The sequence below is a fragment of the Aulonocara stuartgranti genome, assembly GCF_965226115.1.
Source record: "Aulonocara stuartgranti genome assembly, chromosome: 15".
Lineage (NCBI taxonomy): Eukaryota > Metazoa > Chordata > Actinopteri > Cichliformes > Cichlidae > Aulonocara > Aulonocara stuartgranti.
In genome coordinates, this window is record NC_138951.1 from 12069026 (window position 1) to 12347500 (window position 278475).

The 278475-nt window shown below is 41.5% G+C and overlaps 12 protein-coding genes and 1 pseudogene across 23 annotated transcripts in view; 9 read left to right on the plus strand and 4 right to left on the minus strand.

Annotated features, from left to right (window-relative positions):
- Window positions 1-727: 727 nt before the first annotated feature.
- Window positions 728-13102, minus strand: zbtb2b (zinc finger and BTB domain containing 2b). 3 transcript variants are annotated; one of them, XM_082506603.1, is made up of 3 exons: window positions 8688-13102; window positions 5405-5585; window positions 728-5102 (listed from the first exon to the last, which is right to left on the minus strand). In XM_082506603.1, exons 2-3 carry the CDS (start codon window positions 5575-5577, stop codon window positions 3692-3694), a joined length of 1584 nt encoding a protein of 527 aa, XP_082362729.1. In that variant the 5' UTR covers window positions 5578-5585; window positions 8688-13102; the 3' UTR covers window positions 728-3691. The 3 variants fall into 3 exon arrangements, with proteins under 3 accessions (XP_082362729.1, XP_082362731.1, XP_082362730.1); XM_082506605.1 differs by lacking the exon at window positions 8688-13102 and adding an exon at window positions 8410-8681; XM_082506604.1 differs by lacking the exon at window positions 8688-13102 and adding an exon at window positions 8385-8681.
- Window positions 8297-30265, plus strand: esr1 (estrogen receptor 1). 3 transcript variants are annotated; one of them, XM_082506602.1, is made up of 11 exons: window positions 19753-20225; window positions 21089-21297; window positions 22110-22226; window positions 22690-22877; window positions 22969-23122; window positions 24525-24663; window positions 25652-25785; window positions 27017-27200; window positions 27378-27716; window positions 28492-28515; window positions 28586-30265. In XM_082506602.1, the coding sequence occupies exons 1-9, from the start codon at window positions 19789-19791 to the stop codon at window positions 27712-27714; spliced, it is 1899 nt and encodes a 632-aa protein (XP_082362728.1). In that variant the 5' UTR covers window positions 19753-19788; the 3' UTR covers window positions 27715-27716; window positions 28492-28515; window positions 28586-30265. The 3 variants fall into 3 exon arrangements, with proteins under 3 accessions (XP_082362726.1, XP_082362728.1, XP_082362727.1); XM_082506600.1 differs by adding an exon at window positions 8297-8322 and having other exon boundaries at window positions 19800-20225; window positions 27378-30265; XM_082506601.1 differs by having other exon boundaries at window positions 28492-30265.
- armt1 (acidic residue methyltransferase 1) lies at window positions 13810-17555 on the plus strand. The gene is made up of 5 exons (XM_082506606.1): window positions 13810-14176; window positions 14551-14656; window positions 14750-14991; window positions 15508-15673; window positions 16023-17555. Exons 1-5 carry the CDS (start codon window positions 14118-14120, stop codon window positions 16800-16802), a joined length of 1353 nt encoding a protein of 450 aa, XP_082362732.1. The 5' UTR covers window positions 13810-14117; the 3' UTR covers window positions 16803-17555.
- Window positions 30266-31872: 1607 nt separating the features above from the next.
- On the minus strand, window positions 31873-153578 carry syne1a (spectrin repeat containing, nuclear envelope 1a; the record flags this gene model as incomplete). 4 transcript variants are annotated; one of them, XM_082506592.1, is made up of 148 exons in its annotated part: window positions 31873-32416; window positions 33984-34042; window positions 34562-34636; window positions 34801-35055; window positions 35375-35503; window positions 35904-36110; window positions 36367-36578; window positions 36656-36782; window positions 37278-37411; window positions 37767-37835; window positions 38358-38676; window positions 39191-39382; window positions 39526-39663; window positions 39806-39988; window positions 40527-40677; window positions 40872-41059; window positions 41660-41822; window positions 44526-44692; window positions 44906-45064; window positions 45297-45452; window positions 46629-46754; window positions 47938-48132; window positions 48389-48623; window positions 48725-48819; window positions 48941-49088; window positions 50017-50171; window positions 50274-50420; window positions 50524-50706; window positions 51445-51649; window positions 51749-51882; window positions 51961-52131; window positions 52220-52375; window positions 52467-52622; window positions 52703-52879; window positions 52967-53116; window positions 53205-53387; window positions 53797-53929; window positions 54046-54242; window positions 54336-54467; window positions 54594-54767; window positions 54869-55069; window positions 55155-55274; window positions 55397-55498; window positions 55607-55822; window positions 55990-56163; window positions 56300-56428; window positions 56624-56774; window positions 56921-57021; window positions 57187-57318; window positions 57992-58183; window positions 59946-60119; window positions 60250-60438; window positions 62796-62957; window positions 63168-63281; window positions 64782-64922; window positions 67074-67304; window positions 69620-69763; window positions 70783-70965; window positions 71101-71223; window positions 71945-72130; window positions 72424-72561; window positions 72691-72873; window positions 73417-73569; window positions 73904-74059; window positions 74931-75096; window positions 75366-75652; window positions 77204-77422; window positions 77585-77729; window positions 77851-78188; window positions 78614-80218; window positions 80417-80815; window positions 80925-81081; window positions 81278-81543; window positions 81693-81869; window positions 81978-82103; window positions 83093-83239; window positions 84365-84541; window positions 85443-85610; window positions 85882-86034; window positions 86384-86710; window positions 89676-89846; window positions 92557-92712; window positions 93795-94112; window positions 94312-94476; window positions 94748-94891; window positions 95060-95213; window positions 95383-95555; window positions 96365-96529; window positions 97453-97608; window positions 98835-98978; window positions 99169-99351; window positions 101488-101665; window positions 107062-107198; window positions 108640-108999; window positions 110367-110531; window positions 110648-110957; window positions 112172-112344; window positions 112507-112786; window positions 112883-113044; window positions 113158-113363; window positions 113660-113772; window positions 114430-114637; window positions 115099-115302; window positions 116479-116580; window positions 116672-116854; window positions 117457-117615; window positions 119117-119270; window positions 119379-119558; window positions 119864-120519; window positions 120659-120812; window positions 120959-121125; window positions 121212-121335; window positions 122862-123049; window positions 123193-123291; window positions 123376-123603; window positions 124156-124312; window positions 124598-124758; window positions 124851-124991; window positions 125379-125543; window positions 125716-125883; window positions 125966-126130; window positions 126222-126330; window positions 126407-126615; window positions 126752-126913; window positions 127188-127322; window positions 127498-127662; window positions 127873-128031; window positions 128934-129110; window positions 129196-129339; window positions 131131-131283; window positions 131411-131575; window positions 131991-132196; window positions 133400-133496; window positions 133731-133899; window positions 134115-134227; window positions 134354-134518; window positions 134929-135066; window positions 135447-135554; window positions 136698-136736; window positions 137143-137255; window positions 139418-139614; window positions 139712-139893; window positions 140847-140939; window positions 142251-142271; window positions 144724-144807; window positions 145397-145492; window positions 151256-151317; window positions 153494-153578. In XM_082506592.1, the coding sequence occupies 148 exons, from the start codon at window positions 153576-153578 to the stop codon at window positions 32140-32142; spliced, it is 26586 nt and encodes an 8861-aa protein (XP_082362718.1). In that variant the 3' UTR covers window positions 31873-32139. The 4 variants fall into 4 exon arrangements, with proteins under 4 accessions (XP_082362718.1, XP_082362719.1, XP_082362721.1 ...); XM_082506593.1 differs by lacking the exon at window positions 136698-136736; XM_082506595.1 differs by lacking the exon at window positions 64782-64922.
- Window positions 153579-169600: 16022 nt separating this feature from the next.
- On the plus strand, window positions 169601-173707 carry myct1a (myc target 1a). The gene is made up of 2 exons (XM_082506788.1): window positions 169601-169951; window positions 172489-173707. The coding sequence occupies exons 1-2, from the start codon at window positions 169897-169899 to the stop codon at window positions 173031-173033; spliced, it is 600 nt and encodes a 199-aa protein (XP_082362914.1). The 5' UTR covers window positions 169601-169896; the 3' UTR covers window positions 173034-173707.
- Window positions 173708-176595: 2888 nt separating this feature from the next.
- serac1 (serine active site containing 1) lies at window positions 176596-183173 on the plus strand. Of its 2 annotated transcripts, none has more exons than XM_082506598.1 (18): window positions 176596-176698; window positions 177146-177332; window positions 177421-177457; window positions 177550-177692; window positions 178780-178869; window positions 179237-179272; window positions 179462-179593; window positions 179686-179807; window positions 179880-180008; window positions 180154-180267; window positions 180429-180591; window positions 180843-180993; window positions 181092-181233; window positions 181367-181467; window positions 181624-181721; window positions 181840-182022; window positions 182099-182242; window positions 182352-183173. In XM_082506598.1, exons 2-18 carry the CDS (start codon window positions 177239-177241, stop codon window positions 182486-182488), a joined length of 2016 nt encoding a protein of 671 aa, XP_082362724.1. In that variant the 5' UTR covers window positions 176596-176698; window positions 177146-177238; the 3' UTR covers window positions 182489-183173. The 2 variants fall into 2 exon arrangements, with proteins under 2 accessions (XP_082362724.1, XP_082362725.1); XM_082506599.1 differs by having other exon boundaries at window positions 177180-177332.
- A 98-nt stretch (window positions 183174-183271) lies between these two features.
- LOC309689795 (uncharacterized protein) lies at window positions 183272-199736 on the minus strand (the record flags this gene model as incomplete). Its single annotated transcript, XM_082506457.1, has 2 exons — window positions 183272-183674; window positions 199256-199736. 2 exons carry the CDS (start codon window positions 199734-199736, stop codon window positions 183661-183663), a joined length of 495 nt encoding a protein of 164 aa, XP_082362583.1. The 3' UTR covers window positions 183272-183660.
- On the plus strand, window positions 184418-185583 carry gtf2h5 (general transcription factor IIH, polypeptide 5). Of its 2 annotated transcripts, none has more exons than XM_082506608.1 (3): window positions 184418-184505; window positions 184873-184959; window positions 185052-185583. In XM_082506608.1, exons 2-3 carry the CDS (start codon window positions 184925-184927, stop codon window positions 185230-185232), a joined length of 216 nt encoding a protein of 71 aa, XP_082362734.1. In that variant the 5' UTR covers window positions 184418-184505; window positions 184873-184924; the 3' UTR covers window positions 185233-185583. The 2 variants fall into 2 exon arrangements, with proteins under 2 accessions (XP_082362734.1, XP_082362733.1); XM_082506607.1 differs by having other exon boundaries at window positions 184423-184560.
- LOC309689681 (uncharacterized protein) lies at window positions 187096-193130 on the plus strand. Of its 2 annotated transcripts, none has more exons than XM_082506257.1 (2): window positions 187096-188319; window positions 188763-193130. In XM_082506257.1, the coding sequence occupies exon 2, from the start codon at window positions 189072-189074 to the stop codon at window positions 193113-193115; it is 4044 nt and encodes a 1347-aa protein (XP_082362383.1). In that variant the 5' UTR covers window positions 187096-188319; window positions 188763-189071; the 3' UTR covers window positions 193116-193130. The 2 variants fall into 2 exon arrangements, with proteins under 2 accessions (XP_082362383.1, XP_082362382.1); XM_082506256.1 differs by having other exon boundaries at window positions 187096-188295.
- A 6207-nt stretch (window positions 199737-205943) lies between the features above and the next one.
- On the plus strand, window positions 205944-208765 carry LOC309689711 (uncharacterized protein; the record flags this gene model as incomplete). Its single annotated transcript, XM_082506328.1, has 2 exons — window positions 205944-207195; window positions 207624-208765. 2 exons carry the CDS (start codon window positions 205944-205946, stop codon window positions 208763-208765), a joined length of 2394 nt encoding a protein of 797 aa, XP_082362454.1.
- Window positions 208766-259379: 50614 nt separating this feature from the next.
- Window positions 259380-277855, minus strand: LOC309689228 (uncharacterized protein). Its single transcript, XM_082505508.1, has 6 exons — window positions 276835-277855; window positions 269338-269445; window positions 268937-269103; window positions 268616-268814; window positions 268426-268516; window positions 259380-259722 (listed from the first exon to the last, which is right to left on the minus strand). Exons 1-6 carry the CDS (start codon window positions 277837-277839, stop codon window positions 259442-259444), a joined length of 1851 nt encoding a protein of 616 aa, XP_082361634.1. The 5' UTR covers window positions 277840-277855; the 3' UTR covers window positions 259380-259441.
- LOC309689235 (serine/threonine-protein kinase pim-1-like) lies at window positions 262937-266048 on the plus strand (annotated as a pseudogene). Its single transcript has 9 exons — window positions 262937-263382; window positions 263775-264011; window positions 264137-264261; window positions 264385-264479; window positions 264618-264665; window positions 264750-264968; window positions 265058-265238; window positions 265325-265495; window positions 265585-266048. The product of its transcript is annotated as a serine/threonine-protein kinase pim-1-like (transcript).
- The window catches only part of LOC309689234 (serine/threonine-protein kinase pim-1-like), a 37801-nt gene continuing 29334 nt past the window's right edge, over window positions 270009-278475 (plus strand). Inside the window, exon 1 of the mRNA XM_082505515.1 lies at window positions 270009-270184. Coding sequence (XP_082361641.1) covers window positions 270045-270184 — 140 coding nt within the window. The 5' untranslated portion in view covers window positions 270009-270044. The remainder of the gene's footprint in view (window positions 270185-278475) is intronic.

Genomic DNA, 278475 nt, shown 5'->3' on the forward strand with positions numbered 1-278475 from the left:
AACTGTGGTATATCTCAGCATGGTGTGCAGAATGTCCTTAAAAAAATGAGGATGTTTGACAAGCAGAGGACTAAAGAAGACTACATATAAAAACTAGACGACTGAGACATGCATCTGGCTCTTCAGTTGATCCCTCTAATGTTCATTGAAGCCTTATCAGAAGTGATCTTAGTAAAAAGGTGGCTGGCATGAAGCCCTTTTTGAAGGAAAACTGGGAGAAAAGACTGAAGTATTCAAATCAAATGGCCTGCATTTGTATAGCGCTTTTCTAGTCCCTAAGGACCCCAAAGCGCTTTACACTACATTCAGTCATTCACCCATTCACACACACATTCACACACTGGTGATGGCAGCTACATTGTAGCCACAGCTGCCCTGGGGCGCACTGACAGAGGCGCCACAGTAATTTCTGGGTTTCTTGTGTAATTTCTTGTGAAATTACACAAGAACTGGACTTAAAATCAGTGGTAACAAGTCTACAGTTAAAAATTCTTATTCAAATCTTCTACAATGGAACCACAGAAAGTTCATTCTGTTCATCTGGATGTGGCGTTTTCAGCGAGCGACATGTTTTATCACTTGGATGTTTCACAAAGCGTTTCTCACTGAAAATGACACATCCTTTCTTGGGACTTGGATGATTATGCATTTCTGGTAAATCAGTAGTAGTGACATAAAATGTGTCATCCAGAAGTTCTGCTGGTGGGGAAAACAAGACAAAATCATCAAAAAGAAATGTTTTTATTGTTCTTTCTTCACAGAAAAAAAAAAAGTTTATACAGAAAAGTTACTCACATTCCTGAGAATACAGATTGATCACAGTAGATGTCTGATGGGCACTGGGGGGGACTAACATTGTTTGCAGTCAGGTTTCATGGGTTAGGTTGGGGGGAGTCCTCAGTGAAATTATCATCTCAAAACCAGCAAACGGAAAAGACAAAAAATTTCATCTTCCTGAGACACACAAACACATCCATTCAGTTACAAGACCGATGTGTCTAAAGCACAATTTCAACCTTGGGGAGGGTTAATCTTTTTTTCTCCTTTTTTTTAAGCTGTGCATTTTTCTGTACATCAATGTAGCTCAGAGAAATAAAAGTCAGTAGTACAGCATTTCAACTGCCTCCCTTGAGACAGTCATGCAAGAACCGCTCCCTGTTAGAAGACTGAACATTTGCACTAGTACATATTCACAGACATTTGTGCTTTTATGATAACTAAACTTGACATGAAGACAACTCCTGGCAAAATAGGTCGTTTATGTCATTGGCAACCACACAGTCAGATCGGTATAAATTAACTGTTTAAGTTTGAAAGCGTTCCCCTTCATTCAGGCTGAGCAAGGAGAAACAGCTCCATCTAGCTCATGGGTGGGCTAACTGCATCAAAGCAACAACTGCTTTCTGCTACTCAGGAAGGAAAAACAGATGGAAGCAAATTTTAAGCTGGGGGTAAAAGAAAACTGCTCTATCAACAGATTAAGCATGTTAAACACACTAGAGATGAGCATTTTTAGCATTTTCATTAATTACTAAAATAATGCATTTACAACACGGGCAGTGTAACTTTTGTGTGCCTTAGTTGGCAGTTGTAGTTTCTCCCCATATTTCTAAATTGTTAAATTCATCTCTACTACCACCACAACTATACTGTGTCATGGAGCAAGATAACAGTACGTGCAGTATGCTTCTGTTTTTGTACCCTCTTGAGAAATGGTATGGAAATACTTTAAAAGAGAATACGGGAAAAACTGGAGTAAACTGGAGAAATTTGGAAGCACAGATTCTATTAAAAGTAAAGTAAAAAACGCAATTTTGTAACAAGTAATTTCCTCTTGGAGAGATGTTTACACGTCGCCCTGCACTGACTTCATTGCAATACTTAAAAAAAAAAAAAAAAAGAAGAACAAATTAAAGATATTTCTACGAGTAGATTTTTAATCACAGTTAAAATAAAGTTCAGTTCTGAAATAGAGAAATGAAAATATACGCTTGTTAACAACTTTATCATTTAATTTACAGCAGTGGAGCTTATTATATTCGAGGATGAGAAATTATGTAAGGAGTAAAAACTTTTCCTAGCTTCACATTTATTCCACACTTATTCAAAAGATGTCTCACAAGTTCCAGTCATCAGTAGTACATACAAAGTGTTTGGATATCCCAAAGAATTGGTGAAAAGCACATTTTATAATTCCATATAATTACATAACCCTGTTACTTCGTATATCTTGCAAACTTCATGTTAATCAAAACTCTTCCTATATCCCACTGTCAGCTTGAACAAGCCCAAAGTTTTTCTATGAATCACAATTGCTGGTGCCACTACTTTTTTCTAATGTGGACAGAACTAAAGAATAGAAAACAAACAACTAAAAAACAAAACAACCCTTCAACTTCCCAAATAAATTCCCTTTTCACAAAATGATTTTTAAAATATATCAACAGTGAGCACTAAGTTGGCAAGTTAAGGAGGCTTAAAACCTAATTTTTAAATCACAGCCTAATTTTTGGAGAAAGATATTTATCACGGTCATCCTTATGTGTGTGTTTTTGAAAAGCGATTTTTCAACTAGTATACATAAATCTTTTCAATACAATGTAGTCTTTGTAAGTATAGCAGAGTATATAAAATAATAATAAAAGCGTTACAAACAAATATTATAAGGATTTTTAGAAGATGACCCAGGCTAACTGTAAAGACAAGATGTAAAATATTGTACAGGACAGCCTTCCATCTAGGTATGCGTGTCTGAATGGATCATATTGCTTCTTCAAATCAGAACCTAGTTATTAAAAAGTTATACAATGTCTCACACACTCACACACAGCAAGAAAGATGAGTCGAATCAAAGCAGCACAACTGTAGACAGATGAAATGTGTTCCCTGTGACTTTTTCCTCAGTGGCCAAACACGTATTACGAAAAGAAATTGTGCTTTAATGTGGCGTGACAGGACTGACGCAGGAACCTCAACCACACTCTGCAGAACAGAAAGGAAACTAAATCGTTGCTGAGAATTAATGATTACATGTCGAGGTGTTCAATCTGCCGAGCCCTCACAAGTAGACTAATGGAAGACAAATGTAGTTTGATGCATATTAAGAATCTACTCAAATAAGAGCGCAGATTGTCTCAGGTTTGTGTGCTTTTAGCCGGAAATTCTTATGCCTGATCTGTGAAATCAGCCTCTCATTTATGGACATGTAGAAGCGACTCTACTGTGCACGTCCAGAGGAATTGTTAGAACTTTGCACCTCTCACAAATTTAGCACAGGCAACTCATCTTGCAACATGCTGTCTCCTCCGGAACTGCCTCGGCTTCCTCTTCCTTTTATAGAGAAGAAACTGCCTCACCACAATAGTAGCTCATGAGAGTGTGGTACACCCTAACATGTCAGATATAATACCAATGTGCGCTAACAATTAAATGATAACACAAAACAGTGGTAGTCGAGCCTCAAGCCAAATGTCACGTATTTGATTTTCTTCCAAACAGAGCAAGCGTATTTACTTTAAACATTGTTTTATCGAGCCTAAACACTGCACCTTTAAAAAAATAAAGTTTAAGAGAGCCTCAAACATACGTCACCTGACTATCTTCACCTTTAGCTTACCTATTGAACATAATTTAGATAACACACTTGTTTGTTTGTTTTTTCAAAAACAGGACAGAAGCACAAGCCTTGGCACTATTCTACGAGGATTTCCTCAGTCTTTATGGGTTCTAGTGGGGTAACAGAGTTGGACAAATCTGAGCCTTCATCTTTGGAAAATTCTTCACGTGGGAGCAGCGCACCTGCACCTGAGTTTCCCTGCAGCCCCACTAATCCCCCTTGGGTGAAACACAGATGTCTGATCACCTCATTCGGGCTAGAGAACGTAGTTGCACAAATGTTACACTTGTAAGGCTTCGATGAGCCCATAAACATCGCCTCCATCTGGTTGCTGTCGTCACCTGCAGCGCACAGCTCCATACTCTGCCGGTCCACCATGGTGTATGTGTCGGCCCCCTGGTTTAAGCACACGTGCCGGGCTGCCTGGTTGGCACGGCAAAAGCTCTTGCCACAAGTGCTGCATTTGAAAGGCTTTCCTGTGTGGATGTACATGTGTTCGCGCCAGTGGCTCTTCTGAATAAACTTGCGGCCACAAGTGGAGCACTCGTACTTCCGTCGCTTCACTTCCCGGTCCACGTCTGTGTTCTCCAGGTTGTCGATGTCTGCGATATCTGAAGGAGGAGGCGTATCGGCCTGAGAATTTAACCCTCCCACTCCCCAGCTGGAAGTGGACACCTCTGCTCGAGGAGAGTCTGAATTGGTACCTGAAACAGGGGTTTGCTCACTGTCGCTAATGATCTCGACCGCTGTCGGTGCAACCGAGCCACTTGACCCAGCCTTGTTTCCCTTTAGAACTCCCTCAGCTGGTAAGCCGTGCTCTTTAGTTATGACAAGTGAGAGTGAATTGCTGGGCTCAGTCGAGGTCTGCTGAAGAGCCTGTGTGTGCTGCAGGAGGTGCTCTCGCAGGAGACTTCTCTGGGTAAATCGACTCCTGCAGAGATGGCAGGAGTAATGCTTCCTAAAGGAGGAACTCCGCTTCATTATGCTGGGCTTTACATGGAGGATGGCACCTGCTGACGAACCGTCCGGACTTAGGATATCCATTACCCCGTCCTCAACCGTAGGCTTTGCACCACTAGTTGAAGCCTCCATATCTGGGGGTGAGGAAGCTTGCTTTGGTGGTAAGGAATTTGTGTATGAACTAGTAGGCGGCGTGGCTGGATACTTTCCTTCTGAGCTCCCCTGCTCGGTATCAAAGGGTGAAGAGAGATTCTGCCGACTGGGCAGTCTGGCCGACAGCGCAACCTGTTGGTCAGAGATCTGGATGCCATAGAGAGAGGTTGAGAGGTTGATGCTTTGCTCGGGGTGGGAATACACAGACTGGCTTGCCTCCTGCAGGAGTGGATAGGCGTGCAGGAATCTGACCCCCTGCTCCAGTCGTGCAGGGTCTATGAGCTGTGGGGCAAGTTTGCCTGTGTACATCAGGTTGAGGAGGTAGCTGAAGATATCTGGCTGTATGTCCGTAGCCTTAAGACGCACACAGTCACTAAAATACATACAGAATATGGTCAGTTAACATCAAATGATACCTGAGATTTAAAAAAAAAAAAAAAAGCAACAGCAAAATGCTGCAACAAGTTTCAGTTTTCAGCAGGAAAGACAACAGATTCAAGCGAGGACTCCTGATGTCTGAATAATTAAAAACCTGTAACAAGTTGTTTATCACTTTTTTGTTGTTGTTGTTTTTTCATTTTACATCTGCATTATTCTGTTTGAATGCAAATTGTCATCACTGAGGGACTTCTGAGCTATTTCTCTGATACAACTATTAGTACTCTCCCGCTATACCTGTCTTGGTGAATGAAGAGCATTCTAAAGTAGTTGGAGAAGGCAGCGAGGACAGCTTTGTGGGCTTTGAAGAAGACATCTCCTATAGCCACGGTGCAATCGCACAGGAAGCCAAACTCTCTCTGAGCGTTAAGCTGCTGCAGCAGGATAAGACCATGGTTGGCCAACTCCATTCTTCAACCTGCACAAAGACGCACAAAAACACACACAGACACAAGCGACAGTAAGTTTCCTGTCTGGAAGCAGACCAGAGTGTATTGTGACCACAAAGAGTTAGGCTGACGGTGGAGATCTAACGACCCTGTAAAGGCTAACTTGACGCAACCATAAAGAATCATTTAGTGACACTGGAGATCATTTCTCAAGCAATAATTCACAGAAACGCATGCTTATCAAAGGTATGATTTAGCAAATCCAAACATCTTAATCTGATTGGCTAACTGTATTGAACTCCTGTGGATATTGAGTGTTGTACATTGGTAGACGTGGGAAAAACAAGTCGGCTTCTTATTTAAATTTCATCCAGAACATCAGACGCATGGAAAAAATATTCTTGTTCTGAATGAACTTCAGAGACCAGACACTTTTAATCAATTTTATGCAGACTGACTGGCTGCCTTTGAAGTTTTCAAACTAGCTTTGTACTCAAGAGTCCCTAACTGACTTCTAATGGCAGTCTCAAAAACGCTACCCTGAGCTGATGAGAAAACAACAAAACCTAATCATGAAAATTGCAAAATGTCTAACAAAGGCTGTGTTTCTATGGTGATGGATATATATATCCAGGTATATTTTAACAAAAATACACCTTTAAATTGCATTTAAATTCCTATAACAGGAAACTCATCTACTAGATGTGTGAGAGAGGAACATATACAAAAACCTTTTTTTAATTAATACATAATTCTGAAAAAGGTTTCCACTCAGAATATTTAATGGAGAAATTAAAAATTATATCACCATACTACAAACAAACATTGACACAAAAAAATTTAGTCAAAGGGCCTCAAATGACATCCTGGTAGGTAGAAATTGCATGCTTTTTAAATTAATGTTATGTTTTCCACGATGTTTGAGCCTTTAAAAGTTGGAGGAGACAACCACATATAATATTCAGGTCTGAATAACACATTTGAGCTCTTTTAAAAACTGTGTCCTACGGTGAAAGTGCACTAACTGTTATATACTATATCTGCAGCTCTTGTCTGTGTACAATTAACTTTTTGAAGCACTCAGTTCTGGGTAAGTCCTGGGAATTCAAACTCAAGGAGCATTTCTGAGCTCTGCGGCTTCACCTAACCAATGAGATGAGCTTTTGCTGACCCTAGGTCACCGGAGGACTGAGAGGGCTTTGGGCGATCACATGACCAGGGTTATGGGTGTCGACACACATTCCTAAGACAAACTGGTTCTAGCCCTGTTCAGTAGATAACCATGTGGATCTCCTTGCTACAACAGTTCTCCACATCACGCAAGCAGACAATAAGGGACACCTCACCACTTAACTTCTCATACAGATCAGAATGTGTAGCACCACAAAAAAGCATTCAAAAGCCCTCCGCACATCTGCTTCAGAGGTCAGAGTGCAAAGAAGCTGGCATTGCAGCACACCAGGAACATGCTAGAGTTTCTGCAATAAAAACTGGCACAGAAGGCTCAGAAGACTAAATCATAATATAGACCACCTTTGATTCTGTCACACGTAATATTAATATACACTAGGTAGATACACCTTGCTAGAATTACAATTCAGCACTAAATCCAACCTCCACCAATGCTAAATTGCTCACTTTTCTTCATTCACAACAGACAGCTTACAGTCAATTACAGGTGAAATGAATGATCACTCAATCAATCAATAATAACTTTTCTTAAAAAGTATTTTGCCCTAATTTGGTCATCATACATTAGACATTAACAAGCTAAAAATAACAGTACAGAACAATCTGTGGTTCCAGTTTATATTTCTTCTGCTCTTCTCTGTAAAGATGGGCCCCACTACCTTAAATATCTAACCTCACAATATTACACCATCTATGTCAGTGACGATCTGTGCTTTTTATTCAGAATACCTCACAATTCCAAACCGCCATCATCTCCAAACCATGTCTCTAAAATAAATGGAGAAAAAAATGAACATCCTAATTTTTATGATTTTACTGCTAGGTTATTTTTATCTAGGTGTGCTATAGCTGCGTGTCCTCTTTACAGCACTGCTATATACCTAACAATCAATGAATGGTCTTATTAATAGTTGCCCTGATCCTGGGTACCTACTCTATCACAACATCATAGTTGCTTTTTGAGTACAGTGACATGCATCATGTATGTTATATATCTAATTTTATGTTCACTAGTTTTCGGTTTACAAAGCAGCACAGGAAAACTAAAAGCAACACGACAGAAGCAAATGTTGTCCTTAATAGCTGCTAAACCCACAAGAGAACCAGAAATCATTAATGTATCAGAATCTTCAGTCATTAATTGACTGCTCTTTCTTAATAAATAACCTTTTCACTTAGATAGATAGATAGATAGATAGATAGATAGATAGATAGATAGATAGATAGATAGATAGATAGATAGATAGATAGATAGATACTGCAAAAGTATTTATTTCTATATGCTGCGGGTTTCTGCAACACCAGAAATCGCGGTGAGCCTCCGAATCCGCCTATTTTCTTAAAGCAGTCTAATTTGGGGCTTCACTTACGCGATTTTGTAAGATAACAGTACTATTTAACCGCAATCGAGCAACTCGAAAGCCAATAGAGTACGTCTTAATCAATACTAAGTTGTTCGTAACAATGTTGCACCGCCCCGCTGTGATGTAGACACGTGGAACAGTTACTTCCGTAGTGAGATTCTCCAAAAAAAATACACCGTACAAGTGCCCATGAGGGAAGCATGCGAGGAAGGTAAACACGCTACAGAAATAAAGCATTTCATTACAGAGAACAGAAAATTATACGTCGAGTACATAAAGAAGCCCAGACGGAGCGTACAACACAAGCGCGCTTGGACTGAGTCCTGCCCCTGCCTCAGGTCTCTCTCGGTTGCTATTGCTAGCGCGAGAAAACGGACGTGCGCGCTCGCGCGCGGCCAACACACACATACGAGGAAGGAGAGCGAGCGACGCAAGGGGGATGGGGCTGGTCACGAACGCGTTTCTTTTAACTTCCCCGTGACAATTACAGTATTAGCCGAAGCACACACGAGTAGCGCACTAATTTTACAATACAAGTAAACGAACTGGCTGGTATGTCGCTAAAAATAACCGTACCTGCGCGCTCCTTAAATTGGCGGAGTTTGCCGTGTCGCCGTTGTTTGTTTGTTACCGGAGACTCGTCCGTCCTCTGGGCTCGCAGCAGCTTCAACTGTTCCTTGTAAACGCTGCATTCGTTGGCAGCGGAGAGGGTCGTCCGTCGGTGTTTTCCGGTTAGGGGTTTTACGTTACAATCACATGACTGTGGGTAAAAGCCAGCCAAAAACAGCCGTTGTAAAATCCGTTGAGCAGGGGGCGTTTGAGTTAACGTTAATTTCCCGCACTGTGTAACCGCCGCGAGATCAACCCCCGCTTGCCAGCTTTCTTTTTTTTTTGACAGTCGGCCGAAGAGGTTGAACACAAACAGCCAGCAGCTCCACGCAGTCTGCGAGTTAATAATTGTGCCGCTGCCGTTAACGACACGTAAACATAAAACCAAACTGTGGCAGTGAGTGTCTCTGTGTGTTGGCCATGACTTTTTGGCCACATTACAAACTGCGTTACTCACAGTCGTCTCATGTTTGCATATAAGGTTAAAGTAGATTTTCAACAAGTTAAAGGGCAGTATAGAGATACTTAAGCTAGGCTAACGCAACCGTGCATGTCGGGGGCTGTTGCAGACATCAAATAACGGTTCAAAAGACGAATTAAGATATCTAGGTTTAAATGGTCATTATGATTTTACTTTTGTTTTTAACAGTAATAATAATTAGGGGAGAAATACTAATTTGTTTATTTTTATTTACAACTTTAACACTTAAATAATTTTTATAGTATTTCTTAAATCAGATAAGAATATTAAATGTATTCACACTGATTATTAAAAGATTGCATTGTTCTTTGGAATAAGAAAAGTGGTCGCTTTTATGAAGAAGACACCATACTTAATATACCTGTTTAGATTATAATCGAGTAATAATTATATTGCAGTTGAAAACCTAACTGTATGATGATGAATTATATATAACTCAAACATCCACAATCCTGCTGCTGAACTAAAGCATGGTGTATATATTGTTTTGCTGTGCATGTCTATATTATACATAATACTGTCAATATTCCATGCATATACTGTATATATAACTAGTGATCCATCTGTTATTTGTTCCACAATTTATTGCACTCTGCACCATTGCATTGCAAATATAAATCTAAACACACTGTACACGTTGTTATTGTTTGTGTTACGTTGCTGTTGTCTTTTTGTCTATTCTGTTAAGTACATTGAGAACAAAGAGAAAAAAGAACAGCACAAATCCTTGTTTGATTTCATATAAGATAAGAGATAAGAGAGATAAGATAGAACTTTATTAATCCCTCGGGTGGGTTCCTCTGGGAAATTCGATTTCCAAAAAAGCACAGCACCGACAGAAGTTACAGAGTTATACACACACACATATATATATATATATACACACACACACACACACATATATATAAATACAGAGACAATATAAATAAAATATACGAAGGGGATAAATAGAATAAATAGGAATAAAAATAAAAATACAAGTGAATTGCACATTTCAAGTATTGAGTCTATTGCACCGTTGACTATTTACAAAAGTATTGCACAGTGAGGTGAAGAGGCACTACAGCTTAGTTGTTCCCTCCTTTGTCCTCCTGTTTCCCCTCCCTCTCCCCTCCAGAGAGGAGTTAAACAGTCTGATGGCGTGTGGGACAAAGGAGTTTTTAAGTCTGTTAGTTCTTGTATGTTCTTGTCTGTTAGATCATATACTTGATCGATAAAGCTGATTCTGATTGTGATCACTGTTGGTCTGTTTTGGTTCCAGTTTCTTAAACAAATCCCTTTATCTTTCAGCAAAACAGAATTTCAGAATTCAAGAATCACGTTAAGTAGATCTGTAACACAACTTAAAAGTCTACACTCTCTTTTTATGGTAACTACTTGGTTCCTATATGACTATATCATGTCACATGTTTGGGTAATGTTATATTTAGATATTTTATCAGTATTCTGGCTATTTATTGTCACTTCTTTTTTATTTGTGGAACTAAAGTAATTTCCTGCCACATCTGTAAAAGAGTACAAATAGTAGCAAAGAAACCAACGCTGTACTCTGTATTCTGTAGTGGTAACTTGCCTTGGCAGTGTTATATGTGTAAATTCCTAGTTGCAAACACAGTTAAGGTCTAATATTTCATTAACTTTGTATCACCCAATCACTTGGACACCAACTATAACATTTCTGTTTCTTTTATTTTCAAAAGTTTAATTCCTCAATAAAAAGATGTCCCCTACATCAGTGAAAGTTGCCCAGCAAAGCAAGCTAAAAAATATGTTGCAGAGTTACTTCTTGGAACAGGTTTGGTTGTGATGTCACCAGACATGCTCACCGGTGTGCACCTTAAACTCGTGTTATAGGCGAGACACTTTCCACCTACAACTATGTGATGTGAAAACTCTGAAAATGCATCAATTTGTATAGAGTTCAGGAGGGGGCTTTAAGTTACAGCTGTTACTTTGTGAGCTCAAAAAAAAGAAAAGAAAAAAAAAACAAATGCATTGGGAAACTCAAAATGTTGGAAGTCTTATTCTGAAAAGTTTTGTGAAGGGGAAGTAGTTTCAGTTGAATTTTAACCAAAACCAGAGACACAGAAAGTATAGGCGGAGCTTTTCACGAGTGTACTTTGGAGTCATGTCAATATTTTGTCATCAGATGTTGTCATCAGCAAGTTGCTGGATGTTGTCCCAGTGTAAACACCTTTTTTTTTTTCCAAGGCCTGCCATTACTGAGCTACATTTAAGGACACAGGGTTCACAAGGGAGGATGAACCTAAGCAAGTTGTGGCTCTTTGAAAATGCTTGCTTTGCAGGAGGCTGGGTGGAGTCTATTCAAAGGAGGGGATAAAATGGCTATTAGGTGGGACGTAAGGGCTTTTAAGTCTTTGTCCTGTTAAAAAAAAAAGGAGAAACAATCTTGGCCATAACATTACTTAAGCTACTCGGTTAATAAAAATGTAGATTTATGGATGGTTCAAAATATTTAACAAGCAAAACATGGATGAAGACCACGAGGACGTCAAGAACAAAAGCATATTTGATTACTGAAAGATGCACGGCAGGGATGTACTGAATGTAGTAGATAAACTGTAAACCACTGGATCACTGTTACTGTTTACAATGAGGATCAATACATTCAAGCTTTATTCTGTGTCATTAGGATAAATGTACTCCTTCCCACGTTTGTTTATATGGACTTAATCTGTCTTAAATTTTCTCAGAACAACTTATTCTTTGCAGTTATTACCGGTTAATTCATCTGCGCTGCAATAACGTATCTTTTAACACGAGAATGGTGAGATTTGTGCCTGTCCCTGCAGTTTATAGGGGCTTGTCGCACAAACGAAATCCTGCTGTTAAGTAATGCATGGCGTGACTGCGTGTGGGGAGCTGAAACACCCAGCTGAACAAGGCCTTTAACGTTAACTGCCGCCCTGCCCCCGTCCTTGGCCTGTTTTGAAACCGGAGTGGTGAGTCACTGCTCTCTCGGTTTAGAAAAACAGATCCGGCCAGGCTGGGGCCCGGCGGGGGGATGGGAAGCCGGCGATAGATGAACAGCGGAGGTGGACGCAGCTGGACTCCCACTCCCAAGGACCCCGACATCCTGACAACCGCCCGGTCGTGTTCCCATAGTGACCGCGGGGATGATCTGAGAGAAGGGAAAGCACCGCCTGAATTAATTGATATGCGCATCTCTCCAGGCCAGTAATCGTGATAGCAGAGTCAGTTGGCCATGTTTCTCATAAAAGGGGAAGCCCGGATCCCCCCCACCCCCCACCCCACAAAAAAAAAGAAAGAAAAACGGACCGACCGCGAATTTACGTCATTAGGCCTACTCTGTTGCCATGTTTTGTTTGTTTTATTTTGTTGTATTTTTTCCTGGAGCTGATCAAACACGACATATACAGTGCATGTTACCCTGTTATTTTTGGTATACCAGAGTCATGTGTATCACAAGCTAAAAAATAACGTATTAGATTTTGTATTCTTTAGCTGTTAGTTTGACTGCTCTTCTGTTACTTGCCAATTACATTTTCCATTTTCGTTAATCATTGATTGGTTGATTTTCGTAACCTTCTTGGCTATACATGAAGGAGTCGTTAAAAAGGGTGTCAGTAGGTCAACTTTTCTCTAAACTTTTCGGTCAATGCTTGTCTGCCGAAAAGTGATTTCCGATTTTTTCCATGTGATCATGTGTTAGTATCTTTATTTACATTAGTAAATACACCGTAGTGAATGTGATTTAGATAGATATTACATAGATAAAATAAAGTCTCTGCATTTGACACCGACTCTGTGTTACTGTGCACATTATAATAAATCAAGTTATTTTTGGTCATTAAAGTATGCTCATAGAACTGTACAATTTCCTCTGCCTTCTTGGCCAGATCTGTCTTGAAAAATAAATTTTTACATTTACGCCATCTCATATAAAAATATTAAGTTGAATTGTTTCATGTTCAGACTTAAACTTAAAAAAAAAAAAACAAGTTTTATCTTGTAAGAGCAAGGATTACGTTTTGTTTTTTACCTGGTTAAATAAAGGAAATGTAGCAGTTGCCAAAAAAGATTCGATGTTTTACATGTGCGTGTTTTTGTTTCACATGTTGGCCGGCAAACTAATGAAAAACACAGCTAGTTGTTATTGATGTAGAATTTAGTAAAGGTTTTAAGAAGGAAGAAGAAACAACATATATTAATATATAACATAACCCATTCATAACTCCTTTTGCCCACATTCTATATTTACTAATATAAGCAAACATATTACACATAAAAAACGACACTTGTTTTTCTTCCTTTTCCTTTTTCTTGCATTGTTATTCTTCCACATTTGACAAGGGTCAGAAACAGGAAGTCAATGGAAACCGCAGTACCCAACCCCGCCCACTTCTCCTCCCCTTTTGCCGCCAAAAACCCTTTGGCCTTTTCTAATAGGATGAATGAATGTCTCCATGACAATAGTTTCCCTGGACAACAAGTGATGCTCAGCGTGCTACCTCAGCAGCTCAATGCAACGCGGCAGGCGTACCAACCTTAGAGCCACCTGAGATAACACCAGCTTTGAGACCTTTGATATTTAAGGTAATATGTATTGCTGAAACAGTTGATACGACTTGAAAATGCAGTTTCGGTAACAGTTTGACAGGTTGTCAGCACTGTAGTTTACGTGTTAACCGTTAGATGGTAGTATCGTGTCCCTCACTAAAAGCACAAAGCGCAAGTGGGAAGAAATGTATTTTTTTACAAATGTAAAAATATTCTTAGCAAAAATAAGAAGTGAACCCTGGGGCAACCTATCTCAACACGTGACTTCTGCAGAAAAGCAGACGTCACCTTTAACCTCCTAGCTATTCAAGAAACTTTATTGCTGTTCCAGTGCTTTTATTGATAAAGTTTGAATTTGAACCCCTGCTAACATCATGGCGACGGATCAAACTATGCACGGAGTTCCCCCTTCATTGTCTGCCAGAGTGGTTGGGTAGGTTGACAGCTGATTACTTGACTTTATCGCAGAATTTTTAATAACCTGGGGATTTATGTTTCCTTATGAAAATGGTCTCGTAACGTTGGGACGGTAGAGTCCAGACTAGCAATAGCATTAGCTTCCTGCTAGCTGTAAGTTGGCAGTGATGGTGTGTAGATATTCAAGCACAGGACGTTGTTTAGGTCAAACCAGAAATTTTATGGGTAAACAAAGATAAGCATGCGAAGGTAATATCACTCCAGGGAGTATACTTTTTGTATTCCACAAAGAAAAAGCTAAGCTTACAGATGGCTTATTAGCTAGTTAACTTGCAAATCAGTGCTGCAGTATAAAAGGGAGATATTCTTGGTTATATGTTTTCTCTGCAGGTCATTTGCTTATTTGACCGTTAGAGACAGACTACCCACCATCCTGACCAAAGTTGTTGACACAATTCATCGCAATAAAAACAAGTTTTTTGAGGAATACGGAGAGGTAAGACCACGTTCATTCAATTGAGGCAGTTATGAGGTTCACGTTAAGACTTGCGTTGGATTTTGCCGGTGCTTCCCCTTTATTTTCAACCAGGTGGGTATCCAGGCAGAGAAGCAAGCTATATCTCTGCTATCTAAGCTGAGGAATGAGCTGCAAACTGACAAGCCAGTGCTAGCACTGACAGACGGCCTACCGGACACAGATTCCTGGAACCAATACCTAGAGAGGCAGCAGAGACTGCAAGGTGACCAGGAGCCTGTCAGCTGGTTCAAGTCTCCCTGGCTTTACGTGGAGTGCTACATGTACCGTAGGATACACGAGGCGCTCTTGCTCAAGTGAGAAGCATTTATATGTTACAATGGAAGCTACTGTAGATGTAAACCCTGGAATTTTGTAATAACTTTTAGTATATTACTGAGGGATACTTTTATATACTGACAAAACCTTGGTACTGACTGATATAGTGGTGCATAGAAAAACAAAAACACAGTGGCATTGGTTAGTGGATAAATGATTTTGACCATCAACATCAACCTTGAGTTTCACAACCGGTGGACCTTCAGTAAATATGTTCCTCTGCCAAGGCTTGTATTTATCTCTTTGTTTGTTAGCCAGGTTAGACAAAAATTAACACAACTGAATTTCATGAAACTTTATGCAAAGGTACAATAGAAGACAAGGAAGCATCCACTTAGTTGTTGTGTAAATCCAGATCAGTTGCTTTGAAAATCTGAGCTCTATCTTTGGCAGAGGATATGCTCTCCAATTCCCCTTCTCATTTCTTTTTAGATTGTGTTTGTTTAGTTTTTGTTATGATTTCTGTTATGATTTTATTTCTTCTTTTATTTCAGTCCTCCCATCAGTGACTTTGATGTCTTTAATGAGGGAAAGACTCAGAGCTTTACTGAGTCTTCACAGGCTGTGATGTCCTTGTGTACGTACTTGGAGGGCATCAAGAACAACATAGACGAGCTGTCTAAGAATCCGCTGTTTGAGCATTTCAGCAAACTAATGCAGGTCAGTTCAATTTATGTCCTTAAAGCTATACATTTACAAGATTCTCAGTATGTAAGTTACTATTCTTTTTTTTTCAATTTTCCATTTGTATTTATTTAAATTATTTATTTATTTATTTAAAACTTTGCTTTTTAGTATTTAAAAGTGAGTGATTCTGGCTACACCTGAGATGAATGGTCCTCTTGTGAATCCTTGTTGTGATTGGTAGCCTAATTTAAAATGAACCCACTAATACCAGTGGGATTAGACCTTCATAACTGCAATAAATGTGGTGCATTAGTTCTTGGAGATTTTATGTTTTACAGTATTCAGTTACTATTTATTGAATACATTTTGTGACTCTTTTAAGGTATCTCTGTGGGGAAACAAGTGTGATCTGTCAATATCTGCTGGCCAAGAGAACTCCCAGAAGACCAGTCCACTAGATTCCCTCTACAGCCTCCTGCCCTTCATCCTGGTGGATGACACCAAAAGGGTATGGTCAGCTCTTATTTCTGCGCAGAGGCCAAGGGAGTCAGGGAAAAACAATGCAGACAGAGTGGACATTGTTCTAGACAATGCTGGCTTCGAGTTGGTCACTGACTTGGTCTTAGCCGACTTCCTGGTTTCCTCTGGCCTTGCACGTCAGATTCATTTTCATGGCAAATCCATCCCGTGGTTTGTCTCTGACGTCACAGCTAAAGATTTTCAGTGGACCATTCGGCAGGCCATGGCAACCAATCACAAGTGGGTTTCCAAATGTGGTGTTCAGTGGCAGAGGTACTTGAAAGAGGGAATGTGGTGCTATCATGATCATCCTTTCTGGACACAGCCCCATGAGTTCTGCGACATGGCAGCCGATGCTCCTGACCTGTATACAACCCTGCAGGGAGCAGACCTGGTGCTGTTTAAAGGCGATCTCAACTACAGGAAGCTGACTGGAGACAGGGACTGGGAGCACACAGTAAGCTTTGAAACTGCACTGCGAGGCTTTGGGCCTGCAACGCTGTGCAGCCTGAGGACTCTCAAGGCCAACATTCAGGTTGGTCTGCAACCGGGACAAGGGGAGAAGCTTACCTCCCAAGATCCAAGCTGGATGACTAGCGGCAAGTACGCTGTGATTCAGTTCCACAATCCAAAGTCAGAATAGTAAGGTTCAAATCAGGAACTCACTTTGATGACATGGGTTTAAAAAGAAGCTTCATAAGCAGGCGATACCTTTAAACCACTAGACACTTAAGTTAGGGGAATTGTTAAATGTTGTTTACTAGCACTTCATCAAGTTTGATTCAGGAACGCGCACAATAATTAATACTCAGTAATAATTTCATAAAAAGCCATCTCATATCAAAATTTCACCTCCTACATTTTATCCTACATGTGTAGTAAACCATGAATTTAGTCATACTGTTTACAGGTTAATGCTGTGAGCAATTACTGAGAAAAAATTGAGTATGAATTCTATAGCAGAAACAGTTTTGCATGCAGTTGTGAGAATGATGTAAATCTAACTTATAGTTTGTTTGGGTTTTTGTTGTTGTTGTTGTTGTTGTTGTTGTTGTTTTTCTTTCTTTTTTTATCTTTTTTTTTTATTCAGCTCAGGTTGTTTTACTCCGTGTGATTACAGCGAGTTAAGTTCACCAAAAGCAGATCATAACATTTTTTGAAAATTACATTGTTGTTGGAGCAGTGTAACAATAAGTGGCATGTGCTTGTTTTGCTTAAAATGGGAACCTGGACCTCTATCTCCATAGATAAAAGTGGATGTCTCTTTGCACATTGTCATGTCGTTTGTCACTTTTAGTAATCAACAGGTGATGTTAACTGGATCCCATAGTGCTGCTGGGTGAAAATGTTATTTTGATCATTTGTTTTGATTTAATAAATCACTACTATGACTCTGCTCTTTTTCCTTTTGTCGTACTTTACAAGCAAGAAAAATGTTTTTTGTTTTTTTTTGTATACTAATAGCTATTTTGTAAATTTGTCCATATTGAAATGAATGCATTTCTGAAAGTGCTATAACTAAATTTAAGGATATAATTCCTCCACTGTAACCTTCTTGAATACCACGTGCCAACACAGTGCAGAGTAGCTGCCTAAACTCTACATTATTGTAAGGACTTTACCATTATTATAGGGTCCTTTACCTTACAGTGTGAAGCACCTTGAGGTGACTGCTGTTGTGATTTGATCTTAAATTTGACCTGTATTTTTGGTCTTGCATGTAACAGTGTAACAGGAGAGTTTAATTTACATGTATACACAGCAAAATATAAAGACCCAGTTAACCTTAATGTTAAAACAATGAACAAATACATTTGTAAACACACAATCTCTTATAAGGTAGTCGGTTCACCAGGGTTGTGACTTTAGTCTGTATTTATAAGAGTGTTTTCCTGATGACCTTTCATTTACTCAGGTCGGGTTGGGCCAAGAAAAATGGCCAACAAAACAGCTGGAAATGCTGCAGTATGTGCATTACAATTCAGAATGAGCTGTAACAACACTGGCATAATTTAGGCTGCTCTGATGCTTTGTGAATGTGGTACCTTATGAAAATGAGGCCTTATTACTGCAGGAAGCATCTTATCTTGAATCATTTAGGTGATTTAGCTGTTTCATTTCTCACCCTTCATTTTCTTTTCCCCTGGTGTAACAATGTCTTCATTTTACTCTAGGGAAAATAGAAAAAATCATCAGGGCCACTTGTTTTCCACTTGACCTGACATGTCCTGAAAATTGGGCTGTTTACACAAGAAAGATGTACCACAGAGAAAGGAAAATTAGGGCTCCGTGTCAAGTTTTCTCCCCCACTTGGTGGTAGCCATTAATTATTGCATGAGAACATGTTTGACTTTATAAATTTCTCACATAAATTACAACATGTCTCACTTGAGTAGCAAGAAGACGTGAATTCAAATGGCCCAAATAATTTTTGTGCGTCTTTCTGTCATTGACTCCGAAATCTGTAAACAGTTATTTTTTACATTTGATTTTTATCAACAGTGGTTGGTCGGTCCCTTGGCTTTGTTTTTGTACACATAGTGTTCTGCTTCGCCTGTGATTTGAACGGATAAAGTGATGATTAACTGGTCCATGCTGTGGATCTGTAACTTATATCAACCTTCCCTTAATGGAATGTGACTCAGAAGGTATCTTTTAAAATTTCTCTCAGATTTATTGCAATTTTTAACGAGAAGAAATAAATGTGAAGCATAAAAATGATTATCAATCTCTTCATTGGGGATTGATTGTGTAATTACTCGCTGTCAGAAAGAGATTTGACCTCCTGCTTTGTTTGCTGTGTTATGGTGACCTGGCACTTAAACGCACCACGGTTATCGATTTGGCTGTATCTTTAATTTGTTTATCCTTTTTTTCAAACCTTTCCACTGTTCCCATTGTGTCCAATGAGCTCAACTAAATGCCTGTGAGGCAAGCAGAGCCAGTACATTGTACAGCACATAGGAGGATGCTTCGTTTGTAAGTGGTGAGTAGTAGTATAGTAGTAGTAATGGTAGATTGTGGTTTTCTTTCAGCCTCTGCTGTTGTTGTTGTAAACTGTCCACAGTGATTTCTTTAAATCTCACTGCAAATAGACTGGCAGTACATCACATCTGTCCTGTGCTGCTATCGGCTGAGCAAATAATGAATAAGCAGTCAACTTTTCTCAGCAAAACAGGTGCAACCAGTGACAATTCTTCCATATTACACAAATGACGAGTGGGAACTGTGGCACGCATGAGAAGACACGAGTTGTTTGTGAATGACTATTTTTTCTCCCTCTGACCCACCAGCCTTTCTCCCTCTCACACTTTGGTGAAGATGTATTAGAAAAGAAGGAGGTGCTTTGCTGACAAAAAATAAATAAAATACAGGAAGAGTTGTTTAAAACTCTTTTTATTTTGTTCTTTTGGAGCTTAGTGACCAGAAGCTGAAGGCAGACACAAAAAAGCTGAATAACAGTGGAGCTTTCAAGTTGTCTGACAAGCTTTGTTGGAGAGAAGAGACCCAGAGAGCAAGTGAGGGGGAAAAAATAAAGAGAGGGAGAGCAACACTCCTCTCCACTCCCCCTCCCAACAAATGGGAGAGCCAGTCTAAATCATGTTGCTTATCACTGCTGTTGTGCTGTGATGTTGCTCAGGCAGAGCCCAGCGCAGAGCAGACAGCCGTGCGGACCAGTACTCAGACCCAGGGACAGCCCAGCCTCCTCAGAGCTGGAGCCCCACTCTCCAACTCGCGTCTCGCCATCGCTGCGTGCCCCCCTCTACGACATGTACCCCGAAGAGAGCCGGGGGTCTGGAGGGGTAGCCACTGTGGACTTCCTGGAAGGGTCTTATGACTATGCCGCCCCCACCCCTGCCCCGACTCCTCTTTACAGCCACTCCACCACTGGCTGCTACTCGGCTCCTCTGGACGCTCACGGACCACCGTCCGATGGCAGTCTTCAGTCCCTGGGCAGTGGGACAACCAGTCCACTTGTGTTTGTGCCCTCCAGCCCACGGCTGAGCCCCTTTATGCACCCGCCCAGCCACCACTATCTGGAAACCACTTCAACACCCGTCTACAGGTGAGGAAATGCAGTTTTTTTTTCTGGTGGAGAAAAGTGACAGGAAAAAAGTGAATGGAATTATTACCCCCTTCTGACACATTTAATTATTTGTCTGGCAATGGCACATCCAGGGCTTGGTTTTGATTGTTTGGCAGTTGTGTTTGTGCAAAAGTTTGGTGATTATGCAAGCGTAACATGATAAGTACAGTCAAAACCAGTTCATCAGGTATGCTGCTTCATTGCGACAGCTGTAGCTGCCTCTATCATGTCTTCATTATAAATTTTAGGTGACTATACCATAAAGAAAAGAATTAAGCCCGGTGTTTTCTGGCATTTATTTATTTAATTGGTATGTTCTACCAGGGGACAGTAGAACAAAATATTACTGGAAAACTAAATTCAGAATTTGTAATTAGTGAATTATGGCAGTGACATTCAGTTGGGTCCTGTAAATGCCGTTATAACAGAACAATTATATAACCACATTGTTTTTATTCTCTTGCTTTATACAAAACATAACTATTATCTCTGAGGAAAGGATCAAGCTTTGTCCTGGTCTCTAATTCCAGAGATTAAGGACTTTGTTAAGGACCTTGAAAAGGGAACAATACGTAAGAACAACAGACGCACACACACAGTTTGTTTCCTGCCTCAGGTGAAAAATAAAACTCCGCTCCTCCTGTCAGCTGCTGTCGTATTAAAGTCGTTCTGATAAGATTTGATTAATCACTAAATGACTTGCCTAACATTTTCAGGGAAAAGAAAATGTTCCATTTTTTGGCAAAAATATCCAGATGTATTATTTGATTAACTCTGCAACTGAGCTTTATCTTTATGAAAACAAAAGAAATTACCAAATTAAAATTCATGGCGTGTTGCAGGTCCAGCCATCAGCCGGTTCCCAGAGACGACCAGTGTGGTACCCGTGATGAGGCATACGGCGTGGGCGAGTTGGGAGCTGGAGCTGGGGGGTTTGAAATGACCAAAGAGACGCGTTTCTGCGCTGTGTGCAGTGACTACGCGTCTGGATACCACTATGGGGTGTGGTCTTGTGAGGGCTGCAAGGCCTTCTTCAAGAGGAGCATCCAGGGTAGGTAGTCTGTCTGCTTTATCTGTTTGTCATCAGTAGATATAAAAGGATTGCGCTATATTTTGTGAAACACTACAGATCAACTACAGTTGATTAAATTAGGAAACTGTCTAAATCATGGGCTTTATTGTGTCTGTCATAGAAAATAACAGTATTGAAGAACACAGTGCACTAAAGTAATTGGCTTCTTAACTTTGAGTGCTATCAAGCAGAAAAGACATAGTGTCCTGTCCTTCAGCCAAAGACATTAAATATGGGTTAATTTATGACATGGGGAAATCTAAAGAACATTCCTGACAGGAAGTTTGGATGTTGTTGGCTCATTTTACAGAAGTGAACGACCTGTAATGTTTACAGAAAAATAAGCAGCCTAATTGGAGTTGAATACTGTTGGGTTAAAGGAGGAGACGGAGGGAGGACGCATGTCAGAAAGTGGACATTGTGAAACTGAGAGACAATTTAGGTTTCAGTCCATTTATTTATTTTCATTTGTGAGACATCAACTGTTTTCCAAACTCTTTGTGCTGTTGCCCCTATGTGTGCAAACCAAAACTCAGTGTGCTTGGTGTCTGCGTCATGTTTATGATTTGATGCGGTTTGTGCATTGATGCAAAGTCGTGCAATGAAAGAGCACTCAAGAAGAAACCAATTGTCTCCATGGCAATGACAAAGCCAAGATGCCACGTTTTAATTTTCTCCATCTCAGATTCATTTAGAATGGGGAATAGAGTGCACCTGGCTACTAAATAACCTAAATCTGAACTGCACACTGAAGTGGGTAGCTGAAAGTAATAGATTTTCTTTCATCTCAGGTCACAATGACTATATGTGCCCAGCGACAAATCAGTGCACCATTGACAAGAATCGGAGGAAGAGCTGCCAGGCTTGCCGTCTTAGGAAGTGCTACGAAGTGGGCATGATGAAAGGAGGTGAGGGTGAACACCAGCAGAAGAAAGATTCTCCACCTTTTGCACGTTTTAATTTTTTGTAAAATCGTGTAAAGAAATTCTATTAATAATTTTTTTTAACAAAAATTACACTCTTCTTTATAAATTTAAAAACTGATTGTCTTGCTGTGGAAAAACTTGGCACAAACATGAGGCTGCTGTTGGATCCAGATAAGCTTGAGACTAACTTTAACATGACCTTGAAGAGATTTCCTCTTAAGGAGTACAACTGCTCAGTCACATTTTTGTTTTCATACTTCCTGAATCACTCAGTAGTCCAAAAGAATCTGCGCATCCGTGGTAAGACGTGGCAAAACATGAAGTTATTTTTGAACAATGTGGGGGAAAGAGTGAAGTGATTTATCTACACACCCGTGACTACTTGTTTGTTTTTTCCCTCTTTTTTTGTATCATGATGTTATTTCATCCTTGGTCTGTCCTCAAGGTATGCGTAAGGACCGCGGACGTGTTTTGCGGCGTGAAAAACGACGGGCCTGCGACAGAGACAAACCAGCCAAAGACCTGCCACACACAAAGGCGCCCCCTCATGATGGAAGGAAGCATGCAACGAGCAGCAGCAGTACAAGTGGTGGAGGAGGAAGATCCTCTTTAAATAGCATACCTCCTGATCAGGTGAGGAAATAGTGAGCATCTACAGCAGGTTTTTATGAAAGTCCACTATCAGGTTTTATTGATTTAGGGGGAAATTTTGATTGTCATCCAGGTGCTCCTCCTGCTCCAGGGTGCTGAGCCTCCAACCCTGTGCTCTCGTCAGAAGATGAACCAACCCTACACGGAGGTCACCATGATGACCCTACTCACCAGCATGGCCGACAAGGAGCTGGTTCACATGATCGCATGGGCCAAGAAGCTTCCAGGTAGGAATTAATCTAAAGTATAGCAAAGAAGAATTTAAAGAAGCAACAATTAAACATTAAGACAAGAGCAGCAATAGACAGTATCCAGAGGGTGTTCATAGAATGGCTGTGTTAGTTTACCAGATACATCTTAGCCTGAAGTCTTCTTTGACTCTTTAGGATATTCCAAGGATCTGGTGATGTTCATCAACAAAAATCCTCTCTGTAAGACGAAGAAAAAATATTACAGCACTGTAATAATTTATAGATTAAATGTCTAACAGGCCCTGAAACTGTGGCTTACATCACAAAATGACAAATGACCACACATAAAATGATCAGGTTTAGTTGTATGTGTATGGCAAAGTGATGCCTTTACGATCTATTTTAATAAAATGTTTCAAGTAATCATGCAAGTGCTACAGTATCCTATTGTTTATTGTTAAATAGTTATAGCGCATCAGTCTACAACATGTGCATAAATGTGAGGTCACATGCAAATTATGTGCGCCATTTCTTTGGAGCATCGTGACATCTAATAAAAAATCTTGGAAAAAAATCCCTTAATCGTGCACAGACGTAATGTGTGAAGTTGCAGTCGTGTGTGTGTTGTTGTCAATTTGACTTCTTAGGAAACAGCGAAGAGATGGGAGACCTCTGTAGTAAAAGTACACATAAGCCCCCCACACGAATACAGAGCCATTACAGAAATAGTAGTTACAGTCATCACCTTTGAGAGGATTGTTTGGTCAATCTGCAGGCACCCCATAGAGCCTAAATGCAGTATAAGACACATCACCCTTTTTACATGTGCTCTCACACACACACAAACCTGGCAGGGAGGTTTAAAACCCAGATTTTGAGGCATTACAACCTTGTGTGTCACTAAAAGCCCAAAGATACCCAACTTTAATTGCAAGAGGTTCCAAACATTGTACAGGGGGCACAATGGGGGAGATTGGCTGTAATTATATATGAATTTAACCCAGCTGATTGCCAGCAATAAAGCTTCTTTTGTGAGCAGAGATTGCAGATGATATATTCAAGTAGATTTTCTCTGGCTTATTAAAACAAGAGTGTGGATGTTTTAGTCATTTTTGAGTGAGTTGAAGGTGAGCAGGAGACATTAATATTCTATTACTTGTCCTGGTTAAAAAGCACAGATATTCTGAGTAGACTTATCTACTTTTTTTGTTTTTAATTTCTGAGTACAGAATAATGGCTGAAACTACTAATGGCTAATATTTGTAGTGAAGATTTTTATTTTGCTTTTATCTGTGAGTCTTCTGGCTAAAGGCCTTATTTTGTTTCAGGACGGATGCTTCAAATGCTCAGAATTGTTAAATCTGCTGGGTGTGGTTGAGATTGCCTGCATGGCATCAAAAATTATCATCACAACGTGCTTTGTATTTTGTGTTTCTAGGTTTTCTGCAGCTGTCTCTTCACGATCAGGTGCTGCTGCTGGAGAGCTCGTGGCTGGAGGTGCTGATGATCGGGCTCATTTGGAGGTCCATCCACTGTCCTGGCAAACTCATCTTCGCACAGGACCTCATCCTGGACAGGTAGCGAGGGATACTTCCCTAATTTTCACCTTGGTATCCTTTCTCATCTCGCTGTCCCTGCTATTCCAACCTATTTCTCTTTCTTTCTCTATCTCAGACACATCTTAAGGGTGATACATCAGCATTGTAAATTTTCCATTTCACACTTTGCCAGGCATTGTGCCATCCCAACATGTCTGTCACACGGTGAAAGACTAATTACATGTTCCCCATGGAGAGGAGAGCAGCCTCTTTCCTACCTGAAATACCCCGTCATCATTACAGTGCTGAGCTTGCAGCCAGGAAAGAGATTTAATCAAACCCTCAATACAAGGAATGATGGAAAATGAAGAAAGATGGAGTGAGAGATGACAGTGAGAGAGAGATAGAGCTAAATGATGAACAGAGAGGACGAGAAAATAGAGATACGGGGGAGACACGGCTGTTTTCTGCTTTGCAGGCACAGCCTGTTCCCTCCATTTCCCGCCATGTTAAGAGTAAACAAGCTGGCCAAAGCACAGTATCTACCTCAGAGAAAAAGAGAGAGGCAGAGACAGATCGAGGGATGAGGGAGACTTGCGGGCAGACAGAGCTTTTACCCTCTGATGTGCCTGATGGTCCCATTTGATTCAAAAGTGTATTAGAGAGTATTATCTCTAAAACCTGGTCCCTGTATGAGTGTCCTCTCCAATTGGACTTGATGACTAAAATGCTGTTGGACCAGGGTTGGCAAATTCCCTCAGCTCTGTGCCATCCAACTTTAACTTGCACTCCAGCCACATTATCCATCTTTCCATCACCTTTCAACTGTGTGGACAAATGGAGCCTTGCAGCCATTCAGTCCATTAGTTGTTTATCTGGTTGCTTGTTTGATAGTTTGATGGTGCTCTTCTCCTTCTGCACTAAAGCGGTGATCTGCTTTTGTTAAAATGTGACTTTTTGGGTAACTTGTGTGATCTTGATATTGTTTTTCTTCCTGCATGACACATTAATTCATTCTGCTGTCCAGGACTGAAGGCACATGCGTCGAGGGCATGGCCGAGATCTTCGACATGCTGCTGGCCACAGCGTCCCGCTTCCGGATGCTCAAGCTCAAACCTGAGGAGTTTGTCTGTCTCAAAGCTATCATTTTGCTAAACTCTGGTAAGACACCGTGTTAACGTGACCTCCTTGTGAAAGCATTTCAAAGAGAGAGAGAGACCAAACTGATACCTGAAAACATCGAAGGACACTTCACAAATAAAAGGATCCGCTCCCTAGTTCATTTATTTATTTATTTTCTAATATCCACTCCGTTTGTTCACAAGAACGCCACACCAAAGGTTTGTGTATCTGCTCCTGAGAGTAAATATTGAACAGTGTCAAACTACACCCACAGAGGTAAAGCTCTCAGTGCTGCGCAGACAGATTAGGCGAACAGAGCGTTCTGGAGAGATCTGTACCGTCAATAACCAATAGCTGTTCCCATGACAACATGAGACAGCACAGAGGGCTGTGTTTGCCCCGGAGATTGAGGTATTCTATAAGAGAAGTCTGAAATACCAGTGAAATGACACTACTGGCTCAGCTGCTGGAGCGGGATGAACTTTAGATTACTGAGATTGCCGTGCGTCATCTTAAGCATGTGGATCAGATCCTTTTTCAAATAAAAATTTAGACGTTTCTTCATTGTAAGAAAGCTGAGTATTGTTAAGGAAGCTCCATAATTTTCTTCTCGGACTCAACTAGAGGAGCCACGCCTTGATCTGAAACGAGCTGTTTTAGCGCACCTTCCTTTAATGCTGCAGGCACACTGGGGAAAACAGCGGATGAAGACTGCAGCACAGTAACCAAAATTATTGTGGCGGCGTGCAATGATGTCATGATTTTGTCGGCTTTGAAATGGTTGGGGTCCAGATCCTGGACCACTCGTAGATGTTGACGTGTCGCTTTTAAGGCGGCAATAAAACCTCAACAACACGCAGTCAGTCTGCTATCAGTTTGCTACCGAATGGGGTTGAGTCGGCGATGATATGCAATCTGTTTGTGGTAACACAGCAATTATCTTTCAATTCAGTTTTATTTATATCAAGCCAAATCACAACAACAGTTGCCTTTTAAGGTGCTTTATATTGTAAGATAAAGACAAACAAAGCTGTGTGCCTGAGATGACCAGAAATATCTTGTCTCACTGATGACATCATACGGAATGAACAGTAGAAAAAACGAAACCTCTAAAACGGGGCATTTAAGCTTACAGTGACATCCTTATTTAAACTTTTGTGTTTTTTTGTGAATATTGCAAGAAAAACATGTTTGAAAAGATTAGTTCAAGAGAAAAAACGAGCTTTAGACAGAAAGTTGGCAGTGAGCTGATGATGTCTTGGTCTCTTAGGTGCCTTTTCTTTCTGCACTGGCACAATGGAGCCCCTTCACGACAGCGCGGCAGTGCAACACATGCTGGACACCATTACCGATGCGCTCATATTTCATATCAGCCAATTGGGGTGCTCGGCTCAGCACCAGTCAAGAAGACAGGCCCAGCTGCTCCTGCTGCTCTCCCACATCAGGCACATGAGGTAGAACTCAAAACACTGTGAGAAAATTTCTAGTTTCAGTCGCCCTAATGTGATGACGGTAACAGTGTGAGGAAGGTTTTAAACACATTGTAAAATCTAACAGAGACTCTAGGTTGCAGAATGCAGTGTTAGAAAGCAGGTGAGGTCACCATCTCTCTTTGGTTACACTCCCTGCAGCAACAAAGGCATGGAGCACCTCTACAGCATGAAGTGTAAGAACAAAGTGCCTCTGTACGACCTGCTGCTGGAGATGCTGGATGCTCAACGCATCCATCGCCCAGTCAAACCATCTCAGTCCTGGTCCCAGGGTGACAGAGACTCTCCCAACACCAGCAGCACCAGCAGCAGCGGCGGGGGTGGTGGCGATGATGAAGGCACCTCCTCGGCTGGTTCCAGTTCAGGACCTCAAGGCAACCACGAGAGCCCGAGGCGTGAGAACCTGAGCAGAGCGCCCACAGGTCCAGGTGTCCTGCAGTACAGGGGGTCCCATTCCGACTGCACCCGCATCCTATGAAGGTTTAAAGTCATTTTTATGGATGGTTTGTGCAGAGAATTTAAAAAAAAAAGGGGGGGGAATTAAAGATGGTGGTTATAGTCGAGTTTGCATGAGAGAATATTTATAAATGAGGTGATTTTTATAGCTGTTTAGTGAGAACCTTCTCATTGGAATTGCACAGCAGTCTGAATTTCAGTGCTGTCAGCCTTGTACACTGCCTTTAATGATACCTGTGATTTTCAATCAGCTTTCCAGTACCGCTTATCATTTCCAAAACAGCAGATGTTTAATGTGGTGCTCTGTTAGCTACGGTGATTTCAAACAATGAGCAGCTAATCTTTCTGTTTATTCGCCTCGACCAAAGTGCACTTCCTCTGTGATTTAAGAGGCTGATGGGCATTATTTTTTCATTTAAAGGAAATAAAAGAGAAAGAATTACGCAGGAAATGATGGTAAAACTAGTTCAAATGAACGTGGAATTCGTTGTGCTTAGATGCCGGTATTGTTAAAAAATAGATATCAGGTAATGTGGGTGAGCGCACCCAATTTTCTCTCAGATATATCTGAGAAAAAATATTTTAGTGATGGCAATTTTGAAGTGAGGAGTGGGAGAGGATGTATCTGTTGAATTTTAAGTTGGCAGAAATTGTGCGATCGAGTCCTAAATATCAGTTGGCTGTTTGTTGGGTAACGTCTGTGTACAGGAGGATTGTTCTCTGTGCTAACCTACGTCAAATCCTTTTTCCTTACTCTCTTATGTGGCCGTCCGTGTTCACTGTGCACGTGTGTGGTTAGCAGAGAGACTACACGCTGAAACAGGTAATAACGGTGTTAAAAAGGAAGTCTCCAAAATGAATATATGTCAACCTAATTTCTGTTTAAATTGCAGAATTTGATGCAGCTGAAGAAATGAAACACCTAAAAGGAAGTTTATCAGATTTTTTTTCTCTTTTAGTTGGCTTACAAATTCCTGAGGTCACGTATTCAAACTGTTTTTGGGTCTGACTAACAGCCTGAAATGGTTTCAACACACAGTGAGGACAAATTTAACAGCCAGCTTGCCAACTTTAGATTAGCTGCAACAGTGCAGTCAGCCTGGGGGTTGTTTAGCCTCTGAATAATTTGCTACAACATGCCACTCAATGTTTTAGGCTTAAAATCTTGCATCAGATTAAATGCACATTTTGGACTGCATAGAGTATACCAATATACGTTACATATTGGTTGCACTGTGCAAAAGTCTTGATTCGACCCTCGTTTGTTTTTATTTTTCTAGGAAAATGAGAAATAGATGCAGGGATTTGTTGGAACCTGTGAAAACAAGCATAAAAATACAGTATATAAGGTAAAAACAGAGTTTGTACAGATGTAATGAGCTTGAAAGTCAAGATTTGCTCTAACCACGTTTATTTTTTAAAGCAGCCTTAACTGGCTTAGGCAAACTTTCTTGTGATTTCTTTAAGTAGTCTTCAGGAATAGTTCTCTAGGCTCATTAAAGGACATTCAAAACTCTTCTTTGAATGTTGGCTGCTTTTTGTTCTCTTGTCTATGAAGACGACCCCACACTGTTTTGATAATTAAGGTCCGGGCTCAGGGAGAGACGCTTTCCAGATAGTATCAATCCCTTATGCTACTTTTGTGCATTCACAATTCCTTCAATTTTGAGAAGATCTCCAACCCCACTGGCTGAAATGCAGCCCCAAAACCCTGACAGAACGTCCACTCACACTCTCTGTTGTTCCTCTCTCCTGACCTTCTCTGCACATATTTAAAATGAATTGAACCAAAAGTTTAAAGTTTGGGTTTATCAGCTCTTTTATCAGAAGGACTTCACTTTCCTTTACTGTTCATCTGCTAATCAGAAATATTACTTCTTCTTTTGTCCTCCAGCTTTTAAGTTTCCGGAATTTTGCAAACCCTGTTGGGATACGCTGGGATACGTTTTTGGGAAATAGCTCTTTCGGAATCACCTTGTTGTTGCCAAAATACTATTGTCTGCCTGCCAAACTGTGGTATTCTTGGTATTTTTGATATATTTGGCAAAAGAAATGGGAACAAATGATGATTAAATCTTTGCAACAGGATGCTAGCAACAAAGCTCAGGGGAGTTTAAAAGTGCTGCTTTGCTAAATTGTCTGTACTGTTTAGACACAGCACTGGTCCATCTCTTGAGTTAGGTGCCTTTTTTTTATGCTTAATTGATTTATGGGTTAGTGTTAAAGAAAAAAATATGGTGTGAAAGAACCAATGTCCAAAGAAAAACCGAAAGACCTTCAGAAAGGTCAGAAAACTGAAATTACAAGGAGGTTTGGCTCCTTGGAAGCAAAATATATATAATACTTGTGTACACTGTAGATTAGTGTAAAAATGTCTTGGATGCCCTGGAACTCAGGTCAACACATTTTTTTTTAAACACAATGAGATACGATTTTTCAAATGAGGTTTTAGTGACTTCTTGTTTGCACCATCATTGGCTGTTTCAGTGTATGAGGCCCCGGCTCTGCCTGCTTCCTTCCTTCCTCTTTTTCTCTCTACGTTAATAAAGCCGATGCACACAGCACTCTGCTCACTAGGTGTACCTTTCTCTTAATTTTGTTTGCAGTCACACGGCATCTGATTAACTGCACACAGTCACACTTGGGAAGCAGGGATGAGTCCGTATTTGACACCTTTTGCTCAACTGATGGTTTGCTAGTTGCGTTTTTAACTAATTGTTTTATTAATCCAGTTGCATTTGGGGGACATTAAATGTTTTTACCCAGCCTTTAGTTTGTTGATGCAAAAAATAAGTACTTTAACACAGGAGCCAAGCTGACTCCAGAAAAAAAATAAAATAAAAAAATAAAGCAACTGAATCTGGGATCAAAACACAGCTTCTGTAGCGATAGATACGAGTCTGGCTGCTATTCTGCGTGCTTTCAATGCAAAATGCTGCCAGCCCAAACATGAAATTACCTGCAACCTGTGATGAGTGGAAACTGCAGGCAATTATAATTTATGTTGCCACGGGAGAAGCATTAAAAAAAGAGGCAGCTGCAGATTTGTGTCATTTGAGAGACGTGTGGAAAGCCTCCACACAGGATCAAAACATCAGATTTGGAAGTGTAAATCCAGCCAAACCTGCCTTGACTGTCGTTTGTTTACTGTGCATACAAATAAAAACAACAAGCATTGTTCATCACCGCCTTTCTCCTGACTCGATTTTCTCCAAATCAAAATCCACAGAAGTAAATATTTCATGTTTTATTACTTGCAAAGAGGGTATTCTCCATGAAGTTGGCATTAGCAAACTGTACATACATAAATAACCATTTTCATATTTAATTTTTTTTTAAACAGATTCAGATGTCTCATCACCGCAGAATAATAATCGCAGTTATTACAAAGCACACTATTTCATGTCACAGCCGTCTACTAAAACTACCAGTGATTGTTTGGCCTTCGTAAAAGCGAGAGACTTTCAAGTGCATGCTCAAACTGAAAGATAAAAAAATAACTGCCTGTACTCAAAGGCATTTCAAACAATGATATACAAATGAGAGCTCATCCTCTTTTTTTTTTTCATTTTTGTCCCAGTTGATAAAATACTAAAATTTAAAAAAAAAAAAGAAAAAAGTACAAGCCTTGGCTTTTGGAGAAAGAAGTCTGCCATCTTGGCTGGAGGGCATCAGTGCAGTACCTTCAGACAGTGCTCGTGTCAGTGCTTTACGTGCAGGTTTTAGACTTCATTTCCAAATTGACAGGCAGGTCCTTCTGAAACGAGTCATCCTGGGGAAAAATACTTCTGCTGACCTGATTCTGTGCGGTTTTGGTCTTTTTTTTCCTCAGTCGATGTTCAAACGTGAGTCTGAAACTAATCTCTTCAGACCCAAGGCTGTAAATAATCTGCTACTCTGACGGCAGGCCTGCTCTTAAAATTTACAATATCCCCCCCACTCACAGTGGGGCTTCAGCTTAATCAATGCTAACAATCTAGTAACAGATTGAACACTAAATAAATAGTAGCAGCACTTGATATAATGGACAAAAATGCACAGTCGACTTTGGCTCCCAACATACAGTATATAAATAGTGCTTTGTTTTTCAACGATTTCGCAGGTTTCTCCAGAAACCTTAAAAATAAAATACTTATTTAAGTTAAAACGACATGAATTTTTTCTCTTTTTTTTTTCTGGGGGGGGGGGGGGTATCCAGAGTGTTTTTGTTGTTTGTTTGTTTTTTTAAAGGGTTGAGGTGACTCAGGTGAGTGGGTGGGTGTGCAATGTTTTGTGACAGCAGTCTTCATGTCACCTCTGAAATACTTCATAATACATCCCCAGCAAGGGGGAAGAGTTTGTTCCTTTAGGGCACAGGGTGAATAGGAAACATTCACATGAGTCAGTGGAGTCCTTGGCAAAGCAGTAGGTAGATTTAAAAAAAATAAATACAAAAATCAGCTGCTCCTCATATGGGTGGAGGTCCGTTGGTGTAGCGCAGCATGGGATGGAAGGAGCGAGCGAAGTTGTTGGCGTGGTGGCAGCTGTAGTCCTCCTCCGTCATGGGAACCAGACAGGCCAGGCCGATGAGGAGCAGGAGGAGCAAGTGGACGGGGAGCGCTGCCCTGAGGACCCGCAGCAGGAAGGACTTATCCTTTGAGGAGGAGGAGGAAGCTGATGAAGTGACGTCTGAGAGGTCAGAACGGGAGGAAACGCAGCCAGCGGCGCCTGGTGATCTGCTCCGGCTGCAGGAAGACCCAGACAAAAATTAAACACTGCAGAGAGTGGGGCTCAGATCACTAGTTGTTGTTTTTTTTTTTTTTTTAAATTTGTGCTAAAACTGCTTTATAGTGAAAAATGCTCCGACTTCATGAGACTATGAATTAATGAATAATATTGCAGATTCATTTAAAATGCCTGGAAAGGATCTGAATGGTAGGAAATTGTCTCGTTAAGCTGTTCATCTGTCAAACACTCTACTCGTGTCGATTTTTAGCTTTTAGTTGCTAGCTGAAAGGCTTTTAGAGAAAACAAGACATCGGGGGAACTGTGGCGGGCATTTTTCACTGGTTTTTTACATTTTATAGTTTGTAAATCTGACATTTAGAGCATGAAAACAAAATGATGTTGAACGGAAAAATAAGAAAGGATACAAAAAGAGTCACACTCATGTAGAAATTTGCAAACACACAAAACAGGCACTCACTTGCACGTGTAAGACAGCATTCACAGATAATGGACTGCGTCTCACCGTATCACTGTGTGTATGTGTGTGTGTGTTTTGCTTTTTTGGGGGGGGGGATTCTGGCTTCAGAGCTCACTATGTGAAAGTTCAATGCCACATATCTTTTCAAACAGAAGCAGGAGAAATGCCAAAAGCCTCTCTGGAGATTTCCACTGACAGAGCAAAAACTCTAAGGGAAGAACAGCATGTTCTTACTGCGACCCGTCATCATGGAGACAGAGGGTCAGACAAGCTGACATCCCAGTTTCATTGACCTCCATCGTACAGTGATGCAGCTGTGAGTAGGCATGTGCACGCTGCGCATGTGTGCTTCAAATTATTTGGCCAGGCAATGCCTTCTCCTCTGCTGAATTTCTACTTGGAAAATCTCAAATGTACAACATAAAGAAACTGTGAGGGGAAAAAGCACATTTAGTTTCTCTACAACCCTCATGGGAAGATTAGTTCAGGAGTTTAGGAGACTATGTGGTGTAAAGGGGGTGGGTTTAAAGAGGTCTGGAAAGGAAACGGAGGAGAAAATGGGAGTTAACGTGGAAGGAAGACCAGGAGTTAATGCATCATATCCTGTTGGAAAACTATGAAGGGAATGAAAGAGGAAGGAAAACAAAAAAGAAAAACAGAGCTAAAGGCATGACCGCTGGGGTGTGGGTGGGTAGGTGGGGACAGTGGGGCTCAGAGAGTGCCATCTAGTGGGCGAGGAGCGTACTACAAAGTCAGAAGAAGCAAAATGTGTGAAGGCAATACTTCATGATGCCATTCAAAAAGCAGCAGGGCAAAGAGAAGCAGTGAAAAAAAACATTTAAAGGAGAAGGGGAGCGGCCTGATGGAGGCGATTCCCCTCTCGTTTAAGAGCCGACAACATGGTCTCGAGAATAAGGGAAGATCATGGAACGCCGGGTTTAAACCTCAAAGCAGCGGATCACAAACGCTGCAATCGAAATAATATGATAAATCTGCCACATCTTTGACGAGGTGATTGTGCCTAACTGAGTTAATAAAAATCATGCTTGTTGGAAAGGTTTGGTTCCACCATCATCCCAAGTTTCTAGAGTCCAGGAGAGAGGTACCTGTGGCGCGGGCTGCTCTCAGGGTGTCCTGGGTGGGCCTGACTACTTTTGCCTCGGGGCTGAACCAGATAATGAGCAGGGAGGGGTAAAAGAAAGAAAACAATGTTTCAGTCAAAGGCAAATAAAGACAAAGCCTCAGATGAGAATAAAAACAACATAAAGAGAGCCATAACATTGCTAGAGAAATCATCATCAATAACCAAAGAGCAGCAGCATAATCAATGACGGTGATTGACTTTTAGAACCAAGAAATCTGGCTTCTCAAAACTAAATCCAGAAAGGTCAAGCCCAAAAAAAACCTCACACGATTAAATGTTTTAGCTGTCATTTACAATAAAAGTTAATATTCAGGTATTTACACATAAATTAAAAATTACAGAAACGAAAAGCCAGGTTTTCTTGTGAGTTTTTTTGCAGATCATTATGATGTGGGGCAGCAAAAACATCTCAAAAAAAGGGAGGTGGGAGGGGTCAACTACATTTTCTTCCACAAACATGTTAGCAGAGCAAAAGAAACAAGTGGAAGGTAATGTGAGCTCAGCCCTCTCCCTTCTGGACATTATGAAGAGAGACATTACCAATCGTTTGCGGGTCTGGCTGGTCACATCTGAACCAGGTGCTGTAGATCTGCTAACAGGCAATGGCGAGCAATCCTGAAAACACCAAAACAACAACATTCGCTCTGATGTTCAGATCTACAACAAACTAATGCCACTAAAGAACTAATGAGCACTCAGTATCATAGAATAGAATTCAACTTTATTGTCATTCCAAATGTCACAAGTACAAGGCATATTTGCAATAATATATATCTGACCTGCTCTGCATCCATGGCCCCCAGTCTCCTCTCCAGCCCCTCCAGATCTGAGTTGACCTCCCTCTGGAGCAGCCTTAGCCTGTTCCAGATCACGTGAACCTTCTCCTGGGCCTCCAGACACTCGTTGCCCTGAGCCTGGGTCCGCTCTGAGGTCTGGGCCAGACTCTGAGGTTTAATGTTGACCAGCAGCTGAGCTGACAGCTCCTGAAGGGACGACACCTTCTGCTGCGAGTCCAGCAGCTCGCACTTGATTTGCTGCAGAACAATAAAGCGGACAGAGGAGTCACCCACACATTAGGAAGAAATTAAGACCTATTGTGCATCCTCAACTTGTTATTTAAAAAAAAAATCAGACAACTTCTAGTTTTCTGTCTCCTCTGACTGTGTTATATAAAAAAATTTGGGGGCATCTGCACGAAAGGTGCTACAAGTCTGAACAAATCGACCAAGACACGGAGTCACGTGTGCCCACTTTGTGAAGTAACACTGATCAGTGTAAAAAGGTAAAACAGTCGTATGAAACTCACACCAGGTTAGTCTACTACACACAGAGGCGGTTTTAAGAGAGACATACCATAAGTGTTTTATGATGAGCTCGTAACGTTTCGCGATTTGCTTTTTGGGGGATGGGAACCACCTCGTTCCTCCTGCGGTCAATGTTCTCCAACCATAGCAGCAGACCGTGACTCATCTCATGGAACTCCTGACAAATATAAACAGTTGTTTTTGTTAAGGCTGTCTCTCATGCCCAGTTTCGCAAAAGGAGGAAATAAAAGACTTTTCAATAACAAGATAATTGGTATTTATATATTTTTTAATATATTTAATATATGTGTGTGTTATATATTCACTGTACACACAGTGAATATATGTGGGGGGGGGGAGTCTTGAATTTGTTGGATAGGTCATTGAAGAAGCGATAGGCTTCCAGGTGAAAAGAGATTGGCAGAACAGGCAGCGGGTCAGAATTGAACCCAGGCTCCTGCAGTTGGCTCTAAGACACGTGGCTCCCTGCTCAACCGCTGTAGCACCGGATATTTTTACTGCTGTAAATTTGTAGAGCTTAAAAGTGGGCTGCCAAAGTTAGTGTGTGCTTTTAATACCTGGCACTGCATCAGTGCCCTCTGCAGCTCCTCCCTCCAGTCCTCCAGTGAGGCGCCGAGCCGGTCCCAGCGCGAATTCATCTCCTTCAGCCTGTCCCTCAGCTCCCACGCCTCCTCAGAGTCGGGCTCTGATTGGAGGAAGTCAGCACTGCTCAGGTTGATGGACAGGACCTCTGCCTTGTGAGCATCCATCCCCTTCTGCAGCTCCTGTATGGAAGAGAGGTGATTAATTATAGAGTGCTGGAGCAATGAGCCAGGCATCAGAGAGAGGAAGCTGAGAAAGATGTATTTATAGCACAGTGACATGCTGCTTTCTAGTAATCGAAAACTAGTGGAAATACCTAAATGTGAGTGTTTGGGGAAGGAGGAAAATGTCAGCATACTGCACTGGAAGTTTGACAGGTGACTAAATAACCGCAGATTTGTTGGACTTTCTGCAACGCTGCACTCTGCATGCACCCACCTTGAGCTTCTTGATTCTCTGCTGGATGGTGTGTATGTCAGTGCTGAGATCGAGGCCTCGCAGTTGGCTGAGTTCAGCCTCCGAGTGACCGAGCCAAGCCCTCAAGGTCTGCAGATCTGAGATCAGCTGCTGCCACTGCTGCAGGTTCTGTTTGTGTTTGTGCTTCTCACTTAGAGACTGAGCCTCGATCAGCTCCCAGCGCTCAATCACACCTGGAGGGAAAACAAATGATGGAACCACAGCCCACACAGTATCTGCAGTGTGTATGTGTGTGTTTGTGTTTACTGACCGGCGCTCTGTGTGTCTGTGTTGGTAGGGTTGGTGAGTCCCGGCATCTCATCCTCATCTTCGGTCAGCGCTCCTTCTGCTCTCTTCACTGCGTCTATGCTGCTGCGACACTCTCCCATCAGACGCATCTGTGAGGAGAACATGAGCCACATGGCATTTACTGCATTTACATCACGCTTTAAAAACCTTTGTTTAAGAATAAGAAGAGAATTAGGGATAAAAATCCTGCATGTAGCAAGATGCAATCCATTTTAAAGTAACACTGATCATGATTAACTATTACATCACTACTGGACTTTAGTTGGGTTTTTTAGGGCATTTAATCTATCATTAAGATCCAAATGTATGATCTAAACCTTCATATGACAATGTTATAGTTTTTACCATTCATTGTTTGTGTCAGTCTAGTGGTTAAACTATTTCCCTAATGTGCAGAAGATCCCTGCTTTGAGAGCAGAAGGGAACACAAATCCCTGGGAGGCTTTGTGTCAGTGCAAAAGTCTGCACACCCATCTGCTGCTGTGACCCCCTTTAAACAAGGGAGCAGCTGAAAGAAGCTACTACTGCTGCTATTCATCATTTATGTTGCTTTAAGACATCAAACAAACACGAGGAAGACTCACGTAGCCCATGTAAGTGGAGTCCACATCGGGGCTGACCCGGTTGGCAGTGGCTTCTCTCTGCTGGAGGTGATACCGCCCTGCGTCCAAAGCCTGGTCCAGCTGCCTGAGACTGGCCTCCAGCTGGCCTGGCTCACCTGCACAAAAAGCACAAGCAGATCTACATAAACAGAGAAGTAAAAGTTTCAATAACACAAATCTTTATTAGCATGCTTGTGGTGTTGAATGGGGCTGAAATGGCATGCATTAGTCTGAAACGCAACATACCGGCAAGCCATCGCAAACAAGAGCTCAGTTTTATGATATTAGATGTGACACAAATGTGGACGCACACTACTAAAAATGCGGTGGTTATTCAGTGAGTGAAAACTCATGCCTGCATGCAACTATACAAAGATTTATCTAGATGGTTGGACATCCAGCCTGTTTAAAAAACAAAAACAAACGTGATTTAGTTGACGGCATGCGCTTCTAACTCGTGCTGTTTCCTACCAGAGGATGATTTCAGTGTTTTCTCTGTCAGTTTTATATAGGCCTCTGGGCTCTCTGGGATAACTACATCTGGGAAGAGACATACAACAGACACTACTTACAATGCACACATGACTCTGAGGGATCTCTGAGGGATCTCTGTCTTCGATTGAATTAAGTCTTTAACTATTTAACAATGAATTTGTAGTGATTCCAATGACAAGTGTTTACGTGTGAGCTCATTTTGTGCTTTTCTTATTTATAAAAAATATTATAGGTTGTGTTCTTGCCTGCAGACAAATGTCACATGTTAAGCTGCTCTGCTGTAAAAAAAAAAAACATGGTACTTTCTAGATATTTATTTATTTTTATTACACTGAATTTAATTGACATAATTGAATCTTTATTAATTTTTCACATCCACCCCTCTGCTGACAGGGCAAATGTGTGATGTCATCCATGCTGTTACTGCAAAACTTTAAACTATTTATTCTATTAAAGTCCTATCCTATCCTATTATATGTATATGTGTATATATGTACTTAAGCAAGTCCATCAAAACTGTTTATTTCTGGGAAATGTTAAATCAAGCTAATCATCCATCAGACCAACCTGATAGTGCTGTGGCAGCCGTCCTCATATACTCATCCTCGTCCTCTTGCCCTTGGCTTCTTTCCCCATTGCCTCGTCCCGAGGGGCTCTCCAGGCCTCTGCTCAGATCGTAGTCGTGGTCCCACTCTAACGGGATGGAGTCCACGCTGGCCGGGGTGTCTCTGCCTGAGCGGTCGGCCCGGACGAGAGCCACAGTGCCCGAGGCTGGACGCGCTGATGTCCGGGGCAAAGAGGAGTCGCTCCACTGCATTTCAGAGAGGTCTCCTCCATCCTCCATGTCCAGCTCTCTGTCTGAACCGTCGAGCTCATCGTCTGCAAGCTGAGTGAGACAGGCGAGACGAGAGATATAGTTAATGTTGCAATTTCAAACTAAAACATGACAGAGTGCAGTTTCTAAGGACTAGGTAGGTGAGCATGTGTATTGAAATGTTGACATCCTAATAATCATGCTCAGTGTCTTTGTCCGGCATGTTTACACCATGTCAGGAGTGTGAAGATGTGTTTATTTTAACATCTTCAGGTCCTGGAAATAAGCAGAAGTGCAACTTGTAAATACAAGAAAACTAAAAACAAAGGAAGTTGCCACTGCAATGAGAGTTCATGCTTCATTTCTGACATTTCAATAGGACATGTTTTTCACATTAATCAGAATTTGCTTCACAAAAACACATCTGCTTGCACTTTCATTCAGACTGTTTGCCGCGTACCCTTTGACTCAAATCTGCCCTGAAAGCTTTCTGCATGTGGGGTAGAAAATTCTTAACCTGCTCCTAAATATTGTCGTTAGATGATATTCAGAAATTCGGCAGGCTAGCTTTCTTATTTTTACTTACAGGGAGTCGTGTGAGTTTCTTGTAGTATCTGTCCACTCGTCCGAAGACCTCCTGACAGTATCTTTGCAGCTCCTCCAGCTCCTCCTCGATGACAGCTGCATCCAGAGGTTCACTCTTCTCAATCAGAGCATCACCCTGCCTGAACACCAGCTCGATCTTCCCCGTGTTCAGGTAGATCTCCTGCTGAAACGCCTGTTGAGAAACACGTTTTGTTTTTTTTTAATTTACCCAAAATTAACTAGACCTGTCAAAAGCAGTTCTCAAGTATTGTGATTTCATCAAACAAGAGAGAAAAGACAATAGTATGCTGCCATGCACTCAAAAAATCGTCTTACCCTGAGCTGTTTGATTTTGGCCTGTACGTCACACTCGGAGAAGTGCTCTATGTTGGTGAGCTGTAGGTCCATCTCAGTCAGCCACACCAGGATGCTGTCACGTGCAGTCTCAAACTCCTCCCTCTGGCTGATGAAGTGCTGTGACAGACCAACAGCCATGCTTTATGATTTCAGATTTTGGATATTTGTTTTCAATAAAGCCAGTGCCCAGAGAAAGAAAAGAAATAAGCTCAATGGCAAGGGTGATTTCAAAAATCTCACTGTCCTCAAAGAAAGCTACCTTTAGCCTGCGTATGACTGCAGCCACCCTCTTCTGCAGGTTGTCCCATCGCCTGTTCCCATCGTGGACCATTTCCCTGAGACGGCAGGAGGAGTCTGTGCGGTTTTCCCGGGCCAGACGACGATACTGCTTGTTGATGAGCTCTAGCTGGGTCAGGAACTCCTGCACCTGACGCTGGAAAGCCTGCAACACACATAAGTCCAGAGGAAAACGGATATATATTACACTACACAAATACACAAAGATTACAGATGGTTATAATGGTTATATATGGTTTAAGTTCAGATGATATATCGAAAATAACAACTCTGAAAAGTGAAAGTCGCTGCAGTCGGCTAAAGACTTGATTCAAAAATAAACTTTGAATCAAAATCCTTAAAAAATGTGAAATTATGTCTAATTAGGCTCTTACATGTCAAATCTAATTAAAATCCTAAAATTTTACAATTCTACTACAATGAATTCTCTGTTCAGCCACAAGTAGGACAGTTGGCGAAGGCTCAGGCGAGTCAGCTAGCAGGAATGTGCACGTGCACAGTGACAGACAGCAGCAGCTGAGCAGACCAGAGCAAACGAGTTTCTGCAATGTGACACTCTTCTTACTTCTGTCTCGATCTTCTCACATCTATCACTGTATTTTAACTGTATAAACACATGCAACTTGTGCAGCCGAGGCTGACCTTTACTCTTTGTTGTGTGAATAAATGTTAAATATGCAAACCTCAAACTTCTTGAGCTCCTCTTTAGCGACGGTATAGAGAACTCCAGAGGAATTAGGCAGGGCTGCTGTTTTTTCTGAGGTCTTGAGCCAATCCTCAAACCTGCTGTAATCATCCAGGAACTTCTGCCACAACCTCCAAGTTTCTTCAATCCTGCAGAGAAACAAGTTACAGTATGAGGGAGGTTGAACGAGCTCACTAAATGTTCTGAAATCAATATTTGTCACTGTATTACTTGTATCAGAGGTGATAGCAAATTGTCATGATTCTGAAGCTGATTGAGGATTTGTTTGAATTTCAACACCAGTGCAGAATCTTGTTGCAAATTAGGCAGAAGATGCACTGACTTGAGCCTCCTCTCCATGGACATGGCGCAGATGTTCCTCCAGCGTCGGTCCAGCCCTCTGGTGGCCTGCTGGATGGAGTCGCACTCAGTCTCAGTCGAGCAAGCATCGCAGTCGTGCAGCAGGACTTCGCACAGGTTCAGCACCGACGCCACGCCTGTGCTGTGTTTCTCTATGTCCCTTTGCAGCTCCTGGAGAACATTCAGAATAATTACTTGATTTTCAGGACCCATCCCATAAAGTTTTCTGAGAGAAAGCAAGCTCCTCTGGCACCATAAATTCATTCAGATAAGAATCAGCCCTCCAGGCAAACTACAGTAAATCCATGTGTAAGATAAGTACGTCTCTGGAAGAGGAACAAGGTTAGTGGGGTCCCAGAATCCAGACCAGATTTAGAGAAGCGTCTTGGCAGGAGGAAGTCTATTGACACCTACAGAGCACTGAACGTAAACAAACAGCTAGAGTCATGCTTTGATTTCCTCATGTGCTTCTGTGTCATTTTCCACCAACTTGCTTTGAGTCATACGGTCCTGCTATAATTAAGTCTTTGCAGAAAAAGACACACATTATACATATCTGCTTCTATGTGTTTGCAAAGGTGCTTATACATCTGAGCATTGCACTGTAGGTTTGGATGACCAATGCCTACCACATGCTGGCCAAGTTCTGTAAATTCAAACAAAGGATGAGCACTTGTTTTCTTTATTCTGTTTTTTTTATTACCTAAAAGGCCCGTGAACACATCAGTAAATTAGCCTAGTAAAATTTACGCGTGTGTGTCTGGTTCCCACCTGCTGTTGGTTGAGCTTCCTCTGAATCTCCTGGTCATCACAGGTGGTGTAGACGATGGGCTTGGACAGCTCGGTCTCAATGTGAGCGAGCCATGACCGAAGGCTGCTCATGTTTTTATCCAACTGCTGTACCGCCACCAGGGTTTCCCTCAGCTTCTTCACCCTGGAACAAAGTCAGAGAAGAAGTCAGTGTCAGTACTGGTACGACTGTAAACTGTAAATAAGGGAAATCTAACGGTTTGCTCAGGTGGGTGACAGCATATAATATAAATAATTTAAAAAAACTGAATATAAAGGAATATGGTGGTAAATTACACAAGCAGGCTTTAAAGAAGGAACTAACCAACCTTAGCATAATAGACTAAATCGAGTGTTATTTCACATGTGAGCAGATTCGAAGCCCATATGACAGCTGGGGACCATTTTGGATCTGTAAGTTCCAGACATTTTCAAACACTGACCCCTGCAATCTAGTGCTGTTTATTAGGTGGCATCCAACTACAAGTTTTGTTCAGCAAGTGCAACATTCAGCACCTCGCCCTGCAAAGCAATGCAACCCTGTCTGTATGTCACCACACGGACGCAGTAAGAACGAGCGGCCGCTCTTTGTTGCATAAACATACCGAGGCCCATAATGTTCTAAAAATAGATGCATTTAGCAAGTCTCCTCCACCTCATATAAAGTCCATCATTACACGACTGGCTGCACTGGGGTATGCAACCTGCAGCTGGATTTTGCTTTGCATGGGGTGCTGCATGATATCAGTTGCACACCACATCTCCACTTCCTAAACCTACCGTCACACTTGAAATACTATAGGATAAAACAGCTTGACTTTTTACATCACAGGGAAATAAAGTGAAGAGCTTTACAAGTAACCCTCATCAATGACAGACTGCAAATAATTCAAATAGGTAAACATTTGTTTAACTTGCTTTTTGTATGTGTTTGCACAGCTTCACTGCTTCCATTCGGCCCAGATAAGATGTGAGCCAACAAATGATGCTGCTCTCACATGAACACCAACACACAACTGTCTTTTTGTTTTTAGCCTCCTCCTGAAAAATACCAAGTAGCTAAGACTTAAAAAATATTATTAGCACAAATTAAACCAGATGTGCACTCATGAAGCTAAAATACTTGGGGCAACAAAAACCTCTATATTAGGCACTAATGACCTAATTAAAATATTATTTATATGCACTTCTACAAATGGTAGCAGGAGTATGTTAAAAATGCAACATAATGCATATGATTTACAAGAGAAAACAACATTTTTGAAAAAAAATATAAATATAAAATATAAATTGCAATATAAATTCTTAAGGTCATCCTGCCTGCTGACATCGCAGTCGCAATCCAGCAAATCCTCCTCGCTCGTGCATCCTTCCATATTATCCGTACCCAAATCCAAAACCATGGGGGTGCGGGATTCCTAAAGACAATCTTAACCTTAGGAAGTGTCAGTCCAAACGCTCTGTTTCGTCTCTGAGCAGCACATGGGACTTTCTCTCAACTCTGTGTGTACAGAGTGGGAGGGCCAGCAGGTAGTGGCAGGGTGGCACAACTGTGACTTATCAACTGTTGCTCTCCAAGGTTAAAAAAAGAGAAGCTCCAACAGATATGTGTGTGTGTGCTCAAGTGCGAGTGGAGTGACAAGTGCTGCTGTTTCTAAAAAGAGACTTATAGTCAGAGGCATGTGCTGCAGAGCTGGACTGTGCTGGAATATCAGACACACAGAGGGAGCGTGAACAGCAGTAAGGACTGTAAACTTTGCGCTTGTACACGCAACTCGATGGACAATAGGACAATAGTAATAAAACATGGCTTCCACTGAAAAGACAAAATCCAAAGACTATGAAAATGTTAACTTACAACACATTCTGCTCAGTCTGTGAGAGGAACAAGGTCACTCTTCGTGTTTTGTTTTAGCAAAGGAAGGATATAAGAAACAAAGAGTCTGCAGCTGTCTGTGTGAGGTTAGAAAGAGTTCTCCTTTTCCTCCCTCCCCCAGTACAGTCCCAGAGGGGAACTGCCGGAAGACAGCAGACCGGGGCAGCTAGAGGCAAAGTTTGGGCCAGGTCACTTTCAATTCACTAATCCTACGTTGCTTACAGTTCTAGTTTCAGCGTGCATTTTTTAGTACCTTTCATATCAGCACTGAAACATAGTGGAGGAGTGATGAGGAATGTGACCTCTCTCTCAGCTTCACTAAATGAATGCCCCACTGATGCTGGTAAGGAAATTCCTCAGCAGCACTGTGGGAAAATTAATTCCCCACAGGCTCCAGTTCAACTAGTACCTCCTTGTTCCCACTAGGGGCCAGATTTACCACAGCATTAAACTGGGTTTTGGCATAAAAACTGTACTTTTGGTATTTACACAAAAAACACATGACAAGCTTGAGTGAAAGCAATGGGAACTGATCCTGTTGCATGTATTTTTAGGACTTCCTTTCTTTAGGGGCAAAATATAGGAAGGAGAACATATAAATCATGCAAACTGATTTACTAACATTTGTAACACTTTTGCAATTTACTAATTGCACTGATATTTAAAAAAAAAAAAGCATGTATTTTTTTGCAATTGATATTGAAATGACAACAGCACAACTTCTATAAATCACCAATAAAACTAACCACACCTATGGGTGCTATTTAGGGACTGTACTCACATGCTAGTTTGCCCCATTTAGTAAATCCGGCCTGCTTCTTATCAGCATTAAAAAACATTTAATTCAACATAATGTCCTGGTATTGTCCTGACACTGAAAACTGTTCAAACTTTAAGACAGCTTGGGAAACCTTTACTATTTAACTTTGTGATTTGGACATGGACCCTTCCTTTCAAGTCTCGTACACCCACCTGGCTGCAATGAGATCCAGCAGGTGTTGCCAGCGCTCGCTGACTTTGTTGAGTTTGTGCTGGATTTCCGTCGCCTTGCTGTCTTGGCTGGCCCTGGCCAGACGCTCACCCATAACCTGCAGCTGCTGCTTGTTCTCCTGAGCGACACTGATCTCCTCCTGGTAGTCCTGGTGTGCAAACATACATGAGGTTAACACAGTGAGGACTACAGCGGTTCAGTGCTGTAGTTTAGCTGTATTTTAGTAAGTCAAGACTGGCCATTTTCAGACTTCAAAACAAGCCAGACTCAACTCTTTCATTTGTCTGTACTCGATACTTCTGTATCAAAGCATACTCTTTAGTAGTTTCTTTACAAGTGCATTAGACTGTTTTGAAATTACCTTGCGCAGCTTTTCAATCATCTCATCGATACTGATGTCCCCATTCTGAGAGACTTTGCTCTCCATCTGTGTGAGCCACTCACACAGTTCCTTATTCTTCTCATTGAACACAGCCCACTCATTCAACTTCTCGCTCACCTGCTGCCTGCGCAGGGAAAGCTGAGGGGACACGGGTGGAGACAGGGACAAGAGAAGGGGTGAGAGTGAGAATATGTGACAAAAGCAGTATCAAAAGTGAGCATATCAAGAGAAAGAATATAACTGGTGGAAGATGAATTAAATAGAAATTAATAGGATTTTAAAAACAGAAACCAGACTGGAGCAAAGTCCTTAAAAAAAAAGACACAAAAAAATGGCAGACACAACAATGTGTGTGTTTGCGTGGATGTACCTGGTGGCAGACCTCCTCCCACTGGCGCTGTAGCAGCTGGAGGCGTTCTTGTAGAACTGTGATGTCATCAGCACTCACCACGCCCTCCAAAGAGTCTCTCAGCAGGAATAAGGAAGTAAGGTCATCGGTCCAGCCCTCCACGCTGCTCTCCAGCTCCTGCATCCATGACAACGAGAAATTAAGTAGGAAAAAAGAAGCAAGGCAAGCAGTCCCCACGTTCAAATGCAAAGACAGGAGAGAGCATGTCGAGAGGGTTGATTAAAGCAGGAAACACCACAGAGCATGCCTGCTGAAGCTGAGCTGCAGTACCTGCATCCCCCGAAACACTAAGAAAATGCAAAACAGCAAAGTGACAATGAATGTTAGAGGAAGGCGCGGTGCCAAATGCTATGATTCGACATTGGTTTACTGTAAATCCCTAAAATAACAGCAGCGCATTATATTCAATGCAAAAAACAGCTACATTCAAGGCTAATAGCAGATAAGGTAACAGAGGCATCCAACCTTGCATCTCCTCCTCCGTCATTGTGACGGTTTTGCTGTGCTGTAATCATTTGCAGACCCAGAGCATGTCTCCATTACGCAACTCACACACACACAAAAAGGAAGCACGCACACACACACACACACACACAGGGATGCTCTCTCTCTGTCTCATGCGCACGCACCCTCTCTCTCTCTCTCTCTCCCGTTCTCTTTCCCCACCCCCTTTCTCCTCAGCTGATTCTATGTGCAGCTACTCACACGGTCCTCCACCTCCTCCCCCGAGGAGCAGCCGAGGACGTGTGATGCATGAAACATGACTGCATACACTATTGGGTGGAGATGAAGTAAAAGAAAAAAGAAAAAAAAAGAAAGATAGGGCCTGGGTCAAATTAAAAAAGTATTTAAATTGATAAAGGGTCACTTAAAAAAAACAACAAAACAAAACAAAAAAAAGTTTCGTAAATGACATGTCAAAGGAAAATAAAGCTACCCTGACTACCGCACACAAGGTCACGCAATCAGACAGCAGACTGATAGAAAAGGGCGTTTTTTCTGTTTCTTTTTTCTTTTTTTTGTTCCTGCTCCATCTGTTTGTCCGTTTATCCCCGCAGATAGATTAAAGAGGTAACGAGAGGACATGCCCGAGTTTGTTGATGTGTGAATGTTTAGACAGAGAGAGAGAGGGGGGATGTGACTGATGAGAAACAGCCAGTAGGATGGAGAGTGGAGAGGATCTACATATCAACACTTTCAGTAAAGCATTAAGCTAAAACAGAAAAATGAAGAATATTTAAAAGAGTGTGTATGTGTGTGCGAGAAAGAGAGAAAGTATCATATTCTCCTCACCTTGCATCTGATTTGCTCTGAGTGCAGCTCCTCATGGTGGTCAGGCAGAGGCACAGACAGCTTTCTCTTGAAGGCCCTCAGCTTCTCCAAAGACACATCTATGCCCTTCTCACATCGCTCCCAGTTCTATGCAAGCACACGCACAGTAAGAATTAGAGCAGAAAACACCCCCCCCCCCCCGACACACACATAACACACACACACACCAACTGCAGACCTTCCCATTTGCAGGGAAGTTGCTGTGTGTTCTTCTTGCAGCCATAGCAATGGCATCGCAAGCAGTAAAATGCAGAATACACAATTACAGACTAACAAGGACACACATCACAAGGCTGAAGTCAGACCCCATCACTTACAAATGGCCAACTTAGCTCTGAAGCTCTCAAGTAGCAGCTCGAGAAAGAGTGATACAGCATAAACAGCTCTCTAACAAAAAACAGGGAGGTTCTGCTCCAGAGGACGTGGATTACAGCTATTTTTAGAGACTAAACGGCAGTCCAGTTTAGGATAAAACATTACAGTATTTGGTAAGCAGTGGAGAAAGGCAGCATACCTGAAGCAAGAGTCACAGTAAGAGAAGAGCCAAAACAAGACTAGAAATGCTACAGCAGCTGATTAAGAGCAAACCAGGGAAGACAACACAGATCACAGGGGAAAGAGTGTATGACGAAGACCTTCAATGAAAGAGCCAAAACCCCGGATGTGTCTTTAAACTGCGTCACTTAGTCCCGTTTTAAACAGGGCACTATCACAGCTTCTAAAATCCACCTCGCTGGGTTCAAATCATTACAGCTCACTGCAGTGTCTGCAGTCTGTGTGCGTGCCTGTATGTGTGTGTCTGTGTTTGCCCTGGGCTGGCACTTTTTTTTTTTTTTAAATCTTGGTGCCATTTTGTGGTGCTTGAGCCTGAGTGTGTGAGCAGAGAGGCTCAGCTATTTATATAAGGACAGAAGAGTGCTCCATCTCTGCACTTCGCTTCTTTTCAGGCCTTAAGGTGCAACGCTGCATAATTAATGTGACAACCTGGCTCCACTGTCCTATATGTACAACTGGGCATGCTCAATAAAGGCTCAGACGGGCCAATGCCCTTCAGCACCCTTCACAGCACCTTTCTACACTGCAGTATGTGGGAAACATGGCTTAGCCTACGTACAAGAAAGACTTGACGTTGTAAAAAACTAACTGCTGTAAAATCACTGTAACAATAACACTCAGGAAAACATGAACCAGATGGTGCTAGCAATCACGAGAGCAGGAAAAGAAAAGTATACTTTATGAAGATTAGTTATTCTCGAAGCTGGCGTCTGACCTTCAGTAAGCCCTGCAGCTGCCTCCTCTGCTGGTCCAGGCGATGGTGGGCATGCCTCCACCTCTCCTGAATCTCCATCAGCTCAGTCTGCAGTGTGGACTCCGCCTTGGCGTCCGCTGACAGCAGCAGACTCCTGCCGGCCTCTACGGTAAGGATGTAGCCTCCTTGCTGCCGCTGAAGCACTCGCTCCCTCAGCTGAAGAAGCAGACATGAGGCAGAGAGTTTTGTTATCAGATCAGGATTTTGATGTTTTTAGGTTAATTTAGTGCTCAATTAAGCTTTGCAGTTTGAAGAGTGAAAGGCTCAGGCTATAAAGTTTGTTTTTACAGTCTTTTTTTTTTTTTTTTTACAGATTTCAAAAGAAAATTTTAAAATATCAGTACAAAGTTAGTATAAAAAGCAAAAGAGAAGATTTAAGTAATGAGGCTGTAAATGTCTTGCTGAAGCTTACCTGTATCTGATCTAGCAGGTTTCTGGCCTGCTGCAGAGCCACTGGTTCTCCTGGCTGATGCACATCTGGATCACGGGTCACTTCCTGTAGCCATCGGAGCAGCTTCTCTGCCATCTCCCGGTAGTTCTGCCACTGCCGAACCAGACTATCGATGATGCCTCGCCGCTGTTGTGCCCGCCTCACCACACCTTGCCACTGATTGCTCAGCAAAGCCAATTTTACACTGAAGTCGTAACTGTTACCATGGCAAGAGAAAGAAAAGCGTGTTAGCGTCCCTCTGGCCTTAATTTCCCTGAAACTCCTAAAGAGATTTAGCAATTGTCTGCGTGCTTTTACCTCTTATCAACTTGTCCTTGGTCCAACAAACGATGCCCGTCACTTATGATGGAGTAAAGAATCTGCTGTCTGCTGAACATTTCTGCCTGGAACAACTGCACATGCACACATATGAATCAATAAAACACTGCACGCAATCAAAGAAAACACTAAACAGCATAGCAGCAATCCTTTAATGTAACACAAATAAGCTGATATATACAGACAACCACTGACCTCATGGTCTCTCTGTTGCTCCAGCAGACTCTGGTAGTTGCCTGAGATCTCAGCACCTAGCTTCTTCTCAGTCTGAGTCAGGAAATCCATCCAGGCCTCACACTTCTCAAGGAAACTCTGCTGCTGGAGCAACACCGACTGCAGTTTACTGGAGACGAATAGAGCCCTCATTAGAGACATTTACATCACCACAAAGAAGATCACTATAGCACTGTGTAGTCACAACTCTGCATGTTTCTACTATTAAATTCATCAAACATTTACAGTTTTCTATTGATTTTTTATGATATGGCAGGTTGTAATCTAGCATAAGTGAAGGACACATCTCTATCAGTGTCAGTGTAGCATCGTTTCCTTTTTATCAGCTTCTTTATTAAAAGTGTATGACTTTTGGGACCTTTTGTTCCATGAATCAACATTATTATGGATTTCAGATGTTTTCCAGGTCAGCCACTTATTTAATAATGACTAAGTGACTAGTTAAAGACTTAAATAAACACTTAATAAATGACTAACTGTGAAGTCAGACAGTATAAACATCTCAAGTTCAACAGTCTGAATAAAAAGACTTCGCCCATGTTTGTTACGTCCCCTTCAAACATGCACTCCTTTCGATAATATGACTTTGTTTGAACTGGTTGGCGTCATGTCTAAATGCTCGCTCTGGTCACTTTTGAGAGCAAACTCATCAGGTTGGTTCTACATTTACAGATCACTTTAAACAGCATGCACGTGTCACATGTCTCAGAATGCCCAGAATGCAATAACATGAGAAAAAACACTCTAGCACACTTGTATCCGTCTGCCATGCTGTAAGAATGAAGTTCTGACCCCTTGTATTTTATGCCCAGTGGCAAATATTTTGTATGTATCAGAGTTCATATCAAAGAAGCATGAACCTAAAAAGACAAATGCCAAAATGCTTTCAGTAAGACACTGATGAGCTCAGCCATGTTAGGGGTTTCCCACTGAAGTTGTACTGTATAAAAAAGGATCCCCCACAGCAGGTAGTTTGATTTGGCAGAGGTTTAAATTGGAGTCCCTTCCTGAGGCAACCAAAGGGGGATTTTTGGTACCTGAACCTCTCGGTGAGGTGAGCAGAGTGAGTGGCCCAGGCTCTGTTGAGACTTTGAAGCCGTTTAATGTCTCTGTCACTGACTGGTATTCTGTACACCATCTCATTAACACGTTCCAAGTCTGGAGATAGACTGCTCAGCTTCAACAGGTGACCCTGGAAAAGTATTATGTAAGTTAGAGGACACGTGACACATAAAAATATAATGTTAAATAACACATTCAAAACAAATCTTCTAATGTGGACCATTCTTAATACCTTGAGTTTTTCTATACGCGTCTGGACCACATTAAGGTCGGGTGAACCCACTGGGTCCGAATCCTTCAACACTTCCTCAGCCTCCTCAGCCATGCAGATCAGCTTGTCTAGCTGCTCTCTGAAAACCCCACACGTCACAGATCCACACTAGAGACAGACAGGTGATACCGTGTAAATACAAACTCAATGGATTACCAATCGCATACCTTTCTTTAAGGTGTCTTTTTTCTTCTAGTTCCCACAACCCTACCTGCAATACATCCTGTTGCCTGTGCAGGGCGTGCTCTAGTGCTGCTAGGCGATGAGTGAGCGACAAATGGTCGGACTGAAGGGATGCCGCAGAGGAGGAGTCGACTTGGCTCCTCAGTTGTTCTCCCAGTGCTTGCAGCTGCTGGAGGGACTGCTGCACCGCGTCTTGGTCACAAAGGCAATCCTGCAATAATTCAGGAATAATTTTCAGGAAGAGAGAGAAAGAAGCTAGGAATCACTGAATGCCTGCGCACACACATCAGGCATACAAGAATTTATAACCAAAACTGGTAATGTGTTGGGTTTTTATTTGTGGTATTTGTAAGGATTGGAATTTTTGGAAACTAAAGTATCATTTGCCACTGACTACAACAAGTTTGAGTGAGCAATAAAAGTGAAGAAACTCTTAAACAGAGTGTAAGCAGCTCTGAATTCTTAACTTTGTCTGGCAGTGGTTTGCATCAGTGATCCGCAGTAAAAAATAAAAACAGTCGGCTTACAGTATTAAGACTGTGTGTCTCTAGACATGCCCCAGTACGGTCCTACAAACCCAGCATGACACCGGGGGAGACCCCTGTAGTGTAAATCAGGGGCCTGTCTTTCCCTTTGCAGTCTCCTTTGAAAAGGCTTTTGTTAGTTGTGTCATGAATCTACATTCAAGCGGACAAAAGGACAGGGTGGTATTCTGCAGTGCTGATAGAAGCTTTGTGAGCCGTCACAGTGAGCTGACAAGCAGTTTAGGAGCTTATTCCCAAATTCCTCAGAAAGGAGATTGAGGGATAGCAGGAGGAATCCTCTGATATATTCTAAGCCACAGAATATGTGGATGCAGTATTAACCTAATGCTAAGCTCAGGCATTGGACGATAACTACAGAAGAGAATGTTTAACATGTCGTGCTCCAGTGTCTCATCTCTGCTTACATTGCAGTCCTTAATCCAGGCACTGCTTTCGTCTTCAGTTATCTCCCTGTCAGTGGCGCTCCTCAGAAGTCGATCAGCACGTTCTTCCTGTTTGTGGACTGCAGTCACGCACTGGCTGTACAGTGACCTGTAGCGCTGCCACAGTCCGAGCAAGGACTTACTGGTCCTTAGCTGCTCTGAGATCTGCTCTAGCAGAAGATTCCACCTGAGGGAGAAAATTTTAAAAAGTGTTATATTCTGAAATCAACTGAGGGTATAGTTGATATTTAAGACTGAAGTCACTCAGAGATGAGTTGTTTGTTACCTGATGTTGACGTCCCGGAGAGCTTTGTTGAGCGTTTCCGCCACCGACGGGTGGCACTCCGTTAGCAGCTGGTGAGTTATGGAGCCAAACTTCCTCAAACTACTTTCCTGTTTATCCATCTCCTCCTGAAGGCTCTAAATGGCACAGGTACCCACAATGAATAAAAACTAGCCACAAATAACAGCGTGCGGTTTATTTTCTGCACTTCTCACCTCTAGACTCTCCACCTGCTGCTGCACAGCCTCCAGAGACCCATTAAGGAGACGTAGCCTGGACACAGAATAACGCCCCTCCATCAGGTAGCCATTTATCTCCTCTGAAGCTCGCCGGTACAACGTCCACTGCTCCAGCACCGACCGCAGGCTCACTTTCATCTGACTTATCTGATAGGAAAAGTGGGAGACGAAATACGTAAGTGTGGGAAAATTCAGAAACCATCTAAAAGTGACATCAGAGATGTGAGAAGCTCACCATGTGGTCCAAATGAGCCCAGGACTGGTTTAGTCCTTTAAGAGTTTCCTTTACAACACAGCAAGCTGCTCCTTTCTTATCCTGGATGAGAGCATTTCCTCGTTCCTCCGCTTTCTCTAGATCCTTCTCTTTTTCCTTCACTAATTCTTCCAACTCCTGTGAAAACAACTTTATTTATTTTAAGCTCATTATTTAAAGAACAAAAACAAAACCAAACAAACAGATTTTTGCGTGAGTGTGGTCCTACCTGACAGTCTTTGAGTGCACTCTGCACCGATGCTACATCCTCTATCCTCTGTCTCTTCTTCAATTTCTCCTCCTGTACTGTGAGCCAGGTTTTCAGTGCTTGAACTCCATTTTCATGCTCCAACCAACCTTCCACAAGTCCTTCTAAAAGCTGAATCTAAAATACAGAACATTGTGGAATGGTTAAGTGACTCGAAAATGGTGAAGAGCAGCTTTTAAGTACACGTTGAGGGCTACCTTTTCCGCAATGAGCCCCTGCAGTATTTGCCATCTTCTGTTCATAGCTCCTAGCTTCTCAGCAAAGTCCGTTTTGTCACTGCGCTTTCCCTCCACATCCTGACTGCTGATCTGCAGCACTGACTGGTTTACAAAGTCCACAGTCAGCTGCTTACACGTCAGATCTATACGAAAGCCCTGTGAAATTAAGAAGACGCATCATGAGACAGATGATGGGGAGCAAAAATATCAATCCAAGGACCGGTGGCATGAAAACCTCTGTACCTTATACTTCTGTAAGTAGTCCTGTACCACCGCTGAGCCCACAGCTGCCATGATCTTGTCCTGATCTTCCTCTATGATGTTCTCCATGAGCGAGATCCAGCTCATCAGCTCTGTGATGGCATGCCGTGATGCTAACTTCTCCATCTGCAGCTGAGGAAAAGAGAAAGAAGAAAAGAAGTTAGAGATGTCCAAAAAGTTATGATAAATATTGACTTTGTAACAGCTGCTTTTCTCAAACCTGGTGGAGCTTCTCTTGTACTACAGGGATACGAGTCAGCAGCTCAGCCCACTGAGTGTCGACTTGGCCCAGCGCTGTCCTCAGGCCAGCCGTGTCCACCCTTTTTAGTCTCAGAAGCTGGTTACCTGTGCTCAGCACTGACGAGCGCAAAGACGACTTAGCGTCCACCTCTTTGGAAAACTCCTACAAGAAAGAGAAAAACAGGAGTTGGATTTCACACATTTGTTAACTTTACGTCATTAATAGGTGTGTGACACATTTTTGCTGCTGATGTAGACATAAGCATTATTAATTATTCTTTTTACAGCAGCACAAGGGATGGGAAGAAAAAGTAAAATAGAGATACATCAGAAAAATAAAAATAAGACAAATAGTGTACAAAACCCCCCCCCCCCAAACACTATAGTATGTAAAAATGGTCACTATTTACAGTAAAATGCACAGATTTTTTTTATATGTACATAAATTACAGTGGGAATAATAATGTATATGCATGTATTTTTAAACAGGGTGTTGGTATTAAACAGTTTGACTGCTGTCAGGATGGAGGACCTGAGTTAATGTTGACAGCCCTAATAAAACCACAACTAACCAGGAAGGCACAGAGGTGGTCTCTGACAGTCTCCAGCTCCTGAGGAACGGTCACCGACTGGGTCGTCCAGAACTCCAGTCTGTCCAGGGCCGACTGCAGCCAGTGGCTCAGCTCTGCTGACTCACTCTGGTACCTGAGATTTACAAACACACAGACTTAGAGGATACTTTCAACATCATTCAGGCTCTAAGTGTCACAAACAGGGTTGCTGAGAGACCAAGAGCGAGGACTGTAACCACAGACCCTTACCTGGTCCAGTGTTTGAGTGTCGAATCAAGGCGGTGCAGCTCCTTGTTGACCTTAGTGGTGGAGGAGAGCCAGTGCTCTCCCAGCTGTGTCAGCTGGTTCTCCAAGTCTGAGCAACCAACAGACAGAAAAAGCTTCTTGCCCTCCTCTAGTACCTGATAGAGTTGGGGCTGGTGCTCAGTCAGGCTGGCTTTAAGTCGCTTTAAGAAAGAGGATGGAACAGATAAATAATCAGTTTATTTAAAAAAGCATATCTGACTACAGCTTTCTGTAAAGTGTGCAAAGACATTCACCTGGTAGAGGCTGATCCTTTCGGTTAGCCTCTCTTCCGTTTCCTCTACCAGACCCACAGTGGGGATGCTACACTCCACCGCCTCCAGCTGTCTGCACAGAGCCTGATAGTCCTCCACGAGTCTGCTCCATGACTGTGAGAGCGAAAGGAAAGTGTATGCTATTTATTTTCATTTTCTAAACCACAAACCACTGCTCTTTGGGATTAAACTGAATAAGACTGCAGTTACTTTTAACCAATAGCTCATTATTATTCCTACCTCCAGAATCCCCTCCAGCTCCACTCCTCTTCTATGGGCCTGTTTGAGCACACTGTGGGCTAAAGCCATGGTCTCTTCCAGGGTTTGACTTTCCCTCTGAGACACCAAACCAGACACTTTACTGAAAAATGTCTGGGTGAGTATCATATGGCATTCCAGACCCTGGAAAAACTCCTGTATTAAAAAGAAAAAAACAACATTTTAAATCCGATTGTACAGTAGAAAAGATAACTAAAACCAATTAAAAAGTTACAAAATCAAAGCCCCCTCCTTACTTTGTGTTTGTCTAGTAACATCTGAACCTCTATGACTGAAGCCACTGTCATCTTTTGGTCAGCAGCCATCTTGTCCTGAGCGGTGTCCACCAGGTCATTAAGGTCGTGCAGTGCAGCTTCATACTGAGCCTTCAGAGACAAACCATGGTTCAAACTACTCCGTCTGGAGCCCACCATGAGCACCAACTCCTCGTATGCATCCTAAAAAGACAAATTAATATGTGACACAGTCCCTGTTACAGTGCTGGAGCATTATGATCACAGTGTAACAGAATGAAAGTATTACTTGTAGTTTGAGTAGCTCCTGATTGGATGATGAGTCTGATTGGAGTCCCTCTGCTTTCGTCTTCAGCTCAGTAACTTTCTGCTCAAATTCCTTCAGGCTGTCTTCCACTTCTGATAATGTCTGTAGAAAATGCAACATATTTACTATAAAATCTGTTTGTAAAAACTCCCTTTAGCATATTAAATCTGCATCTTAAATATGCATCTAATTCTTGTGTATTTGCTGCTGGTGCGCATACATACCTCTATCTGTTTGGATGCAGGTCTGTCTGCAGTTCCGGCCATCTTATGTAGCAACTGGTGTTTGCTTTCAGTCAGGGCTGTGAACAGCAACCGCAGTTCATTCTGGCAAAAATAACACAAACAAAGTCGGGGAATAAGAACAATGATGTTGTAACATCAACAAGATGCTTCACAACCCAAGTTTCCAGTAAAACTATTCAGCTTTAACACCTGGAAAGCTGAATGTTCCTGCAGCCTGTCCCTCATGGCGTCACAGTGCTGTTCCAATGCAGAGTCCAGCAGGCCCATCCTCTCCTGCAGGCCCTCTAGCGTGTCTTCCATCAGAGCTCGCTCTTCACCTCCACACAGCCTGTCCAATCCACCACCCAGCAGATCTCTGCAATTTTTCACTTCTCTGGTCATCTCCTTCAGCTGTTTATTCAAACCCTATACAGGGGAGCCAAACTCAGTTAGTATTATTTTATATTAAAACCTTGAACTCAAGTAAGACAAAAGCTTTTTGTTAATGCTCGAGAACAGCTAGTACTTTTCCTCCTGCTGCGATTTATATGTCAGACTATTTAACATCTTTATTGCTGTTTGTCTTCTCCTACCTCCAAATGTGTTAGCTGTGTCTCTGTGTCCTCAGAGAGCAGCACAGGACCAGCGAGCAGCTGATTCTCAGCAGCATCTAACCAGGACGAGGCAGCTGATACTGCAGCATACAGGTCCTGCTGGATTGTTGCCCCCCCTAAAGATGCTGCAAGCTTACTCTCACTGCCCGCTGCCTGTGAGGGGCAAAAAGATTATGCACTTGATATTTTGAAAGGCATGACTAAAAATAGTTTTGTATTACTGGTTAAAAACATTTTTTATTTTGAGAAACACAAAAGAGAGATTAACATGAGAAAATGTTTGCTTCACCTCCTCTGTGATTCTTTCTAAAGTCTGGCTGCAGGCCTCAAACGAAGCTCTAGGAGAGCAAGAGTCCTGGCTGGTAGCCTCACCTCTGAACACCACGCTGGGACTGGACAGACGGGACCGGTGGAGGACCTGCACACAAAGAACGAAATATGAGAAAGCTCAAGGTCACACTGGCAGCATGCATAACAATACAAGTGTGAAATTTCATCAGTGGAAGAAACAGTATGAACACAAACTTCTAGCTTCTAGTAAGCACATTTATTTAAAGATTTTTAAAACCATTTAATGCATAAAATAAAAATGCACAGTTTCTGGCATGTATACCGGGCTAAGCTGGTCTTGCTCCAGGGAGTTCAAGGAGAGCTGCAGCTTTGTGTTCTGATCATTATTTAGGTTTTCCCATCTCTGTCTCAACTGCTCCAGAGGAGACAAGGTCTCATTCTCCAGCAGCACTCCACCAGGCACAGACACCTCACTGCAGGAAGGAGAGGACGTCATTAGAGAGCAAGGCAACGCAAAAGCTGTGTCGTGGTCAAAATCCCGACTGGAAAAAACAAAATACTCACAATTTTTAAATGTTTTAAGGACGTAAATTATTTTTCAAGATCTTTGATAAAATACCTGTCCCCATTGGGTGTGGTTTGTTGGCCGAGTAACTCCTCTCCAACGCTGGCTACAGACTTGAGCAGCTTCCTCTGTTCAGCGACGTGCTCCTGAAGCTCCTACAAAATATATTACACTTGTGTTCGATTTTATCTATATGAAATATGCACTTTCTTTTTGCAGTGGATTCTAATAAAAGGGGAGTAATAATTACAAATTGCATATGAGACAGTCAGCTTAGGTCTTTCAAATATATATTAGAGTATAAAAGAGCTTCCTCTTACCTTCTGTCGACGCAGGTTGTCGTGTTGCTGCTGCGTGCGTGTTGACCGGGCCTGAGAGAGCCAGTCCTGAACGTTAGGACTCTGGGACAGAGACGAATCTGGCTCACTGTCCTCCTGCTCTTGCAGTGAACCCTGGGACAAAGATGGACATTAGGTATAAGATGTAATTTTGGAATAAGAGTATTTAACAGCTGCCAATTTTTAAGCCAATTTTTAGTAAGCAGAAATAAATATGCCCAACAGCCTAACACATATCTATGATATTTATCATTAAATTATTTTGAGAATGGTAAAGATGAACTAATATTTATTCATCAGAGATTGCTGCAAGCATGTACCTAGAAAGCTTCACTAGCCTTCTAATTTATTATACAGTGATTAAATATCTGAGGATTAATGTGAACAACCAAAAGGGCATGTTAAAGGAGACCAGGAGCGAAAATGCAAAGTGAAACTTTCATGTTGTGTCCTCAGAAACGCACCTGATCGAATACATTTAGTGTTTACATCTGATGAGTCAGCATCCTTTTGTCTAAGCGCCATTGTGAGACACACAGCTGTTGCTGTTTCACAGTGGAAAACAGTGGACTTTTATGAAAGCGCATGAATTAGCCTTTAGTACTTTTTGCACAATGCTAGCATTGACGTCGCAGGCCAATTCAACATAATGCAGCAGAGCAAAAGAAAAGACAAAGAAGCATGGAGGAAGGAAAGCTGGGAAGTGAAAATACACTGGGGTGTGGAGGGTTGATGCAGCCATGAATGTTGAGACAGTAAAGAAATAACATATGACTGCTGATCTCACCTGTATGTCAACTTGTTTGTCCTGCAGCATCTGCTGCAGCTCTAGCAGGCTGTCTTTGAGGGAGCGCAGTTTCAGGGTGAGCTGCTCCGCCTCGCCTTTGGTTTCAGCCCGGCCCTCCAACAACAAGCTCTCGCTATGGACGGATAGCTCTGATAGGTACGACACCTTCTGTTCGATCTCATACAGCATATTCTATTAAAAAAACAGGATTACAGTTGATCAAGCATTAGCATTTCTCATAGGTTTAAGCTGCTCTCCTCAGCTCCCAGATTAGTTTCTTAATAGAAACAGTTTTAAAGAGTCTTCCCTTTTAGACTAAAAGTCCAGAGAGAGCTTGAAAAGGCCAACAATTGTAATGAAGTGAAGAGAGGCGGTAGTTTGTATTCTCTAAGCTTGTATTCTCTTCTTTCACACAGGGAAAGAAGGGCCCTCAGTAGAGATGGGAGGTGATCATGTGCAGAGAATTTTCCACAACAATACAGTGCGCCTCTTATCCCTTAGTTTGTAGCGTCACTCTGTCATTCAGGAGGCAGGCAAAGAAACTGGTTTATCTCCACTTCTGCAAAAACCTCCATAGTGCATTTTAATTAAAATTCTCAAACACCAGTTACAAAGTTTTGCAGGTTTTTTTCTTTTGATGAACAGACCGAGTAAACAACATAATAGAAACTGCTATGATGACGCAATTAAAGCTCAAAGTTTAAAGTTAGGAAAGCATTCGATTGAGAACAGACTGAAGACATATTATATGTGAGTAGTTTTTAAGCTGCTTACATTGTGGTGTGCAGGCATTTAAATAAACAGAGTGGGTTAAGTAAGTTCAACAAAATACTTTCCTAAGGTCTCTGCATATCATACCACATTTAAAAGACGATTAACCAGAAAACTGAAATTTTAAGACACAATTTTTTATCATTATTTAATCTGGACATGAAGCTCAGCATGGTCCAGACCTTTATATGTGCAGACCACACAAAGCATATGTGAACTACAGTTTAATCAGCTTACTGTCTCCCAGCTGCTACAGACACACTCTTTAAAACACTGACTCTCTGCCTGGGGGACAGAGCGAGTATTATAACTTCTAAGAAGCCTATTATGGAGCATCACAAGGCAAATATGTAAACATCTCACAGCTCACATGTAATATGAATGTAGAATATGTGCAACATGAATATTTTAGCATCTAGGCTCTGCCGTAAATCCCCACAAGAAAATATTGAGTTTGACACAGCAGGGAGTTAGATGTGACAGTATTTTTAACATAATAACTCCCCTCCCCACAAAAATTAAATCATGAGCCTGACATGCAGAAAATTCCCAGGGGGCAAATCAAGTAGGACAGAGTATCTAATGGTGACAAATAAGAAAGAACCATGAATTATAAATTTAAACTAAAAGATTGAAAAGCTAGAAGATCTCCAGGGCAACAGGATGGAGGAAATATTGGATGAAATGTTTGAGATATTTGATATAGTACGACAACATGTAGACAGAAGTTAAAAACAATTATTTTTAAACTCTAAGTACGAATATATCACTTATATATATACACCTTTAATAATAATGGACACTAAGATTTTAGTTTTAAATTATTTAATCACAGTGGTACCGTAAAATTCAAATGCTCATATGATGTTAATTATAAACATATGATAATATTGCAAAAATATACATATATATAATTAATTAAGCTCAAGTGCAGTTATGGTTTGTTAGCACCTTCCCCAATTGAATCAATTTTCCATAAAAAGACTCCAAAAACACAAAAACAATGCATTTTTTTTTCTATAGAAATGAAAGTGAATGCAAGCATGAAGATCAGAGAGTCCAAGAAAAAGTACCATTTCTAGGACAGTGAAGCAGCCAGATACTTCAGCCTTTGATAAAAACACAGCAGCATACAAGCTGTCATCCCCAATTTTGTTTCTTTAGAGCAGATTTGGCTTCTCACCTGACAGTCGATGAGCTGCTCCTCCATGTCCATGTCTTCATTTTGGGGCTGAAGGGCAGAGCTGAGAGTGGCGCGAGTGCTGAGCAGCCAATTGTCGAGCTCCTCGGCCTCGCTGTGGTATCGCTGCAGCGCCTGCTCCTGTCGCTGCTCCTCCAGTTGTTCACTTAGTTTCTCCTGTAGAGATCAATGCGACGCATATCTTAAATTCTCAGGTGAGCTCACCAGAATTATAAAGATAAGGAGCAGACATAACATATACAAGCACATGATAAACTAGAAAAAGTATGAGGTCTTGGTAAATCACCTCCAGCAGCTGCCGTTTCCCCGAAGCCTTCATTCGAATGGTGGCCATCCTTTCTCCCAGTACAGTGAGAGTAGACTGCAGGGCCAGCTGTTCCCCAGCATCCCCATCACTCTCTGCCAGCTCCTCAGAGAAGCACATCTGTAGCTCACCAATCTCATCCTGCAGCATCAGGATCTCATCCATCAAAGCCTGAATAAACGGCAATAAGACGTGTGTGAGGATTAAAATGAGAATATACAAGAAAAAAAGAGCCAATGGGAATTAATTAACATATATCTGTAATTTATCATTTCAGTCCAGTTGTTTTCCAAAAAAAATGAAAATTGCGAAAGTAATACCACTATATAAAAGTAATGACAAACACAGTTTTACCAATTATAGGCCTATTTCTCTACTGCCTCAATTCTCAAAAGTTCTAGAAAAACTTTTTAATTCAAGATTAGAAAAATTCCTTGAAAAACATCAAATAATAAATGTTGGTCAGTATGGTTTCAGAACGCAAAGAACCACTTCAATGGCGATAATTGAGGCAGTAGAAGAAATTACTGATACACTGGATAAAAATAAATATGCAGTTGGTATTTTTGTTGATCTCAAAAAGGCCTTCGACACAATCAATCACTCAATTTTACTGGATAAATTGGAAAGATATGGTATTCGAGGGAAAGCTGGTAACTGGTTAAAAAGTTACCTAACGGGTCGGGAACAATATGTTAGCATAGGGCATTACCATTCAGAGAAACTTGGTATTACATGTGGTGTTCCCCAAGGGTCAGTGTTGGGACCAAAACTTTTCAATGTATACATAAATGATATTTTTGATGTTTCTCAAGTACTTAAACTCATACTGTTCGCAGATGACACCAACATATTTTTCAGTAGCGATGATTATACTGATCTTGTAATGACCGTAAACAGGGAGCTAAAATTAATAAAAAAAATGGATGGACATAAATAAATTATCATTAAATATAAATAAAACTAAAGCAATGTTTTTTGGTAATTTAAAATATAATATAGAATTACCAATTATCATTGAAGGTGTACCAATTGATAATGTGAGTGAAAACAAATTTTTGGGAGTTATAATTGATAACAAAATTTCATGGAAACCCCACGTCAGACACATAAAAACCAAAATTTCTAGAAGCCTCGCAGTTTTGAACAAAGTGAAACAATTCCTTGATAAAGATGCACTTCGTACTCTGTACTGTACCCTGGTTCTTCCATATCTTACATATTGTGTGGAAGTGTGGGGAAACACATATAAAAATACAACTAATCCATTAGTCACAGTACAGGAACGAGCACTGCGTATTATTCACAAGGCTGGTTATCTAGATCATACTCACAAATTCTTTCTTCAGGCAAAGTTACTTAAATTCCAGGATCTGGTTAATTACAATACATCCATAATTTTGTATAAAGCTTTTACTAAACTTTTACCGGCAAATTTACAAACTAGATTTGAAATTCGAGAAAAGGTTTATAATGTGAGAGGCTTTGGAGAATTCAAATTACCCAGAACTCGAACAACCCGTAAAGGCTTTTGCGTGTCTGTATGTGGTGTGAAAATCTGGAACAGTCTGAGTTTACAATTGAAACAATGCAAAAATATTCATAGATTTAAATTTCTCTACAAACAGTTGGTCTGGTCACAGTATACTCAATGATGCTTTTAGTGTGCTCTGTAATGTCTGTTCTCTTACCATTGCTGGTATGGATTCAAAAAAAAAAAGAAAAAAAAAGTGTGCGTATGTATGTACATATATGTACTTGTGTGTGTAGATATATATGTATGTATATGTATGTGTGTTTGTTACTTGTAGTTATTACTGCCTGTTACCTGTGGTAATGCAATTTATAATTTATATATTCTGTATTCAGTTATGAAGGCTCTAATTGTTGGTTGCGAGCTGCCGCTTAGATGCTTGTATGTGCCCGGAGCTGTTGATGGGTCTGTATGCAATGATGGGCGTAGCTGCGGGAAGTTTATTGTTTTTTTTGTTGATGAGTGAGTATAGGGGTGGGATTTAATAAGTTTTCTTCGTCCCACTCCTTTTTCAGGCAATTTTTGTTTTTTGTTTTGTGTATTTTATGTTCAATATAGGTATTTGTTGTGCCTGAAAATGAATAAATAAATGAAATGAATGAAATGAAATGAGAAGAAGAGGCTGAATAGAAGATGGTGTGCCAGCAGTGAAAGAGGGTGTGCAGAAACCTCTTGACAGTAGTGTTGCAAAAGCAAACTGTTTCTCTTAAAGCCGTGATGTTGGCATAGCAACGAAGAACAGTGCCATGCAGTCTGTCCAACCATTGCCTTGCCCCGTGCAATATTAAACCCCCGAGTCGTACTCTGTTTCCCAAGAGCTCGCTGGTCTATACCATCTTTGTGAGGATGTCTCCCATGAGCCTTACAGATTACACTTCATGTATTACACTACTACTTTTACACTCTTTATCTGCACTACATTATGGTTCCTTTATCCCTTTAGAACACACATGAGCACATTTCCCCTAATACCACCCCCCCACTCAGCTCTCACCTGGTGTGCAGCCATCTGGCTCTCTGGAGTCTTGTTGGGCTCTAAGCCCTCATTCAGCGCCCCCTCGATGGACTCCATCTTAATGGAAATAGATTGGAGGGACTCCTGATAGTGTTGCTGCCGCTCCAGAGCCTCATATAAGCTCTTCTGTTTCTCACTGATCTGAAAATATGATGACAAAGTCAAGCTGTCAGACATGGCAGTGTCGGTCTGAGGTCACTAAAGCTTCAGGCCGGAATTTGGGACAACTCGTGCCTCGCTCAGTATGCTAGGAGACAAACTAATCCTGAGTTTGTTATTGTGTTTGTCTAACAGTAACACAAACAATAAAAATAAATAAATGTGTTGAATTAAAGTGAAGATGTGACATACCACATTCTTTAGCGTTTCCCAGGATCTCTGCAGGTCATCCAAGTTAGCAGCACTGCTTTCCATAGATGGGTCGTACAGTTCCTGAAGAGGTACTCGGCTTAGTGTACCTCGACCCTGTGAAACGAGGAAAAAGTAAGTGTGGGCTTCATTAGTGTGTCAGAGTGATGTACGCTATTGATGGGAATAGTTCTTTGGGAAACCTTTGGGCTTACATTTACAGCATAAAGTCTATAAAAAGCCTAGTGGCACACTTGGCCTAAGAATCTGAAAGTTTTACAAAAACTTACTTTTAAAATGTTTTTTTCCCAGACGTGCTTAAAAAGAGGCAGCTAAATGTTATAACTTGATACTACTTTACCTACTAAAATGCAATTCAACATTGCAAATAAAACTGGTTGACCTTGAGTCGGGTGTCTCTTGCTGATACAGCTGACGTTACTTTCTGTTCTTGCTGGGAGAACAGAATAAAATCCCTCCTTTCTCATGTTACTCTCTCACAACAAGAGAGAAGCATTTAGTTTATGTCATATATAAGTTCAACATTAACGCCTTTCTAGCACAGGAGAATTTATGTGCGTTATACATAGCAAAAGATGAATTTCAAATAATTACATTTGTTGTATGAAATATGTCTCTTATGTGTTCTATGTATTCTCATAAATTGACTTTACATGTTAAACAGTCACCTACATTGTCCATTTTCAGAACTCATCTTAAAACACATTTATACCCTTTGGCTTTCGACCCAGTATGAAACACACTGATCATGGTTGTTTTTATTCTATTATATAACTGAAGTCAATATGTCATGAGTTAACAGTAATAGTAGTTCTCTTTAATTTTAAAATTAGGCTGCCCCCATAATCATATCCTGCCACACAGTGGGCATGGGTCAATCCTAAGGCAGATTAACTTAGATCTGCTGCTGCATTTCCCCCACAGCAACAGTTAGTTTAAATTCCCACATATTTCCCAGCTGTCTTTGAACTTGTTTTTTCTTTCAATATTTAAGTGTAGAGGCACATAACAGGCCACTAAAACAGCATTTTAGATTTTACAGCTAAAATAAAAAATTTGACCTTTGCTGTTTCTCCCAGCACAACGAGTGTTTCTGTTTCACTTCTACATCATTCGCGGTCACAGACAGCACAAAAAGCTACTTGATGACACCTCAGTTGTGTGTACAAAAATGGGAATGGCAAACAAAACTTCCATCAGCAAAGTAAATATGCAAACAGGAGGCCAATTTTTTAAAAAAAAAAGGAAAAGCGGGTAAAATAAGCGCAGCAAATCTCCAGCTCTCTCAAACATACTGTGTTAACAGTGATGATGGTGGGGTGGTCACTGTAGGGTGGTAAGTTGGTTTGTTATGGTGGTGATGGTGAAGAGAAGGGGATGTATTTACCTTACGTCAAAATTTTGCCACATATTCAATATTTTTTAGCTTTTGCATTTTGCAACATTTGAAGCTTTAAAGATTAAAGTGTTATCTTCTAACAATGATGGTGATGACTGAACGTTTAAAGGTGCAAAACACAAAGTGGCAATAGGGAAGTTGAGACCATCAGGTAATACTGGTCGGTTTGGAGTTTTCCAGGGTGGGATTTGCAATACCTGGTTAAGAGCAGCTTCAGCGTTAGCCCCCGGAGAGGGGGAGCGGCAGGCAGGGGGAGAGGAGACCTCGCTGTTGGTACCCTCCTCCCCTGACTCCTCTGTCACAGGGGAGAGGAGTGTGTGGCAGCGGCCGGCTGTCATCTGACCACACATACACGCCGCAAAGAAATGAAACGCACACATCAAAAGAAGCAGGTGAAAGAAAAAAAGGAGGGGGAGCCAAAAAAGAAAACAACCAGATCAAAGGGGAGAGGAGACAGAGAGGGAAAAATGAGGAGGGAGAAGAAGAAGAAAAAGCATAAAAATTAATGGGGAAGTGCAGGTTAGCCAGATTGAAGTGGCAACACATACTGCTTGATTAATTACATAGTGAGTAATCAAATAACACAGAAAGGAGACCCATTAGCTCACATTAATGACACTGATATGCCTCACTGAAATTCTTCTGCCGTAACACAACATTAAAGAGCATTGCAGATGTAAAAGTCTTTGCTGTGTGAGCAAATGGACAAACATTAGATTCCACTGGCAGTGAAGTAGTTGCTTGGATTCTTTACAGGATACATCAGGATAAAGGAATGGCCCTCACCAGGAAGCTGAGAAATCACACACACACAATGTACACAGACAGTGATTGCTCACATCACACATGAACCCATACATGCTGTAGAGTTAGTACACACATATACAACAGGAAAAGGTTAAAGTAGTCCTACAGACAGTAAGAATAAGGTCTCTGACAGAAAAATCCAGCAGTATCAAAGCTCAGACTCGAACAAAGCATGGCTAGCATCTCTGTCAGCATGAGATAGCTAACAGAGACAGGGACTGGTGAATACAGCAGCAGCTGTCCTAGAAGTAGCACTGTTGTCAGTGTGCTTGCATGCTTCAGCAGAGGCAGAGCTGAAATGCGAGCCAAACCCTACTGGGCTGCTTTTTGGCAATGCGATGCAGACCTTAGTCTACTGACTCAGGACCTTCGGAGGACTGTTTCGCGGGCTTTATGATGCAATGCAAGGCAACTAAGAGCATTAGCACACCAGTATGTGTGGGAAACTGTTTGGTTTTACATTGTGAGGTTCGCTTGGTAAAACCACTGCTGTAACAATGACAACGTGCAATTTTAAAAATATCAGTAATCCATGCGTGACAGTTACCATACACGGAAAATGACAACGTTTAAACATACACACAAAAACACACACACACACACACACACACGCAGTAATATCCTGTTTCCTGGCCTGCTGAGACGAAACACACCACAAACAACAGTAGTACACCGGGAAGGCTCAGAAACCTGATTCAGAAACAGACTGAAAGGAAGTGGGGTGGTTACTAGTGCTAACTGTATGAAAAATAAATGATTAAGATGAGGGCGACAGACAGGCTCAGGCTAACATTAAGTGACAAACAAGGTACCAGTGACACACCAGAGGAACCTAAATAACATACAGAATTAATAAAAAATAAAAAAAACCTATTCAAAACCTTTTACAGTACTACTTCTTTGCTGTAGTGGGACAAAAACTTCCCACACACGGCCGGATTTATAAAGAACTATTTTCACCTACAAGAAGAAGGAGTCAGCAACAGATGGCAATGCCCTCACAGGGCCCTGAGCTCAACATCAGTGACTCCAGGATTACACGAAGAAAGAGCCTAAATCCACAGAGCAGGTGTGGAAACATCTTCATAAGGGAAGAACCCACCTGGGTGCAAGTGTACCAGCAAGAAGTGGTGCTGTTTTAAAAGGCAAGGTTTTACACCCGCCCCAACGACCTTTGAACTTGAACTTTGAATTAAAACATAATTGGTGACTAAAAATATTCATGCCACTAGTTTAAAACATGTTGCGTAGCACTGTATCCTTATCCAGCTGTTACGTAGGCCTGAACAGCTGCACGTGAGGGAGGGCCTGCTGTTCAGCTACTTCTGTGTGGCTCATTATTATCTTGTAAATGAACTGCACAGTCATAACTGTTACCGTGACCTTAATAGTGGAGAAGAAAAGGTTTGCAGATCTAAAAAATCTAATCTTAAGTGATATTATCAGACATGCATTAATGTGGTATAAGTCAAGGGTAACTAACCTAACTGGAGTTTTGTTAAATGAAGCACATAGAAACCTTAAAGGCCCCACTGGGATCCTTGGAGTCACTTTGGCAGTCAGTGGTATGTGCAGAAAGGGAGAGATGCTACAACTTATGCACACATGCACACACATCCTTGTAATGTCTACAGGTCTATGACTGTATATCCCCCCCAAAAACCAGAGGTTTTCCCACTCACCATGACTACAGAGGGGTGTGCTGGAAGCTGCTTGGCGTCAGCTGTGGTGGTGTCTGTCACAGCGCTGGGAAGCTCCTCGTCACTCAGTTCATCCATGCCGTCTGAAAAGCCCTCCACCTCGCTGACCGTCAGCAGCATAGTGGCGTGTTTGGCCTTCACCGTCAGCATCTTGCACTTGGAGTGGAGCGAGGCGATCTGCTCCTGGTAGCCACGGATCTTCTGGGCTAACTCCTGTCAAAACATTCCAAGCAAACAGAAAACACCACCCCCAGGATCAGGAGAGTGTGGCTGAGTCCACACCACAAGATCAATAGTTCCTGTTTAAATAGGATCCTGTGAAAGTGGGTGGCTGAGTTGGATCAGCCTTGAATGTGGTGCCGGTCTGAGAGGAGTAAGCGGAGCAGACGCATTCTCTTTGGCTGTCTTTGGTGTAAGTGTAGAAAGAGAATAGCACCGCCTCACTCTCCTTTTTTCCTCTCTGTCTTTCTCACTCTCTCTCTCCTCTGTATCTCTGAGCCAATCGGAGCAGCACAGAGGCGGGTGACTCAGATCAGCGCTGAAGCTAAGACAGGATGTTTGGTTGAAGCAGAGACCATAGCAGAAATACTTCAAAATCCCTCAGACACTCCCTCTGCTACACATACACAAATGGCAAGGAAAAACAGGAAGTGATCTCACCGAGCTGTACCCTCCCCCTCCCTTGCCTGCTACTGTCGTTCTCAGCCAATCCCTTGGGCAGATTACTTCTAACAAAAGGGAGCTGAAGGAGAGAGGGAGGGCGTCTGGAGGAAGAGTGACAGAAACGGTGTCAAATTACAAGTACGCTAATGTGCCAGCGGGCCAGCCCATCTCTGCCTTCCTCCTCCACCCCTCTTTTCACCCTCTGTCCCACAGATGGTCATTGCACTGATAATCAGGTCATGTGACTAAAGGGGACAGTGGAGTTGCAACTCTCTGCTGAGCTTAGAGATCTAACTTAGACATAAAAGTGCTGGCATGCCAGGCTGCTCTGCTGCGACAAAAGTGATTACAGGGTTGAGAAAATATCTGCAAATATCTGCAACACCTGGGTTAATATTTTCCAGGCAGTCAAACATTGGAGTAAGATATAAATCTGCCTGAACCGTGCAGCAGAAATTAAAACGTAATAAAAGAAAAAAATGTTGCCTGTGGGGAGACACGATGTTTCTCTGCAGGTCTTTGCATCTGCACTCCCCCTTCACAATCTCCTTCTCGGCATGGGAGATCTAACATACTCAGCAAAGTGAAACTGCAGCAGAGGCTCAAATTGCTCAGGTGAAAACCATCTAACTCTGGCATCTGTCTATGCAGATTATATTTACATGCACCATCAGATAAAACTAGGAATGTGCGTGAGTTGGGCTTGTAAAAGCACCACACAACATTTTCTCTGGATTGCTGTTTGGGAAAATGCATGCTTTGATCATGTTAAAAGGGAGATTAAATCAGATGTTTTTAAACTGGGATTTAGGGGGAATGATGGAAAGGGGTATTAATTGACCATTTATTTTTAACCAGGGTCCCTTGATGGCTGACAGCAAGGAGGTTTTGGGTTTGAATGTGCAGACTGACTTGCATCTAACTCCCACAGTCCAAAAACATGCATGTTAGGATTGGTCTAAATTGACTGTAGGTGTTTATGTGAGCATTGTCGACTGCCTGGCCTGTCTGTTTGGTTTAGCTGAGGGAATTGCCTGGGTGGAGCGTACAGAAGGAAGCACATGTGCATGCTGTGAATTCCCTGGACTACACACCTCTGTGCCATTCTCAAACAGGTGTAATAAGACAGACAAGCATTTGTACTGAAGAGCTGGAAGATTAAAGAACAATTCATGTCCAACCTAACCACTTTGACATTTGTGTTCTCACACTAGATTTACTCAACAATTTCAGGGCTCTATAGAAGCAGCTTTTGCTTATACTGAATGATGCAATGAAATGATAGAATTATAGTTTGAGTCATTTTAGTCAGGCTTTCCTAAGGCTAATTTAAGATATATGATACATTCACTGGTGCCACAACTTCTGCTTTTTGCCTCTGTGCATTGAAACATAGGACAGGAAACATAATGACTCAAGTTCTCTGTTTCTTTCACTTAACTCTTTGATGTTAAAAATACTGACCTCAATAGAAATGTCTGAATGTCTGAGGCATCAACTAATTTTTTAAGAGTCACACTCAATTTGGTTTACGGCAGAAGACTAAAATGTTGTTCTAGGAGCAAATCTTGTAGGGAGGGCCAGTGAAACCACTGTACAGAAGTTTAACCACACAATCCCTGAGAAATATATAAATATTAAAAAGCCAAAATTTCTATTCTACTTTACATTTTCCAAAGCCATTCGGATGGGAATCTTTGCAGGGCCAATTCTGGCCTTATTTTTGACAACCTTGGATAAGACAATCATAAAGCTGCATTTTATTGATAATGTTGATGATTTGGGGGTTACATGTTTATCACCTACACACTGCTGTTCTAATAAACCGAACAGATAAATGACAGAAAGTAAGGAGACCCTCATACCTCGTGGTGGTGTATCTGAGCCTGAAGTTCCTGTATATTATTAGTGGAAACGGGCCGGTCCTGAATGATCCGATGAGCTTCTTCAATTAATCTCTGGAGGTTCTTCACTTCCTGTTCATACTGCTCATACTGCACCACGGCCTCCTGTCAGGGCGTTAAGGTAAAATGAGATGAATGAAACTGTATTTACTATATAGATCCCTGAAGGAAATTATATTTTCCCTTCCCAATCGTCGCAGGAAGTCAAGTTCTAAACTTTTACGTTGACTCTCATATCCATACGCAGTAACTGGTACTGAGCATGCTCATTATATTGTTGGTAAGCTCTTATTAGACAGAATAAGCTGTATTTTTCATTTGCTGATATTGAAATAATGCAGGTGTGTGAGAGCTAAATTACCACGATTAGAATATTGTGATTACAAAGATAGATGTGAATGTAAATGGTAAATGGACTGGTTCTCATATAGCATTTTTCTACTCTATCTGTGCACTCAAATCACTTTATACAACTTGCCTCATTCACACATGCACTTTTTTCTATGTTTTTTCTAGTTATGTGCTTTCTATCTATCTAGCAACTTGGGGTTAGTATCTTTCTCATGGATATTTGGACTGGATCAGCCAGGGACTGAAGAACCAACCTTCCGATTAGTAGATGACCGAATCAGAAGGTCTGTGTGTCAAAATGTTTTAGACAGCCTGTCACAAATTTGACCTTGAGCCAGAACAATGTGCCCACATGGGAGATGAACTGTTTCAGTTCTTGTTAAACATGATGTATTTGGTTCAAATGGATTGACTGATTTATTGGCTGACAGTCACTTGCTTCGTCCTCAGGGCTAATCTTCACTACAGTTGGCCTCTGATGGGGGCTTAAAGAAAACACAGACATTCCTGAGAAGGCTTGTTGAAACACTACAGAGCCCAGGTTTCAGAGCATCCACTCTTCAAAGCAATAACTCTTCTCATCAGCTGAAATTTCAGTGCTACTTTTAAGCGATAAAATACTAACAAAAACAATGCAACTGAAAAAATATATAATTTTGATAGTAGGGTTCTTATCACAAAGGCTGATAATGTAGTGTTTCTTGTCTCTGTCACTATGACTTTATATCTAACAGCTCATCAACAGCCTTCATAATACTCGGGCTGCCTTTTACCTGCAGGATGTTGCACTGCTGGATTGTGGTGTGTTGCACTTGGCTGGCTTCTTGCTGCAGAGTCTGAGCTGTGCGGCAGATAGGCAGACTGGCCACTACCTCCTCTGGCAGCCGGAGGGCGCTCTGACACTGCTGAACAGCAGCTACTTGCTGCTTAAAGCCCTCCATTTCCACCAGCAGACGCTTATTGAAAAGCAAAGAGGTTGATAATAAGACGGGAGATAGAAATGCTAGATGTATATCAATGGACGCTAATTTAAATGACATCTGCAGACTGACTGGACACAAGCTGTTTGCCAGTATTATGTTTGTGTTTACCTGTCTCTGTGTCAACTGCTCTCTGAGACTGAGCTTGTTAAGTTCAGGGGAAGCAAGTGTGGCCTGTATCTGATCTACAGCAGCATGGAGGCTCTTGACCTCCGCTTCCAGACGCAACATGTCCTGAGGAGAGATACAGACATAACAAATCAAGGGAAAGTATATGTGGGCAAAGATACAAGATAGAATGTAGCTTCTGTACACAGCAGTAATCAAACCCACATGAAAACAGATTTTTAAAAGTATCAAAGCTCCTTTGTGGATATCTAATGCTGCAAATGTTTTTTTTCCCTCAGTGCAGTTTGAATGATGAAGATAGTGGTGCCTCTCGCTTTAAAATGTATTCATTTGCAAATTCTAACTGACCTTAATGTGCATCATTGGAAAGAAACTAAATTACAAGTCGCTACAAATTAAACTCGTGCTCTGCAATCTAGACCCAGAAAAAAAATCTAACTCACAAGAGGAGTTGTAAACAGATTTCCAATGCACAGTGTTATTAGCAACAATCAGCAACAGACTGTCGTCTGGGAAGCAGCTGCATGGCAATCAGATTAGCGTAACAGATTACTGCTGCACACGCTAAATGAAACAGTGCCTTCCATTATGATGGAGTAATCTGTCGTGAATGACCATAAGGGGGCACTGTTGAGTTGTGGCTAAATTATAATTGACTCAATTTGAAAGGATGTGCACATGCTCTTATGCAACAGAGTGTGTGGAATTATAAAATGGGAATAGCCACAGTTTTTTTGGCAGCAATGGAGATGATGTGATCACGGGAAGACTGAGGCAGGGGGGTACTGCATAACTCCTGTAATGCTTTCTTAAAAGTGTCATGTACCTTAGCTGCATCCTGCAGACTCTGGAGGCGAGTCTTGGCAGTTTGCTGCAGCTCTTCTGTGCGTCTGCTGAGGTGTTTCACCCGCTGGCTCCACCCCTCTGTCTGCAACACATCCGCCAGCTGCACCTCCCTCTCCCCCATGGCCTCCAAGTCACCATGGAGACCTCGACACTCACGCAGTAAGGCCTGCCACCAAATGAACGCAAATTATAAGTCAAGGAGAGGAGTCTTCTCGGGTGTGCAGTTATACTAATTAAGGCCAGTCGACATAGTGTAGAGCATGACGTTTCACTGGAATTTTAAAAACTCGGTGCATCTAATTAGCTTCAACTTTGTGGGGTATCCACAGCTCCAGGATTAATATTTTGGAGGAAGAATAAACATGGATTTTAATAGAACCCATTCATCTTACACAACAGCAGCTTTAGGAAAACTTATAGCTATTCACAATCCCTGCTGGCAGCGCCATTAAAGCTCACCTGGTGTGCTCGAATTTGCTCCTGCAGCTGGGACGCAGAGCTCCAAATGATATTACCGGTGACCAGAGCCTCAGCTTTCTTTGTCCAGCTCAAAATGAATGCCTTCATGCCCTGATATTCCTCCACCTGTCTTTCTGCCTGCTCAACAGAAGACCACAAAGTCAGAGCAAATAATACAAAAACTACATTTAATATAATAATATTTAAGAGAATTATATGAAACAAATCATTTGGATGGCACACTGAACTGACTGCCCCCCCCCACACCTTCTTCAGTCTGTTGGCTCTATCCTGGACCTGCTGCGAGGTGTGGTGCTGCACCTCTGTCAGTTTGGCTACAGCATCACCCAGCTGCTTACACAGGAGAGGGTTCTGCTCCCCAAACTCCTGCACAGCCACTCCCAACTCTGCCAGAGAGCAACCGCAGGATTCACACTCCTCAGAAAGAGCCTGGAGAAGGGAGGAGAGGAGGGGGTGAAAAAAAACGGAGGAGAAAGGAGGTGTAAGGAGGGCAGAGATTAAAGAAAGGGAGTTCATGAGCGAGGTAAAACTAGATTTAGAGTTTATTTTGAACACAGTCAGGATACATTTCAAGTAACACTCTCATCCTAAAAGCAGTAACTACTTAATTGTGACCCACAGCTTTAAAAGCGTATGAATGACAAGTTGGGGTTTTATAGCTTTCCTGGCGAGGAACAGTGATTAATTACTAAACCAGAGGCATGTGGGATGTGCTCAAACTGCTCCTTTAAATGAATTTTAACTCCAAAGTTTTTTTTCTACAAATGAGTGAGGGAAGAAACATGCTGGGGAGACAAGAAGAAGAACAGGAGGCAAGGGGCTCAAACTCCCATCTGGAATACTCCTCTCAAAAGTGGGTCACTGTTGAAGCCAGAACTCAATTCACTCATTAACCTCAACATCTGCAAAATGAATAGCCGATTTAACAGGGGTTAATTGCTTGCTAATTAGTCAATCTGTCTGTTTGATTACTTTGGTGTCTTCTTTGGCCTCCTCCAGGTCGGCACCCTTGTCTTCCAATTTTAGAGCAATGGTCTTCAGCTTTGCCTCGATGTCCTGCAGTCGGGAGCTGAAGTCCTCTTTCACATCTCTGGTCTGCTGCACCTCCCTTTCCCTTGCCTGCACCTGAAGTGGATATCAGAAACACACACAATGTTTGTTTAACATCCCTTTTTGGCTTTTTGTTAGTGGCAGAGAAGTTACAGATAGAATATGTGTGAAGAAAGAGTTGCAGACAACATCCAACACAGAACTTTTGTGATTGTGTAATAGAGCCTTAACAATTAGACCACATAATACCTTAGAAATACACAGTTAAAAAAACATAGGTCAAATACTAACATAAACCTCTTGACAAGACTAAATGAATGTTAAACAAATCAGTGTCATATTTCATTGATAATATTCATACATGCATCATTATTAGAGTCAAATAATACAATAAGTAAAATGAGCTTACCTGATCCTCAGCAGATCCGAGAGCCAGCGCCACCTCAGCTAGCTGCATGCTGAGTTCAGAGGGCAGGCCAGCTTGGAGGTCCTGGTACTTTGATTGCTGCAGCTCTGTCATCCGCTCCACACTCTGACGTCTGCTGATCACCTCACCGTGTGCCGTCTACAAGGCAAAGTGTATGACATGAATGTAACATACGAGAAGCTGCACTTGATGAAATATACATGGTTATAATCAAGCTGAATGATCAACAATTAATCAAAAATTAAACTCCCGTTATAGCTTGGTCTTGTTTAACTTAACTAACTCATTTAAGTGTATAAATCTTTGTCAGGGAGTTAAACTAACTTCATGGAGACAAAGCAGTGATCCACCAATAGCAACATTTCATTATTGGTGATTTCACTTTAGAAATTGTTTGGGTGTTTTTTTAAATTTGTAATTATTACATGAATGACTACAAATCCCTTTTTATCATTTTTCCATTAATCTATCTATTTTTCACCACTTATCTGGCTCTTGGTCACAAGGTAGCAGACTAAGCTCTTCCAGCTCTCCCGCAGGACACCAAGGCATCCTCAAGCCAGCCGAGAGGAATAACCTTTCTAACTTGTCATGGGTCTGCCTTGAGGCCTCCTTCTAGTAGGATATGCCCAGGAGGAATCCTATTCAGATGTCTGAACCACCTCAACAGGCTCCTTTCAATTGGGAGAGTAGTGACTCTACTGTGAGCCCCTTCCAAATGACCACTGTTCTTACTTTAAGGAAGAGCCCAGAGACCCTTCAGAGGACATTCATTTTTACCACTTCCATGTACTATCTCATTGTTTTGATGACTACTAACAGCTTGCTGCCACAGGTGAGGGTAGGAACATAGATAAACAAGTAAATCCATAGCTTTACTCTCACACATTCAAACATAATCACATCTGTTAATTATGTTAATACATTGTATTTGTGTCTAAACAAGAAAAAAAACACCACTGAAGTCAGACTATGTTTGCTTTATGTGTGAGACTAGTAAGTCCTTTACCTCTAGCTCTTGCAGCAGTGAATCCAGGTCTGCAGTGGGACTCAGCAATAAACCTCGGGTGTCCTGGATCCAGCCTTTGACTAAGCCTAGCTCTTTCTCAACCTCCTCTCTCTCCCTCAATTCCTGATGCACCTGAGTCCTGCTAGCCCGCACCTGCAACACAAGGCTGACAAGACAAGGAAGAAAAAGATCAAAATAAACAAACACATTTCGGTCTGAATGGGATATTTATTACATTTACTATAAACAAATTTAAGTGGTAAAAAGCAGAAACTCTTTTTAAAAATGAAGATAAACTGAAAAGTAGCCCCATTATCCTTGTACTAGGAGGCTGTAAAACAACTTAAATATCCACCTACCTAAGTTGAACAATTATAGCAATAATCATTATGAGTATAAAGTGGCTGTCAGCAGCCCCAGCAGCAGTCATCTCACCTGTCATACTGCGCCTGCATGCTCTGGATCTCCTGTGAGCACGGCGTCTCCTTGTGTCCGTTCTCAGTGCTTTTCTCCATCACTTCCACCTTGTCATCCTCTCCCCTAAGACTGCAACTTTGTTGCCCCAGCAGAGCCAGTATGGACTGCTCCCTCTCCACTTCCAGACTGAAGGAGTCATGGTACTCCAGGAGACTCTGAAGCGCCGCCCTGGTGGCTGCTTTCTCAACCGTGCTGTCTGGGACACGACCGTGGAGGTCTATGGACACCGATCGTACCTTCTCCATCTGAGGGACAGATGTTTATTTACAGAATTATTCTCCACATTCAGCTTCATGTAGAGCTTGTGGGTTTAATAAAGGGGCTGGGAGACATAATTACTAACATTTTTGTCTGTTTTCACTTGTGATTGCTGCCAGTCTACTTTATGTGGGACAAGACTTTGTGATAGTCAAAGGAATCAGTGGACAAAGAGGATGACATCATGCCCAGTTGAACAAAGGGGCCACAGAAAAACAGTGGACAGCAGGAATGTGCCACATATGAGGAAGTGACAGTTACTTACAATATGACTTCATTTCCTTTTTTAGGAAGAGTGTCTTGTGGGTATTTATGGGAAACAGAGAGCGTTCAAACACAAATTAGGTCAAAAGGCGGGAAAACACTCCATGACACAGTGTTTTGGCAGAAGGAAACAACTGGCCTAAAGCCTGGAGTTACATCACTGCACACCAACTGGTGTTCAGCGGTTACTGTGTTTGACCCAAATTTGCAGACGCATTTTTGCAGAAGGTTAGTAAGTAAAGTCATATTTTATTTACAAAGCACCTTTATAAATAAAACAAAACACTAAAACATCAAAACAAAAAGTGAAAAAGTGGGTGGACCACAGCATTCTTAAAATAAACAGGGACTTAACTGGACGCCAGTGAAGGGTTGATTATAGAGACCACACAGGGACAGACTGAAGACTTGTGACGTACTCGGGTCTGACTTTTGCTTCAGCCATAGCTAATGCTTGTCTTACCTGAACCTTTATCCAAACCTAAAATGTCCCATATTCTCTGCAAGTTTCCGGACCGTCAGAGTGGGACTCTGGTGATTCAACATAAAAGCCACACAATAACAGAAATAACCTAACTGATCAAGCTGAGGCAGATCAGCCTCTTCTGTGTTGGGCAAAGTATGAGTGTTTTTATCAGTGGAGTCTGGTGCCTTTGACAGCAGAATAAAACAAGTCTTCTCTTAGCAAAGGCCATCACATATCACGTAAAGCAAAGAAGTAATAAAATAAACACAGCCCACTCTGAAAATAATATTTTTTATATGATCCAGTTAGTTTCCTTGCTACTCCTGTCTGCTTCACCAACCTGGCAAAGTACAAACTATCATCCACTAAAGCTAATAAATCGACCGTGCACAAGGTTCTGATACAGCCACACTTAAAAAGAGTCTGAGTTGCGTGCTTAACTAGGACTTTCACATTCACCTAAAAGAAACCGAGCAGTCAGAGAGTAGGATGTGTTGCATTTATTAGCTATATGTCTATAATCATTGATCATCCAGTTTTCAGTGGTTTATAAAACTAGAAGGTGGTCTAGTTGTGGAGAGTGCTAGAAAAATTACGGTGACAAGGAAATTTATACTTTTTACATCTTCAAGCTAATAAAAACACATTTTCATGATTTGGGACCTTAAAGTAAACCTTTTCCCTAAAGGTTTACTTCAGCGATTTACAGTGTGGGGACCTGCTCTTTATTCCCCAGAAAGCAGGCCAATACGTGAGGACCACCACACCAATAACATGCACAAAAACCCACGGGTAAACTGTCTCTTACTTTCTCATTGAAGTTCCTCCACTCTCTAGCAGTGTCCTCCAGTGCCCTCTCCTGGGCTCGGGCCACACTGCGGAGATGGGTCCACCGTTGCCATAGCGACGACACAACGTGACTGGTGATAGCTTTGCTGGATTCAGAGATTAATTGCTCCAGCTCTGCTGCTCTTTCTTTCAAAGCATTCAGAGGCATTTCCAGCAGGTCAACATGCGCCACCAGTGACTAGAACCAAAAGGTTATAAGAGATACGACACAAAGCTGTTTAATAAATATGTTCTCCTCAAACATATCATGCAAAACTAAAAGATACAACCCCTGGGAAAGGCTAGATCATTTCTGTAATTTCTAATACAGAATCTCTTTTTCTCTGACACAGTGACCCACCTTGTATCTTTGACACTTGTCTTCTGCTTGGTGGGCGCTTACAGCTTTAGCTGTAGTGAACATGGCCATCCTGCCCTCTGAATCATTCATTTGCTCAACCACGGTCTCTTTCTCACGTTGGAAGGAGCTCCACAGAGCTGCACATCTAAGAAACATTCAGATTGAACATCAATGATGGGTGACATAATAAAGAAACTATGCACAACATCATTTTAGGTATATGGAATAAATATAAACTGTATATGTATACTTGATATAGCACACACCTCTCCAACACTTCTCTGTAAGTATCCACTTGCTGTTTGACTTCGGTGCTTCTTAGCTGCATTGTGTTTACTTTTTCTCTGAGCCCACTCATCACTCCTGCCTCCAGAAAATCCACCAGCAAGGGATCTAAAGTCCCGAACTCCTGTAAACCAGTTTTGAAGTTTTTTTCCTTAGCTAAAATTTCTTCCAGATCCTGTGCACAGTCTGCTTGGTTTTCGAGCTCCACCCCTGTGGTGGCCCTCTGAAGCAAAGCCGCAGCGGAGTCTAGCCATTTCTGCATGGACTGCAGAGATAAGTGGTGCCTCTGGACCAAGGAAAGCGCTTGATCCACAGCCAGCTAGAATATGCAAAAGGTGATTTAATTAACTTCTTTTTCTGGCCTCCCACAAGATTTTATCTATGTAAATGAGTTGATAGAGAAGGGCACAGTTTAAACATTAAACCACATTTTTGCTGTTAATGTGTAAAAATGTCCTGTTTTTAAACTTACCAGTAGTCTTGTTTTTATAGAAGAAGATGCTAAGGATATATTTGAAATGTTTTAACCTCCCCAAGTTGATTAATATTAACAGTGAGGGAGGACATGACACTGAAAGTAACATTTAGAACTTTAAACCATGAATGATGGCTCAGGAATACTGTGGACAATAACTGAGGCAGTCATTTCCAAATGTATATCAATTACATTTAGTGCAACGTCACAATACTATCAGAAAATAGCTATAAGGTGAATTAAAGCAATCAACAAACATAATTACATACTTGTTTTGCACAAATTCCTTGTTGGACTTCATCTCCCAGCCTTCCCAGCTCCTGCAGTTTCTCTTCTACATGGGAAGGAACGGTTGCTTTCCTGCTTTTGTACTTTTGCTTTTCTCGTGCACCCAAGACATCAACGACCCTCAGTCTACTTTTCACTTCTTCCTCCTTGATTTTCAGTTTCCGCACTTCCTCGTGTATCCTCTCAATTTTGACCTCTGAAAAGGTCAAAGGATCCTTCGTTTTGTCTTTAACCGTCCTCAACCACTCGAACACTTTCTCAACAGCTCTTGTGAAGTCTTCATTTTTTGCGACTGTCGTTTCGCTTTCTTCAACGAAACGCTTAGCGTCACATCGTAAAGACTGCAGCGACTGGAGCTGCAGACTAGTTTCCTGAAAGGCAGCAGCATCAGTCGTAAGACAAAGGTTTTGCATCTGTTGGTTGCATTCTTCAGCCTGAGAGTTCACTCCATCCAGATTTTCCAGCAGTAAATAAAGACTTGAGATTTTATCTATGGCACTTACTTCTTTGTCTGATTTCAATTTCACCAGCTCCTCTTTAGCAGACTGTAACTCTGAGTCTAACTTGGAAAAAACTACTTTGTGTTTAGATAGTATTTCCAAGCAATCATGTAAGTGTTTGATCTTCTGATCAATTCTCCTTTTCAGTGTGTTGTGGAGACTCACAAGCTGCTGTGTCTCCTCAGCTCTGTAGTGCTGACCTTTACTGAGGAAACCCTCATTTTTCCCATGCAGTTCTCTAACAGCAGGGCTAATATGGACTAAACTTTCATTTATATTTCTGTATTCATTAACTAAACTAACAACTTCCTCCTCTTCAATACTGATAGTCTGCTTCTCCAGATTGTCAAACTGCTCCTGAAGCTCCTCCAGTGCATTACGAGTAATATCAAAGAAAGTGCAGAACTCTTTCCGTTCTAGGATAATCTGTTGGACCCTGTCTTTCTTCTCTTTGGCTAGAGCTAGGATGGCATTGTACTGCTGTGGCAGGGCATTGAGCCGCTCATCCAGGTAGCAATGGTCGATCTCATTCAGAGTAGGGAGGATCTCCTGACCTATTCTTTGGACAATAAGAAGGAGGTTCTCATACTCGGAAGCTTGTTCTAGGACATTTTGATAATTGGAAAGCTGTGACTGCAAATCCGAGCTATCATCAGCAGTGCTTAAATTGATTTCCGGAAATGTTATGTCATCTGCTTGTCTCAGCCACTGACAAGTCTTGTCTAGGTCAACCTGGAAGTACTTCCTGGAGGTCAAGGCTTTCTCTAAGGCTGCAAGACGCTGGGTAGTCCTCTGGAGAGCAGTTTCAAAAGCAGACTGTAGCTCCTCAAGTCTTGCCAGCGTTTCTGCTCTCTCTTTGTCAGTGGCATCTCTCTCCAGATCGCGGCCTTGTACCCAGAGAGATGCCAGCTCCCTCTGATAAGCTCGTAAGCTGCTCTGAACACCTCGACATCCAGCAACCTGCTTTGCCAGGTCCTCAGGAAGAAGTGCTATGTGGTCATCTATCAAGGCCTTCCTCTCCTGTTGCTGTATCCAAGATAATGCTCTCCCCAGGCCTTGAAGGAACTGTGTCCTCTCTGTGAAGGCCTGAGAGGAAGACAGAAACATCACAATTTATTTACAAATGGACTTTGGCAGGATAAGCAGAATTTATTTCTTGGACTACCTGGTTTTTCTTTGGGTCTTTTTTTTCTTTCACCAGACTAATAGCTCAGGATATAATTAGCCCCGTTAAGGCATAATTAAAATGTTATTTTCAATCTAAATCATAAGTCCAGCTGTTACCTTACTAAGGTACTTCCTCCTTTGGGCAACCCGAGCCCCGAGAGCCTCCACTTCAGTCTGGGCTTGTTCAACGAGCTCCTGCAGGCGTCTCTTTTCACTCAGTCCCAGCCTGGAAGCCACAGCTTGAGCTTCCTTCACTGCCTGACCGAGCAGCTGCTGACGGGCCTCCAGCTCTACACATACGCTCAGGTGGTCAAACAGGAAACTCTGGGCCAGATCGGGGGGTGGGCTGGTTTTCAGGGCAGAGGTGAGGGCAGGCCGCTGCTCCTCCACCCACTCTCTGGCATCTCTCAGCTGATTTTCCACTCGGGCAAGATCCTCTAGCATCTGCGCAGAGTCCTGGATCTTCTGCTGAATCAGCGATTCCAGCTGTGCCCAGCGCTGCTCCAGATGACCCACCTGATGAAATACAATATTTCCAGAAAATGTGTCAATATTACTTCGACCGTGTGATCATATTAGCATATTGCTGGACACATACAGTTATAGAAAAAAATAATGTCCTCACCTGTTGTTTGACCAGCTCCTTGTCTAGCAGGCTAAGTCGAGGCAGGATAGCTTGTCTCTGGTCCCTCAAGTCTTCCAGAGTTTCTCTTTGCTCCTCTAGGTCACTGGCGAGCTTCCTGAGTGCTTCTAGATGCTCACTTGTACTCTCTGTGTCAGCCCTAGTAACATATATACATGAGTTAAGGGACATCAGGGATATAGTAATAAAAATGTAAACTTTTGTCTCTATTGCGGTAGAAAGACTAATGAAACTATGTTGTGTATTCATATATATAGCTATTTCTGTATATACATAAGTGGATGCCATGCAGAGAATGACATTACAGCCTTGATAAAAACAAAAAAGTCTGATACCTAGCAAGGTAGTCCCATTCCCTGGATACTTGATGGAAAAGTTCCTCTACAGCAACAACACTCTCCTGGTACTCTCCACTTCGCTGCATGTCCTCCCCCCGCAGGGCTTCCAGCTCTTCAGCCCGCTGGCCCAGGTCCATCCAGCTTTTCTTCAGTCTCCTTATCTCCTCCAGGGCAGGAGAGACCTGTCCGTCCATCAACCTGCCGATGGCTTCATGCAGACGTGTTACCTCAGATTGTTTCTCCTTAATCTGCTGCAGGAACTCCTGGAAGAAAGATAAGAGTTGGTTTCTGGGATTATTCTGAGCAGCAACTCAAATTGTATGATTTTAGCTAAAAGAAAACTCTTTGAAAAATGTAAATGTAAAAAAATGTAAAAAAAAAATGTTAAAAAAGTAAAATAGTAAAATCTAACCTGGGCCTTGTCCAGCTGGTTCTGTGCAATCTTAGGCTCCAGCTCTGCAGGTCTCCTGGTGAGGTTCTGAAGCTGCTGCTCTGTCTCTATTAGCTGGGTCTCCAGATCTGCCTTCTGCTCCTCGATGTCTCTCCAGCTGTCGGCTACCTCTTCACAAAGCAGCATACGCTCCTCAATCTAGACACAACAATAAAGTGCAGTCATTTCACGATGGGTATATGAGCTATAAACATGCATGCTGAAACTTGTACTCTTTTGCTTAAAAGCTTCTTAAAGTGAACTGACCTGCAGTTTGACCTGTTGGATAGCTGCTGCGGTCTCCCTCACCCTCGGCTCACACAGGTCACACGTGGCGCACACAAGCTGGAGGTAAGTGCCAGCCTGCTCCTGCAGAGCCCGCTCCTGCTTCACCTGTTTGTATATAGCTGTCTATTAATTTTATTGATTTTACTGGTTGGGCATATTATATCCTCACTACATCCTCTCTCACCACGTTGCGGAGCGTCATTTACCTGGCAGGAAACACGGCGCCGAAGCGGCTCAAACGCTCAAAAGTTTGATTATACTTTACGGGAACGGATGACAACCGGGCAACTTGCAATACTTGCAAACAACTTGCAATACTTGCAAAGTAGAAAATGAATGTCATGTTTTTAATTCCGCTCCGGACTCGTGAATCTCAACCCAGCAGCAGCAGTAACGTTTGCACGTCCTCTCCCGTTAATGCGGCAGGTAAATAATCAACTAACAGTGCATATTATGTTAGCGCGATCTGCCTTATTACAAAACCTGCCATTACTGTGCATTTAGGTGACCATGATGAGAGAGACAGACAGAGTCTGGCTCAGATGCTGGCAGTTCTCGCTGCAGTCTACCGGTAGCGTCTCCTTTCAGGTCAGGATAGACGAATGTCACGAGCAGTGACTAAGTTTGTGGTAAAAGGCTTGCACAGCAGATGCTCCGATTTTCGGTAAGTGAATGTGTTTAATTGTAGGCAGAGACATTACTGGATATTCTTGTGTAATTGTTACAGAATAATTTATATTATACTTTGTTATTGCTACAGAAGAATATTTATTTTATTATTTTACATTTACATTTTTTTTTCCTGGGGACCCTGTGACACCCCATTGAAGAGCCGTAGGCTGGATCTCTTAAGATCTCACGGTTGGGTTTGTAAGGCCATGTTACTCCTAAATTTCTATCTTGTTCAAAGAGAAGATATAAAACAAAGTTCTAAGCTAATCGACCTTAGTGTTCTCCTTTTTTAAAAATAAGAATCGATAAGAGAATCGATAAAGAATCGAATCGTTAAACAGAATCGAAGATGGAATCAAAATCGTGAAAATCTTATCAATACCCATCCCTAATACTTACTTTATGTATGTATGGTTACTAACCTGCTGTAAAGCCTCCTCGAGGCTGAAAGAAGGATGTGTAGGAGGCTCTGGCTCTTCTGACACAGAGTTCAACCACGTCTGGCACTGCTGCAGTGTGTCCTGCAGACTCACATGTCTCTGTAACTCATGATCCAGACTCTGATACACCTGTAATACAGAAGAAGCTAAATATAAGTGCTCCTATTGACGCACCTCTGCATGGCAAACCATTTAAATGTTTTCTGTTTTACCAACAGTAGCAGAATAAACACATGCAAGAACACGGAGTGAAAACAACGAACTGTTGGTAGACGACACAGTGCTACAATGCTTTGAAGTCAAAACCTATGGCCAAACACAATGACAGATTAAAACCCAAATGATTAGGCAGTTTTTCATTGTTATATTTAACAGGTGTTGAATGTGGAGGCGTCCATGCCTTCCAGGGGAGAGCGGAACAGCAAGGTCTGATTGACAGTGTTAATATGAGAACCCGAAAGAGAGGAATAACGGGGGGCAACTACTGGCAAAATGCCCAATGTATTTGGCAAAGGCTAGAAGGCTGGCATGGTGGCAAGTGGCAGGCAGGATATTAGAGTTGTGCTGCGCTGGGACACAGTTGGCAGCCATCGTAACACTTGAGGCGCAGTTGTAGAGAAGCCAGCAGTGTAGTGATAAAGTGTGGCTGGATCACACAATGCCAGATTGGATGTGTGAGTGGTGGTGGAGGTAGTGTCTTGGGAGGTGAGCTATGATGACAGAACAGACGATGCCAAAATGACAGAGTGGGGCTGGATTATGGGGGCTCGCCAGATTCGCTGAATGGTGGTGTGTGATCATTTTTGGCTCAAGCATGAAAAAGTGGAGCTGACAGGGGATACACGGAGATTAATATGGCGAGATTGAGTTAGTGATTTTGGCCGGTGGGGTCTGTCCGCATACGGCTGCTGTTGAGCTCCACTTTGGCAGCCCTAATTGGTTGTGCCCTCTACGCTGGCAGTAAAGGGCTGTCTTAAGAGATGGGTTTAAGTGTCAGAATGATTTAGGATTAAGTTGCTGTCTAATCTGTTGGAATATTAACGGAACTGATATCTAAACCATGCGTTTCTGTGCATGCACGTCTCGTCCAAAGGACATCCAAGAATTACTTCATGAATGTGTATTAACCATTTCACTGCTCCATAGACAGACAGACTATCTGTCTTTCTCAGCTTCCCACAACTCCCTCCCTTCTCCTCCACGTTCCCTCCCTCCCTCCCTCCATCTCTCCATCTCCTCCTCCTCCTCACTCACTCTCTGCGCTGTGCTGCAGATGGCAGAGTAGCTGTCTCTGGTGCCTTGCTGGTGTGCCTGGACCTGCTGTCTCAGCCTGCTCTGCACACGGTCACTGCAGCCTTCCATCAGGTGGTCTCCTCGCTCTTTCAGGCCTGCCAAGCGATCCTCAAACCCTGCAATTTCCTCCATGATGGCCTGTGGAGGATAAAGTAACCACGTAGGATTTTATGAGAGAATCTCCAGTGGAGATATAATAGCAGATGAGCTTGTACATTTGTGATTTGAGCAGAGTGACCACAAAGAGCTATTAAACTGTCTGGATTAAATGATGACTAAATCCAGCATCTGTTAAACATTTAGACTGAACCTACTAAAAGAAAACATTTCATTATTAATATATTACTTATGGTTTCATGTCCAAAGCAAAAGTCTGATATTTTTCCAAATTAATTGTCGTAAAATTCACTATTATTGCCAAACCCAAACACCATGCCAATCACTTATGCCCAGCAAAATGAGGTCTGAGCAGTATATCGATGGGAGACACTGGGATAGCCGGACGTTCCCCAGAAGGGACTAGTCCCATCCGGGGAACCCCAAGGATCCCCAGAAGGGACCAGATGTGTAGGGGGGAAAGCAACAGTGGTCCCAGTGGTAATTGGAGCACTAGGTGCAGTGATTTCCAAGCTAGGCAAGCGGCTTGAGCAGATCCCAGGAACAACGTCTGAGATCTCTGTCCAGAAGAGCGCAGACCTAGGAACCTCAAGCTCCCAGGCCTCTGGCAGAGGACCCAAGCTTCAAGGATAAAGACTGCCCGCTGGGGTAAGAAGGGAATTATATATATATGTATATGTATATGTATGTGCCCATGTGTAAAAGAGGCATAAGTAAAATTTATTGAGAAGACAGTAACCCTGGCATCCTATATGCAACAAAACCCTTTCAAATGATGATGACACTAACATCAAATAAAACAAACATCAAGTAGTAGTACAGGCCACAGGGGATCATTTTTGTCCCCCAATTAAGGCGATTTGTCATTAAATACAACCAATAAGTCCAAAAACAGCAAAAGTGAAATATTTTATTTGGGTACCTTGTGTCTGGCCAGCTGTTGAGTGGCTGCCTCCAGGCTGCCGCTAATACTGGGATCAGGGGTCACCATCCTGCTGGACATCTGCAGCAACCAGCGCTCCACTTCCTGGAGTTCGTTGTGGTAAGCTTCCTGTTCCTTCACCTGGCCTTCCAAATTCTCCACATGAGCCTGGGCCACACAGTTCACAGACAAACTATACTGATGACAATGCATATGCAACAGCTGGGCAGGAAAGCTTCTTTGACACTGAGAAGCAACAGTGTTTTGTTTTTTATCAGAAGCTAGTTTTACACAACTTTTTAGAAACATCCACATGCATGTACATGCACTTAATTTATGTGAAGCTGATTCCAAAGTTGCTGCTCTGCCTGCATGGAAAGTACATTAGTTTGTCCTCTTTTTCAAAAAGAACTACTGTCATCTGTGTACAGCTTCTCACCAAGGCAGTATTACAAAGTCCAGTGTAGTCCTTTTGTAGTTTGCTTATTTTATCTCGAATGGAGGGGTAGTGGACAGAGGAAAGTAGAGCGTCGCCCTTTTCCAGCACTGACTTGATGGCTCCATCATGGGACTGAACCATCTGCAACAGAGCCTAAAACACACAAACAGACAAGCTTTATCTTCAGTATCTTCCGCACAATAGGGTATGCTATGTGGCGTTAGATGTTAAGCTTTTTTTTTAATCTAGTTTACTATTAATAGGGTTTACTTATTAATGCCAACTGCTGTTAAAGCAGCCAATAAGCATCTGTCATTATGACTCTGGAAAATGGTCAGCAATTATTTAAAGCAAATCTACTTTTAAAGTTAATTTTCAGACATGCAAGGTCACTCATGTGGTTCATTATGCTAATATTAGTCTTGCTGAATTCGCCAAAGAGAAAAAAATCACTTAGTGTAAAATTAATCCAGATGTCCCCCTCACTTTTTTTATACTATACCTTATACTTAGTCAGCTGTGCTCTGCGTTGATACAGCTCAGCCTTGGGCTCCACTGGCGTACGAAGCAAAGCCTTGGTTTCCACCAGCCACTGAGCCTGAGCCTTGTACCGGTCCTGGAACTCCTTAGCTAGCAGTAATGCCCGCTCAAGGAAGCTGCGCTCCTGCCTGAGGCCTCCGGCTAACTCCTCCAGCTGGGAAAGACGCGCCTCTACTTCTCCTCCTAAACTTTCAGCTGCAGATTCATTCAGGAAGCCTGCCGCCTGTTCTGCTCGCTCCCTAAGTGATTTCAGGAAGCTGTGACCGTGCTGGAGCTCAGACTGGAGACTCTGGGAGAAAGAGAAAGCATGAATAGAGCTCACCATGGGTCCTGCTACTGTGTTATCACCATTGCTTGTTACTAACTGACCTTCAGCCAAGGCAGTTTACACACTACTGAATGAAAGAAAAGAGTAAATCATCCTCTTGGATAAAATAGATTTATATCATAGCTTCACTGACTTTGAGGCTGGCATTCAATACAAGATCACTGATTCCCTTGTCCTTCACCTCCGGTGCTGTCCCAGTCACCCAGACAAGCCTTACAGTGCATTTGAAAAGCTTTGAACTCATCGGGTAGGCTGACACCTGCATGGTGCGATGTGGAGAGGACTGGGAGGTCATGTTGGGGAGAAACCACAGTGAATAATATGAAAGGAGGACCCAATTATAACAGGCCCTTAACAGGCACAAGTAGCTGCAGGGTTTCCAGGGCAACCATAACATGCCACACACACACACACTCACACCTCCACTCTATGGGATGCCATCTAGCTTTCATCATCAGTCTGTTATTGCCTCTCACTTCAGCAATCCCGGATCTCCAGCTATGGCTGTTGGTAATATAATATAACAAGAGCCGCGTCTGTCTGCACACGTCCATGCTTCCCGCTTAATGTGATGCTCCAGGCTCGCTCGTCACTCGAGTAATGGCGTTCACGCTTTATGGCTTTAATGAGCGACACTGACTACATTTCAATTTCATATAGTTCTCTGTGTTTACCAAGAGCTAAAAGAAGAAATCTGCAGTAACTGCAGTTACAGCACTTTAGACTTAGTGCTGAAAAACTCATTATTGCCTCTTCATCTCACACCTGATATCAGTTTTCCATCTTAGCAGCAGCGGTGGTTGTTTACATGTTGAATTAAAGTTGCAAGATTTTGTTCTTCCAGAATCTGAAATAATCAGTGACTTCACTTAAGAGAATGATCAGAATTTGGTGCTCACAATCTGTCTTTGCATCAAATAAGTTATCAGCGTAAGGTTTTAAACTTGCATAGGCTCATATAATTTAATAATTCTACGGCTTCCATATAGCATAAGGCAGTACAGTCTTGTGAACAATGTATATCAGGTCTTAAAGACATCATGCCCTTTCTGCTGTAGCTGTCTTATAGCACGTCAACCCAATTATCCCAGTCAAGTTCCTTGTCCACCTGCTGTAACTGGTGATTCTGCATCAGTGCCTGGGCTCTTTTATCTACTGCACTGCATCTACTATGGATCTGCCAACCATGTTTAGCAGTTACATTACCTACTAGAAGGGGAAGGACATTACAAAAATGACCCTTTAAGCAGTTTAGCAGTCTCTGCCGTCAGTGCATGAAAAGCAGCGAAACCACAGAACAGAAGGAGCATGTTTAATTCTGCATAGCTCAAAATTTTGTTCAAATTAATTAAGAAGCATATGTCAATTTCTGTGCTAAACTAAATGCATTCATTATTCCCAGTTACAAATATGGAATTAAAAAATGGGGCGATTTACCTTTACCTTTGGGGAAAAAACTCTGACTGTGTGCATCAGGGACTCTGGGGAGGATATGACCTTGAACATTTATGAAATGCGAATTAAATTAAAAATTATGGAGGGAGGAGAAAGGAGGGGGGGGGGGGGGGTGCTTATTAATGAGAACCAACCCTTTTCTATTTTGCATTTTGCCTTGTTTACATGTTTGTACGAGCCAGTCATTTCAAAATAAATCTTGTCAAAGAAAACTACAGAGACGCTTCAGTTGAAGGGGACAAATTAAATTATATGTTACATTCTACATGATCACGATATGTACAATGAATTCACAGCACATTTACAACTGAGGTAGTCCATCATTACTGTATGACTCACACTTTGACAGTATCAAATAAAGTCCAAATCCAACTAATGGCCCTTGACACAACTATTGATTACTGGTCTTTGTGTCGATGCATAATCATCCCTGCTCACTGAACAGCCCTGTAGCTCTCACTGCAGGAGATGAGCAAGCGCTCGTGTGTTATATGCAGTGCTGGAAGGACACATGTGGTGGCAGCATGTCTTCAGTGCATACGCAGAGACAGAGCATCGATCCCAGACACGGATTACTGCAAAGACTGCACCAGATGATCTATTGTAAACATCTATGTTTGGTGTGCGGGTGTGTGTGTGTGTTAAGGCTGTTCTGGATGTATGTGAAGAAGACAAAGAGAAATGAGATATAGCGATGGAGAAGTAAAAAAAATGCGCGAGGACTCATGGGTTTGCTGCAGCTTGTTAGTTAGCACTTTGGATGGGTTTTATGATATGAAACGAGTGTTTGAGGAGAGAAGTGTGTGTGTGTGTGTGTGTGTGTGTGTGTGTGTGTGTGTGTGTGTGTGTGTGTGTATTGAAGCAGTAAGGGCACTGCATCAATTACAGTGTCTGTGCCAGCAGGCTCCTGACACCGGCGCTTCTTCATCCTCTTACACACAGTGGGAGGTCTCCCCCTGCTACCACGCTTCCTCTAAAGCAGCACCCGCTTTGTCTTCATAAAGAGCCGATCGATACACACATTCTCACCCAATCCTCTACACACTCGATTTGAACTATGCCAGGCAAACTATAGTGGTGATTCTCTTTTTACAGTGTGTGCATTTCTGAGCAGGGCTACCTCCCTCAAAAGCCAATTTGATGAAATGAACATAAGAGAAAGTGCTGCAGTCATTTTCTCTTAGGTGAGAGCGCTGTCCAAATATTATACGAACAATGAACGCTTTTCAAGTTTTACAGGAAGCCTATGCATATTTTACCGGCCATTTTGCAGCTGCCAAAGAAAACTGCACAAAGGATTTGTTTGCTGGCTTGTGAAATTGGATTCATATGAGTTTGTGCTCAAATTCTTTGACATAAACAGTTCAGGGAGGTGCATTAGGTGCACCGCTGCACCTTCTATCCAAATGCATCACTTTGGGTCTAAACCGTGGAGGTTTAGAAATGTAACAGTGAAACTAAATAAACATACCTCTAGTTTTTTCATCTTCTTCTCCATGGCCGCCTGGTCTAGAGGTTCAGAAGTGTCAGTTAATGCTGTGAAGCTTTTCAGAGTCGAGCCAAGCCACTCGGTGAAGGATTTGCAAAGATTCTCTGTCTCTTCAATGCTCCTCAGCTCCTCTTGTAGCTGTTTGATGGTGTCCTGAAAGTAGATTAAATCGAAGGTCAGAAGAAAAAAGTTCCAGAAATGTTAAGTTTGGATTTTTAAGGAGGATAAATATCTTACTATGATACATAAAAGCTCTGTCTGCCTGAAAACTCTGTCTAGACGATCAGGAGATGAGCAACCAAACTTGGCACACACATAGATCTGAAGCCCCTGAAGGGACTTATCGAAATCAGATACTATGATATCCATCATGTTGCCTAGCAATGGGCTAAAAATACCTATTTTTTCCATTCATGCACCTATAACGTTATGTTAAAGTATGTTTCTTCTTCTTTCTTTTTTTTACCACAGCATCTACCCTATATCCACAAAAGGTGAATTATGGATGGCTTTTAATTACCTGTTTTTTAGTCTTTATTGACTTAAAACCTTATGAAAGCATCCTATTGGAACATCTAATTTATATCCCAAAAAGTTGAATTATACATGGCAAGCAACAGGCTAAAACCACCCATTTTCGTCATATAAATGTCTTAAACCTCCCTTTCTTTCATAAACAACATTAGTCCTTCCCGGAAATATTAAGTCGACTGCTGTAGGTCAAATATAAATTGAGGATAAATGACAAAAACACAAACAAAACAGATTTCGTGTTTCATATGTCAGAATTATTGGTGAGACTCTTCAAAGTCTAACATTATATTTCTTTGGGGTAATTCTAGAAAACACTGCCTGTATCCTTTCCTTTTGAAGGTGTGATTTTTGCCCCAGCAGCAGTCTAACATTAGTCACCAAGGACCACAAGCTCTCTGATCAGCCATCAAAACAGAAAATATCCGTTTCCCCTCTACTCTTTCATCTGCTCAGTGTCAGTAGCTTCACTACAAGGAGGAGTGGGTTTTTATGCTTTTGACGCATTATCCACTTGACTGATATTCTGAGTCGATAACACCGTGAGGATGGAGAGGGTTTCTTGCAGGTTTTGACACATTATTCACTCAACTTGCAAATCCTGTGGTGAGGAGCTCCAATTAGCTGATAGTGCTGAGTGCACACCTTTTCTGACTAGCCAGAGGTAACAGCTTCCCACCTCAAGCCCATATGGCCCACACTTCACACGGTATAATTACAGGCATCCACAGTTTGAGAGGGATGTTATGTGTTTGCATATGTGTGTAGGCACGACTGTAAAGTATATGCATATGTGAGACAATTTTAGCAGGAAAGGAAGGGTGTGGGCTGTACGGAGGTGGAGAAACAAAAGTGAGGGAGTAAAGGGGGACAAATGCGCACATACGCACACTCAGATGTGTTACTGAAGGTGTAAAAAAAAATCAATGCAGTGCAGGCAAAGCTTTTCCACTCATGGTGCAGGGTGTGAGATTGCTTTCTGTAGCGTTTAATTACAGCCTTAGCTCCAGACCAGCAGAGCCCCATTGATTTTCCTTTAGTCCCCCCCCCTCAACCCAGAGGAGAAGACAAATAGAGAGGCTGGATCTGAGTATACAGAACAACCCCGGCAGGGGTAACACGGATAACTCTCAAAGCTACTTCAATGGGGTGTTACAGAAACAAAGTCAAAACTCTCCCAGGAGTAAATTCCACAGTGAGGGAGAACAATCATGTGTGAAAAACACACTGTGGGAAGAGACCCCAGAGGCAATGCATGAAAAATTCACATTTTCTAAAATATATGATTGAGATGGTAACGCAAATTTTTTTTTAACCTGCAGCCAGCTTGTTTTTAATTCTTTTTATTTATTAAACTCACAATGACACCTAGGTCTTGTTTACACATTTACATATCAAGGCTGGCAGTGTAGGCAATAGGGTGGATCCAAAGAAGCAGGTAAGAAAATCTGGTGAAGTGTTTTAAAAAGCTGTGATGACAATGGAGAATTAGAGGTAAGCAATGTAACAGATACAGTCACCAGGCATGGTGGCTCTGAGAAAAGAGCAGCTGAAATTGAGCCTTTATGAATATTGAACAAATAAGGAAAACAGGTTCAAACTCTGCTTGAACAGGAAAGGCAGTGATAATAATAAACCCAGAGTAATAAACATCTGAATGGAAGCACAGACAATGGTTGCTTCTGATGCTCAGTTTTAGTTCACTGCAAAGAACTTCTTTGACTATTATGACTTCTGATTTCATGGCTGCAAGGGCGACACTGAAGGAACAACTTTAGCACAAACATGAACAAAAGCAGTCCACATTGTAGTACGCTGATTTTTCTACACTGCCCTCAAGTGACAGCACACATCTACAACATACTGATGTGGGTTGCAAAGCTCAGTGTAACACCTGCACGCTACAAAAGCAGTACCGTGCTGGGAGCTTAAGTGGTCGGGGTAAATCAGGTGAAACCGAGATGGAAGCAGAATCTGTGAGTGAAGAAATGCATGAACTGGCAAAGTGCGCCCAAAGGCAGAAATATAAATACATGCAGGAATGTAGGGCCTTTACATTACAATATAAAACATCTTGAGGGGACTGTGTTTGTGAAATGGTGTTAAATAAAAACAAACAAACAACTGTGACATCACACTGTTCCTGAGTACATTTGGAGCAACAGAGGAACAACTGGGTTAGCAACACCACAAACGCTGAAAACACCACAACAAACCCCTCATGTGGCTCACTGTTAAATAGATAAAGGATCTCTGAAAATGCAAAGCACCATTAACTGAATATAAAGGCAATATTATTATATTAAACTGCAGATAATCAAGAGCGCCAAACCTGTATGTTGAGCAGCAGGGAGTGGTAGCGGGCAGTGAGCTGAGTGGCCGTAACACTGATACGACTGCTGATGTAAGTTTCCTCCAGAACCTCCTGGGCTAAAGATGAAAGTCCATCGACTTCACTCTGCCGTGTGAGCACTGCCTCCAGACACCCCTGATCACAAGGGACACATAAGTTTTAATATTTTAGTTACATACTGCCAAAGCTATAGATGATTTATATGTCAGCAAAGTTCATTTAAAAGCCAGGTGTCAGAAAACGCATTACAAGCAAAACAATATAGGGCCTAGAAGGACAGAAGGGTGTGTGTGTGTGTATGGGGACCAAAAATTGGAATTTTACTACACTTGTGGGGACCGACAGCCCTTATGGGGACCAAAATCCCAGTCCCCACAACTTTGAAGGCATTTTTGAGACTCAAAAATGGAGTTAGTGGACACTTAGTGTCAGGGTTGCAATTGGGTTAAGGTCAGGTTTAGGGTAAGAGTTAGGTTTAGACTTTCTTTTTTGATGGTTAGGGTAAGTGGCTAGGGAAAGCATTATGTCCCACAAGATATGAATCCCCAATGTGTGTGTGTGTGTGTGTGTGTGTGTGTGTGTGTGTGTGTGTGTGTGTGTGTGTGTGTGTAAATGCAAGGAAGGAAAATACTGAGACTCTTTGGCATCCTGACAGTGGCAGGAAGCATGCTCCAGAGGGAGGAGACCAAGTATGGGAAATACTGCTGTTTTATTTGAAACATGACAAAGTGATGCGCTGTAGTATAAAGTGACACAATGCTTCACAGCTTACTGCATGTGTGGCTGTGTTTTTAGGTTAGTTTGCTTCTTCTGTGTCCTGAAATGTAAATCACGAAACTGTGAGCTTGATATTCTTCTGTTTGGTTTTCAGTATAACCAGAAGGTACCTCTGACTGAAGTGACCAGTGAAATAAAAAAAAACATTTGTTGAAATATTATTAAACTATGGTATTCCATATGGTGGCTGGGATGGGCTCCAGCCCCTCCAGCGACCCTGAATTGGATTAGCAGAAGAAAATAGATGGATGGGTATCGCTAAACAATTTCCTGGCTGGGGGAAGTAGCTTCCTGAAGTCTCTACATCCTGGCCCCCAAAAATAAATTCTTCTAATAAGACAGTATGTTGTTCCCTTTTGAGCTTTACAGTGTTGACAGTTGCATGAAATATCAAGGGCCTGTATCTTATATGGACTGCAGCAATCAGGCCTCTTTCTCACCTGGAGTTTCTTCAGCTGAATCTGCTTGGTGGTTGCGTCTGACCTCCGATTACTTCTGATATTAGCTACCCTCTCCATCTCCTCCAGCCACTGTGCCAGGCTCAGGAATTTATGTCCCATCTGCCTCAGTCGGGTCAGCATTGAGTGCAGCTGGCCTTGAGTCTCCTTTAGACGGCTCTGATAGGCCGCCCACTCTCGCTGAGCGGTGTCCAGGGCTCGGTCCTCGATCTGAGGTATACCCCAGGGGATTACTCTCTCTCTGCTGGTGAGCACAGCGGAGAGTAAGGCTTGGCCATTTGAACAGTGCTCCTGCAGGTTCTGTGAAGAAAATGAAGAGTCAAGAACAAAGTAAATACTGGAGGTCACTGAAGACTTAAAACATTTAGAAAGGGTTAGGTGTTAGGTGCTTTACTTTTGAAAAATACGACTATGCGTAGGCAGGGTTAAAAGTTTGCAGCTATTCTCTTCTCTGATCATAACCATATAGAGTTGACATAAAACTCCACAGTGTTTCTACCTGTAGCTGCTGCAGTGTATTCTCAAGTGTATCCACGTTTCCCTCTGGATGGGACAATGAGGCCAGAGAGGCCTGCTCCTTCTCCAGCCAGTCCTCAAACACATGTAACCCCCTTTGATACTCTTGATGCACCAGCACCAGCTCCTTGGCCTTGCTGACTGCATTCTGCAAAAAATAAACAAGACGCAAACATTAATGGATGAAAGCAGTTCAAGCTCAAAGAGAAATATGTGTAATGATTTTACAATAATTATTAGGCAAGTCAGTAAAATTTTCAACAAGTTCATGCCCTTCAGTATTTTGGGGAATATAATTAATAATAATTAATTTCTGAAAAAGCATGAAGCAAGCTTTTAAAGAAATACACTCAAACTATTCGGTTATTATTCAAATGCCTGCAGAGGAAAAAATGAAGCCGTATGTTCTGAGTAAGCACCTTAGCCTTTTCTTTGAGGGAGTTGTATCTACACTGCAGCTGCTGCACCTCCTGCTGTGTCGTGTGGTGTTCAGTCATATTGGAACCCTTTGTGGCAATAGTCTCCAGAGGACTGCTATGACTCAGTACTTCCTCATAGAGAAGCTGGAAAGAAAGGAGAACCCATAGATCATTGCAACTGGGATGCTCTGAGGTATAAATGTAACTGCATGAATCTAAAGCGGATAAATGGCTAAAATTTTAATTAAATTAAAATTACAGTCAGGCTAATCTAAATACAGAGTTTGGATAGTCTACAGTGGCATTTGATACCTTGGTCTTTCCCAGGTTAGCAGTCTTGTCTCTCATCTCAGAGTACTGTCTGTCTGAGCAGCTAAGCGTCTCTTCAACCCGATCCATCCACTGCATAAACTGACCCACGTCCTCTTGATAGCTGGTCCACTGCGACAGAGCACCTTCCAGCTGACTGTGACCATAAATAAGGCAAAGTTAGCACAGAGGGAACAAACAAGATTCTGAACAGCTAAATCTAATAATCCCTTTAACCTTTCAACTAGCAGAAATCCATCAAGGGAAACTAGGCAGTTCCCAGTCCCATTTATCAAAGACTGACAGATTAATTGCCCCATGCTCACCTTTTACACTGGATTGAGGCAGACAGCAGTGAGTCCCACGAGTCTTTGAGGTCTTGGATCTGTTTGCGAATCACCGGGACTCCCTCAGCTGAAGTGTTCCTCTGGACTGCCTCTCCCCGCGTCAAGAGCATTTTTAGCTGGATCTCCCTCTCCTGACGGGCAGTTAGTAAGGCCTACAGATAGAGGTGAACACACAGACAGAAAATAACTCTCTAAAGGGTAAAATGCATCTCGTCCTGTTTCTTTCTAAACCATTAAAATAGATGCAACATATCTACAGATAAAACTTGTGTCAAGTCAGAAATCTGCAGTTGCATGGTTTGTAAAATAAGCCTGTGTAATGTTTACTTCTGAAAATTTTAAACACAATATCTCAGTTACAGGGAGGGCTCAGTCACACAGGCCTAGAGACTGGTCGGCAACAGGGCAACACCAGTCTCTATTCTAGTCGGTGGAAGCTGGAGGTTTCCTGCTGTCGCTGGGTGAAATCACTTGTAAAGACGGTGCTGACTGATAACCTTCTTGTGATTGCTTTGGTCACTAACAGATTGCTGCAATCCTCCGTTTCTTGCATGGAAACTGACTTATCTGCCAGCACTCTACAACTTCTTGGTAGGTGGCTGTGAAATTGTGAAGCCTGTGACGCAAACAAGAAATGGAGAACCTTGTCTTGGTTTCAACGGTAAGGCATTACTTTCACGGCTTATTGTTTTTTTTTTAAATTACACTGCTGCTTGGTTGTTGGTTGCAGCTGTTTGCTGGTAATTTGGTATCTTGTGTGCAACATGCAGGGGACCACAGCAATCTGTACAGCTCTCCGCAACAAATTTAATCAAGCTACAGCAACCACACGCCAACTTAATAGGGAATACTCATTTTTGTTCCTAGCGGCCAGCAAAGAAAAGTCTTGCTAGGAAAATGTGCATGAATGGACTTTTTGTGTATCCCTTTAAAGAACTCCATCCATGTCTTCCTTCCTTACTTCAAGTTGTAACATCCGGTCCTCCAACAAGCCCTTGTCTGTAGTGGTGGAGATGCAGGTGTTGAGGACCCGCTGAGCCTCACACACCCAGTCCTGGAGCTCTTTCAGTCCTTCAGAGAAAAGGCGGTGTTCCCCTACAATGCGCTCAATCCTGGATGCCTTGTCCTGTTAGATATTAAAGTAGAGTAATGTGACTATACTCCTCAAGTCTTTCCTTACCAAAGAGTTTAACATTACACGTGTTTCCAGTGAACAACAACAGTTTCTTCATATTTTTCTGTGTTCGTGTTTGAAATTACAGCCTTGTTTTCCCAGATAGACATCTCTAGAGACTCTCCCACCCACATGTTATAGCACAAGAAAAAAAAACGCATTGTGTTTTCAGTCATCACTCATACATCTGCAACATCTGTGGATCTGCAAAGCGCAGAAAGTAAAAGCTTCAATAACTGGTGGCAATTTTTGAAGTGTTTTCATTCCTGTTTCCACGTCTAGGATGGAAGAGGACCTAAAAATAGCACTTCACTGGCTGGCCAGCAAAGTAAATAAATCCCATTCATCATCGCCGGGGTACTCTCATTGTCCCGAGGTAACAGAATGGTGCTCTGTGGTCAGCGTAATATTTTGTTCTGTGATGTATCAAATTAATCATACGAGTGCGACCACTTTAATGAGAGCTCCACAAAGGTCAGCTTCTCAAGCAGTGACACATTTCAGCTGTGACATTTCAGAAGTGCTTTAGTGGATAAAGGTACGCTGCACAGTCTTGGCCCTTTTATGCTGATGAGGCTGCAAGCACAAGGGCGTTTTAGAGGTAAGAGAGATTACTGAGCTCAGGTAAATTACTCTGGGAACCAGGTCTTCCCTTGGAGACATGACTAATGTGCAAGGGGGCAGCAGTCCATGACACGGCAGATCATACAACAAAACAGCGAACACCAGAGCTGGACAGAAAGCTCTTTAGTGTTTATCAAGAGCACATGGGTTAAGCAAGGCACATTCCAGCACACTGTAGCAGTCTGTGATAGAAGCAGAGCATAAAGAGAGGAAAGGCTAGAAATAAGGTTACAAGGCGTGAGCGGTGTTACCTTGGTTAAGTTGCTGAGGGCTAGGTATTGTGCTGACAGCTGAGATACTCTGTGGACGAAGCCCTTTCCGGCTGCTTGTCCCTCCCAGAGTCGATGAGCTCTTTCCCTCAGCCTGCCCAGCTCTACCTCCTGACACGCCATCTCCTCCAGCACACACTAAGCCGATGTGAAGCAGGCAAGTGGTGGAAAAACAGAGACGGAGCAATTGGATGTTGGTGAGCGCAGGGTACAGAAAAAGTGATGGGTTGGAAAGTATGGTTGTGTGTGAGCACCATTAGAGGTGAAAATGAAACAACAGAAAACATAACATTTTTCATGACAGCAGAGACACGAGGCACAAGAAGCGCAGAGGAGGAGGGATATGGGATTAACATGTCACAAGTACACACTAGAGCACATCAAAATACATGGATAAAAACAGAGGAACACGAGCATCAGCAGTATTTCTCCTGATGTTCACTTTTACATATAAATGCTGTTATTAGGTTAGACACCACAGCAAAGAAGAGGCACAGGAGACACGGCTGATAACGTAATCCAAAGACGGGTTGTATACATGTTAAAGGGTAAGGAGGATTTTCCCTACATGAGTTCAGAGACTGAAGCCTGTGTGTTTTATTGTACTTCAGGTGCTGTGGGAAGAAATGTAATTGCTTGCAGGGACCAGACAAAAGGCAATGACGAGAAGTGCTACAGTGGGGGACAGAATAAATATAAAAATAGCAACAATGATACGAGCAGAGCTTTGAGATGGGTTTGATTTTTTTTTTTCCTTTGTCAGTTTTATCTTTTTTAACGCTTCATGCCTGTCTTCCCTTTTTGTCTCTGCCAGACGTGGCAGAGGCTGTTATCGCATTCTGAAAAAGGCCTTTTAGCCACGCAGTGCTTCAGCTTTGACAGAAGGAGAATTAATTAGATTTCTGGACTTTTCTTCTGACTATTGTGTCAAGACGCAGCTCTATTTTGATCCAGTGGTGCTCGAAAAATGTAATTAGGTCCTTCTCTTCTCCCCAGTGAATTGAAATTGTACTTCAGGGATCCATATCTGATGGAGAGCTGACTATTTAGTATCCTTGGAAAATCTACTTAATATTCAATTTGCGGTGTAATGACAAGGTTTATTTGAGTGAAGAGAGGAAATTAGAAAACATCAGTGAGAGCAGCTGAGAAGAGAAATGTAAAAGGGGCAGCCTCACTAACGTAATGCAATTTAACAGTAAATGGACCCTACAGTATTGATTAAAATGTCCTGATGTACTGCTACAGGGGTGGACTAACAGATTGACCCTTCATCAGCCACAATAACCGCAGAAGTAATGTCATTGTAAGAGGACTGTAATGTCCAGGGAGAATCATGAGCACGACTGTGGGCTTCACAGTACCTGTAGTTTGCTGAGCTCCTGCTTCTTGGCTGGAAGGTCATGTAGGCGAGCACTGCTCTCCTGAACTCTGACCTCTGTGCTGTTCAGCCATTCCTGCAGAGGCTCAGCACTGGCCTCAAACTCTGTCATCTGGGCCTGCAGGTTCTGCAAATGTGAAGTAACTTGTTAAATACACCTTTTGAGGTTCTGAATTTGCACAAACTGTACAAATATCAGAGAAAGTGAGCACTCTGATAAAAAAATGAAACTAATGATTGCTTGCTTTCTTGCACATTAAATACACATTGATGTAATTTTGCAGCCATCTGCTAAGCACGGAAAACAATGCACCAACCTTGAGAGCATCTTCTCTCATTTGCAGGTTATTCATCAGGCTCTTCCAGTCTTCTCTCGCATTTGCCACCTTGGCCTTGATTCCCTCCACCCTGTCCTTGGACACTACAGCCATCAGCAGCTCCCCACTGGCTCCTACTGTACTAAGCCTGGCCTGGCCATTCTCCCTGTCACTCAAGAACTCCTAAGGGGATACAGTACACAGACAAAGACAAAGGAGCAGTGACTATTTAACTGAAGCACGCACACAAAGGGAGAAGGGTGTGAAAGGAGGGGAAAAAAAGACTGAATGACTATCCCAAACTTCTTCTTTTTTTGCCTTTTGCTGCAGTGCCTGACGGGTAACAAAGCCATTCTCTACATTGTCAACAAATTTTCTCTCAAGGTCCCAGAATGTGACCCTACATTGTGAAAAGCAGTAATTACATTAGATGAAGTCATTACTAATTCTACATGCATATGAAGAAGTGGCCTGACCCACAGACGCAATAACAGATAAGGGAAGTCAATGAGCCTGAAATGTGTCTGCTTTTTTTTTTCTTTTTTACAAAGCGCCTTCATACACACCCACCGGCAATGTACACACACATATTAGGATAAACACGCATATGCAGCATGCACACACACAGACACCCCTCCCTCTGAGCTGAGCCGATGACAGTAGCGCAGCAGGGACCACTCCACCATCTGTGCAGTCAGCACATCACTTACACACACTATCTAGCTTCAGCCTCCTCAAAACACACACACACACACACACACACACACACACACACACACACACACACACGGTAAAGTAAAAGGCACACACAAGAAAAGAAAGTCTCCGTCACCGTTTCGCTCTCTGTGTTCTACATTCATTTACTTGCTCGCTCTTTTTCTTTTCCACACTTGCTGTCTTTCTCACCCTGCCAGTGTAACCGTATACCACCAATTAAGCATGACACAATGGATACCCCAGCCCCTCCCACGCTAGCCCTCCTGGAGGTCAGCCATGTGGAAACATTGTTCCACATTCCTCACCAAGTCAATAATAAATAAAACATGATTGCCTCTCTAGTCAGAAAGTATGAAAATCCCTCTCATCCAAAAAACTAGAAACTTCTAAAGGAGCAGACTTTGCTAAACCCCTGCAGAGGATTTCCAGCAAATTATTTTGTCAAATAACCACACGTTGCTTTGCCATTTTGAACTCACTCTCCCTGACCACCTAACTGTTGATTCACTGCTTCGTCGATCATCTAAGAGCTCCAAAATATGGTCTGAGAATGCAGAGTTTAGAAATAATAGCACATTGCTTGATAGTAATGCGGTGCATGGATGTGGGGATGTCCACCTTCACAGACAAGCAGCTGACTATTAGCCAGAACCCTGCGGTGCTCTGAAGAGGCTGCCAGACCTGCCAGAATTTCAGAGACTTCTCAGAAAGAGAGACACACAGATATTTTGAAGAGAAAGGCTGAGAGACCCCACTGTGGAGCTTTCTCTTATCTCTTTTGGCTATGAGCCCATTTCTAGCTTATCCAGGCTACTGCAGGTCCCATCACTCCAACAAGCCCACCAGCAGACACTCAACAGTGGGCATGTTCACACACGCTTCCCTTTGAGCAAACATCCAATGAAAGAGGATTGATTGTTTAACTACTACATCTTTTGCTTTTCTTTGTAGTATCATATTGTTGCTTAGCCTGCCTCTATGGAAACAAAATAAAAAGCGAGAACCAGTCTGTAATTAGCAAGAGTGGATTTAAGTGGACTCAAACTGATGCAAGGTTGCAGCTTCTCAAGGAGCAGACAAATGGCTTTTATGACAAGAAGCTTGTTAATATCATCACCCCGAGAGGCAGGAAAAGTCTGGTTTATGTAAGTGAATAAATGACACTCCCTACCTCTACTATCAACAGACACTCACAGAAGCAATCTGCCTGTAGAAAAAATATCATACGGCCACACTGGCTGGCAGCTCCGAGACATCAATATGAATGAGCACAAAACAAGTTATTGAAAATGTTATTTCTCAAAAGACTTGACTACAGTAATATTTAGTTACGTTTCCATCCCCAAAAAACTGCTTGATATGCTGGTATTACTTCAGTCTGCCCTGGAATAATATGACAAAAATGTGATTAAATCTGTGATTAATTCCTGCATCAGGTAAGTCTGTCTTGGAAAAACACCTGTGCAAAGAAGACAATGAACTTCAATTTTACTACAGTTATATGTCCCCTTAAAAAACACATGCGCATACACACACACACACACAGGAAGAATAAATTTTTTTTTAGCTGTACATAAGGGTTTTGCAAATTATATCCCTTACCTGAATCCTTTGCAAAGCAGAGGAGGCCTCTGTGACAGTCTGTGGCACATCAAAGCATTTGGCAGTGCTGATTTTGGCATTGACCAGCCACTGCTGGAAGTCTCTAAGGGCTGCACGAAACCTTTGCTCCAACAAGCGCTCCTTATTTTGACATTCCCTGGATGCACGAAGACTCAGACTGCAGGAAAGAAGAAGAAAAGAAAGAAAAGGCCTCATTTAAGTTGTTGTTCATGGGTTGAAATCTCCCGTGAGAAATGAACAAAGAAAGAACGAAGCTACAAACAGAGGAAGTGTTTACTGCCCATGTGTCCATCAAAACAAAGGAGACACGTGCTGATGCTCTGATACTGTCCAGACTGTACTCACGTCATGGAGGATGAGCCAGGGATGAGAAATGGGCAGGTGGAGAAGTGGGTGAAGTGGAAGGAATGAGCGCTGGGGCAAAGAGGGAGAGCGGGGGGATGGCGCTAAGGGGCACTGTGTGGGAGGGGGGTTGAGAGGCAACATATGACTGGGGCAAGAGTTCACATGGGTGACAAGATGGAGGGAACGAGGCACGACAGCTTGATGCTATAAGAAAGAGATGAGATGGAGGAGATATGTGAGGAAGCGGTCACAGCGAGGCTTGACAGAATATCAAAGGTACACTTTCAAATTTGGATTTTAGGAGAATGAAGCTTTTCATCCAGAGGAATTTTTCTGCTATTAATATATTAACCACAAGGTACAGCAGGTATGTAACTGAAGCATAATAAAATCACTTGTTGAATGAGACTGAGATTTGAAGCTTTAAAGGATAGCTAAAAACACAAGAAACCATAATAATCTAAAGGGATGCACAAACAGAACACACAAAATGAAAATGTCAGCGAAATTTGATGACAACTCCTAACTTTACGGAGCGTGATAATAAATTTACAGCAGCTCAGGAGGTAGATTGGGTCGTCTACTAACTGGAAGGTTGGTGGTTTGATCCCTAGCCCCTGTAGTAATTGTGCTTAAGTGTCCACGGGCAAGATACTGAACCCCAAAATTTCTCCCAATCCATCGACTGCAGTCTAAGTGTGTGCATGATAGTCAGAAAGCACTTAAGGGTACAAAATAAAGATCTTTATGAATGTGTGAATGAGCCTTGGTGTGTTGATTTAGAGTAGAAAAGACCCAGCAGCAAAAGTACCAGCCCAGTGGGAGCGGATGTTGTTGATTGGCACATGAGGGGGTGGGAGACCAGCTGTCAGCTACAAAATGATCGGCAATGAGATTTTTTATTTTTTTTAATTTGTTAATGGTGCTTTGAGTACATCATGAGACCAACAATCAGTTATGTGTTTTTATAACCAGACACAATTCAGGTATTTTACCATATTAGGCAATTTAAAAGTATAAAATGGCAACAACAAAAAATTTATTTCAGATTCAAATCTCCAGCATGACGCACTACACAACCACCCGTCTTCTTGACCTCCATACTCCTTCACACACTTCTGCTCAGTGCTCCCTGGCACTAAATTTACATAACCAAATTGTGAGGTGTGTTATGACCAACATAGATACAAGTTCATATATGGATAAGCTATATGTACAACCAGCAGAATTATTTTCTTTCAACTCTGGGATAAAGAAAAAAAATCTATGTACATGTAGTTTCATTCAAAATAGATTTAAACATGATGTAAGACAAAAAAAAGAAAAACAATTACTGGATTTCACACATTGTGGGGAGTGTGTGAAGGTTAAAGGAGGAAGGGGGAGACGTGGATGACAGCAGGGAAATAAGGTTACTTATCAGAAATAGAGGTATGAAAAACATGGCAAAAAACACATTGTCCTCATGTAGCATCTCAATGCACTGAAACACGCATTAAAGTCAGGCACAGACACTCTTGAGCTTTAACGGTGTGATGAGGGCATGAAAGGGTAACACAGTGGGGATAGCACGGGTGTAAAAGAAGCACTTTTTCTGCTGTGACAGACAAAATCTGGCATGCGGTATAAAGAGGAGGTGGGGCGGAGGGGAGTTATTGCCTTTTCCTCCTCTCCTCTGACTCCTTTTTTTTTTTCATTCTGTCTGTGCACTCTTCTTTCTGCAGCGCTTAAATGCAGGACAGGTGCAAAGAGCGCACAGGCCAAGTCTATTACAGACTAAACAGCCAAACGAATAAGGAAAGGTGGTGTTTTGCCAATCAGCAGTCTACGCCAATTAGCTGCCAAAGCATTTCCAAAAAGCTGACCTCACTTAGATTGTCTGCCAGTAAATCTTCAGAGAAGCAGCAAATAAAGGAGATCATTTGCGCTACGGTAGAAGTTTATACTTGTACATGAATGCGTTGAATGTGCATGGCTGTGTGTGTGCATGCTCTTTTGTATGCACTGTTGTTCTTTTGAAAAGGCACTGCACGGTGCGTTCACAAACAAGTGGTGCTCATTGAACACGGGCTCACTTGAGGGTTTAAAGCAGGCAATTAGAGCTCAGTAAAGAGACTAAAGTGGGTATCAGTGTGAAGAAAAAGACCTTCCAAAAAATTGTAATTTCCCTAAAAAATTACACTCGGCGTTGCATAAAATTAAACTGGGGAAGGACACAAACATAGTCAATAAGTGGAAGTGAGGGAAGACGGTTAAATGTCGCTTAGCAACTGGTGACTCTGTTGTTGTCCGTCACCTTTCCACCTTCACCTGGCTGATACGGACGTCAGACCTCTGTGTGTTATTGCCACAAGCGCGCGCACACACACACACACACACACACACACACACACACACACACACACACACACACACACACAAAAGAGCTTATAAAACATAGCTCTGGCTTTTGAGCTGTAATTAAGGAGAACTTTCCTTTCCCGCTCTTGTTATTGTGTTATGGAACAGCTGTTTTTAAGACTGTTATATGGAATAATGTGTGACATCAACAATAATTATGAGGACAGGTTTAATTGAATCATTAAAATGACACATTTTTATATAATATGCCAGTTAAAAAGTATGTCAGGTATCTGCAGAATCACATACTTGTACAGTAATAAATAGCAAATAACTTGTTTATACGTTATGTTGCACGTTGCATCATAATCACTTGATCATCTGTATTAATCACAGGCTTTTAATAAAAACTGTCTAAAGGATAAGGTTGGCTAGGTTGTTGACTAATAGCTAATAAAGCTTCTCTTTCTCCAATGCCTCAATCAATTATGGAGTACCTCAGGATTTGATTTTAGGTCCCTTTTTGCATTATGTGTCCGTTAGGCTTTATTTTTCACAAGTACAATGCATCTTTCAAATGATAATCCAATGTCACACAAATATTTTAGGATGTGTATTTCTACAGAAAAACTGTCTTCATCTAAATGACACACAGACAGCTGTGATCATTTTTAGCTAGCCATATAGGACCATTAGCACTAAACCTTTAAGCCCATAGCAAAAGTCTTGGTATCACCTTTGACCTTGCACTTAAACCTAAATCGAATTAATTCACTTCCGTTCTCTATAAACAGATAGCTACAGAAGAAAATGCAGACTTTTTAGGCAAAACACAATTTCTTTAACATTGGAAGTGTCTTGGTTTTACTCAACGTAATCATACATGCATGCCTCCACTGCAGAACGTAGTTCTAAAGTTCAAGAGCTTAAAAAGTGTGGTCATGTCTATCAAAAAACTCGGATCAGATGATTAGAGAGGCCAACTGCTTGAATAAGGTCTCACCAGGTCTGTTATGTACACAGGGAGCTACCCATAAAGGCAAACTAGGCAGACAGACATAGCTAAGCATCCCTTCTCTCACTCATATAAAGAGTGTTACAAACAGTTTATTCTCCTCGAGGATGGATTTTTGACCCTTTACTGCACCAGCCCTCATCTCATCATGCAGCAGTTGCAGAATCCTGCAGTGAGACTAACTGGTAGCAGATAATGAAAACACATTACACCAGTACTAAAATCCCTGTACTGGCCACCTGTCAGATTGATTTTCAGAACCTAATGTCCTCTACCCAAGCAGTAGGTCTCAGATCCCCAAAACAACTGCTTTTAACTGTTCCACTATCCAAGTGGGTCAAGGAGAGTATGCCTTTTCAATGGCCTTTGTTTGCACTTATTGCTTTTAGCATACTATAATTAAACAAATGAAATTCATTTTTATTCAGTTTCCTCAACATATTTCGATTATTTCCTGTTTATTTGTTTGTCTTATGTTATTTTATTTTTTTTACTTAAAATGTATATAGCATATTGGTCAATAGAGGTTGATTTGAACATCCTAGCTGAAAAAAAACCTCCAAAAACATTTTTTTTTTGATCAGTTAACTTTTAAACACATTGTTACCACCTTTCCATTTCAGGTATACACAAAAGAAAGAAGTGAAACAAAGCAAAATAACAAAAATCCCGAAATGATTGTCTCTAGTTTGTTCCTGTGACATTAATATTTCAGTCCTCACCCTGTCATTGATGTGTAAACATGGTCCATATCTCTCAACACTGTCTGATCTTATGAGTCGGTTACTCCATAACATATATTACACTCACTATTTACAGCCATTCGTCTTGTTATAGTGGGTCTGGGTCGTACCATCTCTCCAGGAAGGCTTTTTCACAGGCTCCTACCAAGATTTTAAACAAACATCTGTCTTCTCTCAACACAATATTTCCTGCTATATCACCAAAATGCAACACCAGAGATGATCCTGTATATATTTTAACAATAAATAAATGAACACTCTCCCAAAACTGCACAATGCCAGGGCAGATCCAAAAGACATGAGAATGGTTTACATTTATCACATTGGCTTCAATATGGCTTTGTTAGAGAACACTAGAAATTTATGTTTAATATTGGGGGTGACAGAGAATTTTATTCAATCCTTCCAACAGTTTTCTCTCAAGCTACATGATGATGTAGTAGATTGCTGTGTTCTCCATACAGGCAGCCATTTATCTTGAGAAATATACACACCTAGTTCTTTTTTGCCCATTTCGCTTTAACATAATGTGCTGTATTTCCTTTCCTCTGTTGGTACTATGCAGATATTACTCTATATTTCTTTAAATTGTAGATTCCTACTATGGTTGGAGAATGGTTGCATAATGTTAAATTTTGTTCCATCTCCTGAAAACTCATAAAATTCCCATCTTTTTTTACTGTACACAGTGCTGTTATTCCATTTGGTATCCATTGTTTCTCATCTCTGGTCCAAAGTATCTCCAGGTTCTTCCTCTAATTTATATTTTTGTTCTATATTAAACCACAGTTTTCATATAATCTGTGTGATAACGTCTTCACTTTTGAGAAAACCTTTTACTTCATCTCCAGTGTGACTCTGAATTTCCTTTCCTTGAGCATTTGTTTGGATAACTTTGTTGGCTTTTAGGTTAGGAAGTTCAAGTTGGGGCCATTTCTATCTACATTTGAAAAAAGCAGCTTTTGGCCTCATTACACAGACTTGAAGCAAAAGGCATCATGAATAAACTATAGTTAATCAGTCAGTGTTTCGTTTTACATCCACAAACACTCCAAGGAGTAATTCTCGCTCACCCACATCACATCACTACAGCAGAAATGTTCCTCTCACCTGTTGTGCTGTTTGATTAGCGCCGTGACCCGGTCTGACTGTGAGCCGAGGTCTCTGGAGTATCGCACCAGGTCATTCAGTTGGCCTTTCAACTTCTCCGCCATCGGCTCGGCGCTCTGCAAGCCCTCCAGTATATCCTAAACGGCACAAATCAGACACCAGCTCAGTGTGTGTGTGACAAGGAAACACAAGCACCCAACGGATCTGCATGACACCCTCCAATAAGTCCGCTCGCATTCCTATTCACACCCTGCCTCAGTCGTTTTCGCTCTTCTCACATTCAAACCGCGCACACAGACGCTCAAACACATACTCACAGTGCTGCCTGTACAAAAGCATTGCTGTTCCTGGCGGAGTGTGGCAGGAAGGAGCTGTGGATAACGGTCTCCAGCTCGCCTCAGCGTGCCTCACATTCTGCACTCACACAGTCATGAAATCCTGTCCCATGAAATATGTACAAGCTCTCTCTCTCTCGCTGTGTGACTCTCACTCACTCTCTGACGTATGACGATTAAAACAACCCTCCCTCCCTGCTCCTGTGGACTCGCTGCTCCCGTCTCCCTCTTCTCCTTTCCTTTCCTCGCTCCCTCCTCCTACGGCGGTTCTACTTCTTTCTCTAGCCCACTCTCTCGCTCTCTCCTCTTTCTCTCTCCCTCCTCCCACTCCCTCCACTTATTCCCTCGCACACATTTTTCCTCCCGATGACTCTCTCACGCTCTCTCCCTGTGGAATTCAGCAGTCAGCCCTCACAGATGTAGAATTGGTTCAAACGCACACAAACAAGCGCGTAACGAAAACAAGGCCGGACACAGGAAACAGGCTGGAGAAGGAGGAGAACGAGAAGCGGAGGAGGGGAAAGAAAAAAAACCCAACTCCTCCTCTGTTCTTTAACAGCCCCAAATTGAGGAAAACCGGAGAAAGGCATGGCTGAAGAAGCCCGGAGGGGAAATATAGGGCTGAACGTGTTGGCACGGCCTTGACAATACAGAGAAATTGTCACACTGTAAACATCCTGTGGAGGTTAGAAACAGAGCAGCAGGGGAGGTGAGGAGCACAAGCATCTAAGAAAGAACCCCTGCAGCCAAGAAGGACATCTCAGCACACTTCAGTTCAACCAAGTTGGAGTATAGGCAGGAGAAACAATGAGGGAATGTTTGGGAGGGAGAGATAGTGGAAAATAATGGTTAAAAAAGACAAAGCGGGGAGGGGTAGAGGGGACAGCACGGAAGACAGAATGAGCAGGAAACCAGGGGAAGTGATGGGATTGTGGCTGTCACTTGTTCATCATTCCAGTAAAGCTGATTTACAAACTAATCTGTTTTTAGGATTTACAAATAGAATGGATAATTACTGACAGAGAAAGCAGGGCTAATTGCAGAGGGTCCTGTGTGTGTCTGTGTGTGTACTTTGTATTAAACAATGCTAATCATAGGACGGCAGCATAGCCGCTGTCAGCTTTCACCCACCCCAGCGAGTTTTTATTATTGATGCTGTTTTTTTAAATGCACCATTGTGAGAAAATGAACAGATAATAATTCAGGCTCTCTTGTCATTATGTTTATTTAAATTCTATAGTACCTTAGCCAGCTGCCATCCCTCCACGGCCTCCTCGCCGTTACTCTGCCCTTCAGCTTTAACCAGCTCCTGGCTCCACCCCCTCAGACGTCCATCAAACACTTTTAACTCTTCCTCCAACTGGGCGGTCAGACGGTTATATTCCTCTTCGGAAGCCGCGGCAGCGGACAGGGCCCCCTCCAAGCTATCCCGGGCCCTCAGAGCGGCCCCTTCCCATTGCTCCAGAGCGTGGGACAGCGCCCCCAGCTGTCGATCCATGGCCTCGCAGCCTCCCGCTGCCGTGTGCTCCGCTGTGGACGCCGCGCTGCGACGTACCCGGCTGAGGCGGTCGCGGCCCTCCAGAAGTCGACACTCCACACGCTCCTGGAGAGATAAAGAGGGTAGGTAGGTAAGAGACAAAGTTGCTACGGAAACTGTGGCTAAGGAAACCGCAATCTCTGGCTGTGCTGGTGTCTATTTAAAGCTGCCGTATAGTGTTTTCATCAGATGTCCCCTGCTTCATCACCTTACATGTTTATATCTACTTCTTTGATTCTGTCAGTGCACCAGTTATTCTGATTTGCTGTATTTTTAATTTCCATATCAGTAATATCGCTCTGTTAGTGATTTTTTTTCCCTCTCCTTCCATCTTCACCTCTTACTCTCTAAGGGAAAGCCAGGCAGATGATGTGAAAAACACTTGAGTGTGATGCGATAGCAGTGAGCTGATAGAGGGATTAAAAAGGGAGAAGATGGCTATGAAGATCAACCTTGACACTAAATAAAAAATGAAAACTAGCTTGTGTACACAAGACATCATATCTCCTCTTCTACTGTAATGCTTCACACAGCATAGCTCTGCTGACACACATTTATAATGTGATAATTAGTACCCATGTGTAAAATTTAAATGCAAATCAATTTTTCCTCACATATTTTCTCTCCTCTGTAATCACAGAGTTATCGAGCAGGGAAAGATTTAGCATTAAATTCATTGCTCCTTTTCTTTTTTCCTTTTACACACAACCATAAACCATATTATACTGCATTGGCAGTAAAATGCATCATGAGAGATTGAGATATTTGGCTCTGATATGGGAACAAGCTGAGAACCAATTCCAATTCCCCGCATAATTTGCTCTCCTTCATAGTGAGAATGTATTCATCAAATGGGTTCAGATAATTCAGCAATCAGTTATCTTCGCAAGAATTGGGTGTGGATTAAAAAAAACAAAACAAAACAAAGAACAGCACACACATTTCAAGCATGCAGAAGAGCCAAAGACAAAGTATTCTTAAATAAGTTAAACATTGCTTCCACACAAGAGTCGCTGATACTGCACTGAGAATCATTATGTCTATATTGGGTTTAAAGAGTTAATCCTTCTTTAATAGATGTGTAATTAGTGCCTGTTACACATCAATTATCCCAACAAATTCCTACAAGATGTCCAGCCAAGTTTTAATTCTCAAATAATCTAAGTTTATAACTAAAAGACAATTTAACCAACATGTACCGCATGCTGTTAACATGGAGTGGCTCAAGAGATTTCAGATTATGTCAAATAAATTTTAGATTGTTTAGCTGATACTGTTTTAGCATCCGTGTACTTGTGTTTTCCCTACAGTTTTATCACTTAATTTATGTGGGCTGAAATAATCTGCAACTCTTTATGATTTGTCCCCGAAAAAGGGCCGTAAGCACAGAATGGAAATGCTTGAGGTGACTAACAAATGTTTGTCTTCCTTACCCTAACTTCTGACAGTTTCTTTTTGATGGATGTGGAGTCTCCTGATGTGTCAGACCAGTGCTGTAGCTCCTCCCCTGCAGTCATTAGCCAATCAGTGAGCTCTCTAACGGCCTCCAGGTAGTTCTGGTGCTCCAACACCACTGCCTGTGCCAGACGTACTCTCTCCTATAGAAGAAACACAAAATGTGTACACGTTATATTACCGAAAGCCTTGATCAAGGTGAAAGAGGTTGATGGTCATCTACATTGTAAATTAATAAATAAAGGCAGATGTTTTGTACCTCCACCAAAGCTGTGAGGTTGTCAAACTGCACCTGCAGCTGGGTGCGAGCACCATGGTTAAAGCTGGCATCACCAGTCTTCTTGAAGAGTTCTCTGGCTTTTTCCTCCAGTGTGGACAGCGCCATCTGGTGGTCTTCTAGATCAGCCAGCAGAGCACGGAGTCTCTCCAGCTGTGAAGCTTTTTCTCTAGGTCCTGGCTGAGGGGTGAGAGGGGCACACACCTCCCGCTCCACAACCTCCATCCAGCAGCGCAGTTGGGCGGCACTCTCAAGGTATCCTCCCCACTGAGACACAGTCCACTCTAATCGACTGGAGACAGAACAGTAGATCTCTCATACACTTTTACAAATGGTGCAAAAAAAAAAAAAAAAAAAGAAAAGAAAAAAACAAACACATGAAATCTTTTATAACTACATGTGTAGACTTCTTAATTTAAATCTTGGTGCATAAAAATCTTTTTACACCTTTTTACTCTCCTGTACATTTGCAGCATTGCAGAAGAAGCACAAACTGGCAGTAATACTGGCTTATAGCCTTTCTCCCCTTTTATCAGGAGGTTCAAAACACACAAGGACACAGACACACACCCATAATTTTCCTTGCCATCTGTTACCCCTGCCTGTGCAAATAGTGCCAATATCCACATACTCACACACACCTCTAATTCACCTGCTACCCCTCGCCTCCTGTTATCCCTCTCCCCTTTCAACACAAACACACCGCACGTGTGACCCACTGTTTGCCATCCACCATTTAGTCCCTAATGGGATCAATTTTTTTTCTAGGAGGGGCCATAATTGGTCAATTAGACATACACACACAAACTGATGCACATGCATGCCGTCACGCACGCACACAAACACACCCGAGAGCACATACTAAGACACATCAGTCACAGTTGGAAAATGAGACACATACTTCTCATTATTTATTTAACCTAATGGTAATTAACAGCACCGACACATCAATCTGTGGTGATGAAAATAACCTGTTCCTAAGAGAGAATTTTTTTTTTTGGCAAACAGAAACATCCTCTCTTAAATGTTCATGGGCAAATGTTTCAGTGGCAGAGAAATGGGGATTGACTGGCATTTATATTGAGCTCATCTAGTCTCACTGACCAGTCAAAGTGCTTCACTCTACAAGCCAAATTTATCCACACATCCATACAGTGCTTTTTGAATTTTAAGCACTTTATCTGCATCACATCCATGGCCAATTTAGAACCAGGAATTAGCCTAACATGCATATTTTTGCATACCTTGAGGAGTACTCAGAGGAAACCCACCCACGCACAGAGAGAACATGCAAACTCCACACAGAAAAGCCCCGGTTAGGGTTCAAACGTGGAAACTTCTTGATGTTAGGTGACCGTGCTAACCAAAGTGCTTTATCCAAAAGCATACATGTATTCTATAACTGCATGCAAAATTTGTTAAAGGTAGGAATGCTTCTTTACTCATTAGATTATCATTTGTAGTTTATAACAAATTGCAGGTGACAGTTAAAGTGAGTAGTTGTACCTATGGCAACTCATGGCTGTCACAAGCAGTGTAGCCCATGCGTCCTCCAGTTCCTGCAGCTGAGAGCGAACCACTTCCTGTCCGGCGGCGCCATAGCTGCGCAGGGCGAGCTCACCTTTACCCATTGCCATATTTAACTTGACCTCACCCTCTCCCTTCAAAAGCAGGATATCCTGTGCAAACAGACATTCAGAGTAAAAAATAAAAATAAAAAATATATAAATATATCTTAAGCAAACAGCCCCCTCTTGTGTTCACTGGAAAAACTAGATTGTAATAAAGGTGAATTACCTAAATAAAGAATACATGCAGATGTAGTCTTGTTGTCCTCTCACCTGCACCGTCTCCAGCCTTTGCTCTAACTGCTCTTTGGTCCCCATCGTGCTGTCGACTGTACCCAGTCGCTCCTGGATCTCCTCCAGCCAGGCCCAAACCCCCTGGAGAGTGTCTCCAAAAGCCTGGCTCTCCTGGCAGCCTCTGAGCCTCTCCCTGGCTGCCTTCAGTAGGGCCTGGTGCTCCATCTGTAGCTGGCCTGTTACTCTGACCTCTCCTCCTGACCCGCGGCCTGCCTCAGATAGAGCCTGGGCTTCCTGGCAGAGTTGCTCAATAGATTCCCTTACAAAAGAAATTGATATATTATTGTTCTGAATATTCAGTAACTTATGCTGTGACATATATAGCATATGGCCACAGACACCCTCATATACAAACCTTCTTTCTGTCAGTTCCTTATGGAGTTGCTCCATCCTCTCCAGCTCTTCTGTGGTGTCTGGGGCTCCTTGCTGGCTTTCTCCCCCAAGAACTGGCTCAGCCTTAAGACTGAGATCCATCTGCTTCAGCCAGTCTCTAATACCCTGCACGCAGTCGTCAAAACTATGGGAAAAGAGGGGAAGGAAGAAAAAAAAAGAATTAATGAGAACCATATTTCTATTTGATTCAAATTCGTTTGTATAAAAGCAAGAAATAACCATAAATGAGGGTGTTACTTTTTCAGAAGGCCAACGCTCTCCTCCAAGTCCAGCTTGCTCTGATAACAACCATCCAGAAAGCTCCTCCACTCTCGCTGGCAGGCAGAGAGGTTCTCTTGAACCTGCACTGCTCCAGCTTTAGGTAGGTGGAGCTGGAGTTTCCCAGCCTCTTTAGAAACCTGAGAGAGGCGTTCCTCACCCTCTGAAATCCGCTGAAGTGATACCTGTGAACATAGGATGCGTCTCTAAATAAAGAGCCAAAATCTTCAGATCGGGACTTTTTTGTGTGTTTTCATCCATTTAAACAACTCAAAGTGTTTATTATTTACAAGCCCAGTGTAACTTATGACTTATACTAATAAATTATGTGGAAGGTACAGATATATGTTTCTAAAAATACAAATTGTTTATACTGTAGCATGCTCATATCAAAAAGTCAACCTCCTTAGAACTTTTAAGTGGAATATGCACTTCATAGCCCTTACATCTGCACAGAGAAAAAGAGCAACAAGTAACGTACCTTTAACCTTTGTAACTTGGCTCCTAGGAGGACAACATCTCCTGACGGGTTAGAGCATTCTTTCAGCTCCAACTTGAGAATCGCTAGCCAGGATTTGAAGTCTTGGACAAGCTCTGATTGAGGGAACAAGAAGAAGAGATGAGTTAAAAGCTGAAGAAACATACAGCGACAAGTCGAGGAAGACGGATGTGTTGCAGATTATGGCAGAAAAAACATTTTAAAGTGAAGAAACCTGAAGAAGAAGTGTGAGAGCAGGCAGTGTGTTAAGGCAGATGGAAAGTGTGGGCGTGTCCACGCTATGGAGTGCTAGGTTGCCTTGGCAACAAGCCCAAAATGAGTCCCTCGAGAGCAGATGTGACGAGAGCGACATTACTCTCCGAGGCACAGGTGTGTGTCGGCGCAGTGAGAGTGCACCAGTGTACCTGACAGCATGTGTGTCAATGGAGTGTGGGCTGTAGTGGGCGGATTGAGTGCGCTCTGGGGAAAATGTAGGATAATCAACAGCAAATCTGTTGCACTACTAACACGAACAAATGGCTCTGCTTCGTGTAACAGTGCAATGTTTGATTGGGTGATTATGGCATTTTAAGTGTTATTAAAAATTTTAATTTGTCCTCATCAGGGAATAAGTTATTGCGGCTACTTACTATTACTGATAGATAAGATCGCTCGGTGCATCAGAATGAAGAAGAATTAAGCACCTTTTGTAAATTAGCTGATACATCATCAACGCCACAAACAAAATCTGAGCAAAACTGATGATCGCTTACCGTTGAAATGGAGCTGCAGACCGTCCTGCAGGTTTCCTCTGGTCTTGGCACAGCGTTGGGAAACGGTCTCGGTTCGTTTGGCAATGGAGGTGAGATCAGACGAGAGGCGTGACAGCTCCTCAGAGGGATGCGATCTGCACAGAGCAGTCAGGGCATCTCTAGCCGAGTCCATGTCTGCCCTCTGCTGCTGCACGACACTCTGCAGGTCCTGGAAATGGACCACAGTGAGAAATTATGCAAATAATTCTGCACGTTTATAGCTATGTGCTCTGTATGTGTTGTACTGTGTCTATCCTGCAAATGTGTCCTAAGGCAACAGTCTCTTCTAGCAGAACAGATGCTGATCTGTTGCTGGTTTGACATCTGTCCTCCAGAAAAGCATCACTAATCAGGACAGGCGTTTTCCTTCAGGAATCAAAATTCTATGATGTAAACATTTCTTTCCTTCTTAAAGGAAAGAACACCTACTACACCGCCTATGGTGCTCAGATTTTTATTAGGGAAATACTTTTGAGGAGTTTCCTGCTAGAATAACAATAATTAGCACATTATGATTAGTTCCTCTAACTAATTAGGTAATAAGCTAGTTGTAGGTGTGTAAATAAAATAAACTTTGTACAGTTTTTTGTGAGTTTTTCTGTCTTACTGAAGGAACTGATAATGCCATACCTTAACAGTGCCAATGTCTTCAGGGGAAGTAGTTTCGGTGAGGTCCGATAAGGAACCCTCGACTGCCTCCAGCCGCTGGGCCATCTGGGACATGAGGTCCTCCAGTCGCTCTTTCTGGAAACTGAAGTAGGTCAGAGTGTGCTTGGCCTGATTGTACACCTCCTCAGCATGGGCCATTTTCTTCCTCAGATCTGATTGCAGGACCTGACGTGTGAGAATCAGTTTTAGTCACATTTAAACAACACAAGAGTATGTTTAATTATTGGTCCAGTACGGTTTCATAGATTTGATTTACGGTTTCATAGATTTGTGACTATAAGTTCCTCCTGAGTAGAAGGTACAGATACTTTATTTGTCTTCAGCTCAACTGAGAGCGCTTATTTGTAAAGTTTAAGTCAATCAAGAGGCAATTTGGAGCAGAAATTCTAGGAGTAAAGCATGAACCACATAAATCAGATGAAAGTAAATTACACAGGGATCAAGGACCATGGCTTTGTCCAAGATCACAGAGGGATTTATCACTATTTTGTTTGTTCAAAGCCCTGGCCCTATAAATGGGGAAAAAAACTGATGCACTCTTCCAGGCAGCCAGCAACAGGGGGAATTAGTACTCCTGCAGAGGACTGAGGAAAGTGGAAGGGAGAGGCAGTATAGCATAGCAAATTAATTGGAAGAATAATGAAGATAAATGTGGCTTCTGTAATGTGCTGTACTATGGTAAGGAGAGACGGCCACGAAAGAGACCCCGAATTAATAGAACGGTTATTTATAAACAAGAAAAAACTGAGAAAAAAAATATTTTAACCACAGGTGTCATAAGCTAAAAATAAATAGGTAAGTCAATAAATTGTGTTGTAACGTACATGGGTGTAAATATGCTGTTTACACCACTACAAAACATGTTCTAAACACACACAGCAGAGCTTGACTGACACACTAGTACTGCCCCTTGGCTACAGCAATTAAATGGCCCCTCCTTTTATCTGCCACGGCTGTCACCTAATCCTCCTGATGTGTCTCTGTCACATAATCCTGCCGGTTTTGCTGCATGTACATTAATGCACTGAGCTTCTGCACACCGTCTAACGTTTATAACTGCTTAGCACTCTCAAATGTCCCTCTGAAGCTCTTACTGGTAACACAACAAGAGCACAACAGCAGTGGCAACAGGTGTAGATGAGAGGAGGAGGGTTACTGGATGCAGGAAGACTGAACCAAGGCGCAAAAAAAAGGTTGTCAGCACTGGATGTTTCAGTGTCTACTTATTCTATACGCGAAATCTGCACATGATCAGAGAAGAAGTCTGGGTTCCACATATTGTGGTTTTAATCTTTGATGAATAATACCTTGCATTATTTTTCTCTTCTCCTATACATTTACCTGCATTTGTAATGGGATTTCCTGCAGTTTGGCTCGAGCCTTCAAATCTGCCACTCTCTCCTCCAAAACATCCAGCATGTGCTCCCTCTTTTCAACCTCCTCCTATGAATCAAAGTGCAAGACAATGAAATAACATTCACCGTCATCTGAGCAAACATTCATTTGCGCACACTTTCACGCAGCGTACTCTGACCTGAAAGGACGCAAGCTGGGCCTCTGTCTTCTCCTTGTCACTGAGACTGGCGACAGCGTCAGTTAGATCAGCGATGGATCCACTGGTCCACTGGTTGATGTCATGCTCTGCGGCCTTGAGGTCATCCCAGAGTTTCACACAGTAGCCTAATCTTTCTGTATTGGTTTGTATTTTCTCTGCGATCTTAAAAGAGAAAAAGAGAGACCAGGAGACTATGTGAGGTATGTAAGAGAATAATGCATCTCAATCAAGAGGAGAGGAAGGCCCACCTCCTTTGTGTTTGGCTTTCTCTCTGTAACAGGGGATGTATGCTTTACAGGGAGATGGAAGAAAATCGCTGCCTAATTAGTCTGACAGATGTGCAAGTGAGAAGCGAGAGAGAGAGACAGAGACGCAGATAACCTGTCTAGACTTATTTATTTCTCTGTCTCATTTCGACAGCTGAGCAGACAACAACAACTCAAAAGAGGAGAAAATGTAGATAAAAGAAAAGAAAAAGCAGAGAAAAAATATAATTGAAAAAAGTGACGGTGCAGGTGTTCAGCAGAGATGAATGTTTTTTTATACTCACACAGATTTGTTCATACCCTTCATAGTTATTATTGTACTTCAGGCCCAGACTCGGGGAAAACACCATTTATAGTTTATGGATTTTTTTTCAGTTTTTTATTTAGATGTGAAAAATTCTGGGAAACTTTTTGATGTTACAAAAATATTTCACTTCAAAACACCTGAAATAACAGAAAGTCAGTATTGTGCATTTATCTTTACTAAAGACTACTCACCGCCAGCCACTGCTCTCTAAGTGTCTCTGTGTCTCTCTGGATGGAGGACATTTCACAGTTGGGAACCTTCTCCAGCTCCCTCTGCAGGTCCTCGACCGTCCTGATGAGCTGGTCCATGTCTTCCTGTTTTTCTCTCAGTTCATCTTTTATGGCTTTATGCTGAAGAGAACACAGCAAGGGAAATGGCAACAGGAGGGAGAGATACTGTTCAGTGGGGAGGTAAGTTTCTGAGATTTGGTTTGCTAAATAAATATAAGACAAGTTTCTTCTTCCTCCACCTCCTGTTTTTTTCTAATATACAATAAAAACAGTCAAACCACAGAGAAAGCTGTGAAACTTTTCAGACTAATTTCCTTGATGAAAACAGATTATTACTCACTTAAAACTCATTGAATTACCAGAAAATGACACTAAAGCTGATTTTTCTTCTTAGCTCATAAAAACATTATTACATAAGTTTTCATACAAAAAATAAAATCATACTTGGATCTATCATATCCGGTTTTAACAGTAGTAGATATTTTAACTCATTATAGTAGGTAAAATCACAATGAATAAACACTTTCGACCATCAAAAGTTCCAACAAGTCATAACAATGAAAAAAAAAAATCTTTGAGAGGAATGGATACTGTCCTTTTTGACTCCATAACAAGGCTCACAATTAAAGTTACCAATTTGATTGCTATATAAATTACTACTGTATAAATTCTTTAAAATTAACAATAGGTTCATTTCATGTTAGCTCATCAAATCCCTCACACCAATCAATAGATCTTCTCAAAAACATCTTTTCAAATGCTTTTCCTAGTAGCCCTTTTAAAAATCGTGCTATTAAAAAACTACTTAAGCATGGCATTCAATTGTTATTAAGTATCTGGTAGTATGGCTCTATGAACATGAGGATAACTTAAGCTAACATACAATGATGTAACTCCAATCCCCGATGCCAGATCTGTGGAAATCATAATTTTGAGTTGATGAACTGATGTTTGTTGATAATTTCTCATATACAGGGCACATCTTTTTAAAAAAAAAAACCCCAGTCCAAATCAGGTGAAAGGTTTTACAGAGATTACAGATCGAATATGAAACCCCTACCACAAAACAAAAACCCACATTTAGACCCAACTTCAGTATAATTTCTTCAGCCATGACACCATGTACAAAATATAAACTCACTTAATTAGAAGAAGCAGATTTCTCTTAATATTATATATTATATCCCAAATTTCTGATGATCATTTTTCACATTTTGTCATTATGAGTTTTATAAGGCACTCATTTTTATGTATAGCAGCCAAAGACTGTTTTGAAAGCAGAGCAAGATGTTTTCATTCAATTTATCCACCCTTCACAGCCAAGTTTTTTTCTGGCCAAGAAGAGAGCATGTGTGCTGGGTGCCTTTGCAACTATCCCTAATCACAAAGTAGATTGGTAGACCTATAAAAAATTGAAGCACCTGGGTCAAGTAGTTTTCTAGTTAGTGGATTTTTTAAATGTCCCTCATCCCTTGAATTATTTCTTTTGTATTTATTTAGAGAAATTACTTTTCCTTGTATATTTTTCCCCAAGCAATTCTGTGATGGTCATTTTTTTTAGTCTGATGCACAGAAATGTAATAATTCAATACTTTTCTGAGAATAAACATAAACTACTGACTTGCGTGAAAATCCTTTTGGCTTCCTGAGCACTGTGGTTGTGGTCGGGCAGATTGTGAGCGACGGCCTGAGCGCTCTCCATGAGTGTGGTGAAGATCGACTTCAGGTGGTGGAACTGGCGAAGAAGATCTAACACAACTCCACTGTGTTCCTGACTGCATGTTAAAACAAATCAGAAAACGTCAAATATATTATTTTTTTTAAAGCAGGTGGTAAAAGATGAAAAAAAAAAACAGATGGGTGAGAGAAAATTAATCTCTTACCTGTTGATGATTAGCGTCCTGACGTTATCCCAGGCTGTCTTCACCAGAGCTACCTCCCTGAGTGCTTCTCCTGCCAGCTCACTGTCTCTCTGGGCCAGCTGGTTTCCCTTTTCTTCTAACCACCGTTGCGAGTGCTGCAGGGACTGGAGCTCATCCTCCAGCTGGACAAAGAAACGCATCCTGGGAGAATAGATGCAGAAGAAAACAATGGAGATTAGTAGCCTGCTTCCAACATATTACATCTCAATTTCCAGGAGATTAAATTTGTCTGCCTGTATGTTGGCTTCTGTAATAGACAATAGACTCTGGCATACAGTAGATCTTTGAATCAAAGGTTCATAGTAGGCAGTAGAAATGCAAAAAGTAGGAATGAAGCAAGGACTGACAGCATTATTACTACTGAAAGCCGACATTACCAACTGTGCTGATACTATGAATACTGATATATTTACTGGGCTGAAGTGTCAAAATTAAAATGAACAAACCTGTTGTGAAAGGCCTGTACAGAGCTCTCTCTGATGCCCTCCTGTCTTGCATCGTCCAACAGTTTCTTCAAATTCTTCATCACTTCTTCTCTTCTCTCTCTGAAGGAGCTCCACAAAGCCCCTAAAGCATCCGCTTCACTTTGTCTCCACCCCACACCCCTCTGCACCTCCTCCAGAGCCATTGTCAGGGCCACCGCCTGTCCTCTGCAAGATGTTCTTCCCTGAGGATGGCTGGCATCTTTAGATCCCCTCCACTCTGCTCCACACAGGTGCAGATGTGCTTTGCTCAGCTGCCCATCTAACCCGACAGCTTCAGCCTCTAGTCGGGCCACTTCTTTAGCCACCTCTCCTATTTCGCGATGCAGCTCTTCAGCTTTGGAAGGGTCCCAGCTCCCTCTGCCCTCCACAGCCTCATGAAGGCGACGCACGGCCTTAGCAGCCATTTTATGCTTCTCGAAGAAAGTGTTTAACTCGGTCAGGCACTCTTTACGAAGCAGCAGGAGACGTTGGGATTCACTGAGAGGTTGCAGGCAGTCCTCTCTCCATGCCTGGAGCTGCTCTTGGGCCTCTGGGGTGGAAGAGCAAAGCAGGAAGGACTCTTTTTTATGGAGAGTCTCTCTCAGTGATGCATTCTCCTGTAGCTGTGCCTCATGCTCCTGCAACACGATTGTTCAATTAGACACATTTATGTGAGCTCCAACAGCAATTGATGCAAACTTGTTTACTAAAACTGCTCCAATATACATACAGCCTATAAAGGACATCAGTGCTGACAGCAAGTTATTGATCTCTCACCTTCAGCTTAATAAACACAGCCTCAAGATCAGCAATATCAACCTGGGAAGAGCTTCTCAAGAGAGACAGGAAGTTTTCACTCCACTGGGTAAGGGGCAGCAGTGCCTGATCAAACTGCTCCAAGTGCTCCAACTGCAGCTTCAACCGCTTTATCCTAAAAGTGAGGGTGGGAAAAGCATGGACTGAGAATATGGAAGTGACTGTTTTAAATGTAAATTTAAAAAAAATGCTAGGATCCATTCACATACTGTAACCCAGATGTAAATAAGCTATATCATAATCAATCACCCTAAAAAATACCTGCGTAATATGCTGTTCTTCACAGAAGCGCATCTCTCCTGTAGTTGTGTGAGATCATCACTGAGCTCCTGGATACGAGCTTCGGGTGCCGTGGGGTACAAGCAAAGGCCGAGATTCACGAGACCCTGAAGGAGAGTCTCGTGTGACACCGTCTCTACCTGCATTTCCTGGATAGGCATATCATCAATGCAAATTAGATAAAATAACAAAACTTTCTTGTAGAAACAAATACAGAAAAGTAAAAAGATTTTACCTGCACATTTTGTAATTCATTCCTAAGCTTTACTTTATCTGCAGAGAGCAGTTCGGTGTCTGGGCAGCACACAGACTCACACCTGTCCAGCCAGCTTTTCATGGACAAATTTTCCTTTTCATATCTGTAGATGCAGATGTTGCATGTATTAAAATCAAGGAAAATATAAGTTGCATCCCCTTAGGACACACACAATTACAAGTTCACTTTTTTTTTTTCTTAAATCTGACCAAACCCTAGTATCAGTGACAAGGTCATAATGGGGCAACCATATCTTCCCAGTGCACCCAGTGCTGGAAGTAATCCCTTATACATATAGCTGCAGGATACAGGATGAGGCTAACTGCAGAGACACTAAGCCGAACACACACACAAACAGACACACATAAACTCTGCTGAAGTTTAGTGGCAAAAACATAATTGAGTTCATTTCAAAAAGAGTCACCGGCTGGGTAAATAAAAGGAAGCGCTAAAGCTTGGGCAATTTAAACAGCCAGCATGTGGCTAGATCATTATTTTCTCCTCACGCTTAAACAGAAAAGAAACAATCACTCCGGTGAAGGACTATTGTGTGACAAAAGAAAGCGATAAGAAAGCATATAATTAGAATAGAAATGCACTGGCTGACAGGGGGACAGACAAGATCTCGCTCTTCCACATCACACTAAGATGAGAGACAGATTCAGAGGAATAAAGAGGAAACTGGCACAGAGAGAAGCAGAAACAGCACATGCACAATAGAAGGGAAAATGGCATTTGCTTATTCAACTGCAGGTGTGTGCTAATGGAGACTACAGATGTTTCTCAAAAAATGACTTATAACATATTTCTCCATTTTTATAAATGTACTTTTTGATTTTATGGGTTTTTTTTTCAATGTGGCAAAATCTGAAATATTCAAACAGGCCTGTTGTAGGTGTTTATCTATACGGCACCAAATCACGACAACAGTTGCCTCAAGGCGCTTTATATTGTAATGTAAAGACCCTACAGTAATACAAAAGTGTTGAAGGGACACATACACCCGAAACCCTGCTTTGGGCCATACCAAAGCACAATAAACTCTAAACACTAAACTAAATGGATAAATCTTCACACATTACAGTGAACAGTGACTCATGCCTTCAGTTTAACAATTAACACTATTTTCTCATTGTCTAGCATTTGTCTCTTCTATCCCAGACAAACACTGACTTTTTCCTGTACTAATGCTATTTTTCCAAAAGGTCTAGGACACTGGTATCAACATAAGAGCCCAGGGCCAGAATTGGCCCGGCAATTTCTTCAATCTGGCCTGCTGGGACAGCTTTGGAAAACATGAAGGAGATGATATATTTTTAGACTTTTAACTGTATTTTTAGATGTTTTGCAGCTTTTCCTGCTGTTAAAGACCTCCCCACAGTGATTTTTATTACCATTCATATTCAGTAATAGATAAACAAGCAAATGACAGAAAACTTTATCGTGTAGAAAAACTAAGATATGCTGTTGAAATTGCACTTCTTTATCTTTTATTAATATATAAAAGGGAAATAAATGTGTAGTTAATCAACTTTACACTAACACAAAGTTGATGTGGCCCTCCAGACAAAATGAGCTTGACATCCCTGGTCTAGGACAAAAGCAACCACATTTTGCAGTTTATTGTACCTCTGCCACAGAGCTAGAAGGCTCTCTAACATAGATTTCTTTTCTGAAGCCTTTTCCATCAACTCTCTCTGCTGCTTCTGGAGGTTAGCCACTTCTTCCTCCAGCTGGCTGCCCTCTCCAAGCCTTTTTGTGGCCGAACACAGGGCCATAAGCCTGGGCTTCAGAAGCTCAACAGTCTGGCAGACCTCCTGGGATAAACACAAAAATACTTGTTATCAACTGCACATTAAGTAAACCCTTGAAAATACAACATAATAACATGGTGCCACTCTGAAAAGGAAGCCAGTGATACTTATTCATGTATCAAAGAGGTGCCAAGTTGTGCTCTTACAATGTGATCCTGGAGGGCTTTGTAGGTCTCTAATGATGATACGCAGCATGTGATCAGACAGTCCAGTTTTTCATTCAGATCACTAACTGTTTTCTTAACCTGATAATAAAAATAAAAAAGTCCGTTTGTATTGTGTAATAAAATACCTTTAATAAAAGTCATAAATTGTGTGATGCTCTAAACCTGTTCAAGGTTATCATTGCATCTCTGCCTGTAGGAGGCGCTCTGGTTGAGCTGCACGCCAAGCTGCTCTGCTCTCCCCTTCAGCTCTTCCCAGTATTGTCTCGTCTGGTTAAGTTGCGCCCGGATGCGACCGGCCTCTCCAGAAGTCACAAACCTGGACAGAGCCTCGCAGTCGGCCTCCATGAGGACAAGAACCGCCTTTCTCTCCTCTAAAGCTTCCCCCACGGCCTGGAGAGATGCAATAAGAGAGGAATTCAACGAGGGAAAGCATACAGGAAATTACGACGATAAAAGATCGCTCTTTCAAGAAGAAATTTATTTTCAAACTGAGAAGAAAAAAAGGCAGATGATGGCAGTATCCTTTTTTTTTTCTAAAAACCATCATGAGAGTGACAAGTCTGGGATTAGGCATGCCAAGATTATATTTTATTAAATATGATCAATTTATTTCCTTTAAATTCCAGCCTCTGCTACAGCACTGACCCAATTTCCCTTGGGGTTAGATTAAAATTTAATCTCATTTCATCATAATCTTAATCATTTTGGGCCACAGTGATACTGTAAACTACAGACACAAGACCAGACAGCAATGTGACTCCAGTTTAACTGAAGCAACCAAAAAATATGATGAGTATTTACTTGTGAAGATATAAAAAATATTTAAGGAGTTGTGTAAAAAGTGTGCAGTGAACTGCCTCACCTTTGACTGACCTCCAATTGGAAACCTTGTGATCAGGTATACAATGTAATGCTGTGATAGAAATATAGACCTGCACAAACCTCTACAGCGCTGATGTGTTTGTCTAAAGGATCAGAGGAGGAGAAAATGTTGACAGCGTCCAGCTCCTTCTGTTTCTGATTGATCCAAAGAAAGAAGGCCGCTGATTCACTGCTGAAGCGCTCCCACCACACAAATATCATCTCCAGCTGGACAACACTGGGACACATGAGATTAGGCAACAGCCCAAGGTCAGAATATTGGAATGAAAACAAACAACCAGACAATAGCATGGATGCAATTTGCAGGTGAATGCCAGACAGACATCATATGTTGGCAAAATACAATTTCACATTTTGATACTTTAGGTTTTTTCAGACTAATATCACAAGTTAGTTTTTACACTTAAAGCTCATTATTGGGCACTCGTAAAACTGCCGGTTAAGGCCCGTACCACATTTCAGACCTTTATTGCATGTAATAGAAGAAAATAGTCAGACATACTTCTTGTTGAGGTGGTCTTGAAGTTGTGCGATTGCTTCTCTGGTGGACTGCGCCTGCTGCAGGAGAAGAGTCTGAGTCTTCGGACCAAGCTGAATGTCTTCTGCTTTCTCTGAGAGGAGATCTGCTCGTATAGAGTACTCCTCGACCTCCGTGAAGAGTTCCTATAGACCGAAAAACAAGCAGTTACACAACATGACCAAATACAGGCTAATAAATCAGAATATGAATGCATGCACGTTTTGCACATACACACCTTGTTATGCTTCAGTTCAATTTTCAGGCTGTCCAAGCAGTTGAAAAGGAGTTCCTTGTGCAATTCATTGTCAGTATTGCTGATGAACCTCCAAACTGTTTCTCTTTCTGCTTCGAAACTTTCCCAGGAGCTCAGCGTTGCCTTGAAGTGACAAAGAAATGAAAGAGTAACGTTAGTAGGTACAAATTCAGACCTGATGATAACATGAACTATTTACACAAAGGAGATGGGCACTGTAATATTTACTGCCATTCTCCTGATTTCATCTGTAAGCATAGGGTATTTTACGACAGCAGATGATCTGCTGTCTTAAAATACACCGACGTTTACTTTTAATTTTCTGATCAATTCACGGATAACGACAAGTGTACAAAGAAATCACAAAGTAACAAACAAAATTAACGTGCAGGATAACAGTCAGCAATAGGCTAATCAATTATCACAGCGGGAATGTGTGTGGATGATCAATGACACTCACACGTGCAAACACCAGGGCGCCGACATGAGAAAAATCTTGGCTCTGCCTACCTGCAGACTTTGCTCCTTTGCCCCTGATTTGTGGTCAGCCTCACTGAAAGCTCCTTCCAGCTCCCGTAGAGATTGACTGAGCCCCTCCCCTTTCTGCAGCTGGCGGCAGTGGGACACCAGAAGCTCTGCCTCTCTCCTGTTAGCATGCAGGTGCTTTAGGTGTTGCTATAACACACAGACACAAAAACAACATGCTATTTTGTGAGCAACCTTGATTTTGCTTTGCCTTGCTCAAACCATTCATAATGTAAACTGTTAAACAGTTAAATTAAATACAAAAGAGACTTTCAAACATGGAAACTAAGTTGTTACAAGTGCATTTGTACTAAACAAATACCTGGTGAATAAGGTAAAGTTGTTTGGCTTCCTCCAAACCCTCAGCATCCAGGATTCTGCCTATCTGCTCCTCAGCCTCTTTTCGGGCCCTCAGAACCTCCTCCAGAGCACCATGAATCTCGTCCCTCAGCTCCTCATACTGGAACATGGCAGAGCCCTCATCACCCAGCTGTGGCAAAAAGGTCATTGGATTATTTTTTGATGAAAATTTTCAGTACGGAAGAGAATATTCAGCACTTATCCTGGAATACCTGACAGAGTGAAGAGTAAACTGCCCGCAGGTCAGTTGAGAGTTTAGCCAAGGCTGCTCTTTGCCTTTGGACTTCCACTTCAGAGCTAACTTCAGACAGCACAGCAAGGCGGCTCTTGAGCCACAGCAGACTCTCCTCTCGAGTATCCACTGCTTCCTGTAGTGCCTGGAATTGATGGAAGCACTAGATGTTAACTGAAGTTGAAGTATAGCCTAATCTCAGTGCCTAAAGCAGCAAATGTAGCCCACTAGCTCACCTGAACAGCAGCATCAAGTTGCTCCTGATGACGGGAAGTTATTGCTGTTCCTCTTAAGAGCCTCATTTGCCTTTTTTGAGATGAGAGCCAATCAGAAAGCTCGCAGAACCTAAAATAAAAATGGACCACTGAGTTCTGCATTTGCTTTAAATCACTTTAAATCTGTGCTTTTTGCCCATCTTTACCTCTCATTCCACTCTTTCCATTTATCAGGGTGCTGCTCCAGCTTGAGGTGGGTGCTCTTTATCTGCTCTGTAACCTCTTCTACGGCCCTTCTAGTGCAGTCAAGCATTCGATAAGCTTGGTCGTTGTCAGGCAACTTGTAACACAGATCCTCCATGTTTCTAATCCTCCTCTCGCTCTGAATTAAAGGTTTGCGTTCCCTGAAGAAAGTCTGAGGAAGAAGAAAAAAAAAGAAAATTAAGATATGAGAGGCTCCCGAATGTCAGTGATAACAACATTAAGTGATTTTGTCTTTCTCTGATTTTCAGTTCTATCTGTTTCAATTTTCCACTAAATCCGAGACTCACTCTGTGCTCTTTGATCACTCGCTCGCTGGTGCAGGTGCCAGACAGGGCTTGCATTTCTCTGTGCAGCTCTGCTCTGCAGTCTTGCAGGATCACAGCAACTCGGCTTTGCTCCACATCCACCTTGAGACGGAGTAGGTGAGATGGTACCTCGCTCTGCATGTCCTGTAAAAAAGATGGAGATGAGACAAAACATAGCAGACCTGAAAGCTACCCTTAAGTGTCACATTGTATCTGTCACTGATCAAAAGTTCCCTGGAGTGGCTGCAAATAAACACAGAGAGGGTTGCATTTTTATCTAACCAGGTTAATTGGAACCAGACTGGAGGGACTCTATTGAAGCCAAAGGTTTTCCTGGTTAAGTTAATGAAGTAGTGCTTATGCGCCTCAAGAGGTGTACAGTAATTAGTGAGAGTGGTAAACCATGGTGACCTCTGACCTTCCAGAGTTTGTGCAGCCTGCGGACAGTTTCCTGCAGCCCCTGTTGCTCCTCCTGTGGCAGGATGTCCGTGAGCTCATCACACGCTTTCAAAAACACGCTCAGCACCCGCTGGTCCAGTTGTCCAAAGAAATCCTGTAATGTAAAATAAAATAAGAGTAAACACGACACAAGACAGAGTAAAAGTTAAGTCAAGAATGTTAACACTCTACCCGTTTCCACTTAAAAATGTAATTAGAAAATAGAAATGCCTCTGCAGATTAGCCGCAGCTTTCACAGACATGCTTAGAGGTTAGAGATTTAATCTTACAGTGTGTTTCTTTAATAATTCCTCAGCATCTCCAGTCTCTCTCAAGCAGCCCTGAGCTTTCTTCAGCACTCTCTCCAGCTCTTGTCGTGATTCCTCAAATCTCCTCCTCAGGGAGTTGTTGGCCTCTTCCTGCCTTCTCCATTCTCCAACCTCCTTTAGCAAAGCCTGAGAGGTTAGATAGTAGTAATACAGTGTAATTACATTATTTGTCCTACAAACAAATGAACAGTAACACACATGGTGGGTAAATCTAATCTGCACGAATCCCTTGTGTTTTTCTGATGTCTGTGTAATCTCTATAGTATAATCAGTATTGTGGTTTCTGACTGGCATTCTGGTATGCAAATGCATGTAATGCATAACTGTAATACTAACCTGTGCCGAGCCCTGAATTTCAACAACTCTCTTTTGCAGCAACGATATGTCGAAGTTCCTGAGCACCTTACTGGTGGAGAGCGCCCTCTGCAGAGAGTGGTGGTTCCTCTCAATCACCGATAAACATCGTTTACAGCTTTGCTGATGGTTTAACAAATCCTGTCACAAAAGGGGAGACAAGAAGTTTAAAAAAATTACTTGTGTTTCCAATATCCATCCATCTGTCCATCCATTTTCTTATCTAGCTATCCAATTTAGCGAGGCAGCGTGCACACTGGACAAGCTGACAGTCCCTGAACTGGATGAGTGGAAGAAAACGGATGGATAGACTTTTACAAGTTTGGACACAGTGTAAATTGTAAATAAAAACAAAATGCAATGACTTGCAAATGTCATAGACTCATATTTTATTCACAATGGGACACAGAAAATATTAGTTTAACCTGAGATAATGTTATCATTCCATGAAAAATATGAGCTCATTTTAATTTGATGGCAGCAACGCATCTCAAAAAAGTTGGGAAAGGGGGTGACAAAAGTAAGTGGTGTTAAAAAAGAAACAGCTGGAGAAACACTTTGCTATAATTAGGTTAACTGGAAACAGGTCAGTAACATTACTGAGTATAGAAAGAGCATCTTAGAGATGCAGAGTTCCCCAGAAGTAAAGATGGGAAGTGGTTCACTGCAGAAAACTGCATCTAGAAATGACACAATAATGCTCCTCAGAGTAAAGTAAGCACATATTTTAAGTAAGCAACATTTCAACACAAATATCTCTTCTTTCTACTCCTTGAATTTTCATAAGAGGCTCATTGCTTTGAAGACGTTTGAGGGGAGTTATTATTTTCTGTCAGCGTGCATCAGATTTGAATATAAAAGAAGGGAACAATAATACATAAAAGATACAGCAACAGGACTGTAGTGTTATAAATGCAGATCACTGCTTATGGAGCTGGCAGCTCATATCCATAATAACTGTGAAAAAATAAAAATAAACTGAAAAAAGAATAAAAACATATCTAGTAAGCACTTATTGTAAATTTAACGTGTTCGTGTCTGACCTGCCACTTGTATTTTTGCTGGGCTTGTGCCTGTGACTCTGGGTCTCTCGCAGCAGAAGTGATGCGACTCGCTCGCTCCAAGGCCTGGTAAAAAGTGTTGATGTGTTTCTCCATCTCCTCCAACAGCGGCAGAAAGGCATGACACTCCCGCATCAGAGATGGGCACCGCTCTCTCACCTGAACAGATACAAAACGGACCGCTTAACAGTGAAAAAATGTATTAACTTAAAAGGCTTTGTGTTTACCCTCAAATGAGACTCACCTTGCTTAGTTGACCTTTGACTGTTGCCATAGTTGCCATGACCCTGGTTGCCTCATCCTGTGGAGCATCCTTGGCAAGGAGCTGAGCGCTGCGGGCAGCCAACTTGTATTGTGTCTCCATAGCGACAACCTTTTGCTTGGTATTCTGCGATGTGACGTGCAAGGGTAAAGGGTCATTTCATACGTTCTTAAAGTGAATGCACTGCCATCAAAGCAGTTTTAGTAATAAAAATGTTGACATCAATAAAGCAGTGACTTGCAGCTTTTAGTAACACCTTATCAAAAACGTATGAGAGTAAAGCCGTTTTCGCACATTGAGTGCAGATGTGAAATCTCACTTTATCGTGATTCAAGCGTGACTTTATCTGATTTGTCTCAGGCGAGGAAGAGAGCTCGAGCTTCAATTCATGTTGACCTGAGCCAGTGACATTATTTACTGCAGTCATGAACATTTCTAAGCATTAACTGATGAAACTGCATTTATGGGACATAAATTCTGGACGCTCTCAGATCAGATCTTTAGCTGCCTTTAACCACCACAAAGTCTGACAGATATCTGGTGCCATGCATTAGAGTACAGAGAAGAAAATTATCCGAATTTCACAGTGAGTGGGCGTCACACAAGCTTACTTCTGTTTGCTCTACCCAGATAGTACCATTGCCAAGACCAAGGACAGCATTGCCAGCATAGTGGGAATGCATCTAAAATAGACTATGGTCTGTTGTATGTAACTAATTCTCAGACAAAGTCTGAAATACAGTCATGTCAAAAAGGAAGAATATCAACAGGAAAAACTCAAGAGCAGCTTCTAAGTCTCTACAAGCTTCAGTTAGCATGTGAAACGTTAAAGTTCATGACAGTACAGTTAGAAAGAGAATGAACAAGTTTGCATGGGTTGCCAGGGGAAAGCTTGTTCTCTTTTAAAAAAGAACATGGCGGGATCGCTTAGGCTTGCAAAGTTACATATGAACAATGTGCTTTGGACAGATGAGACCAGAGTGGAGATAGTTTGTCATAAAACACAGCTTATTTGCAAGCAAAACACCTGACACCAGCTATTAAGTGTGGTGGAAGAGGAATGATTTGGGCGTGCATTTTACAGCCACAGGATCTGGGCACCTTATAGCCATTAAGTCAACCCTGAATTCCTCTGAGTAACACATTCTTGGCTCATGCAACAGGACAATGATCCCCAAGCACAGCAACAAATCTAAAATAAAAGGACTGAAAAAGAAACTGTTCTAATGGCCCAAGGAACAGAACACAACCCCACTGAAATGCCGTGTTGGGATCTTAAAAGGTGTACCGACAAATACACACCACAAACAATTACTTCAATATATTGCTGCTAAAGTTAGCTTATAACAGGATGACACAGAGTCCTGTTAAAAGTCCCTCTTTAACATGGAAAAGAGAGTTTACATGTCTGAAAATGGCTTGGAAGGACTTGAAACAGTTACGTTTCACCTGCTGTTGGTGTGTGGGGCAGCTGTGTTCCTAAAAAGAGCTGTGATGACCATTCTCTTTGAAATCACATAAAGCTAAGAGTAAAAAAAAAAACTCCATCTAGTTCCATATTTGAAACTTTGGCCATGTTTAACATGAGTATCCACCATGAGTAACAGCAAATAAACACAACAGGAAAAGAAAGAAAGAAAAGAAAATGCATATTAGGTCCACTTCAGAGTCAGGCTTGTCATTCTCGACCAGCTTAAGAAAGAACAGATTTGAAACAAACTCTAAGCGATGTGATCAGGGATGGTCTAATATAAAGTACTGTATGTATGTAAGTGTAGGTGCCCATTGAAAATCTAAAGTATCATGATGCTGCAATGCCACCAGCTTAAAAAAACATTACTGACAGGTTGTATTTTTACTGTCAGGCTATATTATCTTTTACATTTGATAGTTAAACTGACAGTTTGCTTTCCTCACCTCCACATCCTGAAGAAAAGCCCTAACACTGAGGAAAGAGACTTGAACAGGAGCATTGAGTTTGGCTTCGGCAGTGTCCAGCAGCTCTTTCAGGGCCCAAATAGCCTTCAAGTGTTCTTTTCTCCACTTCTCCAACTCATCTGAATGGGCATACTGCAGCAAAAAAGAAGCTAATTACACTTTACACTGAGAAATGAATCAAACAGAGCCAGCACATATGTTTTGACCCAATTCTGTCTTTGTCTGACAGGCAGTATTTTTAGATGTTTTCATTCATTACTTGTTTGACTTTGAGGAAGAGGTCTCTCCATCGCCCGTTTAAAATGAGTAGCTGCTGCTTGAGATCAAGTGACACTGTCTCGTCACACGTTTCAATAAGAAAATTCCCTGCATCGTTCATGGCCGCATGCTGATCCATCCAGTGGCTGAGATCCCTGAAAAACTCCTGGAAGACAAAGAAATTAAGAGAAACAAAGAGCGAGTGTCAAAGAAAGAGATGAAGAAAGCTAATCAAAAAAGGAACAAAGAAAGTGATTCAAAGAAAGAAACAAAGGAAGGACAATAAAAAAGTGGGGTAATTAGATGTCTAATCCTAGACGGAGATGTGAGTCTGTGTAACCATGGCAATGCAACAACAGGAATATCCTCAGCGGCTTGTTGAAGGATCATTTGATACTTGAGTGGAGACTCCTAATAAGCTTCCACATAAAAAAACTAAATTCTTCAAAATGGCTTGATTGCTACAATTAAATCTGAGTCCATCAAATAAATGGGTGTATGAACAGGCTCCTAATCTGTTCACAGAAAAAATAAAGTAAAAAAATCAAAGGCTCAGACAGTATTAAGATCTAATCTCATACCCGTTTTGTGTTTTCTGGCTGGCTCAGGGCTTCCTCTGCATCTTCCAGCCAGGCCTGCAAAGAGGCCACAGTGGAGGTGTACCTCTCCCAGTTGGACAGCACTTCCTCCAGCATGCTCCTCACGCTGCGCACTTCCATGGACAGACTCCTCCACTGAGTCACCACCTCCCGCATAAACCTGCGCACTCCCATCTCGCCTTCATCCACTGGAAGAGAGGTAAAGTTTAACAAGAATGACAGCTACCGATAACACCACCATTACCTCTGATTCTGCTGCCGCTAATAATGTCACTTATTCACAAGAGTCAAATGGAAAATGAAGCACTGAAGCAGCTGTTTTGAAGCTGCAGCTGTACCGTTTATGTCTGTGTGTGCCTGATGACTTTCACTGCTTTGTTTCACATCACCACACTTTGGCAAAGGCAGGGGAACACTCGATAAAGCAAAAGGAGGCACACGCTTTTGCAGAAAACTCCCTGACCCCAAAAACTCACTACAAGGAGATGTATCATCTGTGCTTGTGCTACATTCTTAGATGCAAACTCTCTAGTTGTTAGAGTATGTGCAAAACAATGGCATAAAGACGCACATCAGATAAACGCAATGCTTCTAAAATGGGAGACAAAAAACAGATCAGTACCCTAACCCTTTTCCTTATTTTTCTCAGGCAGCCAATCAGAAACCACGATGCTAACTACAGTACCAGCAGGACCTGCTGCATTTCATTTGTGGGGTCGACCAATCAAACCTCAGATGTCCTGATTTCTCACCACACCTCACTTCTCTGCTCTGCATACCCTAAAGCAATGCAACCCTGAAACCTAATGAAACCAGCAAGCTAGCTCAGTTTGCGCCCAGAGACCTGCAGAAGTGGAGCAGCCCCCCAACTAGCAAATGGGGTCGTATTCCCCACTGAGAGCAGAGAGTGGAGGAACCTCATTTAGCTGTAGCCTGCAGACTCTCCTCCTCTATCAAATTGTGAAACCAGTCAGGGGCAAACTGAGCTGCTGGCAGGGAAAGCCTCATTGGTTAGTGAGTTGTTGAAAAGGGAAATAAAGTTGAAATATAGTGAACAATTGAGAGATACTGATCTCAGCCAGGATACACTGGAAGTATCAGATCAATTTCAGATTAAAGTTCCATTAAAAGGATGAGAATGCATTGGAAATGTGACATAATAATGATGTTCCCAATCAATGAGCAGGACTGCTTTAATGCATTGTTGGACATTTTATGTGATTCTGACATCATCGCAATAAAGCGCCTTTCAGATTACTGTCTGGCAGGATATTGATAAACATTTCCCAGACTTCCCGGGAGAATTACTGAATTACTTTATTATAAGAAAGTGATAGGATAATAAATGCTTATATATACATATAGTAAATATTACACCTTGAGCTACTCACCTGAGCTGTCAGCACTCACATAGGCCTCTGCAGACAGTTTCAGAGACTGGAACAACATCTCATAGTTTTCAAAGAAACGCTGCTTCTCCACAAATGACTGATGAAGACAGATTCCAAAAGAAAATGTTATTAGATGTGAAAAGCATCTTAACAGATACACAGAAACAGAACTAAATATCTTATACATGTGCTATGTAATGGTAACTATCCTTCATCAACCAATAATTATTATACAATATACAAAAATTTATTCAAAATTAAAAATCCTTTCCACATAAGCATGCAGGTGAACCCTGAAGATCAAACTACACAAATCAGAGACTGAGCTTACGATATAGCTGTGAAGCATCAGTTCCACAGATTCCTGTTGACCATATTTGATGATCCAGGACTTTAGTTTGGACTCAGCCAGACTGAGGAAGGCCTGCATGTGATGTTTGTTCTCCAGAAATTCCATTTTTGCTAAGTGGATGCTAGAAGATGTAGAGATAAAGTTCATCCTAAAAAAGACACAGTTCATACAGGGACATCAGACCTATACCTCGACCTTCTCATACTGCTGCTTTCCCAAAAAGCAAGGTTGTGAAAAAAAACACACCGACTGAGGTGCCAAATTTCTTTCAAATAATCTGTTCTTATCAGAAAAACATTACCACGAAGAACATTAATTTTGTATTCTGCACTTTCAAGAGAGACTAGCAAGAGTTTTGTTTACCTCTCAGCCATGTCTTGGAGCTGGTCTGGGGGAACAGGCACTCCATCAACACTTCTGTCTTTATGGATTCTCTGAAAGACCTGCTGGTGACTTTCCAGGCTCTTCAACACATCCTGTGCAGAGTACACCGAGTAAAGATATGAAAACAGACATAAAAATGTATTTATACATTCTGTGTTCATTCTAATAGTATGTTTGATTCTCACACTCTATTGTGCTATGTATGGCTCTGCACTAACCTTGTGCTGCTCCAGAGCTCTATGCACAGTGCTGGCTGTGATATCATGTGCCTGCTGGATGGTTATCTCCTGCCGCAGAGCTTCCTCGGCCTCATGCAGCCATGCTCCCACTGTGTCCAGAGGAGCTGGCAGAGACCTATCCAGCTGAAGATGCCAGTCCAGTAACTAAGATGGATAAAAACAGACGATGTCTCCTGAAATAATGACCTCATCACACAAATAATTTAATTTTTAATTTCTATAAAAAAAAAAAGAAGGAGACACTAAGTCATCAGCTCTTTATAAAAAACACAACTTGTGTTAGCCCAAATAAGGTAAAAGGAAATAACCTTAAACGATAAATCATCATACAAGCTTAAAAAAATGGCTGATTCTCAGAGTTGCTGGCAAAGCACAAAATAAATTCAAATTATGCCTTCTGAAGTCCTTATGTATGAATTAGAACATTGTAAACACTCCATCGACCTCCAGGAGTAGCTTTAAATATCTTTAGATATCACTTTTTCTGAATGGAAAAAAAATGCTCTGTGTACAATTCTGAACAGGAGGCGAGTGGGTAATCCCGCTGCTCTCACCCTTTTGGAGATCCTTTCCCAGGCCTGTTTGACCAGAGCCTGATCCACAGTCAACATCCCATCCCTCTGAGTAGACTGCAAAGCTCCCTCCACCTGCTTCCTCCTCATCTCCAACTGGACACGCAGACTTTTGAACAGCTGAAAAGCAAAAATCATTGACTCACAGCTCTTTATCCTCGATAAAAGGATGATAATGAGTGTTCTCTCCCTCACAGGTCATACCCTTTTCCCATTTGCATCTTATCAGATCCTCATATGTTCTACCTTTAAAAACTGTCCCTCTATCTGGCTTTAGACTTTCCGAGCTATGCAATGACAATGAGGATATCCCACATGCTGCTGAATATGGAATGTATCCCGAGGCTTGGTGGAATAAGCCAGATTGACTGAAAATATGACGGCTGCTGCCTGATCCCCACAGTCTAATACCACTGATTAAGCTAATAATAGGAGCGTCTGTGCCCAGTGTGCCCAGTTTAAACACACCCCGCCACAGACACACACACACTCACACTAACCTGGTACTGCTGAGCAAGACTGCCCTCAGTCTCCTGAGCCTGTATTGCATCTCTCTCCAGCTGGTCGAGCCACATCCTGAGCTCCCTCAGGCTCTTTCGCTGCTCTCTCTAGGTGGCCGGGATCATGCAGGAGTGGCAGAGTGAACGAGTAGGAGATTGGGAAATAAAAGAAAAGAGGACAGTGCACCCAAAAAAAGGAGGAAAGAAAAGAAGACAGAGTGGAAAAAGTGATTGACCGGGATGAAAAGAGGAAAGAAGGGAACAAGAAAGCAGAGCATGCACGGTTAAACATGTGTTCCCCTAATCCTCTGTGTCTCCCTGCAGGACAAAACGTCAAAAACCCACAGCTGCCAACAACACTCAGCTTAGACAGGGTACTTTGTCTAAGACCCCCTACGAACATTTCATTGGATTTTAAATAAGCATGACGATAATGCGATGCTGCTAAAAAGCTTGTGCGATAGACCATTCCGTTTGAGAGCTGTTCAGTCTGAATCTATTCACTTGTACCACCCCTCCTGAAGGAAGCCCCAACTTTATTCTCTATGACAGCTCAGAACATGGAAGTAGATCAAGTTAATTCTAAAAGGAAACAGTCTGCCATATTTTACTCACCATCATTCTCTAAATATTTTCTACCCAAGTGTTTATGCTTCTGTTTATTTTTTAAATTCACGCTTTGTCACAGCTAATTAATCTCCCGTGCAAACACCAGGCAGTAAGGAAGAACAAAAAACCCTATCGGTGCTGTAAAACAGCAAAACACGGTGTGACATACATCTGGACACAGTAAAAACAATAAAAAAGGCCAACCTCTATTCACAAGCTTTCCATCAAATATGCTGTATCAGTGCACACTGCCGATGCCAGAGGCCTTCATTGTCATGCTAATGGGACCGAGAGCCAAAGCGCTCAGTGGTAGCATTCATAAATGGTAATATCACATCTTATTATATTGGACTTCCTTCCGTTATCATGGCTTAGAAACCCCGCGGCCCGAATATCACATCAGGTTAGATAAAGAGCCAATATTAGGATACAGGCTTTATTTTGACATGAAAAATCAGTGTTTAATCCCATTCTTACAAAGTACAGTAGGGACTGATACAGCAATCCAATAGAGGAGGCAGAAAAATGTGCTTTAATCAAATTTATATGGAAACCATGAATGATCATGGGTGGTAATTGCATTGTGTTGGAGGAAATTATTGAAAACTCTCCCCTGGGAACCGAAGTGGCTAAATAACCTACCTCCAACATTTCCTCTATATCCCGAGGTGCAAGATCATGCTGCAGAACAGAGTCCAGCACAACAACCACAGGAAAGCAGTCACCATACAAACGCACCAGAGAAGAAGACAAAGAGCAACACAAAGAGAGAAAGATGTACAAAAACGAAACACAGAACAGACAAGACACTGCAGCAGCTCGTTTCAACCTACTTTAAAAACTAGATAGCTTCAAGTCATTAAATAAGAGATTTTAACTAAATTCTGAATCAATTAAATATAAAATTAGACAAGCAGATTTTTCTTTTCCCCCTGAACCTTGAACATTGCACTTTGATAGCTGAAAATGATTATAAATAATACACATACAAACATACAAATACATATACAAAAGACAAACATTCACTATGCAGAAAGAGAGAAGATGATCACAATGACAGGCTATCGAGACCGAGACAGCCGGTTACCTCTACTTGTAGCTGTCCCTCGGAGCCGCTCTGTTTTCGTTCTGGAAGATGCTTCAGGAATTGGGCTACATATGTCATGACAGATTTCTCATCTGGCTTTTCTACGTCGACATCTGAGACGGGAACCAAATAAATAAAATCAGAAGTCAAATAAGCTGGCTGTAAATTCTTCAAGTTTTCTCATAGAGAAAAATATCAGCCGCTGATAAGAATCAGCTTGACTGAAGGAGACAAGCGGGCATCTCAAATAAAATCAATTTTCACCATTTCAGATCAGTGTCCAAGTTTTGTTTGGGGGTTCCGCCATGCTGGATCTCATGGCCTAATGCACCTTAATTATGCTGATGTCAAGCTTGATTTGCTGGAGTACATTTTGAAGGGCAGGCATGAAGGGGAGCAGATGGTGTCTGGCAGTGAAAGTGAGATGCACATCTGATGCAAGGACTGACCCAGTATTGTACAGTATTTCTATTCTCTAAAACTTGCCTTGCAAACATTTCCGACAGTATTCATGCCCCATGGTAGGCAACTGTCTCCTCAGTCTTGTGTCTAGTTTAACTTCCCCCTTGTTATCTCGTCATCTTGATTTAACTGAGCTGTATTTTGGTATCCTTCTGTTTCTACTCTCCTTGATTACCTTCATGCGTATAAATAGTCCTGTATGGTTTCTTAGTCTTTGTCATAACATTTGTTTACCTGTCCTTCTGTTCCCCCTGTCTGTTTTCAAGAAGCTTTTTAGGAATATGTTTTATATTTTAGACATTTGGGGAGGACTACTTTTGGGTCCTTCTCCTGCAAATCGTAACAGAAATTTGGGTTTAATGAGTAAACATCCCCTTGTACTGGTGAAAGCCGGGGTGGTGGTGACATTGAAACACCACGCAGCAGAGGAAGAAGCATGTTAGAGGAAGAAACAAGACATTTTTCAGCTTAGGATGTGTTTGGTATATGTAGGTGTATAATGCACCATGGCTTCAGTGGACTGCCTATCTGCCTCTTTACTGCATTAATCTGTATTTTGTAGCAGAGAGAATCCAGTCAGCGACCTAAAATATTATTTTAGGTCGCGACCAAATTTTTTAATGGTGCGACTAAAAAACATATTAGGTTGCACCGGTGCGACCAACTGTTTGAGTAACAAAAAAATAAATAAATACTCTGCAACTCCGAACGTCTCCGTGTGGTCAACAGCAGACACACATTATGCCCCTATCGTGGTCTAAACCAATCAAAGATAGTCAGGGGCGGGACCTCTCTGATTGATCGTGGTCCAGATATTCATGTAGTCCGTGTGTATGTTTGAAAGTGCAGGGCAGGTGGATAGAGAGAGGTGAGTAGCTTGAATAAAGCGATATCGATTCATTAAATCCTGAATCGACTTTTAAATATAAATGTCTTTTTCCAGGTAATTTTCTCAGGTTAAAGCTCACAAAACTATTTCAACAACCACCAAACAGCAAATGAGAGCAGGTTAACGGACTCCACACGGCATCGGGGCTGAAAGCCGACAGCTCACTGATTCTGATGTGTCAGGTCTGCGCTGTGTTTATGTCTTTTCTGCACTAGATTCTGAGCGGCCTCTCTCCAACCAAAATTCACTGAACCAGCAGCAAAAGAATCAACAAACTACGCTTCACATTTGATAAACATCGTCATGAATTCTCTCTTACTTTTGCTATTTTTTGCTCTACCACGATAAAAAAAATCACACTTCATGCACAGCTCTCTCTCTCTCTCTCTATGTACTTCAAGAACAGTTTTCCATCTCAAATCGTGATAAATGCACTGCCCAAGTGTCCCCTCTCCCCATTGCCTTTCAGCGGCAGGCAGCAGCAAACAGGTGCTGGTCGTCAGAGGAGGCCGATGTGATGATTAAGTTTAACATTGTCTACAATATTGCCAAAGAGTGCCAAAGCACTTTAAGCACAAGCACAAGATTATTAGTTAATCATTTACAAATCAATATTGTCTGTATGGACAGCAATCCCGCCCCCCCCAAAAAAAGTGCACATGTGAAACTGCGGTGTTAAGTGAAGCGGTTGAAAAATTTGGGTGTGCCTAACTTTTGCACTGGTGCGCCTAAGAAAAAAATGTAGGCGCACCAGTGCAACCATGGCAAAAAGTTAGTCTAGAGCCCTGTTAAGACAATAAAAAGAAATAAAATACATAGTAATTTTATGCCTACTTGTAGGTTTGTTGCTGGTCAGGCTCAAGTTTGCTTTTGATAAACTTAATGACAGAGTCACTCTGAAATGCTACTGGAAATGTTATTTACCCTCTGGCTCAAGAAGCTGTGGAATCCCTAGCTCAGTCTCGGCCAACAAGAAGGCTTCATGAAGATTTTCCCGATTGGGCCTTCCCCATACTCGCTCCATGTCGACAAGATTAGGCCGGAGAGCATTGATTACCGCGAAGAATGCTAAACCAGTACGCCAGCTGGGGCCAAAGTCCCTCACCTCAAGGCTCAGACTTCTAGAAAGGACAGAAAATTACAAGGTCACAGCAGAGAAAAAACAAAACATAACCTACAACCTGCAGCAACACTTGACCATCAAATCAGACTTCATACTTGGTGGCTGTCTGCTGGACCCATCTCAGTAATGCCTTTCTGGCTCCACCCTGCAGAGGAGGAAGAGTCTTCTTTTTGACGGGTGGGCTGGTGATCTCAGTGCTGCTGGTGGAGCTGTCCAGTGAGGAGGTGCTGCTGGACACGATATGGAGTGCTGGTAGGCTACTGGTTAACTCCTCAATCTGGAAGCAACAGAATACCAACTAAAGTCAGGCTTAGCCACAGTTAGTGATTCAACTGCGTTTCTCCCTGTTTATCATGCCCTGTGTTGCTCTGCTCTCCGGCTCCTTCAGGTTTGTTACTTTGGTTCTTAGTTTTTCCCAGTTTAGGTGTGCTCCAAGTTGTTTGCTTAATTATTAGATCTTGTGAGTGAGAATCTTTTCCTAACAACCTTATAAGGAATCGTGTCTGCAAATTAGCTGTGGCTTTAATCCTTGTATACATCAGCCGCATTTTACTTAAATATTATTTTTTATCTGTGGTATCATTATATCATACTTTATTTATTGAACAAAGCAAAAATTGTGAATCTGTACGAATAGAGTCAACGGACATATTTAAGCAAGCATGTAAATTATTATATTGGGAGTTCAGTCTGATAATATCCTATCAGGCCTGCGGATGAGCCACAGTTTCTGTTCCCTAAAGTCAGCAGACTCAGAAAATCCATAAATAAAACAAATCAATATGTCAGTAAGTGAAAGTGTACATTTACTAGTGCACTACATTTCCTTTATTGAATATCCTTATGTCTGATGGAGTAGCAGGCATTTATGTGTACTGATGCTGCTACCAGAGTGGAGTATTAAGTTCTGATTTATTCTCTGCATGTCTGAATTACCTGAGGCAGATGCTGTTTATTTTGAGTGTAAGTACTTTTAAAGATCAACTTATTTTTTATGGCCCTTAAGCTTAAATTGCTCATTTTTTTATATATATAACTAGAAAAATACACATCTGCTCTCTCTGCAAACTGGATATTCTCAGCCATGTTAGCTGTCAGGTTAAGGTTCTTGTGGTGAGCAAGTAGTAATATTCACATCATGTTTTTCTTCTCACTGTTTTTCAAAAAATAATGCTGAATTATGTGCATTGAATCTGATGATCTAATCGCACTAATGCTGCAAAAAGTTACCTGGAAATAGAGAATGATGGTCCACACCAACCCCAGGACAATAGATGGCCGTCCATCCACGATGTCTGTTGAGTTGATGTTCACCAACTTGATCTGTGTCCAAACGCAGCAGCATTAAACTACACTATTAGAAGGTCTAGATATTTCCAGATCGCAGACTAATCTATCATTTTTTACTATTACCCCAATAAGCTAATTTTATTCAGAAAGTTAACAATAAAGAGTGTAATGTACAAACACTGCCCAGCCAAAAAAAAAGCAAAAAAAAAAAAGCTCAACATCTGGATTTAACCAACCGAAAAAGTAAGCGCCATCCATAGGATTTAAGAAGATTCAAAGCGTTTATTGTCATGTGTACCAAGAAAAAGCATTTCTCTGTACAATTACATTCTTTCTCTGCTGTCCAATTGCTCGGGTGTAACTGATGCTACGACTAGCTTCTTGTTTCATAAACAACGATATCCTATCTCATGACTTAAACATTCATCCTCAAGAAAGAAATTATGTAGCTGGAAAAAATCTTGTTTGTGGTCAGAGATCACTTAAATATTTGGTGAAATCAAATATAATGAATAAATAAGTCTACTAGTGAAAGTAGAAGATTTTCCTTATACACAATGTGAAGGAAACTGATGGGATTAGGACTAAACAATTGTGCAGGGTAAAGAAAACCACTTATCAGTAGCTTTAGTTTAGTTGGGAGCAAACGGGTTGAACTCTGGAACAATGGAAAAAGTATTATGATTTGTGGTTGCTTTAGTTGGTCTGGTTCAGGAATGTTATGTGGCCAAAAAATACATGGGGTCAGCAGAATCTACTTAATGACCAGATAAATGTTTTTAAAGATCAAAATGGCAGGATTCAAAGAGGGCACCAGTGTGAAAGAGTTGTCCAGGGAGCATCATTTTCACACATGGGTTGATCACCACAGACTTTAAACCTTAACCCCATTGAGAATCTTTGGGATGTGCTGGAGAACTGATCAGACTCTTCTAACATCAATACAAGATCGTGGCACAAACATAATGCATTTATGGACAAAAATAAATATTAGGACATTCATAAGATTATCTAAACCATACCACAGCAATTAAGTCAAATGAAATAAAAGAGCACGTGACTTTTTGGCCAGGCAGTATGTTCAAGTCCTACTGCGATTGAGAATCTCTTTTTCAATAGAGTGATGTAAAAGATAAAAAGCTGCACGAATACTAACGTTACACACATTAAAGCAGGTGAACTTAACATCCAGATTGAGAACAAAACAGCCACAGGTTCAAGCTAATTTCAGTGCATCTTTAAGAGAAATCACATGTAATCATCCGAACTCCTGCATGCAGATGTTTCTGACACAATTTATCAACATCACAAAGAAAAAAGTAGAGCAATGTTATGAATACTGACCGGAGATCCTCTGTACGCAGACTGGAGGCAGATGGAGGTGGAACAGGAAGAGGAGGAGGGGGAGAAAGATAATTCATAAGTACTGGAGATGATTGAAAGCAAACGCCTGATTGACTGTGAAAAGGCAGATACTGTAGCATCTCTGAGGTGAGATAACTTGAGTGGTTGGCTGAGAGGAGAGATCTATCACTACTACACAGGCAACAGGGATTATATCCAGCAGAGATGGACACAGAGAAAGGGAGAAAGGGGCCGAGTGGAGCAAGAAACGAGAGAGAGAGGAGGCTGTATCTTGTGATATGATGAAGTATTGTATATTATCACATAGAGGGTTGTATTACTGAGGCGCCGCAGCACAACAGGTCATCTAATGGTAATACCTGCCACTCCACACATGTGAACAAGCATGAAAAACGAGATTGGGGGCAGACGAGGGCAACGTGGGGAACCGTGGGATAGTGACTGATAAGAACATATGCAATACATGGTGTTATATTAAAAAACACAGCAGGTTATCCTGGCAAATCAAAACAGTAATGCAAGGCTGGAGTGGTTAACAGAGGTATAGCGTGACCACACTGAAAACACACCAGTATAAAATGACAGCAGTAAGCATATACAGTAGCAGTAGTTGTGTTTCTTTGGATAAATTGTACTAAACTCTAAATAGCAAAACTAAAAAGTTGTGAAGCTGCGTAAAACGCTAACAAACTATCCATCCATTTTCTAAGTTGCTTATCCAGTTCAGGGTCAGGTAAACTGGAACCTACCCCAGATGTTTGCATTCAAGGTGGGGTAAACACTGGAGCGGTGACCTGTCCATCACAGGTAACCAATCATCTAAATTTATTATATTAATAACACGTCAAAGGCAACATGTTAAATCATGAAAACCAAATTCAACCATTTTTTTAATAATTTGACTATGAGTTCTTCTTTTATTGTTTAAATATTTGACACTCAGTTTTTTTACTCCTCGCCGTCTGTACTTTAGAAAGTCTCAATCTCTCCGTGGCACTCGTTTACATCCAATTATTACTCATTAAAATAATAATTTATTACTACATTTTTTTAAGAATCTTATTTCTATGTGCATTTTGTTGCCACAGTCCAAGGTTTTGTGAAACTTGTTGCTGGGATCGAAATCAAAATGAGAAAATGACCATGGTGGTGTTTACTACACCATCAGTGATGACCCCAAACCCTAACTCTTCATTCTAACAATTCAATTTAAGGGAGTCATGCACTGACTTGTGCAACTATCTCAGAGTTTCTTACAGGCTGTGGTATGTACTATGTACAGTTACAGCCGACATAACAATTTCAGGATCTGGCAACCCAACCCAGTCGTTTTCCCTAACCATAACCACAGCTTTCAATGACTAAACCCTAACCAGAGACTTTATTAACTAACCCTAATCACATGATCTGAATGCCTAATCTGTGTCAGTTAGAAATATGTTTTTTTTATCCCTGACTGTCAAGAACAATGTTTTAAAAGAAGTGAAGGGAATATCGTCATAGGTTCAGGGTCATCACCGATGATTGGGGTCTGATTTTGCATCCAGTTTTCATTTACATTTTAGACAGCTTCTCTACTTTCCCAGAAGGGAGGCTTTACATCACAGGGTTTCAACAGTTTCCAAACATCAGTAAACATCATTACACCAGCAAACACTTACTTTCTATGACACAGACACGAGACACAATCGCGGAGCAGACATGGGCAATCTAAAGCAAAATGTAAATATGCTCTGTGTGTACATCAGCTTCACACACAGAGAGCATATTTACGTTTAATTTTCATCTCTCCGATTTACGCAGCAGAGTGCCCACTGATGTCTCATCTCCAGACAGCAGATTACTGGTTTAGGATTTACAGTTTTAACCCTGTCACACTCGAGGAAGACAAGTCAGTGTCCCCGCAGACGTCAGCTCATACTCATGGCTTTATTTATGTATATCCAAGGACGAGCCAGGCGACACTTTGAGAACGTTTTACTAATCTCATGGAGGGGCAGTTGATGCATTTAGATGATTACATTCAAAACCATATTGAGCGTTTTTTCTGATGCAATTCTGCCAATGAAGCAGAGAAAAGGAATTTGCTAAGTGCTAATAACATGGAGTGCAGTAGGTGTAGTGGTAATCAGCTGAAGAGAGAGAGACATTCTTCTCCATCTCTTAGAGGGAGCCAAACAATTAAATGTAATGAAGTAGTTAAGACAGAATTACATTTAACAAACAAAGTCTTTGTGGAAATATAAATCGAGAGAATCTACTAATTTCAGAATACCCAAAGGATGTGGGAATGTGAAGACAATGAGAGGCGAGAAGGAAAGAGAAGCGGGTCACACGAGGTCAAGATTCAATATTTGCGCCCACAAGGCTCCAGATGAGCAGGGAGAGGAGCAGGAAGGTTAAGAAAAAAAGAGAGAAAAAAACACATAAAAAGAAGGCGGCGAACTCTTACCTTTCTACCCTCAAGGAATTTAAGAGCTGTACCAATGTTGGCGACCCAGTGGATCCTTTTTAGCTTCTTGCCCTGTTCACATGGCTGGAAGGAGAAGGGAGAACAATGGATATGGAAAGGAAGCAAGAGAGATATTGAGAGGGAAAGAAAACGGGAGGGTAAAATGTATCAGTACATGTATAAGAAATTAGCACAGTTTAAACAGACAATAAAGCATAGATGAAAAAAATATAGCATAAACGTTTTTGAAATAATGAGACTCAGAATTCCAATCAAAGACTATAAACAAACGGATCAATAGGACAGAGGCAGATTAGACCTTAGGCAGTATTGGTCAAATGTAATCCTCAAGCCGTGTGTGTCTTTGTCTGTGTTTGTGAACTCTGATCTGTCCTTGTTAATCTGGGCTTTCCCACTCAATTCAAACATCCTAATAAAAGTCAGTCAATAGGCATTTCCATATAATTCTGGCTCATTTCACATTCACTGCATTAAGTCTGCAGCCCACTGGACAAACAAACATTCAAAAATTATTGTATTTCTCTTTTATTGCATCAGCCTGAGCCGGTTCAGTGTGAGAAAGTAGAAAATATAATCCAGAGAGATCAGAGGAGAGGACGTGTTTGAAGCTTGTAGCCAAATCCCATGATGTAGAAATGACCCACAGGCTCACCAGCTTTTGTCCTGAAAGGACTTCCAGCAAGGCCAGCAGCATCACACCATCTTTTATGTCCTCAAAGAGATCGGTCATCACCAGGGGAGGGACATGCTACAGAAGAAAACACACACATCATATGAAATAAGTAAACTTAAGTGCAATGCTTAAACTAGAAACATTGTGGTTTTTAACATTGAGAAAGACTTGAAAACACTCGTCTGAAGGCAGGTGCATACTTTATAATAACACAATTTTTCCAGGCAAGATATTTCTAAACAAGCGACTGAATTTATGTAACTGTTTGTGCAAAAAAAAAAAAAAAAGAGGGGGGGGGGGGGGAATCACTGTTTATATAAGTGTTTCATGTCACACAAAGCTTTCCCAGTTTTCTTGGAATGCAAAGAGTCAGGATTACAGAGCTAATAGGTCTAGCAATGTACAGAAAACTTTGAGGTAAGAAGTATTTTTCTGCACATTATCCCCCACAAAGCTGCATAGTGCATACATAACCCTAACATAATACATATGTTAAACTGTAAGACATTCATTTAAACTTGTGGGACATGGATAAAGGAAATCTTCATAAAAAAACTGTGCTAGGAGCCCAAACAGAGTCTGGTGGTGCCGTGTATTACTGACAGCTGGATTCATCCATAAGCGCCGGCTCAGAGGACTCTGAACGGCTTCTTCAAATCCTAAAATATGCTGATGATTTCAAACTGTATCCTTCCCATTGACTTCCTCCCTGACCTGACACAGACTTCCAGACTTGAGGAAATCCACATATCTCAGTTTTTCGCCGCCGCCACATCAAGGATTTCTCTTAAAGCACAGTCACATGCTGGGGCTGAGGAGAGCTTTAGAGGGGAGGGGGAGCTTTCAGACGAGCGAACCATTCACAGGGAGATTAGCAGCAAAGGGAGTGAGTGAAGAGAGGGAAGGCAAAAAGTAGAGATGTGCGCAAGAGTGTGTGTGCAGCCAGAGTGAAAATATATGTACAACCCCAACAAAGTGAAAATGAGAGAGGGGTTTAATTGAGTAGAAGGAGTGGCAGTGAAAAACATGACAGAGGCAGAGAGAGACAGGACACTAACCTCACGTCTTTCAAATTTAATTAGCAAACGCAGCAGCGCTTCTCACTAATTCCTCTTCTAACGTCGTTTCATGGCTTTGGATATTAGGGTTTTCAGACAGCACTTGTGCCCGTATCATAGCCTGACAGAAGAAGCACTTAAAAAAGATCCCATTCAGAGGGATAAATTATACCATGAGCTAATTGAAGCCAAATTTACCTATTTGTTCATTATAATCCCAAAGCTAATGAGGAAATTTCAGACTAATTACAAAAAAAGAAAGTAATATTCATTCCCTTTGCTCGGCAACATGCGGTAAAAAAAATAAATCACGAACTTAATGAGCTAATTACACATGAGCGTCTGGGTCGTAATTGATTGTGAGCAGAGGAGTTTGAGGATGTGCGTCTGTCTGTGCTCTCTTGTTATTCCCCTGGTACATTTGACTGGATCCCAAAAGATCAACAGCATGAAAGACACAGAAGGGGGCAGAAACAAAGAGAACACTTAGAGGTTTCAGTTTGAGCTGCAATACATCCAGTTTGAAGGGACAATAAAAACTTGAAGCCTATTGGCAAAGTCTTTTTAGGATGATGGTATTCTGACAGGGAATTATTGGCACATAAAATCACTCATGTAGAAACATTTCAATTAAAATCATGCAGGACTTGTGCAAAGTCAGCACTGTCATCTCACAGCGACGGGGTTGTGGGTCTAAATACATTGGCTGGGGCCTTTCTTGTTGTCATTATCAACTGTGCTGCTGACCATGTGGAGTCTTACAGGATGCAGAAATGTGGAGGCAAACCGAGCAATCTTAAATGAACTGTTTATTGGCTGGTTGCAATAATCCAAAAAGGGGAACATCAAAAAAATAAACTACAGAAACAAAAGGTTGAACCAACACTGGGGCAAGGAGAACAGACACTGATCAAAGACAAGGAGAGAGAGCGTCTATATACACACAGAAGAGCAATCGGGGAAGTGGAAACAGCTGGGGACACAGCTGTACTAAATCGCAGTAGACGAGATGATGGAAACAAACTAAGCAAAGGACAGCTCTAAAAATAAAACAGGAAGTGGGACAACTAAAAAGAAGGACTAACATACATTTTGGACTTTTAAATATATTTTCATGAATTTACAACTTGTCGAGCAGATAAAGACCTCATCCTTCACCATTCATACTAATATGTAATAGACAAACAATTAATGTCTCTTTTTAATTTAAATGCCTGGAGTTTTTTTAATGTGTTAACAGAAAAATAAATAATAAAAACGATTCACTTTATAATTACAGGGCAATTTAGGCAATAAGTTACCAGAATTTTTCTGTAATTTTACATATTTACTTCTTAGAGTTTAAGCCCAAAGAGTCATGCTGGCACATTTCCTGCATTTAATACAACAGTTTTCTTTATCATGAAGAAAAACAGAGATACTGTTGAAATAACACTTTTTTATATTGAGACATCTCAGGGATTAAATGTGTAGTTAAACATCTTTACACTGATACAAATTGTTGTTGTTTTTTTACCTGTCTGACCCACTTAAAATCAAAATGGGTTGTATGTGGTCCACAATGTAAAACAAGCTTGTATGACTCCTAAACACAAGTATGAAATGAAATGAAATGAAAGAAAGCAACACTGCCGTTAAAAAAATAAAAATAAACACAACTTAACAATTTAAGAGGACACCACAAGCAGAGTTAGCTGATTGAAATTTTTAATACTTTGAAAAACATAACAGCAGCTTAGTTAGCTGAAGCACATGCCACATGCCATGATTTGCTGTCTCTGAACTTCATGTGCACGGGATGTATCACCCTCTCCCCTCGCTCTAACCCGAGAGTAAACACCAAGAGAGGAGCTGGGAGCTTCATTTCTCTTCCTTCTTTAATCTCAAAGAACACTTGCTTCACTGATGGCTGAACTAAAGCTGTTTTCCCGGGAAAACGCCTGAAAGACGGCGAGACCTCCGCAGTTCACACTGGCCACTCTGTAATTAAGCTTTAACCTTCTCAGAAAGGATTTGTCAGAGTGGAAATTTGGGGTCCGCTGACTGAAACCCCTCCACATGTGTCACTCCACGACCGGGTGCAACATAAAATACACTGTGAGGAGAGCAATTTTGCAAGTTGAGTGTGACTGCTGTGTGGGTCTAAACGACATCAACCTTTATCTAAATGAAATGCACCCCCTGGAAAAATACTACCTTGCAGCTCTCTTATAGTTCATATCTTTGGCGAGTTAATCTGGTGAACTAATGAGAGTCATTCATCTTCTGTATAAATTACCAGCTCCAATACATCCCCTCTCATAGAAAGTCTTTGTCGGAGCCCGTAAGACTTCTTTTGTTATACCTGTGGAGTAGTAAAGTGAGGGGGAGGGCGGTGATAGCAAAAGGAAGCCCTCATGCTATGGCTCAACTCACCTAACGATTAATCACATACCTTTAGGCGGTGAATTAAAGACCTGTGATAACTGGAGTGGCCTAATCATCTGCATAGCCAAGGGCAGGATTTATCCCTGTGAGAGTAAAGCTAAACCAACTGTTAAAGCTTCTCTGTCTTCTATCCTCCTGTCTCACTTTCACACTACTTTTTGCGTATGATTAGCTATTCTTGTGATAGTGAGTCCATAAGATACCACATAATCTCTACTAGTCTGCAGAATGATGACTTCCAGAAATGGCTCTCTTTATTTTTTGCACCACCTTTAAGTTGGTGAACCTTTACCCCCTGCTCATCACAACGCTCTTTGAAAATTCACCAAGCCGCTATGACAGCCAAGACATTTTTAAGACAAATATAGGCCAATCAGTATCACTATGGTAACGTCAGGCATCAGGTGGAAGTGTAAGCAGCTTCGTGATGAGCGAGGAGAACATCACATACGTAATTTGATCAAGTCGGCAGAGGGAAAAGCATGAGGAACAAATATGGTTTTCTCTTCCAGTGGAAGTGTGATGGTATGACTAATCTATTAATTACCCGAATCCATTAATTAAGGCAAATTTAAATGGAATTTTAATGAAGTCTCCGGGATCTTTGTTGGATCAGTTCATTGAGTTTTTAGTGCATGAGTGTTGATATAGCAAAAATGATCTTTTTCCACTTTAGGTTAAAAGATTAGTTAGACATCTGGCCTTCTTGCTGAAAGCTATGTGAGGAAATAAATGCCAATCTTTGGCTCTTAGAGTAAATATAGAAGTAGGACAAAGCAACAACCTCGGGGATGAAAAATGAGCCCATTGCTGAAGTGTCAAAAATTACAGCCCTGTGAATGGCCACTTGAAACTGCAAAAAGAGGTCAGTCTCCCTGGACTCCTGTGTTAAAAATGGTCAGCTTTAGACAGCTAAGGTTTTTTTTTTTACGTCCACTTATTTATTTATTTTAGAAACCACCTGGTTTAACTGTGTTTGTAAATGTATTAAAATTAAGACACTGGCTGCTTTGGCACTGTCTCCTAGGCTTCACATCCCTGAATCGATACATATCTGGACTTTTTTTACTGTCTGAAGAGGAGGGATAGTGGATATATTGAGCAAAGGATGCTGAGAATGGAGCTGGCAGAGAAGAGGAAAAGAGGAACCTCAGAGAAAGTTCATGGATATAGTAAAGGAGGACATGCAGAGGGTTGGTGTGGCAGAAAAGGATAAAAAGGATAGATGATCTGTGGTGATCCATAAAAGGAGAAGCCAAAAAAGAAGATAAGCTACTAGATCTACTCATCTACATATTTATAATGCAAATGTGGGATATGTGTTCATTTTCTCAATTTACTCATCTGACCAAAAAAATGTTGAACTACCCCCTCAAAGCTTCGTGGGAATGCCTCTCCAAAATGTTCAATCACAATGAAATAACAAAGGGACTGCAGCTCTGGTCAACTGCAGGCTTGATAAATAAAGTATGTGGTTATACCTTGAATCTTATAAAAAATTCACAGCATTTAAATATTGGGCTGTGCAGACAGGGCTGTGTGTGTGTAATTTTCTGCTGGCACAGTCCTGAGACGTGCTTATTTAATATTACGTCACGGTTTATTCCCTTCTGAGTGCTCTTCAAATGAATTTTCAGCTCCACGTCACCGCAGTTCAAGAACTCCACAGCTGTCGTAATCAAATAGGGAACCTTGAGAGGAGCGTCACTGATTGGAGTAACACTTAATTGTGTTGCACTGTGCCATATTTGCCTTGTCTGCCCATTCCTGACATACCATTTAAGCATTAATGAGCGAAACTGATGAGCCTAACGTAGTATAATGCAATAATTACAGGCCCCTCAGCATGCAGTAGCATCAAATGTGTTTGTTTACTATAAGGCAAAGACATATTGTCCACTGAGTGGACAAATGAAGAGCATGCTTTAATGAAAAACTCTTATCCTAAACAATCTAAATTGGCCCATATTGAGATAGCGAGATTACTAAAATGTAAATTAATGACTCTAGCTTGCAGGGGAAAAAGACATACAGTGTATTAAATGCTGTAATATGAAATAGATAATTAGAGTGAGAGTAAATCCTTGCTAGTAGCTATATGAAACTGACAGAATAACAAGGAGCAAAAAAATCATGCAAGAATGAAGGACCGTGTGTGGTCTGAGCTGGAACAAGCAGTCCCATGACCAGCTCTTGGAAAATGTCAGCGCATGCACACAGGATGTAGTAAAGTCACTCACAGTGGAAAAACATGGAGATCGGGGAGTTTTAAAACAAACACCAGCACCAGCTTTTGTGTAAATGGATAACACAATGCTGGCACTAGCAGGGAAACACAACCAGACTTTCTTACCTTTGCCAAGTGGGAGTTGATCCATTTTGTGAATGTCCTTTTCTGCACTGCTTCCTGCTCATCTGTAAATCAGAGCCCAGAGCATCACTATTAGTCACGCGCAATAATAAACAAAGAAAGGATTAAAAACACAATCTTCTCATTGTTTATTGTGAGAGTCGCTTGGGTTTCTGATGCTGGATGGCTGCCTCGTGTTATCTCTGATAATCTTCCTGTCTCTCTAATGTGTCAGTCACACCAAATCATACCTTACACTAATGTACAAAGAGAAGGCATTTGACATTTACAGATGGCATTTTCATTATCTGAACTCCTCTTGCTGAGGACAGAAAATTGTGCTCTCGAAAATGCCCTTTAAATGATAGGAGGCCGGTGGTTCTCCCTCTTATCTGCCATGTTCTAGTCATTTCTGAGTACAGTTTAAACATGAAATCTGGTGCTCTGTTCAGGGCTGTGATCAAAATACACAAACGCGACATTACCCCAAATGCATTGGTCTTGTTTATGGCAGCTAACGTAATGAAGGCCCTTTTGGAAAGACCCAATCAATAGTATACATGTCTGCTGACAATGTCCCCTAAAAAGGCACTTAACCTGAATGAGAAAACCTAATAAATCAAGCATATATACAATTTTCTGTGCATTTATAGTATGAAAGTGTGTGTGTTCTGCTGGATTTTTACCAACTAATGTATAGTTTATTCTTCGTGATATCTTGTGTCAGCAAAATTCAATGTTATGTGCAACCCATGTATTAAAAAAATTGAACATGAATGAGGTTATCTCAGAGAAATTAATATGCAGCTGCTACACTTATACCATTAGAGTGTACAAAACCACACAATCTACCTGGGATTCAAAGCATCCCATCACGCGCATGCAACTGATGTTTTTGTGTGTCCCGTCTTTGCTGCAGAGCAATATCCTTGAGATAAGCACGTTATCAGCGAGAAAGGACGTCTGACACAGTGCCTTCCTCTACCTTAATGAAATATGCTGACGCCTTGATTGCACTCAAGTTGGTTAGCGTGTCACTGGGTGCTGCGGACAGACGCTAAAGGGAAGAGGTGTATCTGTGTCTGAGGGAAGGTACCTTTCATACATAATGCATATACACTCACACATAGTCATACGTGCCACTGAGCAGCTTCCTGCTCTACAAATTAATCTTTTGATTGGGTCCAAGAGTAATCAAATATTGATGGGCGGTAATATTGGATGAGAATGGGGAAAGATGTTCCCTCCCTCCACATTCTTGAGCAGGAACATGCGTGACGGAGAACAGGCCTGCATGTGCGTGGTGCCAGCCTCTCAGTCTCAGGGACGAGGTGACTTTGAACCTGCCGCACAAACGCAGTCACTCTTAAGCACACACGCTCATCTTCTTTCAATATAACAATGGGAAACAGCCATCCTTTGCAGCAGCATTTTAACACACTTGATTACCTTCTGTATCACTTGTCTCATACACAGTCCCTGATTTCTCACAGCGAAGATCACCTTAACAAATTATCATTGATATAGTCAAGGAAAAGAATGCAAACTTGGTGCAAACAAAGAGACCAGTTGTCAGACATCTCAGAGTATTTCCTTTCTTCTCAACAGTATAGACTGATAATGTGATTTATCCAGAGACAAGCTGGCAGACAGAATGCTGAATATGTGATATCCAAATGAGCAGAGAGGCAGATAGCCACAGGGTCAGACAGAGAGATAAGGAATCAAGCATTTTGACAGTCAGCCCTCTGTGCTGTGACACCTGCAGTGAGTTGTTACTTGTCTGCTGGGTATGCTTGTTTCACCAGCTGTAGACCTCCACACACACACACACACACACACACACACACACACACACACACACACACACACACACACACACACACACACAGGCTCACTCGCTGACTCCGCCAGTGTGGAAACGCCCCCTTCAGACGTCTGCCCATTTCACTTTATTCACACACTCACAGCTTTGACAAAAAAACAAAAGCATCCTTCAGGGAACTCTTTGGAAGAAAACTGCACTGCAAAATGCACACAATCATTCATAGTTATGCACACACACATACACATATGTCCAGCAGGCACGTACGGTCCATGCTGCAGTGCTGTTCTAAATCACACACCCTACACACATGCAAAAATACACATTTTGTGCACTTGCTTTCTTTTTGGAGTCTCTATCTGTCTCAGCAGGACACACACATGCACACAGCCGCGCACACAAACTGCCCCACTTACCCCGGAGGTATTGGTAGAAGCCCGCCACCAGGTTGAGGGATGTGTTCTTTTTCGGGGAGGCTTCGCCCCCTACTTGCCGTGCCATCTTGTAACCCGGATTATGCCTCAATTTGTGCTTGTTTCATGGGGGCACTGAGAGGACATCAACGACCACCTCTGGGAGAGGTAACACTTGCCCTTGCTCCTGCCCTTGTTGCCCACCCCCCTTTTTTTCGGGGGGAGGTGTCTTTAAATAGCTCCCTGAAGCACCGGACCTCCTGGGATGACAGCAGTGGAACTGTTGCGCTGAGGTAAAACAGGGAGGAAAGAACCACCCTCTTGTTTCGCCTGTCGCCCTTTACGTTTTGCCGTCCTCTGTCCTGTCCTGCAGTAGCGGGCTGCAGACTCAGTCAGACTCAGTGGTTTTCCTGCCTGTTAAGCAGCTTGGGAGTGTGATGCGAGAGTACGCGTGATGCAATGACTGTTTGTGTGTGTATGTGTGTGAGAGAGTGCTGCGCAGTGCCGGCTTGCCTCAGCATCAATCTTTTTTTGCTTAGTCTCCCTCTCTCTCTTCTCCTCTCATATCCTCTCTACCTGTGTCCTTCCCTCCCACGTTTTCTCTCTCTCTCTCTCAATTTTTCGCTATAGGCTGCAGGAAAAAAAATTACTTCCCTCCAATGGCTAGCCAATCAGAGTGCGTGGGAATGAGTGATGTCACAGTAGCCCCATCCGCATGTGGAAAGGGAGGACTTAGCGGTGGTGGGTGGGTTAAAGGAGACCATTTAGCAGGTTAGCAGGGGAAAAGCGGGAGCTCTTCTGTGACAGCACCACACACACAAACACACAGACACTAAAGCAACGCGGGGACAGACGTGCAGGAATTCCCTATGTGCTGCTGGCACTCTTAATTCCCCTCCTCGCTCTCCCCTCTGTCATCCATACAGATACCATGCGGTGCTCTGAGGCACGCTGCTTCCTTACTCCATAGAGCCTTCAGGGGAGCAGACTATCACTGACAGTCATCCTGTCTGATCTCCTACTGTACTCCCTTCAAAAAAAGAAAAAAAGAAAAGAGCCACTTTCATCTCAACCACAGTCACAAACAGTCTGTTTGTTTTCTCTCTGGGTAAGCGACTACCGAACAGGAGTGGAAAACAATACAGGAGGATGTAATATCTGGGACGAGGTTTGGATTGTCATACAACATGAAATGTACACAGTCCACAAAGCGTCTCGGACAAGAACAATATAGCGAAGTCCAGAACAAAGAAGACCACCACTTTCATTCTGATTCAGTCATGCTGTGGAAACTGCACTGCTGCTGCTGCTGGTAAAACTTTTACTGCTAAACAAGGCAACAAGAAAACATTAGACAATGGGTGCACTGTTTGTCCAACTACTGAGAGTTCATTTTACAAAGGCATGTTCCCTGAGTGCGAGAAATCCCAAGACGATACTGGGAATTAAACAAAAAGCTAACTTGTGCCATTCCCTATGGTTTAACATCTTCTCATGATGTTGCATAAAGCTGGGTGTGCATGTCCCCAGTGTATGTTGACCCCTTCTTCTTTCACACTCTGATTCCTATCTCAGTTTCTGCCTGACCTCTGCTCTCCTGCATTCAGCCTTTTCTGTTTGTTCCCCATCTCCTCCAACAACCACAGGCATACACGCGCACACACAGACACAAAAACATACAGCCAGTGTGAGCTCTGGCAAAATTAAAATTGCAGAGCTCCTTTTGAAACCATATTCAGAGAGTTTCCTGGAAAGCAATATTCATGCTGAAGAGCCCGGTGCATCTTATATCAGCCTTAAAGATGAAAGGACCATTCATCATTTGTATGATTTTCCCTTTTTGTTCTTTGGGTTCCCCCCATAAGGGATTTTAATTAAAAAAGTCATCAATAACCGATGGCAGCTGTCATCCGCTATCTGTCTGCTGATAATCACACCGCTGACACTCCTCCCTCTAACAGCCCTGGAACTGGCCGTCATAACGTGAGCCTATCCCTCTGGATGACTCTTTGAAACGAGTGTCTGTCAAGCCGCGCTTTACATTTCTGAACATACAGTTGGAGAGCTGTGTATGTGTGACGGACTGTGCAGGCATTTTAGCTCAAACGACAGTTCAAAGAAATATTCATGCAGTCCTGTTTTTTTTTTTTCATATTTACATTTGCATTGCCTTTACCAGCTTTCTCTAAACTATGAAAAGATGATTTATGCCAGTGGAAAGCAAAATCCATTGGGGGTTTCACTCTGCACAAACTCGCAGTCCCAATTCAATAACATTACTGCAAGAAAATCCTTTGGCCCATGCTGCGCTGCAACCAGGCAAAGATCTATTGTTCTAGAGAGCCCACGCATTATCAATGATGTAAATAATAAAACAGAATATATTGACCGATGCACAGTGTGTTTCCATTTACTCCAGCCTCTATGCCAAGTTCAAGGTGCTGCTAAACAGCTACACCCGAACTCAGAAGTGTGAGGGAACTATCCGAGGTGCTGAACCCGCCAAAAAGAATCAATCAACGAGAATTAATGCAATTTTTAATCCACTTTAAAGCAGTAAATTTACAAAGAGCCAGCACTAAATAATGACCAGCTATAGCCACGCTGAAAGTCCAAGTCTTTTGAGCTCAGTATTTCTAGTTTGTTTTGTTTTGTTTTGTTTTTTTTAGATAATTCTTCCTTTTTAACAGTGAAAAATGTGGAAGCAGAACTTCTCTGGTGAACTAAACTGTTAAGAAAAACAACCCCAGGGCAAAAACCAAAACAACATGGTGAGGATTCATGGGACTTATTAGACTTCACCACGGGAGCTGAGAGAACCACAGGGTGAGCAGGTGCACACAGGCTCACACACACATGTTGAACAGAATAAGCTGAATGGAGACAATCACTTTCACATATACTGTATGTACAAGAATAAACCAACAGACTCCTTTAGGCTGCAGATCTCAGGAGTGTTTCAGTCTTTCCAAGAGGAAAAAAAAAAGATGATAGTGGGGGGGTTGAAACAGCCTGAACCTCAGCTGGTCTGGATCCCTGTTGGAGCCCCTGGCAGCCCCAGAAAATACCAGATCCTTCACTGAGGTTGTGGAGGTTGGACGTGGGTCAGCGCCCAGCGCTCACACAGGTATGCCTGCAGGGTGCGATGCTTCCTGAGGAGAGGAGGAACCGTCTCTTTTCAGCCATTAAAGGAAAAACAAACGCCCCCCTGGAAGGTGGAATAACGCCGTGTCTGCTCATCATATAATGCATTCACCCTAAGGATATTTGGGTTTTCTCTCTGAGCAAACAAGACTTCTTATTTAGCCCTTCATGACTGTACAGAGACACAGCGCCACCTTGTGGATAAGTAAAGCTTTAAGTATTTGAAGTTGATGGGGTTTTTTTTCTTATGAATGCATATTACCCAAAAGGCAACGTACAGACAAAAGAAAGCAAGAGAAGAGGACAGAAAGAACAAGCTCAGCTTTAAACCTCAGCCTCTCAGATGACCCCGCTCTGCACTCAAAGCATTTCTGATCTCTTTTAATCTATTAATGACTCCACAACTCACCAGCCATGATTATGGCCGATCACATATGGACGGGCACTCCACATACTTACTGTACAAGGTCACACACTCTGATGTCAAGTATTAATGTAGTAATACATTGATTTAATCATATTATCTTCATATTATTCAAGCTGGTGGACATTTAAATTCATCTAACAGCTGCATACCAACCTGGATTAATTGCTTAAACGACAGTCACTATGAATGTGTGTGTATATGATGAGGCTTTTTTAGATTTCTGAAAATAGTGCGTCTTGCAGCACAACATTAATGGATCGTGCCTGTGAACACCATCGTGCACTAAATGGATGGCTTTGTTGTACGCCGCAGAGGTACCCTATAATTGCTTCACACACTCTTTCTCACACACACACAACCTATTTTGCAACACTTGCACGCACACCCATCCCACTGCACTGATTTCACAGGGTTTAGAGGCTTTTCTACCCCTGCTTCTTCCAACAGCTTATTTATCCACTTCCTGACTCCAGCTCTTCTCTTTCACCCCAACAATTCCTAATTTATAAAAAAAAAAAAAACCTTCTCTGCACTTCTGCTGGAGTACTTCAGCCCGAGCACTCAATAACACCATCTATCACGCTCTCAGCACCTCCACTCAACCCTCACGTCCATTCAGCCTCTCCATTCGCCATCCCACTTCATTTACAACACATTTTTACCAGACTCGACGTAAGTGCTGAGACGGAAGTCCAAATGTCAGCCAATTAGCATACCTAATTACATTTCAGTAATAATGATACCACATTAAAAGGACTAAGAAGGGGGGAACAAGTCAAAGTGATTATCAAAACAACCCCTTGCCTCTTTCAAGCACCATCACTCCCTTTTCAGTAGCAGATGTGCAGAGAAGGCACTTTGTCGTTTGACAAAAATGTCCAAATATCACAGTGTTCATTAAAGCCAGGCCACTGATACAGTAATTTCAGCAATTTTAGCACCTGCGGTACTGACGCACACACATACACACACACACAACAGCAATGAAGGCAGATCAGAATGCAAATGCAATACAGCAAAACAAACTAAAGGAATTTAAAAAAGAAATATGTAAAAATCAAATGAGACAAAAAAGTCTAAACAGGTCATCTCTCTTAGCGTAGACAGTATATTTGTTTCAGATATTAATTTGATTCATTTCTGACAGAGGAGCTGCAAAATATCAGACACATCCTGCAGCGAATCAGTGTTAGTCCGTGAGCTACAGCCTTCTGTCTTGTTTTATCAAGGCCTTTATCACAGCGAAATACATTTAGGTGAACACAACAAAATTTTAACATCACACACACAATCAGACTAAACAAGCGGCTAATACAAAGCATCTATTCCACTGGAGGCACAGGGGGTCGTATCAAAACACCATTCAGCAGCACTAAGAGCATTAGAAAGACTCAATTTGGCTTTGAAAAAATATTTTCTGCTTGATGTTTCTCTGCTGCTCTCCATGAATGTATGTGATGATTGTGTGTGTGTGTGTGTGTGTGTGTGTGTGTGTGTGGGAGAGTGCGGGAGTGGGTCAGACAGTCTAAGCTCTTTATCCAGGTTCAGTGGCTCGCCGCACATTACAGGGACGAGTAAAGTGAAAGGACTAGCGTCAGCACACTAAATAAATCACTGTGGCCAGAGCAGTAAATTCAGTTATAATGCTCGTCTTTGCTGTGAAATAAAAATGCTGCCTGGCACAGAGCCAGAATCATCTGCAAAATCCTGTTGCACATATCCACTTGAGCGCATTTATGCCCATCCAGCTGGGCAAATTTTCTTTGTTATTAAAAGTGAACCTAAACCAATTCTTTTTTGCATCTGGCAGATGTCCGAGCGCCTTTTACTTCACTAAAACCATCTGTCCCATTCACAGTGCATATCTGTAAAGGTATTACATTTAATTTCCTTCTACTTTCACCTGAATTTTGTTGTTTTTTTTCCTTATTACGCATTCTTGCAACAGGCAAAAAGGGCTTGTTGTGTCAGATGGCAGAGTTGCGTCTGTTTCTTAAAAACAAACTGAGGTGTTTTTATTTTCATAATTTTCTGTGAGCGACACAGAAAACAGGAAAACTTGGAAATTACTTACTTATTACCACATTATCTGCCTGACTGACCTTTACTAGGTCAAGGATTCACTATCTGACCTCTATTTAAAAGCGCTAAATTTACCACCAGAGGCAAAAGTTTCTACTATCCAATCACAATGAGATGGAGGGAAAAGGGGGACAGAGGTGTCTGTGGGTGAGAGATAAGAGCCTGCATGAGACTCAGAGTATTACAGAAAGAGGCTGAATGTGTCTCGGGGTCAAAAGCTCAGGTGTCAGGATTTTATCTGTTAAGACATTGTTTGGCACGTCCATCAAAACTATCTGAAGCTTCAATCTGACAGACAGCATCAAAGAAGATACTGTATCGTGGAATCGGTGTGGCCTAAAGCTGTGATTTTGCCCCATGCTACAGCACCTAATAGTTTGAGATAACATAAATACTCCTTTCATTATATCTTTAGAGTCACTTAATGCTGCCTGTGTTGCATAAAATGTTAGAGTTAGAGAAAGATTTTTATATTGTAATTCTTCTTCTTCACTTAAATAACGCAGGAATACACTCTGACCTTCGTGAAAGAGTGACATTTAAAAGAGCATCTAGAGTGGATGAGTGTGACCCACCGTACATATTGTACAGGAGGGACCCTCAGTGACCTAATCTTGTGATACGTCACTCAAAACCTCACTGACTGTCAGGTTAAAAGAGATTATGATCTGATCTGCAATAGAAGCTGCCACTGGGAAGCTTGCATGGTCTGAACACAGATACCCATTAGTGCAGGGACAAACATATACACACACCTTTTTATCAAGCATAACGTGCCGTTACAGAAGCAGAGCCTGAACCAGACATGCCCCATAAGCCCACAGGGTGAAAAAGAGAAAAAAAGCCCTGTGCTGGCTGTCATGCGACTGCCGTTTATGGCAACGAGTCACAAACACAATCTGGAAGTACAAGGAGAAGAAGAAGCAGCAGAACAAACAACAACTCACGCTACAGCGTTGTTCCCGAGCAGACGCTCTGCCACAGTTCTGCTCTGGTGGCCTTGAAGACTTCCTCTGGGTCTGTTTAACTGCTCAGTTAAACTGCTGACACCCAGTCTTATTAAAAAATTACAAAAATAAAACGTTGCACTAGAGCTATTTTTAACACAGCGATTATTTCGGTGTCTATGTAAATGTGGACACGTGTGTGTGTGTGTGAAGCCACGGTGTGCAGAGCCACAGACGATAAATAGTGGTGTCACAGCTAAACAGGAGGCTGGCATGGCTCAAGGTGACCGTCTGCTCGGGCCTTCCTTGGCTGCGGCCGCATCATAATGTCGCCCCTGGCAACAGGATGTCAAGCTGGCCCTGGGCCAACCCAAGGATCTGTGCCAGGCCCACTAGCAACTAGGAGCTTAAAAGCTGGTGTGTGGGCTCGCTCTCTCTCTCCACCCCCCCCCCCCCCCCCCAACAACTCTGCTGGTCCAGTCCTCATTTTCCTGCTTTTCCCGCTGTCGCTCTCATTCCCATTTCATCCATCTGAAACTCTCAGTATGGGGCTCATATCTTCCAGATGTGCTGCCTCTCTGTTGCCTATGCACTTTACCCTCTCAGCCTTTTTTCCCCCTGCTAAGCATCTTCCTTTACCAAAATTACACAATGCAGAGAAAACTCATGCAGGTGTGCACACCCACCTCAATGAGATTTAGCAAACTTGTCCACTCGATGGGCCGGCAGACGGCAGCGTGGACGTACCCCTCTTTCGCCCACGACAGAGAAAACAGGTGAGAAATTGTAATAGCAAAAACAGCGCATCGCTTTTCTCGTTAATGAGAGACAACAAACAGGCAAATTCCACAGCATATGGATGAGTTCAGGCTGGGAGGTGTTCAAAGCGGCCTTGCCGTTCTCTGCCATATGGTGTCACTAATTGCGATGTTTTTGGGGTTTTTTCCCTTTTGTGTGCGACAGAGAGGTGCACCAAAAGAGCTGGTTAAAGGGAGAAAAACACAAGCCCAAAACTGGGGCAAAAGTTTTGATTGTTTTGATGTTGCATTGAGCCGTTTCTTTCTTCTCAAGCGGTCGCCAAATTGAGCCTTGAGGGAGAACGGTTTAAAACATGGCGATTTGAGATTGTTATATTCCCTCGAGATGATGAGGAAATATGTTAAACTAATCGCGGTTTACAAGATATGCAAGTGACATTAGATTAGATATATTTATACAACTAACCGAGTTTTCTTCCCTCAAACACATGTGAACATAACAATTATCCCAGTAGAGTCACATTGTCATGAACAAAGGCTCCATACATTTCATCTACAGCTGTCTTAGGTACAAGCTCAGAACTATATAATACTGGAAAGAACACGTTTTTATGTTGTGTTTCACTTTCATCTGCAGATTAATGAAAAAAAAAGAAAAGTGCTCCTCTTTGATTCCTACAAAACATCTTGATTATATTATCACAGGTTTAGCTCTCGCCTCCCAGGAGATGAACGGCAACCAGAACACATCAAACAAATGAAATTAGATTCTGCTTGCCCGCTGTCAACAAGCTAATTTGATGCTGTACTCAGAGGCGAGAACATATGAGATACATGAGAGCTACATGTTATGAAAAAAGAAAGAATAAAAAAAACTACAGAGTACAATCAAAAAGTTCCATGACTCAACCCATTATAAAGGAAAGACAATACTCCTGATTTAAATTTGGACTAAACCTAAATATCTGGAGAAAGTACATGTACAGAGGCAACTGTAAAGGGGACCGGCCACTTCATTAGGTATACCTTGCTAGTATTGAGAGATTTTGGTCCATATTGAATTGATTATCACACAGTTGCTGCAGATATGTGTGCTGCACATGCAAGCATGTTCCACCACACAGTAAAGGCCCTCATCTTGATAGAGAAAATGTGACCGTGGAGGCCATTTGAGTACATTGTACTCATTGTTATATTCAAGAAACTAACTTGATGTGATCGAGCAGTGTGACACGGTGCATGAGAAGATGTGTACACATAAAGGCATAGACATGATCCGGATCAATACTCAGGTAGGCTGTAGCATTCAAACAATTCTGTGTTGGTACTAAGGGCCCCAAAGAGTGCCAAGAAAATATCCCCCAACACTATTATAATATTAAGAGTACTTTGAATCAGTGGTAAAAGGCAGGATGGAGCCATGCTATCGTGTTGTTTCTCCAAATTCTGACCCTACCCTCTGAATATCACAGCAGAAATCAGAGTTCATCACACTAGGTAATGTTTTCCAATCATATGTTGTCTAATTCTAGTGAGCCTGTTTGAATTGTTGCCTTAACTTCCTGTTCTTAGCTGATAGGAGCAGCTCCTCTTGGGTTCTTCTGTGGCTGTAGCCCATGTGCTTCAACGTGGTGTTCAGAAATCCTCTTCTGCATATCTTGTTTGTATTCAGTTACTGTCTTCTCCTCTGACCTCTGCCATCAGCAAGATATTTTCTCCTGCTAGTCATTGGATAGTTTCTATTTTTTTGGACCAGTCTCTGTAAGCCCCTGAGATGGTTTTGTGGGGAAATTCTCAGTAGGTCAGCATTTTCTGAAGAACTCAGATCAGCCATTTTTTAACACCAACAACCATGCTGCGTTCAAAGATACTCAAATCACCGTTCTTTCCCATTCTGATCCTTAGTTTAAACATTAGCAAGTCGTTCTGATCATGTCTGCATGCCTAAATCCTTTTAGTTGCCGCCATGTTTGATAAATTAGACATTTATGTTAAGCAGCTGAACAGGTGTAGCTAATAAAGTGGCCGGTGAATGTAGATCAAGTACAGATTTTGCTTTTTCAACACATTTAGTAAGAACGATGCATATTCCAACCACAGGCAATATATCAGACTCGAATATAATAGGCACATACTAAATTCAGCAGAATCAAAGATGATCTACGCGTTGTATTTTTGTGGTAACGGCTACTGCGGCTACATTAGAGCAGCATTGTTCCCACAAACCCTCAGTCTTTCCATTTGTAAAGACACCCACAGCAACAGAAACAATTTTATCTGAAATGCTTACAATTTGTGAAACCATTAAAGCAACAGTTGGTAAAAGGGCCGTTTGCTAAAATGAGATAAAAGTTTCACTAACTGGAGCTGACACACTGCCAAAAAAAGTAGGATCCAGTCAGAAGTCTGTGGCTGGAACAAACCACTGTCATGTTATTTACATCCTTACAGCATTCAATAAGAATCCTATACCTATAAGTAGTAGAAGCTTGCCAGATATCTAGAAACACCACCATTTAGATGCCGATGAAACATTATCCACCTCTTTGAAATCGGGGTGTCTCCCTGCGGATTAATTTGTTTTAATTCTAAGAAGTATGAATAAATAATGGGATCATATGACACCCTTTCATTGTTGCAAATGGTTAAATGCGCACTCAATGCGTGTCTGCATCAATCCATCTTTGCACTGGAGAGACGGCTCGAGGGGAGGCTTCTAAAATTAGATCCATCAGCGTACAATTGAGATTCAAAGTGTGCATCCACACCTGCACACAGTGATGCAGGGGAACCACGTGGCTGCTGATGCTGTTCTCGGCTTTCACAGAAACTGCCACCTCAGAAGCCTTACAGTGGGCAGCCATATTGGATCTCAGCTCTAGTGTCACCTGACTACTTTGCAAGCGTCATCAATCTGATCCTGTCAGCAAAGGATACATGATCCCGGCACACTGAGATACACCGTTTCCCACTGGAAGCTTGTGAAACTGTTAAAGCCATGCTGTTTCATTATTAGCAAATGGGAATAAATGCTAGTTATCTGCTCCAAAAAATACAATAAAATAAAATTTTAAAGAATAGAGAATAAAATTTTAAAGAAGAAATAAAAGTTAGAGGTTAGAGAAGATTTAAAAAAAATACTTTAAGCTGATTATTTTAAATTAGCCAGGTTGGATGTAACTGTGCCAGCAAGCTGAGGATATAACTGTCCATTATGAGGAGTCCTGCTACTAAAGCCGAGTTAGGCTGAGGAATAGACTTCATCCTGTCAGCTTCTCTGAGGATTAGCTTTGCTATTGTCTGCTTCCCTGTCAATCAACATACAGAAACATATATATACACACAAACACACACACACACTGCACTCCATGTGTGCAATCACTAACACAGATAGACCAAACACACAGCGAGCAAGCAGGCAATTAAAACAAACACAAAACACAAACAAGAATGGGGCAGTAATGCTGTCTCTCACACATTTACTCATTACCATTTGATCAAGTTTTTTTCCCAATGAAAAAGAAAAATTATATGTCAAATAATAAGCTCTAACTGCTGCAGGTTTCTCCATCTTGATTTAAAAAAAAGATTCAGAGCATTTAAAATAAACCAAAGCACTGATAGGGCCTGAAGGTGAGATAAAACAGAACTGATTATAACCCCAAATTTCTACTGTACTTCTTACACTGCATGCAGTGACATTGCACATTCCACTGATTTATGCCCTTCTCATACCAAACATTTATCAGCCATATGAACTTGAATTCCAGCATTACACATCAGGACATTCATGTCATGAGGATGAGATGGAAGACAGATTTTTTCCACGCTGTCTCTACCTCATTCTGCTCTGCTGTGTCATACCAAGCTCTAGGTCACCTCTAAACACTCTGCAAAACCAAGTTAGAGCATTGTGAGTAAGCATTTGGCTCCTACCTTGCAGCTTCTGCATCACGTTGGTAATATCCCGAGCAGAGTGTCCGTAGTGCCTGGGTGATGCCATGCTGCTGTGCTGAGGTCACTAAAGTCACGTCCCAGCTCCTGTGAATCACCCTGGCAAGATCCTCATGCTCTGACCAGGACTGCAGCAGTTTAGAGTCTTCACACTGACCGCAGTGTGTCAAGACTGAATCATGCCAATGTTGCTGTTTCTTTTGAAGTCATCCCTGTTACAGTAGCTGTCTGCAATCCTCACATTCTGCAGAGCTCCTCCCCTGGTAATGATGATGTAAGTGCAAACTGGATGTGTATGCGAGCATGCATGCATGTGTGTCTGTGCACTGAACATCTTAGAGGCCCCCCTCCCTTCCCTGAGCCTTTTACTCCTGCAGACTGTATAGCTTTGTGGTCTGCATGTACTGCCACCTGCTGTCCAACCAAAAGGAATACGCTTCCATCTCAGACCTCAGGATAGGGCTTCTTCTCCTGCCTTCTGGTTCTTCCACATGGGAAGTTGGCTTCAGCTGGGCAAATGTGCGTGTCTGCAGAGTGGCAAAAGAAAGAAACAAGAAAAAACAGAATGAGTCACAGAAAATGTGCGATGGAAGATAAATCCCACTTTAAAAAGGGCTGACATTAAAGAATCAAACCTGTCAGCACCAATACATGTTAAGGATACTGAAAATTTATCAGACTCAATTTGAGGGTAATATTGGTTTGAGCATTAATTTGTTGAAATGGTTAAAGCCAAACTTGTGCACTCACTCCAGAGTGATAACTACGCCTTCAGCCAGACAGAAGGACTGATGTATTTGCTTTATTAGTGGTGGAAAATGGATGCTATTTACCAAGATTAACTGCTCTTAAATTACTGAAGATAAAATGGAGGCAAAATGGATTAAAACAATTAGCGTTAATGATGCATAGAAAACAAAATCACTTACATATTTGAAAGCATGTTGTTTTGAAAATGAGCTAAATGGCTCTACCACTTAGAAATCCAGAAAGTATAATAATTTGTTGGCTTTGTTTGATGGTTAAGGAAAGAATTTCAAGCTCCAACCTGTTGTATAAATCACATTTGGGTTGGGTTGCACCTTAAAAATACAGTTTTTTAATATGAAGTCATTGTAATAAATAAAATAATACAATGACTAGATGATCATATATTGTCTATATTTTTCTCCTTACTTAAAGGAATACACTGGAACCCTGTTATTAATCATTTTTCCTAACAGAAAAATTGTTATTTCACTGGTATTAATAGAGGTAGACCATCTCTAGCATGATAAAATCTAAATATACATAAGCATACAGAGAACATGTGCACACGTGTGCAAAAGTATGACATAATGCTGCTTGATTTCAATATAAACTAGAAGTTTCAGTTGCTACTTAATTCATTGCTTTGTGAATTATCCCATGACATCACCTTTACAGTGTGCTCAGGTTAAAGGTTGGATGGGGTGCGGGTGGCGGTGGGGGGGATTGGTGTCTTTTGCAGATCAAATCCTTGAAAATAAGCGAGCTGGATCCTAACCAAAGGACATTTCATTTTAAGTGTAGTTTTAAAGGAATCACACATATATTTTGGGGCTGGAATGACAAAGAACATTAAGAACAAACCTCTGTGAATCAAGCAATAAAGCATCTCCCTTAAAACACAATGTCCAAGATATACTACCCAACAACAGATCAATGCCACTCTTTGAAATGCAAGAGGGAGGTGCGATGAACCACTGGGCTCTGAGCACTTATTGCGATGTGTAATCCCATTAGACAAGTCCTTTCATCATCATCTCAGGAGAGCTCTTAGAAAACTAAAAGAGGGAGCTACAGAGCTCCGTCCAGAGCGTCATTCCACAAAGGCAGACACAGATGAGGACGCCTTGAAAACAGAAAAACTAATAAATGATCGACTGAAGCTTCTTTGATTTCACTAAATGATTGGCAGCAGGTGAAAAGGGCTGATTTTAAGGATGAGGATTTGCCTTCCACAGTATATCTGCAGGTCTGGATGTCTAGATTTCTGCAACATCTCGGCAGCCTTTTTGAAGCTTTTGTTGCGTGCTGTTGTTTTGTTTGTTTTCTGCAGTGACTGTGTAAAAATAATATTTACTGGGGGGAAATATTTGTCTTTCAGCCAAAAAGCTGTGGAGAGAAGATGTGGAAGAACATGAAATCCTCAAAATAACTCCCCCAAACAAGATGAATTGGTGTTTTACTGGTAAACCTACTAAAAAATGTTCTAAACCACAGTGTAAGACAAGGCAAAAACAAAACAAAACAATAATCCATTCAAATTACAGGCCTGCCATTGCTACTGCCATAGAAAATATGGGGCAAAAGATTTACCTTGGTGAATTCAGTATCAGCTATACAGGAACTCCTTCCCAATAAATGTACATGTGTCAGAATCAGCCGTTTGACTCGTCAGTGCACTGAAATGTTGTGGGATTTCGCTGGATTGGCCGGCTGCTCTGCAGCAGGAATGGACTGCTGATTCCTACATTTTTACACAGCTCAGCTCGAGGTGACCTCTACCGTTCAGCGCCCCTGTGGACCAAAACAGATTCAGCGAAAGAGAAAGTCGACAATGCTGCAGCAGAGGAGAGCAGAGACAAAACACTCAGGTCAATAGGAAACCATCCAAGAGTAACCCTTTTAAGATCCGTTTTCTTATCTAATCATTGCACAGCCAGAGAGCTGGGAGCAAGACTGCTAGCATGGTAATCTCTTTCATGCATAGTCAGCAGTTTTCTGAAATCTCATTAGAAAGTTTGCTGTATGCATGGCAAAAATCAACATGCTAAGAGAGAAACGCTGTTCTGCAAATCTATTATGGGTCCTGAATTATTGTATCTGAAAAGTTGTTTACCACGAAACATGTTTGAAACATGAGTGAATCTTTCCAGTTATACTGATGTATGTTATGTATTCAACTCAGAAGCCTTTTACATGTTTTTCTGTAGCAAAAAGGACACAATTATTTATGTAATTAATTCATGAAAATTGTGTAAAAATGTACTTGCCTTAAAGGGCTGCCACCCATTATTAATTAAGATGCAGAAAGCATGGCTTTTTTTGAGTGCAATACTGTTGAATAATCATTATGTGGAGGTCTGCAAACAGACTGCATCACACATTCAAAAGTACAGTGCAAATATTAAAGATAAATAACCTCAGCCCTTTTATCATTTGTGTCTGCTAATTAGCTAACAGAGATGTTTTTCTAACTCTTTCCCCCCATTTTGACTGATGTTTAATGTTTACAGATGTTTAATGTTTACAGGGTGGCAGCAGACATGCTCTCTGACTTTCAGATCACATAAAGAGATATGAAGTTACCCTGGAGTATTGCTCCATCTACTGATCAAAGCGGGGACAGAAGAAACACAGAGAGTAGCTCCCTGGTGCATTAATTTCTAACCAATGCAATGTCTTTAAAACAAAACAGTATCACCTGTTTATTTTTATTTTACTAATTTTATACATGCTCCAGAAAAGCACATTGATACAAGCCACAGCTTTGAAGGTTTATAAAATATTAATTTTTAAAAATCTGTAAAATCTGCATTTTTCCTTGCTACCTAAATCTTTGAAGTACTTCTGGATGTGTATTTCTTTACTTTAGACATTAAGACATTAAGGACTGCACAGTTATTTCCCACCACTCCGCCCTGCTACACTTGATAAATGCCATGAACAAAAGCTATAAAAGCTTAAAGAATGTCTCCGCCACATATCAACATATTGGTTTATTGGCCTTCAGCTTCTCTATATCAGAAAACAATGGCCTGACATACTATTTTCAACAGGTCATACAGCCGAGCCAACAATTAAAGGAAGTTCAAGCTTTGGTTGGGATAGTCTCTCTCCCTTACTCTCTCTTTGCCAGTAAGAAGGTTAAAGCTCTCTTAACACAATAAACTCTCAGAGATTTTTGAGTAAAATGCTCATAATTGTGTATTTTAAAAAGAAAAACAAAAAACCATTGACTCAGTGAATGTTTAGAGAAAGCTGAGATCAGGGGTCAACTCGGAGAAGTAAAATAAAAAGCTGCTGTTGGAGCAAAGGGGCCGGTCTACCTCAGAGGCATACCAATGTGACTACTGGCATCGTTCTTCCTGACTGAATTGATGAATTTGCAGCAGATTTGACTGCTATTCTTTTTCCTTAGTTTAGCGTGGGATCAAAAACACAGAGATTCATTTCAGTGCATTATATCCTGATTTGTTGAGAGAAGGCGGTAAAAAAGAACTTGAAATAAAAATGTTGGTGTATCAAAAGAGCAGCTGAGCAGCTCTTCTTTCTTATCAAATAACATTTTTTTAATGAATCTCTCAAATTCAGGCAACTTTGGTTTTGATAGAGAGAGAGGCACCGAAGAAACACTGAGTTTACCAATACAAATGCTGCAGTTAAAGACACGTGCAAAATTACAATCACCATTTTCAGTTGGAGATTTGCCTTTCAATGCCCCTTACAGCCCCAGAAATGTAACTTCTGGTGCAAGGTGGTGGCTTGTCGCCTGGGGTCTCTGTGACGGAAGAAAAAAAAGAAGAGATTGAAATATTTATCATTTCTGAAAGGAAGAAAAATATTTGTGATTGTAATAGACTCTCATATGGTAACAGCTGAAGGACTAACTCCTGCGGTGGTGATCCTTCTTCTACTTTAATCAACCTGAAGGAAATGATGAGAGAGGAAGTGATTACAGAAACACCCCGTCTCTATACCTCCAGGATCTCTGTCCTGAGTAGATAAGCCCCTCCTGTTGCTAATTTCCAGCAGAAAAGCAGGAAATGTGACAGTGTAGTTTTCCGCTTCCATAAACAAGCTGACTGTCAGAGTTAGCTGCCAGCCCTGCGAGCGTCTGGGCTGAGTCTCCTTTTGAGGAAGTCGGACGTTACTGACAGGGAAAGTGAGCAAAGGAGAAGAGGGAGAAAGTAGGGGGAACAGGAAAAGAGACGGGACAGAAAGACAGGAAAACCCATCATAAAAAAGGACAGGAAAGAATTGACAGGAGAGAAGGGAGAAGACGAGGAACAGACAGACTGAACTGAGCTTCAGTCTCTCTTCCTCTCCTTTGACAAAGCAGATTAAGTCATGGCTGCGAACAACACAAATTTCCTTCTGGAAATGCTTCAGCCTGCCGACGTTGGTGAGTTTTCTGAGTTTTCTTTCTCTTTTAGCTGGTGTGTTTCATGTGGTTGCTCTGATTGGTGCCTTCAGGAATTCAAGCTTGGATCGCCTCCTAGAATAGATGTAATATGCGGGCCTGGTGCCTTTTTGAACCAAGCTTTATCATCCAAATTTGAATATTCAAAGAAACCTTTTCAGACTTCTAAGAATGCTCGATCTGTTTGGTGCTCATCTAAGGAGCGTGGAAAGAAAAGCGACTGGACTTCTTTAAGTTTCTTGAGGACGTTTCACCTTTCATCCGAGAATCTTCTTCTGTTCTAAAACCAAATGGTGGAGAGTCCCAGGTATTTAAGCCCTAGTGGGAGTTTTCCCTTAAGAGGGTACTTGACCCACTATTGATCAGGTGCCTCATCAAATGAACAAAGGTGTAGGTCATTATCTGAGTTTTAAGGTGAAACCTCACCCTATCATGTGACCTACTGAATCAATGTTAATGTCAATCCAGTCACTTTTCTTTCTAAGCTCCTTAGATTACCATAACCTGGATGACTGAGAACCTACACAGACATACTTGCTGCTGATGTTTTCTTTTTTTCAGTTTTCCCTAATGGTATTTCCAGATGACTTTTTACTAGCGTCTGCCCTCCATTTTCCAAAATTAGAGAAAAAAAAACTTGTGGAAATGTGGTCTAGTAACAAAGCAGGTTCAAACTTTTTGAACATTTTATTAAGGGGAACCCGATTTCTTTTCCTGGCATAAGTCCAGTGGTATTTGTCTCATCTGCTACATTCTCTTCCTTCTCTCAAGCATGCTCAGTTGGCTTTATCCAAGGCAAAGTAGCACAGAGCAAGAATATGTCAACAGCTTTTCATTTTTTGTCTGTGTGTGCGTGTGTGGAAATGAAACTCAGTTGGTTTGTTTTCTCCAAGACGCTCAATCTGTTAAACACAGGCAGAGGAAAGCCTATTATTATTTTGTCAAGGGCCACCATATTTCAAGACACGTCTGGCAATTCTCAGTTTCTTCCTAGCACACATTAAATCCCTTGCATTCACAGTGGATTATTAAAAAAAAGACCATAACGGATATTTAGATGCACTGCATGTGCATAAGAGCAGTGAGGATGTATAACTTCACCAAAGCTGAAAAACCCTCCAACCTGTGCATTAATTGACTGTGTGGATCCAGAAGGATATTTAGATCCAAATTAATTTCTGATGTTGTATTGAGAGCATCAAAAAATGTATCTAAATGTATCTTTTTGTCAATTTTATATGCATTTGTAGAAATATTAACTGGTTGTTCCACACTTGCCACACAGAACTGCAAGCAAGTATTTGTGATACCTGGTAATCAGTCTTTCACATCACTGTGGTGGAATTTTGGCAAACTCTTCTTTGCAGAATTGTTTTAATTCAGCCACAGTGGAGGATTTTCCAGCATCAATGGCCTTTTTAAGGTCATGTCAAAAAAGACTCAATGGGATTTAAGTCAAGACTTTGACCAGGCCACTCCAAAGCCTACATTTTTGTTTTTGTCTATTCAGAGGTGGGCCTGCTGATGTGTTTTAGATCACTGTTCTGCTGCATAGCCCAAGTGTACTTGAGCTTTAGGGCATGAACTGATGGCCAGACATTCTCCTTTAGAATTTTATTTTACTGTTGGTGTGGTGATCTTTTTATGAAATGATGTGTTAGTTGTATGCCAGATGTAAAGGTACTCAAGCCTTCAAGAAATCTTGGGGATCACCAAGATGTTTTTTGGCAGTGCAAGACAAGCCTTTGTGTTCTTTTTGGTCACCAGTGGTTTTCTCCTTGGAACTCTCTCTTGGATGCCATTTTTGCCAAGTCATGAATTCTAAGTGTAACTGAGACATGTGAACCCTGCAGCTCTTTAGATTTTGTCCTGGTTATTTTCTGACCTCCTTCCATAAGTTATGTATGTGCGCTTGGACTAATTTCGGTAGGCCGGACACTCATAGGAAGGTTCACCGCTGTTCCAAGTTCAGATTCCCAGCCTTAAAGCTTTAGAAATGGCTTTATAACCCTTTCCAGACTGATAGATATCAATGACTTTGATTCTCAGCTGTTTCTTTAGATCTTGGCACGATGTGCTGTCTTCTGAAATCTTTTAGCCTGCTTCACTTTGTCAGGCAGGTTCTATTTAAGTAATTCTTTGATACAACAGGTCTGGCAGTAATCAAACCTAAGAGTGGCTTGTGAAACTGAAGTGAACTTCTGAAAAAATTTGGCTAATCACAGTTCATTCATGATTTCACACAGGGAATCATGAATTAACTGATTAATAATAAAATGATGGTTTAATAAATTAAACCATAATTTAAAACTGCATTTTATACTTACTCAGGTTATCTTTGTCTAATATTACAATTTCATTTAATGATTTAAAGCATATAAACAAAGAAGAAAGCAGGAAAGGGAGCAAACACTTTTTCACAGACTTGTAATGGGAATATTTGCGATATAAAAAAGATACTACAGCACAGATCATTTTATAATGATCCTTTTTTAAATGGTATGCTTCTCTCTTCACAGACCACCTGATTATAGCTTTCTGTGCTTCTGTGGCAGTGGGCCTTCTCTTGGGCGCCCTAGTTTATGTGATGCTTACTTGGTTTTCCCGACACAAAGCAGGCTCTGCCAGCATCACCCGCCGCCCGCATCGCCGCTCGCACACTTCTTCCCGCCATCGTCCAGGCTTTAACCGCAGCAGCAGCTATGACCGGCGAAGCAACAACAGCTTAGTGACAGCTGCTTTCACCTTTCACCGCCAGACTTCCTCTCAAGATCACTTTGACGCAATGGCGCATAAATCCAGCTTCAGGGGCTCCACCTTCCACCCGCTCCTCCAGTGCAGCCAAATTGCAAGAGAGGCAGAGGAGGGGAGCCAAACCACACTGCCACGTACACCACCTCTGACTACATCAACTGGATCAGCTCAAAGCGTAGCCCAGCCAGCTGCCACCCCACCAAGACCAGAGTCATTTTGGGGGAACAGTGTCAGAGGTCTTCATGCTACGCAGACCCCACCTCCAGCTTATGAGAGCATAATCAGAGCTTATCAGGAAACCCGAACCTAAGAGGAGTGAAAGCAGCACTGGCTGATACTAATTGGGAGATGAATGGATTTCCAAACTGGACTAAATCTATAATGATTTTTATGATCAGGTGGAGCTGGAGTGGAGAAAACAAAGAGGCCAAGCTCAGCTAAGTGCCCTGCTTAACACAATAACTTCCTGAAATTACATAATTTTTAGCAAATCTGCTATATATTTATAAACATATTTGCCTTTCATCATTAGATACTTTTATACAAAAAAAGAAATTGTAAAAAGTTATTTGAATGGTGTTGCATCCTGTCAATGGTGATTATTTATAATGTAAGGCAAGACATATGCTTTCTCCGTGCAGGTCGTATAATAACTATGCAAGAAAAGATGTAATGATTGTACACGTGAAGCTTAAAAGATAAATAAAAAGTGTGTGTAAGCCTGTAGTTAATAAAGTGCATTAGACTATTTGATGTTTTATCAAATTCATGATGAAAACTTGGTTAAATGGACCTGATGTTTTTTATTTTCTGAATCACATATTCAAGATGATTTTGTTTATGTGTTTGCATGAACAGCACTTGCGAATGTGACATGTGAGAAAATGTGGGCATTAGGTATAAGAATTTTTGTTCTGTATGTTTTGAATGTATTTTACTGGACTCTGCTCTTAAGTTAATGCAATAAAGCAAGACTCAAAAAGGCTTTTCAGTGCAGACATTTTGGTCTGCAACAGGTCTGGAGGGACTCGGCAGGACAACCATTTCTTCACATAAGCTGACACAAAATATATAAAAAAAAAGTGAATAATTCTTCCAATAAGGCCTCTGGGTATAAAGAAAGGATACTGAGCAATCTCAAAATGTAATGGGTTCTGTCCTTTACCACTCCACCTATAGCTACTTTCAGCTGCTCCCTTGGTACAAGCACAAATGGGCTTTTAATCTCCAGCTAAAACTGAACCAGTGACCTTTTGCATGGCAAGCAAATGTCTGAACCATTGTACTATGAACTGCTACTATGTTGATTTTCATGAAACCTCTCCAGCACACTTCATAAAAGTCAAGGTAGTCACCTTACAATGCAGTTCAACCTAGCACTCACTCAAATATGAGCTACCAACAGTTCAAGACTATAGTGTTGTTCCACAGTAATGCACTCTAGAGCAAAAAAAAGCCAGAATACAATAATAGTAATAGCTGTGTTAGACTGCTATATTTACAGTGCAGCTGTGCTGTCATTTTTATTACTGTCCTAACTGTTGTTTCCTGAAGAAGGAACTTGTGTACAACAGTAAAGTTTGAAAGGTGAAGGACACAATCCCTACAGAGCTCTTAAACTTTACAGGACCAAACGATGAGCAGCACTCGTAATGGCAAAACACATAATCGCTAAGGTATTTACAGCTGACTAAAGCCAGACAGAAAAATAATAATAAAAGCTAACCTAAAACTTAAAATTTTTAAACAATGCAAACTAAAAACTAAACCGAAACAAACAAACCTACTATGGAAACTAAATTAATTAGTTTACCACATTTAATACACACAAAAAAGAACTATACAACCAAATCTAAAAACATGACTCCAAAATGCCAAACTCTTAGCACAATTTTACTGGTCTCACTCAAATATCATTATAAATCCAAGATTTGCACATTTCTGACACACAAATCCATTATTCAACACGCTTTTTTCACCTACAAAACACTGGCCTTCAAAAGGCAACACAATCATTACCAGTTCCTCTCACTCGTCATGCACCTCCTCAAACTCAACTAGAAGAACAATTCAGTCATGTGTCAGAGTATAAAAGAGGCCTCAAGTGTAGAAGAGGAAGACTAGCAGGCAGCGGAGGCCATCGTGGACGAGGAGGAAGAGGAAGGCTCAGCCATGCCAATATTTCCAGTGAAATGTGTGCAGCTGCTCAGTGGGACATTTTGTATTATAGTAACCAATAAATACTTTTTGTATCTCTGCACTGATTTTCTTGGCAATGTTTCTCACTGTACTAACATTACATGGTGGAATTACTGAGTTTTGCCATATACTACATGAAACAGGTAACACTGGTGTTGAGATATATGTAGAACTGTAAATGCTATATTTGGACAAAACTCCCTACACTTCACCAGAACAAGAAAAAATAAACTTACTCTTACACATTTGCATGGATTTAAATATGTAGCTTCATGGCCAAAAATACACAAATAATTTTTATAGTAGTTTCCTGAATTTCTGAATTTGGTTTTTGATGTTCTGTAGGAATGTAAAGGTATGTGCGTGTTGTTTTGGTTAAAGAAATCAGTTTTGAGAAGAAAGAACAATGTTTTGAGTTGTGTTTAAGTTTTTAAAAGTTTTATGATATGTTAAAAATGCAAATAAAATGTAAAAAACATGTAATAACAAATATGTTACTGCATGTAAAAAATACACTTCTGTTTAGATAGATATATTTTGCTCTTTTTGTCAGACCTTCCCACAGATGTCCTCCTATATATATTTTTGTCTTGTACTTATGGAAAAGAGTTGTAGAAAAGACATTACTGGTTTTAGTTCTAATAACATTTTGTCAAATTTTCACTTTAAATAAATCTGGTACATATTTGACTGAGAAAGAGAAAGGAGGTCAAACTCATTTTAAACTGTGAGCCAGATACAGCACACTTTGATCTTAAGTGGGCCAGACCAATGAAACTCTTCTTTCTGTCCGTTCATAATGGGTTATTCGATTATTGAATATTATCTTAATATTTGACAAAGAAGCACAATTTCAACAGAACATCTCAGTTTTTTTCTACATAATAAAGATTCATCCACTGCTGTAGTGAATGAAAGAAATCTATATGTATGAGAATTAAATTGTAAGAAATAAACGTGTAAAATTACAGAAAAGGTTCTGGTAGCTATATCTTTGTCAATCCTGTGATTACAAAACACAAAGTTTTTGTTTATTCACAGAACACGTCCTTTATTTGTATCCATTGTTAAAAAAAACCATTAATTTCTGTAGTGAAGAAAAGGAACTTTTCTGATATATTTTTTTTTATTATCTGTTACCTAATTACTTAGGTGTGGCCACATAGGAGGTATTTAGCAGTAAAGATAAATCTGTGATACAAAATTATATTAAAAGTCAAACTAAAACAGACTCTCTTCGCATTTCCTAAAGCTGTCCAGTGAGGCCCGATTGGAGTGTTCATCAGCTTATTTCTGGCCCCTGTGCCTTATATTTGACACCCCTCCTCTAACCCATCTATTCTTATCAGTTTGCTGATATTGCCAAATTTCACATCCATAAATTGCAGTTCTCCAATAAGAAGCCACACTTCCCTATTTTCATGAATGGAAATTAAACTTTATGTGACCACAATTTATCCTTCCCGCAACAAGAAGGCTATAAACATTTTTGATTTTATAATATCGCATTGTAACAGTATTACCGTCTTTATTTGATGCCTCTCTTACTCTCGCCCCTCCTCTTCCCCCCCGTGACATATTTACTTTTTACACTGTCGTTTTTGCGTAATCTTGCAGTTCACACACCGAACCTCTAAAGCGGTCAATAAAAAAAAAACTGTTGCAGTGGATGACGTATTATTTGTGGGACAAATTTATGTTGTGTTTATTTACACCGGCTGCAGTCTTGGAGGACGTTATCGTAGTTCTTTTAAAACGTGTCCATCGATAAATACGGTAAACTCGCTTATCAGAAATGGACATTAATCCACTACATGTCCACCGGGTTACTCCATTAGCCGTTTGGGTGCCTTGCACAGAGCTAGAACAATCATAGCCAAATGCTAACTAATCTCCACCAAGTTAGTGGCAGCTAAGGCTTCATTTAGCTTCACCCGGATTACGTTTGGGTGTTCATGCCAGCTTTGGCTTTATGGCGGAGACTTACCGGTGTTTATGTTATTTACTCAAGTAATTTTAGCCCAGCTGTCAGTTACACCCATCTGTGTGGCTAGCTAACGTTTAGCTAATGGTCTTTGATTATATTAATGCTTTAGATTAGTTCACCATTAGCACTGTCACGAGTTAAATGTTAGCACTGCTAAGTGTTTAAACTGACATGATAACATTAAATGTAATTATCGGGTCGTTTTTGCGTTGACATACCGTTATGTGCCTTATCAGACACTGTCCTCACGTCTGTGACTTGGTCAGATAGGTTGGACAGACAGCAGTCTGGTTAACACACGCACATCTGGGAGGGCACACAGGGGAAGGATGTCCGCAGCCGCTCTGCGCTGGATCCGTTGTCGGAGGCTGAGCACAGCTGGGCCGCCTAGTGTGAAGAAAGTGCTTCAGTGGAAAGATTTAAGTAAGTTATTAGACAAATCAGCAATCTTGTACAATAAATTTCAATAAACACGTTGAAAATAAAGATCTTCCTCTTCGCTGGCATTTAGGGAAAGTTGCTAAAGTAACTGGCGCAGTTGTCTTGGGGTAAGCTACATTATTAAAAGAATGATTTATGCAGCGTGTGAGAGAAGAATGATCTCTGTCCCATAGCTTATTAAACATGCTCCTTTCTGCAGGGGCTGTCTTTTTATTACTTATGAGGTGATAGCCTTGGATAAGGCTGTGACCATTGACACTAGTGCAATTCTTCAGGAGAAGAACAAGTCGTACATCTATCTGAGGGCCACTCCTTCAGATGAAAAAGACAACCTAACTGGAGGTAATTAATGCTATCCTAAACAACCTCATGGGTAACATGACACATTATATATCTTTTGTTGCTGGACTCAGTCACAACTTTTCACCAAACCCTGGCTGGTGTTTGTAGGACAATCCCAGAATAAACAGTACATTTATAAATGCATCACAGAGTCTCATATTTGATGTTTTTGCCTGTTGTACGACTGTGTTTGTAGTTCTACATTTTCTCACTGCATCAAAATATTCACATTCTGTTTCTACATACCTCCATCTAGTGTCGGACGTATTTTGGGACGAATTACACGTTTTGTTGTGAAAATACACAAGGTCAAATGTAGCATCTCCCATTTGGCATTGCAGTATTTCTTCTTGTACTAAATCTGTCATTTTAACCTCTTTTGCTGTATAAATTATTTATATATTTCCACTAGCCTATAAATGTAGTAAGACCTGTTTAGATTTTTAATTTAAATTTACTGGGTTTTGGACATGTTCCTTCTTCCCTACTGTGGGAGGGCATTATCTGACAAATATGCTGAGTGGCCCCATTTTGTTCTTGTATGAGAAAGTGTTGTTGAGTTTTTTATGTTCAGTGGGGCAGTGACATCTGCCTTCATTCTTCCTGTCTTCCCTTTCCTGCCAGGACTTTGGGCCATTTGGTGTTGGGTGATTTTACTTCCTCGACCTTTTTAGTGGAAGCTTTCACAATCAACTTATAAACTCAAATATAAGCGGCTTGACTATGCCGAAACATATGATCATGATCATTTTAAGCAGTAATCACTCATAATGCGCTACTTCACTTTTAACTTAAAATAAATACATGTGAACTTAACACACAACAGTATAGCAGGGAATGTGTTTAGGCTTTCGGGGAGGTGCAAATGCTATAAGGATGAGATGGATTTATAGTGAAAGATAAAAAACAGAATCTTTATTATAAAAATGGAAATATAAATTAATCTGACTCAAATTTGATTAATTAGCCACCTCTACAGGGAAGCATTTCTAAATGGTTTCTGTTGTCTTTATAATGTTATAGAAATGCAGTTCTAAATTTTGTCAAGAGAGTAGTGGCTAGTTGTTTTTTTCTGCATCTCTTCCAGGACTTACACACAAAGCAAGGAGGGAACTTCATAAAGCAGCAAGACGGTTTGTGGAAATATCCTCGAGGCTTTTACTGCAATCACTCGATGGTAAGAAACTAACAAACACCAATTCACCAATAACATAGACAGATACACGATAATGCCCCTAATATTTTTTGAACTGAAAAGTATTATTGCCAATAGCAGGGCAAGTGTTTATGCTCAGAAAACTGTAGTCATTTAGTCAATTTTATGTGACATATGTGCACAGAGACCAAAGGAAACACCTGCCTTTGCACATGCACATCCTGTTTTGAATGCCACATAGCTTTTACAGTGGTGTGGATCTTGTAAAAGTGAGTGGAATAAACAAGTCTGAGATTTTTTGTTTTGTTTTTAGCCACCTGTAGTTTTAAATCCGCAGACAAAAAGTTACATTCACTTTTGTTTACTTTAACCTTTTACAAATTAATAGCTGCCAAATTGATGACACAAGTTTCACTCCTGCAAGGTTTGTACTGTAGCTCATTAGCTCTTGTAGTAATCTACTAAAAGGTGGTGCAGTAGACACTAGTAGTTAACCTTTTAGTTGTAGTTAGAATTGCTAAAAGGTCCAGTTAGAGGAATTAGTAGAACACGTCTCCACTTTTATTTTGTAAATGTTCAGACGGTCAGTTTGTTCCGTAATTTTGTGTCTTAGAGCACTTCAGTCATGTGGATGCTGACCCACATGAGGTGGCATTGTGGGTCCTGCTGAAGAAGACACAGTCAGCTAACAAAGCCATCAGACTAGAGGCTGTTCAGGAGCTTGCAGGCAATCACCACTGGCATGGTAAAGGACCCTAAAAGTTTCCTGTCACGTTAATTTGATACACAACAGAGACCTGCTCTGGTCTTAGATCACACCTGTTTTGAATAATCCAGATTACCAGTACCAGACGGCAGCCCAGGTTATAGACCATCGGACAGCAGTGGGCTTGGCCCGGATGCCTCAGGTAGACCTGAGGTTTTTCCGTCACCCACCTGCACTGCCTGATTTGGAGGAGGTACTCAAATCTACTTTTTAGGATAGTTACCATTTGAATGCCTACCTCACAGATGTGCTGTGATCTTCTCAGGGTTTGTCAGCGGAGGACGGACTGAGGCAGCTTTTGGCATCTCTGCCTCAAACTGAGGTGGACAAATGTGTTCGGTACTTTACCTCACTGGCCCTGAGAGAGAGCACTCAGTCCTTGGCAGCACAAAGGGTAACAATCACAGATGTACACATACATGTACAGTCATTAGGAAGGCCAGGTCTAAAACTAAAAACAGTCACTGGGATGTGATAAAGAAAAAAAGAAGAAGCTAGTTTCTATATCCTGTCATTAACACGTGCGCTTCATTGTTCAGGGTGGTCTGTGGAGTTTTGGTGGCAATGGGCTGCCTTATGCCCAGAGCCTTACCTCTGTTCCTTCTGAGAAGGTGGAGTCCTTCTGTCTGCAGGCACTGGTACAGCACTCAAAGGTAATCATCATCATTGTGCATCCAAAGGTGATTTAGTCTGGAGTCGGTGGCTTGATTATTTACTTACTACTCATTGTGGTCATTGTAGCAGTGTATTAAGGTCAATTCTATGCGCCCGCTGTCTGGATGTTGCCTTGTGGTTAATACTTTGTGATCTGCAGGTAAGGAGCCACTGTGACCACATAGTTGCCAACGGAGGTCTACAGCTTCTCCAGAGGGTTTATCAGCTCAGAACAGACTCTATGAAGATTCAGAGGAACATTGTTCGCATCATCGGAAACCTGGCTCTCAATGAAGGTGCCCATCAGGCCATAGCCCAGTCCGGTAAGTCTGTAACTAATCTGAATAAACTGGAGACAGCTCTGATTATGTGTAATCCTGACTGGGTGCGCTAAAGATGTTATGAAAGTAAGGTCTAAAATATATGTTGTGCTTGTTTCAATTAGAGATTCGATTTTCACCATCACAAAAAATGTGTTTACTTTTATAGTTATCCACCCCAACTTATAAATTTTATCGTACTCCTCACACTTTCCTGTTTTTTTCCCCCTACTTTACCCATAAAACACTTGCAGGCTGGGTGTCTGTCCTGGCTGAGATGATGCAGTGCCCTCACATCATGCAGGCGTCTCACGCAGCTCGCGCTCTTGCAAACCTGGACAGGGAGACAGTAAAAGAGAAATACCCAGATGGCGTCTATATCCTGCACCCACAAACACGTAGCAAGTAGGAAAACAAATTCAGTTATTACATAATGCATTAACGTCATATTATTTTATTGTTATAACCCAACCGTCATCTTTGACAATGTTTTCAATTTCCAGTCAGCCAATCAAAGCAGACGTGCTGTTCATCCACGGGATTCTAGGGGCAGCTTTTAAGACGTGGAGGCAGAAGGACCGCAATGCATTAGAGGAAGAGGAGGCAGCCAAACGCGAAGATGACTATACAGAGTGCTGGCCAAAGGTAACAAAGACACCTAATTCCTCTCATTACATTAATGGATTGTTTCAGTGTTTTCCAGTGTTTCTGAGGTCTCACACAGCTTAAGATTTATCTCAGTGTTCTTCCGTGTTGTTTTATCACTGTTTATTGTCAGTCATGGTTGGCTGCTGACTGTCCAAATCTTAGAGTGCTGTCGGTGGAGTATGACAGTCATCTAAGTGACTGGATGGCCCAGTGTCCTGCTGAGAATCAGAGGTAAAAAAAACAACAACTATAAGTCTGTAGTTTCTTTATAGGTCTACATGTGATTAAGGTGCTATTCTTGGTAAAATAGAATATTTTTGCAAAGTCGGGTACCCTTGGATTAATTACTCCAACAGATTAAAAAGGGTTGACTATCTGTCTCTCCAGGAAGTCTCTAGCCTACAGAAGTCAGGAGCTGCTAAAGAAGTTAAAGCTGGCGGGAGTTGGAGAAAGGCCTGTGGTCTGGGTAGCCCACAGTATGGGAGGTATTTCTCCCACATCTTTCCTTCCACAAGCATGTCGGACTTTTATGCAGATCCCTTGAATCCAATTTGAAAAACAAAAATTACTAATCTATCCTCTTGCATTTGGTTTCTCTTGCAGGACTGCTTGTAAAGAAAATGCTGCTGGATGCCTTACAGGACCCAGACATGCATGGGTTATTACAGAACACCAAAGGGATTATGTTTTATAGTGTTCCTCACTACGGCACCTTCATGGCAGAGTACTCTGTCAATGTTAGATATCTTCTCTTCCCCTCCATAGAAGTCAGAGAACTCTGTAAAGGTCAGTGAATATGATGAATTCTGCGGTCTATGGAACTCTTTCAGCATCTAATGTGAATTGATGTGTGTGTTTTAAGATTCACCAGCTCTGCGCAGCCTGAATGACAACTTCTTGAACCTGGCCAAAGAAAAGGATTTCAAGGTGCTGAGCTTTGCAGAGACTCTACCGACAAACATTGGACCCATGATCAAGATACTTGTGGTACCAACGCAGTCAGCAAGTATGTAACTCCAAATACTGTAATGTCTGAAATGTACAGCTTAAATATTAAAAAAACAACAACACATAGTTGAAGCAGTGTCTTGCGTCTCATCGTGTTGTGGTTTCAGATCTCGGGATTGGTGAGCTCATTGAAGTGGACGTAGATCACCTAAACATCTGCAAACCAGAGAGGAAGGACTCGTTTCTATACAAACGCAGCCTCCAGTTCATCCTGGACGCTCTGCAGAGCTACATCGCCCACTGACAGAAATCTATGAAAACAATGACACTGAGACCACCTGCTGTATACTTGAAATGTATACTACACTCCAAACCAAACAGAGAAATAACTGCACATTCACATAAAGCACCACAAATGCGATTGCAGTATAGCTAATTTGTGGAAACCTGTCAGTTGTGATAACGATAGCAGGGTGCGTTTTTTGTTGTTGGGGTTTTTTAAGTCATCCACTGAGATAGGTCTCTTAATGCTACATCAGCTAAGTTATAAAGAAAATAACTTATGTTTACAAGTAAATTAAGCACATTGAAATTTTATCTAGATTTCCTTTTATTTTAGATTTATTACCAGCTAATCATGGGATACACAATGCTCATTATCTACTGTATTTACTTAAAAATGCACTGACATTTTGTTGCTACTCATGCAACTCGACTTTTGACCAGAGCAAAGGTTTAAGACTTTATTTTTATATGTATTTGTTTTACTCTAACTATAGTGTGATTATCATCTTATGTGCCAAAACATACTCTTTCCCAAGCCTTACCTCAAGTGGACCTGAGTTCATACATTTAGTTCAGATTGCACATGCAGTTGTATGGGACCGATCAAGCAAATTAATTTTAATACATGTGTTTGCAGCCCCCACTGCCACTAGCAGTCCTAAATGCTGGCAATGAAATGAATAAATGTGTAACGTTTGAGGGTTTATGAGTCTATGCATTTCTATATACAAAGTACAAAATACAACAAAGTACTTGAAACATTCCTCTGGGATTTTGGCCCATATTGACATGATACCATCACACAGGTGCTGCAGATTTGTCAGCTGAATATCCATGATAGGAATATACCACATCCCAAAGGTGCTCAAGAGGATTAACATCTGGTCACTGGAGGTCATTTGAGTTCAGTGAACTCATTGCCACCTACAAGAAACCAGTATGACATGATATGAGCTTTGTGACATGATGTCTTATCCTGCTGGAAGTGCCCATCACAAGATGGGTACACTGTTATCATAAAAGGATGGACATGGTCCAGAACAATAAATGGGTTGAACTAAGGGGCCTAAATTGTGCCAGGAAAACATTTCCTACACCATTAAACCAGCCTCGGAAACCTTAGTTTCCTATTCTTACCTTATTCTTCTGCTGCTGTAGCCCATCTGCTTCAAGGTTCAAAGTTTTGTTCAGTCATAGATGCTCTTCTGCATACATTGAATATAAAAAAGTGATTATCTGAGTTACTGTTGTCTTCCTGTCAGCTCAAAACAGTCTGACCATTCTCCTCTGAGGCATTTTTACCCAGAGAACTCCTGCTCACTGGATATTTTCTCTCTTTTTGGATCAGTCTCTATAAATCCTAGAGATGGTTGTAGCTCAAGTGACCAGCAATTTCTGAAGTACTCGACAATCAGCCCACATTCAAAGTCACCTAAATCACCTTTCTTCTCCATTCTGATGCTCAGTTTAAACCTCAGCAGGTCATCTTGGTTGTCATGTCTACACGCTTAAGTGCACTAAAATACTTCCACGTGACTGGCTGATTGGATATTTGCCTTAAGGAGCAGCAGAGCAGTTGTACCTTATAAGTGGTTCTGAGTGTTTGTGTAAATATATATATATATATATATATATATATATATATATATATATATATATATATATCAAGTTGTCATAGTTTTCCTGTTAGTGACAGAAGGAGGGAAATGGCACAGTACTGTATTTTATACTGGATCTTAACTTACATTTTGCATCAATGTCATGATGCAGTTTTTGTAATGGATTTTATGCACTTGGGTACGAATGTTGCATTATTTTTTTCATAATACTCACTCATCTATACACAGCGTAGTTTTTTAAACCCACGGTATTGATATGATACCTTTTACCAAGCACAGAAAAGCAGCACAGAAGCAGCAAAAACTTTTAAAACACGCTAACGCGATATTTGGACATCAGAAGATTGTCCCTTGGCGCACACCTTACATAACCCATCAATGCCTTGAAAACTTAACAGGAACAGCTGGAGATCTCGGGTAGATAAACGGCTGTTTGTTGCTTTATGTTAATCCTTCGCTTAACTGTAGACAGGTATGTACATGAAGTTTGCTCTTTTAGATATTTAAGATCGTGGTATGTAGCAGAACATGCCTGTGGCCATGCTATTTTGAGCTAGTGGTAGCAGCAAAATGCTAACCGGTGCTAAAACAAAGAGCTAGCATACGCTGTACTGGAACGTTTACAAGTATTTTCTTTGTTGTAATGGTAATAAAAGTATTATTAAAATGTCCGAAAACATGTGACGCGTTTATCTGACTGTTTGGTGGCTTAATAATGGTTTAGCTGCCGTAAAGCTGCTTCTACCTGAGGCCTTCAGCTGTCGGTTTGTTTACTGTGCTGCAGGTGTTCAGCTCTTTAATCAGCTTCGACTGTCCATTTCTCTGCACCTGTCAATATGGTCAACGTGCACAAAGGTGTCCTTGTTGAATGGTAAGGTTGTAACTTTGCCAAGAAATATTTGTAGTTAGCTTCACAGAAATCTGTTTTTAAGTAGCCGAAACTTTAACTTTCTCTTCCTGCAGTGATCCTGCCATGAAACAATTTCTCCTGTACCTGGATGAAACGATGGCCTTGGGAAAGAAATTCATCCTCAAGGATCTTGACGACACGCACGTGTTCATTCTTGCAGAGGTGGTTCAAACACTCCAGGAGAGAGTTGGAGAGTTGATGGACCAGAATTCATTCCCCATCACACAGAAATAAACGCAAACTGTCAGGAGAAGTGCTACTTTTTGGCCATGGACTGCTCATGATCTCTGGATAAATGTTTGCAGTGTTTTAACTGCAGACTACAGTGGATTACTGTGAAAATGCTCAAGGAGTTTAAATACATTTTAATAACAGGTTCCAGAATATGTTTTCTTTTTCTTTGCCTTCTTTAAATTGCAGATCAAAGCTACCGTGTTGGCAGCAGCATTTTTTCCCCCCCTTATTAATAATTGATATGAAAGGAGCAAGGATCCGAAGTTAAATAAATTGACAGCTGCTTGCTGTTTAACAGTGACTTTGAGGGTTTTTTTTTTCCATATTTGGATTAAAGTTGGTCTAAAAATATTTAAAACTGTCTTCTGAAAATTTTGGGATGTTGTTTCTAATGTAAATCAAAATAATACAATTGTGTATTGAAGGTCATATAATCCCTTTTAAAGCATTTTAAATTGAAAATAATTTGAGGGTAAATAGTCTCTTTTATCACTATGTGGCATCTTTATTTTTCTTTCTTTGTAATGTGACTGGATGAAGTAACTAGATTTATTTAGTATCATTAACGCAAGCTAAGTTTCTCTACATTAGTTATACATTGCACCCCGAAACATACAGAAAAACCCCTCTGATTGTGCACTGAGTGGGAAGCAGGAAAACTGTTTAAAAAGAACGTTGAGGAACCACTTCTGACTGAGTTTTAGGATTTGTCAAGCCAGCTAACAAAAACAAGCCCGGCTGAGTTCAAGCTGCTTTGTAAGAATTGATTTAGTCTTTTTCTGTTTAATTCCATACACACACATAATGAAATACCCAAATTCTTTGCAATGTTATGTTGAAAAGAGTGTAACTGCCTTTCAGAGAGGTGACCCCTCCCAATTTTAATGTATTCATTTTATTAACAGTGAGCTTCTTTTTATAGCCATTAATTTTACTAATTAATCCAAAAGCTTGGAGTTTTTCCATTAACCATTTAACAATTTTCCCTTTGGGTTCAGCATCACAGCTTTTTTGTGGGAAAGATATTGCTCACATCAAATGCCTAAAAATCACATCTGTTGCTCTCATAGATTCCATCCAGTTTACCAGTCATGAGGCTCCAAATTATACCAGGAGTGGGGTTTGAACCCACGAGAGGATGCGCTCATTGGAGCTTAAGTCCAACGCCTTAACCACTCGGCATGCGTGTTCCTTTAGGAAACAGGAAGATTGGTAGGAGAAAGAAACGTATTAATCTTGTTTGTTAGGATCATAGCCATAAATGGAGGACTCTTATAAAGTCCATGGATTTTCATTCACACATATTACATGAGATATCTACTCTTTACACACTAAGGATCCAAACTACCAGGGCTACGGCACACAGCTGTTTTATAAATCATCAAAACCAATACTATCCTAAGATTTATTATATACAAAAATGATCTGTTCCAAAATGTTTTCATGTAATCCTGAAAACAGAAAAACAATCTTCTGCACTATTAACCATCCACAAATGGAAACAACAGACAATACGATCTTAGCTAAAAAGCCAAGAAAAAATTGTGTGTTTTTTTTTTTCAAACGATGTAATTTACAGCCACAGAGGACAGAAAGCTGCAGTATGTAGAGAAAGAGAAGAGTTAAACCTATAATCAACATGAGTCCTTGTAGATGGCAGCCTCCGGTTTTTAAAGACTTCTATTGGTCTCTAGTGGACAACAGAGGTAACTGCAGGATTGGAGCCAGAATAGTGTAACTGCAGTTCAAAACGACATATTTTTTTGATTTCCCATAGAAAGTGTGTGTCCAGCCACGTGTCAGTCCAAGTGGCAGGATTTAGTAATTCTGGTAATAGTTAAATGTAACTCATTCACAAATATTAAGTCGCAAGATTTCAGTCTGACTAACCTTGGAAGATTACACGAAGACAATGTCCAGATATGCAGACGCACGCATATATCTAGCGTATAAGAAATTTCTTTGCACAAACTGTTGAGTCAAATGCCATTTGTTTTTCACAGCTTCAGGGGGTGCACCATTCCTAGAAATACTGCAATACCAGGTCGATGTGTGGAGTGGACGGAGCAAGCCCCTATTCCATCTCCCTGCTCCAAAAATCAATTTAATATATGGTCCCCGGGTAGGGGACGTATCAGATATTAAACTGATAAGAACAGATTTTTTTTTTTTCCTTTTTTTTTTTCTTTTCAAAGTATCTCCACACTTTACATTCATATTCCAAATAGCTCAAACACCTTTTTTTTTTTTTTTTTTCACAACATTTACATTTCTTCATTTCTTTTCATCCCAAAGAGCATTCTCCCGAGCTAAATCCAATTTCCAACACGCGAAGCAAAGAACATTTTGATAAACAATAACAACCAACACATACCTACTATCTCGCTCCCTGTCACTTACCACCTTCTTTTGGGTGGGTTTAAGAAAAAAGCTTTCCACCTATCCTTAATTGTGTCACTTCCCCACTTTTCTAGTTCGTGCCAATATATACCTTCAAATTCTTTCTCTATTGCCTTAACTGTTCCAATTTCTCCCCATTTATACACCCCCGTTATGAAACCCTGTCTTGCTTTCCATAATTTAAGCTTTACAATTGATAACAGCATACAAAGTACTTTATATTGCTCTTTTCCCACTCCCTTAACCCCGAAAGAGGTGATTTCATCATATGTCACGTTTTCCAAGCACTTATAACTCCCTTTTACCCCGTCCCACACTTTTTTGCATATTCACATCCCCATAATACATGTTCAATCGTTTCATCTTCCTTACAATTTTCCCTTGGACAAACTTTTTGTTTCCCCAAATCGTGGGCATACATTGTGTGTCAAGTCAAACCGAGTAGGAGGTGGAGAGCCCTGAGGAAAAAAAGTAAACGTGACAGACTGGAGGGCGGAACTAATCTTGTGTCTGGGTTTCTGTCGGGAAGGAAAAGAAGGCGAACTGGGGAGTAACAGGAAGTTGCCACTTTCGGGAAAAGCCCAGCATAATTCTTTCAATAAGTTGTTGCCAACATGAATATTGTGTGGAACTGAAGTATCTACAAAGCCAGGGAGGCAGCCGGTAAGGGAATGGTTGCTGACTATGGTAAAAGACTTTGAAGCGAGTTGCTAAAGAATCGCGGCTGCCGCTAGCTTACGTAGCATTAGCACTGTGCCGTGAGTTGGTCGCCTGTTTACGAGCGGCACCATTGTTTATTGTTGGTCTGCATATGGAAGACTGTTAATGCTTGCATATGGTTAAGAGAAGCTGGTTATAAATACTATTGTTATTGCTCAAGTTCTAATGCAGATTGATTATTTAATTTAGCACTTTAATAGAAAGCAGTATTTCTCAAGGTGTATGTACAATTGCTAGTGAATTACATAATTTGAGCATTTAAAAATACTCAAGTAAATATTGTACTACAAAGCTTGCGCACTGCATTGATGTGTTTAAAAAAGAAAATGTGTTTGGGATTGTTTACAATATTTGCAGATGTGTGATAACAAACATAATTTGTATTTTGGTTTTTTGGTTTGTATTTAAAGGTTTTTCACCTATGGCTGACTGTGGCCGAAAAGAAGATTAAAGAAAAGGAAAACAAAAGATCTGCCTGGTCATTGAGTGAAACCCAGTTAAACACCTGTGGTAGATGCATCAATCCCTTTCAAGCGGGGAAGCTGCACAAACTTAGAGAGCTTGACAGTGAAAAACCGGGAAATCAAATCTGGGAAAAATGACCTTTAGTCCTGGGATAAGGGAATAATTAGTGCAAAGAGGAAATTCGGAGAATCCCTCAAGTTGCATGTGCCATTCCCATTAGTAAATAAACCCCAGTTCAAGCTGAGCACACAAAAATGGCAGACCAAGCTGCTGGAAAGTCAGTTGAACAACTCAAAGGAGTGAGGGCAACAGCCAAGAGATCATTCTCTCGTCTGGTTAATAGCATTACGAGGACGCATGAGGATATGACTGAAGAAGAACTCAAAGACAGTTTCAATAGACTGACAATGGAAGCAGAGAAAGTCATGGAGGCCAATGATGATCTAGAGGCCGGTTTCATCACGGAGCTAGAGGCAAAGCCTGACACAAGTGAAGCAGCTGTGCTGACAGAACAGCCGAGAGCCGACTTAGCAAAGACTGCAAGTGAATGTGAGTTAAAACTGAAGGAAATAAAAACCCTAGTCAGAGAGGCTCTCTGGGCCAACTTTGGAAGTGCAGAATTGTCCACAGCACTACAGGCAGCAGAGGCTGAGTGTGAACATGTTGCTGCCATTGCGCCTGACGGTAATTATGAAGTGTATGATTTCATTCTTGGCCACCTGAAAGAACTGGTGGGAGTGGCAAAGGAGAGGTATAGCAAGTGGAAGCATTGGATCCCATCAGGTATTCGGAGAGATCTTCAAAGCAATATACAGAAGCTGGAACTCTGTGTCCCCAGGCTGGTTTCCAGAAAAGCTGACTTTCTGGAGATGAGAATAAAGGAGGATGCTGATCACCTGTCATCATTGCCAGTTACCTCCAGCTGCCCCATGCCAATCATCAAGCTGAAACCAACAGCACTTCCTAAGTTTCTTGGAAATAAACGAGACTTCCACAGATGGAAGAAGGAATGGGAGGTTCTTCAGGGGCAGGCGGAGCCATCTGGTTCGAAAGAGATCAAAAAGTTTCAGCTACTTGATAGTGTGGATGAGAAAATAACGAGAGAACTTCGACTCACCACTTACAACACTGCAGACGACATCTTTCGTGTTTTGGAGAATCGGTTCGGCAATCAAACATCAATTGCTATTGAAATAGTGGAGGAGTTACAGAGAATGCCAGCTGTCAAGAGCCACCAGCCAAGAAAAATAGTGGAATTAATTCAAGCTGTGGAGAAGGCACTTCAAGACCTGGTTGACCTTGGTGACACGGGGGCCATAAAAAACCCACTGGTGACAAAGTCAATCGAAAGTAAACTTCCGGAAACACTCAAAAAGGAGTGGCTTATTTATGTTGCTGACAGTAGAAACACGGTCACCCCAGAAAAACGATTTGATAGTCTTCTGGAATTCCTCAAAGAGCAAGAAACCATATATGAACAGCTTGATCATCTGAGAGAGGAAGAGCCAAGTAAGCGAGAAAGAGTGGAGCTGAAACATTCCAGAACCAAATTCACCAAATCAGGTAGTGATGAAGGGTGTGTGGTCTGCGGTGATGGAAAGCATAAAAAGAAACTCTACTTCTGCAGGCAATTTAAGACATTAAAGCTTGCAGAAAAGAAGGCCGCAATTAAGAAACTAGGCGCATGCTGGAGTTGTCTCGACGTTCATGACAAAGGGTCATACTGCAAACCCACTTATCTGTGCAAAAACCCAGGCTGCAAAGAAGCACACGCTGCGGAGCACCATTACTACCTATGCCCTAATGCTGAGGTGAGGAAGGGAAGTGCAGCAGGGAAGCAAAATAGATCTGATCCAGAGGGAGGAAAGGTCAGCAGGAAATGTACGGAGGATCAGGAGGAGTTCCTCAGAAAACTGTCACCTGAACTGGCAAGAGAATGCAGGGATGCGTTCTCAAACACTGCATCTAGGGCATGCAGCACCACCAAGGAGCAGCCAAGCCTCCTATTTGGAGGTGGGCTTCGAGAGCTGCCAGTAATCATGATGCTCCTTGAGGTCACAGCTAATGCTGGGCAAAAGATTGGGACATTAATTGACCTGGCTTCTGACACCAACTATATAACCCACAGGGCTGCAAGCAGTCTTAACCTAAGAAGTGAAGAAATCACTCTGGTTGTTCATGGAGTAGGGGCAATGAAAACGCACGTGAGAACAAGGCGGTATCTTTTAAAGATCCGAGTCAGAACGCCTAGAGGCACCCTTAGGTCACACCAACTGGTCTGCTATGGACTCGACAGCATAGCAGAAGTCCACAAACATGTCACACCGAGTCAGCTACAAAGGTTCTTTCCGGATATACCACTCAACGATCTTGTAAGACCGAAAGACATTCATCTGCTTATAAGTCATAAAGAAGGTCGGCTAGCGCCTCAGAGGAGCAGAGTCATCGGTGACCTTGTGTTATGGGATGGGCCACTTGGAAAGACAGTTGGGGGAACTCACCCTGAGCTCTTCGAGGAGCTTACTGTCTCTGCCCACATGTCCAAGACACACTTTGCCAGGTCAATGAGAGCAGCAGCTGTCAAGTATGAGGAGCTCATTGGCGAGGCCTCGGACCAGTCTTCAACAAGGAAGCATGTTCCTGCTAAGCTTCAGAGGTCAAGTACCTCAACCACCAGTCGAGGATTCTTAGAGTGGTGGAAGTGGGATAGTATTGGTGCTGCATGTGAGCCAAAGTGTGGGGGTTGTCGTTGCGGAAATTGCCAGCCAGGTGGGAAAGAAATGACACTGGCCGAGGAGAGAGAGCTTGAAATAATAAGAGAAGGACTCACCTATGTCACGGGTGATGGCCACAGCGACGAGCCACACTGGCATACCAGATACCCTTGGGCTGAAGATCCAGTATCCTTATCAGATAACAAAAAAGGAGTTGAGAGCACATTCCTCCGGACAGAGAAACAATTGGCCAAGGAGCCTGAATGGAAAGCTGCTTATGCCGCTCAGGTGCATGACATGGTGGAGCGTGGAGCCGCAGTCAAGTTGTCCAAGGACATGATCAGTAACTGGGATGGGCCAGTGTGGTACGTGAGCCACCTCATTGCTCCGAATCCCCACTCTGTTACAACTCCAGTGAGGCTTGTGTGGAATAGCAGCCAGAGGTTTAGAGGTGTGAGCTTGAACGACCTGCTAATAAAGGGTCCAGATGTCCTCAACCAGATTCGAGCAGTTCTCCTCAGATTCAGGGGCGGAGTGTACGGAGCCCTTGGTGACATAAAAAAGATGTACAATTCAGTTTGGTTAGAGGACAAAGAGATGCATCTGCATAGGTTCCTCTGGCGGGACTCTGAGGATGACGAGCTAGAGGAATATGCCATCACAAGGGTGAACATTGGAGATAAACCGGCAGGATGCATTGCACAGCTGGCAATGCGTGAAACTGCCAGCCTTTCTACCTTTTCCCACCTCAAGGAGGAACGTCGTGTACTCCAGCAAGACAGCTATGTCGACGACATCCTTACCTCTCACAATGACATGAACCAACTAAAAGTCATTACGGAGAACATTGAGCAGATCCTAAAGGCTGGAGGATTTGAGCTGAAACCTTGGGTCTTGTCTGGTCAAAGTGGGAGGAGGAAGCGCAATGACGAGGGTGAGAAAACAAGAATGAAAACCATTGTCCTACCAAACCAAATGCGTGACGAAGAAAACAAAGCTCTTGGTCTGGGTTACATAGTGGAAGAAGACAAGCTTCATGTCATGGTAGCAATCAACTTCTCCAAGAGGAAGAAAAAGATGCGAGTTGGCCAAGACCTTGCCCAGGAGCAGATTAAGACCCACACGCCAAACCCACTGACGCGAAGAGAGCTTCTCAGCCAAGTGTCAGGGTTGTATGACCCAGTCGGTTTGGTCACTCCTGCAAAGCAAAAAGGAGCAATCTTAGTTCGCAGGGCATTCCAAGAGACAAAAGTAGAAAGCTGCTTGGTCAAGGACACTTGGGATATGGCGCTCTCAGATGCCCTGAGGGAGGACGCCATTAGGCTTTTTGAGGAGTATGCCCAGCTCAGCAAAGTCACATTTGCAAGGGCGCTAACTCCCCCGTGCTTCACCGAAGAACCCTGGGCAATTACTTTCTCCGATGGAAGTGAGCAAGCCTATGGGGCAGTGTTGTACTTAAGGTGGAATTCAGATCAGGGCCCAATCATCAGGTTGGTGGAGTCCAAAGCTAAGTTAACACCATTGGACCACAAAGGGGATGTTGTGTGGGGCAGTGTTTGGCTCACGCCTAAAGAAATACTTTGAGGCGCAAAGCCGGATTCAGGTTGAGAGGTGGTATCACTTTGTCGATAGCCAAACCGTCATTGGGGCAATACAGCGGGAGAGCTATGGGTACCAGACCTTTTTTGCAAATAGGATTGGAGAAATACAGAGCAGCACAAGGATTCAAGATTGGTGGTGGGTTCCTGGCCCTCAGAACATTGCGGATGTAGTCACAAGAGGAGCTAGTCCCAGGGATCTAGATGAAGACTCAGAATGGCAAAATGGTCCAAAGTTCTTGAGTTTGCCGGTGTGCGAGTGGCCAGTCAGGTCAGCTAAAGAGTTAGCTGCCACTGCCAAAGAAAACGTCAATAAGCTGCAAAGAAAGGCGTTTGTCGCTGCCTTGACAAGGGCCGAGATAAAAGGGCAAGAAGAAAAGCGAAGTCGGGCTGCTGAGGCCCAGGGAGAGCAGCGAAGACCACCTGCAGGGTCGGTCATCAAGAACCTTTTAGATGTCAAGCGGTTCAGTGACCTAACTCGATTAGTTAGATCAGTTGCTTGGACTTGGAGAGCAGCTAGAAAGTTTCTTGGGGGACATCCATCTGCAAATGACCCAAAGTGGGAGGCAGTCCCGTTGGCAGGAGTAATTTCGGTGAAGGAACGTGAAGATGCCCTAAGAGACATCTTCCTTGCAGCACAAGACAGCGCTGTCTTCCCAAGCACTACTACAGATAGACTGGTTGTATACAAAAACCCAAGCTCTGGGCTCTTTGTTTGTGGCGGCCGAGTGCAAGCTTTTAAGAAAGACCAGGTTAGTGTTCCCATCTTGGCTTATGATGCTTGGATCTCTACACTGTTGGCTCGGGAGGCCCACAATGAGAGTCATGAGGGAGTTGCTGGGACCCTGCTCAGAATGAGGAAGAAAGCGTGGGTCATAAGAGGGAGAAGGATTGCTCAAAAAGTTGTGGATGGTTGTGTGGTTTGCCGGAAAGCAAAAGCACAGAGTTGCCGGCAAATAATGGGCGACTTACCTCCGGAAAGAACTTAACCTGCTTTACCTTTTGAGTTCACAACAGTGGATCTCTTTGGACCCTACCAAGTGAAGGATGACATCAAGAAAAGAGTCATGATAAAGGTTTGGGGGGTTGTATTCTGTTGTATGGCCAGCAGAGCGATTCACACGGAGTTAGTAAATTCCTTGTCGACTGAAGGCTTCTTAATGGCTTACCAGAGATTTACAGCAATTAGAGGACATCCAAGAAAGATCTGGTCAGACCCAGGTACTAATTTCGTAGGAGCAAAGTCTGTCTTGAAGGAACTTTACGGATTCTTGGAAAGTCAGAATAAGTTTGTCTTGGAGGAGACTGCAGCAAAGAATGGAACAGAGTGGATGTGGAAAGTAAATCCGGCTGATTCCCCACATAGAAATGGAGCTGCTGAGGCTGCTGTGCGCATTGTGAAGAGAGCACTCCAGAGTCTTGGAAGGGAGTCTGGGCTAAGTTACAGTGAGTTCCAGACAGCTCTTCATGTGGCAGCTAACCTTGCAAATGAGCGCCCGATTGATGCCAGAGTACAGAGTCGGGAAGGTTGCATTCATTACGTCACACCCAACAGTCTTTGGCTTGGTCGAGCATCTCAAAGTGGGGACTTCAAGGTGTTTGACTTTTCCGTTTACCCCTATAAGAGACTTCAAGCAATCCAGGCAGAAGTGAGCAAGTTTTGGAGGTCCTGGAGCCAACTTGCTGGCCCTAATTTGTTTGTAAGGAGCAAGTGGCACACTGCACACAGAAATGTCACTGTTGGAGATGTCGTCTGGTTAAGTGATCAGAATGCGCTGAGAGGGCACTTCAAAATGGGCATAGTTGTCAGCACTAATCCAGACAAAAAGGGTATTGTGAGGGACGTCAATGTATGCCCAAGTTACAGTGGTTCTGTGGCTAAGTCCTTGAGGGCGGAGGACTTAAGCTCTAGTTCAAGAGGAGCGACTCCAGTGGCTCAAGCTACCATCCTTCATAGAGACGTCAGACGTCTAGTTGTTCTGTTACCTGTGGAGGAGCAAAATGGGACCAAGTCGTCAGTGTCATGCTTAAATGGGATGAGTTAAACTGCGGTTTGCTTGTGAACTTGGCGATCTCCTGTGTTCCAAGGGAAGATCGAGTGGGAGGTGGCAAGTCAAACCGAGTAGGAGGTGGAGAGCCCTGAGGAAAAAAAGTAAACGTGACAGACTGGAGGGCGGAACTAATCTTGTGTCTGGGTTTCTGTCGGGAAGGAAAAGAAGGCGAACTGGGGAGCAACAGGAAGTTGCCACTTTCGGGAAAAGCCCAGCATAATTCTTTCAATAAGTTGTTGCCAACATGAATATTGTGTGGAACTGAAGTATCTACAAAGCCAGGGAGGCAGCCGGTAAGGGAATGGTTGCTGACTATGGTAAAAGACTTTGAAGCGAGTTGCTAAAGAATCGCGGCTGCCGCTAGCTTACGTAGCATTAGCACTGTGCCGTGAGTTGGTCGCCTGTTTACGAGCGGCACCATTGTTTATTGTTGGTCTGCATATGGAAGACTGTTAATGCTTGCATATGGTTAAGAGAAGCTGGTTATAAATACTATTGTTATTGCTCAAGTTCTAATGCAGATTGATTATTTAATTTAGCACTTTAATAGAAAGCAGTATTTCTCAAGGTGTATGTACAATTGCTAGTGAATTACATAATTTGAGCATTTAAAAATACTCAAGTAAATATTGTACTACAAAGCTTGCGCACTGCATTGATGTGTTTAAAAAAGAAAATGTGTTTGGGATTGTTTACAATATTTGCAGATGTGTGATAACAAACATAATTTGTATTTTGGTTTTTTGGTTTGTATTTAAAGGTTTTTCACCTATGGCTGACTGTGGCCGAAAAGAAGATTGAAGAAAAGGAAAACAAAAGATCTGCCTGGTCATTGAGTGAAACCCAGTTAAACACCTGTGGTAGATGCATCAATCCCTTTCAAGCGGGGAAGCTGCACAAACTTAGAGAGCTTGACATTGTGACTCTTACTGATAGTCTTCTATGCAGGTGCAACCAATTAAAATCCTTTAATCCGTTCTTAAAACTCTTATCCTGAGCCCGTTCCCACACTTCTGAGCTCACCATTACTAAGTTGACATTAGATTTCTGTACCAATTTTTTGTATAGTAGCTTGTGATTTACAATTGTATCCACCTCATTACATTCCGTATGTCTCCTCCCCCACTTTACCATTCGCTGGAAATACTCCGGCCTAGTCTCCGCTTTAGGGCCTTTGTTGTCCCACCCTATTAAGAACCGATATGGTATCGACAACCAGAACCATAACAGGATTTGACATTTGTGCATATATATCTTTTTCAATAGTGTACAAACACTTGCATAGAATATTGCATCCAACTTCAATGGGACGTTTGTCACCCCCTTCCCACCATCTGCTATTTCTTGGTACATTTGCACCCTTTTTACGTATTCATAACCCCCCCATATGAATTTAAATATCCCCCTCATTAATCGAGCTCTATACTTCTGCGGCATCGGAAAAACATAGGCCAAGTGTAGCAACTTTGGCAACACCTCAGCCTTTATGACCAACGCTTTCCCTGAAATTGAGAGTTTTCTTGTTTTCCATAATCCCAAATTTCTATCTACTGCAGTCATCTTCTTTTTCCAGTTGCATAAGGCGTCTCCCTCCTTGTTCCCAAAAGAAATTCCTAATATGTCCATAGCACCTTCACACAACATAAAATCACAAATGTTATCCTTTCTCCCTTCCCACTTCCCAAGATATTTATACATCGTCTTCTCTTTGTTTATTTTCGATCCTGTTGCTTTTTCGTAATCATTTAAGATTTCTATCACTCCCCTTAAACTTTCGTCGTCTGCCAGGTATAATATCGTATCGTCCGCGTATTGAGATATTTTTAAGCTCTCGCCCCGTGGCAGCGTTATCCCCTTTACGACTAGACTCTCCCTTATTGCACAAGCCAGGGGTTCAGCGTAAAGCACGAAGAGCACCACCAATAGTGGACACCCTTGCCTCAAACCTCTTGTTTGTTGTACTTTGTCCGTGAGGTAACCATTAATTTTTATTTTTGAATTTATGCCCTTATATAGGACTTTTACCCATTTTGTAAAAACCCCTCCTAGGCCCAATCCGTCCATTACCTTCCACAAAAAAGCGTGGTCTACTCTATCAAACGCTTTTTGCTGGTCCAAACTAACGCATATTGCCGCTATGTTTCTCTCCTTTACATATGTGAGTACATCCCTATGTAGATGTAAGTTCCATGTGATCTGCCTCCCCTGTACCCCGCAAGTTTGATCCATCTCTACTATGTGCGACATGACTCCTGCTAGCCTGTTTGCCAAAATCTTACTCAAGATTTTATAGTCCACGCACAACATAGTTAATGGTCTAAAATTATCTAGATGGTTTGGATTTCCTTTCTTAAACAGTATGGACACCACTCCCGTTTTCATACTATCTGACATCTCTTCTCCCTCCACGGTTTCCTTAAAAACCCCTAAAAGGTGTATCCCCACCATATCCCAGAAAGCCACATAAAATTCTTTTGTTAGGCCGTCTATACCAGGCACCTTATTAGCCTTCATTGCCTTTATCACATTGTGTGCCTCTTCTACTGTCAATTCCCCCCCCAACTTGCCTCTTTCATCTTCCAGTAACCTTCTCTTTAGGGATCTTATAAAAAAACTCCCCCTTTCCCTCATCCAAGTTCTCCTTCTTGAACAATTCTCCATAATATTCTTTCACCATTTTTAACATGTTTTCCTTCCCCCTAATCACATTTCCATCCTTCTCCAATTTCCTTATAACCCCCCTCTTATCTCTTATCTTCATCTTTCTGAAAAAATATGAGGAGCATTTCTCATTTTCCTCATACTCTTCCTGCTTTAGTTTATATATTACAGCCCTTGCTTTCCTCTCGAGCAATTCTTCCTGTCTTATTTTTAAATTTTCCAAATACCCTTCCTTTATTTTTTCCTTTCCCTTATTTTGCGTAACATAAATATGTTCTATCTCTTTTTGTAGTATGTCAAACTCCTTCTTTCTAAACTTTGCTCTCTCTGAGCAATAATCGACCGTGAACTTTTTTATTTTTTTCTTTATGTCCTCCCACCAAAACACAACATTGCTGTATAAGCTTTTCATCTCTACCCATAAAGGGAAGATTTTTTATAAAACCTTCCCTGTAGGATTTTTCAGCAAGCACATCGTTGTTAAACTTCCAGTACCCTTTTCCAAAGTCAGGCCCTTCTATCTCAAGCTCCACATCCACAGCTTGGTGGTCTGTAAAAAGAGCCGGTATAGTTTTTCCGTTTATTATTTTACACTTTTTTCCTACAAGAATATAATCTAGCCTACTTTTCGCCCCCCTTGAGTTCTTCCATGTGTACCCCACCTGCTTTCCCTGTAGTTTCCCCATTACATCTATTAATTCATATTTTTTAATAAAGGTCTTAAAGGGGAGGGAGCACTTTTCCTTTTCCAGAGAGCAGTTAAAGTCCCCTCCCACAATAATGTCCTTTTTAGTCAAGAAACAGGTGTCCAATTTTTGGAAGAGGTCCCTACGTAGCCCGTGCTCCACCTGTGCGTACACATTTATTATCCGGCATTGGGTCCCATTTTTTTCAACATCCACCACCATTACCCTTCCTTGTATTACCGTATAGCTCTCCATTATCCGGATACCTTTATTCCCACATAACACCCCGACTCCAGTCCCATGTACCCCCCCCCCCCCCCCCCCCCCCGATGCTCCAAGAGGCTTCCCCTCCCCTCCATTCCTCAGTAAACACAACAACATCCCCCTCATCCTTTAGATGGGCTTCTTGTACCAAACAAATATCAAAATTATAACATAGTAAAAATTCGTAGACCATTTTCCTCTTTCGGGCGTTTTTTTAGCCCCCTAACATTCAAAGTAATTATTCGTATTTTCCCCATACCATAAACAGAAGGGCAAGTAGAGCACTAAGAGCAGGATTAAACAAAAAAAGAATGAGAAAAAAAAGAAGAAAAAAACAAAGAAAAAGGGTTGCGATAAGTCACTTGATAAATTTTTGCTCTTCTCCCATAGTCTTTATCTATCCATGTTAACATGTAACAATAAGTTTTTTATAAAGGAGTCCTCTGACTTTTCTTCACTCTCACCTTCCTCTTCCATGTCCCCGTCACTTGTCACGTCACTTAACGGGGTATGCATACACTCAGTCTGTGTTCCTCTCCATACATACCCCTCCACGTTCCCACCTTCCTCCAAAACCTCCTCCCTAACTTCCTGGTCTCTTATCTTAACCTCTTCCGAGGAGGCGGCCGGGCTCACCTTTCTCCTCCTCTTTGCAGATTTTCTCCGTGGCTTTGCGACCACTTCCCACAAATGGGGATCCTCCCCCTGCTTCTCTTTCTCACCGTCTTGCTCGGGACTCCTCTCCCCCTTCTCCTCTCGCCGCTCCGTCCCCTCCTCCGCGCTCCCCGCTTTATCCTCGTTTGCCTGATTTCCAGCAGCTGGTGGCGGCTCCTGTGGCCTTTCTCCGGCGTCAGAGTCTATTTCCACTTCGCTGCGATCTTCCTCAACGAGTCCAGTCTTCACCACGGCCGAATATGGCCGGGGCTTAGTGCAGTCTCTCGCCATATGTGCGTCTGAGTCACATACAGTCCTTTGTTATATGACCAAGCTTGCCACAACTCCTACACCTCACCTGGTCACATTTGTCCGCGTTATGTCCAGTACTTCCGCATTTCCTACATGCTTGAGGCTGCCCTGCGTAAACTAGGAAGCCTCTATCCGCTCCAATGGAAAATACTGCAGGCGGATGGCAATATCCATCCTCGCTGTCCATATCCGCATTCAATTTGATGCGAAATTGTCTCTTTCCAGTCCATAGGCCGAGGCCGTCCTTTATTTTCCGTACTCCTGGGAGGACAGTAACGTATCTCCCCAGGAAGTACTTGATAGTCTCTTCCGTGACCCAAGGATTATACATATGTATCGTTAAAATTCTATAATCGTTCCGATACAAAGGGGTCACCGTATATTTCCGCAGTTCCTCATCTTCTTCCACGATACTCTTCTTTCTCACTTCTTCCGCATACTCTCCAGTACAAAAGGTCACATCATAGTGCTTGCTTGCAGCACTCTGTTGAAGGCAGAAGATCTCCTCCGGCTGTATCTTTAGGGCTTCAAAAAGGATTCTTCGTCCGAAGGTTATTCTGTCATGAAATTGCGTATCTTTCTCCATAAGTTCGAATCTCAGCGTATTTCTTGTTCCATACGTCCATGCGTTCCTCTCAGAGAAATTGGCCGACGATGCCGCCATCCTTCATTGCTTCTCGCCCAAACTGATAAGAACAGATTTTTTTTTTTTTTTCCTTTCCTTTTTTTTTTCTTTTTTCCTTCTTTTTATTTTCTTTCCACAACAATTCCAGCATTTTACCTTTTCCTTTAAAATGATAAGGTTACATTCACTTTTCTCCCAACATTCGTTCATATCAAAAAAAAAAAAAAAAAAAATCCTATTTTCATCTTTCCCCGTACAAAGTAACATTTTCAAATAACTTATCATATTACTCCTTATCTCCCCCTCCCCACTTTACCCCTTACCCTTTATCTACCACCTCCCTTTGGGTACTTTCAAAAAATAATCTTTCCATCTATCCTTAATCGTATCGATTCCCCATTTTTGTAGTTCGTACCAATATATCCCTTCAAATTCCTTCTCTATAGCCTTAATCGTCCCAATTTCCCCCCATTTAAATCCCCCCGTTATGCAGCCCTGTCTTGCCTTCCATAATTTAAGCTTAATAATTGACAACAACATACAACGTATTTTATGTCTCTCATTTGTTTTGCCCTTAGCCCTAAAAAAAGTGATTTCTTCATACGTCACCATCCCCAACCCTTTGTACTTCCCCTTTACCCCTTCCCATACCTTTTTAGCGTATTCACATCCCCATAGTACATGTTCAATTGTTTCTTCTTCTACACAATTTTCCCTTGGACACTTTTTTTGTTTCCCCAAATTATGTGCATGCATTGTGACCCTCACTGGTAGCCTTTTATGTAAGTGCATCCAGTTAAAGTCCTTTAAAACATTTTTGAAACTCTTGTCCTGTGCAAGTTCCCATACTTCCGGGCTCACCGTTACCTGATTGTGATTAGCTTTCCATACCAGTTTTTTGTATAAAAGTTTATGATTTAATACTGTATCCACCTCTTTGCATTCCGAATGTTTCTTCCCCCATCTAACCATCCTCTGCAAATATTCTGGTCTAGACTCTGCTTTGGGACCTTTATTTTCCCACCCAATCAAAAACCGGTATGGTATCGCTAACCAAAACCATAACAATATTTGGCATTTATGCATATAAGTCTTTTTCAATAATGTACAAACATTTGCATAAAATATTGTATCCAACTTTAAAGGAACGTTCGGTACCCCTTTCCCACCATCTGCAATTTCTTGATACATGTGTACTCTTTTTACATACTCATAACCCCCCCATATGAATTTGAATATCCCCCTCGTTATTTGTACTCTATAAATCTGAGGCATCGGAAACACATAGGCCAAATGTAATAGTTTCGGCACTACCTCGCTCTTTATGACCAAAACTTTCCCCGATATTGTAAGTTTTCTTGCTTTCCATAGGCCTAATTGTTTTTTTCCACCGCATTCATCTTCTCTTTCCAATTACAGAAAGCATCACCTTCCTTATTTCCAAATGAAATTCCTAAAATGTCCATAGGACCTTCACACAAAGTGAATTCACAAATGTTGTCTTTTCTACCCTCCCATATCCCCAAATATTTGTACTTTGTTTTCTCTTTATTTATTTTCGATCCCGTCGCTTTTTCGTAAGCTTTTAAAATTTCTATCACTTCCCTTAAGCTGTCATCATCTGCCAGATATAATATCGTATCGTCTGCATATTGCGATATTTTTAAGCTTTCCCCCCGTGGCATCATCCCTTTCACCATTTGGCTCTCCCTTATTGCACAGGCCAAAGGTTCGACATAAAGCACGTAAAGTACGACAGATAATGGACACCCTTGTCTCAAACCTCTTGTTTGGTACACTTTTTCTGTAAGAAAACCATTTAATTTAATTTTTGAGTTTATGCCCTTGTATAAAATTTTTACCCTTTTTATAAAAGCCTCTCCTAACCCCATTTCCTCCATTACCCTCCACAAAAAATCATGATCTACCCTATCGAACGCCTTTTGCTGATCCAAACTAACACAAATTGCTGCTATATTTCTATCTCTTACATATGTAAGTATATCCCTATGTAATTGTACGTTCCAAGTAATTTGCCTCCCCTGGACCCCACACGTTTGATCCTTCTCCACTATGTGTGACATTACTCCTACGAGTCTATTTGCGAGTATCTTGCTCAAAATCTTGTAGTCCACACATAACATGGTTAGAGGTCTATAATTATCGAGTTGATGTGGATTACCTTTCTTAAATAATATAGAAACCACGCCCATCTTCATACTCTCTGTCATCACCTCTCCCTCCATGATTTCCTTAAAAACCCCCAACAAATGTATCCCCACCACTCCCCAAAACGTCTCATAAAATTCCTTTGTTAGACCATCTATTCCCGGCACTTTATTTGCCTTCATTCCCTTTATCACGTTATATGCCTCATCTATTGTCACTTCTCCTTCTAGCCTATCCCTTTCTTCTCCCGTTAATCTCTTCTTTATTTTCTTTAAGAAGAAATCCCCCTTCTCTCCCTCTAGTTTTTCTTTCCTGAACAAATCCTCATAATATTCTTTCACCACTTTTAACATATTTTCCCTCCCCTCGATCATTTTCCCATCCTTCTCTAATTTCGTTATAACCCCTCTTTTATCCCTACTTTTCATTTTTTTAAAAAAGAAGGCTGAACATTTCTCATTTTCCTCGTACTCCTCCTGCTTTATTTTATATATTTCAGCCCTTGCCTTCCTCTCAAGTAATTCTTCTTGCTTCAATTTTAAATTTTCTATTTTCTCGTCCATATTTTTATTTTTTCCCTCGTTTTGTTTTACATAAGTATGTTCTATCTCTTTCTGTAGCGTACAAAATTCTTCTTTTCTTGATTTTGACCTCTCCGTACAGTAATCCACTGTGAATTTTTTAATTTTATTTTTTACATCCTCCCACCAATCTAATTTCTTCATATATAGATTTTTCATCTCTGCCCATAACGGGAAGAGCTCTAGGAATTTTTCCCTATAATCTTTTTCCGTAAGTACTTCATTATTTAATTTCCAATATCCCTTTCCAAATTCCGTTCCTTCTATCTCCAATTCCGCCTCTACAGCTTGATGATCCGTGAACAGTGCCGGTATTATTTTCCCTCGCTTTATTTTACACTTTTTGTCTACCAATATATAATCCAATCTACTTTTCACCCCTCTTGTATTCTTCCATGTATACTCTACTCGTTTCCCCTGTAATTTGGCCATTACATCTATCAAACCATATTTTTTTATAAATGTCTTAAAGGGGAGGGAAGATTTTTCCTTCTCCAAAGAACAATTAAAATCCCCTCCCACTATAATATTCTTTCTTGTCATGAAACAGGTATCCATTTTTTAAAAAAGTTCTCTTCTCAACTTTGGATCCACCTGTGCATACACATTTATTATCCGACTTTGCATCCCCCTTTTTTCCACATCTACGACCATCACCCTTCCCTGTATTATCGTATAACTTTCCTTTATCTGTATACTTTTATTTCCACATAACACTCCAACCCCTGTCCCATGTACCCCCCCTATACTCCACGCAGATTCTCCTCCTCTCCATTCCTCCATAAAAACAGCAACATCCCCTTCATCCTTTAAATGTACTTCTTGCAATAAACAAACATCAAAATTATAAAATAATAAAAATTCATAAACCATTTGTCTCTTTCGGGCATTTTTAAGCCCCCTTACGTTTAACGTAATTATTCGAATTTTCCCCATATCCCAACAACAAAAAGGAAATACAAAAACAAAACCATGGGGACATATTTAAACTTAAGATCCGGAGACAACAACAAAGAAAAATGGAAATAAAAATACCAACTTTAACTGTCCATATTAACATGTGCCAATAAGTTTTTTATAAAGGAATCTTCTGACTTTTCTTCACTTTCGGCATCCTCTTCTATGTCCCCATCGCTTGTTAAGTCACTTATAGGAGTATGCATACATTCAGTCTGTGTTCCTCTCAGGACGTACCCCTCCTCATTCCCCACCTCCTCAGTCTGCTCCTCTCTGCCCTCCTTACCTTTCATCTTAGTCTCTTCTGAAGAAGCGCCCGAACTCACCTTCCTCCGTCTCTTGGCAGTTTTTCTCCGTGGCTTAGCTACCACTTCCCATATCTGACCGTCCTCACCTTGCTTCTCGGCATCCTGTTCACCACTCGTTTCTCCTTTCTCCTTTCTCTGTTCCACTCCATCTTCCATACTCCCAGCTTTCTCCTCATTAGTCTGATTTTCGGCAGCTGGTGGCACCTCCTGTGCTTTTTCTCCAGTATCAGTTTCTATGTCCGCTTCTCTGTGATGTTCAACCTCGATTCCAACCTTTGCCGCCTCCGAATATGACCTGGGCTTAGTACAGTCTCTTGCCATATGCGCATCCGAGTCACATAAATGACACCTTCTAGGCTCCTTGCAGTCTCTTGTTATGTGGCCAATTTTTCCACAACTCCTGCACCTCATTTGTTCACACTTGTCTGCATTATGCCCAGTGCTACCACATTTCCTGCATGCTTGAGGCTGCCCTGCATAAACCAGGAAGCCTCTATCCGCTCCAATAGAGAACACCGCGGGCGGGTGACAATACCCGTCCTCGGTGGCCGCATCCACTTTAACCCTGATGCACCCGCCAGGGGGAGAGCGGCGGGGTCGGGGGATGCGGGTCCCCCGCGGAGGGAGGGAGGGAGGGAGGAGGTTGGGGTCGCGAGATCCCCCCCCCCCCCCGATGGGATGGGGATGGGATGGGAGGGCGGGCTCGGGGGATGCGGGTCCCCCGCGGAGGGAGGGAGGAGGTTGTGGTCGCGAGATTCTCCCCCGATGGGATGGGATGGGATGGCGGGGTCGGGGGATGCGGGTCCCCCGCGGAGGGAGGGAGGGAGGGAGGAGGTTGGGGTCGCGAGATCCCCCCCCGATGGGATGGGGATGGGGATGGTATGGGATGGGATGGCGGGCTCGGGGGATGCGGGTCCCCCGCCGAGGGAGGGAGGAGGTTGGGGTCGCGAGATCCCCCACCCCCCCGAGGGGATGGGATGGGGATGGGGGAGAGAGAGAGAGAGAGAGAGAGAGATATAAAGTCTTGTAAAAAGGTGGTCGAGAAACACCCCGGCGAAAGCAGAAGAAGACGAAGAAGAAGAAGAAGAAGATAATGTCACGCACTAGACCGTGGGAGCCAAAGAGCACTAAGGTCGGTACAGGCGGATCGCAATCGCCAGCGGTGTCCTCCTCCTCCTCCTCCCGCTCACCATCACCGTCGCCATCGCCATCGCATTTGGCGTACGCTGCGTGGTCGGCTCCGGTGGCTCCGTTGTTGCGACCGGCCACGTTTCGCTATCGAGGGCTAGGGGTCGAGGAAGACCAAGAGCAGCGGCAGCAGCGGCAGCAGCAGCAGCAGCAGCAGCAACAGCAGCAGCAGCAGCTACAGGAGAACTTGGAGGAGGACGAGAGCAAGGAAGAGGAGCAAGAGGCCGAGGGGGACGACAACGACGACCCGACGGCCCGAACGCTCGCAGACGAGGAGGAGGAGGAGAGCCACTCGGAGGATCAGGAGGACGAAAACGATGGGGTGGGTAGTTGCGAGGAAGACGATCGCGGTTACGAAATGGCGTCGCAACTCTGCCAGGATGGCGGCTCGCAAGGCGAGTCGAACCGCCGAGAGGGAGAGGAAGAAGAAGCAGGCGCCGACCCACCGGGGCGGGGGACTCGGGAGATTTGGCAAGAGGACGACACCGGCCGCGCTGCAGGTGGCGTTCATGATCCTGGGCGCGATCGCGGCCGCGGCGCTGTCGGTGAAACTCGCGACGCTGATGTAGCCGACGATTACGACTACGACGATGACGAAGAAGACAAAGACTATGAAGAAGAAGAAGAAGAAGAAGAGGAAGAAGAAAAAGAAGAAGAAGAAGAAGAAGAAGAAGAAGACGTCCTCGCCGATGATGATGATGATGATGATGAAGAAGAAGAAAAAGAAGAAGACAAAGACTATGAAGAAGAAGAAAAAGAAGAAGAAGAAGAAAAAGAAGAAGAAGAAGAAGAAGACAAAGACAAAGACTATGAAGAAGAAGAAGAAGAAGAAGAAAAAGAAGACATCCTCGCCAATGATGATGAAGAAGAAGAAGAAGAAAAAGAAGAAGAAGAAGAAGAAGACAAAGACAAAGACTATGAAGAAGAAGAAGAAGAAGAAAAAGAAGACATCCTCGCCAATGATGATGAAGAAGAAGAAGAAGAAGAAGACGTCCTCGCTGATGATTATAACGATGACGATGAAGAAGACAAAGACTATGAAGAAGAAGAAGAAGAAGAAGAAGAATTAGAATTAGAAGAAGAAGATGACGACCTCGACCCGCCGGGACGAGGCCCCACCGAAGAGGCCGTGGCGGCGGCGCGAGACGAGGCCTCTGCGTTCATGGCCTACTTCCCGCCGGAGATAGAGGACTCGGTGATCGCCATGACCAACCTGGAAGCGGGCAGGCGCAGGCCCGCCATCGACGGATGGAAGCCCATGGGCCGCGTCGAGTTCCGAGCCTACCTGGGGCTGCTCGTGCTCGCCGGCGTGTACAGGTCCCGGGGAGAGGCCTGCGAGAGCCTGTGGGACGCCGAGAGCGGCAGGTCCGTGTTCAGAGCCACGATGCCGCTCAAGACCTTTCGAGCCTACTCGAGCGCGCTGCGCTTCGACGACAGGGAGACCAGAAGGGCCGGGCGAGGCGAAGGCGAGGGCGAGGGCGAGGGCGATAGCTGCTACGACAAACTGGCCCCCATCAGAGCCGTGTGGGACGAGTGGTGCGCGAGGTTGCCCGCCATGTACCGCCCGGGACCGGAGGTCACCGTCGACGAGAGACTGGTGCCGTTCAGAGGTACGTACGTACTATGTGGTGTGTGTGTGTGTGTGTGTGTGTGTGTGTGTGTGTGAGACTGGGGGAAGAGAGGAGGAATAGGAGCGGGAATGACGAAAACGGGCTAGCTCGCTGCTCTGTTGCATACTTGTGTTGGGTTCCGCGTTTGTGCTGCTTTCGCATGACTCTTTATGTCTATGAAGCTATGAAGCTATGAAGTCTATGACTCTTTATGTCTTTATGTCTATGAAGCTATGAAGTCTATGACTCTTTATGTCTTTGTATCTATGAAGCGCCTTGAGGCGACTTTTGTTGTGATTTGGCGCTATATAAATAAAATTGAATTGAATTGAATGTCTTCTCCTTGCGTTTCTGCCCCAATCTCCCCCCACACTTTCCCACATCTCTCTCTCTCTCTCTCTCTCTCTCTCTCTCCATCCATCCATCAGGACGGTGTCCGTTCAGACAGTACATGCCCAGCAAGCCGGCCAGGTACGGGATCAAGATATGGGTGGCGTGCGACGCGCGTTCCAGCTACGCGTGGAAGATGCAAGTCTACACCGGCAAGCCCGACAAGCGCGGCCCTCCCGAAAAGCACCTGGCCACTCGAGTGGTCGTGGACCTCACCGAGGGACTGACTCCGGGACGCAACGTCACGTGCGACAACTTTTTCACCTCGCGCGAGCTCGCCGATAGGCTCTATCGCGAGAGAGGCCACACCGTGCTGGGCACTCTGCGGTCGAACAGACCCGAGATCCCCAGAGAGCTGCGCTGCGTCAAGGGCAGGGCCGTGGGCTCCGTCGAATCCGTGGTACTCGGCGGCTCCGCGGGACGAGGGGGAGGAAGAGGAGGACGAGAAGGAGGAGGAGGAGGAGGAGGAGGAGGGCCCGACACGATCATCCTCTCCTACGTGGCCAAGAAGAACAAGAACGTGCTGCTCCTCACCACAGCTCCTCGTTATTACCACCATCGCTCCGGCCCCGAGCCCCGGCCTAGCCGCCGCATCAGCAACAGCAGCAGCAACAGAAGCGGCGCGAAACCGCCCTTGGTGCTGCATTACAACCGCACCAAGGGAGGAGTGGACAACCTGGACAAGGTCGTGAGCACGTACAGCTGCAGGAGAAAGACCCGCAGGTGGCCCGTGGCCCTTTTCCACAACATGGTCGACGTGGCGGCCTACAACGCGTTCGTGCTGTGGAGGGAAATTCACCCCGACTGGATGCCGGGCAAGCTCAACAGACGACGGCTCTTCCTCGAGCGACTGGGCAAAGCGCTCGCGCGCCACATGCTCGAAGCCAGGGCGGCTTTAGCGCGAGGACCGGGAGGAGGAGGAGGAGGAGGCAGAGTCGCGGCCCGAGGCGCTACTGCCGAGGCAGCCTCTAACAACAACGCTACGCCACGCGACTCCTCTCCGGTCAAGAGGCGCAGGTGCCGCGTGTGTCCCAGGAGCAAAGACGTCAAGACCAAGATCCTGTGCCGCGAGTGCCGAGCGCACGTGTGTACAAACTGCGCCGTCACGTACTGTCCCAACTGCGCCGCTTCTTCTTCTTCTTCCCGCGACGCCGCTCCCCGGACGCCACCGACGCCGTGATAACACAAGCGCCCCAACGGTGGTCCCCTAGCGACCCCACCCCACCCCACCCTATCATCATCATCATCATCATCATCATCATCATCACACAATATATGCCCCCGGGGGGTCCTAGTGACCCCAAACCTATCATCATCATCATCATCATCATCATCACATATGCCCCCCCGGGGGGGGGTCCTAGTGACCCCAAACCTATCATCATCATCATCATCATCACATATGCCCCCCCGGGGGGGTCCTAGTGACCCCAAACCTATCATCATCATCATCATCATCACATATGCCCCCCCGGGGGGGTCCTAGTGACCCCAAACCTATCATCATCATCATCATCATCATCATCATCACATATGCCCGAGGGGGTCGCTAGGACCCCCACCCTAATCATCATAAAACACACATATCCCCCCCCCAGGGGGTTACCAAGACCCCCCATCGCCACCACCACCATCATCAGGATCATCATCATCATCACACACACACACACACACACACACACACACACACACACACACTCATCATCATCATCATCATCATCATCACACACACACACACACACACCTCGGGGGGTCACCACGACCCACGCCCCGAGAACAGGCGGGCGCACAAGGGTTAAGTCACTTAAAGGCGTGTGCATACATTCAATCTGTGTACCTCTCAGAACATGTCCCTCCACATTTTCCACCTCCTCGGTCCGTTCCTCTCTGTCCTCTCTACTTTTCATTTTAGTCTCTTCTGAAGAAGCGCCCGAGCTCACCTTTCTCCGCCTCTTAGCTGATTTTCTCCGAGGCTTCGCTACTACTTCCCACACCTGTCCGTCCTCTCCTTGTTTCTCTCTCTCGGCATCCAGTTCGCGTGGATTTCCTCCCTCCTCCTTTCTCTGCTCTGCTCCACCTTCCTTGCTCCCATCTCTCTCCTCATTAGTCTGATCTTCGGCAGCCGTTGGCGCCTCCTGTGCTCTCCTTTCAGTATCAGTATCTGTGTCCGTTTTTCTATGATATCCGTCTTTAGTTCCAGATTTTGCCGCTTCAGAATATGACCTTGGCCTAGTACAGTATCTTGCCATGTGCGTCTCCGAATCACACAAGTGACATTTTCTAGGCTCCTTGCAGTCTTTTGTTATATGGCCTATCTTTCCGCAACTCCTGCACCTCATTTGTTCGCAACTGTCCGCATTGTGTCCGGTGCTACCACATTTTCTGCACGCTTGGGGCTGCCCGGCATACACTAGGAAGCCCCTATCCGCTCCAATAGAGAACACCGCGGGCGGGTGGCAATACCCGTCTTCGGTGGCCATATCCACATTTAATTTGACTCGAAATTGTCTTTTTCCGGTCCATAGGCCCAAGCCATCCTTTATTTTCCGCACTCCTGGTAGTACTGTAACGTACCTTCCCAAGAAATACTTAATAGTCTCTTCAGAAACCCATGGGTTGTACATATGAACAGTTAGGATCCTATAATCATTTCTGTACATAGGGGTTACCATGTATTTTCTCAATTCTTCGTTTTCTTCTCCAATACACTTCCTTCTCACCTCCTCCGCGCATTCTCCCGTGCAAAAGATTACATCGTAATGTTTACTTGCCGTGCTCTGCTGAAGGCAGTAGATTTCCTCAGGCTGTATCTTTAAAGCCTCGTATAGGATCCTCCGTCCAAAATTAATTCTGTCATGGATTTCCTCATCTTTCTCCATCAGCTCGAATCTCAAAGTATTTCTTGTACCTTGCATCCATGCATTCCTCTCATGGAAGTTGGCCGATGATGCCGCCATCCTGCATTGCTTCTCGCCTTATCACTGATAAGAACAGATTTTTTTTTTTCTTTTTTTTTTTTACTTACAACACCATCTTACATTTCCATTTGCTCAACTTTCCATTGAATACTTTTCATATTTCACAAAAACATCTTTTACATCATTCATAATAATCCTTCCACCTGTCCTTAATCGTGTCTATTCCCCATCTTTGTAATTCATGCCGATATATCCCCTCAAATTCCCTCTCTATATCCTTTATTGTTCCCATCTCTTTCCATTCATACCCCCCCCTTATATACCCCTGTCTTGCCCTCCATATCTTAAGTTTTGTAATTGATAACAACATACAACGTATTTTATTTTCCTCCTTCTTTTTATCCTTAGGCCTAAGATAAGTTATTTCCTCATATGTCAAAGCCTCTAGTCCCTTATACCTCCTCTTCATTCCAGCCCATACCTTTTTTGCATATTTGCACCCCCATAGGACGTGTTCAATCGTTTCTTCCTCTGTGCAATTATCCCTCGGACATTCTTTTAACTTCCCCAAATTATGTGCATACATCGTAGTCCTTACAGGTAATTTCCTATGTAGGTGCATCCAATTAAAATCTTTCAAAACATTCTTATAACTCTTATCCTGTGCGTATTCCCAAACTTCCGAACTCACTATCCCCTGGTTGTAGTTAGCATTCCTCACCAGTTTTTTATACAGAAGTTTATGATTTTGTATTGTATCCACCTCCCTGCACTCTATATGTCTCTTTCCCCACTTAACCATCCTCTGAAAGTATTCTGGTCTTGTCTCTGCCTTCGGCCCCTGATTTTCCCACCCAATTAAAAACCGGTATGGAATAGCTAACCAGAACCATAACAATATCTGACATTTATGAATATATGGCTTCTTTAACAGCGTACACACATTTGCATAAAAAATCGTATCTAACTTTAACGGAATGTTCGGTACCCCTTTTCCCCCATCGGCAACCTCCTGATACATTTGTACTCTCTTTACATACTCGTAACCTCCCCATATAAAGTTAAATATTCCCCTCATTATTTGTGCTCTAAATACTTGTGGCATCGGGAACACATAGCCTAGATACAATAATTTCGGCACCACCTCACTCTTTATCACTAACACCTTCCCAGTAATTGTAAGCTTCCTCATTTTCCATAGTCGTAATTTCCTTTCCACCTCTGCCATCTTCCCCTTCCAGTTCCAAATAGCATCGCCCTCCTTATTCCCAAAAGAAATTCCTAGAATGTCCATAGGACCTTCACACAAAGTATAATCACAAATATTTTCCCTTCTACCTTCCCACGTCCCCAAGTACTTATATTTTGTCTTTTCCTTATTTATTTTTGATCCTGTAACTTCCTCATATATTTTTAATATTTCCACAACTTCTCTTAAACTGTCGTCGTCCGCTAAATATAGTATAGTATCATCCGCATATTGAGATATTTTCAAACATTCCCCCCCCCGGCATCGTTATCCCCCTCACTCTTTTATTCTCCCGAATCGCACAAGCCAATGGTTCAACATATAATACATAGAGTACCACCGATAACGGGCACCCTTGTCTCAACCCCCTCGCTTGATGAACTTTTTCCGTGAGGAACCCGTTCAATTTGATTTTTGAATATATCTCTTTATAAAGGATCCTCACCCACCTTATAAATTGTTTTCCCAAGCCCATCTTAGTCATTACCTCCCACAAAATTTCGTAATCTAGCCTATCAAATGCCTTTTGTTGGTCTAAACTTACACAGATTGCCGCCATTTTTCTATCCTTTACATATGCAAGTATGTCTCTATGTAATTGTATATTCCATGAAATTTGTCTCCCCTTCACCCCACACGTTTGATCACTTCCCACTATATCCGACATTACCCCTACCAATCTATTTGCAATTATCTTACTTAAAATCTTATAATCTACACATAACATAGTGAGCGGTCTATAATTATCAAGTAAATGAGGATTCCCTTTCTTTAATAATAACGAAATCACACCCGTCCTCATACTCTCCGCCATCTCTTCCCCCTCTAATATTTCTTTAAAGACCTCCAACAAATGTAACCCTATCACTCCCCAAAATACCTCATAAAATTCTTTCGTTAATCCATCTATTCCTGGTACCCTATTTACCTTCATTCCCTTTACCACCTTATATGCCTCTTCCATCGTTATTTCCCTTTCCAGAAACTCCCTATCTTCCTCTACTAATCTCCTCTTTAATGACCCCAAAAGAACATCTCTTTTTTCTGTCCCTACTTTTTCTTTTCTAAATAAATCCTCGTAATATTCTTTTACTACCCCCAACATGCTTTCCCTCCCTATAATCTCCTTCCCATCCTTTTCCAATTTCTCTATAACCCCCCTTTTATCCCTACTTTTCATCTTTTTAAAAAAATATGCGGAACACCTTTCATCTTCCTCATACTCTTTCTGTTTTAATTTATATGTTTCTGCTCTTGCCTTCCTCTCTAATAACTCTTCTTGCCTCACCTTTAAGTCTTCAATTTTCAAATCTACATTTTTTTCCTTCCCCTCCTTTTGTATAACATAAATATGTTCTATCTCTTTTTGTAACATATTAAATTCTTCTTTTCTACGTTTAGATCTATCTGTACAATATTCTATCGTAAATTTTTTTATCTTGCATTTTACATCCTCCCACCAATCCCCTTTTTTTCCATAAAGTTCTTTTACTTTCACCCATAAAGGGAAGATCTCTAAAAATTTATCCCTATAATCTTTTTCCTTTAACACCTCATTATTTAATTTCCAATATCCCTTCCCGTATTCCATCCCTTCTATCTCCAAATCCACCTCTACCGCCTGGTGATCCGTGAGTAGAACCGGAATCGTTTTTCCCCCTTTAATTTTACACTTTTTATCTATCAAAATATAGTCCAACCTACTCTGTACCCCCCTTGTATTCCTCCATGTATACCCTACTTTTTTCCCCAGAAGTCTGCCCATAACATCCGTTAACCCGTATTGTCTTATAAATGTCTTTAATGGGAGAGAAAATTTTTCTTTTTCTAAAGATACATTAAAATCCCCTCCCACTATAATATTTTTCCTTGTAATAAAACAAGTGTCCATCGACAAAAGGAGTTCTCTTCTTTGTTTTGGATCCACATGTGCATACACATTTATTATCCGGCTTTGGACCCCGTTTTTTTCTACATCTACCACCATCACTCTTCCCTGTATCACCGTATAACTTTCTTTTATTTTTATACTTTTATTTCCACACAACACTCCCACCCCTGTCCCATATACTCCTCCTATACTCCATGCCGATTCACCCCCCCTCCACTGCTCCGAAAAAATAACAACATCCTTCTCGTCCTTCAAATGTACCTCCTGTAATAAACATACATCAAAATTATAAAACAACAGAAATTCATATACCATTTGTCTTTTTCTGGCATTTTTTAACCCCCTTACATTTAACGTAATTATTCGGAACCTCACCATTTTGTAGTAAAAAAAGGGGTATCTATACACCTAAGCAGAGGGCACTTAATAATTTTATAACAAAGAAACAAAAGAAAAAACAGATACCATCTCCTAGTTGTCTTTTTGATCTTCATATCCCCTGAAAAAAAGGAGAACTTTACAAAATTAGAGCCGAAAAAGAAAAAAAAGAAAAACCTCTGTCGTCCATTTTCCCCTCCCTTATTAGTCCATGTTGACTTGCGCCAGCAAATTTTTTATAAATGAATCTTCCGATTTTTCTTCACTTTCTACTTCTTCTTCTTCAACGTCTCCATCACTCGTTAAATCACTCATTGGTGTGTGCATACATTCAGTCTGCGTCCCTCTCAACACATACGCTCCCATCTCCCCTCCCTCTTCCATCCGCTCTCCTTTACCTTCTTTCAAATTAGTCTCTCCTGGAGGGACTCCCGAGCTCACTTTCCTACGCCTTTTGGCCGACTTTCTTCGTGGCTTAGCTGCCACTTCCCATATTTGTCCTTCTTCGCACTGCTTCTCCCCATTTTTCTCCCCCATCTTATCGCCTTCTTCTTTTCCTTGTTCGGCCCCATCCTCTCCCCTCCCCCCTTCTTCCTCATTAGTCTGATTCCTTTCTGCTGGTGGCGCCTCTTGTGCGCTTTCCCCAATATTTGTTCCTATATCCGTTTCTTCATACCGCTCTACCTCGGTCCCTGCTTTAGCTGCTTCCGAATATGATCTGGGCCTAGTGCAATCTCTTGCCATATGTGTATCTGAGCCACATAAGTGACACCTTCTAGGCTCTTTGCAGTCTCTTGTGATATGGCCATTTTTCCCGCAGCTCCTACACCTCACCTGCTCACAATTGTCTGCATTATGTCCCGTACTGCCGCATTTTCTGCATGCTTGTGGCTGTCCTGCATACACCAAAAAACCTCTGTCTGCTCCGATGGAAAACACTGCAGGCGGGTGGCAGTATCCATCTTCCGTTGTCATATCCATTTTAAGTTTTACCCGAAACTGTCTTTTTCCAGTCCATAGGCCTAGCCCGTCCTTTATTTTTCGTACCCCTGGGAGCACTGTAACGTACCGCCCCAGGAAGTACTTAATGGTCTCTTCTGTAACCCAGGGATTATACATGTGCACCGTTAAAATCCTATAATCGTTCCTGTATAACGGGGTTACCATATATTTTTTTAGTTCTTCATTTTCTTCTGTACCACATCTCTTTCTCACCTCCTCCGCGTACTCTCCCGTGCAAAAAGTCACGTCATAGTGCTTACTTGCCGTGCTTTGCTGGAGGCAGTAGATTTCCTCTGGTTGTACCTTCAATGCATCATAAAGAATCCTTCGTCCGAAATTAATTCTGTCATGGAAATCCTTTTCTTTATCCATTAGTTCGAATCTCAAGGTATTCCTCGTTCCATACGACCATGTATTCCTCTCCGAAAAATTGGCCGACGACGTCGCCGCCATCCTACATTGCTTCTCGCCTTGTAACTGATAAGAACAGATACTACACTTGATCTTAGCCAAAAGGCCGAGAAGCGATACCCACATATCGCACGACAGAAACGACTCATTCTGCTTACTGCAACTCTAACTCATGGTTACAATGAAGAACACAGTCGCCTTCTAACAAATGGTAGAGGACAGGTCGATGTTTTACTGACGTTTTACCTCCGAAACATCACAATATAACTATGGTCGGCATGTTTCAGTTTTTAAACGGCGCCACATATATGACGACACTTTAGTTTCTGAAACGCCGGTCAGCGCATGCCGGTTAATGAGATTCAAAATCACGTGGTCGCCTGCAGTCCAATCAGCGGTCGTTGAGACGGAGCGTCTTCAATTCATTTTTATAACTTTCTTGGCGTTATAATTGTTTTCATAATATGATAATTACATACTGTTACATTTTTAATGTTTCTCCTCCCGGTAACTGTATTCCTGTTATGTCTGGGCTTTCCCTAATTGCACAAGCCAACGCTTCTACATATAACATGTACAGTAAGACTGAGAGGGGGCGACCTTGGCACAGACCTCTCATTTGTCTTTCATCCCAGCTTTTTTGGGGGTGACTGGGTGGGGGGATATTGCTCACAGCAAATTCCTAAAAACTCCTATTGATCATTGTTGCTCCCATAGATACATTTCAGTTTACCAGTCATGAGGCTCCAAATTATACCAGGAGTGGGGTTTGAACCCACGAGAGCATGCGCTCATTGGAGCTTAAGTCCAACGCCCTAACCACTCGGCCATCCTGATGCATATATATTGTGCATGCGTGTTCCTTTAGGAAACAGGAAGATTGCTAGGAGAAAGAAACGTCTTAATCTTGTTTGTTAGGATCATAGCCATAAATGGAGGACTCTTATAAAGTCCATGGATTTTCATTCACACATATTACATGAGGTATCTACTCTTTACACACTAAGGATCCACACTACCAGGGCTACGGCACACAGCTGTTTTATAAATCATCAAAACCAATACTATCCTAAGATTTATTATATACAAAAATGATCTGTTCCAAAATGTTTTCATGTAATCCTGAAAACAGAAAAACAATCTTCTGCACTATTAACCATCCACAAATGGAAACAACAGACAATACAGGTGATTTTAGCTAAAAAGCCAAGAAAAAATTGTGTGGGTTTTTTTTTTTCAAACGATGTAATTTACAGCCACAGAGGACAGAAAGCTGCAGTATGTAGAGAAAGAGAAGAGTTAAACCTATAATCAACATGAGTCCTTGTAGATGGCAGCCTCCGGTTTTTAAAGACTTCTATTGGTCTCTAGTGGACAACAGAGGTAACTGCAGGATTGGAGCCAGAATAGTGTAACTGCAGTTGAAAACGACATATTTTTTTGATTTCCCATAGAAAGTGTGTGTCCAGCCACGTGTCAGTCCAAGTGGCAGGATTTAGTAATTCTGGTAATAGTTAAATGTAAGTCATTCACAAATATTAAGTCGCAAGATTTCAGTCTGACTAACCTTGGAAGATTACACGAAGACAATGTCCAGATATTCAGACGCACACATATATCTAGCGTATAAGAAAATTCTTTGCACAAACTGTTGAGTCAAATGACATTTGTTTTTCACAGCTTCAGGGGGTGCACCGTTCCTAGAAATACTGCAATACCAGGTCGATGCGTGGAGTGGACGGAGCAAGCCCCTATTCCATCTCCCTGCTCCAAAAATCAATTCAAAATCAATTCAAAACATTAGAATTTTTAAATTTAAAGTCTTCTCTGGACAAAATTAAAGTTCATATTAAAACTGTGGAAAAAGGCCAATTTGTCTTCCCTCCCCCTTCCTTATCAAATCTAACCCCTAAAATCCTCTGGTCAATTTGTGTCACGTCCATCTCAAGTCCAGTCAGCTCTGTAGTCCCCCATGGTCCATAAAATTGTGCCTGAGTCTTACTCTTGTTGAGTTTGGAGGCTGAGGCCTTCCCAAACCAATCCGTAGCCTCAAAGGTCCTCTTCACCGATGGAAGGTCTGTACATAAAATGTTAATATCATCCATGTACAGGACACACTTTGCTGCTTGACCACCACTCCCAGGTATTTCCATCCCCTTTATGCCTTTATCTTTCCTCAAGATCTGTGCCAATGGTTCTATACAAATGACATATAGGGGTGCAGACAAAGGGCATCCCTGACGAACACCACAGTGTACCTCCACCGCACTGGTCAGGGTCCCATTCACAACAAATCTACTCTCTATCCCATTGTATAGCAGCTTCACCCAAGAAATAAGTCGTTCTGGAAAGCCCATCTTCTGCAGCACTCTAATGAGATACTGATGTGATATTCGGTCAAAAGCTTTCTCAAAATCCAAATTCAAGACGATTAATCGCTTGTTTCTATCCCTCGCAAAACAAATGGTATCCCTGATCAGTACGAGGCTGTCCGCGATCCTCCTGCCCTTTACAGCGCAGGCTTGATCCGGGTGGATTATCTGACTTAAAACTGGTCGTATCCGTGCTGCTAAGAGCTTGCTAAATAGCTTGCAATCGCAATTTAGAAGCGTAATCGGTCTCCAATTTTTCAAGTCAGTCTTATCTTTGCCTTTATAAATAAGCGTGACTAAACCCATTCTAAAACTATCAGGCAACCTGTCTAATTTGCTAAAATCTATAAACACTGAAAGTAGGTCCGCAGCCAAAATGTCCCAAAAGGTCAGATAAAATTCAATCGACAGTCCATCTGTCCCAGGGGACTTCCCAGCTTTAAAACTCTTAAGACATTGGCTTAGCTCGGACAATGTAAAAGCTTGCCCTAGAGTGCCACTAGCCTCAACAGTCTTATCAATAAATTCCAAGGTTTGTGTAATGACTCGTCCATCCACATTTTTCTCCCCATACAACTCTTTGTAATAATCTTCAATCACCCGCATGATATCCTCGGTATTCACAACTTTTTCTCCAGCTCTGTTTCTTAACTGAGAGACAAAACCAGGTTTACTCATAATTTTTTTAAAAAAATATCTTGTGCATTTTTCTCCTTCTTCTCTCTCTTTCTCTCTACTTCTCAATATGACCCCCCTACTTTTTGTGTCCGCAATCACCTGCATTTCCTTTTTGACCTCTTTAATTTCTTCATTAAAGTCCATCCCCCATTGATTTAAGAGATAGTATCTCTGTAGTCGTTTCTGTAATCCCCTCATGCGTCTGTCCTCCGCAGCCTTCTTCTTTTTTCCTGCCTGTTTAAAAAATGACTGTGTCCTTCCCTTCACCATTTCCCACCACAAAGCCCGTGTTTCATAAAGATCCTGTAGAGTCTGCCATTCACTATACCGCTCCCTGTACTGTCTGACCAGGTTCTGGTCCTCCAGCAGGGAGCAGTTAAGCCTCCACACTCCTCTCCCCATCGTCACACCTAAACCAAAGGAGATAGTAGCGGTCAGCATCAGGTGATCAGAAAAGAAGGCAGGCATCAACCTAGCCTCAGTTGGTAAAGCGTCTCTCACAAACAAGTAGTCGATCCGAGAGGCCCTAACGCCATCCCCACTAAACCAGGTATAGCCCTCCTCCCTGGGGTGCACCGCTGCAAAACAGTCTGTTAGTTTAAAATCTCTAACCAACCCCTGCAGTAAGAGTGACGTCTTATCGACCTTAAAATCTTGCCTGGCTCGTTTCCTGTCCTTCCTGCTTAAAACACAGTTAAAATCCCCCCCAAACACTAAAGGCACCCTCCCCAACAAGTGGGGCTGCAGTGCCTCTAGGAGATCATATCTCTCATGTTTATCATTAGATCCATAAACATTTAAGAGGTTAAATTCCTTTTCCATATATTTCAAATTGACTAAAAGTGCTCTTCCTTCTCTCACCACAGTGCTCCCCTTCACCAGCACGAGGGGGTTTTTAACCAAGACGGCTACTCCATCATTTTTATTCCCGTTTGATCCACTCCATATTGACAGTTGCGGCCACATGTCCTGCCACTGATTGTATGCTTTTAAGAAAGGTATTGCACATTCCTGAATTAAAATCACATCTGACGTTACACTATTTAAAAAGGATAAAACACTTTGGGCTCTCACTTTGGTCCTAACACTTCTAACATTTATAGATGAGAAGGTCAGAGCCATGAAGAGTAAAACAAGAAGCAGGCTAGTCATTATAAAACTGAAGGGAGTTTGTTCTCCTCAAAGGCTCAACCCAAAACTTCGGGGGTCGTACCATCAATTTATTTCTTGTGAGCATAGCTCTTCCTTCACCTCACCTGGTTCCGGAGGGAGGACAGTCGCTCTATTCCCCTTACGGACTCTAGGTGACGGCCTTTGTCGCAAAGCTGCATTAGCCATACGATCCTTAGGAGTTGACTGTAAAACTATATTAAGAAAGGAAACCTCGTTTGGCGAGCCAGAGGGGAAGACCCTGGAGTCCTCCCCAGAGGAGCTCTCTGACGGTGTTTCAAGCCTACCCCTCTTCCCTGAAACAATTGTCCCGGAAGACAATTCTGCTGCAGTCCTCTTTGCCAACTGGGTGTCGGGGGGGGCGGGGGGGGGGCTGCTCTTGGGCATTGTCACTTTCACCCCTTTCTCCTTCCTGAGCTCCACTCTCCTCCTGCCCGCTCTCCCCCTCCTCTGAGGTTTCTGGTCGGGCAGGTCTTCCATGCTCCTCCCCATTTCCCGCCCCTCCCTGTTCCTCCCCTCCATTCACAGGTGCTGGCGGCAGGTTCAAATTATCTGCCCCAGCTGCATCAATCAAGACAACCTCATTTCCTATTGCAATCAGGTTTTGCTCGTTAATCGGGTTTGTCCTTTTAAGTTTATTTGCAAAAGACCTCGGGCAGTCCCTGAAGAGATGACCTTCCCCTCCACATAAATTGCACTTACGGTCATTTTTGCATTCAGCGTACGTATGTCCTTTTTCCTTACATTTCCCACAAATGATTTCCTCGCACGCCTCTACCAGATGCCCATGCTCCCCACACCTCCGGCAGAGCTTTGGTTGGCCCTGGTAATGAATGTAGCCTCTATTATCCCCCAAGACTATCATGGACGGGAGGTGTTTTAGACCCCGGAACCCTTGCGGGTCTTCCCATTGCTGTATGGGTACCTTCCATGCACAGTTCCATATCCCATCCATATCCCTTACCTTCCTTGCCTGACCCTTCACTGTACAGTACCTCCCCAACCATACACAAATATCTTGGGCATTTACCGTTTCATTAAACATTCTGACAATTACCGTCTTCAAGGTATTGTCCGTCAATTTCTCCACATTGAAAATTTCAAATTGTGGTCTCACATTCTCGTACCTCATCCAAAACTCCTCTAGCAAAGCGCTTGAACAAAAACTTACGTCGAAACCTCTGTTGAAAGGCAGAGTCAGGATGCAGTTTAAGTCATTTGGCGAGAAGCCCAGCACCTGTTGGATCAGCTTCCTAGAAAAATCCAACCTGGACATCTTAGGTAGTTCTCCAACATTTTCAGCCAAGTTGAAACGCACACTGTGGTGCCTCCGCATGCTGGCATAAGCCGCCATGGCGGAGGCACCCAAAATCAGGCAGCGCCTGATACAATCAAACAACAACAAACAAAACACTGGAAAGTTTTCAATGTACAATAAATAAATTCTATAAGCGCCACCTACCTTCCAGCTGCAGAAAATACCCAAGGTTTCACCGCCCGGACACCCAAAGGAGAGGGTCGCAGTCCTAGCCTAAGACCGAGAATCAAGTGCGAACTGATAAGAACAGCTACTACACTTGATCTTAGCCAAAAGGCCGAGAAGCGATGTTTTACTGACGTTTTACCTCCGAAACATCACAATATAACTATGGTCGGCATGTTTCAGTTTTTAAACGGCGCCACATATATGACGACACTTTAGTTTCTGAAACGCCGGTCAGCGCATGCCGGTTAATGAGATTCAAAATCACGTGGTCGCCTGCAGTCCAATCAGCGGTCGTTGAGACGGAGCGTCTTCAATTCATTTTTATAACTTTCTTGGCGTTATAATTGTTTTCATAATATGATAATTACATACTGTTACATTTTTAATGTTTCTCCTCCCGGTAACTGTATTCCTGTTATGTCTGGGCTTTCCCTAATTGCACAAGCCAACGCTTCTACATATAACATGTACAGTAAGACTGAGAGGGGGCGACCTTGGCACAGACCTCTCATTTGTCTTTCATCCCAGCTTTTTTGGGGGTGACTGGGTGGGGGGATATTGCTCACAGCAAATTCCTAAAAACTCCTATTGATCATTGTTGCTCCCATAGATACATTTCAGTTTACCAGTCATGAGGCTCCAAATTATACCAGGAGTGGGGTTTGAACCCACGAGAGCATGCGCTCATTGGAGCTTAAGTCCAACGCCCTAACCACTCGGCCATCCTGATGCATATATATTGTGCATGCGTGTTCCTTTAGGAAACAGGAAGATTGCTAGGAGAAAGAAACGTCTTAATCTTGTTTGTTAGGATCATAGCCATAAATGGAGGACTCTTATAAAGTCCATGGATTTTCATTCACACATATTACATGAGGTATCTACTCTTTACACACTAAGGATCCACACTACCAGGGCTACGGCACACAGCTGTTTTATAAATCATCAAAACCAATACTATCCTAAGATTTATTATATACAAAAATGATCTGTTCCAAAATGTTTTCATGTAATCCTGAAAACAGAAAAACAATCTTCTGCACTATTAACCATCCACAAATGGAAACAACAGACAATACAGGTGATTTTAGCTAAAAAGCCAAGAAAAAATTGTGTGGGTTTTTTTTTCTCAAACGATGTAATTTACAGCCACAGAGGACAGAAAGCTGCAGTATGTAGAGAAAGAGAAGAGTTAAACCTATAATCAACATGAGTCCTTGTAGATGGCAGCCTCCGGTTTTTAAAGACTTCTATTGGTCTCTAGTGGACAACAGAGGTAACTGCAGGATTGGAGCCAGAATAGTGTAACTGCAGTTGAAAACGACATATTTTTTTGATTTCCCATAGAAAGTGTGTGTCCAGCCACGTGTCAGTCCAAGTGGCAGGATTTAGTAATTCTGGTAATAGTTAAATGTAAGTCATTCACAAATATTAAGTCGCAAGATTTCAGTCTGACTAACCTTGGAAGATTACACGAAGACAATGTCCAGATATTCAGACGCACACATATATCTAGCGTATAAGAAAATTCTTTGCACAAACTGTTGAGTCAAATGACATTTGTTTTTCACAGCTTCAGGGGGTGCACCGTTCCTAGAAATACTGCAATACCAGGTCGATGCGTGGAGTGGACGGAGCAAGCCCCTATTCCATCTCCCTGCTCCAAAAATCAATTTAATATATGGTCCCCGGGTAGGGGACGTATCAGATATTAAACTGATAAGAACAGATTTTTTTTTTTTTTTTCTTCACACATATTACATGAGGTATCTACTCTTTACACACTAAGGATCCACACTACCAGGGCTACGGCACACAGCTGTTTTATAAATCATCAAAACCAATACTATCCTAAGATTTATTATATACAAAAATGATCTGTTCCAAAATGTTTTCATGTAATCCTGAAAACAGAAAAACAATCTTCTGCACTATTAACCATCCACAAATGGAAACAACAGACAATACAGGTGATTTTAGCTAAAAAGCCAAGAAAAAATTGTGTGGGTTTTTTTTTTCAAACGATGTAATTTACAGCCACAGAGGACAGAAAGCTGCAGTATGTAGAGAAAGAGAAGAGTTAAACCTATAATCAACATGAGTCCTTGTAGATGGCAGCCTCCGGTTTTCAAAGACTTCTATTGGTCTCTAGTGAACAACAGAGGTAACTGCAGGATTGGAGCCAGAATAGTGTAACTGCAGTTGAAAACGACATATTTTTTTGATTTCCCATAGAAAGTGTGTGTCCAGCCACGTGTCAGTCCAAGTGGCAGGATTTAGTAATTGTGGTAATAGTTAAATGTAAGTCATTCACAAATATTAAGTCGCAAGATTTCAGTCTGACTAACCTTGGAAGATTACACGAAGACAATGTCCAGATATGCAGACGCACGCATATATCTAGCGTATAAGAAATTTCTTTGCACAAACTGTTGAGTCAAATGCCATTTGTTTTTCACAGCTTCAAGGGGTGCACCGTTCCTAGAAATACTGCAATACCAGGTCGATGCGTGGAGTGGACGGAGCAAGCCCCTATTCCATCTCCCTGCTCCAAAAATCAATTTAATATATGGTCCCCGGGTAGGGGACGTATCAGATATTAAACTGATAAGAACAGATACTACACTTGATCTTAGCCAAAAGGCCGAGAAGCGATACCCACATATCGCACGACAGAAACGACTCATTCTGCTTACTGCAACTCTAACTCATGGTTACAATGAAGAACACAGTCGCCTTCTAACAAATGGTAGAGGACAGGTCGATGTTTTACTGACGTTTTACCTCCGAAACATCACAATATAACTATGGTCGGCATGTTTCAGTTTTTAAACGGCGCCACATATATGACGACACTTTAGTTTCTGAAACGCCGGTCAGCGCATGCCGGTTAATGAGATTCAAAATCACGTGGTCGCCTGCAGTCCAATCAGCGGTCGTTGAGACGGAGCGTCTTCAATTCATTTTTATAACTTTCTTGGCGTTATAATTGTTTTCATAATATGATAATTACATACTGTTACATTTTTAATGTTTCTCCTCCCGGTAACTGTATTCCTGTTATGTCTGGGCTTTCCCTAATTGCACAAGCCAACGCTTCTACATATAACATGTACAGTAAGACTGAGAGGGGGCGACCTTGGCACAGACCTCTCATTTGTCTTTCATCCCAGCTTTTTTGGGGGTGACTGGGTGGGGGGATATTGCTCACAGCAAATTCCTAAAAACTCCTATTGATCATTGTTGCTCCCATAGATACATTTCAGTTTACCAGTCATGAGGCTCCAAATTATACCAGGAGTGGGGTTTGAACCCACGAGAGCATGCGCTCATTGGAGCTTAAGTCCAACGCCCTAACCACTCGGCCATCCTGATGCATATATATTGTGCATGCGTGTTCCTTTAGGAAACAGGAAGATTGCTAGGAGAAAGAAACGTCTTAATCTTGTTTGTTAGGATCATAGCCATAAATGGAGGACTCTTATAAAGTCCATGGATTTTCATTCACACATATTACATGAGGTATCTACTCTTTACACACTAAGGATCCACACTACCAGGGCTACGGCACACAGCTGTTTTATAAATCATCAAAACCAATACTATCCTAAGATTTATTATATACAAAAATGATCTGTTCCAAAATGTTTTCATGTAATCCTGAAAACAGAAAAACAATCTTCTGCACTATTAACCATCCACAAATGGAAACAACAGACAATACAGGTGATTTTAGCTAAAAAGCCAAGAAAAAATTGTGTGGGTTTTTTTTTTTTCAAACGATGTAATTTACAGCCACAGAGGACAGAAAGCTGCAGTATGTAGAGAAAGAGAAGAGTTAAACCTATAATCAACATGAGTCCTTGTAGATGGCAGCCTCCGGTTTTTAAAGACTTCTATTGGTCTCTAGTGGACAACAGAGGTAACTGCAGGATTGGAGCCAGAATAGTGTAACTGCAGTTGAAAACGACATATTTTTTTGATTTCCCATAGAAAGTGTGTGTCCAGCCACGTGTCAGTCCAAGTGGCAGGATTTAGTAATTCTGGTAATAGTTAAATGTAAGTCATTCACAAATATTAAGTCGCAAGATTTCAGTCTGACTAACCTTGGAAGATTACACGAAGACAATGTCCAGATATTCAGACGCACACATATATCTAGCGTATAAGAAAATTCTTTGCACAAACTGTTGAGTCAAATGACATTTGTTTTTCACAGCTTCAGGGGGTGCACCGTTCCTAGAAATACTGCAATACCAGGTCGATGCGTGGAGTGGACGGAGCAAGCCCCTATTCCATCTCCCTGCTCCAAAAATCAATTTAATATATGGTCCCCGGGTAGGGGACGTATCAGATATTAAACTGATAAGAACAGATTTTTTTTTTTTCTTCACACATATTACATGAGGTATCTACTCTTTACACACTAAGGATCCACACTACCAGGGCTACGGCACACAGCTGTTTTATAAATCATCAAAACCAATACTATCCTAAGATTTATTATATACAAAAATGATCTGTTCCAAAATGTTTTCATGTAATCCTGAAAACAGAAAAACAATCTTCTGCACTATTAACCATCCACAAATGGAAACAACAGACAATACAGGTGATTTTAGCTAAAAAGCCAAGAAAAAATTGTGTGGGTTTTTTTTTTCAAACGATGTAATTTACAGCCACAGAGGACAGAAAGCTGCAGTATGTAGAGAAAGAGAAGAGTTAAACCTATAATCAACATGAGTCCTTGTAGATGGCAGCCTCCGGTTTTCAAAGACTTCTATTGGTCTCTAGTGAACAACAGAGGTAACTGCAGGATTGGAGCCAGAATAGTGTAACTGCAGTTGAAAACGACATATTTTTTTGATTTCCCATAGAAAGTGTGTGTCCAGCCACGTGTCAGTCCAAGTGGCAGGATTTAGTAATTGTGGTAATAGTTAAATGTAAGTCATTCACAAATATTAAGTCGCAAGATTTCAGTCTGACTAACCTTGGAAGATTACACGAAGACAATGTCCAGATATGCAGACGCACGCATATATCTAGCGTATAAGAAATTTCTTTGCACAAACTGTTGAGTCAAATGCCATTTGTTTTTCACAACTTCAAGGGGTGCACCGTTCCTAGAAATACTGCAATACCAGGTCGATGCGTGGAGTGGACGGAGCAAGCCCCTATTCCATCTCCCTGCTCCAAAAATCAATTTAATATATGGTCCCCGGGTAGGGGACGTATCAGATATTAAACTGATAAGAACAGATTTTTTTTTTTTTTTTTTTTTTACTTCTTTTATTTTCTTTCCACAACAATTCAAAAAACTTTTTCCATTTCCATTACAAAGACATATTTACATTTCATTTCTTTCCCACATTCATTCATCGCGAACCAATCATTTTCATGTAACATATTCATATAACTTATTGCTTTTCATTGCTCCTTTTCCCTTTCTCCCTTCCTTACTCTTTACCTACCACCACTTTTTAGGTGCCTTCGCAGTAAAGAAGGAAGGGAAATCTTTCCATCTATCCTTGATCGTGTCTATTCCCCATTTTTGTAGTTCATGCCAGTATGTCTTTTCAAATTCCCTCTCTACAGCTTTAGTCGTACCTATTTCCCCCTCTTTATATCCTCCCGTTATACAACTCTGTCTTGCCTTCCACAATTTCATTTTTACAATTGTTAACAACATACAACGTATTTTGTATCTCTCTTTTTCTATGCTGTTAGCCCTGAAAAGGGTAATCTCTTCGTAAGTCACCGTGCCCAAGCCTTTATACTTCCCCTTTACCCTTTCCCATACCTTTTTTGCGTATTCGCATCCCCAAAGTACGTGTTCTATTGTTTCCTCTTCTAGGCAGTTGTCCCTCGGACACTTTTTCTGTTTTCCCAAATTATGTGCATACATGATGATCCTCACGGGTAACTTTTTGTGTAAATGCATCCAATTAAAATCCTTCAAAACATTTTTAAAGGTCTTATCCTGTGCACATTCCCACACTTCTGGACTCACCGGTACCTGGTTATAGTTAGCTTTCCATACCATTTTCTTATATAAAAGTTTATGGTTTAGTACGGTATCCACCTCTTTACATTCAGCATGTTTCTTTCCCCATCCCAGCATCCTCTGAAAATATTTTGGTCTAGTTTCCGCCTTTGGTCCCTTATTTTCCCACCCTATCAAAAAACGGTATGGAATCGCTAACCAAAACCATAACAATATTTGACATTTATGGACATAGTTCTGTTTCAATAGCTTGCATACATTTGCATAAAACATTGTATCTAACTTCAAAGGGACATTTGGTACCCCTTTCCCACCATCTTCAATTTCTTGATACATTTGCGTTCTTTTGACATACTCGTAACCCCCCCAAATAAATTTAAATATCGCTCTGGTTATTTGCGCTCTGTAGATCTGAGGCATCGGAAACACATAGGCCAGATGTAATAACTTCGGCACCACCTCACTCTTTATAATCAGAACCTTCCCCGTAATTGTTAATTTCCTTGCTTTCCAAAGGCCCAGCTTCTTTTCTACCGCACTTAACCTTTTTTTCCAATTGCTAAGCTCATCTCCTTCCTTATTTCCAAAGGTGATTCCTAAAATATTCATTGGGCCTTGGCACAAAGTAAAATCACAGATATTATCTCTTCTACCCTCCCATGTCCCCAAATATTTATACATCGACTTCTCTTTATTTATCTTTGATCCAGTCGCTTTTTCATAAATATCTAAAATTTCTATCGCACCCTTTAAACTATCATCATCTGCCAGATATAATACTGTATCGTCCGCATACTGCGATATCTTTAAAACTTCCCCCCGCGGCATCGGAATCCCTTTTACTCTCTGGCTTTCCCTTATTGCGCAAGCCAAAGGTTCAACATACAGTACATAAAGAACAACAGATAATGGACATCCTTGCCTCAAACCCTTTGTTTGATACACTTTTTCTGTAAGGAATCCATTTACTTTTATTTTCAGACTTATGCCGTTGTATAAATTTTTTACCCATTTTTTAAATTTCTCTCCCAAGCCCATATACTGCATTACCCTCCACAAAAAATCATAATCTACCCTATCAAAGGCCTTTTGTTGATCTAGGCTCACACATAGTGCTGGCAAATTTCTATCTCTAACGTATGTGAGTATGTCTCTGTGTAGTTGCACGTTCCAAGACATTTGCCTCCCCCTGACCCCACACGTCTGATCCTTCTCCACTATTTGCATCATTACTCCCGCGAGTCTATTTGCCAATATCCTACTCAGGATCTTATAATCCACACATAGCATAGTTAACGGTCTATAATTATCAAGTTGTTGTGGGTTACCTTTCTTGAATAGAATAGAAACCACACCCATCTTCATACTCTCTGTCATCTCCTTTCCCTCCATGATTTCCTTAAAAACTCCCAACAAATGTATCCCCACCATTCCCCAAAAGGTTTCGTAAAATTCCTTTGTTAATCCATCTATCCCTGGCACTTTGTTTGCCTTCATTCCTTTTAATACTTTATATGCCTCCCCTATTGTAACTTCCCCTTCTAAACTGTCGCTTTCTTCTCCCGTTAATCTCTTTTTTATTTTCTTTAAGAAAAAATCCCCTTTTTCTCCCTCTAATTTTTCTTTTCTAAACAAGACCTCATAATACTCCTTCGCCGTTTTAAGCATATTTTCCTTCCCTTCTATCATTTTCCCATCCTTCTCTAATTTTATTATAACTCCCTTTTTTTCCTTACTTTTCATCTTTTTAAAGAAAAAGGCCGAACATTTCTCGTTCTCCTCATACTCCTCCTGCTTTATCTTATATGTTTCAGCCCTTGCCTTCCTTTCAAGTAGTTCTTCCTGCTTCAATCTTAAACTTTCCATTTTCTCGTCCATGTTTTTGTTGTTTCCTTTTTCATTTTGTAGTGTATAAGTATATTCTATTTCTTTTTGCAATATACGAAATTCCTCTTTCCTTACTCTGGACCTTTCCGTACAATAATCCACCGTGAACTTTTTTATTTTGTTTTTTACATCCTCCCACCAATCCAGTTTATTTATATATAAGCTTTCCATCTCCTCCCATAAAGGGAAGAGCTCTGCAAACCTTTCCTTATATTCTTTTTCCATAAGTACTTCGTTATTCAGTTTCCAGTATCCTTTTCCATAATCTATTCCTTCTATCTCCAAATCCACCACTATCATTTGATGATCTGTGAACAAAGCCGGTATTATTTTCCCTTGTTTTATTTTACACTTTTTCTCTATCAAGATGTAATCTAATCTACTTTCCATCCCTCTTGTGTTCTTCCATGTGTACCCCACTCTTTTCCCTTGTAGTGTGGCCATTACATCTATTAAACCGTATTTTTTTATAAAGGTCTTAAAAGGGAGCGAAGTTTTTATTTTCTCCAGTGAACAGTTGAAATCCCCTCCCACAAAAATATTTTTCCTTGTCATAAAACAAGTGTCCATTTTTGAAAGAAGTTCTCTTCTTAATTTGGGATCCACATATGCATACACATTTATTATACGGTTTTGTGTCCCACTTTTTTCCACATCTACAACCATAACCCTTCCCTGTATTAAAGTATAACTGTCCTTTATTCGTATACTTTTATTCCCACATAACACTCCTACCCCAGTCCCATGTACTCCCCCTATACTCCAGACCGATTCACCTCCTCTCCATTCCTTCGTAAAGAGGTCAACATCCCCCTCATCTTTTAAATGTACTTCCTGCAACAAGCAGACATCAAAATTATAATACAACAAAAATTCATAAACCATTTTTCTTTTCCGAGCATTCCTAAGTCCCCTTACATTTAATGTTATTATTCGAAAGTTTCCCATGTCTTAAAACTTAAATCAAAATAAAAAAAGGGGTCTCAAAAACAAAAACCAAAACAAATCAAAACCATAGGAGTTTTATTTCAGTATCCCCATTTTTAACTCTTCATATTAACCTGCGCCAATAAGTTCTTAATAAAGGAATCTTCCGATTTTTCTTCGCTTTCAGCCTCTTCCCCCGTATCCCCATCACTAGTGAAGTCACTTAAGGGGGTATGCATGCATTCAGTCTGTGTACCCCTCAAAACATGTCCCTCCGTCTTTTCCACCTGCTCGATCCGTTCCTCCCTATCCTCTTTATTTTCCGTTTTTGTCTCTTCTGGAGAAGCACCTGAGCTCACCTTTCTCCGCCTCTTTGCTGATTTTCTCCGCGGCTTCGCTACTACTGCCCACACCTGTCCGTCCTCTGCTTGTTTCTCTCTCTCGGCGTCCGATTCACGTAATGTTCCTTCCTCCTTATTCCTCTGCTCTACTCCGCCTTCCTTGCTCCCAGCTCTCTCCTCGTTAAGGTGATCTTCGGCAGCCGTTGGCGCCTCCTGTGTTCTTTTTCCGATATCAGTTTCTGCATCCGATTTTCTGTAATGTTCATTTCCTGCCGCTTCAGAATATGACCTTGGCCTAGTACAGTCTCTTGCCATATGGGTCTCTGAATCGCACAAATGACATTTTCTAGGTTCCTTACAGTCTTTAGTTATGTGGCCTATCTTCCCGCAACTCCTGCACCTCATTTGTTCACACCTGTCCGCATTATGTCCGGTACTGCCACATTTTCTGCACGCTTGGGGCTGCCCAGCATACACTAGGAAACCCCTATCTGCTCCTATGGAGAATACCGCGGGTGGATGGCAATATCCGTCCTCGGTAGACGTATCCACATTTAATTTGACTCGGAATTGTCTTTTTCCGGTCCATAGTCCTAAGCCATCCTTTATTTTGCGCACTCCTGGTAGTACTGTGACGTACCTTCCTAAGAAGTACTTAATTGTCTCTTCCGAAACCCAAGGGTTATACATATGGATCGTTAAAATCCTATAATCATTTCTGTACAAAGGAGTTACCGTATATTTCTTTAGTTCTTCGTTTTCTTCTCCGTGAAATCTCCTTCTCACCTCCTCCGCACATTCTCCCGTGCAAAAGGTTACATCATAATGTTTACTTGCCGTACTCTGCTGGAGGCAGTAGATTTCCTCAGGCTTTATTTTTAAAGCCTCGTAAAGGATCCTTCGTCCGAAGTTAATTCTGTCATGAATCTCATCCTCTTTCTCCATCAACTCGAATCTCAAAGTATTTCTTGTACCTTGCATCCATGTATTTCTCTCATGAAAATTGGCCGACGCCGCCGCCATCCTGCATTGCTTCTCGCCTGATAAGAACAGATACTACACTTGATCTTAGCCAAAAGGCCGAGAAGCGATACCCACATATCGCACGACAGAAACGACTCATTCTGCTTACTGCAACTCTAACTCATGGTTACAATGAAGAACACAGTCGCCTTCTAACAAATGGTAGAGGACAGGTCGATGTTTTACTGACGTTTTACCTCCGAAACATCACAATATAACTATGGTCGGCATGTTTCAGTTTTTAAACGGCGCCACATATATGACGACACTTTAGTTTCTGAAACGCCGGTCAGCGCATGCCGGTTAATGAGATTCAAAATCACGTGGTCGCCTGCAGTCCAATCAGCGGTCGTTGAGACGGAGCGTCTTCAATTCATTTTTATAACTTTCTTGGCGTTATAATTGTTTTCATAATATGATAATTACATACTGTTAAATTTTTAATGTTTCTCCTCCCGGTAACTGTATTCCTGTTATGTCTGGGCTTTCCCTAATTGCACAAGCCAACGCTTCTACATATAACATGTACAGTAAGACTGAGAGGGGGCGACCTTGGCACAGACCTCTCATTTGTCTTTCATCCCAGCTTTTTTGGGGGTGACTGGGTGGGGGGATATTGCTCACAGCAAATTCCTAAAAACTCCTATTGATCATTGTTGCTCCCATAGATACATTTCAGTTTACCAGTCATGAGGCTCCAAATTATACCAGGAGTGGGGTTTGAACCCACGAGAGCATGCGCTCATTGGAGCTTAAGTCCAACGCCCTAACCACTCGGCCATCCTGATGCATATATATTGTGCATGCGTGTTCCTTTAGGAAACAGGAAGATTGCTAGGAGAAAGAAACGTCTTAATCTTGTTTGTTAGGATCATAGCCATAAATGGAGGACTCTTATAAAGTCCATGGATTTTCATTCACACATATTACATGAGGTATCTACTCTTTACACACTAAGGATCCACACTACCAGGGCTACGGCACACAGCTGTTTTATAAATCATCAAAACCAATACTATCCTAAGATTTATTATATACAAAAATGATCTGTTCCAAAATGTTTTCATGTAATCCTGAAAACAGAAAAACAATCTTCTGCACTATTAACCATCCACAAATGGAAACAACAGACAATACAGGTGATTTTAGCTAAAAAGCCAAGAAAAAATTGTGTGGGTTTTTTTTTCTCAAACGATGTAATTTACAGCCACAGAGGACAGAAAGCTGCAGTATGTAGAGAAAGAGAAGAGTTAAACCTATAATCAACATGAGTCCTTGTAGATGGCAGCCTCCGGTTTTTAAAGACTTCTATTGGTCTCTAGTGGACAACAGAGGTAACTGCAGGATTGGAGCCAGAATAGTGTAACTGCAGTTGAAAACGACATATTTTTTTGATTTCCCATAGAAAGTGTGTGTCCAGCCACGTGTCAGTCCAAGTGGCAGGATTTAGTAATTCTGGTAATAGTTAAATGTAAGTCATTCACAAATATTAAGTCGCAAGATTTCAGTCTGACTAACCTTGGAAGATTACACGAAGACAATGTCCAGATATTCAGACGCACACATATATCTAGCGTATAAGAAAATTCTTTGCACAAACTGTTGAGTCAAATGACATTTGTTTTTCACAGCTTCAGGGGGTGCACCGTTCCTAGAAATACTGCAATACCAGGTCGATGCGTGGAGTGGACGGAGCAAGCCCCTATTCCATCTCCCTGCTCCAAAAATCAATTTAATATATGGTCCCCGGGTAGGGGACGTATCAGATATTAAACTGATAAGAACAGATTTTTTTTTTTTTCTTCACACATATTACATGAGGTATCTACTCTTTACACACTAAGGATCCACACTACCAGGGCTACGGCACACAGCTGTTTTATAAATCATCAAAACCAATACTATCCTAAGATTTATTATATACAAAAATGATCTGTTCCAAAATGTTTTCATGTAATCCTGAAAACAGAAAAACAATCTTCTGCACTATTAACCATCCACAAATGGAAACAACAGACAATACAGGTGATTTTAGCTAAAAAGCCAAGAAAAAATTGTGTGGGTTTTTTTTTTCAAACGATGTAATTTACAGCCACAGAGGACAGAAAGCTGCAGTATGTAGAGAAAGAGAAGAGTTAAACCTATAATCAACATGAGTCCTTGTAGATGGCAGCCTCCGGTTTTCAAAGACTTCTATTGGTCTCTAGTGAACAACAGAGGTAACTGCAGGATTGGAGCCAGAATAGTGTAACTGCAGTTGAAAACGACATATTTTTTTGATTTCCCATAGAAAGTGTGTGTCCAGCCACGTGTCAGTCCAAGTGGCAGGATTTAGTAATTGTGGTAATAGTTAAATGTAAGTCATTCACAAATATTAAGTCGCAAGATTTCAGTCTGACTAACCTTGGAAGATTACACGAAGACAATGTCCAGATATGCAGACGCACGCATATATCTAGCGTATAAGAAAATTCTTTGCACAAACTGTTGAGTCAAATGACATTTGTTTTTCACAGCTTCAGGGGGTGCACCGTTCCTAGAAATACTGCAATACCAGGTCGATGCGTGGAGTGGACGGAGCAAGCCCCTATTCCATCTCCCTGCTCCAAAAATCAATTTAATATATGGTCCCCGGGTAGGGGACGTATCAGATATTAAACTGATAAGAACAGATTTTTTTTTTTTTCTTCACACATATTACATGAGGTATCTACTCTTTACACACTAAGGATCCACACTACCAGGGCTACGGCACACAGCTGTTTTATAAATCATCAAAACCAATACTATCCTAAGATTTATTATATACAAAAATGATCTGTTCCAAAATGTTTTCATGTAATCCTGAAAACAGAAAAACAATCTTCTGCACTATTAACCATCCACAAATGGAAACAACAGACAATACAGGTGATTTTAGCTAAAAAGCCAAGAAAAAATTGTGTGGGTTTTTTTTTTTTCAAACGATGTAATTTACAGCCACAGAGGACAGAAAGCTGCAGTATGTAGAGAAAGAGAAGAGTTAAACCTATAATCAACATGAGTCCTTGTAGATGGCAGCCTCCGGTTTTCAAAGACTTCTATTGGTCTCTAGTGAACAACAGAGGTAACTGCAGGATTGGAGCCAGAATAGTGTAACTGCAGTTGAAAACGACATATTTTTTTGATTTCCCATAGAAAGTGTGTGTCCAGCCACGTGTCAGTCCAAGTGGCAGGATTTAGTAATTGTGGTAATAGTTAAATGTAAGTCATTCACAAATATTAAGTCGCAAGATTTCAGTCTGACTAACCTTGGAAGATTACACGAAGACAATGTCCAGATATGCAGACGCACGCATATATCTAGCGTATAAGAAATTTCTTTGCACAAACTGTTGAGTCAAATGCCATTTGTTTTTCACAACTTCAAGGGGTGCACCGTTCCTAGAAATACTGCAATACCAGGTCGATGCGTGGAGTGGACGGAGCAAGCCCCTATTCCATCTCCCTGCTCCAAAAATCAATTTAATATATGGTCCCCGGGTAGGGGACGTATCAGATATTAAACTGATAAGAACAGATACTACACTTGATCTTAGCCAAAAGGCCGAGAAGCGATACCCACATATCGCACGACAGAAACGACTCATTCTGCTTACTGCAACTCTAACTCATGGTTACAATGAAGAACACAGTCGCCTTCTAACAAATGGTAGAGGACAGGTCGATGTTTTACTGACGTTTTACCTCCGAAACATCACAATATAACTATGGTCGGCATGTTTCAGTTTTTAAACGGCGCCACATATATGACGACACTTTAGTTTCTGAAACGCCGGTCAGCGCATGCCGGTTAATGAGATTCAAAATCACGTGGTCGCCTGCAGTCCAATCAGCGGTCGTTGAGACGGAGCGTCTTCAATTCATTTTTATAACTTTCTTGGCGTTATAATTGTTTTCATAATATGATAATTACATACTGTTAAATTTTTAATGTTTCTCCTCCCGGTAACTGTATTCCTGTTATGTCTGGGCTTTCCCTAATTGCACAAGCCAACGCTTCTACATATAACATGTACAGTAAGACTGAGAGGGGGCGACCTTGGCACAGACCTCTCATTTGTCTTTCATCCCAGCTTTTTTGGGGGTGACTGGGTGGGGGGATATTGCTCACAGCAAATTCCTAAAAACTCCTATTGATCATTGTTGCTCCCATAGATACATTTCAGTTTACCAGTCATGAGGCTCCAAATTATACCAGGAGTGGGGTTTGAACCCACGAGAGCATGCGCTCATTGGAGCTTAAGTCCAACGCCCTAACCACTCGGCCATCCTGATGCATATATATTGTGCATGCGTGTTCCTTTAGGAAACAGGAAGATTGCTAGGAGAAAGAAACGTCTTAATCTTGTTTGTTAGGATCATAGCCATAAATGGAGGACTCTTATAAAGTCCATGGATTTTCATTCACACATATTACATGAGGTATCTACTCTTTACACACTAAGGATCCACACTACCAGGGCTACGGCACACAGCTGTTTTATAAATCATCAAAACCAATACTATCCTAAGATTTATTATATACAAAAATGATCTGTTCCAAAATGTTTTCATGTAATCCTGAAAACAGAAAAACAATCTTCTGCACTATTAACCATCCACAAATGGAAACAACAGACAATACAGGTGATTTTAGCTAAAAAGCCAAGAAAAAATTGTGTGGGTTTTTTTTTCTCAAACGATGTAATTTACAGCCACAGAGGACAGAAAGCTGCAGTATGTAGAGAAAGAGAAGAGTTAAACCTATAATCAACATGAGTCCTTGTAGATGGCAGCCTCCGGTTTTTAAAGACTTCTATTGGTCTCTAGTGGACAACAGAGGTAACTGCAGGATTGGAGCCAGAATAGTGTAACTGCAGTTGAAAACGACATATTTTTTTGATTTCCCATAGAAAGTGTGTGTCCAGCCACGTGTCAGTCCAAGTGGCAGGATTTAGTAATTCTGGTAATAGTTAAATGTAAGTCATTCACAAATATTAAGTCGCAAGATTTCAGTCTGACTAACCTTGGAAGATTACACGAAGACAATGTCCAGATATTCAGACGCACACATATATCTAGCGTATAAGAAAATTCTTTGCACAAACTGTTGAGTCAAATGACATTTGTTTTTCACAGCTTCAGGGGGTGCACCGTTCCTAGAAATACTGCAATACCAGGTCGATGCGTGGAGTGGACGGAGCAAGCCCCTATTCCATCTCCCTGCTCCAAAAATCAATTTAATATATGGTCCCCGGGTAGGGGACGTATCAGATATTAAACTGATAAGAACAGATTTTTTTTTTTTTCTTCACACATATTACATGAGGTATCTACTCTTTACACACTAAGGATCCACACTACCAGGGCTACGGCACACAGCTGTTTTATAAATCATCAAAACCAATACTATCCTAAGATTTATTATATACAAAAATGATCTGTTCCAAAATGTTTTCATGTAATCCTGAAAACAGAAAAACAATCTTCTGCACTATTAACCATCCACAAATGGAAACAACAGACAATACAGGTGATTTTAGCTAAAAAGCCAAGAAAAAATTGTGTGGGTTTTTTTTTTTTCAAACGATGTAATTTACAGCCACAGAGGACAGAAAGCTGCAGTATGTAGAGAAAGAGAAGAGTTAAACCTATAATCAACATGAGTCCTTGTAGATGGCAGCCTCCGGTTTTTAAAGACTTCTATTGGTCTCTAGTGGACAACAGAGGTAACTGCAGGATTGGAGCCAGAATAGTGTAACTGCAGTTGAAAACGACATATTTTTTTGATTTCCCATAGAAAGTGTGTGTCCAGCCACGTGTCAGTCCAAGTGGCAGGATTTAGTAATTCTGGTAATAGTTAAATGTAAGTCATTCACAAATATTAAGTCGCAAGATTTCAGTCTGACTAACCTTGGAAGATTACACGAAGACAATGTCCAGATATTCAGACGCACACATATATCTAGCGTATAAGAAAATTCTTTGCACAAACTGTTGAGTCAAATGACATTTGTTTTTCACAGCTTCAGGGGGTGCACCGTTCCTAGAAATACTGCAATACCAGGTCGATGCGTGGAGTGGACGGAGCAAGCCCCTATTCCATCTCCCTGCTCCAAAAATCAATTTAATATATGGTCCCCGGGTAGGGGACGTATCAGATATTAAACTGATAAGAACAGATTTTTTTTTTTTTCTTCACACATATTACATGAGGTATCTACTCTTTACACACTAAGGATCCACACTACCAGGGCTACGGCACACAGCTGTTTTATAAATCATCAAAACCAATACTATCCTAAGATTTATTATATACAAAAATGATCTGTTCCAAAATGTTTTCATGTAATCCTGAAAACAGAAAAACAATCTTCTGCACTATTAACCATCCACAAATGGAAACAAGAGACAATACAGGTGATTTTAGCTAAAAAGCCAAGAAAAAATTGTGTGGGTTTTTTTTTTCAAACGATGTAATTTACAGCCACAGAGGACAGAAAGCTGCAGTATGTAGAGAAAGAGAAGAGTTAAACCTATAATCAACATGAGTCCTTGTAGATGGCAGCCTCCGGTTTTCAAAGACTTCTATTGGTCTCTAGTGAACAACAGAGGTAACTGCAGGATTGGAGCCAGAATAGTGTAACTGCAGTTGAAAACGACATATTTTTTTGATTTCCCATAGAAAGTGTGTGTCCAGCCACGTGTCAGTCCAAGTGGCAGGATTTAGTAATTGTGGTAATAGTTAAATGTAAGTCATTCACAAATATTAAGTCGCAAGATTTCAGTCTGACTAACCTTGGAAGATTACACGAAGACAATGTCCAGATATGCAGACGCACGCATATATCTAGCGTATAAGAAATTTCTTTGCACAAACTGTTGAGTCAAATGCCATTTGTTTTTCACAACTTCAAGGGGTGCACCGTTCCTAGAAATACTGCAATACCAGGTCGATGCGTGGAGTGGACGGAGCAAGCCCCTATTCCATCTCCCTGCTCCAAAAATCAATTTAATATATGGTCCCCGGGTAGGGGACGTATCAGATATTAAACTGATAAGAACAGATTTTTTTTTTTTTTTTTTTTACTTCTTTTATTTTCTTTCCACAACAATTCAAAAAACTTTTTCCATTTCCATTACAAAGACATATTTACATTTCATTTCTTTCCCACATTCATTCATCGCAAACCAATCATTTTCATGTAACATATTCATATAACTTATTGCTTTTCATTGCTCCTTTTCCCTTTCTCCCTTCCTTACTCTTTACCTACCACCACTTTTTAGGTGCCTTCGCAGTAAAGAAGGAAGGGAAATCTTTCCATCTATCCTTGATCGTGTCTATTCCCCATTTTTGTAGTTCATGCCAGTATGTCTTTTCAAATTCCCTCTCTACAGCTTTAGTCGTACCTATTTCCCCCTCTTTATATCCTCCCGTTATACAACTCTGTCTTGCCTTCCACAATTTCATTTTTACAATTGTTAACAACATACAACGTATTTTGTATCTCTCTTTTTCTATGCTGTTAGCCCTGAAAAGGGTAATCTCTTCATAAGTCACCGTGCCCAAACCTTTATACTTCCCCTTTACCCTTTCCCATACCTTTTTTGCGTATTCGCATCCCCAAAGTACGTGTTCTATTGTTTCCTCTTCTACGCAGTTGTCCCTCGGACACTTTTTCTGTTTTCCCAAGTTATGTGCATACATGATGATCCTCACGGGTAACCTTTTGTGTAAATGCATCCAATTAAAATCCTTCAAAACATTTTTAAAGGTCTTATCCTGTGCACATTTCCACACTTCTGGACTCACCGGTACCTGGTTATAATTAGCTTTCCATACCATTTTCTTATATAAAAGTTTATGGTTTAGTACGGTATCCACCTCTTTACATTCAGCATGTTTCTTTCCCCATCCCAGCATCCTCTGAAAATATTTTGGTCTAGTTTCCGCCTTTGGTCCCTTATTTTCCCACCCTATCAAAAAACGGTATGGAATCGCTAACCAAAACCATAACAATATTTGACATTTATGGACATAGTTCTGTTTCAATAGCTTGCATACATTTGCATAAAACATTGTATCTAACTTCAAAGGGACATTTGGTACCCCTTTCCCACCATCTTCAATTTCTTGATACATTTGCGTTCTTTTGACATACTCATAACCCCCCCAAATAAATTTAAATATCGCTCTGGTTATTTGCGCTCTGTAGATCTGAGGCATCGGAAACACATAGGCCAGATGTAATAACTTCGGCACCACCTCACTCTTTATAATCAGAACCTTCCCCGTAATTGTTAATTTCCTTGCTTTCCAAAGGCCCAGCTTCTTTTCTACCGCACTTAACCTTTTTTTCCAATTGCTAAGCTCATCTCCTTCCTTATTTCCAAAGGTAAGAATAGATACTACACTTGATCTTAGCCAAAAGGCCGAGAAGCGATACCCACATATCGCACGACAGAAACGACTCATTCTGCTTACTGCAACTCTAACTCATGGTTACAATGAAGAACACAGTCGCCTTCTAACAAATGGTAGAGGACAGGTCGATGTTTTACTGACGTTTTACCTCCGAAACATCACAATATAACTATGGTCGGCATGTTTCAGTTTTTAAACGGCGCCACATATATGACGACACTTTAGTTTCTGAAACGCCTGTCAGCGCATGCCGGTTAATGAGATTCAAAATCACGTGGTCGCCTGCAGTCCAATCAGCGGTCGTTGAGACGGAGCGTCTTCAATTCATTTTTATAACTTTCTTGGCGTTATAATTGTTTTCATAATATGATAATTACATACTGTTAAATTTTTAATGTTTCTCCTCCCGGTAACTGTATTCCTGTTATGTCTGGGCTTTCCCTAATTGCACAAGCCAACGCTTCTACATATAACATGTACAGTAAGACTGAGAGGGGGCGACCTTGGCACAGACCTCTCATTTGTCTTTCATCCCAGCTTTTTTGGGGGTGACTGGGTGGGGGGATATTGCTCACAGCAAATTCCTAAAAACTCCTATTGATCATTGTTGCTCCCATAGATACATTTCAGTTTACCAGTCATGAGGCTCCAAATTATACCAGGAGTGGGGTTTGAACCCACGAGAGCATGCGCTCATTGGAGCTTAAGTCCAACGCCCTAACCACTCGGCCATCCTGATGCATATATATTGTGCATGCGTGTTCCTTTAGGAAACAGGAAGATTGCTAGGAGAAAGAAACGTCTTAATCTTGTTTGTTAGGATCATAGCCATAAATGGAGGACTCTTATAAAGTCCATGGATTTTCATTCACACATATTACATGAGGTATCTACTCTTTACACACTAAGGATCCACACTACCAGGGCTACGGCACACAGCTGTTTTATAAATCATCAAAACCAATACTATCCTAAGATTTATTATATACAAAAATGATCTGTTCCAAAATGTTTTCATGTAATCCTGAAAACAGAAAAACAATCTTCTGCACTATTAACCATCCACAAATGGAAACAACAGACAATACAGGTGATTTTAGCTAAAAAGCCAAGAAAAAATTGTGTGGGTTTTTTTTTTTTCAAACGATGTAATTTACAGCCACAGAGGACAGAAAGCTGCAGTATGTAGAGAAAGAGAAGAGTTAAACCTATAATCAACATGAGTCCTTGTAGATGGCAGCCTCCGGTTTTTAAAGACTTCTATTGGTCTCTAGTGGACAACAGAGGTAACTGCAGGATTGGAGCCAGAATAGTGTAACTGCAGTTGAAAACGACATATTTTTTTGATTTCCCATAGAAAGTGTGTGTCCAGCCACGTGTCAGTCCAAGTGGCAGGATTTAGTAATTCTGGTAATAGTTAAATGTAAGTCATTCACAAATATTAAGTCGCAAGATTTCAGTCTGACTAACCTTGGAAGATTACACGAAGACAATGTCCAGATATTCAGACGCACACATATATCTAGCGTATAAGAAAATTCTTTGCACAAACTGTTGAGTCAAATGACATTTGTTTTTCACAGCTTCAGGGGGTGCACCGTTCCTAGAAATACTGCAATACCAGGTCGATGCGTGGAGTGGACGGAGCAAGCCCCTATTCCATCTCCCTGCTCCAAAAATCAATTTAATATATGGTCCCCGGGTAGGGGACGTATCAGATATTAAACTGATAAGAACAGATTTTTTTTTTTTTCTTCACACATATTACATGAGGTATCTACTCTTTACACACTAAGGATCCACACTACCAGGGCTACGGCACACAGCTGTTTTATAAATCATCAAAACCAATACTATCCTAAGATTTATTATATACAAAAATGATCTGTTCCAAAATGTTTTCATGTAATCCTGAAAACAGAAAAACAATCTTCTGCACTATTAACCATCCACAAATGGAAACAAGAGACAATACAGGTGATTTTAGCTAAAAAGCCAAGAAAAAATTGTGTGGGTTTTTTTTTTCAAACGATGTAATTTACAGCCACAGAGGACAGAAAGCTGCAGTATGTAGAGAAAGAGAAGAGTTAAACCTATAATCAACATGAGTCCTTGTAGATGGCAGCCTCCGGTTTTTAAAGACTTCTATTGGTCTCTAGTGAACAACAGAGGTAACTGCAGGATTGGAGCCAGAATAGTGTAACTGCAGTTGAAAACGACATATTTTTTTGATTTCCCATAGAAAGTGTGTGTCCAGCCACGTGTCAGTCCAAGTGGCAGGATTTAGTAATTGTGGTAATAGTTAAATGTAAGTCATTCACAAATATTAAGTCGCAAGATTTCAGTCTGACTAACCTTGGAAGATTACACGAAGACAATGTCCAGATATGCAGACGCACGCATATATCTAGCGTATAAGAAATTTCTTTGCACAAACTGTTGAGTCAAATGCCATTTGTTTTTCACAGCTTCAAGGGGTGCACCGTTCCTAGAAATACTGCAATACCAGGTCGATGCGTGGAGTGGACGGAGCAAGCCCCTATTCCATCTCCCTGCTCCAAAAATCAATTTAATATATGGTCCCCGGGTAGGGGACGTATCAGATATTAAACTGATAAGAACAGATTTTTTTTTTTTCTTTTTTCTTTTTACTTACAACACCATCTTACATTTCCATTTGCTCAACATTCCATTGAATACTTTTCATATTTCACAAAAACATCTTTTACATCATTCATAATAATCCTTCCACCTGTCCTTAATCGTGTCTATTCCCCATCTTTGTAATTCATGCCGATATATCCCCTCAAATTCCCTCTCTATATCCTTTATTGTTCCCATCTCTTTCCATTCATACCCCCCCCCCCCCCCCCCTTATATACCCCTGTCTTGCCCTCCATATCTTAAGTTTTGTAATTGATAACAACATACAACGTATTTTATTTTCCTCCTTCTTTTTATCCTTAGGCCTAAGATAAGTTATTTCCTCATATGTCAAAGCCTCTAGTCCCTTATACCTCCTCTTCATTCCAGCCCATACCTTTTTTGCATATTTGCACCCCCATAGGACGTGTTCAATCGTTTCTTCCTCTGTGCAATTATCCCTCGGACATTCTTTTAACTTCCCCAAATTATGTGCATACATCGTAGTCCTTACAGGTAATTTCCTATGTAGGTGCATCCAATTAAAATCTTTCAAAACATTCTTATAACTCTTATCCTGTGCGTATTCCCAAACTTCCGAACTCACTATCCCCTGGTTGTAGTTAGCATTCCTCACCAGTTTTTTATACAGAAGTTTATGATTTTGTATTGTATCCACCTCCCTGCACTCTATATGTCTCTTTCCCCACTTAACCATCCTCTGAAAGTATTCTGGTCTTGTCTCTGCCTTCGGCCCCTGATTTTCCCACCCAATTAAAAACCGGTATGGAATAGCTAACCAGAACCATAACAATATCTGACATTTATGAATATATGGCTTCTTTAACAGCGTACACACATTTGCATAGAAAATCGTATCTAACTTTAACGGAATGTTCGGTACCCCTTTTCCCCCATCGGCAACCTCCTGATACATTTGTACTCTCTTTACGTACTCGTAACCTCCCCATATAAAGTTAAATATTCCCCTCATTATTTGTGCTCTAAATACTTGTGGCATCGGGAACACATAGCCTAGATACAATAATTTCGGCACCACCTCACTCTTTATCACTAACACCTTCCCAGTAATTGTAAGCTTCCTCATTTTCCATAGTCGTAATTTCCTTTCCACCTCTGCCATCTTCCCCTTCCAGTTCCAAATAGCATCGCCCTCCTTATTCCCAAAAGAAATTCCTAGAATGTCCATAGGACCTTCACACAAAGTATAATCACAAATATTTTCCCTTCTACCTTCCCACGTCCCCAAGTACTTATATTTTGTCTTTTCCTTATTTATTTTTGATCCTGTAACTTCTTCATATATTTTTAATATTTCCACAACTTCTCTTAAACTGTCGTCGTCCGCTAAATATAGTATAGTATCATCCGCATATTGAGATATTTTCAAACATTCCCCCCCCGGCATCATTATCCCCCTCACTCTTTTATTCTCCCGAATCGCACAAGCCAATGGTTCAACATATAATACATAGAGTACCACCGATAACGGGCACCCTTGTCTCAACCCCCTCGCTTGATGAACTTTTTCCGTGAGGAACCCGTTCAATTTGATTTTTGAATATATCTCTTTATAAAGGATCCTCACCCACCTTATAAATTGTTTTCCCAAGCCCATCTTAGTCATTACCTCCCACAAAATTTCGTAATCTAGCCTATCAAATGCCTTTTGTTGGTCTAAACTTACACAGATTGCCGCCATTTTTCTATCCCTTACATATGCAAGTATGTCTCTATGTAATTGTATATTCCATGAAATTTGTCTCCCCTTCACCCCACACGTTTGATCACTTCCCACTATATCCGACATTACCCCTACCAATCTATTTGCAATTATCTTACTTAAAATCTTATAATCTACACATAACATAGTGAGCGGTCTATAATTATCAAGTAAATGAGGATTCCCTTTCTTAAATAATAACGAAATCACACCCGTCCTCATACTCTCCGCCATCTCTTCCCCCTCTAATATTTCTTTAAAGACCTCCAACAAATGTAACCCTATCACTCCCCAAAATACCTCATAAAATTCTTTCGTTAATCCATCTATTCCTGGTACCCTATTTACCTTCATTCCCTTTACCACCTTATATGCCTCTTCCATCGTTATTTCCCTTTCCAGAAACTCCCTATCTTCCTCTACTAATCTCCTCTTTAATGACCCCAAAAGAACATCTCTTTTTTCTGTCCCTACTTTTTCTTTTCTAAATAAATCCTCGTAATATTCTTTTACTACCCCCAACATGCTTTCCCTCCCTATAATCTCCTTCCCATCCTTTTCCAATTTCTCTATAACCCCCCTTTTATCCCTACTTTTCATCTTTTTAAAAAAATATGCGGAACACCTTTCATCTTCCTCATACTCTTTCTGTTTTAATTTATATGTTTCTGCTCTTGCCTTCCTCTCTAATAACTCTTCTTGCCTCACCTTTAAGTCTTCAATTTTCAAATCTACATTTTTTTCCTTCCCCTCCTTTTGTATAACATAAATGTGTTCTATCTCTTTTTGTAACATATTAAATTCTTCTTTTCTACTTTTAGATCTATCTGTACAATATTCTATCGTAAATTTTTTTATCTTGCATTTTACATCCTCCCACCAATCCCCTTTTTTTCCATAAAGTTCTTTTACTTTCACCCATAAAGGGAAGATCTCTAAAAATTTATCCCTATAATCTTTTTCCTTTAACACCTCATTATTTAATTTCCAATATCCCTTCCCGTATTCCATCCCTTCTATCTCCAAATCCACCTCTACCGCCTGGTGATCCGTGAGTAGAACCGGAATCGTTTTTCCCCCTTTAATTTTACACTTTTTATCTATCAAAATATAGTCCAACCTACTCTGTACCCCCCTTGTATTCCTCCATGTATACCCTACTTTTTTCCCCAGAAGTCTGCCCATAACATCCGTTAACCCGTATTGTCTTATAAATGTCTTTAATGGGAGAGAAAATTTTTCTTTTTCTAAAGATACATTAAAATCCCCTCCCACTATAATATTTTTCCTTGTAATAAAACAAGTGTCCATCGACAAAAGGAGTTCTCTTCTTTGTTTTGGATCCACATGTGCATACACATTTATTATCCGGCTTTGGACCCCGTTTTTTTCTACATCTACCACCATCACTCTTCCCTGTATCACCGTATAACTTTCTTTTATTTTTATACTTTTATTTCCACACAACACTCCCACCCCTGTCCCATATACTCCTCCTATACTCCATGCCGATTCACCCCCCCTCCACTGCTCCGAAAAAATAACAACATCCTTCTCGTCCTTCAAATGTACCTCCTGTAATAAACATACATCAAAATTATAAAACAACAGAAATTCATATACCATTTGTCTTTTTCTGGCATTTTTTAACCCCCTTACATTTAACGTAATTATTCGGAACCTCACCATTTTGTAGTAAAAAAAGGGGTATCTATACACCTAAGCAGAGGGCACTTAATAATTTTATAACAAAGAAACAAAAGAAAAAACAGATACCATCTCCTAGTTGTCTTTTTGATCTTCATATCCCCTGAAAAAAAGGAAAACTTTACAAAATTAGAGCCGAAAAAGAAAAAAAAGAAAAACCTCTGTCGTCCATTTTCCCCTCCCTTATTAGTCCATGTTGACTTGCGCCAGCAAATTTTTTATAAATAAATCTTCCGATTTTTCTTCACTTTCTACTTCTTCTTCTTCAACGTCTCCATCACTCGTTAAATCACTCATTGGTGTGTGCATACATTCAGTCTGCGTCCCTCTCAACACATACGCTCCCCTCTCCCCTCCCTCTTCCATCCGCTCTCCTTTACCTTCTTTCAAATTAGTCTCTCCTGGAGGGACTCCCGAGCTCACTTTCCTACGCCTTTTGGCCGACTTTCTTCGTGGCTTAGCTGCCACTTCCCATATTTGTCCTTCTTCGCACTGCTTCTCCCCATTTTTCTCCCCCATCTTATCGCCTTCTTCTTTTCCTTGTTCGGCCCCATCCTCTCCCCCCCCCCCCCCCCCTTCTTCCTCATTAGTCTGATTCCTTTCTGCTGGTGGCGCCTCTTGTGCGCTTTCCCCAATATTTGTTCCTATATCCGTTTCTTCATACCGCTCTACCTCGGTCCCTGCTTTAGCTGCTTCCGAATATGATCTGGGCCTAGTGCAATCTCTTGCCATATGTGTATCTGAGCCACATAAGTGACACCTTCTAGGCTCTTTGCAGTCTCTTGTGATATGGCCATTTTTCCCGCAGCTCCTACACCTCACCTGCTCACAATTGTCTGCATTATGTCCCGTACTGCCGCATTTTCTGCATGCTTGTGGCTGTCCTGCATACACCAAAAAACCTCTGTCTGCTCCGATGGAAAACACTGCAGGCGGGTGGCAGTATCCATCTTCCGTTGTCATATCCATTTTAAGTTTTACCCGAAACTGTCTTTTTCCAGTCCATAGGCCTAGCCCGTCCTTTATTTTTCGTACCCCTGGGAGCACTGTAACGTACCGCCCCAGGAAGTACTTAATGGTCTCTTCTGTAACCCAGGGATTATACATGTGCACCGTTAAAATCCTATAATCGTTCCTGTATAACGGGGTTACCATATATTTTTTTAGTTCTTCATTTTCTTCTGTACCACATCTCTTTCTCACCTCCTCCGCGTACTCTCCCGTGCAAAAAGTCACGTCATAGTGCTTACTTGCCGTGCTTTGCTGGAGGCAGTAGATTTCCTCTGGTTGTACCTTCAATGCATCATAAAGAATCCTTCGTCCGAAATTAATTCTGTCATGGAAATCCTTTTCTTTATCCATTAGTTCGAATCTCAAGGTATTCCTCGTTCCATACGACCATGTATTCCTCTCCGAAAAATTGGCCGACGTCGCCGCCATCCTACATTGCTTCTCGCCTTGTAACTGATAAGAACAGATTTTTTTTTTCTTTTTTCTTTTTACTTACAACACCATCTTACATTTCCATTTGCTCAACATTCCATTGAATACTTTTCATATTTCACAAAAACATCTTTTACATCATTCATAATAATCCTTCCACCTGTCCTTAATCGTGTCTATTCCCCATCTTTGTAATTCATGCCGATATATCCCCTCAAATTCCCTCTCTATATCCTTTATTGTTCCCATCTCTTTCCATTCATACCCCCCCCCTTATATACCCCTGTCTTGCCCTCCATATCTTAAGTTTTGTAATTGATAACAACATACAACGTATTTTATTTTCCTCCTTCTTTTTATCCTTAGGCCTAAGATAAGTTATTTCCTCATATGTCAAAGCCTCTAGTCCCTTATACCTCCTCTTCATTCCAGCCCATACCTTTTTTGCATATTTGCACCCCCATAGGACGTGTTCAATCGTTTCTTCCTCCGTGCAATTATCCCTCGGACATTCTTTTAACTTCCCCAAATTATGTGCATACATCGTAGTCCTTACAGGTAATTTCCTATGTAGGTGCATCCAATTAAAATCTTTCAAAACATTCTTATAACTCTTATCCTGTGCGTATTCCCAAACTTCCGAACTCACTATCCCCTGGTTGTAGTTAGCATTCCTCACCAGTTTTTTATACAGAAGTTTATGATTTTGTATTGTATCCACCTCCCTGCACTCTATATGTCTCTTTCCCCACTTAACCATCCTCTGAAAGTATTCTGGTCTTGTCTCTGCCTTCGGCCCCTGATTTTCCCACCCAATTAAAAACCGGTATGGAATAGCTAACCAGAACCATAACAATATCTGACATTTATGAATATATGGCTTCTTTAACAGCGTACACACATTTGCATAGAAAATCGTATCTAACTTTAACGGAATGTTCGGTACCCCTTTTCCCCCATCGGCAACCTCCTGATACATTTGTACTCTCTTTACGTACTCGTAACCTCCCCATATAAAGTTAAATATTCCCCTCATTATTTGTGCTCTAAATACTTGTGGCATCGGGAACACATAGCCTAGATACAATAATTTCGGCACCACCTCACTCTTTATCACTAACACCTTCCCAGTAATTGTAAGCTTCCTCATTTTCCATAGTCGTAATTTCCTTTCCACCTCTGCCATCTTCCCCTTCCAGTTCCAAATAGCATCGCCCTCCTTATTCCCAAAAGAAATTCCTAGAATGTCCATAGGACCTTCACACAAAGTATAATCACAAATATTTTCCCTTCTACCTTCCCACGTCCCCAAGTACTTATATTTTGTCTTTTCCTTATTTATTTTTGATCCTGTAACTTCTTCATATATTTTTAATATTTCCACAACTTCTCTTAAACTGTCGTCGTCCGCTAAATATAGTATAGTATCATCCGCATATTGAGATATTTTCAAACATTCCCCCCCCCGGCATCATTATCCCCCTCACTCTTTTATTCTCCCGAATCGCACAAGCCAATGGTTCAACATATAATACATAGAGTACCACCGATAACGGGCACCCTTGTCTCAACCCCCTCGCTTGATGAACTTTTTCCGTGAGGAACCCGTTCAATTTGATTTTTGAATATATCTCTTTATAAAGGATCCTCACCCACCTTATAAATTGTTTTCCCAAGCCCATCTTAGTCATTACCTCCCACAAAATTTCGTAATCTAGCCTATCAAATGCCTTTTGTTGGTCTAAACTTACACAGATTGCCGCCATTTTTCTATCCCTTACATATGCAAGTATGTCTCTATGTAATTGTATATTCCATGAAATTTGTCTCCCCTTCACCCCACACGTTTGATCACTTCCCACTATATCCGACATTACCCCTACCAATCTATTTGCAATTATCTTACTTAAAATCTTATAATCTACACATAACATAGTGAGCGGTCTATAATTATCAAGTAAATGAGGATTCCCTTTCTTAAATAATAACGAAATCACACCCGTCCTCATACTCTCCGCCATCTCTTCCCCCTCTAATATTTCTTTAAAGACCTCCAACAAATGTAACCCTATCACTCCCCAAAATACCTCATAAAATTCTTTCGTTAATCCATCTATTCCTGGTACCCTATTTACCTTCATTCCCTTTACCACCTTATATGCCTCTTCCATCGTTATTTCCCTTTCCAGAAACTCCCTATCTTCCTCTACTAATCTCCTCTTTAATGACCCCAAAAGAACATCTCTTTTTTCTGTCCCTACTTTTTCTTTTCTAAATAAATCCTCGTAATATTCTTTTACTACCCCCAACATGCTTTCCCTCCCTATAATCTCCTTCCCATCCTTTTCCAATTTCTCTATAACCCCCCTTTTATCCCTACTTTTCATCTTTTTAAAAAAATATGCGGAACACCTTTCATCTTCCTCATACTCTTTCTGTTTTAATTTATATGTTTCTGCTCTTGCCTTCCTCTCTAATAACTCTTCTTGCCTCACCTTTAAGTCTTCAATTTTCAAATCTACATTTTTTTCCTTCCCCTCCTTTTGTATAACATAAATGTGTTCTATCTCTTTTTGTAACATATTAAATTCTTCTTTTCTACTTTTAGATCTATCTGTACAATATTCTATCGTAAATTTTTTTATCTTGCATTTTACATCCTCCCACCAATCCCCTTTTTTTCCATAAAGTTCTTTTACTTTCACCCATAAAGGGAAGATCTCTAAAAATTTATCCCTATAATCTTTTTCCTTTAACACCTCATTATTTAATTTCCAATATCCCTTCCCGTATTCCATCCCTTCTATCTCCAAATCCACCTCTACCGCCTGGTGATCCGTGAGTAGAACCGGAATCGTTTTTCCCCCTTTAATTTTACACTTTTTATCTATCAAAATATAGTCCAACCTACTCTGTACCCCCCTTGTATTCCTCCATGTATACCCTACTTTTTTCCCCAGAAGTCTGCCCATAACATCCGTTAACCCGTATTGTCTTATAAATGTCTTTAATGGGAGAGAAAATTTTTCTTTTTCTAAAGATACATTAAAATCCCCTCCCACTATAATATTTTTCCTTGTAATAAAACAAGTGTCCATCGACAAAAGGAGTTCTCTTCTTTGTTTTGGATCCACATGTGCATACACATTTATTATCCGGCTTTGGACCCCGTTTTTTTCTACATCTACCACCATCACTCTTCCCTGTATCACCGTATAACTTTCTTTTATTTTTATACTTTTATTTCCACACAACACTCCCACCCCTGTCCCATATACTCCTCCTATACTCCATGCCGATTCACCCCCCCTCCACTGCTCCGAAAAAATAACAACATCCTTCTCGTCCTTCAAATGTACCTCCTGTAATAAACATACATCAAAATTATAAAACAACAGAAATTCATATACCATTTGTCTTTTTCTGGCATTTTTTAACCCCCTTACATTTAACGTAATTATTCGGAACCTCACCATTTTGTAGTAAAAAAAGGGGTATCTATACACCTAAGCAGAGGGCACTTAATAATTTTATAACAAAGAAACAAAAGAAAAAACAGATACCATCTCCTAGTTGTCTTTTTGATCTTCATATCCCCTGAAAAAAAGGAAAACTTTACAAAATTAGAGCCGAAAAAGAAAAAAAAGAAAAACCTCTGTCGTCCATTTTCCCCTCCCTTATTAGTCCATGTTGACTTGCGCCAGCAAATTTTTTATAAATGAATCTTCCGATTTTTCTTCACTTTCTACTTCTTCTTCTTCAACGTCTCCATCACTCGTTAAATCACTCATTGGTGTGTGCATACATTCAGTCTGCGTCCCTCTCAACACATACGCTCCCCTCTCCCCTCCCTCTTCCATCCGCTCTCCTTTACCTTCTTTCAAATTAGTCTCTCCTGGAGGGACTCCCGAGCTCACTTTCCTACGCCTTTTGGCCGACTTTCTTCGTGGCTTAGCTGCCACTTCCCATATTTGTCCTTCTTCGCACTGCTTCTCCCCATTTTTCTCCCCCATCTTATCGCCTTCTTCTTTTCCTTGTTCGGCCCCATCCTCTCCCCCCCCCCCCCCCCTTCTTCCTCATTAGTCTGATTCCTTTCTGCTGGTGGCGCCTCTTGTGCGCTTTCCCCAATATTTGTTCCTATATCCGTTTCTTCATACCGCTCTACCTCGGTCCCTGCTTTAGCTGCTTCCGAATATGATCTGGGCCTAGTGCAATCTCTTGCCATATGTGTATCTGAGCCACATAAGTGACACCTTCTAGGCTCTTTGCAGTCTCTTGTGATATGGCCATTTTTCCCGCAGCTCCTACACCTCACCTGCTCACAATTGTCTGCATTATGTCCCGTACTGCCGCATTTTCTGCATGCTTGTGGCTGTCCTGCATACACCAAAAAACCTCTGTCTGCTCCGATGGAAAACACTGCAGGCGGGTGGCAGTATCCATCTTCCGTTGTCATATCCATTTTAAGTTTTACCCGAAACTGTCTTTTTCCAGTCCATAGGCCTAGCCCGTCCTTTATTTTTCGTACCCCTGGGAGCACTGTAACGTACCGCCCCAGGAAGTACTTAATGGTCTCTTCTGTAACCCAGGGATTATACATGTGCACCGTTAAAATCCTATAATCGTTCCTGTATAACGGGGTTACCATATATTTTTTTAGTTCTTCATTTTCTTCTGTACCACATCTCTTTCTCACCTCCTCCGCGTACTCTCCCGTGCAAAAAGTCACGTCATAGTGCTTACTTGCCGTGCTTTGCTGGAGGCAGTAGATTTCCTCTGGTTGTACCTTCAATGCATCATAAAGAATCCTTCGTCCGAAATTAATTCTGTCATGGAAATCCTTTTCTTTATCCATTAGTTCGAATCTCAAGGTATTCCTCGTTCCATACGACCATGTATTCCTCTCCGAAAAATTGGCCGACGTCGCCGCCATCCTACATTGCTTCTCGCCTTGTAACTGATAAGAACAGATACTACACTTGATCTTAGCCAAAAGGCCGAGAAGCGATACCCACATATCGCACGACAGAAACGACTCATTCTGCTTACTGCAACTCTAACTCATGGTTACAATGAAGAACACAGTCGCCTTCTAACAAATGGTCGATGTTTTACTGACGTTTTACTCCGAAACATCACAATATAACTATGGTCGGCATGTTTCAGTTTTTAAACGGCGCCACATATATGACGACACTTTAGTTTCTGAAACGCCGGTCAGCGCATGCCGGTTAATGAGATTCAAAATCACGTGGTCGCCTGCAGTCCAATCAGCGGTCGTTGAGACGGAGCGTCTTCAATTCATTTTTATAACTTTCTTGGCGTTATAATTGTTTTCATAATATGATAATTACATACTGTTAAATTTTTAATGTTTCTCCTCCCGGTAACTGTATTCCTGTTATGTCTGGGCTTTCCCTAATTGCACAAGCCAACGGTTCTACATATAACATGTACAGTAAGACTGAGAGGGGGCGACCTTGGCACAGACCTCTCATTTGTCTTTCATCCCAGCTTTTTTGGGGGTGACTGGGTGGGGGGATATTGCTCACAGCAAATTCCTAAAAACTCCTATTGATCATTGTTGCTCCCATAGATACATTTCAGTTTACCAGTCATGAGGCTCCAAATTATACCAGGAGTGGGGTTTGAACCCACGAGAGCATGCGCTCATTGGAGCTTAAGTCCAACGCCTTAACCACTCGGCCATCCTGATGCATATATATTGTGCATGCGTGTTCCTTTAGGAAACAGGAAGATTGCTAGGAGAAAGAAACGGATTAATCTTGTTTGTTAGGATCATAGCCATAAATGGAGGACTCTTATAAAGTCCATGGATTTTCATTCACACATATTACATGAGGTATCTACTCTTTACACACTAAGGATCCACACTACCAGGGCTACGGCACACAGCTGTTTTATAAATCATCAAAACCAATACTATCCTAAGATTTATTATATACAAAAATGATCTGTTCCAAAATGTTTTCATGTAATCCTGAAAACAGAAAAACAATCTTCTGCACTATTAACCATCCACAAATGGAAACAACAGACAATACAGGTGATTTTAGCTAAAAAGCCAAGAAAAAATTGTGTGGGGTTTTTTTTTTTCAAACGATGTAATTTACAGCCACAGAGGACAGAAAGCTGCAGTATGTAGAGAAAGAGAAGAGTTAAACCTATAATCAACATGAGTCCTTGTAGATGGCAGCCTCCGGTTTTTAAAGACTTCTATTGGTCTCTAGTGGACAACAGAGGTAACTGCAGGATTGGAGCCAGAATAGTGTAACTGCAGTTCAAAACGACATATTTTTTTGATTTCCCATAGAAAGTGTGTGTCCAGCCACGTGTCAGTCCAAGTGGCAGGATTTAGTAATTCTGGTAATAGTTAAATGTAAGTCATTCACAAATATTAAGTGGCAACATTTCAGTCTGACTAACCTTGGAAGATTACACGAAGACAATGTCCAGATATGCAGACGCACACATATATCTAGCGTATAAGAAAATTCTTTGCACAAACTGTTGAGTCAAATGACATTTGTTTTTCACAGCTTCAGGGGGTGCACCGTTCCTAGAAATACTGCAATACCAGGTCGATGCGTGGAGTGGACGGAGCAAGCCCCTATTCCATCTCCCTGCTCCAAAAATCAATTTAATATATGGTCCCCGGGTAGGGGACGTATCAGATATTAAACTGATAAGAACAGATTTTTTTTTTCTTTTTTAGGAGAAAGAAACGTCTTAATCTTGTTTGTTAGGATCATAGCCATAAATGGAGGACTCTTATAAAGTCCATGGATTTTCATTCACACATATTACATGAGGTATCTACTCTTTACACACTAAGGATCCACACTACCAGGGCTACGGCACACAGCTGTTTTATAAATCATCAAAACCAATACTATCCTAAGATTTATTATATACAAAAATGATCTGTTCCAAAATGTTTTCATGTAATCCTGAAAACAGAAAAACAATCTTCTGCACTATTAACCATCCACAAATGGAAACAACAGACAATACAGGTGATTTTAGCTAAAAAGCCAAGAAAAAATTGTGTGGTGTTTTTTTTTTTTCAAACGATGTAATTTACAGCCACAGAGGACAGAAAGCTGCAGTATGTAGAGAAAGAGAAGAGTTAAACCTATAATCAACATGAGTCCTTGTAGATGGCAGCCTCCGGTTTTTAAAGACTTCTATTGGTCTCTAGTGGACAACAGAGGTAACTGCAGGATTGGAGCCAGAATAGTGTAACTGCAGTTGAAAACGACATATTTTTTTGATTTCCCATAGAAAGTGTGTGTCCAGCCACGTGTCAGTCCAAGTGGCAGGATTTAGTAATTGTGGTAATAGTTAAATGTAAGTCATTCACAAATATTAAGTCGCAAGATTTCAGTCTGACTAACCTTGGAAGATTACACGAAGACAATGTCCAGATATGCAGACGCACGCATATATCTAGCGTATAAGAAATTTCTTTGCACAAACTGTTGAGTCAAATGCCATTTGTTTTTCACAGCTTCAGGGGGTGCACCGTTCCTAGAAATACTGCAATACCAGGTCGATGCGTGGAGTGGACGGAGCAAGCCCCTATTCCATCTCCCTGCTCCAAAAATCAATTTAATATATGGTCCCCGGGTAGGGGACGTATCAGATATTAAACTGATAAGAACAGATACTACACTTGATCTTAGCCAAAAGGCCGAGAAGCGATACCCACATATCGCACGACAGAAACGACTCATTCTGCTTACTGCAACTCTAACTCATGGTTACAATGAAGAACACAGTCGCCTTCTAACAAATGGTCGATGTTTTACTGACGTTTTACCTCCGAAACATCACAATATAACTATGGTCGGCATGTTTCAGTTTTTAAACGGCGCCACATATATGACGACACTTTAGTTTCTGAAACGCCGGTCAGCGCATGCCGGTTAATGAGATTCAAAATCACGTGGTCGCCTGCAGTCCAATCAGCGGTCGTTGAGACGGAGCGTCTTCAATTCATTTTTATAACTTTCTTGGCGTTATAATTGTTTTCATAATATGATAATTACATACTGTTAAATTTTTAATGTTTCTCCTCCCGGTAACTGTATTCCTGTTATGTCTGGGCTTTCCCTAATTGCACAAGCCAACGGTTCTACATATAACATGTACAGTAAGACTGAGAGGGGGCGACCTTGGCACAGACCTCTCATTTGTCTTTCATCCCAGCTTTTTTGGGGGTGACTGGGTGGGGGGATATTGCTCACAGCAAATTCCTAAAAACTCCTATTGATCATTGTTGCTCCCATAGATACATTTCAGTTTACCAGTCATGAGGCTCCAAATTATACCAGGAGTGGGGTTTGAACCTACGAGAGCATGCGCTCATTGGAGCTTAAGTCCAACGCCTTAACCACTCGGCCATAGGGTTTACAGGGATGGAGGACTCAAATGAGAAAATATCCAGCGAGCAGCAGTTTTTGGTGCAATGTTTCAAAACAAGCTATGCAGAAGAGCATGTTTGGGAGCACCGTACATCTGACTTTGAAGCAGATGGGCTACAGCAACAGAAGGCCAAAATGAGAGCCACACTAACAGCTACAACAACTTTTTCAAGAATATTATTTTATGACAGACTTGAGCATGAATGATGAATATGAATCGGAAACAACAATGAACAACAATGTGAAACTGCTCATGAATCATTTAATCTATGAGTGAAAGTAGTTTTCTTTAATCTCCTCCTCCTTTAGTTTGCCTCTCCTCTTTATAAGCTCCAGCTCTTTTCTCCTACTCACATCTCTAAACAGTAAAGATCATTTACACCTCACACTGACAACATGCTGTGGACCTTCTGCACTCTCATCACTGCTCTAACATGTAAGATCTTCTTATTCCATTTTTTAGTCCATATTTAGAGCTAAACTTTAAACTTCTATTTTTTCTGTGTTTCCTGGCAGATGTTGATGCAGTGATTGTGTTGACCCAAACACCTGCTGTCCACACAGTTTCTCCAGGTCAAGAAGTTGTTCTCAACTGTAACATAGAGAGAGATGATGGGAATTCTGTTAGATGGTATAAACAAGTTCCTGGAACGGTTCCTCAGTATGTTCTAAGATTTTATCATTCTAGCAGCTCACCCAGCTTTGGAACAGGATTCTCCTCAGACAGATTCAACTCTAAGTCCTCATCAAACATTGATTACCAGTTCATTATCAAGCGAGCAGAGACAGGAGACTCTGCAGTGTATTACTGTCAGACATGGGATGACTCTGCCAGTGCAGCTGTACCACAGTGATTTAGACAGTGACAAAAACCTCCTCATTAGTACTTCTGCTTTTTTAGAAACTTTCACATGCAAAAAAAAAAAGACCCATAAAAGAAACCCTGTAATGTGCTATTAAACACTAAATCCTCCATTTTTAAATCCCTTTTAATCTTCATTATTAAAGGCATAAAGAGGAAAGCACTGAAATATGTACATCTCATTTACTCACATCAGCCCGAACAGATCACATAAACCAAACTATCCAACATATAGTATTATATGTTGCTGCAAGCTATTCTTAATAACAGAAATTTTATAGATACTACTCACAGGTCTAACTGTCCAACAGCAGTTTAACTTATCATTTAAAAAAAAGTGTAGTTAACATGCAGTTTAAAAAATATATATAAAGCTATACTGAAGCTAGTTTAGAGCTTCTACACCATCTTCATTTACATTTAGTTTTGATTATTCAGAAACATATTTTTAAGGCAGAAGGAAAATATAGAAGTGTGAGGATAAGGACACTAGTGATAAATGTTTGATTCTTTTACAACCATTTTTAAGAACACGGTGTGATTTATTGTAGCTATTGTATTATTATGGTATATATTTTTCTATCATTTGTAAAAATGATGACGATCAAACTGACTGACATAATACTCATGGGAAGGAAATATACAGTATTTACTCAGTGTCTTTTCTGCACACTGCAATTCTGTCAAGAATACTTGAATGTGTTTTAAGTATTTTACTATTGGGTGGCTGTAGCTCAGGTGGCAGAGCAGGTCAGCCACTAATCAGATGGTTGGTGGTTTGATCCCAGGCTGCCTCCTGGCTGCATGCCAAATATCCTTGGGCAAGATACTAACCCCATGTTTGCCTACTGGTGGTGGTCAGAGGGCCCGGTGGCGCCAGTGTCCGCCTCTGTCAGTGCGTCCCAGGGCAGCTGTGGCTACAATGTAGCTTGCTATCGCCAGTGTGTGAATGACTGAATGTAGTGTGAAGCGCTTTGGGGTCCTTAGGGACTAGAAAAGCGCTATACAAATGCAGGCCATTTACTTGTTTAAATGATTAGCACTAGTGCTCATAAACCACAACGTAATGATCTGTGAATGTGCTTGAAAGCGATTGTTTACAGTACACAGCAGTTATGTTAAAAATATGCTTCTCTGTTATCCGAAATAGAAATACAAAAACTAAAAGTTTTTTTTATTTGCAAAAACTAACAGATCGAAAAAATACATTCCCCAAACAAACAAAACAAACTTTGTTGTTGATGACTGATGAATAAAAATAACAAAAAAGAATGCAGTACAGTAGAATTGTATTGCATGGGATCATTTTACAAATAAACTAATGCCAACAAATAACTAAAGCACAATAAACAAACATTGAGCTTATTTGAAATTCATCCATCCATCCATCCATCCATTTGCTTCCGCTTATCCTTTTCAGGGTCGCGGGGGGCGCTGGAGCCTATCTCAGCTGTCATAGGGCGAGAGGCAGGGTACACCCTGCACAGCATCAGGAAAAAGGAGCACGAGAAGCTTGAGAAATACCAAAGGCTCAGAGAAGAGCTCGAGAAGATGTGGAGGGTTAAGGTAACAGTGGTCCCAGTGGTAATTGGAACACTCGGTTTGGTGACTCCCAAGCTAGGTGAGCGGCTCCAGCAGATCCCAGGAACAACATCAGAGATCTCTGTCCAGAAGAGCGCAGCCCTAAGAACATAAATAAACATAAATCAGAATAAATTTGATAGTATTGACATTATATAAATTAGAGATGGACCGATCCGATATTACGTATCGGTATCGGTCCGATACTGACCTAAATTACTGGATCGGATATCGGAGAAAAATAAAAAATGTAATCCGATCCATTAAATATCACGAAATCACCTCGCAAAACTTGCAACATGCCGTAACTCACCTCAGAACGTTAGCACGTCGGAGCAGTATGCATCACGTGATAGAGCGGCTGTGGCATGCGGGACCTGTCGGTGGTCTGGATAGCATTTGGAGCTTCGCTAGCAACCTGGCATTTCATCTCCGACAAAGTTATCCCCGAGAGAAGTAAAGCAAGTGTGTAAGTCCATCTCTGAATGTTTGTAAAGCATTCCTGCGTTAAGCTTAATAAGCGACTGCCTCTTCTTGCTAACAAATGCACAAAAAAAACCCCCAAAAAGAAATCTTTCTACCTTCTGCAAAGTTCATCGCCCCAGAAAGACAAGTCAAAACAAGTAAAAAAAAAATAAAAATGTAACAGCCTCCCGATTATGACCAATATATCATTTACGTCACTGATACATCCGTAACTGAAATTAACTCAGAACAATTTGTTTATTTTTTTAAATGGTCATTCAGAATCAGAAGATTATTTACGGTGATGTTTTTGGTGGGAGTGAAACAACAATCTACTGATAAAACCAATAAAAATAAGATATGATAATAAGAAATAACCACTGTTGGAAGCCTTATTTACTCTTATCGCCTTAATCATGTGCAGTAATTAAAGTTGAAATGAGAAACTTTGCATTTGAAAGATGCTCTTCTACTGGGCACTCAAAATGCTTTCTTACAACAAGCATCATTCATCCACACCTTCATACATAATGTGCGCACATTTTAAATATAAATTAATATTACTGTAGCAGTATTTTTTTTTTTTTTTAAAAAAAGATAAAATGGCCACATTTAAGAAGGCAGGACCTGCAGTTATTGTCCTTTTCCAGACATTTATCTGGCACTTACTTTGGGGTTTTCTGCAGCTCGTCCTCGGGGCCCTCCAGACACAGAGACAGCAGGTCGTAACCCAGGATCTTCTGGGCTATGGTGAACATTTCTTTAATGTTGGGGTATTTCAAAAGTCCTCTGCCCATGCCCACAAACTGGCTGCCCTGACTGGGGAAGAGGAGCACGGAGCAGCCGCTGCTTTTGGGTGAGGCGCCGCGGCTGGCTCGCTGTTCGGGGGAAAAGCGGGGGCTTCAGCCGGAGGAGGGTAATCTCCAGCCGTGGAACCGGGCTTGTTGGTGGACAGCGTCCTGCTCAGAGAGACCAGCGACCTGACCTTCCCTCTGGAAGATGCCGCCATCCTGACTGCCACTGATGCCAACATGAGCTGTTCCTCATCCAACGACGTGTCTGCAGATGAAATAAGACGCACAGCCCGCCCGGACAAACTGTAATCACCAAAAGAGTCAACTCAATTCTGACATCTGCTCGGCATGACACCTCACAGGGAGACGAAAACAACCGCCAGAGGAAAGAAAAGAACAAAATCTTCAGCGAAGGAAGATGATATCTCCAATAAAACTATTTTTGAAGCCATTATGGGACTTGACAAAAAATTTGAAGCACAACTGGAGGATATCAAGGAACAAAACAGACAAAGTGCAGCTATGGTTGCCAGCTTGGCTAAGGCTGTAGAGTTTAACGCTGCAGAGATAGCTGATTGCAAACTGAAAGTTGTTAAACTGGCAAATGCGAATGAACTGCTGCTTAAAGAAAACGAAGACTTGAAAAGAAGAGTGAGAGAACAAGAGCGCTACCGAATGAGGTGGTGCCTAAAACTGAAAGGGGTGAAGGAAGACAAAGACGAAAACATTAGAGTGAAGGTTTTGCAAACGCTTCAGAAGATTGCCCCTGACTTGAACTTAGAAGAGGCTGTTGATATTGTCCACCGCTTAGGGAAACAAGTTGATGGCAGAAACAGAAACATCATTATTCTATTCACACAGAGGCGAATTAAAGAAGAATTGTGGAGGCGCACCAAAGATTCTTCAACCTGCAAGCAAGAAGGCATCAGCTTCGCAGAGATGTTGCTGCAGGAGGACATACAAGATCGACAGCGCCTATGGCCTCTGGTGGAGGAAGAAAGACGTGCAAAACTACAAATATCTGTAGTTTCCACTCCGTATATTTTCAAAACAAACTCGTTACTTTGGGTTTAACGCATTTGGGGGAAGTTAATATTTCACGTCACTGCAGGCCTTCAAACAATGAGATTTGAGCCTAAACAGTGAAAGGCAGTCGCGTTTTAATCAGTAGAGGATGTCGCATAAAAAGAGATGAAAGAACAAACCATGTACTGTAGTGTTGATTTATTTATTTTTAGCACAACACCTGAACAACCCCACGTGCCCATAATTTGCGGTACTTCAGAAAAAAAGGAGTGAACATAAAAGGGAGTAAAATGTTGTGTCAGGTAATTTCAAATGCAGCATTTCTATCACCTCAACAAACACTAACTGTGTTACAGTGTGTTGCTATCTAAAGCTCTACTTGCTGTATTTCACAGGAAGAGAAAGAATGAGAGCTAACTTCACTCAGAGATATAGAAAGAAAGAGAAAGAAACCAGGCTGTATTTAAAGGTAAGGACTGCTTAGTGATATTTGATAAAATGTAGTTGTATTTTCACAGGGACATAAAGTGCTTGTCTTACTCCCTTCTTCTAGCTCGAAATTACTTGCCAAGTGGTAAGGACCGTTCATGGTCACACGGTGAGAACATTGGTGTTGACTATGAAGAGATAGGGTCAGACAGGGGAGGGGCCAGTCAGATTTATCAACTCAACCTCCTTAAAGCATGGAGAGAGGCTGAAACCAATCTCTGGTGAGCCCGGTTAAGGAAAGAGATGAGTTGGTGCCTGAGATGCCAAATTCCAACATCCTCATTCCCGCCATTGAGATAACACTCTCACACAGGCCCAGAGAGCAGATGTTGCTGCATTGCAGATGTGTTATACCCCCTGCCCAGCCGAATGACTCTCAAAACGAAAATTTTGCAGAAAATCAATGTGATCGCTTGAATCACTGGAATTATCATCTCGATATCTCTTGTCCTTCTTTCATTTCAGACGTCTTGAAAACAAGTTTTAACAAAGTCCTGGAGAAGTGCCCAATGCTGGAGGACCTCCTGCTTTACCCCTGGCTCAGATAAACTCCTCTCTGACACAAACACACACGCATACTGAATTCACATCTTGCCATACAAATGTGATACAGTAACCAACTTTCTTTCTTTCAGAAAGAAAGAAAATTGGGAGATTCAAAAATTTCCTCACAGTAATGTTTGCATCAGTCTATCAGACGAATCCCCTCCAAGTCCAATATTTAAGATAAGATAAGAGATAAGATAGAACTTTATTAATCCCTCGGGTGGGTTCCTCTGGGAAATTCGATTTCCAAAAAAGCACAGCACCGACAGAAGTTACAGAGTTATACACACACACATATATATAAATACAGAGACAATATAAATAAAATATACGAAGGGGATAAATAGAATAAATAGGAATAAAAATAAAAATACAAGTGAATTGCACATTTCAAGTATTGAGTCTATTGCACCGTTGACTATTTACAAAAGTATTGCACAAAAGGTATTGCACAGTGAGGTGAAGAGGCACTACAGCTTAGTTGTTCCCTCCTTTGTCCTCCTGTTTCCCCTCCCTCTCCCCTCCAGAGAGGAGTTAAACAGTCTGATGGCGTGTGGGACAAAGGAGTTTTTAAGTCTGTTAGTTCTTGTCTTTGGGAGAAGCAACCTGTCACTGAATATTTACATCAGTTACAGTGATAATGCTTGGTGTCTACTTTCAGCCACCGCAGTAGAATGCCAGGAATGAATCTCATTGAAATTGTAGTTGCATTTGCTATTTCATTTAATTGTCATGGATGATACACAGATAACCCAACAGCAAACAGAGGAAAACAATGGGCTTAAATACACAGAGGGATAAATGAGGGAATAAGACACAGGATGAGAGCACAGCTGCGAGAAATCACAAACAACAAGACCATGGGGAAGGAAAACTGAAAACACTAACATAGTCTAAGGAGCTTAGAAAGAAAACGTCTGGACTTCTTTAAGTTGCTTGAAGATGTTCAAGCAAAGTTTAAGTTCTTTTCATCCGAGAAGGTGAAACATCTTCAAGCAACTTCAAGTCCAGACGCTTTCTTTCCAAACTCCTTAGACTACGATGACCTAGATGACTGAGAACCTTCACAGACATGAAAACACTAACACAGCACACATGACTATCAAAGTAAAACAGCAAACAAGAGACTTTTACAAAGACACAGAGTTGACACAGAGACATGACTGACTGGGGAGAAATTGGGGAACATGGAAACAAGAGTGACTAGACATGACACGTGGGACACAGGGGCAAGGCAAAGTAACAGAAACCTAAAGCCTAAGAATATAACACAAGAAGAAAACAATAAAGAGAACCAAAAACATACATAAGAATAATCAATGAATATAAATGAACAAACACAAAACACTGGGTCACAGACTCACTACCATGACAGTTAAATGTACATAATAAATACTTTAAATCAGATGACAATGTAGCTGACACTGTGTTTATTATAATGTGTGTGGTCAACCACAAATCTTCATACTGTCATCCATAGATGAGGTCTTTATACAAATGATGAAAGATAATGAAAGAAACTGTTTAATTGATATGAAATGATTGAATTATAAGAAATATTATGGCTTTGTCTGCCAGTGTTTTTCTGTAAACTACTTTGAACTACTGGCAGTCAGTGAAGTCACTGAAAGGCAAGATTCTATGTTGTGTTGCCGTAGTTTCCAGAGTTTACTTATAAAGCTCACTTACAGAATTCAGTTAGAAAAGTCAAGCATTTGAAGGGTGCACATTTGAAGGAATATTAACTCAATCTTAGCTCATTACGGTTTACATTTTCGATTTTAAAGGGTCTCCGAAATTACAATGAAAAAGGAAACAAGAAAAATTGCCACTCCAGCCGATAAGAAAGATTCGGGAGATCAAGGTAAGTAAAATAATAAAATCAAATCCTGGTAAAATCCAAATCCTAGAAATGTTGACACTGTGTGAATCATTTTTGGAGCAATTGAATCATATGTTTAATTGAAAATAGCTTTAATACAAGATGTCTAATCAAAGAAAGGTTACTGGTCTTTTGGTAAAATAATGTAATAAGTTTATTCTTGGACTCAACAGTAAAAACAGACCAACAAGTGCCATCAAGATCTAAGACTTAGTAAACCTAGTATCAACTCGCACTGATCAGTTATTTTTTTCATCCCAAGATTAAACTTGTGATCATTTAAGCAAAAGCAATTTCAAATTCTTTGCCATCAAACTGCTTCCAGTCTTGATGTCGGGGACTCTTTTTCACCACTGTGTTGTTGTCGTTTATAGATTGTAAGAGCAGGACTGCTAAAAGAAAGGCCAGTCCTGAAAAGAAGACCCCAATGAAAAGGAGGAGGGTCGCTGAGCAGGCTGGTCCTTCCACCAGCTCAGATGTGGTCAAAGGAGTGAAGCGCAAGGTTGTGCAAGATGAAGAGGACACAACAAAGAGAGCAAAGAGGGCTAAACTTCTTGACCATATGAGCGGTGACAAGGAGCAAGCATCCTCCTCGTTGGACTCTGGTAAAGGTAGGCTAATTAGTTGAATAAGGGGGTAGATTAAGTGTGGTTGCTAGGTTTAAGATATTGGTGTTTAGTGTTTGTGTCTATCATCCAGTGAGCTGATATGCTTTTGGTGTTTTCCACATCTCCAGACTTGAACAACAAACAGGTGTGCGCAAAAAATGGCAAAAGAAAGGCCACGGGAGACGACAGAGAGTCACCCAAGAAAAAAAAAGGAATGTGGACCAGGACAAAAAATCAGTGGCAGACCAAAAACGTAAGTAGCAAGCAGCTTGGGTTTTATATTCAGGGGAAGGGCAAAAGGAACATTTAGGCTACAGAGGAGAGTAATTTGTGTCACAGCTGTAATAAAACAAGATTTGCTGTTTTGTCTGTTCAGGTGAATTCCAAGCCAGATATGTGGAGGAGCACCAGCTCGGAGAAGGAGGCTGCGGAGCAGTGTTTTCTGGCTACCGGATAGAAGATCGTTTTCCAGTAAGTGTTCAGATGATGGTAGTAAGACAGGCAGTAACGCAGATAATGGATAATATCGTAAACTGAGACGTCTGCTGTGTTTCCACCTTTCATTATGTCATACTGAGGAAATGCTCACCAATGCTCTGTGTCTTCTAGGTTGCCATCAAACACATTCCCAAAAATAAAGTCTACTGCAAAGTGGCGGTAAGCGTCCAACACTTGAATTAGTTTTACATTACTGGATTGAATGCGGCGTTCCTCATCATCCACTTTGTTGTAATATTTCAGGATGAAAGCGGGAAGATGCTCTCGGTGGAAGTGGCCATTATGGTTAAACTTGCAGGTGAAGCAGAAGGGTCAGTGGGAATATCAGCACCTGTGTCCTTGCTGGAGTGGTTCGACCTTGGCAAAGAGCTGATCCTGGTGCTGGAGAGACCTGTCCCCGCTGTGGACCTGCAAAAATACAAAGCAGAATATGGAAGAACCTTACCAGAGGACAAGGCCAAGGTAGGTTGACTGGGAGAGCCTTAGACTGTACAGCATTCAATCAAGGCAGAAAAGCATTAACTCATTATTGTGTTTTTCATCTTTTCCAGGTCATTCTGAAGCAACTAGTTGATGCTGTAAAGGAACTTGAGGATAAACACATCTTTCATCGGGACATCAAGGGAGAAAACATTCTGATTGAGACCGGCTCCGATGTGCCTCGAGTTCGCATCATTGACTTTGGACTGAGCTGCTTTGTTAAACAGCGATCTCTGTATCGCGTCTTCTATGGTAACATATTCTGCTCCTGCTTTTCACAGATGTAGCAATTTGTGTCTTTTGTTTTAGAAGAAATTGTAATTGTGTCTGTTTGTTAGGCACTCCTCTTCACACCCCTCCCGAGTGGTACAGGAGGAGCTGCTACAGGTGTGGACCCACCACGGTGTGGCAAATGGGAGTGGTGTTGTATGAAGCGCTTCATGCACGGCACTTTAGTACCGAGAGGTTCCTCGCAAAGAAACTGAGCATCAAAAAGCGTCTGTCCACAGGTAAGAAAACTTCACACTTCCAGATTCACTGATGTCTTGGATCACTAGAACTATCATCTTCATCTTTTTGATCTTTTCTTTCTTTCAAGAATGCCAGAATTTCTTGGAGGCATGTTTAACTATAGCCCCGGAGAAGCGCCCAACACTGGAGGAGCTCCAGCTTCACCCCTGGCTAAGATAGCACACACAAACACACAATTCACACCTTATCATATAAGTGTGATACATTGTGGTAACCTCCTTTCTTTTTTCTGTTGGACAGGAATGGGTCAATCTTAAAAAATAAATAAATAAAAAATTAGCTTTTTCGGACTTCCTGTAACCCCCCCAGCCATCCCAGGAAAGGGGATCTCTCTTTGAATGGGCTTTCCCGAGGTTTCTTCCCATCGATCTGGCCCCCTGGGGAGTTTTTCCTCGTCTTCATAGAGAGCTTGGGCTGGGTCAGGAGCTCCATCAAAACTGTCTTTATTTGATGACATTAAAGTCATCAAATAAAGATGTGTTTTACTTAAAGTAAAATTGGATCAAAATAAAACTTGTTTAATTCATCTTTGCTGAGGATTCTCCTTCATTACTATTTTGTTTTGTTTTGTTTTTTTTACCCATGGTGCATTTTGACAAATAAGAAAACTGAATCAGGTTAAAGTGTGCACAAAGACAGTCACACTGCAAATGATCTGAAGACTTGCATCTGTTGCTCTAACCCCCAACTAGTTTAGACAGATTTCCAGGTTCTACCAGAGGTTTTTTCCTTCAAGAAGGGAGTTTTTCCTTCCCACTGTTGCTGAGTGTTTGCTCATAGTGGGTTGTAAAAGCATAAAAGTTAATAAGAGGCATTCATAGCAGAGTTATCACAGAGGGAACTATATAGCTTAAATGTACAATTTCTACAGGACGAATTATAACTTCATTATGTATAAAAGCTTCTGTGGATAATTACTCCTATTTGTAACTTTACACAAGAGAAAGTTTGGTGTCACACTATTTATAACAGGTTGGGTTTTGTCCTCTGAGTTGAGCCTTTGGTTGCAGTTTATTGAAGAATTTCCTCTAAAGTAGCTGTTGATAAAGATTTAAAGTCCTGTTTATATACAGAAATATGCTTTAGTTCATGTTTTTTACATGTCTGCCTCAGTGGATCAGTAGAAGATCTGGCACAGGAAACTAGATGATGAAAAAAGGGTACGAATACACATATATATCTATATCTATATAGATACAGATATATAAACACACACACACACACACAGGTTGCAACGTAGTATTTTCATTTTTTCTTAGCATTTCTTTAACGCCTTGGTGCAAAAGAATACCTTCATCTGTGTGTTGGAAAAAAGAACTACAAATTTGGAAAGGAATTTATTCATGTTCTTACTCATAGATGGAGTACATGGTTTAAAAAACACTGAGGAAACAGATATGAGGTGGCTGTATTAACATAAAAACATTAATACAGTTAAAAATGAATAAAAAGTTGCACGCTTAAACTTATTTCTCTACAGTTTGTACAATTAATCCATGTAACAATAGGTTCTCCCTTAATATAGTAGTTATTAAAATATCTTTACATAAAAATACATTTTTAAGTACTCTCCAGTGGAAGTCTGTTGTGGCTTATGTTTCTAAATGACACAACCATAAAGCAGCCCACAGAATATACAAATATGTCTTTGATAAGTGAATGTTGGCTCCCACAATGGCCTGTTAAGTTATTGCAAAAATAATTTACTGCATAATATGTCAGATTAGAACATGTTATGAGCACAAAACTGAAGGGGAAACAATAAAAACAAAAATGAAAAAACAAATACTAAATTAAGTTAAAGGATATTTCTTACTATACTATATAATTGTATAATGTTGCGTTTGATTGCAAAAGAAAACCCACCAAGAAAAAAAGAAAGAAAGAAAAAGAGAGAATAGTTTAATATATTCAAAACACATTCTTTTCTTTTATTTAAGCTGTAGCGAGATTCAGATGGACAAAAGAGAAAGAAAATTATTACAGATTTGTTTTATTAATCATGAATAAACTTTATTATACACAACTCTAAATTTCAGTTGGTCTTAGAGAACTGAAGAAGCTTCTTGAATGAGAGGTGAAATGCTCTTCAAGAAACTTAAAGAAGTCCAGATGCTTTTCTTTCCAAGCTCCTTAGACTACGATGACCTGAACGACTGAGAACCTTAACAGACAGTTCTTCCCTTCATTCATCATGCCTGATTTCAAAACACCAAGATGGCAGTCGTGAAAACACTCATCTTGAGTCTTCATGGGACTATGGTGAGATCAGTTATGCCTCTTATGATGCTGTCCCAGACTTCAAAGCAGTATAAAACATGTTTGCAGCCTGTAACAACTGTGCATGCGGTTATTTTTCGTTTTAAGATTTCCGTGTTTAAATCATAATAAGATTTATTTTTAATTTTAATTAACTTGAGGTGAGTCAGATTCTTTCATTCAAGTCACTGAATGAATCTCTTGACATGTTTGGGGGTAGGTGCCTTTTGTAGCATTTTAATGCAATTATCTGACAGATTATATGGTCTACACCATAGGTGTCAAACTCTGGCCAAATTTGGCCCGCAACCTAATTACATTTGGCCCGCGAAGCCATACCAAATTACTATTAGAGCTGGCCTACTGGTATTATACAGCTAATATATATTGTTTAGTATTAAGCTTTGCTTGTTCCATATTCAGTTTTTCAGCAAAATGTGTTTGAGTCCATAAGAAAAGATTCATTCTTATATCTGGAGGAATAAATATATTTCAATAAATATTAAAGTTAGCCCGCGACTTTGATCCAGTTTTGAATTTTGGCCCACTGTGTATTTGAGTTTGACACCCCTGGTCTACACTGTTATTAACTATACTAACACTCTGTTCCAGAAGTCTGTGCTGCAAAGAGGCAAAGTGAATACCGCACCTGCAGGAGTAATGGGGGTCATCAGTCGGTTCAGCTGGATGTTCCAGTGCCGTACCTGTTGACTGGCATTCCTCAGCCTCTCCTGAACCTCCTGGAAACAAAAATCATGCAGGCATCTTCATCAGTGTTGTTTTAGAAGAGCACTAAATAAGATGCTGCTCACAAAGCCAGTCAAAACAAACTTGTTCACCTCCAGACGCTGGTGACTTCTTTGGCGAGATGCCTGCAGATCCTGGAGCTCCTGAGAGGCAGAGTTGAGGGCTGAGGGGGTGTCCTCATCGGGACTGCCATCTGACAGCTCCTGTATGGGGCTGAGGTTTTGCATTGTACGTTGCTGCTCCTGGAGGAGCTGGAAATGTTTCCTCTTTTCATCTTCAGCCTGCAGCAACCTGAAGGAGGGGAAAAAGGGAAGAAGCAACTGAAAATGTTAATACTTCTCATGGATATCTCAGATCTCCATCACAAATAAAATAATAAAGGGCCATAATAAGAGTTAGAAATCCATTGTTACCGCTCAAGCTCCAGTCTGGCCCTCTCCTCCTCCAGCCGAGCCTGGATCTCCATATTAAGGGCAACTTCCAGCTGCTGCTGTGTCAGCTCCAGCTCCCTGATCCTCTTCTTCTGTTGTTCAGCCTCCTTTTCCTTCACCTGCATCTCAGCCTGCATGCTGTCTTTTATCTATGCACACACACACACACAGCTACATAAACAGATGCACCAACAGAGCGGTATAAACTGACCTATTCCTGAATTACCTTTTCCTGGACTGTCATAACCATTTTTCCAAATCATTAAAGACTAGGTGTGAATTTTATAATGACAGTCAACATTTTGCTGGAGTTCTCAAAGATCAAAGTCAAGGAGAAAAGACTCTGTACATAATTGGTGTCAAGTGGAAAACTTTTTTTTTACCATCACAGCCTCTTTCAGCTGTCTTTCCAGTTCCAGCTGCACCTCCCTCTGCTTCCTCCGCTCTCTCTCCTCTGCCTCCCTTCGGCGAGTTTCCAGTTCCCGTGCATGCTGTGAAACAGATGAAAGAGACATTGTTTGCTTTGTGTTTTCACCTCTATCCAGCAGGTGACACTAGGCCATCAGCTTCGAGGTTCAACGTATTGTGCTTTCAGCGGTGCTCTTCTTGATAACTTGGTTGAAGTAAGTGGGTATTTGAGTTCATGTTGCTTTCCTTACAGCTGTAAGTAATCTCCTCATTCCGCTTTTGATCTTTGGCACCAACAAGTGATTTTTTCCCAGAGAAGTGCTGCTCACAGGAGATTTCCTCCATTTCAGACCATTTTCTATAAACCGGTTAGATGGTTGTACAGTTTCTGAAATACTCAGACAAGCCTGTCCGACACAAACAACAATGCATGTTCAAAGTCATTTAAATCCCCTTTGACCTTCAGCAGGTCATCTTATTAATGTATACATGCCTAAATGCACTGAGCTGCTGCTATGTGATAGGCTGATTAGGTATTTGACCTAATGAGCAGCTCAACAGGTGTATCTAACAAAAATTTGGCCAGTGAGTGTACAGTGGGGCAAAAAAGTATTTAGTTAGCCACCGATTGTGCAAGTTCCCCCACTTAACATAAGAGTTATGAGTTATAAGATGCAGGTCGATGTGTAAAAATAACTCAGTTGTTTGGTGGTGGCTATGGCAGGGCTTCCACAGAGGCCAGCAGGTGGATGAGGGAAGGGGAAGCAGGAGGAGAGCCCCGAGGCGGCCACCAGTCCGAGTGTCAGGTGAACTGAACTTCAGGTAAGAAGTTATGACCTGCAGTCTATCTGGGTCAGATATAAACCAAGTTTAGGTGGAGTTTATTTTCGTTGTGCTGACTTTTTACAGTCAGTTACAATACCTCATACTGTGTGAGCTAGCATGACAAGTTTATACAGATGTTCGGTTGCTATGATGTTACTGATAGTGAACTTTATTTTATTCATAAGGTTAGTTAGTAGAGTTGCCAACAGCTCCTTAAAAAATGGAATGGTCCCTCATTCAGAGAAAATATTACGCGTTTGGTATTGAGCTGAGAAGAGACGCAGTTTGTCCCGGACTTCAGCTAGGATGGAAAAAGACACAAAACTGGAGTTATTCTGTCTTTACGCTGCACAGCTGCCTCTTCTCCTCTCATTATCTCTCCTCTCTCTCCTGTTGCTACTTCAATCATGAAACTGATCAATGATCAGCTGATCGTCTCTCTTGTTTGTTTATCACCCACTTTGAGCCAGAAAGAGGAAACCAGCAGATGTCGCGCTAAACAGCAGCAGCACGTTTAAGCTTGATCAGCTGTTGTTAGAATTTATTTAGTTAGAATGTTTGCTGGAGCCACAGCTGTAAAGCTGTAAAGCTGCTGGTCATGATGTCGGTTTGGATATGTGGTGAGAGGGAAACATGAAGATGAAACCAGGAGATGTCCTTACTGAATCATCAGAGCTGAACAGGTGATGGAGAAACAGGTTTACCTTTTAGGTGACAGGAATGAGTTGAAGTTATGAACTGTTTCTGAGAGATAAATAACACCAGGATCCTTTTTTTATGTAGCTGACAGCTGGTAACTGTGCAGGGGCGGGTCTAGCAAAGTGTTGCCAGGGGGCCAGGTAGGGCATTAACAGGGAAAGGTGGGCACAAAGAAATACTTTTCTTTTTTATTCTCATTTAAAATATCTAGCTTTTATTAAATAATTATCTGAATCTTGTGAAGAAAGTTTTTATCTGACGTAAAATGTATGGAAATTATACATATACCAAAAAGACTGTACATCACTGTCACAACAGCATTTGTTTTCATTCAAAGGCTTTATGGCTTTAATACCTGGTGGGCCAATCTGTAGTGAAAATGCCCAATTTTTTGTCCCAGTCCAGCCCTGCAGGTTAATACTGGCAGTGTCACCATGCCAGCTGACTGCATTTCATCATCAGCCAGTGTTGTTCTCAATATTACCAAAGTAAGGCAGCATATAAAGTATTTACTTGCTTTCAGGTTTTATTCAAATGTTAGTCTTTTCAGTTGTTTCTCCACTTTTTTCCTGTTTCAAAATCAAACACCAGTTTGTGAGAAGATTATCTTCTTTCTTTTTTTTAACAGGCATTGGTTTTGCATTGGAATTGGCTAATTTGCCAATTGTATGTTAAAAATGTTCGTATTTTAATATTCAAAAATGTTTTTGCCCAAAACACATGTGCACTACATGTCAGTAAAAATACTATGCAAATATTGATGTCCTTGAATGCTGAATAAACACTGACTGATTGTATCTCTTGTACTTAATCAACACAGTATCTAAACACTTTGCACCGTAGTGGTTAAAATCTCATTCTAATAAGGTTACGGTTATTAGGTTTACAGGGTTATTGAATTATGGTGAACGGTTGGTAGAATTGTTTTTAACATTATCTGCCAATTACATCTGCCACCCTTCTCCAAATCTGTGCCCCTACCTGGCCCCCCCAACAAAAATTTTCTAGACACGCCACTGCATCCTGGTGCATATATATTGTGCATGCGTGTTCCTTTAGGAAACAGGAAGATTGGTAGGAGAAAGAAACGTATTAATCTTGTTTGTTAGGATCATAGCCATAAATGGAGGACTCTTATAAAGTCCATGGATTTTCATTCACACATATTACGTGAGGTATCTACTCTTTACACACTAAGGATCCACACTACCAGGGCTACGGCACACAGCTGTTTTATAAATCATCAAAACCAATACTATCCTAAGATTTATTATATACAAAAATGATCTGTTCCAAAATGTTTTCATGTAATCCTGAAAACAGAAAAACAATCTTCTGCACTATTAACCATCCACAAATGGAAACAACAGACAATACAGGTGATTTTAGCTAAAAAGCCAAGAAAAAATTGTGTGGGTTTTTTTTTTTTTTCAAACGATGTAATTTACAGCCACAGAGGACAGAAAGCTGCAGTATGTAGAGAAAGAGAAGAGTTAAACCTATAATCAACATGAGTCCTTGTAGATGGCAGCCTCCGGTTTTTAAAGACTTCTATTGGTCTCTAGTGGACAACAGAGGTAACTGCAGGATTGGAGCCAGAATAGTGTAACTGCAGTTGAAAACGACATATTTTTTTGATTTCCCATAGAAAGTGTGTGTCCAGCCACGTGTCAGTCCAAGTGGCAGGATTTAGTAATTCTGGTAATAGTTAAATGTAAGTCATTCACAAATATTAAGTGGCAAGATTTCAGTCTGACTAACCTTGGAAGATTACACGAAGACAATGTCCAGATATGCAGACGCACACATATATCTAGCGTATAAGAAAATTCTTTGCACAAACTGTTGAGTCAAATGCCATTTGTTTTTCACAGCTTCAGGGGGTGCACCGTTCCTAGAAATACTGCAATACCAGGTCGATGCGTGGAGTGGACGGAGCAAGCCCCTATTCCATCTCCCTGCTCCAAAAATCAATTTAATATATGGTCCCCGGGTAGGGGACGTATCAGATATTAAACTGATAAGAACAGATTTTTTTTTTTTTTTTTTTACTTCTTTTATTTTCTTTCCACAACAATTCAAAAAACTTTTTCCATTTCCATTACAAAGACATATTTACATTTCATTTCTTTCCCACATTCATTCATCGCAAACCAATCATTTTCATGTAACATATTCATATAACTTATTGCTTTTCATTGCTCCTTTTCCCTTTCTCCCTTCCTTACTCTTTACCTACCACCACTTTTTAGGTGCCTTCGCAGTAAAGAAGGAAGGGAAATCTTTCCATCTATCCTTGATCGTGTCTATTCCCCATTTTTGTAGTTCATGCCAGTATGTCTTTTCAAATTCCCTCTCTACAGCTTTAGTCGTACCTATTTCCCCCTCTTTATATCCTCCCGTTATACAACTCTGTCTTGCCTTCCACAATTTCATTTTTACAATTGTTAACAACATACAACGTATTTTGTATCTCTCTTTTTCTATGCTGTTAGCCCTGAAAAGGGTAATCTCTTCATAAGTCACCGTGCCCAAACCTTTATACTTCCCCTTTACCCTTTCCCATACCTTTTTTGCGTATTCGCATCCCCAAAGTACGTGTTCTATTGTTTCCTCTTCTACGCAGTTGTCCCTCGGACACTTTTTCTGTTTTCCCAAGTTATGTGCATACATGATGATCCTCACGGGTAACCTTTTGTGTAAATGCATCCAATTAAAATCCTTCAAAACATTTTTAAAGGTCTTATCCTGTGCACATTTCCACACTTCTGGACTCACCGGTACCTGGTTATAATTAGCTTTCCATACCATTTTCTTATATAAAAGTTTATGGTTTAGTACGGTATCCACCTCTTTACATTCAGCATGTTTCTTTCCCCATCCCAGCATCCTCTGAAAATATTTTGGTCTAGTTTCCGCCTTTGGTCCCTTATTTTCCCACCCTATCAAAAAACGGTATGGAATCGCTAACCAAAACCATAACAATATTTGACATTTATGGACATAGTTCTGTTTCAATAGCTTGCATACATTTGCATAAAACATTGTATCTAACTTCAAAGGGACATTTGGTACCCCTTTCCCACCATCTTCAATTTCTTGATACATTTGCGTTCTTTTGACATACTCATAACCCCCCCAAATAAATTTAAATATCGCTCTGGTTATTTGCGCTCTGTAGATCTGAGGCATCGGAAACACATAGGCCAGATGTAATAACTTCGGCACCACCTCACTCTTTATAATCAGAACCTTCCCCGTAATTGTTAATTTCCTTGCTTTCCAAAGGCCCAGCTTCTTTTCTACCGCACTTAACCTTTTTTTCCAATTGCTAAGCTCATCTCCTTCCTTATTTCCAAAGGTGATTCCTAAAATATTCATTGGGCCTTGGCACAAAGTAAAATCACAGATATTATCTCTTCTACCCTCCCATGTCCCCAAATATTTATACATCGACTTCTCTTTATTTATCTTTGATCCAGTCGCTTTTTCATAAATATCTAAAATTTCTATCGCACCCTTTAAACTATCATCATCTGCCAGATATAATACTGTATCGTCCGCATACTGCGATATCTTTAAAACTTCCCCCCGCGGCATCGGAATCCCTTTTACTCTCTGGCTTTCCCTTATTGCGCAAGCCAAAGGTTCAACATACAGTACATAAAGAACAACAGATAATGGACATCCTTGCCTCAAACCCTTTGTTTGATACACTTTTTCTGTAAGGAATCCATTTACTTTTATTTTCAGACTTATGCCGTTGTATAAATTTTTTACCCATTTTTTAAATTTCTCTCCCAAGCCCATATACTGCATTACCCTCCACAAAAAATCATAATCTACCCTATCAAAGGCCTTTTGTTGATCTAGGCTCACACATAGTGCTGGCAAATTTCTATCTCTAACGTATGTGAGTATGTCTCTGTGTAGTTGCACGTTCCAAGACATTTGCCTCCCCCTGACCCCACACGTCTGATCCTTCTCCACTATTTGCATCATTACTCCCGCGAGTCTATTTGCCAATATCCTACTCAGGATCTTATAATCCACACATAGCATAGTTAACGGTCTATAATTATCAAGTTGTTGTGGGTTACCTTTCTTGAATAGAATAGAAACCACACCCGTCTTCATACTCTCTGTCATCTCCTTTCCCTCCATGATTTCCTTAAAAACTCCCAACAAATGTATCCCCACCATTCCCCAAAAAGTTTCGTAAAATTCCTTTGTTAATCCATCTATCCCTGGCACTTTGTTTGCCTTCATTCCTTTTAATACTTTATATGCCTCCCCTATTGTAACTTCCCCTTCTAAACTGTCGCTTTCTTCTCCCGTTAATCTCTTTTTTATTTTCTTTAAGAAAAAATCCCCTTTTCCTCCCTCTAATTTTTCTTTTCTAAACAAGACCCCATAATACTCCTTCGCCGTTTTAAGCATATTTTCCTTCCCTTCTATCATTTTCCCATCCTTCTCTAATTTTATTATAACTCCCTTTTTTTCCTTACTTTTCATCTTTTTAAAGAAAAAGGCCGAACATTTCTCGTTCTCCTCATACTCCTCCTGCTTTATCTTATATGTTTCAGCCCTTGCCTTCCTTTCAAGTAGTTCTTCCTGCTTCAATCTTAAACTTTCCATTTTCTCGTCCATGTTTTTGTTGTTTCCTTTTTCATTTTGTAGTGTATAAGTATATTCTATTTCTTTTTGCAATATACGAAATTCCTCTTTCCTTACGCTGGACCTTTCCGTGCAATAATCCACCGTGAACTTTTTTATTTTGTTTTTTACATCCTCCCACCAATCCAGTTTATTTATATATAAGCTTTCCATCTCCTCCCATAAAGGGAAGAGCTCTGCAAACCTTTCCTTATATTCTTTTTCCATAAGTACTTCGTTATTCAGTTTCCAGTATCCTTTTCCATAATCTATTCCTTCTATCTCCAAATCCACCACTATCATTTGATGATCTGTGAACAAAGCCGGTATTATTTTCCCTTGTTTTATTTTACACTTTTTCTCTATCAAGATGTAATCTAATCTACTTTCCATCCCTCTTGTGTTCTTCCATGTGTACCCCACTCTTTTCCCTTGTAGTGTGGCCATTACATCTATTAAACCGTATTTTTTTATAAAGGTCTTAAAAGGGAGCGAAGTTTTTATTTTCTCCAGTGAACAGTTGAAATCCCCTCCCACAAAAATATTTTTCCTTGTCATAAAACAAGTGTCCATTTTTGAAAGAAGTTCTCTTCTTAATTTGGGATCCACATATGCATACACATTTATTATACGGTTTTGTGTCCCACTTTTTTCCACATCTACAACCATAACCCTTCCCTGTATTAAAGTATAACTGTCCTTTATTCGTATACTTTTATTCCCACATAACACTCCTACCCCAGTCCCATGTACTCCCCCTATACTCCAGACCGATTCACCTCCTCTCCATTCCTTCGTAAAGAGGTCAACATCCCCCTCATCTTTTAAATGTACTTCCTGCAACAAGCAGACATCAAAATTATAATACAACAAAAATTCATAAACCATTTTTCTTTTCCGAGCATTCCTAAGTCCCCTTACATTTAATGTTATTATTCGAAAGTTTCCCATGTCTTAAAACATAAATCAAAAAAGAAAAAAAAAGGGGTCTCAAAAACAAAACCAAAACAAATCAAAACCATAGGAGTTTTATTTCAGTATCCCCATTTTTAACTCTTCATATTAACCTGCGCCAATAAGTTCTTAATAAAGGAATCTTCCGATTTTTCTTCGCTTTCAGCCTCTTCCCCCGTATCCCCATCACTAGTGAAGTCACTTAAGGGGGTATGCATGCATTCAGTCTGTGTACCCCTCAAAACATGTCCCTCCGTATTTTCCACCTGCTCGATCCGTTCCTCCCTATCCTCTTTATTTTTCGTTTTTGTCTCTTCTGGAGAAGCACCTGAGCTCACCTTTCTCCGCCTCTTTGCTGATTTTCTCCGCGGCTTCGCTACTACTGCCCACACCTGTCCGTCCTCTGCTTGTTTCTCTCTCTCGGCGTCCGATTCACGTAATGTTCCTTCCTCCTTATTCCTCTGCTCTACTCCGCCTTCCTTGCTCCCAGCTCTCTCCTCGTTAAGGTGATCTTCGGCAGCCGTTGACGCCTCCTGTGTTCTTTTTCCGATATCAGCTTCTGCATCCGATTTTCTGTAATGTTCATTTCCTGCCGCTTCAGAATATGACCTTGGCCTAGTACAGTCTCTTGCCATATGGGTCTCTGAATCGCACAAATGACATTTTCTAGGTTCCTTACAGTCTTTAGTTATGTGGCCTATCTTCCCGCAACTCCTGCACCTCATTTGTTCACACCTGTCCGCATTATGTCCGGTACTGCCACATTTTCTGCACGCTTGGGGCTGCCCAGCATACACTAGGAAACCCCTATCTGCTCCTATGGAGAATACCGCGGGTGGATGGCAATATCCGTCCTCGGTAGACGTATCCACATTTAATTTGACTCGGAATTGTCTTTTTCCGGTCCATAGTCCTAAGCCATCCTTTATTTTGCGCACTCCTGGTAGTACTGTGACGTACCTTCCTAAGAAGTACTTAATTGTCTCTTCCGAAACCCAAGGGTTATACATATGGATCGTTAAAATCCTATAATCATTTCTGTACAAAGGAGTTACCGTATATTTCTTTAGTTCTTCGTTTTCTTCTCCGTGAAATCTCCTTCTCACCTCCTCCGCACATTCTCCCGTGCAAAAGGTTACATCATAATGTTTACTTGCCGTACTCTGCTGGAGGCAGTAGATTTCCTCAGGCTTTATCTTTAAAGCCTCGTAAAGGATCCTTCGTCCGAAGTTAATTCTGTCATGAATCTCGTCCTCTTTCTCCATCAACTCGAATCTCAAAGTATTTCTTGTACCTTGCATCCATGTATTTCTCTCATGAAAATTGGCCGACGCCGCCGCCATCCTGCATTGCTTCTCGCCTTGTAACTGATAAGAACAGATACTACACTTGATCTTAGCCAAAAGGCCGAGAAGCGATACCCACATATCGCACGACAGAAACGACTCATTCTGCTTACTGCAACTCTAACTCATGGTTACAATGAAGAACACAGTCGCCTTCTAACAAATGGTAGAGGACAGGTCGATGTTTTACTGATGTTTTACCTCCGAAACATCACAATATAACTATGGTCGGCATGTTTCAGTTTTTAAACGGCGCCACATATATGACGACACTTTAGTTTCTGAAACGCCGGTCAGCGCATGCCGGTTAATGAGATTCAAAATCACGTGGTCGCCTGCAGTCCAATCAGCGGTCGTTGAGACGGAGCGTCTTCAATTCATTTTTATAACTTTCTTGGCGTTATAATTGTTTTCATAATATGATAATTACATACTGTTAAATTTTTAATGTTTCTCCTCCCGGTAACTGTATTCCTGTTATGTCTGGGCTTTCCCTAATTGCACAAGCCAACGGTTCTACATATAACATGTACAGTAAGACTGAGAGGGGGCGACCTTGGCACAGACCTCTCATTTGTCTTTCATCCCAGCTTTTTTGGGGGTGACTGGGTGGGGGGATATTGCTCACAGCAA

Coding starts and splice junctions, on each gene's coding strand:
- zbtb2b (XM_082506603.1), bottom strand. CDS start 5,577: ATGGAGTTGGCCAACCATGGTCTTATCCTGCTGCAGCAGCTTAACGCT. Junction 5,103..5,404: donor CTCTTCATTCACCAAGACAG/GTATAGCGGGAG, acceptor TATGTATTTTAG/TGACTGTGTGCGTCTTAAGG.
- esr1 (XM_082506600.1), top strand. Junction 22,227..22,689: donor AGTGGGCATGATGAAAGGAG/GTGAGGGTGAAC, acceptor TCTGTCCTCAAG/GTATGCGTAAGGACCGCGGA. Junction 23,123..24,524: donor ATGGGCCAAGAAGCTTCCAG/GTAGGAATTAAT, acceptor TTGTGTTTCTAG/GTTTTCTGCAGCTGTCTCTT.
- armt1 (XM_082506606.1), top strand. CDS start 14,118: ATGGCGACGGATCAAACTATGCACGGAGTTCCCCCTTCATTGTCTGCC. Junction 14,992..15,507: donor CACGAGGCGCTCTTGCTCAA/GTGAGAAGCATT, acceptor CTTTTATTTCAG/TCCTCCCATCAGTGACTTTG. Junction 15,674..16,022: donor ATTTCAGCAAACTAATGCAG/GTCAGTTCAATT, acceptor GACTCTTTTAAG/GTATCTCTGTGGGGAAACAA.
- myct1a (XM_082506788.1), top strand. CDS start 169,897: ATGGCTGCGAACAACACAAATTTCCTTCTGGAAATGCTTCAGCCTGCC. Junction 169,952..172,488: donor GCTTCAGCCTGCCGACGTTG/GTGAGTTTTCTG, acceptor CTCTCTTCACAG/ACCACCTGATTATAGCTTTC.
- serac1 (XM_082506598.1), top strand. CDS start 177,239: ATGTCCGCAGCCGCTCTGCGCTGGATCCGTTGTCGGAGGCTGAGCACA. Junction 177,333..177,420: donor GCTTCAGTGGAAAGATTTAA/GTAAGTTATTAG, acceptor GCTGGCATTTAG/GGAAAGTTGCTAAAGTAACT. Junction 181,468..181,623: donor TGTCCTGCTGAGAATCAGAG/GTAAAAAAAACA, acceptor CTGTCTCTCCAG/GAAGTCTCTAGCCTACAGAA.
- gtf2h5 (XM_082506608.1), top strand. CDS start 184,925: ATGGTCAACGTGCACAAAGGTGTCCTTGTTGAATG. Junction 184,960..185,051: donor AAAGGTGTCCTTGTTGAATG/GTAAGGTTGTAA, acceptor CTCTTCCTGCAG/TGATCCTGCCATGAAACAAT.
- LOC309689681 (XM_082506257.1), top strand. CDS start 189,072: ATGGCAGACCAAGCTGCTGGAAAGTCAGTTGAACAACTCAAAGGAGTG.
- LOC309689228 (XM_082505508.1), bottom strand. CDS start 277,839: ATGGCGGCGGCGTCGGCCAATTTTCATGAGAGAAATACATGGATGCAA. Junction 269,446..276,834: donor CAGCAAAGAGGCGGAGAAAG/GTGAGCTCAGGT, acceptor TCTGTTTCACAG/CATGCACGGGAACTGGAAAC. Junction 268,815..268,936: donor GCCAGACTGGAGCTTGAGCG/GTAACAATGGAT, acceptor CCCCTCCTTCAG/GTTGCTGCAGGCTGAAGATG.